The 218,375-nt window shown below is 41.1% G+C and overlaps 5 protein-coding genes, 1 long non-coding RNA gene and 1 other non-coding gene across 12 annotated transcripts; 3 read left to right on the top strand and 4 right to left on the bottom strand.

Moving 5' to 3' along the window:
• Positions 1 to 4,908: 4,908 nt before the first annotated feature.
• On the bottom strand, positions 4,909 to 35,473 carry Entpd5 (ectonucleoside triphosphate diphosphohydrolase 5 (inactive)). Its single transcript, XM_070030228.1, has 16 exons — positions 35,350 to 35,473; positions 34,842 to 34,883; positions 32,461 to 32,537; positions 27,914 to 28,197; positions 26,028 to 26,107; positions 22,896 to 23,039; positions 18,522 to 18,597; positions 18,224 to 18,259; positions 17,571 to 17,659; positions 17,205 to 17,284; positions 16,323 to 16,384; positions 14,313 to 14,414; positions 11,775 to 11,915; positions 10,740 to 10,796; positions 8,689 to 8,804; positions 4,909 to 5,472 (listed from the first exon to the last, which is right to left on the bottom strand). The coding sequence occupies exons 4-16, from the start codon at positions 28,128 to 28,130 to the stop codon at positions 5,386 to 5,388; spliced, it is 1,287 nt and encodes a 428-aa protein (XP_069886329.1). The 5' UTR covers positions 28,131 to 28,197; positions 32,461 to 32,537; positions 34,842 to 34,883; positions 35,350 to 35,473; the 3' UTR covers positions 4,909 to 5,385.
• Positions 35,474 to 42,016: 6,543 nt separating this feature from the next.
• Positions 42,017 to 50,092, bottom strand: LOC138832376 (uncharacterized). Its single transcript, XR_011373546.1, has 3 exons — positions 50,005 to 50,092; positions 46,813 to 46,891; positions 42,017 to 42,703 (listed from the first exon to the last, which is right to left on the bottom strand). It is a non-coding gene; the product is annotated as an uncharacterized lncRNA (long non-coding RNA).
• A 66-nt stretch (positions 50,093 to 50,158) lies between these two features.
• On the top strand, positions 50,159 to 92,614 carry Bbof1 (basal body orientation factor 1). Of its 3 annotated transcripts, none has more exons than XM_070030204.1 (12): positions 50,159 to 50,301; positions 54,926 to 55,151; positions 58,449 to 58,514; positions 61,484 to 61,627; positions 69,764 to 69,844; positions 75,290 to 75,360; positions 76,401 to 76,545; positions 77,885 to 78,378; positions 84,001 to 84,102; positions 85,620 to 85,694; positions 86,057 to 86,153; positions 92,481 to 92,614. In XM_070030204.1, exons 1-12 carry the CDS (start codon positions 50,252 to 50,254, stop codon positions 92,490 to 92,492), a joined length of 1,563 nt encoding a protein of 520 aa, XP_069886305.1. In that variant the 5' UTR covers positions 50,159 to 50,251; the 3' UTR covers positions 92,493 to 92,614. The 3 variants fall into 3 exon arrangements, with proteins under 3 accessions (XP_069886305.1, XP_069886296.1, XP_069886315.1); XM_070030195.1 differs by having other exon boundaries at positions 86,057 to 86,165; XM_070030214.1 differs by lacking the exon at positions 85,620 to 85,694 and having other exon boundaries at positions 86,057 to 86,165.
• LOC138832368 (E3 ubiquitin-protein ligase RNF113A-like) lies at positions 64,638 to 69,844 on the top strand. 2 transcript variants are annotated; one of them, XM_070030243.1, is made up of 3 exons: positions 64,638 to 66,347; positions 68,558 to 68,668; positions 69,764 to 69,844. In XM_070030243.1, the coding sequence occupies exon 1, from the start codon at positions 64,695 to 64,697 to the stop codon at positions 65,736 to 65,738; it is 1,044 nt and encodes a 347-aa protein (XP_069886344.1). In that variant the 5' UTR covers positions 64,638 to 64,694; the 3' UTR covers positions 65,739 to 66,347; positions 68,558 to 68,668; positions 69,764 to 69,844. The 2 variants fall into 2 exon arrangements, with proteins under 2 accessions (XP_069886344.1, XP_069886353.1); XM_070030252.1 differs by lacking the exon at positions 68,558 to 68,668.
• Positions 87,456 to 109,611, bottom strand: Aldh6a1 (aldehyde dehydrogenase 6 family member A1). Its single transcript, XM_070030181.1, has 12 exons — positions 109,499 to 109,611; positions 101,334 to 101,393; positions 99,452 to 99,526; positions 99,120 to 99,281; positions 98,722 to 98,800; positions 97,936 to 98,238; positions 96,168 to 96,289; positions 95,010 to 95,199; positions 94,661 to 94,842; positions 93,013 to 93,192; positions 92,609 to 92,707; positions 87,456 to 89,523 (listed from the first exon to the last, which is right to left on the bottom strand). Exons 1-12 carry the CDS (start codon positions 109,544 to 109,546, stop codon positions 89,419 to 89,421), a joined length of 1,605 nt encoding a protein of 534 aa, XP_069886282.1. The 5' UTR covers positions 109,547 to 109,611; the 3' UTR covers positions 87,456 to 89,418.
• Positions 109,612 to 110,023: 412 nt separating this feature from the next.
• Lin52 (lin-52 DREAM MuvB core complex component) lies at positions 110,024 to 211,047 on the top strand. 3 transcript variants are annotated; one of them, XM_070030158.1, is made up of 6 exons: positions 110,024 to 110,105; positions 113,533 to 113,607; positions 117,801 to 117,838; positions 122,864 to 122,930; positions 125,222 to 125,305; positions 209,136 to 211,047. In XM_070030158.1, exons 1-6 carry the CDS (start codon positions 110,075 to 110,077, stop codon positions 209,189 to 209,191), a joined length of 351 nt encoding a protein of 116 aa, XP_069886259.1. In that variant the 5' UTR covers positions 110,024 to 110,074; the 3' UTR covers positions 209,192 to 211,047. The 3 variants fall into 3 exon arrangements, with proteins under 3 accessions (XP_069886259.1, XP_069886268.1, XP_069886250.1); XM_070030167.1 differs by lacking the exon at positions 209,136 to 211,047 and adding an exon at positions 200,702 to 200,886; XM_070030149.1 differs by lacking the exon at positions 209,136 to 211,047 and adding an exon at positions 126,874 to 127,562.
• A 189-nt stretch (positions 211,048 to 211,236) lies between these two features.
• LOC138834819 (U6 spliceosomal RNA) lies at positions 211,237 to 211,343 on the bottom strand. The gene has a single exon (XR_011374269.1). It is a non-coding gene; the product is annotated as a U6 spliceosomal RNA (small nuclear RNA).
• Between the last annotated feature and the right edge of the window lie 7,032 nt (positions 211,344 to 218,375).

Genomic DNA, 218,375 nt, shown 5'->3' with positions numbered 1-218,375 from the left:
GTTTGTTTTTTGCTGCTTAATTACAGATAAGAGTTTCATGGACTTTCCTGCTTGGGCTGGCTTCTGAACTGTGATCCTCAGATCTCACCTTCCCGAGTAGCTAGGTTTACAGGCATGAGCTCCCTTACACCCCCCACCCCACCCCCATGCCTGGCTTCGAAAATACTTTATTTGCTAAAAAGCAGGGGGTAGGGTAGGGGGGGGCAATCAAAAACTATTGGGCCAGGCTGGTGGCTCACACCTATAATCCTAAATACTCAGGAGGCTGAGATCTGAGGATTGTGGTTCCAAGCCATCCTGGGCAAGAAAGTCCATGAAACTCATCTCCAATAAAGCACCAGAAAACGGGAAGTGACACTGTAGCTCAAGTGGTAGAGCGCTAGCCTTGAGCTAAAGAGCTGAGGGATAGCACTTAGGCCCAGAGTTCAAGCCCCATGACTGACAAAAAAAAAAGCCAGCCCTGGCAGAAAAGTCCATGAGACTCGCCTCTAATAAATTACACAGAAAAGGCCAAAAGTGGTGCTGTGGCTCAAGTAGTAGAGTGCTAGCCTTGAGCTGAAGCAGCTCAGGGACAATGCTCAGGCCCCAAGTTCAAGTCCAGGACCAGCAAAAAAAAAAAAAAAAAAGACTAATGGATGTTTAAAAAGCACTTTATTACTAAAACAAAAATTGCCAAGATGCTAACTCATATTTATGTACTAACCTTTCTAAAGGCTTTTTTTAAAATGCTGGTCATGAACTTAATTTTTATAGAGGTAAAAGAATTACTAATTGGTACATTTTTTTGTTAGAAAGGCTGTTTAAAGTTAACATTAGAATAAAAATTAAATATAAATTTCTTGAACCTTTGTTACAGACACAGCTATCTGGGAAAAAAAATCAAATTTTGTTAAAGCTAGTTATTTTGCATCACAGCACCAGATTCCATTGTTTTTTGTTTTTTATGGTTCCTCTCTGGGACACCTTTGTCCGTTGAATAATAAACAATTTTATTGCACAGGTTTAAAGACCATAGGAACTAGGAAACTGATTAGCAGCATAGATTATCCACATTTAGTGGCAGACTGGTTGCCAACAGAGGGAGTAGTGTGTTGCGATGGATTTTGAAGAACTCATTGTACTAGCAGAGGCTTCTGGAAGAGATCTTTAGGTCTGTCAGATTTATACACTGTCAACTTTTCACCCAAGATACTATGAACATGAAATGAGAACCTGCTTTTTGAACCAGCCTAAGTTATTCTTAGGAACAATTTTTGAAGGGATGAGAAACCTATTTTTTCCGGGCAGCCTTTTAGGCAATGAGGAAAATAAGTACAGAGTAAGAGAGTGACAATGTCAAAAAACCTTCCTGGAATCCCAGGGAATAAAACAAACAAAAAACAAAAAACATACTTGTCTTGAAAAAAAAAAGAAAAGCAATTGCTGACTGTAGACTTGACACAGATCATCCTTCACACACACACACAAAACAAAGATAGCCCAGGTAAGAGAACATTGCTCTTCAAGGTAAACAACCACCAAAAAGGCAAGACAAGAATTTTAAGGCACACTTTGCAAGGACCTTCTTCATTATAATCATAGTAACATCACTTACGTGTTCCAAGCCACATGTAGGTATTTTAGATAGTCTTAACACTCACAGAAATGAAATGCACTAGCAATTTTAGAGAGCCCAAGGGGTAACACCATCTGAGTTTTGGGTTTTTTTCCCCAAGAAAAATTTTCATTCCCTATTTGGTGGCTCATACCTGTAATCTAGGTACTCAGGATGCTAAGATCTGAGGACCAGAGTTCAAAGCCAGCTGTGGCAAGAAAGTCTGTGAGACTTATCTTCAATAAAGCACCAGAAAACTGGAAGTGGAGCTGTGGTTCAAAGTGGTAGAGTGCTAACCTTGGACAAAAAGAACACATAGACAGTACACAGGCCCTTAGTTCAAGCCCCATGACTGACCCCACCTCCCCCCAAAAAACTAATCAAGATAAACAGGACACATCTAGCTAAATATCTGACTTACTGATGCATCTTCCAAACTTCTAAAGTTATCAGGATGACCAAAGGCTTCTGTAGAATACATGTACTTTACTAATATGTCTGCTGTTTATAAGACCCTTCAGAGAACCTGTGGCAAAACAAAACAAACAAAAAGCCAAACACTGAAATCTTACCTCCCTGGGCTTGTCAGGCTAGAGGAGTCTTTAATGAGCACAGCTTAACTACTATTATATTATTAGAGGACAAAAGAGTCCCTCAACTGTGCAGCCTTTAGTAGACTATTGATTGGTTTAGTAGTTTGTTGACAAAGGTGTTAAGTCTAGAATTTATGCCATGAGATCAGAAAGTGTTTAGGAGTTGTCTTCAAAGACTGGGAACGGGAGATAAGAATATTGAGAAGGTAGATTTCAACTCAAACTGAGTTTATAAATATCAGTGCAGTCCCAAAAGAAATGAGCAGTTTGAAAAAAACAAACAGAAGCTGAATGATAACCTCTTGGAAATTTTAGGGATTTCTGGATTACATAAAAATTTTATCCTTGGGCTGTTCTGATTCTAAAGATTATTTCATTATGTGTCAGCATTCTTTTTTTGGGGGGGATCCAGTTGTGGGGCCTGAACTCTGGGCCTGGGCGCTGTCCCTCAGCTCTTCAGCTCAAGGCTAGCGCTCTACCACTTGAGCCACAGCGCCACTTCCAGCTTTTTTCTTTTTGCTTATGTGGTGCTGAGATCGAACCCAGGGCCTCATGCATGCAAGGCAAGCGCTCTATCACTGAGCCACCCTGTGTCAGCATTCTTGATGATGGCAACAGCTACAGAGGTGACCTGAGTAGTAAGTCAGCTTGAGTCTGGCACATTGAGAGCTTGCAGGCAGGATCGCTTGAGTCCAGGAATTTGAGGCTACTCTGAGCAACATAGTGAGGACCTCCCCTCTTCTCTCAAAACCAACCAGGGCCAATGTGAAATGTCTGGGGAGAATGCCACACGGAATTGAGGGGAGGGAGAACACTCAAATTTTGGTGTCAAGGACAAAAATTTTCTCGCATATAGCAGATATGAAATGCCATATTAGCAAGCTTTGTAAGAGCAGAAGGAAAGGAAGGCCAGTGTGAAAGTTTGGGGAAATACAAACTCTCCTGAAAGGAGGTAATGAGCACAAACCCAAGATCAATAGAGGAACAAGCAGATGACAGCCATGTGGCAAAGTATAGGTGATAGGATTTTAAAACTTTATGATAATGACTGGGGATAATTCATAAAGTCAAAAGTTAAAGGCATTCAGACTCAAAAGTGTGGCTCAGTGGCAGAGTGCTTACCTACCATGTACTACAACCTTGGTTTGATCCCTAGCACTGCAAACAAACAAACAAAACACAGTGAATATGGCTTTTAGACATGCTAGCCCACTGCTCTAACATGGACCAAAATAGAAAGTTTTTTATCATCAGGAAAGGGATTAGAAATCTTTAACCAAGAAAGTAACTCAGAGGGTGTTAGCTAAAATGATCATGAGCAGGACAGGACAGAATAAAAGGAAAGAATAAAAGGACAAAGCAGGAGTTGAGGAGCAATTCAGTGGTAACACATTTGCTCAGCATGCAAGAGCCTCTGAGTTCAATCTCCACACTGCACCCAGAAAACAAAACAAAACAAAACTGAAAGACTGGCCAAATTCTGTATTCTCAAGTAGCACACATATTGACCTATAATCATACATCAAAAGCTAGAGCAGAAGGAGGCTGAGAAGGTGGCTCAGTGCATGAGGCCCTGGGTTCAATTCCTCAGCACCACATCAGCAGAAAAATCTGGAAGTAGTGGTGTGGCTCAAAGTGGTAGAACACTAGCCTTGAGCTGAAGAGCTGAGGGACAGCATCCAGGTCCAGAGTTCAGGCCCCATGACCAGCAAAAAAACAAACAAACAAACAAAAGACAATCAACAACAACAAAAAAACCAACAACAAAAGCTAGAGCTGGCTGAGAATGTGGCTTAGTGGTAGAGTGCTTGCCTAGCATGTATGAAGCCCTGGGTTCAAATGCTCAGTATCACATAAACAGAAAAAGCCGAAGTGGCGCTGTGGCTCAAGTGGTTGAGTGCTAGCCTTCAAAAGAAGCTCAGGGACAGTGCCCAGGCTGAGTTCAAGCCTCAGGACTGGGAAAAAAAAGCTAGTTGTGTTTTATAGGAATATGAATTAAGTTAGAATCATGAAGGGTAAGACTATAAACACAGTCTGGGAGGTAATACTGGCATTAAATGTTCATGTATCTGTAAGACTGAATATGTTATGTTCATGACTCCTAGAGTAAGCTATAGGAAGTAGCCATTCTCTCAAAACATGTCCCTGGAACCTGGATGGTTATCTTTCTTAAGGCTGAAATCTATGTGCCATTAGGAGTTACTCTCTCCATCCTGTTACTGTTTCAGATGAACTTGGCAAGGTAGTGTGTACCTATAATCCTGGCACGGAGGGACAAGGTGGTGGGGAGCAGAATAGAGGATCAAAAGCTTAAGGCCTGGGGGCTGGAAAGGTGGCTCAGTGGTAGAGTGCTTGCCTTGCATGCCTGAGACCCTGGGTTCAATTCCTCAGCACCACATTAGCAAAAAGAAAAAAAAAAGCCGGAAGTGGTGCTGTGGCTCAAGTGGTAGAGCGCTAGCCTTGAGCTGAAGAGCTGAGGGACAGCGCCCAGGCTCAGAGTTCAGGCCCCACGACCAGACCCCTCCCTCCCAAAAAAAGCTTAAGGCCTGAGCTACATTACAAGTTCTAGGATAGCCTGAATAACATAACTAGACTATCTTTCACATGTACAAGACTTAGGATGACTCTCAACTAATGTATTAGAACAGCACACAACAGGAATCACACAGATTCTTATACAATACCCTTTTCTTTTTTAAAAAAATTACACACAGAAAGCAATACCAGTCTTTTTTCTCTTAAGGGGATACAGACAATGGAGGGTAAAGAAAAATATATACTTGTATTGATCGGTCATGTGATTGAACTAATTTTGCATCTAAGAGGACAATTTAAATGTTCAAAAGAAGGAGGCACTATAAGGGTTGGATGAGATTTTTCTTTGGTTCCCAGAGAACCAGACCCTGAGTTTGTTTTGGGTTTTTTTTTGCTCACAGATTCTTTGTAACACACAAAGAATCAAGACTCTAGTGCCAGCTATGTACCCCAAAGTGGTTAGGTAACAATTCACATTAGATGTATAAAATTAAACCTAAATCTCTAGGCTCCAGGGCACAATCCATGTATAAAAAGCCCCTTCTTCATAAAACCAGTTCCTGGGCTTTAGTACAGGCTATCCTCACACTAGCCTGGAAACTGAACTGCGTCTTCTCTCCTCCCCTTAAAAAAGAGTGAATACAGACTTGAGGGCATTTGGCCTCAGTGGGAGATGCCCAGAGACTGCAACAGGTGAAAGGTGGCCCCCAAGGCCCAGCCGGTCTCTATGTTGTTCACTTTTTTTGTGAGCTGTAAGAGAGAAAGAAAGAGAGAGAGTTCACATCTTCATGCAATTTTCAACTTTAGGAAGCATGGCACTTGGTAAAATAATATCTGCAAAAAGCATGTACATAGACACAACAAAATTAACAGGACTTAAGAAACAAAGAACTTCCACTCATCTGGTCGAACCACTACTAAATAACCCCATGCTGCTGATCACATGTATGGTGTATATGTGTACACCGTTATATGTTATAGACCGTGATAGACAATTTGCTCCAGGAAAGTTAGAATGAGCTTGTGACTTTAAATGAGCATCATTATTCCACAGTACTGTGAAATTTGGGAAATTATATAATCACTCAATCACAAAAAAAAAAAAAGCATGCACATTGCCAAACGAAAGCAAGACTGAGAATGGCTAACCACCTTCCCACTGCTCCCCTCTAATAACTGCCTGTAGCCATGGATTATAACCTCTGTACCCAGATTCTGGTCCCTGAGTACTTCTGGCTCAGAAAATGGTTCCACTCAAGCCTTCCAAAGAGAGATTTTAGTCAGACATATTCTGAACTCCTGCCTTAATCCTGAAAAGAAGCACAGGGTTCCCTGCCTTATTTTCTAAATCACCTATTTCTAATATGGCAACTTACAATGAAATGTTAGTGGATGTGGTAGAAAAGGCATTGTCAAAAGTTGGGAATAGCTGGGCGCTGGTGGCTCACGCCTATAATCCCAGCTACTCAGGAGACTGAGATCTGAGGATCGAGGTATAAAGCCAGCCCAGGCAGGAAAATCCATGAGTCTCTGATCTCCAATATACCACCAGAAAACCGGAAGTGGTGCAGTGGCTCAAGGTAGAGCACTAGCCTTGAGCTGAAGAGCTGAGGGATAGTGCCCAGGCCCAGAGTTCAAGCCCCACGACCAAGAAAAAAAAAATTCGTAATACATTTAGTAGTGGGAAAAATACACTGAACTACTCAATTCATACCATGTAAACAACTGCCTCTTCAGCACTGAAAATAACCAACCAGGCATCCTGGGGCCAGGTTGTATTCAGAGAGCATAGACAAAACATTAATTTCCTCAATCACAGAACAAAGGATTTGAATAGTGTTAATTTGGAAATATTTCAAAAGGAGGAAGAGAACTCAAATGGAAAGGGATTCTAAGCCCATAAACACTACTGCAAAGATAATGGCTCCACTTTCATCAGTTCATGTTCCCGACCTGGCTGGCTCTGAAAAGCTTTTTTTTTTTTTTTTTGTCAGTCGTGGGGCTTGAACTCTGGGTCTGGGCGCTGTCCCTCAGCTCTTCAGCTCAAGGCAAGTGCTCTACCACTTGAGCCACTGTACCACTTGCAGTTTTCTGGTGGTTAGTTGGAGATAAGAGTCTCACGGACTTGCCTGCCTGGGCTGGCTTTGATCCTCAATATCAGCCTCCTGGGTAGCTGGGAGGTGGGTGCCCAGCTGAAAAGGATTTTTGTTTAAGGTGCAGCCACCACCACCACCACCAAAACAGAAGTTTGGAAATTAGTGGCTGTTCTGCCTACTTAATATAATCACTGTGCCCCAAACTGGGCAGAATGCTGTTTAAATCATTATCTTAACATTTAGTCTGAGACACCTGAGTAAAACGGAGGCTCCCTGCACCCAAAAGCTCTCTCTACCAGCATTGGGCTGGTAGCCTAGGGACACAGATGCCTAGATCAAACAATTTCTGGGACAGAAAAGTGATCCTGCCTGATTTAAATTCTGCCTCCTGACCAGCAGAACGGGGGCACATGAATGGAAAAAAATAGGGTGGACGAATACAGTTATAATATTCAACATACATATGTGAAAATGGAACCAGGTAATTAGAGGGGATGAGTAGGATTGGAACAAATAAGGGAGAATGATGGAAGGAATGACATCCATCAAGATACAGTGTACTCGGGCTGGGAAGGTGGCTCAGTGGTAGAGCGCTTGCCTTGTATGCAAGAGGCCCTGGGTTCGATTCCTCAGCACCACATAAGCAGACAAAAAAAAAAAAAGCGGAAGTGGTGCTATGGCTCAAGTGGTAGAGTGCTAGCCTTGAGCTGAAGAGCTGAGGGACAGCGCCCAGGCCCAGAGTTCAGGCCCCACGATCGGACCAAAAAAAAAAAGTAAGAAAATAAAAGGGATAGATGAAACTCATAAGTTATGTCCTAGAGTAAGTAACTTACTACGGAATCTTCATGTGCTGGAGTTGATGAAGAAGTAGAGACTAAGTGAAATCTAAGATTCTTAAGAGGCACCAAACATCTAAGGTTTGTATGAAATATATAGGCCATACTACATACACTTGAGGCATTCAATATTCATGAGGTTTTAAGTAAGCCACACTCTTCTGGTACTCTATGTCTTCTGCCTTTATTTGGAAGATTGTTAGATAGGTTTGTTTACCTATCTAATTGGCTAATGGTAAGCTACTGCTGCTGATCAGGTGTATTTGACACTGGAAGAGAGAAAGTTTGTGTGATAGTTCTAAGCACCAAGCCGAACACAAGTAATCCTAGACTCAGAAAGCATGACATACCTACCAGCGTGTACCCTCTGTTCATTATTTCTTCCATCTCTTTCCCCTTTCTTCCTCTTTCATGCTCAGTTCTAAACAGATTTAATAAGCCATGTGACTTGGGAATCTTCATTGGGCTCCAAGTCCTTCTGTTCCATGTCCTCTGGGATAGTTAGCCTGTTACTAAACTTAGAAGCTACCATAGTGTCAAGGTAATTTCCTATATTCATGGTGCCTTGGCTACCCCCTGAACAAAAGCAGCTCCAGCTATATCTACTGTGATTACTAAATAACTGTGCATACATGAACATGTGTATATGTGTGCAAGTATGTGTGTGTTGTGGGGGATTGAACCCAGAACAAGCTAGACAATCTTCCACCAGTGAACTACATGCCCAGATCCAAAACAGGATCTTGGCTCTTTGACACTTAAGAAAAAACAGACTCGGGGCTGGGAAGATGGCTCAGTGGTAGAGCACTTGCCTTGCATGCACGAGGCCCTGGGTTCGATTCCTCAGCACCACATAAGCAAAAAGAAAAAAGCCGGAAGTGGCACTGTGGCTCAAGTGGTAGAGCGCTAGCCTTGAGCAGAAGAGCTGAGGGACAGCGCCCAGGCCCAGAGTTCAAGCCCCACGACCGGACCCAAAAAAAAAAAGAAAAAGAAAAAACAGACTTATTACAAGGCTCTGGTGTCCTGTCTCTTACCTGTAAGAGAGTGCTGTCTGCAAAGCCAAAGCCATCTTTTAACAAGGCTGTGATATAGCTGAGATCCATGCATAGGAAAGGACTGCCTGATGTAAAGCTTTCCAGGTTGTCACAAACTGAAATGTGAGAGCAAACAGTGGAGTTCAGGCTTTTAACTAAGAAGGCAGGAGTTCCTCTGAACCTAGTAATGGGCAGGAGATGCAAAGAAGTGTCCATTTGGTTGGTTCTGGGTCTCATGGAGACCAGACTGTAGTGATTGCCTCTGCAAAACCATAGCTTTTTAAGAGCTTGTATATTTCAGTGTATATCTATACCATATGTAATATATTTATTTACATAGGTCCTAGTTTATTTGCTAAGTTTTAGGGGGCCCTGGGAATCAAACCTAAGGTCTTGTATATAAGTAAGAACTCTAGGGGCTGGGAAGGTGGCTCAGTGCTAGAGCGTTTGCCTTGCATGCATGAGGCCCTGGGTTCAATTCCTCAGCACCACATAAACAAAAAAGCCGGAAGTGGCGCTGTGGCTCAAGTGGTAGAGCACTAGCCTTGAGCTGAAGAGCTGAGGGACAGCGCCCAGGCCCAGAGTTCAGGCCCCACGACTGGACCCAAATAAAAAATAAAAATAAAAAAGAGCTCTAGCTGGGCGCTGGTGGCTCACATCTGTAATCCTAGCTACTCAGGAGGCTGAGATCTGAGGATCGTGGCTCAAAGCCAGGGCAGGAAAATCCGTGACACTGTCATCTCCAAAAAACTATCAGAAAAACAAAAGTGGCACTGTGGCTCAAATGGTAGAGTGCTAGCCTTGCGCTGAAGAGCTGAGGTACAGTGCCCAGGCCCAGAGTTCAAGCCCCGTGACTGACAGAAGAAAAAAAAAAAAAAAGCTCTGCCACTGAGCTATACCCCTAACCCTCTATTTGGCAAATTCCTATGGTCTCTTGTGGCAGCTTAGTTACCAAGTCTCTTTTCTATTATTAAGGCTGAGACCCAGAAGACAGGAAAATATTATTTAGCCCTCTCCTGGGGCTACTGGATAAGAACATTTGTATTTTAGATGAACAACTCAAGGAAATCCCTGCGGCTGTTTTTCAAATATTTTGGTGCTCAGTGTTTCATTAACATGGAGATCACTATTTCAATTAAAAATAATAAATAAAAAAGATATAAATAAATAAATAACTCCCTAAAGATCCCTGTAGCCCCATTTGCTGGCAGAATTTATTTGACCAAATGCCTTTAACTCTGACATAGATGAGAAGGTCCAGCAGGAGGCAGTGGTAGGCTCTGTGGGCTGAGGGACACTGTCTTCTAGGACATGCGGAGCTGGCAGGCACGCCTCACGTTTCAGCTTTTCTTTCTTTCTTTCTTTCTTTCTGTTTTTTTTATTGTAAAGATACTATACAGAGGGTTACAGTTACATGAGTAAGGTAATGAGTACACTTCCTATTGAGCATTGTTACCCCCTCCATTGTTTTCCCCCTACCATCCCCTCCCTCCCTCCCTTCCCAGAGGTTCTTTTTTTTTTTTAATTGTGATTAAGTATTACATAATTTCCCAAATTTCACAGTACTGTGGAATAATGATGCTCATTTAAAGTCACAAGTTCATTCTAACTTTCCTGGAGCAAATTGTCTATCACAGTCTATAACGGTATACACATATACACCATACATGTGTCTGTCCTTCTTTCTTTCTTTCTTTCTTTCTTTCTTTCTTTCTTTCTTTCTTTCTTTCTTTCTTTCTTTCTTTCTTTCTCTTTCTCTCTCTCTCTTTCTTGCCTGCCTGCCTGCCTTCCCTCCCTTCCTCCCTCCCTTCCCTCCTTCCTTCTTTTTGCCACTCCTGGGGCTTGAACTCAGGGCCTGGGCACTGTCCTTGAGCCCTCTGTGCTCAAGGCTAGCTCTCTACCACTTGAGCCACAGCACCACTTCTGGCTTCTTTTGTTTATGTGGTACTGAGGAATTGAACCCAGGGCTTCATGCATGCTAGGCAAGCACTCTACCACTAAGCCACATTCCCAGGCCATGGCTCACCTTTCGAGGATCTCCTGACACTTACCTTCTCTGGCTTTTCTTTCAAAATCTTTGACTTTTAAAACACCTCCTTTTTCATAATCTGAAATGAGACAAAACAGGAACTGGTATCTAAAAGCCTTGAAGGAAACAAGAAATTTTTGTAAGTGTGATTTTTAAAAATTAGCACACATAAGCTATACAAGGTATGTATGGGGTTTTCATTGTGCTATTTCCATACATATATACAAGGTATTCCAACTACCCCTCATATCTCCTCTATCCCTCCCTCTTGCCATCCTCCCCCTTCTAAAACAATTCCAGTAAATTTTATTATTACTATTACTATTACTATTATTATTGCCAGTCCTGGGGCTTGAACTCGGGAACTTGGTACTATCCCTGAGCTTCTTTTGCTCAAGGCTAGACCTCTACAACTTGAGCTACAGTGCCACTTCTTTTTCTGAGTTGAAAGTCTCATAGACTTTCCTACCTAGGCTGGCTTTGAACTATGATCCTCAGATCTCAACTTCCTGAATAGCTAGGATTACAGGTTTGAGCCACCAGCATACAGCTCCTTATTCTATTTTTGTGTATGTATATATTCAAATTTTGTGATTCTTTTTATGACAAGATTCCTGTGTGTGCTAGTATTCGGGCTTAAACTCAAGATCTCATGAAAACAGCCCAGATAAACAAATGGGAGAGACTCTTATCTCCAATTAACCAGCAAAAAGCCAGAAGTGGGAAAGGGTCATCCTTGAGTGAAAAAAACAAAGCAAGAACAAGAGGTCCTGAGTTCAGGCTCCACTACTGACACACACAGACACACATACACACAGTCTAACACAGAATTTGATCTCAATAAAGATGTAAACAGAAAGACTTCCTGTACAGTAATTTAGGTCATCCTCTAGCTAGTTTTATTTGCCCTCCAACTATAGTGGTTGATCCATCAACAGTGTTGAATAGAGCCAAGTGATCACTCCAGTACAGCCCTGCAAACCCTCCTCTTAACCTTCCCCACCACAGACAGCCCTGACCACTCTCCTTTCTGGCATGACACCAGGGATGCACTCACCAATCATGTGTGTATCAGCAGCTCGATCATAATAATAAGAGAAGGCATAGAAGGATTTTCTCTTGATCTCCTCTGGCTGATGAAGTCTGCCTTGCACCACTCTCAGCACTTCAGCATAGCAGGGCTCAAAGCCCATCACCCCTGCAAGGGCAGAAATGGACAAAGGGAAGGGGAAAATAATGACAGCTCTCAAGTAAGCTCCTGGAGCCAATGAGGATCACATGAGTGGTCACATGAAGACCAAGGCCTGAATCCAGAAGCTCACAACAAAGGTTTAGAGCAAAGGTGAAAAAGTTCCTATAACCTCACTGCTACTCCCTTCCCTAACTCTGCTCACCAAAAACAGTCAAGCCACAGTCATTATTTTTGTTTATTTGTTTTGGAGCCGGTTGTGGGGCTTGAACTCTGGGCCTGGGCGCTGCCCTCAGCTCTTCAGCTCAAGGCTAGCGCTCTACCACTTGAGCCACAGTGCCACTTCCGGCTTTTTTCTTTTTGCTTATGTGGTGCTGAGGAATCGAACCCAGGGCCTCATGCATGCAAGGCAAGCACTCTACCACTGAGCCACCTTCCCAGCCCCAGCCACAGTCATTATTGTGCTACAGTCTTCCATTGTGTTTCATGGTCCTTGTGAGCAACTATCCAGAGGGCTCATCTGTTTCCTTCACTAGGAAAACAAGACTTCTTCCTTGACTGTAAGGTTGCTGGCTCAGCAGGTGACACACACCTATAATCCTAGCTACTCAGGAGGCAGAGATCTGAGGATCTTGGTATGAAACCAGCCAGGGCAGTAAAGTTCGTGAGATTTTTTTCTTTTCTTTTTTTTTTTTTGTTGGCCGTGGGGCCTGAACTCTGGGCCTGGGCACTGTCCCTCAGCTCTTCAGCTCAAGGCTAGCGCTCTACCACTTGAGCCACAGCGCCACTTCCAGCTTTTTCTGCTTTTTATGTGGTGCTGAGGAATTGAACCCAGGGCCTCATGCATGCAAGGTGAGAGCTCTACCACTGAGCCACCTTCCCAGCCCAGTTCATGAGATTTTTTTTTTTTTTTTCGGTCGTGAGGCCTGAACTCTGGGCCTGGGCGCTGTCCATCAGCTCTTCAGCTCAAGGCTAGCACTCTACCACTTGAGCCTCAGCCCCACTTCCGGCTTTTTCTGCTTATGTGCTGCTGAGGAATTGAACCCAGGGCCTCATGCATGCAAGGCGAGCGCTCTACCACTGAGCCACCTTCCCAGCCCAGTTCGTGAGATTTTTATCTCCAATTAATCACAGAAAATCCAAAAGTGGTGCTGTGGCTCAAGTGGTAGGATGCTGCCATCCCAGCCCAGAGTTCAAGACCCAGGATTGGCCAAAAAAAAAAAGTCTCTGCCTTTTGTAATATCTAAGATGAATCATTCTTCCTATCATCTCAGTTTTATTTGCTACTATGATATAAATGGCTAAACATTAACTGAATCTGAAACATGGCTTCACACCACCGTTCTGTTCTCAGGCTACAAACATGTTTGTAACAACCCACAGTATTCAAGGCAAGGCAACAGCAAGATCATCTGCACAGCAACAGCTGCATAGTATACTGTCCATTTACAATAGTCAGTGGAGGCATAACAACATCTTTTCAATGAGTGTCTGCAATAGGATGGGCTTCCCTTGAGTTCTGGAAAAATCTACTATGGTACTTTTGTATAACTTCTACTGTAAAGGAATTTTTTGTTGTTGTTGGTCGTGGGGCTTGAATTCTGAGCCTGGGTGCTGTCCCTCAGCTCTTCAGCTCAAGGCAAGTGTTCTACCACTTGAGCCACAATACTACTTCTGGCTTTTTCTGTTTATGTGGTGCTGAGGAATCAAACCCAGGGCCTCATGCATTCGAGGCAAGCACTCTTACCACTGAGCCACCTTCTCAGCCCTGTAATTTTTTTTTTTGAGCCTCAATGGTCCAAGATGGCCCTGAACTTTCAATCATCATGTATGCCACCTCACCTGATTCTTATAAAGATAATTTTTTCCCTTTTTTTTTTGGGGGGGGAGAGGAGGAGGTAGTACAGGGACTTGAACTCAGAACCTCATGCTCTCAATCAAACTTTTGCTGGTATTGAGGCTTAAACTTGGACCTTGTGGTTCCACTTGGCTTTTCCCCCCACAAAGCTGGCACTCTACCACTTGAGCCACACCTCCACTTCCAGCTTTTTGGAAATAAGATTCTCCTGGGTTTTTCTACTTGGATGGCTTTGATCTTCAGATCTCAACCTCCAGAGTAGCTAAGATTACAGGCATTGAACGACCCAACAATCAGTCTCTTGGATCAGTTTTTATTTTTCTCTCAGCTGGCACTCTATTACTTGAGCTATAACTCTAGTTCTGGCTTGTTGATAATTGGAGGTAAGAATCAGATTTGTTTGTATGGGCTGGCTTCAAACTACAATCTTCATATCTCAGCCTCCGGAGTAGCTAGTCTTATAGGCATGAACCAACAGTACCTAGCTTTGTAAGGTGGTTTAAATTAGTAAAAAACAAAACAAAACAAAACAACAAAACAACACTCACCATCTTGGTTGCCACCATATTGGTATTTTACACCCCCAAAAATCCACTCTGCTTCCAACCACCTTGGTAAACAGGCACTTCGAAATGTATGTCCTTCAATCCCTGAAAGAAACCAGAACACAAAGAGGCAAGTAGGTGAAAGGGAGGAAGGCAAGTAAGAAGTTAGTAAGGATGAAAACCCTTGGTGTGTGTATATGTGTGCCAGTCCTGGGGCTTGAACTCAGGGACTGGCCACTGTTCCTGAGCTTTTGCACTCAATGATAGCATCCTACCACTTGAGTCACTGCTTGTCTTTTTGCTGGCTATCTAGAGGTAAGAGTCTCATGGACCTTTCTACTCAGACTGGCTTTGAACCCAATCTTCAGATCTCACTCCGTCTCCGTAGCTAGAATTTACATATGTGAGCCATTGGTGCCCAGCTCAACCCTTGGTTTTTCAGATAGGATTTTGTTATGCAGCCAGGCTGTCCTTGAACTTCTGATCCTCCTGCCTCACCTACCAAGTGCTAGGATTACAAACATCTACCACTAGTTCCCCAAAGGATTCTTTTTGCTGGTGCTGGGGCTTGAACTCAGGGCCTAGACATTGTTTCATTTTTACTCAAGGCTTGCTCTCTATAACTTGAGCCACAGCTCCACTTCAGTCTTTTTGATGGCTAATTATAGATTTGAGCTGCTGGCACCCAGCTCCTGAAAGAATTCTTAACTAACCAGGAAGTAGTGGCTTACACCTTTCATTCTAGCTACTCAGGAGGCTGAGATCTGAGGACTGTGATTCAAGCTTGCCAGCAGGGAAGACAGATCTGAGAGACTCTTATCTCTAACAGACATGAAGCCAGTCGTGGAAATACGGCTCAAGTGGTAGAGTACCAGCCTTGAGAGAAAAAGGCTAAGACAGAGTACCATGCCTTAAGTTCAAGCCTCAGTACACACACACACACACACACACACACACACACACACACACACACACACACACACGCACGCACATGCACGCACACGCACACACACACACCACACAAATTCATTTTTTTGGCCAGTCGTGGAGGGCTTGAACTCAGGGCCTGGACACTGTCCCTGAGCTTCTTTTGCTTGAGGCTAGCATTCTAACACTTGAGCCACAGCATCACTTCCAGCTTTTTCTGTTTATGTGATACTGAGGAATTAAACCCAGGGCTTCATGCATGCTAAGCAAGCACTCTACCACTAAGCCACATTCCCAGCTCATACATGAATTCTTAACTCAGGACTGGCTTCACAGACAGGCACGGGTGGTTCCTCTCAAACTACAGATGAATTTCATGTACATGCACATTTGGCAGTGGGTCCATAGCTTTCGTCACATCTCAAAGAAATTCAAAACTCACAATAAAGTAAGTTCCTTCTTTTCTATATTGCAAGGAAAATACTATGCTATCTATCATCTCCTTCACTAGAGCCAAGAAACTTAAATGAAGTATATCTGAAGATGTTTAGTAAACTCTGGATGCTATACAATCTTCATCAATACTAGCTTGCCGTGAGACTGGCTCTACACAAAGTTTATTAAATATAAAATCACATTTAAGGTGAGGACTAGAACATAGAAAGGTCAATTAACTAGCCCTAAGTCACAAAACTGATACTACAGCCAGGTCTGCCTTTTCCCAGTTGTGAAGAGATGAATGGACAGCTATTCTACCTTGCTAACAGGACAGATGCTGATTCCTGGACTTCCCACATAAAATAAGTAAGGATTTGTCTACCTCCTGCCAACTACTACAGAGGTTTCAGCTTCCTAACCACGGGTGGTTACCCCTGCATAAGCAGACCTCATTCTACAAATTTAATACAGACCAAAACATCTGACCTTACAGATAAATTTTCTATTATTATATCCACTATACAACACATGCTACCTAGTTCAACATAAGCCTTTCTTCCACAGAATCCCTGCCAAGGAAGGGAAGAAGCAAACTAAGTATAGAAGTCACTTCACCATCCCCGACCTGGCACAGGTACCCAGACGAACCTTCTGTCTCCAGGGCTCCCAATGTTGCTAGTCTTGCAGCTTTCAATCCAAATCCCAAGTAACTGTAAAATGCAAGATCGACCAATTTCAGTCTGGTCCTGAAGTTTCCTAAGCACAAAGCTACCTCTTTCAGAAGGGATATAGTTTCTCTGACTTCTTTTGGAGAAATTAAAAACCTTTTTCTAGCTCTGTGACTGTTTTTGGGGGGCGGGAGGGGTTTGTCATGGGGCCTGAACTCTGGGCCTGGGCACTATCCCTCAGCTCTTCAGCTCAAGGCAAGCACTCTACTACTTGAGCCACAGTGCCATTTCCAGTTTTCTGAGTGGCTTACTGGAGATAAGAGTCTCAAAGTTTCCTGCCCAGGCTGGCTTTGAACCATGATCCTCAATCTCAGCCTCCTAAGTAGCTAGGATTACAGGTGTGAGCCACCAACGCCCAACTTCTGTGACTTTTTTATTTCATGTGGTTAACAAGTGGAAGTTTCTCCACAGTTCAGGTCAAGACTATGCAATAAGAACTGCCTACAAGTATGAGTCAAAGGCCAGAGATAGGAATTCTTAGGGTCCCACATCCATCCCCAGAAAAGCATTCATTATCTTAGCTCCTATCCCTACTGGTATCAAATTCCTGGCTGGATTCTCAACTTCAGAAGGCCAGATCAAAGGATGATTAGAGATTTAGCTGAGTGCTGAGTCTTTTCTCTGAAAACTTGTATCACATGTTTTAGAGGCAAGCCTCAAGTCTCTTGGATTTTGGTAAGTAACTTGAGTTTCAGTTGATACAACTTTGGGGACTGACAGAGTGTTGATCATATAACAATAATAAACATGAAAATACTTTGAAAAGTTAGGAGAAAGTTATCTTCCCCGTTCCCATCCTCACCTATGTGTATAGAGATTAAAAGTGCTGTTAAACATCTCAAAGGAAGTTAGGTAGCCTTGAGGGGTGTGTTCCAGGGTTTTCTGCAAATCAGAAAAAGCAAAATGACTTCTCAGGATCTGAAATTATTTGAAGGTCTTATTTCAACAATTCCTCTCCATCCCCCCAAAAAATCAGAGATGAAAAAAGTAAGCTACTCATCTCCCAATGCCTGAAGGATCAAAGGGCTCTGGACATTGAGAGGGTAAAAAGTTTTCCCTCACCAACCTGTTCCAGGGAGAGCTGCTGTCTGAAATAGGGGCCACTATCTTGGTACTATAGTTTGTCTGCTAAGGCCAGTGTGATATGACTTTTACATAAATGACTCACCTCCAAATGGGGCAAGAATGTGATTTGGGTAGAGGCTCCCCCCAAGTCCAGGGTCCCCATGGTCTCCTGGCCATGGCCATGCAGCTGACCTGTTAATGAGAGCCAACTCTGAGTATTCCCCCCATCCTGGACAGCCCAGCATTCATCTGTCTGCAGGTCTACCAATGGTATGCCAATGGTATATATTTCTTGCATACCAATGGTTTTTCCTTAAATATTCTTCTGCTCCTTGGTCCCAAAGACTGCAGGTAAATGTCAACTCAGGAGGACTCTTGCTTGAACTCTGGGCCTGGGCACTAATCCTGAGCTTTTCAGCTCAAGGCGAGTGCTCTACCACTTGAGCCACAGAGCCACTTTTCTGGTGGTAATTTGGAGATAGAAGTCTCATGGACTTTTCTGCCCAGGCTGGCTTTGAACTGGGATCTTCAGTTTTCAGCCTCCTGAGTAGCTAGGATTATAGGCATGAGCCACTGGCACCCAGCTTGTAATTAAGGGCAAGTCATAAACATTAACTTCTTTATCTTTGCCTCCAACCCCACACATCTTTTTTTTAAAAAGGGTAATAAAGGACAGGAAAATAGATTTTTACCCTACTAGCATTCCTGTGAAAGCCAGTTAAGGGCTTAAGACAAATATGAGGATCTATTTATTACCTGTTAGGAAATTCACAGTAACCCAGGCTAATATGCCTAAAAGAGAAAAAGACAAGATTTGCATTCCACAGCATTTCTTTCTTGGCCCCTTCTTTGTTCTTTTTCTCTCTAAATTTTACGTCTAGGACATCTATTTCTCTTCCCCTTTTCTTCTATTTTCTGCTACCCCATTCCTCCCTGCTTGTTTATCCTTAGCTACTTTTTATTCAGTGCCTGCTCCCTTTGTCTAGTTCCTTAAATTAGGTCTTTCATTGACCCGCTCCTTTTCCCTGAGAACATACTTCACCGTCTCTCCCACCTTCGTAGGATCCATCCAAGATGCTAACACTGTCATCTGGGACCAGGAAGGGTGACTTCTTGAAGATCTCTTCTACCTAAGGAGAAGATACCATTTCATTTGTTCCCTTATGCAACAAATGAAAACCCTGTGTCTTCTGGGATGGATGACAGGCATAAGTCACTGTGTTCTGTACAATGTGGGAGGGTCACTGTGACTTCTACACATTCATATATTTTGATCATATTCACCCATTATCCTTCCTTACCTCCTCTTCTCCAACCAATTTTATCTTTCTTGCCTGTGTGTGTGTGTGTTGTGTGTGTGTGTGTGTGTGTGTGTGTGTGTGTGTGTGTGTGTGTGTGTGTGTCAGGCCTGGGACCTGAACTCAGGGCCTGGGTGCTGTCCCTTGAGCTTTTTCTCTCAAGGCTAGCACTGTACTACACTACCTACCTCCTTGGACTTTTTCTGAGTAGTTTACTGGAGATAAGAGTTTCATTGAGCCAGGCACTGGTGGCTTACGCCTATAATCCTAGCTATTCAGGAGGCTGAGATCTGAAGATCAAGCGAGGTCCGAAGCCAACTAGGGCAGATAAGTCCATGAGACTCTTATCTCCAATTATCCACCAGAAAACTGGAAGTGGCGCTGTGTTCAAGTGGTAGAGTGTTCACTGTAAGCTTAAAGGCTCAGGGACAGCATCTAGACCCAAAGTTCAAGCCCCACAACCAACAACAACAACAACAACAACAAGTTTAATTGACCTTCCTATCCAAGCTGGTTTTGAATCCTCAAATCTCAGCCTCATAGTAGCTAGAATTATAGGCATGAACTCAGCTTTCTTGCCATTTTTTTGGGGGGGGGGTCGGTTGTGGGCCTGAACTCTGGGCCTGGGCACTGTCCCTCAGCTCTTCAGCTCAAGGCTAGAGCTCTACCACTTGAGCCACAGTGCCACTTCCGGCTTTTTCTGCTTGTGTGGTGCTGAGGAATCGAACCCAGGGCCTCATGCATGCAAGGCAAGCACTCTACCCCTGAGCCACCTTCCCAGGCCTATTAAAAATTATTTTTATGCTGGGTGCCGGTGCTCACGCCTGTAATCCTAACTACTCAGGAGGCTGAGATTTGAGCATTGAGGTTCAAAGCCAGCCTGGGCACGAAAGTCTGTGAGACTCTTATCTCTAATAAACCACTAGTCTAAGACCAGAGTTCAAGCCCCATGACTGACAAAAAGAAAAAAAATTTATCTATATTATTAGCTTACATTAATTATGCAGAGGGGCACTGTCCTTGAGCATCTTTTGCTCAAAGCCAGCACTCTACCACTTGAGTCATAGTTCCAATTCCAGCTTAGAATCTGTTTATGGAATTGAATCTAGAGCTTCATGTATACGCTGGGCAAGCACTCTATCACTAAGCTACAATTCCAGCCTCATACAATTCTTTTTTTTTTTTTTTTTTTTTTTTGTCGGTCGTGGGGCTTGAACTCTGGGCCTGGGCGTTGTCCCTTAGCTCTTCAGCTCAAGGCGAGCGCTCTACCACTTGAGCTACAGCGCCACTTCCGGTTTTCTGGTGGTTTTATTGGAGATAGGAGTCTCACGGTCTCTCCTGCCCGGGCTGGCTTTGAACCGTGATCCTCAGATCTCAGCCTCCTGAGTAGCTAGGATTACAGGCGTGAGCCACCAGCGCCCGGCTACAATTCTTTTTTGCAGTGATTTAAAAAAAATTATATTGCAATTCTGCCTATGAATATTCTTTCTTTTTTTTTCTTTTACCAGTCCTAGGGCTTGAACTCAGGGCCTGGGCACTGTCCCTGAGCTTCTTTTGCTCAAGACTGTAGCACTCTATCACTTGAGCCACAGCGCCACTTCCAGCTTTTTCTGCTTATATGATATTGAGGAATTGAACTCTACCGGTAAGCCACATTCCCAGCCCCTATGAATATTCTTGACAACATGAAATTTAAACCTGATTATGTTTTTATCATATAATAAATATGTATGATAAATATTGTTTAATAAAACTGTATACTTAAACTTTCATATAAGGGTGAAAACTTTTAAAATTCCATTATTCTTCTCAAAAACTTTGTGCCAAGAGAAAAAAAATCCAGACATGAATAAAAGAATATAAAGTTTATGGGGCTAGGAAGGTGGCTCAGTGGTAGAGCGCTTGCCTTGCATGCCTGAGGCCCTGGGTTCGATTCCTCAGCACCACATAAGCAAAAAGAAAAAAGCCGGAAGTGGCGCTGTGGCTCAAGTGGTAGAGCGCTAGCCTTGAGCTGAAGAGCTGAGCGACAGCGCCCAGGCCCAGAGTTCAGGCCCCAGGACCGGACCAAAAAAAAAAAGAATATAAAGTTTATGATTCTTTTTTTGTGTGTGCTGATACCAGGGTTTGACCTTAGGGCCTTGGGGGTCTTGCTTGGCTTGCTTGCTCATGGCTGGTACTCTACTGGAGCCATATCTGTAGTTCAGCATTTTTCTGGCTAATTGGAGATGGAAGAAGTCTCACAGACTTCTCTGCCTTGGCTGACTCTGAATCTCAATTCTCCAGGATTCAGTTGCTTGAGTACCTAAGATTATAGGTGTGAGCCACTAGCACCAGATTATGATCACATTCATATGAAACATAAGGACAAGCAAAAGTTACCAATACTAACAGAATGCATATCAGTGGTTGCTAGTTCAGAAATGGGAAACACTACCTGGGTGTCTTTGGCTCACATCTATAATCCTAGCTACTCAAGAGGCTGAGATTTGAGGATTGCAGGTCACAGCCAGCCTGGCTAGGAAAGTCCCTGAGACTTTTTTTTTTGTCATGGGGCTTAAACTCTGGGCCTGGGCGCTGTCCCTCAGCTCATCAGCTCAAGGCTAGAGCTCTACCACTTGAGCCATAGTGTTACTTCTAGTTTTCTGGTGGTTAATTGAAGAGTCTCATAGACTTTCCTGCCCAGGCTGGCTTTGAACCACAATCCTCAGATCTCAGCCTCCAGAGTAGCTAGGTATATAGGCATGAGCCACCAGTGCCCGGCTGAGACTCATCTCCAATAAACCACAAGAAACCTAGAAGTGGTGCTGTGGTGCAAGTGGTAGAGCGCTAGCCTTGTGCTGAAGAGCTGAGGGACAGCACTCAGGCACAGAGTTCAAGAGCCCCATGACTAACAAAAGAGAGAGAGGTGGAGGGTGGACATGAGGGGGACACTATAACATGGTATATTTGTCAAAATGCATTTCCTGGGGCTGGAAAGGTGGCTCAGTGGTAGAATGCTTGTCTTGCATGCATGAGGCCCTGGGTTCAATTCCTCAGTACCACATAAGCAGAAAAAGCCAGAAGTGGCACTGTGGCTCAAGTGGTGGAGCATTAGCCTTGAGCTGAAGAGCTGAGGGACAGTGCCCAGGCCCAGAGTTCAGGCCCCACAACTAACAAAAAATAAAATATAAAATAAATGCATTTCTTTGAATACCTTACATGGCTATGTTTTATTGTACAGAAATATATCTCAATAAAGTTGATTAAAAACCATTTCTACCTGGGCACCAGTGGCTCAAGCATGTAATCATAGCTACTTAGGAGGCTGAGATCTGAAGATAGTAGTTTGCAGCCAGCCCTGGCAGAAAAGCCTGAGAGATGCTTTTTTTTTTTTTTTTTTTTTTGGTCGGTAGTGGGACTTGAACTCTGGGCCTGGGCACTGTCCCTCAGCTCTTCAGCTCAAGGCGAGCGCTCTACCACTTGAGCTACAGCGCCACTTCCGGTTTTCTTGTGGTTTATTGGAGATAGGAGTCTCACAGTCTCTCCTGCCCGGGCTGGCTTTGAACCGCGATCCTCAGATCTCAGCCTCCTGAGTAGCTAGGATTACAGGCGTGAGCCACCAGCGCCCGGCTTTTTTTTTTTTTTACCAGTCCTGGGGTTTGAACTCAGGGCCTGCTCACTGGCCCTGAGCTTCTTTTGCTCAAGGCTAGCACTCTACCTGTTGAGTCACAGCACCAGTTCTGGCTTTTTCTTTATATGTGGTACTGAGGAACCGAACCCAGGGCTTCCTGCATGCTAGGCAAGCACTCTACCACTGAGCCATATTCCCAGCCCCAAGCCTGAGAGATTCTTATCTCCAATTAACTACCCCCCCCCAAAAAAAAAGGCAGAAGTGGTACGGTGGCTCAAGTGGTAGAGCACTAGCTCAAGGACAGCACCTGGCTCTGAGTTTAAGCCCCAGGACTGGCACAAAAAACAAACAAATAAAACCCAAAAACATTTCTATGATTATTCTGAAAAGATAGAAGTGAGAATATCTGGGACAGGGACTGCTTTAAATGTCTTAGGAAAACCTCAGTAAAATTGGAGGGGTAAATGATTACAAATGATTACAAATGTAAAATGATTACAAATCAGACTTAAATAATTACCTCAAATAGTAGAGCCTGGGCTTTCTTTTCCGGCAGTAAGCGTAGTCCTGCTGTGGCCTTCAGGACCACTGGCGTCCTTTTCCAGTGACTTCGAGGGATTGAACCTTTGGCCACCTCTAAGAGCCCTTGAACAGTCTCAGCAGCCTTCAAAAGAGACAAGGGACTCACACAATGAGCTATCCATTTAGCAGAACTGCTCTGAGTGGGCCTTGAAGTAGGCATCAACCCCTCTCCCTGTGCTCTGTAGAAGCAGAAACTCAGAAAAGTGAGCCCCTTTGAAAGAGAGACCACAATTCTATAGTGTGGTTATTTTAGTGGACTGTCATTTTGTTTTGATAAGTTATGTTCAGGCCAGAAAATTTGAGTACAGTGAAGAGAAATTAGTAGTTAAGAATCAAGAGAAGCTGGGCACTGGCTGCTCATGACCGTAGTCCTAGCTACTCAGGAGTCTGAGATCTGAGGATCACGGTTCAAAGCCAGCCCAGGCAGAAAACTCTGGGAGACTCTTATCTCCAATAAACCATCAGAAAACAGGAAGTGGCACTGTGGCTCAAGTGGTAGAGCACTCGCCTTGAGCTGAAGAGCTGAGGGACAGCGCCCAGGCCAAGTTCAAGCCTAGGACTGCCGCCCCCCCCTCCAAAAAAAAAAGAATCAAGAGACTTCCTTGGCAGTCCTAGGACCTAACCTGGAACAGTTAGCCTTCCTAGTGCTTGATGGAGATATGGCTTATTTCATCACTAGATTCTTTGTTTGTTTTTTTTTTGGGTCCAGTCGTGGGGCCTGAACTCTGGGCCTGGGCACTGTCCCTCAGCTCTTCAGCTCAAGGCTAGCGCTCTACCACTTGAGCCACAGCAGCCACTTCTGGCTTTTTTTTCTTTTTGCTTATGTGGTGCTGAGGAATCGAACCCAGGGCCTTGTGCATGCAAGGCAAGCGCTCTACCACTGAGCCACCTTCCCAGCCCCATCACTAGATTCTTTTGTGTACTAAATGAGGCAGAGCATGTGGTACCATGCAAATCAAATGCTAGCTTTAGTTGTCATGATGTGATCGCAAGGTCAGAACATGTCAGGCTCATTTTTCTGTCACCAGCATCTACATGTATGACACATAGAAGACACTTAATTTGTAATAAATGAAACCCATTATTTGAAATCCAGAATTTCCCTAAGTAAACACACTGTTCCTTGTTATTAGCAACCATAACACAATCACCTTTTCTAAATGTTGCATCAATTTCTGATCATGTACTTGGATAATGTAGTTGCTTTCAACAGTTCCTAATTTCCTAGCACATCTATCATTTCATGTGCTACTAAGTTCAGATAGCCTCTCAGTTCTTTCAAGTTCAATCTTTTTTTTTTCTTTTTAAATTGAGGTAGGATTTCACAATCTAGCTCAGGCTGGCCTTAAATTTTCTATCCTATTGTGTGTGTGGATTACAGACATGTGCCATCATGCCTGGCTTTCAAACCATTTTGTTTGGTTTGGTTTGAGATGGTTGCTATGTACCCTAAACTAATCTGGAGTCAGTCTAGATTGGCCTTAACCTCGTGGTCCTCCTGCCTTAGCCTCCTGAATGCTGGCATTACACATGCATTCCATTATGCCTGGCTTCAGATCTTTTTTTTTTTTTTTTTGGTCGGTTATGGGGCTTGAATTCTGGGCATAGGTGCTGTGCCTCAGCTCTTCAACTCAAGGCAAGTGCTCTACCACTTAAGCCATAGTGCCATTTCTGGTTTTCTGTCTCATGGACTTTCCTGACTGGGCTGGCTTTAAACTGTGACCTTCAGGTCTGAGCCTCCTGAGTAGCTAAGATTATAGGCATGAGCCACCGGCATCCAACTTCAAATAATTTTGAATACCAGGGTTTTTCTTAGTGATTATTCTGCAACACTGTACAATCTTTTTATAACTCTTGCCAAAGTTCTGTGTTCTGGCTTATTCCATTTATTTCAGCATAGCCTCAGACACATGGGGTATACTTTGGGTAATCAAATGTGAAATACAGCCATTGGCTAACCACAATTTCTCATTCTTCTACTACCAAGGACTTTTATCCTCATGTACTGTTTCCTAATTTCTCAGATACAGGCATGGTTCCATCCTGCATCAGGGCACTCTGAAAATTTATTACCATGTCTTTCTGTTTGTCTGTGCTGGTTCTGGGGCTTGAACTTGGGACCTGGGCACTGTCCCTTAGCTTTTTTACTCCAGGCTAGCACTCTATCACTTGAGCTACAGGTTCACTTCTGGATTTTTGGTCCTTAATTGGAAATACAAATCTCACAGACTTTCCTGCCCTACCTGAATTAGAACTATGATCCTCAAATCTTAGCCTCTTAAGTAGGTAGATAATTAGAGGGTGAGCCATTGCATGCCAGCCTCATTTATACCTCATATCCTATGGAATTTCATGTACATTTTCTGCATTTGCATGAATGCGGCTGATGCTTTCAACTCTTCTTAATTTTTTTTTTTTAATTTGGTATCACAGCTTGAAAACTCTGGGCCTTGTGTTCTTCCTCAGCTTTTTTTTTTTGCTCATGCTGGCATACTACCACTTGAACTGCACCACCAGTTCCTGGCCAAGCATTTTAATCAAGTTAATTACCTCAACATCTTAAAGCAGAAAATATAAGGAAAGAAATTGCTTAAAAGCTGGTATCATACCAGGCAGGTGCTCACACCTGTAATTCTAGTTACTCAGGAGGCTGAGATCTGAACATTGTGGCTTGAAGGCAGCCCAAACAGACAAGTCTGTAAGATTTATTTCCTATTTAACCAGCAAAAAGTGGAAGTGGAGTGGTGGCTCAAGTGGTAGAGCACCAGCTTTGAGAAAAAAAACAACAACTAAGGAACAGCATATAGGCCCTGAATTCAAGGCCCCGTACAGGTATACACACATATACAAAAAAATATGCTATCATTTCCTGCCTGAACACAACTTATTTTCTAGTCCCTTTCCACTCAGCCTTTGTTACTGCTATCAAGGAGACTCACTGAGAAGAGAAAACTGATTACACACATGGCCTCAATATCATTAATGAGCAGCATGAAATATTTAAGCAACAGTGGTATGGTACAATTATCTACGCACTGAGAATCTAGAAATCAAATCTTAATAAACTCACCTGCTTAGGTTGATCTACAAAAGCAGAAAGTCCTGGCTTCACAGAATCAAAAATTTCTCCTTCCAGAATTGGAAGCTGTCCTGTTTTGTCCATGGAACAAGAAAAACAGTTGTTTTTCAAGTTAGGCTTGGATTAACCTATCTCTACCAAGCTATTCCAAATGACCTCACTTGTGATTCAATGTCTTGCAGAAGTATTGGGTATAGAGGGTATCAGGCAACCTTTGAGGATCTTTTGCCATTTCTCTGAGGGATAGTTAGCTCTTTCTCTTTCTTCCATGTTTCTATTTTTATCTTAATCAATTAATTAATTGGCAGTACTTGGGTTTTGAACTCAAGGACTTCCACTGGCCTAGCAAGTGCTCTACCTAAGCCATTAATAGAACATTTTGTTTTATAGTTCAGAAAGGGCCCCACACCCCAATATTGTTTTACCTGCCTCCCAAGAAGCTGGAATTATGAACATGCACTACTCCATTTGTCCTATTTTACTTTATTTTTAATTTTTTTGTTGTTGTTGGTTGTAGGACTTGAACTCTGAGTCTGGGCGCTGTCCCTCAGCTCTTCAGCTCAAGGCAAGCACTCTACCACTTGAGCCACGGCACCTCTTCCAGTTCTCTGATGGTTCACTGGAGATAGATTCTCACGGATTTTCTGCCTGGGCTGGCTTTGGACCGTGATCCTCATATCTCAGTCTCCTGAGTAACTAGAATTAGAGGTATGAGCCACTAGCGCCCATCTATTTTTAACTTTTTGAGATGAGGTTTCTCTCTGTAGCCCAAGTTGGCTTTGAGTTTGCTATGTAGCTCAGCTGGCTTCATAGTTATCATTCCCTTGTTTTTGCATCCTGGCTCTTTAGGTAACAGAAAGAAGGAAAACTGACAATTTAGCTAAAGTCGTTCTTAAAAGTTTCCTTAGCCCCCTCACCAAAAATGCCAGTGGAATGCTATGTGATCTTTCCCAAAGATTACACCCAATATTCTTTTTTTTTTTTTTGGGTCCGGTCGTGGGGCCTGAACTCTGGGCCTGGGCGCTGTCCCTCAGCTCTTCAGCTCAAGGCTAGCACACTACCATTTGAGCCACAGGGCCACTTCCGGCTTTTTTCTTATGTAGTGCTGAGGAATAGAACCCAGGGCCTCGAGCATGCAAGGCAAGTGCTCTACCACTGAGCCACCTTCCCAGCCCAACACCCAATATTCTTAATATTTTGGAGTTCTGGAATATTAAGCACTTTTAGAGAAGAAGAAAGAAAGTTACAGCTATATTTTTGGGCATGTAGGTTTCAGACTCCAGCTAGACCACAACTCTCTTAATGTCACATGGAATTAAATTATGCATCCAATTAAAATTCAACATGTTCTCTGAAGAAATACATTCATGGGCTGGGAAGGTGGCTCGGTGGTAGAGCGCTTGCCTTGCATGCATGAGGCCCTGGGTTCAATTCCCCAGCACCACATAAGCAAAAAGACAAAAGCCGGAAGTGGCTCTGTGGCTCAAGTGGTAGAGCACTAGCCTTGAGCTGAAGAGCTGAGGGACAGCGCCCAGGCCCAGAGTTCAGGCCCCACAACTAGAGCCAAAAAAAAAAAAAAAAAATTCCTGGGCTGGGAAGGTAGCTCAGTGGTAGAGCGCTTGCTTTGCAAGCACGAGGCCCTGGGTTTGATTCCTCAGCACCACATAAGCAAAAAGGAAAAAGCCGGAAGTGGCGCTGTGGTTCAAGTGATAGAGCGCTAGCCTTGAGCTGAAGAGCCTAGGGACAGCACCCAGGCCCAGAGTTCAGGCCCCATGACCGGACCCGCAAAAAAAAAGAAAGAAACACTTCTTACACAGCACATTTGTTTCAGGAGATGGGAAAGTGTGGATTCTGGCAAGGTTTCCAGCTGAACTTACCTGGCATTTTCTGCACGAATGTGTAAACATGAATTCGAGTTCCAGTGCTCCCTGCATCAAACATAATTCCATACAAGGTGCTGGCACTGACATTGAGGGGGCACATAGAAGACAGGAAGACACCCTCAAACCATGTCTGCTGGTCTCTGTAGAAGACAGTACTGCAAACACAGGGTATCACCAGCATGAAAATGATAGTGCCCCAGGAAGCAGCCATCTCTTCCCAAGATGCAATGACTCAAGGCTTTGTTGCAGAAGCAATGCTGCTCACACTCCTGTAGTGGCTTACAGGACAAAAATGAAGTCAGTCCAATTGCCTTTTTTGGTTAATCTGTAAATCATACCATTACACTAAAGGTGTTCCACTTCTATTTCTAATAACCAGTACAACAAGCTAAACCAGTGTAAAACAGACATAGCACCTTTTCTGACGAATATCAGGTTCCAAAAGGAAATTGGGATTAAAAATCTATTTTCCCATGCTTAGTTTTTAATTGTAGGGAGTGTCAACTTAATTTAAAAACACAAATACAAACCATTATGGGTTTTAAACAGCCTTCATAGGCTTCAGGCCATAATTTAGGGCAGATAGACAAATTAAGGTAGAGATATCGTATGACATGCTTAAAGTCCTAAGTCAAGTCAGTGGTAAAATCCAGATTCAGAATCAGTCTTCACTTTGTCTACCTTTCCTTTTCCCTGATTCCAAATGCCTCACTTACAGCAAGTGTGTGTGTATGCATATATACACACATGTATATAAATGCATGAATATAGGTATGTGCATATATACATGGATGCATATGTAAAACAACTGCTGGTACTAAGGCTTGAACTCAAGATTCTCACAATGATCAGCCTTTTTTTCTTTGGTGGGGGGGGTCCGGTTGTGGGGCCTGAACTCTGGGCCTAGCTGCTGTCCCTCAGCTCTTCAGCTCAAGGCTAGCACTCTACCATTTGAGCCACAGCGCCACTTCTGGCTTTTTTTTTTGCTTATGTGGTGCTGAGGAATCGAACCCAGGGCCTCATGCATGCAAGGCAAGCACTCTACCACTGAGCCACCTTCCCAGCCCATGATCAGCCTTTTTGTTCATGCCTGGTGCTCTATACCTGAGCCATGTCTCCAGCCTGGCTCTTTGCTAATTAGAGATGTAATCTCTTGGACTTTTCAGCCCAAACTAGCTTTGAACCAAGATCCTCTAAAGTCTCAACCTCCAAAGTATCTAGGATTAGAGGTGTGAACCAATGGCATCCATCTAACTTATATTTTTTAATGTGACCATAGCAGACAAACAAACAAAAAAAACACGTTATTTTTCTTAGCATTATTTGTTTTTAATTTTCTTTGTCACTCACGGGGCTTGAACTCAGATCCTGGGTGCTATCTGAACTTTTTCACACAAGCCTAGCAATGAACCACTTAAGCAACAGTGCTACTTCCAGTTTTTGGAGGTTAATTAGAGATAAGAGTCTCCTGGCCTTTCCTGCCTGGGCTGGCTTTGAATTACGATCCTCAGATCTCAGCCTCCTGAGTAGCTAGAATTACAGGCATGAGCCATCAGTGCCTGGCTTGTTTTGAATTTTATTTATTTATTTATTTATTTATATTTTTTTGCTAGTCCTAGGGCTTGAATTCAGGGCCTGGGCACTGTCCCTGAGCTGCTTCTGCTCAAGGCTAGCATTCTACCACTTGAGCCACAGCCTTTTCTGTTTATGTGGTACTGAGGAATTGAACCCAGGGCTTCATGCATGCTAGGCAAGCACTCTACCAACAAGCCACATTCCCAGTCCTGTTTTGAATTTTTATGTAAGGAGATTGGATATAAATGTTCTTGGAAATCTCATGTAAAGCCAGTGTACAGAGCCAAGTGTCAGGTCAGAGGCACTGGGTTTCAGTTCTAGTATTTGTATCTACTTAGGAGTTTCATGATCTTGAGAAAAACTACTAAGCATCTCTATGACTACTTCCTCATATGTCAAATGAGAAAAAAAAAAGTACTTGCTTAGCTGAGTGCCCCGGTGGCTCATGCCTATAATCCCAGCTACTCAGGAGACTGAGATCTGAGGATCACAGTTCAAAGCCAGCCCAGGCAGAAAAGTCAGTGAGTCTCTTTATCTCCAATAAACCAGTAGAAAATTGAAAGTGGCACTGTGGCTCAAGTGGTAGAGTGCTCACCTTGAGCTGAAGAGCGCAGAGACATCGCCCAAGCCCTGAGTTCAAGCCCCATGACCGACAAAAAAAAAAAAGTACTTGCTTTATCTTCTTCCTATAGTTATTAGAAAATTGAATTATTTATATATAAATCAGAGATTTGCTTTTAAATGACAATGCGTTGTTCTATGATTCTATAACACCTTTTATTTGTTTTTCTTTTCTTTTTCTTTTTTGTCAGTTGTCGGGCCTGAACTCTGAGCCTGGGCGTTGTTCCTCAGCTTTTCCACTCAAGGCTAGCTCTCTTCCACTTGAGCCACAGCACCACTTCTGGCTTTTTCCGCTTATATGGTGCTTAGGAATTGAACCCAGTGCTTCATGCATGCAAGGCAAGCACTCTACCACTGAGTCTCTTTCCCAGCCCTGCTTTTTTTGTTTGTTTGTTTTTTGTCAGTCATGGGGCTTGAACTCTGGGCCTGGGCACTGTCCTGAGCTCTTCAGCTCAAGGCAAGCTCTCTACCACTTAAGCCATAGCACCACTTCTGATTTTCGGATGGTTAATTGGAGATAAGAGTTGCCTGGGAACTTTTCTGCCCAGGCTGGCTTTGAACAGTGATCCTCAGATCTCAGCCTTCTGAACATCTAGGATTACAGGCATGAGCCACTGGCACCTGGCTATACTGTTTTCGTTATAGGGTTCTAGCACATTCAAAAATCTGAATAATGGATTTGAGGCAAAATGAAATTAAATAGGCTCACCAAGCTTATGCCTGTAATCCTATCTACTTAGGAGGCTGAGATCTGAAGATAGAAGTTCAAAGCCAGTGTGGGCAGGAAAGTCCCAAGTGGAGCTATGGGTCAATTGATAATAGTGCTCCCCTTGAGCAAAAAAGCTGAGGGAAAGCTGGGTTCTAGTGGCTCAGTGCATATAATCTTAGCTTCTCAGGAGGCCAAGATCTAAGGATCATAGTTCAAAGCCAGCCCAGTCAGGAAGATCTGGGAGACTCTATCCAATTTAACCAACAAAAAGCTGAAGGTAGAGCTGCGGTGCTAGTAGAGTGCTAGCCTTGAGAGACAGAGAAAAAAATCTCATGGACTGTGCCTAGGCCCTGAGTTCAAATCCCATGATTGGCCCAAAAAAGCTCAGGAACAGGAATCCAGACCCTGAGTTCAAAGCCCAGGGTCAGCACAAAACAACAAACACTTGGTAGTGTTCAATGGAATAAAGGGATCCATTCTATCTGTTTTAGTTAAGCTTTCTTCTTTTTTTAGAGGGACATTACACGAGAAACAAATAACAAAGAACTGGGTACTTTATGTTTTGGTGATTTGTAGCTGTTCTGCTGGAAAGATAAAAGGATACAGTCTGTGTGCCATGATGTCATTTGTAAAGGAGAACTGGAATTCCTCAAGGTCAGCCTTGGTACTGGTGGATAATTCTTTGTCATAGGAGCTCTCTGTGTATGGTAAGTTTTTTAGTACCATGTCTGGCCTCTACTTCGGGCAACTACTACTTTTCTTTCCCAACCATACTAATTATGAAAACCAAAAATGTTCCTGGACATTGTTCAACTATCTCCTTTTGGCAAGGGCCTATTTTCCCTGTTTTAGCTACATATTCTCTTGGAATTAATAAAAACTGCCAGAGCTACCCTATAATCATTAAGGATGGTTTAGTTGGCTTTTATATATTTGCTCAAAAACAGTTGTGGGTCATTTGAACCAGATTTCATGAGTAGATTTGTTTCTTCCTCTTTTTCCCAACAGCCTGTTTTTCTTTGTTGTTGTTGCTTGTTTTTTCTTTTTTTAATGTTGGAGACCAGGACTTGAACTTGGTACCTCATGCTTTCACTCACTGGCTAATGCTCTACCAACTGAGCCATGCCTCCAACCCATTTTGATTTTTTGCTAGCAGTACTGGGGATTTGACTTTTATCTATTCCCTCAACCCATCCTGGTGTGTTGGGGGAGGGGGGAGTACTAGAGATTGAACTCAGGGCCCGGGCACTGTCCCCTTAGCTTTATTGCTCAAGGCTGGCATGCTATTACTTGAGTCATAGCTCCACTTCTACCTTTTTGTGGTTAACTGGAGATAAGAGTCTCATGGACTTTCCTGCCAAGGCTGGCTTCAAACCTAAATGCTCAGATTTCAGCCTCCTACCTAGGACTAGAGGCTGACCCAGCCTGGTTTTTCAATGATTGTCTATTACATGTTGGATTTCTTGCACAAGACATAGTTAGTTACTGGCTAAGTAGCATGGTCTGAGTCCAAAGCTCCCATTTCCAGATCCCTTATTCCTTTATTTAGAAATACTTGGTATATCTGGAATACAGAGTAGATCCTAGGAAATCAGCCACTGAAACAGGGCAGCTGCCTGGCCAAATGAATACTCACACACTATTTAAATCACTCCCTTCGGCTGGTTCTTCTTTTACAGCAAATGGGCTGGACATGTAGATCAAGCTAAATAACTGAAAACAAAAATACCTTCTTTTAGATTCTCCAAGTACTAACACTGGACCTTTGCCTTATCCATCACCTGATCCCTCCTCTCACTCAGGCACTATTTTTTTTATTTTTGTCAGTTGTAGGGCCTGAACTCAGGTACTGTCTTTGAGCTTTATTTTCACTCAAAAGTAGTGTTCTACCACTTTGAGCCACAATACCAGGTCTGGTTTCCTGGTGGTTAATTGGAGATAAGAGTCTCATGGACTTTCTTGTCTTGGGGCCATCCTCAGATCTCAGCCTCCTCAGTAGCTAGGATTACAGGCATGAGCCACCAACACCTAGCCATTCAGGCACTAATTTTTCTCTGGCTCTTTGATGATAATTTCTTCAAGGGCCACTCAGATTTTCTTTATTATTGTAGTTTTTGAAAAGCCTCTCTATCTTCTGTTTTCATTAAGCAGACATTCTTTCCTCAGAGGTTTTTTTTTTTTTTTTTTTTTTTTGGGGGGGGGTCCAGTCATGGGGCCTGAACTCTGGGCCTGGGTACTGTCCCTCAGCTCTTCAGCTCAAGGCCAATGTTCTACCACTTGAGCCACAGTGCCACTTCCGGCTTTTTTCTTTATGTGGTACTGAGGAATCGAACCCAGGGCCTTAGGCATGCAAGGCAAGCGCTCTACCACTTAGCCACCTTCCCAGCCCCTCTTTCCTCAGAGTTTTAAAGTAGAAAAAAAATACATCCTGGATATCTACTTTCATAGAACAAAAACTGCTGAGTCACACTATTATTCAGTGTAAATGCAAACAATGAACCTTAGAGAAAGCAGAGAATGGACACATTAAATAAATATCCTTTTTACCCTCAGCACTTACCTTCTAATCCAACCTCACTTTTCCTTAAGACTAGCTATCTGAAAAATGCTATTAAAAAACTTAAAACTTTAATTTGTTCAATGGCGTTGTATTGTATATATGTCTGCACAGCTTGCTCATTCATTAAAAAAAAATCTTTATCCAAATTTTACCTTTTCTGTGAGACCTTCCATGTTCCCAATTCCCACCACCCTCTCCTTTCTTCTCTTTTAGTTCTGAAGTTTGAACTCAAGACTTCACACTTGCTGGGCAGGATCTCTACCACCTGAGCTACGACTCTAATTTGGGCATTCATTTCTTTTTTTTTTTTTTTTAACGTGTTGTTTTTTTTTTGGGTCCGGTCGTGGGGCCTGAACTCTGGGCTGGGCGCTGTCCCTCAGCTCTTCAGCTCAAGGCTAGCGCTCTACCACTTGAGCCACAGTGCCACTTGCTGTTTTTTTCTTTTTGCTTATGTGGTGCTAAGGAATCGAACCCAGGGCCTCAGGCATGCAAGGCAAGCGTTCTACCACTGAGCCACCTTCCCAGCCCCTGGGCATTCATTTCTTTTAAACAAACAAAGATTATGGAGTCGAGCTTGCCACATTTGAGGAAACTGCAGAGGTCAGCATACATGGAGTGCAATGGACAAACCTTAGTCTGACAAGACCACCTTTGTAATCATGGTATGTCCCCTACCAGGTAAATATGCTCATGGCATTTTTGATAGGGTCTCATTTTTTGTCCAGCTCAGCCAAGACCACAATCTTATTTATGCTTCCTACCAACTCTGGTATGAAATGTACCATTTTGCCTAACCTTTCCTCCTAAAATAGGTCTCAATTCTCCCTGCCCCACCCTCCAAGGGCTCCAAATCTCTACTTCTGGAGATGCTAGGATTACACACATGCTGTCCTCCCTTTTTAAAACTGCAACTCAGGGGCTGGGAAGGTGGCTCAGTGGTAGAGCGCTTGCCTAGCATGCAAGAGGCCCTGGGTTCGATTCCTCAGCACCACATAAACAGAAAAAGCCGGAAGTGGCGCTGTGGCTCAAGTGGTAGAGCGTTAGCCTTGAGCTGAAGAGCTGAGGGACAGCGCCCAGGCCCAGAGTTCAGGCCCCATGACCGGACCCAAAAAAACAAAAAAACAAAAAAAAACTGCAACTCAGCGGGCCACATGCACATTTTTTACCTTTCTTCTCTTTCTCACAGCACTTTTCACTTTCTAACACACTTCATAATCTATTACACTTTTATTTTCACATTCCCTGCTTTACCTCACTTCTATCCCTCATGTAAGCTATGTCTGCAAAGATTTTTGTGTTTTATTCCTGATGTGTTCCTGGTGCTCGAATAGTGTTAATATATAATAGTGTTAATCTATAATATTAATAGTGTTAATATATAACATATAGGTGTTATAATAATCCAATAACTCAGGCACTACACACATATTTAGCAAAAATATAATAGATGATCTTACCAAAAGATTAATTGCCCACTGGATGATGATGATGATTGCACACTGCCAAGGAAGGAGTTCCCAAATGTGTCAGTACACAAAGGTGTTATTTTGTACAAATTTGTTAAGTTTTATATGCTTTTAAGCTGAGGCTAAATACATGAGCATATTTAAATCACATTTCAGAATGAATAATCTTCTCAACATCTCTTGCTCACAACCCGCCCTTTTGATTCTTTTCTTGAAACTGGGGTAACCACTTACTATCTTTCACTCACTTTTTGGTGTTTTTTGTTGGTAGTATCTGTTTTGAGATAGGGTCTCAGATGTAGCTTTGGATGGCCTCAAGCTCACTCACTATCCTCTTGTACTAGTCTCCCACGGTTTTCAGTTTCTGTACACCTCTATAAACACTAATTCTTCCTACTTGCCCTTCTCAGAGCTTCACATTCTGGTTTTACTTCTTCTAAATCCTTTGGAGCCTGAGAGAACACAATCCGAAAGGACCCAGGCCCTATTCAGTACTCACCTGCTCATGTCTGCCTGTTTGCTGTGAATCCTTGCTCTGTTAGTTGCCTTTTGCTCTTTGCTCCTACTTGAGCTCTTCTGAATCAAGCTGGCTTTCTGAACCACAGTCACCTTTGTGCCAGTATGCAACTGGGTTGAATTTTGCTAACTCATTCCCTTTTATCCTTCACTCCTCCCTTCTCTACCTTTTGTATGGATGTATGATTGTCGGGCTCATCTACTTTTATGACTGTTAAGTGCTACCTAATAGAATAATTGCTCACGGGCAGAAATAACTCAAGAACTGGATTCTGGTTGATTTTATATTAGTCAAATAATGGAAAGTTAAAAGCACCTCTTGATAGTTTCCAACTCTGAGATGGAATTTAGAAAGCTCAGTAGTGATTATCTAGTTAATAAGTATCTAGTATATAGTAGACACTGTACTAGGTTCCAAATATAAAAAGAGAAATCAAACAGACTTAGACAGACTTTGGTTTATGAGAAAAAACAGACAAGTAAACCAATGACAATAATGTACTGGGCTGTCATTTAACAGAATTGTCTGGACTGGCAACTCAAGTATTTAGGGGACAAGCAATGGCTTAGAAAGGAAGAATGGAAATAAGAAAAGGATAGGAGATTATTGAGGGGTAAGGCAAAAGGTAGATCCTGAATCAGAAGGAAGTGACTTGGGCAAGGGACATATACAGAATTTGAGAACCTCAAGTATGATTGAAAAAACCCCAAAAGTGTACCAGAATAAAGAGGACCAATGTGGGGAAGGATAGTTCTGAGGGCATTAAATCCTTAGATGGTTCCATGGTGACAGTTATTAAGTCCATCTCTAAGCAAATATCAATATTGATTGACTTGGATAAATGATACCATATTTCCCAGCAAAAGGAAATACTAGACTATGACAGGAGAGTAGAAAACTCCACAAAGAAGGATTTAAAAACTATGAAGCATAAGTTCCACTGCCAGTTCATCCACAGCAAAGCTGGTTTTAATGAGTTAAAAATTAAACATAAGGCAAGTTGAAAATGCAACTAGAATAAATTTTTTAAGCGGTAAGTTGAACCATGGATACAGCTTAACAACTTGACACAAAAGTCATGCCAAAAAAAGTCAAGGGACTGGGATGGTGGCTCAGTGGTACAGTGCTTGCCTTGCATGCATGAGGCCCTGGGTTCAATTCCTCAGCACCACATAAGCAGAAAAACCTAGAAGTGGCACTGTGGCTCAAGTGTAGTGTGCTAGCCTTCAGCTGAAGAGGTGAGGGACAGTGCCCAGGTCCAGAGTTCAGGCCCCATGACCAAACAAAAGAAAACAAAACAAAAAAGTCATGGCAAACAAAAGTAAGGTGAGTCTAGTAAGTTAAGTGTGGGACAGAGTTTAGCACAGTGCGCAAGGCCTCACTGGGGATTTAACTTGTGACCTACATAAACAATACAAAGGGCCAGCTCCTCAAATACTTTGCTATCTGAATGGAATCTAATACGTGAGTTCATATCTTTAGTATTCTCAAAGTCAAGTTCTAAATCTGGAACACATTTGGGGTGAATGCACCCCAAACTAGGTAAGGAGCAGGGAATACCCCCTTACCAAATACCCTCAATTGAGAAAACTCTCTATTCCCCTTCAAACCAGCCCATAGATGGGTTATTATATTATTATATATTGAATCAAATATACATTTATTTAGAAATTATTGGTTGGCTACTGCTATCTATTTACAAGTACAGATGAATTATCAAATCCATGCTCTTTAAGAGACAGAAGTAAGATGGAAAAAATACACACCCATAAACTTCAATGAAGAGAAAATTTGAGAAATAGTAGCTATCATGCTGAGACTTCAAAGCTGGGATGATCAAGAAGGCTTGGGGTACCATTTCACAGTGTACAATGCTTGCCTAATATTTCAGAAGGGAAATTAATTAAGAGAGAAATGTTTTTAAGAATAAGGAAAGCTGGGCTGGGAAGGTGGTTCAGTGGTAGAGCGCTTGCCTTGCATGCCTGAGGCCCAGGGTTCGATTCCTCAGCACCACATAAGCAAAAAGAAAAAAAGCCGGAAGTGGCGCTGTGGCTCAGGTGGTAGAGCGCTAGCCTTGAGCTAAAGAGCTGAGGGATAGTGCCCAGGCCCAGAGTTCAGGCCCCACGACCAGACCCAAAAACAACAACAACAAAAAAAACAAGAATAAGAAAAGCTGGTTGCTGGTGGCTCACGCCTGTAATCCTAACTACTAAGGAGGCTGGGCTCTGGGAATCGTGGTTCAAAGTCAGCCTGGTCAGGAAAGACCCTGAGACTCTTATCTCCAATTAACCACCAGAAAACTGGAAATAGTGCTGTGGCTCAAGTGGCAGAGCTCTTGCCTTGAGCTGAAGAGCTGAGGGACAGTGCCCAGACCCAGAGTTCAAGCCCCGTGACTGACAAACAAACAAACAAACAACAAAAACAGTGTGAACTGGGCACTGGTGGCTCATGCCCATAATCCTAATTACTTAGGAGGCTGAGACCTGAAGATTAAAGTTCAAAGGCAGCCCAGTCAGGAAAGTCTATTAGACAATTATCTCCACTAAACTATCAAAAAACTGAAAGTGGAGCTGTGGCTTAAGTGGTAAAGTGCAAAAAGAAGCTCAGGAACATCACCTAGGCCTGAGTTTAAGTCCCAGGATGGGGAGAAAGGAAGGAAGGAAGGAAGGAAGGAAGGAAGGAAGAAAGAAAGAAAGAGAAAGAAAGAAAGAAAGAAAGAAAGAAAGAAAGAAAGAAAGAAAGAAAGACGGAAGGAAGGAAGAAGGGAGGGAGGGAGAGAGAGATGGAAGGAGGGAGGAGGGAGGGAGGAGGGAAAAGAGAAAGAAAGAAAGAAAGAAAGAAAGAAAGAAAGAAAGAAAGAAAGAAAGAAAGAAAGAAAGGAAGGAAGGAAGGAAGGAAGGAAGAAAAAAGATATGGATATGGAAAAGAGATGGGTAATGGGAGAAAATTAAACCAATACATTTAACTAACTACAGAGGGAAACAAACTTGGGATTAAAGTTGAAATTGAGGTGAGATAATTGAGTGTACCAAATATTAAAACTAAAGAGTTTAGACTTTATTCTGTAGGCAGCAGAAGGCCATTGAAGATAATGAGCAAGACAGTCACAAATGTGAACTTGGCAATTGCATATAAAATGGGAGTGGCCAGCTTTAAGACACTTGTGTAATTACATGGTTAATGATTCCTACTACATGCTAGGTGACAGAGAATAAAAGGTAAATAAAATAGACCTTTTGATTTAAGATACTCAGAGTTTGAAAATATAATTCAGTGGTAGAGCACTTTCTTGACCCTAGCACCAGAGGGAAAAAATATACTAGAAACCATTAGAAAAGTAACAGACATGTGGACTAAAATGAGAAGGATTATAAAAAGTTGAAAACAAGCTGGGCACTGGTGGCTCATGCCTGTAATCCTAGATACTGAGGAGGCTGAGATCTAAGGATCACAGTTGAAAACCAGCCCAGGCTGGAAAGTCCCTTTGAGACTCTTATCTCCAATTAACTACTCAAAAACCAGAAGTGGCACTGTGGTAGAGTGGTAGAGTGCTAGCCTTTAGCAAGAGGCTCAGGGATAAGACCCTGAGTTCAAGTCCCACAACCAACAATCAATCAATCAATCAATCAATAAATGTATGTCAGGTGCTGTGGCTCATGTCTATAATCCTAGATACACCGGAGGCTGAGATATGAGGATCACAGTTCAAAGCCAGCCCAGGCAGGAAAGTACATGAGAATTTTATCTTCAATAAACTACTCAGAAAAAAACAGAACTGTAGCTCAAATAGTAGAATACTAGCCTTTAGCATAAAAAGGCTCAAAGATAACTCCCAGGCCCTGAGTAAATCAAGCCCTACAACACACACACACACACACACACACACACACACACACACACACACACAAATACACAATCAAAGTAGGAAATTACCTTATGCTACATACAGAAAAAAATTTCTATTCATACAATGGTAACACTTAGGTCATGAGGTATTTGATTGAAAGGAACAATTCTGACAACTGGCAAAGATTTGAAAAGCACTGATTTTATTACAAGTTTTTGAAAAGTCAATTCAACTAATAAAAATATTTATTTTAAAATCATCTTTTATTATATTGCTGCTAGGGAGCTGAAATAAGACTGGTGTGAATGGAAACAAAGGGACGCTGAGCAGGAAGAAATCTTTAATCATGTGAGTTGTCTCCAATGATGGAGATGGTGGCTCTTTCTTTCAAGGGCTCAGCCAAAATCTTATCACACTCTCCAGAGTGAATTCACAGATCAAGACAAGTCCCTCCAACCCTTAGTTCAAATACTGCAATTTCCAGTTGAGCAGCTGGGCTTCAGTAGCTCACGCCTGTAATCCTAGCTACTCAGAAGGCTAAGATCTGAGGATCACGGTTCAAAGACAGCCCGTGAGACTCTTATCTCCAATGAACCACAAGGAAACTGAAAGTGGCGCTGTGGCTCAAGTGGTAGAGCACTAGCCTTGAGCTGATAAACTGAAGGACAGCGCCCAAACCCAGATTTCAAGCCCCATAACCAACAAAACAAACAAACAACAACAAACCTGCAGTTTCCAAGAATGGAATTAGAATTAGAATTGATGCACTGGCAGTTACATTATTATATAGTACTTTTACACAGATTACGTCTTGCTGTATTTTACTCCATTTAAAACATCTTCAGATAAATGTTCCAAAAGCCGATTTTGTATAATGAAACCATTCGGGTATTATACTAACATGAGTCAGGCAGTGCATGCCTTCATTCTCTATTGTTTAGTCTTGACTAAGCTGCAATTATCACTTCAGGGAGAAAAGGGTTGCTATTGCTGCCTATTGCTTCACAAGTTACAATCTTTCCCTAGCCATTAAGAATCACAGTTCTAGCTGGGCACACTGGTGGTTCACACCTGTTATCCTAATTACCCAGGAGGCTGAGATCTGAGTAGGTGGTTCCAAGCCAGTCCAGGCAGGAAAGTCCATGAAACACTCATCTCCAATTAAGCACCAGAAAACCAGAAGTGGTGCTGTGGCTCCAAGTGGTAAAGTGTTTGCTTTGAGCACAAAAGCTCAAGGCCAACACTCAGGCCTCAGTTCAAGACTCACAACTGATCAGAGGGGGGAGGGGGGGAGGAAAGGGAGAGGGAGAGGGAGAGGGAGGGAGAGGGAGAATTGAAGTCCTAGCCAGATGCCACTCACACCTGTAATAGTAGCTACTCAAGAGGCTGATATCTGAGGATAGTTGTTCAAAGCTAGGAAAGTGTGTTAAGCTTTTATCTCCAATAAACTACCAACAAAAGCCAGCAGGAGAGCTGTGGCTTCAGGAGTAGAGAGCAAACTTTGAGCATAAAATCTCAGGGAAGGCTGGGAATGTGGCTTAGTGGGTAGAATACTTGCCTAGCAAGCATAAAACCCTGGGATTGATTCCTCAGTACCACATAAACAGAAAAAACTGGAAGTGGTGCTGTGGCTCAAGTGGCAGAGTCCCAGCTTTGAGCAAAAGAAGGTCTGGCACAGTGTCCAGGCCCAGAGTTCAAGCCTGAGGGCTGTTGACTATACCAGGAGTTCCCTTAGAATCCAAGGATAGGATGAGTCTTATCTACCTCTAAACATGCAATCTTGACATTTCTACTTAGTTTTTCTTTCAAAAACACTTAAACTGCTCTGTGTCAGTGTTCATGCATGTAATCCTAGCTACTCAGGAGGCTAAGATGAGATGATCTTGATTCAAAGCCAGCACAAGAAGAAAAGTCCACCAGTCTTTGTTCCACTTAACCTGTAAAAAGCCAGTATGGAGATATGGCTCTACTAGTAGAATGCCAGCTGTGAACAAGCAAGCCAAGAAATAGTGCAAAGTCCTGAGTTCAAGTCGTGGTATGGGTATATACAAAGAATTTTAAAACCATTTAAATTATGTGATTCCCAAGATAATAACTCAAAGCAAGAGATACTTCACATTGGAGGGTTACTTCTAAATGTCTCCATTCTTCTGTTTCTACACACACATTCTGCTTCTTTAGTATCAGAACAACTTTCCTAAGATGCACATCAAAATCTTCATTATTTTTGAATTTGCTCTCTCATGCCATCTATATTCCACCATTTTATCAAGGACTGATGATTATTCTTTTGCAATATCTTTCCCATCTCTTCTTCCTTTTTTTTTTTTTTCCTCTCTCTTGTAGTCTCCCTGAAGATGTGTAAATTCTAGTTTTCATTGAAACTTGAACTGTTACAGTCCCAAACCAGTCAGGGCCATCTCTATTCTCAGAACCATGTAACACAATCTTCTACAATACTGTTTTCATCATTTTCCCACTGGCAGGGACTCATTCTTCTTCGACCATTAATTACCAAGCATAATACTGCCTGGCATATAATAATATACTTATTCAACCAATGCTTGTTGAATAACTACATAAACAATGTTACCACTTCAAAACATTCATTAACTTCCACCTGTCCACAACAGAAGTTATAAACTCAAATAGCTACAGGTGTCAGGCAGGAAATGAGTAAAACTGTGTGCCAAACAACAGGAAGTAGTGGGGACTGCAGTGAAATGGAGAACAAGTCTTGTCTAAAGGAGCAATTTTTTTTACTGTTTTCACCAATTGCTTCCTAGTGGAATGGAGGCCACATATTATACAAAATTTGGTGGGCTTATTTATTTATTTATATATTCTGGTGCTAATGGGATTTGAACTCAAAATTACTAGGCAAGTGCTCTACTGCTGATCTGCAACTCTGACCCAATGTGCTGGTTTTTAAATGATGACAAATTAATTCCACTTAAAACACCAAAACAACTCCCTAAAAATTCACCATGCAAACCAAACCAACAAAAGTTTTGGAGGGGTCAGTTGTGGGGCTTGAACTCTGGGCCTGGACACTGTCCCTGAGCTCTTCAGCTCAAGGCAAGCACTCTACCACTTAAGCCACAGCACCACTTCTGGTTTTCTGTTGGCTAATTGGAGATAAGAGTCTCAGGGAATTTTCCAGCATGCTGGCTGGCTTTGAACTGTGATCCCCAGATTTCAGCCTCCTGAGTAGGAGGCTTACAGGTGTGAATCACTGGCACCCTGTTAAGCCAAATAAATTTATGGGCCAAATTTAGCCCTTAAAGTTGGTGACTCTTGTGTGCAGGATAATATGACAAACTTCCTGGCACTGCATATCCTTTACTTTGGGTTCCCAGTCTTCCTTTCCAGACAGTTTTGTTCGCAACTCCCATACAAGAATCCACTGTTCTGGTCCAGTGTTTCCCAAACTTCAGCATGCATCAGAACAACCAGGGTAGCCAGGAATGGTGGTCTATATCTCTAATCCTGGCATTTAGGAAGCAGAGGCAAAAAAAAAAAAGCCAAACTTGAGGTCAGATAAAGTTACATAGCAAACCTGCAGTATACTTAAAGATCCTGTCTCAAGTACATGAGGCTGGATGCCAGTGGCTCATACCTATACAGAATCCTAGCAATTTAAGAGGAAGAAATCAGGATTACAGTTTGAAGCAAACTCAGGTAAAAAGTTCACAAGATCCCATCTCAACCAATAGCTGGGCACAATGACACACACACCTGTCACTCTAGCAATGCAAGAGGCTGAGACTGGCAGGATGATGATTTCAGGCCAGCTCAAAAGGAGGGGGATAATTATTGAGACCCCCCCCTCCCCCATCTCAATAGAAAAAGCTGGGCAGAGTAGAATGTGTCAATCATCCCAGCTACTATAGGAGCATAAAATAGGATGACTGCTATCCAGGCCAGCCTAGGCTAAAATCAAGACCTGATACTATACTAAAAATAGAGGGCATGGGGCTGGGAAGGTGGCTCAGTGGTAGAGCACTTGCCTTGCATGCATGAGGCCCTGGGTTCGATTCCTCAGCACCACATAAGCAAAAAGAAAAAAGCCAGAAGTGGTGCTGTGGCTCAAGTGGTAGAGCACTAGCCTTGAGCTGAAGAGCTGAGGGACAGTGCCCAGGCCCAGAGTTCAGGCCCCATGACCGGACCCAAAAAAAAAATAGAGGGCACTGTTGGCTCATGCATGTAATCCTTGTTATTCAGGAGGCTGAGATCTGAGGAACATGGTCTGAAGTCATCCTGGGTAGGAAAATTTGTGAAACTCATCTCCATTTAACCACCTAAAAACCAGAAGTGAAGCTGTTGCTCAAAGTGGTAGAGTGCCTTGAGCAGAAAAGCTTAAGGGCAGGGCTCAGACCCCAAGTTCAAGCTCTGTGACCAAAAAAAAAAAAAAACCCAAAACAAAAAACAAAACCAAGAGCAAAAAGGGTTGTTAAGTGTGGCTCAAGGGTATCTTTTAGCAAACACAAAGCCTTAAGCTTAACCTAAAGGTTTCATGCCATATGCTCTACCATTGAGCTATATCCCAGCTCTTGGAGGAGTTATAAAAGAGAACAGTGGGCCTCACTGCCAGCATTTCTGATTAGTAAGTCTTGGGTAGTACCTGTGAAACTCTCTCATATTGATTTCCTTTCTCTCTCATTCTGAATTTTGCATTTCACTGTTCATTGCTCTCACAGATAAGCTTTCCTTCATCCTTTTCAGTTCACTTCCTTCTAGCATTCCTTGACTATAACAATCTTTTTTTTTTGGTCGGTTCTGGGACTTGATCTCTGGACCTGGGCGCTGTCCCTCAGCTCTTCAGCTCAAGGCTAGGGCTCTACCATTGGAGTCATAGTGCCACTTCCTGATTTCTGGTGGTTTATTGGAGATAAGAGTGTCATGGACTCTCCTGCGTGGGCTGGCTTTGAACCATGATCCTCAAATCTCAGCCTCTTGAATAGCTAGGATGACAGGTGTGAGCCACTGGCACTGGCTGACTATAACAATCTTAAATGACTCTTCATTCTTGTTGTACTTAGGGCTATGTGATATCATCTTATTATTCACTGCTTAGTACTATTGTTAAGTTTTTGTGTACAGGAGACTGTGTACAGAGATTGTGTGTTCTCAAAGATCAAGGTCCAAGTCAGAGCCTCACATACTTGACTGCAAACAACTTGAGAGTTGGGGTCTTCCCTTCTATCTCCCCTCTATCCATATCCTTCAAAGTAACATACATCCTATACGTAGTTGGCATTTACTATTTCTTTTTTAAATTAAAGGTGCAAAGGGGTTTCTTTCATTTCATTTTTCTTTCTTTTTTGGTGCTAATTTTGGGGACTGAACTTAGGGCCTGGGTGCTTTCCCTGAGCTTTTTCACTCAAGGCTGGTACTCAACTACTTGAGCCACAGCTTCACTTCTGGCTTTTTTTTTTTTGCAAAAACATTCAACTTTTTAATGATTATGAAGCAATGAAGGCTGGCTTGCTCTGTTACACACAAGGGTCATCAATGATGAGATTACTGTGATGTTCATCTGCTGTCTGGAATTTTAGTTTAAAAACAAATTTAAGGGAACTTGGCTACTGCTGACCTCTTAGTCAGGAAACATAGTGGGGACAACATATGCGGGTGCCTTAAATCGCCAGCAGAGATTTCATTGTGATATTTATCTATGTTCACCGAATGTGCTTAGAATGAATGTATGTAAATCTGTATTACTCTTTCTTGATTCCCTCATTACTAAACACCTCTTAATAAATAAATATTAAACAAATATGTAACCTGATAGTATGAATAAATGGGCCTGAAATTTGGGTTATTTTTCTTACAGACTTGTAGTCTAGACTAATGTCTCTATTGGGAGAAAGAGAATAAAAATGTGGTATTTTACAAACAGAATGCCAATAGTTAATAATTATCTGTGGCAATACATCTTACATATAAATAAAACAGTGAATGTTAATAATTAATCTAAAATTGATAAATTAAATTCACTATGATTCCTTATTTGCCCCTGTAGGGATGAACCAGTCATAATGTAATAAAATAACATTTATTTAATAGAACTTGGTATTTATAGCATCCACTATAATACTATAAAAGTAATTCCAGGGGCTGGGACGGTGGCTCAGTGGTGGAGTGCTTGCCTTGCATGCATGAGGCCCTGGGTTCAATTCCTTAGAACCACATAGGCAGAAAAAGCCGGAAGTGGTGCCATGGTTCAAGTAGTAGAGTGCTAGCCTTGAGCTGAAGGACTGAGACACAGCACCCAGGCCCAGAATTCAGGCCCCACAACCGACAAAAAAAAAAAAAAGTAATTCCCAAGATATTAAAAAACATTGATCAGTCCCTTCATACAGAGTTTATAACATATTTACTCAGGAGTTTAAAGCCTTTGTGAAAATAAAATTAAATCTAGTCTTGTCCACTTACAGAGTATCAACTGCTGTCAAGTGATTTCAAGGATAAATTTCTCTTGTGTGTGTGTGTGTGTGTGTGTGTGTGTGTGTGTGTGCGCGTGTGTGTGTGTGTGTTTGTGTGTGCGCTAGTACTGAGACTTGAACTCAGAGCCTGGGGGCTGTCCCTTAGCATTTTTGCTCACACCTCCACTTACAGCTTCTTGCTATTTAACTAGCGATAAGATTCTCATGAATATTCCTGCCCAGGATGACTCTGAACTACTTCAGATTTCAGCTTCTTAAGTAGCTAGGATTATTAAGGGTAAAGCACCAGCACCTAGATTTCAGGAGAAATTTAATCTTCAAAATAAGCAACCGGGCTGGGAATGTAGCTTAGTGGTAGAGTGCTTGCCTCGCATTCATGAAGCCCTGGTTTCCATTCCTCAGTACCACATAAACAGAAAACACCAGAAGTGGCGCTGTGGCTCAAGAGGTAGAATGGCAGCCTTGAGCAGAAAGAGCTGATGGACAGTGCCTAGGCCCTAGAGTTCAAGCCCCGGGACTGGCAAAAACAAAACAACAACAAAAAAAAAAAAGTAAGCCACAGCACCACTTCCTCCATGAGACTCTTATCTCCAAAACTGGAAGTGGTGCTGTGGCTCCAGTGGTAGAGCTCAAGCCTTGAGCCTGAAGAGCTAAGGGACAGTGCCCAGGCCCAGAAACCAAGCTCCAGGACTGATTAAAAAAAAAAAAAAAGGGCTGGGAAGGTGGCTCAGTGGTAGAGTGCTTGCCTTGCAAGCATGAGGCCCTGGGTTCGATTCCTCAGCACCACATAAACAGAAAAAGCCAGAAGTGGCGCTGTGGCTCAAGTGGTAGAGCGCTAGCTTGAGCTGAAGAGCTGAGGGACAGCACCCAGGCCCTGAGTTCAGGCCCCATGACCGGACCCCAAAAAAATAAATAAAAATAAAAAAAAGAAATTCAGAGGAAAAATTTTACAAATCCTATCATTTTTGGTACAGGATGATCCTAAATTCTGCATGTGGTTTGTCAAACAACTTCAAACAGTGCTAAAAAATTACAATAACTTGACAAAAGATAGGAAAGTTCAGAAACAAAACACCACCATCTAGGAACATATAAAATATATTTCCAGCTTTAAGCTAGTAGAGATGTTCAGATACTTTTTCTACATACCAGAACCATGATGGTCTTGCCTTCATGAAGATTCAGCCAAGATACTCCACATTTCTATGTTGGCCAGGAACTATGAAAACTGGGGGGGAAAAGAATTACAAATTCAAATCAACAAAACATTAAGTGGTTTATTCCAAGTTGTAAAAGCATTAGTATTTAAGCAGTGAACCAAAGCAAATTTATAAAGCAAAATAATACCTGAAACTTCCCAGTAAAGCAACCTACCAAAAATACAGAAGAAAATGTTGCCAAATAAATTGCTAAATAGCAACTTCCTATTCTACTATGTGTACCATCAGTTGTTTCTTACTAACTGATGACTGAATAATAGCATCCAGTTCTTAGATAAAGAATGGTAGCAATTCAGAAGACTAAAGGTTCTAGAACCACTTCCAAGAGAATAAAAAATAATCTCAGCATTTGTCTCAGCCATACTCACATCACAACAGTCTTATCTACAAAATCAAACTTAGGCTTACTTAAAGTACTTTAAGGTATTAAGCAATAAAAATAAGATTAAGATGTAAGTCTTACTGGTGCTGGTGGCTCACACCTGTAATTGTAGCTACTCAGGAGGCTGAGATTTGAGGATCTTGGTTCAAAGCCAGCTCAGGCAGGAAAGTCAGGAGACTCTTATCTCCAATGAAGGAACAGAAAAGCCAGAAGTGGCTCTGTGGCTCAAATGTCAGAATGCTAGCCTTAAGCAAAAGAAGCTCAAGGACAAAGCCAGGACCCTGTGTTCAAGCCCAAGAATTGGCAGAAAGAAAAAAAAAGAAAAGAAAAGAAAGAAAGAAAGAAAGGAGAGAGAGAAAGAGGGAGAGAGAGAAAGAAAGAAAGAGAAAGAGAGAAAAAGAGAAAGAAAGAAAGAAAGAAAGAAAAAAAGAAAGAGTAAGGAAGGAAGGAAGGAAGGGAAGAAGGGAGGGAGGGAAAGAGAAAGCAAAGGGGAACTAATCTTATTATCTAGTACCAGTGTCTCACACCTTGATACTCAGGAGGCTGAGATCTAACAATCGAAGTTCAAAGACAGCCTGGGCAGGAAAAATTATGACACTCTTATTTCTAATTTACAACAAAAAGCTGAAAGTGGAGCTGTGGCTCAAATTGTAGAGCAGTAGCCTTGAGAGAAAAAAGCTAAGAGGCAGTGGCTAGACCTGGAGTTCAAAAAAACTAACACAAAAAAAGGAACCTCCTGCCTGGCACCAATGGCTCATGCCTATCATTCTAGCTGCTCAGGAAGCTGAGACCTAAGAATAACAATTCAGAGCCAGTCTAAGATGCCAAATCTGAGTGAGACTTATAGCTCCAATTAACAGCAAAAAGCTGGAACAGAGACATGACCCAAGTAGTGGGGTAACAACAGCCAGTGAGCAGAAAAAGGCAAGCCAAAGCTGGGAATGTGGATGCTTGCCTCCCATGCATGAAGCCCTGGGTTCAATTCCTCAGTACCGCATAAACAGAAAAAACTGGAAGTGGTGTGGCTCAAGTGGTAGAGTGCTAGCCTTGAGCAAAAGAAGCTCAGGGACAGTTCCCAGGCCGAGTTCAAGCCCCAGGACTGGCAAAAAAGAAAAAGACAAGCCATAGGCCTAGAGTTCAAGTTTGAAGACCAGTGCACACATACATTGCACACATACATACACATACTAAGAGAAGCACTATTAGCCAAAATTTTATGTTGATAAATGAATCTGTAAGCCTATGTTCAAATGATAAGTTTGGGCTTTCATACTACAAAGAAACCCATTTTCCTAAATTTCAAATATACAGAATGTGACAAGAGATGCCTTACTCTTTTCTCCAAGTTATCAACCTGGCAGAACTTGAGAACTTTTCCAGGGCTTATCAGAGGTAACCCTTTCAGTGTTTGGCAGTTCTACTGAAAGACCCACATGAGTGCAATGCAGGGGATGTGGCATTACAAAACGGGGGGAAATGTAGCATATAGTCAGAATAAACCACAATTACGATAAGGTTGTCAGTACTCCTTATTAGCAAATTAGTAGGGCTCCTCTAATCACAAATTTCCCTGAAAGTCGGAGGGTGGGGTTGTAGATCAAAGGCTTTGCAAAAAATCTCCCTGGAGAAATGGAGAACAATAACTCTGTGTGTGTGTGTGTGTGTGTGTGTGTGTGTGTGTGTGTGTTTGTGTGTGTGTGTGTGTGTACTAAGTCTAGAACTCAGGGCCTGGAGAACAATAACTGTGTGTGTGTGTGTGTGTACTAAGTCTAGAACTCAGGGCCTGGGAGCTGTCCTTGAGTTTTTTCTCTCAAGGCTAGCACTCTTACCGCTTGAGACATACCTCACACTTCAGGTTTCCTAGTAATTAATTACAAAAAACAGTCTGAAGGACTTTTCCTGCCCAGGCTGGCTTTGAACTGCAATCCTACGAGCTCAGCCTCCTGATCAGCTAGGATTGATTGCAAGCATGAGCCCAGCTATATAACATTTAAAAGAAATTTTAAATGTCATTCGACTTGGCAGCCAGCAAATGAGTCACTGAATGAAACAGGATCAGAGTTCCTCCCTTCAAAAGGAGACTAGAGTGCACTCCTTTTGCAGAGGAGTGCTCAGGAGGCGGAGGGGCGAAGGCAAGTGCTTCAAACTTCGATGCAACTTGCAGAAACACGGACTGAGGCCCCAGGCGGTATTAGCCAATCCGGGGACTCCGGAGGCCTGGGCCGGGCAGGTGGCTAGGATCTTTCCCGACAAGGGGCCAAGGTCCCTGCTCCCGGGCCCTGCTCCGGGCGGGGAGCCCCGGCGTCCGGACGCCCGAGAGCTTTGCTCGGCAGAGGCTGACAGCCCGGCCCCTGGCCACGGCCCCAGAGAAGCCCGCGCGTGGCCTGGGACGTCCCCCCGGGGCGCCACCTTTACAAAAACCAGCAGTGAAAAGTCCGGAAAGGGTGAAGGAAAGCAGGAGTCCGGCGGCGCGCGTGCCGCCGGGGAGAAGCGCAGCGAGGCAGCCGCGATCGCCGCGCCGGCACCCGGCAAGCGACACTCACAGCGCTGCCCGCGGCTCGCGCGGCCGCGGCAGACCCGCGGGAACCGATCCTCCTGAGGAGAGAGCACGGCGACCGCCACGCCGCCCGGCCCTCAGGACGTCGCCCGGGATCCAGTTCCCACCCCGCTGGGTCGTCGGCACTCCCTGCCCCGACCCCGGGCTGACGCGGTTCCCGCCGCTCGCGCACGCACACTCACCGCGCGCGCTGCCCCGGCGCGGCCACCCGCCCGCCGCCCTTCGGAGTGATCTCCGCCCCACCACCCTCGCGGCGGCGGCGGCGGCGGCGGCGGGGCGGGAGGGGGGGGGGCCACGTCATGGCGCAGGCGCAGTCCGCGCGCCCGCAACGGCAGTAGGACGTTACCCCCCAAGCCCTCGGCGTGCGTGTTTCCTTAGAGACCCAGACAGCTTGGGCGCTAGCGGCCCGGCCACTCCTCAGAAGTCAAGATGTCGCCGAAGAAAACCGACAAGAAGAAAGGCAAAGACAAAGATAAGAAGTAAGGAACAGCCGCCCAGGGGTCCCATGTTCCTGGACCTCCCTCGGGATTTCGTGAAGACTGAAGCCCACAAGATCTCGTTAGCTCTCCAAGCCTGTTATTTTTTAAAAACCGACTTTTAGGAGCATACAAGTGTGTTAGGGACCTTGGACCACGCATTTCCCTACGTGGGTCAGCCTCGCCGGCCCGACCCTCCCCCGCCTTTCCAAAACAGGGTTTCAGCAGACAAACAGCTTCTATCCTATCCGCCTTCACCTTCGGCCTGCCTTGATCTCGCCTTCACCTTCGGCCTGCCTTGATCTCGCCTTCACCTTCGGCCTGCCTTGATCTCACTCTCACGGGTCTCCCCACCCCCACCCCCGCCCCCAGCCTGTTTTGCTTTCTTTTCAGCCTTTGTTTGTTTTTAGTGTATGTTAATTGCATCAAGGATTTTAACCACGGTATTTCAGACATGCATATATTATATTTTAATCAGAATAACCCTCTCTATTGCTTTCTCGTTACTGGAGTTTTCCAAGTCCTATCACACACCTGTTATCCTTCCCCCCCCCCCCAACCCCCAGACACCGGGGACTCTGACCCTTTGGCTCCTCACAGCCTGGTGATCTACTACCTGAGTCCCATCAGCCCCATCCTAATACCCTGACTTCAAGATCTTCTTTCTTTCTCTCTCTCTCTCTTTTTTTTTTTTTTTTTTTTTTTTTTGCCAGTTCTAGGGCTTGAACTCAGGGCCTGGGCACTGCCCCTAAGCCTTTTGCTCAAGCCTTTTGCACTCTGACACTTGAGCCACAGCACCACTTCTGGCTTTTTCTGTTCATGTGGTACTGAGGAATGGAGCCCAGGGCTTTATACATGCTAGATAAACACCCTACCACGAAGCCACCTTCCCGGGCACTCTTCAAACTTTTTTTTGGTCAGTGGTGGAATTTGAACTCTGGGTCTAGGCACTGTCCCTCAGCTCTTCAGCTCAAGGCAAGTGCTCTACCACTTTAAGCCACAGGCCACTTCCAGTTTTCTGGTGGTTTATTGGAGATAGTCTCCCAGACTTTCCTGTCCAGTGTGGCTTTGAACCACAATCCTCATATCTCAAACCTCCTTACAGGCGTGATCCACTGGTGCCTGGCCTCTTCAAAATTTTAACGACTACCTGTTCCTTCCTTTTGTGATTCTAGCTCCAAAAGCTTACTACTGTGTGGCTAAGATGATCTGGAAATTCTAGAAGATGCTCTAGTCTCCATGGTTCAATTTGTTCCTTGGACCTTTTCCATACTCTTTTGTTGTTTGTTTGTTTGAAGGGGAAATCTAAAAGATTTAATGAAATTGAATAATGGTTAAGATTTCCCATAATTAGGGCTGGGAAGGTGGCTCAGTGGTAGAGCGCTTGCCTTGCATGCATGAGGCCCTGGGTTCGATTCCTCAGCACCACATAAGCAAAAAGAAAAAAAGCCAGAAGTGGCGCTGTGGTTCAAGTGGTAGAGCGCTAGCCTTGAGCTGAAGAGCTGAGGGACAGCACCCAGACCAAGAGTTCAGGCCCCACGACCTGAACCAAAAAAAAGATTTCCCATAACTGACCAGAGCTTTGGACTATGCTGGTAGTGATCTAGCACTCACCTCATCAGTGCTAGCAGCTGTTGCTATTGTGCAAGTAGGTCTGTTGGGTGATCCTGGTTGTGTTGTCTAATTCAACAAGTACATGGGGTCCCAAAGGAATCCTTTAAAATTGTATTTATAAAGTAACTTGTTTGGAGCCAAGAGTGGTGGTGGTCGATACCTATAATCCCAGCACTTTGAGGCTGAGACAGAAAGAGAACTGACTTTGGGACTGGGTGGCAATAGTAAATTGTAGGCCAGTCTAGACTACAGATGAGACTCTGTCTTAAGAGGAAAAACAAGTTAACATCTTTGAGCTAGAGATATAGCTCAGTGACTATTATAGTTAATTATCTAGCATGTACATGGCCCTGAGCTCAATCCTCAAGTAAGTAGTTTAAGAGAGAATGTCAAGTTTAATACAGAAGGTTTGGGAAACATGGAAAATGCAAAAGAAGAAATCAAAATTCATCTATCATCACATTACTCATAGATAACCACAACTGTCATTTTGTGATGGTCTTATTTTCTTTATAAAATGATAGGCAAAATATTTGTAGCTTTTTTTCTTCTTGTGGTTTTTCCTTTCTTTTTGTTTTTCAGATCTTGCAACTAGCCCAGAGATAAAATCCAGTGAGTCACAACCCAGCCCTCTTCCTTCTTTTATGTTAATAATATTCCACAGGATTGGTATAGGGGGGTTCTAGGGCTTGAACTCAGGGCCTCATGCTCTTATTCACTCAAGGCTAGTGCTCTACCACTTGAAAGACAGATCACTTCCAGCTTTTGGTTAGATATAAGAGTTAGATTTTCCTGTACAGGTTGGCTGCAAACATTGTCCCTCAGATTTCAGCCTTTTGAGTAGCTAGGATTATAGGTGTGAGCTACTGGGGTTGGCTAATACAGTAGTTTTTTTGAAAATTGCCAAAGGCTTTCTGAAATTCACATATCTGAAATTCACATCATGTGTTTTCTACTTTTGGCTATGAACATATGTAAACCATAAGGAGCAATAACAGTTCTTAGATGTTCCATGGTCATTGTATGAGAAAAACCTACTTAGTTCCTCCTAGAGTTAATGGTCTTTCTGGTAAAGATGTATAATTCATTATACCAAGTACTCTGATAGCTTCAAGGAGCAATTGGATAATTGAAGCCAGTGTATTACTAGCATCTAAATCATGTCAAACAGCTTTAACAGGCTTAACATTAGGGAGGATAGGGCTAGCCTTAATTTGATGAGAACAAAAGGTAGTGGTGGAAAGGGACTAAGAATCAGTTGCGTATATATGCAGGGTAAAGTGGAAGTATAGAAAGATCATCTCTGGGCTGGGAATGTGGCTTAGTGGTAGAGTGCTTGCTTCACATGCATGAAAACCTGGGTTCTACTCCTCAGTACTACATACACAGAAAAAGCCAGAAGTGACGCTGTGGCTCAAGTGGTAGAGTGCTAGACTTGAGCAAAAGAAGCTCAAGGATAGTGCCCAGGCCCTGAATTCAAGCTCTAGGACTGGCAAAAAAAAAAAAAAATCTACATATATATATGTATAACTATTTACAGGGTTGGAGGCTTGGCTCATTCGGTACAGCACCAGCCAATGAGCAAAGGGTCAGGTCTGAAGTTCAGGCTTTGAACCTAGGGTCACATACTTGCTTGGATGGTGCTCTGCCACTTGAGCCATGCCTCTAACTCTACTTTTTGTTGGTCGTGGGGCTTGAACGCTGTGCTTGGACACTGTCCCTCAGCTCTTCAGCTCAAGGCTAGCACTCTACCACTTGAGCCACAGTGCCACTTCTGGTTTTTCTGGTGGTTTATTGGAGATAAGAGTCTCACGGACTTTACTGCCTAGGCTGACTTTGAACCATGATCCTCAGATCTCAGCCTCCTTAGTAGGTAAAATTACAGGTGTAAGCCACTGTCACTCTGCTCCACATCTCCTTTTTTGCTCGTTATTTTGGAGATGAAGTCTAGAGGACTTTTCTGCCTTGGTTGGCTTTGAACTGACATCCTATACATCTGAGCCTCCTAAGCTAGGATTACAGGTGTGAGCCACCAGCACCAGCTCAACTGTAACTTTTTAATGTATTAACTATGTACCTACTACCTATCATATAATGGATAATAAGTATTTTGAAAGATAAGTTTTTTATCAGTTTAATCTTTGAATCATTTACTTATTTCTTACTTTTTTTGAAGGTGCTGTATCATTAAGCTACAGCCCCAGCCGTAGTTTTCAGAAAAATTCTCAAACATCCTTAAAGACTGGTACACCATGGTACCAGTTACAAAAGTATTTCATATAATTGCCCAAGTGACATATTCTTTTGTCCAAGGCCTAGCCAAACAAAACAATAACAAAAAAAAAACTAGGGTATGTGTGGAATAGATGGGGAGATAGCAGATACAGAAGGAATATGTTTTCGTTGAGAAGTATATTGAATTAGGGAATGGGTTTGTGATGGAGAGAACAAGATTGACAACTGAGTGGGATAGTTTCAATACAGGAGAACCTAGAAAATGAAAAGCTGTGAAAACTTTATGAAATGAATTTAACTTGTATCTTTCCTCTTGGTTTTCCAGTTTTTTAGTTGTTTTTTTTTTTTGGGGGGGGGTCCGGTCGTGGGCCCTGAACTCTGGGCCTGGGTGCTGTCCCTCAGCTCTTCAGCTCAAGGCTAGCGCTCTACCACTTGAGTCACAGCGCCACTTCCGGCTTTTTTCTTTTTGCTTATGTGGTGCTGGGGAATCGAACCCAGGGCCTCAGGCATGCAAGGCAAGCACTCTACCACTGAGCCACCTTCCCAGCCCCTAGTTTTGTTTTTTTTTTTTACTCCAGAGCTTTCCTCTTCCAGGAAGAGATACTTAAATATTTAACTCAATTTTGTGAATACAAATACATTTATATTGATCCATTAACAGAACAGTATTTGCTTGTATTTGCCAGGATGTGTCAAGCAAGACAAAAGAGAGAGCCATAATTAATATAAACAGAGTAGAGAAACAGGTATATACTGTCAATTGCCTCCTCCCATGCAGGACGGTAAAACCTGAGGAAGCTGTGATCGAACAAGCCAAAGCCAATGCAGCCCTTTGGGAGGCCAGATTGGAAGTCACAGAACTCTCTAGGATTGAGTATCGTGATACTTCCCGAAGACTGGCAAAATGTAATGAGGAGTTAAAGAAACAGCAGTATAAGATGGAGAAAGACACAATGTCTGTATTAAGCTTTATGAAGAAGCAGGATCAGGAGAAAGATAATATGGTAGGTAGGTAGAAAACCTCATGAGTCTCATTAACTACCTCTGTTACATTTTTCAAGAATTTTAATTCATTAAAGTCTCATCTAATTGAAACAGTACAATTAACCCTTAGCATCTCCTTGAAACAAGATATTTTAGAATTTCATTGGTATTTTCATAGTTTCAAGTTTCAGCTCTTACACTATGTTTCTTATCTGAAGCAATTAGGAAGAATAAAAGAATGGTATGATCTATGTATTAATCCATGCGTGTGATCTATGTGTTTGTTTGTTTTTGTCAGTCATGGGGCTTGGGCACTGTCCCTGAGCTCTTCAGCTCAAGGTGAGAACTCTACCACTTGAGCCACAGCACCACTTCTGGTTTTCTGGTAGTTTATTGGAGAAAAGAGTCTCACGAACTTTCGTACCCAGGCTGGCTTTGAACCGAGATCCTCAGATCTCAGCCTCCTGAGTAGCTAGGATTACAGGTGTGAGCCACCAGTGCCCTACTCTGTATGTGTTTTTAATAGTGGTATTTAGTTTTTTTTGTTTTGTTTTTTTTTGCTTTTTGTTGGTCGTGGGGCTTGAACTCTGGGCTTGGGCGCTGTCTCTGCACTCTTCAGCTCAAGGCGAGCACTCTACCACTTGAACCGCAGAGCTACTTCTGGTTTTTCTAGTGGTTTATTGGAGATAAGAGTTTCACAGACTTTCCTGCCTGGGCTGGCTTTGAACTGCAATGCTCAGATCTCAGCCTCCTGAGTAGCTAAGATTATAAGCATGAGCCACCAGCACCCGGCTTGGTATTTAGTTTTAATGACATAAAGCAATTCATTCATAATCCATGATCACATTATGAACTTAGCAAGTAAAATCTTGGACTTTATGCATATTAAATTGTCAAGAGTAAAGCTATCATTTTTATATCTGGATGTAAAAAGAAATGTACACCTGTTGCCCCAGCACTCAGGTGATGAAGGCAGGAGGATCAAGAGTTTGAGGCCAGCCAAGCATTAGTGACTAGCCCAGGCTACTTGAGTGACTCAACCTGGACACAGCAGGACATAGTGGAACATGACTGTCATTCTAAGCTATGTGTGAGGCCAAAGCTGTGAAGAAAAGACTACTAGCTTCTATCTCAGTGGAAGGAAGCTGGATAAGGTGGTGAACGATTTTCATTGAAGCAAAAACACAATACCTAAAATAGGTAGATTGTGATCCAGGCCACACTTTGGCACGAAGCAAGACCCTATCTCAAAAATAACTAGCAAAAAACAGGGCTGGAGGCATGAATCAACAGGTGATCATTTGCCTAGCAAGCATTAGGCCTTGAGTTCAAACATGGTATTAGAAAAAAAACAAAGGCAGCTGGGCACCAGTGGCTCATGTCTGTAATCCTAGCTACTCAGGAGGCTGAGATCTGAGGATCACAGTTCAAAGCCAGCCCGAGCAGGAAAGTCCATGAAACTCTTATCTCCAATAAACCACCAGAAATCTGGAAGTAGTGCTGTGGCTCAAGTGGTAGAGCCCTAGCCTTGAGCTGAAAAGCTGAGGGACAGCGCCCAAGCCCAGAGTTCAAGGCCCACAACTGACAAAAAAAAAAAAAAGAAAGAAAAAAAAAGGCAAACAAACTACATAGTTCAGATCCAAGATACAGTTTCCAAAAGAGAAAAGTAGAATTTGAAGTATCACTGCAAATTGTTCTCTTTTCCTTCTGCTTTTATAAGCTGCTTGGAGAGCCCAGGTAACTTCCACCATGTTGAAGATACATGCCTCCTTGCAGCATGCTTTAAAATTATATATGTCATATAAATATATGTATATTCATAAGCAAGAAATATGTAGTCTTTTTTTAAATCCACATAGAAAGCATATAGATTTTTAGCTTTTTTTTTTGACTCTGGGACTTGAACTTAGGACCTGGACACTGTCCTTGAGCTTCTTTTGCTCAAAGTTAACACTCTACCACTTGAGCCACAGTGCCACTTCCACCTTTTTCTGTTTATGTGGTACTAAGGAATTGAACCCAAGGCTTAATGCATGCTAGGAGAATACTCTACCATGTTCCAGACCCCTCTGGCAAGTTTTTTGACGTAGGGGTTTGTATCCTCCAGATGATTTTCAATTTCTTAGCCTTCAGAATTGCTGAGACTACATGCATCTTCATACTGGTTCATCATTGTTTTGTGGTACTGAAGTTTGGATTCAGAGCCTAACATTTGCTAGGCAAGTACTTTACTACTTAAGTTACACCTCCAGACCTTTCATCTACTAGTACTTAACATTGTTTTTTGTGATAGTCACAAAAATAATTCATTTTATTTCTCTGTTTTCGTGTGTGCGCGCCAATACTAAGTCTTGAACTACAGATCTTGAACTATGCTCTTGCTTAGCTTTTTTACCCAAGGCTGGTGTTCCAGCACTTGAATAACACCTCCACTTCTAGCTTTTTTGCTGGTTGATTAGGGATGAGTCTCTTGAATTTGTATGCCCCGTCTGACTTTGAACCTCAATCCTCAGATCTCAGCCTCCTGAGTAGCTAGAATTACAGGAATGAGCCACCAGCTTCTTCCTTCCTTCCCTTTCTCCTCTACTTCCCTCTCTCCCTCCCTTTCTCCTTCCCTCCCTCCCTCCTCCCTCCCTTGCCTAGCATGCATGAAGCCCTGGGTTCCATTCCTCAGTACCACATAAACAGAAAAAGCTGGAAGTGGTGCTTTGACTCAAGCTTTGAGCCAAAGAAGCTCAAGGACAGTGCCCAAGCCTTGAGTTCAAGCCCCAGGACTGGCAAAAAAAAAAAAAAAGACTCTGAGTACTACCAAAAGAATCCCCCTCAAAAACTGGGTACTCGTGCTTCATGCTATTAGTCTAGCTACTCAGGAAACCAAGATCTGAGATTTGTAATTCAGAGCTTGCCCAAACAGACAAAATACAAGACTCTTCTATCTAGTTAACCAGCAAAAAGCCAGAAATTAAGGTGTGGCTCAAGTGTTAGAGTAACATCTTTGAAAGAAACTCTTGAATCTTGAATTAAAGGCATATACACGAAAAACTTACAAGTTACATTCTAGAGATTTTACAATGCAAGTGTGAAGTATACACTTAAAATGGTAAATTAATATTTTACCACATCTATAAACTAAATTGATTACAGAATTAAATTATTCTGATTAAATCTGGATTCTTAAAATCTTGAAATAGCAGATTAAGACTGTTGGGAGATGTCCCTTCCCCCTGCTTGTTTTAGCTATGTAAAAATACTGAAACATATACAGAAAATTAGGACAGTTATTTCTTTACCTTCCTGACTCTGATTTTCATTTATAGATTGAACTACTGAAACAGCAATTGGTTGAGACAAAGGAAAAAGCTCAAGAGGAGAAGGAAAAGTTGGTGAGTATATGTATACTAATACTTCACTTATTAAGTGATTGTGTTTCCAGTGAATTCAATTACCTAAGATCATTAAGAATAAGTAAAAGGGCTGGGAATGTGGCTTAGTGGTGGAGTGCTTGCCTAGCATGCATGAAGTCCCGAGTTTGATTCCTCAATACCACTTAAACAGAGTGGCCCTGTGGCTCAGGTGGTAGAGTGTTAGTCTTGAGCAAAAGAAGCTCAGGACAGTGCTCAGGCCCTGAGTTCAAGTGCCAGAACTGACAAGAAAAAGAAGAAGAAGAAGAAGAAGGAGGAGGAGGAGGAGGAGGAGGAGGAGGAGGGGGAGGAGAGGAGGGGGGGGAGGGGAGGAGGGGAGGGGGAGGGGGAGGGGGAGGAGGGGGAGGGGGAGGAGAGGAGGGGGAGGAGAGGAGGGGGAGGGGAGGAGAGAGGAGGGGGAGGGGAGGGGGAGGGGGAGGGGGAGGGAAGGGGGGAAGGAGGAGGAAAGAAGAAGAGGAGGAGGAGGAGGAGGAGGGGGGAGAGAAGGGGGGAAGGAGGAGGACAGAAGAAGAAGAGGAGGAGGAGGAAGAGGAGGAGGAGGAGGAGGAGGAAGAGTAGGAGGAGGAGGAGGGGAGGGAAGGGGGGAAGGAGGAGGAAAGAAGAAGAAGAAGAGGAGGAGGAGGAGGAGGAGGAGGAGGAGGAGGAGGGGGAGGGGGAGGGGGAGGGGGGAGGGAAGGGGGGAAGAAGGAGGAAAGAAGAAGAAGAAGAGGAGGAGGAGGAGGAAGGGGGGAGGGAAGGGGGGAAGAAGGAGGAGGAAAGAAGAGGAGGAGGAGGAGGAGGAGGATGAAGAGGAGGAGGAGGAGGAGGAGGAGGGAGAAGAAGAAGAGGGTATGGTCTGTGATAAGAGTGCTTGCCTAGTATTTACCAGAACCTAGGAAGGTCCCCAATACCAAATAAAAGTGAAAAAAATTCTGTTAATATTTATGTGGTATAGTAGTTATTATCCTAACTACTCAGGAGACTGAGTTCTAGAGGATCACAGTTGCCAGTCAGAGCAGACAGTGTGAAAGGTTCCATTTCCAATTAATCAACAAAAAGCTGGGCTGGAGGTGGTTCAAGTATAGGAACAGGGGCTGGGAAGGTGGCTCAGTGGTAGAGTGCTTGCCTTGCATACATGAGGCCCTGGGTTCGATTCCTCAGCACCACATAAGCAAAAAGAAAAAAAAGCCGGAAATGGTACTGTGGCTCAAGTGGTAGAGTGCTAGCCTTGAGCTGAAGAGTTGAGGGACAGCGCCCAGGCCCAGATTTCAGGCCCCACAACTGGACCCAAAAAAAAAAAGTATAAGAACATTCAGCCATGAGCATGCAAGCCAGCTGAGCATGAGGACCTGAATGCAAGCATGGAAACTGGAAAAAAGATAATGAATAAGAATCATATAGATTATGAGAGATGAGTAAATAGCTCCATAGTACAGTTTGCCTAGCATATATGAGGCCTTGGGTTTAAACCCCAACTGAAAAAAAAATTCACGCAGAGTTTTTAGTTCAGAGACACAGGACCTACAAGTTTTGGGGTCATATGCATGTTAGATGGGTGCTTTACTACTAAGCTACACCCCCACCCCCCAGTCCCAGAATGCAGGATGTTTTAACTTTTTTCTATATGTTTCTCCTTTCTTCCTTGCCTGAAGTGTCTCAGTTCTTTTTGTTTTGTTGGCTGTGGGGCTTGAACTCTGGGCCTGGGTGCTGTCCCTCAGCTCTTCAGCTCAAGGCTAGTGCTTGAACCATAGCGCCACTTCCAGTTATCTGGTGGTTTATAAGGGGTAAGAGTCTTATAGACTTTCCTGCCCGGGCTGGCTTTGAACCGTGATCCTTAGATCTTAGCCTCCTTAGTAGCTAGGATTACAGGCGTGAGCCACCGGTGCCCAGCAGTCTCCGTTCTTAATGATATCAATATAATCACCTCAATATAATCAATATAATCTATATAATCACCTCACACAATCTTTCAATAGTAACACTATCACCAACAATATATGCCTAGAAATAGTTTAAGAGGCTTGTTTGGTTGTTGTTTTGTTTTTGGCATTGGTGGGGTTTGAACTTAGACCCTCATATTGCTGTTTGCTTGCCTATCTGGTGCTCTACCACTTACGCCAGACCTCCATTCTGATTTTTTGCTGGCAATTTTGGAGACAGACTCTCTTGGGTTTTTCTGCCTGAGCTGGCTTTGAACCACATTCCTTCTGATCTTAGTGATCTGGATTATAGCTGTGAGCCAGCCACCAGTGTCTGGCTTAAGGGTTTTTGTTTTATTTTGCTTTTGGTACTTTCTCTCACGAGAATATATCAATAAAGATCTATGATCAAAACTTTCAGGTTCAAAAACCATGTGAAACTCCTGACTGCAAGTTCTTATTACTGGGCGCCAGTGGCTCATGCCTGTCATCCTAGCTACTCAGGAGGCTGAGATCTGAGGATTGCGATTCAAAGCCAGCCTGGGCAGGAAAGTCTGTGAAACTCTTATCTCCAATAAACCACCAAAAAACTGGAAGTGGCGCTGTAGCTCAAGTGGTAAAGCACTCGCTTCGAGCTGAAGAGCTGAGGGACAGTGCTTAGGCCCAGAGTTCAAGCCCCACGAAGTTCTTATTATCAATTCAACAACACACTTCAGTTTTGAGTATAAAATTTTTTTTGGTTTGGGTTTTTTTTGTTGTTGCTGGAGATTGAATTCAGAACTTTGAACATGCTAAGCACATGCTTTACCTACTAAATTATATGTATACATTCTTCTAGAATTTCTTTCTTATTCAAGGTAGATTGGGATCATTTTAAAGAAATTAATATTGTATGCAAAAATTAACACTTTAAACAAAAAGAATGGAACATTTCTTCAAAGAAGATAAACAAGTGGCTCAAGGCTTCAGGTGAAATATGACTATATAGAACTTTTGTTTTTCCTAACTTTCTTGCTTCTTTTTTGAATATAGGAACAAAAGTATACTATGCAAATAAATCAGCTAGAAGGAAGATTCTATCAAAAAGCCAAAGAAATTAGTATGATTCAGACAGAGCTGAAAACAATAAAACATTTCCAGAAGAGAAAAATCCAAGTGGAGAAAGAATTAGAGGATGTAAGTTCCTTCCTTCCCTTTCCTCCACTCCTTTCATTCCTGTTTTCCTTTCCTTCTTTCCTCCCAATACTTTTTTTTTGTTGGTCGTGGGGCTTGAACTCTGGGTTTGGACGCTGTCTCTCAGCTCCTCAGCTCAAGGCAAGCGCTCTACCACTTGAGCTACAGCACAGCTTCCGGTTTTCTAGTGGTTTATTGGAGATAATAGTCTCACAGATTTTCCTGCCCTGGCTGGCTTTGAACCTCGATCCTCAGATCTCAGCCTCCTGAGTAGCTAGGATTACAGGCGTGAGCCACCAGTGCCTGGCTCCCAATCTTTTACTGTCTTTTTTTTTTTTTTTTAATCTCTTTCTTAAATAAGACATTACAGTTGACTACACAAAAACTCTTCACATTCCTGTGAAACATCAAGGAGCTCTGACATTTTAGAGATCACGAGAGAAACAGAGGAAGCTGAAAGTCTTGACCATTCAACTACTCTTTCTCTAAACATTGATTTATTTGTGAACTTACCAAATCTTAAACCAAGTCACCATTGTTCATCAGCAGTTACATATTTTTATTGACTGTAATAAGAAGTGAACTACCACTTCTTAGAAAACAATGGGCTGGGAGGGGGATAGCATAGTTCTAAAGGAAAATATATGTTTAGCCTGATGAATAATTTTACCAAAAAAGTCAGAAGGCTCTGGGTAGAAGTGAGTAGGGTGAGGAATATTAAATACTTTCAGCAAGTTTCTCTGATGTACTTATATTCTTTCTCTTACTTTCCATTCCTTCAACCCAGAATATAGTTTCATTGCATTAATTAAAATATAGTAGCTGTTAGATTTTTACTTTTGCTAGAAAACCACACAGACATCCAGGTACAGAGAACAAAGAAAGGTTTATTGCCAGAAAAGGCCCCCCCCCCCGCCCCCCGCAAGAACCATTCTCACAAGGGAGAAGTGAGAAGAAGCACCATCTATTGTCTGAGGTGACCTATATAACCTAGGATGTTTAGGAGGGGCCAGAAGAGGCTAGAAGGTGGAGACCCTGGTATGGATGTGTGGGACAGGGGCTTCATCATGGCAGACTAGGATTTATAGCTGCTGTCCAAATAGTAGATAAGAGGCCATGAAGCTACCCAGACCTGAAGGTCACTCTAAGGGGCTCTTGTTGCCTTATATGGTGGTAGTTGCTCCAGAGATGTGCCATCCCAAGGTAAGGGGGGGTTGGAGGCTGATTATTTACTGCCTTTACTACATGGGCCTAGTGTTGCCTAGGAAGGAGCATGCTAAGCTGTGGAAAGGGGAAGGAGTATACTAAGCTATGGGAAGGGCGCTGATTTTGCTAACAACAGTGACATAGGAAACTGCCACCAGCAAGTTACTTAACCTTTCTTCCTGTAACTTGCTTAGTTCCCTCATCTTTAAAATGGGGATCATAAAGGCATTCAGGGTTGTTATAGCATTAAATCAAATAGTATATGTAAAGTACTTAGTGCATGACATGTGGTGAGAATTATATAAAGTGACGTGCTGCTGTATGAAATTAAAAGTCCTGATTTATAGCACTTGTGATTGTCATGGTATATAATAGCCAGGGATACAGTTGTCTGAATGCTTAATAGGAGATGAAGCATTTGCTTCCATGGTGATATACTCACCTGGCTGTCCTGATGTGCTGGTGATTATGGGAGGCAGAAGCTTCTTCCCATATAGTCCCCTCTGTAAACTTACTCATGTACTCACTCATGACTTGGTGGATAACATTGCCCAGAGTGAGCAATCCTAGGGAGAGAGCCAGGCAGAAACTATCCCTTTATTCCCATCCCCAATAGTGCTGAGGATAAGACCTTTTCCATGCCTGTTTAGACTTTATTTTGTGTTATGTGTATCTTACACAGCAAGATTGTTTTGTTTTTTTTTATCAGTGGGTGAAATGTTTTTTTGTTTTTAAGTTCTCTTTCCCTCCACACCCAGCACCCCTGTCCTTGGCATGTTTTGTTATCAGCAATCATTCTGAACAGTGTCTAATTTATGTTGAGAGGCAAAGGGCAGATTTTGGACTTTGCAAGTTTGTTTTTAAATTACAAATAAAAAGAACTTTTAACACAAAACAAGTGCAATGGTATATGCCTGTATTACCAGTACTTGGGAGATGAGGAAGGAGGAAGATGAGTTTTAGGCTAGCCTGGATTACATAGTGAGTACCAGCACAGCCTGAGCTATATAGTGAGACCTAATGCCAAAGAATCCAAAATGGGAGCGGGGGGATTACACCTTTTCTACTGTACTGTAGCTTTTATACTACTTACCTATACTACCTTGACATCTGGCCAACAAGATTGTGGACTTTTGCAGGTGTTCCACCACTTAAGCCATGCTTCCGGTTCTTTCTTTGTGCTTTCATTATTATTATTATTATTATTATTATTATTAGGGGCCAGTCGTGGGGCCTGAATGCTGCCCCTCAGCTCTTCAGCTCAAAGCTAGCGCTCTACCACTTGAGCCACAGCGCCACTTCCGGCTCTTTTCTTTTTTGCTTATGTGGTGCTGAGGAATCGAACCTAGGGCCTCATGCATGCAAGGCAAGTGCTCTACCACTGAGCCACCTTCCCAGCCCCATGCTTTCATTATTTTTAAAACTGGGTGTTGGTTTTTGCCGTGGCTGGTCTATACGTTGGTCTTTCTATACATTTCTCCACTACCTGGTCTTGCAAACTTTATTCTGGGGCTGGCCTCAAATTGCGATCCTCCCCATCTCCACCTACATAGTAGCTAAAATTACAGACGTTAGGAACGGCGCCTATCCTTGGTTGTAAATTCCTTGCGTCTCGAATTTTGTATTCATTGAATTATAAAATACACGTGCGGCATCACTTATTCAACCTTTAGTAAGGACTCAATGAAGAGCCTCAGCACTCACCTCATTAAACCTGGATTGGGGTAGCGCGTGCGCACTCGTTCTCCGCGCTCAGCCTGGGCGGGGCGTATCGCGGCCGTGACGTCACAGCCCTGCGCCACTCCACGCCGGGGCCGCCACTCCACGGTGGGGCCGCGGCCGGTTGGCGGCTCGAGACTCCGAGATGGCAGAGCAAGTTTCTCCGGGAAAGTCGGCGGACCGGGTGTGCACGTTCCTCTTCAAAAAGCCCAAGCGGAAAGGCATTGCGGGCCGCAGGAAGCGTCCGTCGTGCGGCCCGGAGTCTGGGGACAGCGACAGCAGTAGCGACGAAAGCAGCACTGTGGTCCGACCCGAGAAGAAGCGGGCAGCTCACAACCCCATGGTCCAGAAGACGCGCGGTGTCGGCAAACCGAAGGCGTCCGACGGCCGCCCGAGCGGGGACAGGGACCCGGGGGAGGAGGAGGAGGAGGAGGAGGAGGAAGAGGAGAGTGTAAGTCTGGGCGTGGTCTACAAGTCCACCCGCTCTGCGAAGCCCGCGGGGCCTGAGGATATGGGGGCGACCGCCGTGTACCAGCTGGACACAGACAAGGAGCGAGATGCACAGGCCATCTTCGAGCGCAGCCAGAAGATCCAGGAAGCGCTGAAGGGCAAGGAAGATGACAAGATCTACCGAGGAATCAATAACTACCAGAAATACATAAAGCCCAAAGACACATCCATGGGCAACGCATCCTCCGGGATGGTCAGGAAAGGCCCCATCCGAGCGCCCGAGCACCTGCGTGCCACAGTGCGCTGGGATTACCAGCCGGACATCTGTAAGGACTACAAGGAGACTGGCTTCTGCGGCTTTGGAGACAGCTGCAAATTCCTCCACGACCGTTCAGATTACAAACACGGGTGGCAGATCGAGCGTGAGCTTGATGAGGGTCGCTATGGTGTCTGTGAGGAGGAAAACTACGAAGTAGGAAGCGATGATGACGAAATACCATTCAAGTGTTTCATCTGTCGTCAAACCTACCAAAACCCAGTTGTCACCAAGTGCAAGCATTATTTCTGTGAGAGCTGTGCATTGCAGCATTTCCGCACCAGTCCGCGCTGTTATGTCTGTGACCAGCAGACCAGCGGTGTCTTCAATCCTGCCAAAGAACTGATTGCTAAACTGAGGAAGCATAGAGCTGCAGCAGAGTGTGGTGCTTGTAGTATTGCAGAGGACCCCGATGGAGTTTAATTCTCATGGCTTGGGTTTTTCATAAATTTCCCTTCGAAATATTTTTCTTCTGGTCTTCAAAAGCTCCCCAAAACAACGTAACCGAAGGAATGGGTTTTAGTTTCTAGAACGAATATCAAGTTTGTTTTATATGAATATGCTGCAGATTGAATCAATACAGTCAACTTTTCAGGAACTCTCAACATGTCATAGTTATACATTCAAATCAAAATGAGTTTAGTACATACTCTGGTGAGCAGTGTGTCATTTTTCTGTTTGAAAGAACAGTGTTGCCGCCTAGTGGTTAAATAGACTTCAGACCTTCCAAAGAGCTGTTAATAAACACTTTAGAAATTCAGAAGTTACTAGTTTATGGGGAAAAATAAGGCGGTTAATTGGAATTTCAAACAGAGGAAACTGGGCAAGTGTCAGGGACCAGTGTACTTAAAATTGGAAGATAGACGTTAAGGAAAAAAAAGTTTACTGTATACACGATTCATTTTGCAATTTGGAAAGAGACTAGTTACACTTAAATTGTAAGTTATTCAAGGCATATGTTTAAAAAAAAAGTTGATATGTGGTGCACACCTGTAATCCCAGCTGCTGAAGCAAGAGGATCCATAGTTCCAGGTAAGCCTGGGCAACACTGTCTACCTGATTAACAGAAGAAATACGTACTGGTAGGTTATTTTTTTAGGTGCTTGTTTTAGTTCTTTGACAAAGTGGTAATGTGTATTTCATCAAATTTAACAGATTAAGAAACAAAGATGCCAGGTGTCTGTGGCTCATGCATGTAATTCTATCTACTCAGGAGGGCCAGTAGCAGTAACTTGTTAAAATTTTGGTATGTAGTGTTCTGCTTTGTAGAAATATAACTTGTCTATGTGCTGTTTTTACAAAAGTCATGTACAAATTGTTACTCTGATGTTTTACTTACTATTTTAACATTTTTCAGTGCCATTAAATATTTTTGTAAACTCTTGGAAAAAATAAGGAATTACGTTGGATAGATATAGCATAACTTATTAATGGTCCTTTGCTGTTATACTGTAATAAATGATGAACATCTAAGGAATGAGAAAATACCTTTTTTTTTTTCTTTTTTTGGCTGGTCCTGGGGCTTGAACTCAGGGCCTGGCTTCTCTGTCCCTGAGCCTCTCTATGCTCAAGGATAGGGCTCCACCACTTGAGCCACAATGCCACTTCCTGCTTTTTCTGAGTAGTTTATTGGAGGTAATAGTCTCACACATTTTCCTGCCTGGACTGGCATTGAACTGCTATCCTCAGATCTTAGCTAGGATTACGAGCATGAGCCACTGGTGGTCTGGGGCATGATCTCAGGGCCTAGACATTGCCTTAGCTCTTTTTTTTTTTTCCCTCAAAGTAAGAGTCTCACAGATTTTCCTGCCTGGGCTGGCTTTGAACCACCATCCTCACATCTCAGCCTCCCAAGAAGTTATGATTATAGGCATGAGCTATTTGTGTCTGGCTCTAGGGTAACTTCTTAGAAGTAGAATGTGTGGGTTAAAGATTGTGAATGGTGTGCTTGCTGGTTTGTGCCAGTAGTAGCAGATAGTAAGGTAGGATACTGAGCTTGAGTCCAGAAATTCAGGCATGTGGTATGCTATGCTCATTGGGTGTCTGCACTAAGATTGACATCAAGGTATTAACCTGACCAGTGGGGATTACCATATTACAAGTATTGATTAGTGCTGGGATCATGCTTAAGAATACTTCTGCACTCCAGTCTGTACAATACATCCAGAACACCGGGCACCGGTGGCTCACGCCTGTAATCCTAGCTACTCAGGAGGCTGAGATGTGAGGATCGAGGTTCAAAGCCAGCCAGGGCAGGAAAGACTGTGAGATTCCTATCTCCAATAAACCACTAGAAAACCAGAAATTACGCTGTAGCTCAAGTGGTAGAGTGCTTGCCTTGAGCTGAAGAGCTGAGGGACAGCGCCGAGGCCCAGAGTTCAAGTCCCATGACTGACAAAAAAAAAAAAAAAATATATATATATATATATATATATGTATATATGTATCTCTCTCTCTCTCTCTTTCTCTCTCTCTCTCTCTCTACTCAGACCCCAGTTTAGATAACAAGAACCTGTTCATCTCTTTAGGAAAAAAAAAAAAAGCAAAATATGAACTCATTTTCTTTTTTTGTGCTCAAAGCTAGTGCTCTACCACTTGAGTCACAACGCCACTTCTGGCCTTTTTTGATTCACTGGAGATAAGAGTCTCAGATTTTCCTACCTGGGCTGGCTTTGAAATGCAATACTCAGATCTCAGCCTCCTGTGTAGCTAGGATTACAGGTGTGAGCCACTGGCATTGGGCAAGACATGAACTTTTAAACAATTGTGATGTGTATTATCTAATAGCATATTGTCTAATTGCGTATGAAAGGTCCATTTCCATAGACCTCCAAGATGTTTTTGTAGAATTTTATGTTGACAGTTTTGAAAGTCTTTGAAATTATATGAAACTATTTAGGAAGAAAGAACATCTGAAAGAGGCCATATATAAAATGAAGATTTAATATGGTAGAATAGATTATAGGGGCTGGAGATACAGTTCAACTGGTACAGCACTAACAGTGAGCGCACAATCTGAACAAGAGTCCCCGAGTTCAAGCTCTGATATTGACAAAAATAAAAACATTTTAAGGAAAATTGTAAGTATATATTAAACATGATATTAATTATACTAAGTTCTTTTCCTATATTATTTACTCTTATTTAATTCTTTCCACTCCTATAGGAGATAAATACTATTATACTATTTTTTTTTAATGGTACTGTCCTGTTTTTTTATGCCTGGCAACCTGAATCAACAGTCAAGTGACTTCTTGGAGTCAGACAGCCAGTGAGACAATCATCATTTAACCTACTCTTTGTCTGATGGAAAGACCTGTACTGCCTTTTTTTCGACATGAATGGTAGATTAAGTATGTCTGTTTCCATCTTATTCTTGCCAGTAGAATATCATCACTTTAGTTCATATTTCCTTACCTAAAAGAATTTTATGTCTCTCTTATCCTGCATAGTTTTAGAGAATAGAAGTAGGGAGACCTATATCCATTAAGTAGAAGCCTGTGTACTAATAAGATTTGAGTTAGTGATACATCTATCTCTAGGTATTTTTCTCACAAAAGTGATTTTTGTGTGTGTGCTGGTCCTGGGGCTTGAACTGGGCCTGGATGCTGTCTTCTTGTTGTTGTTGTTGTTGTTGTTCTTTGTTTTTTAGTCAATCATAGGGCTTGAACTCTGGGCCTCTGCAACTGTCCCTGAGCTCTTCAGCTCAAGGCAACTGCTCTACCACTTGAGCCACAGGACTTTGTCCGGTTTTCTGGTGGTTAATTGGAGATAAGAGTCTCATGGACTTACCTGCCTGGGTTAGCTTTGAACTGTGATCCTCAGATTTCAGCCTCCTGAGTAGCTAGGATTACAGGTGTGAGCTACCATGCCCGGCTTGTCTCTAGATTTTTTTTGTTCAACACTACACCACTTAAGTCTTTTTGTAGTTAGAGATAAGAGTTCCATGACTTTCCTGCTGAGGCTTGCTTCAAATTATGGCTCAGATCTCAGCCTCCTGAGTAGCTAGACATGAACTGGTACCCCACCAAGATGATTATATGAGGTGAGAGAATTGTATAGTCTGGCTCCTAAGGTTTTTCCAATTCTAAAATTTTATGATTTTGTAATTCCATACTTGAAGGCATTTGGAAAAAGAATAACTTGTCTGAATGTGGAGAACTGTTATCAATCTATAAGAGTCTTAAATTTTCCCCACCTAGCACACATGAGGCCACAAGTACAATATGAAGTACCATTAAAAAAAAAAAAAGCAAACAAAAAAAACGTTGGGGAAACACCATCTCAGTCTTACAAGTCTGTAGAAGATGAGGGAAGTATGGTACTCAGAGGCAAGTAAATTGAAGTTTTCTATGTCTTTAGGATCAGGAATTAGTGTATAACAGGAAATGTTTCTTCATTAGAATTTTTCCAATTGATCTTTTTTTTTTTTTACTTTTAAATTTCAGCTGAAAGAAAGTTTAAGGAACACGGAGAAGAAACATCAGGAAACTCTCCGAAGACTGGAAGGCAGATTCTTTGAAGAAAAGGTATGGAATATTAAGAAATTTAAGAAAAGCTCACTAGAACAAAAGTATGTCTTCTAAGATGTATCAACATTTTGTTTGGTCTTATTAGAACACAGCAAAAGCTGTTTGTCAGGGCATACATCTGCAGTTCTGGTATTCAGAATAGTGAGGCAGGAGAACTATGAGTTGATGGCCAGTTTGGGATATGTAGTGAGACCCTGTCTTAAAAAAAAAAACAAAAAGCAGGCTGGGAAGATGATTCAGTGGTAGAGTGCTTGCCTCGCATGCATGAGGCTCTCGGTTCGATTTCTCAGCACCACATAAATAGAAAAAGCTGGAAGTGGCGCTGTGGCTCAAGTGGTAGAACTCTTGCCTTGAGCTGAGGAGTTGAGGGACAGTGCTCAGGCCCAAAATTCAGGCCCCATGACAAAAATAAAAAGCAAAAAGCAGAAAACACAGCAAAATAAAAATAGGGGAAAGCAGAACATCCTAGATATCTCAATATTTAGTTCTTTGTGTGCTGGCCACTTAGAGATTCCTTGTTTAAGGCTGGGAAGGTGGCTCAGTGGTAGAGTGCTTGCCTTGAATGCATGAGGCCCTGGGTTCGATTCCTCAGCACCACATAAGCAGGGAAAAAAAAACCTGAAGTGGCACTGTGGCTCAAGTGGTAGAGCGCTAGCCTTGAGCTGAAGAGCTGAGGGACAGTGCCCAGGTCTAGAGTTCAGGCCCACGACCGGACCCCCCCCCCCCCCGCCCCAAGAAAAAAAAAAAAAGGAGATTCCTTGTTTAGTTTGTTAATTTTTAACTGATAAAAGCAAAAATTTTAAGTTGGGCACTGGTGGCTCATGCCTATTATCTTAACTACTCAGAAGGCTGAGATCTCAGGATTGTGGTTTCAAGTCAGCCCAGGCAGACCAGTCCTTGAGATTCTTAGCTCCAATTACTGGCTAATACAAGTAAGCTAGAAGTGGAGATATGAGTCAGGTGGTAGAATACCAGCCTTGAGCAGAAGAGCCAACCAGAGGTTAAAACCCTGAGTTCAAGCCCCAGTACTAGCACGTACACACAAAAAGTATGAATTCATGATTTATCATGTAATGTATTGATATATGTATACTTCCACAATGTTTAGATCAGGTTACTCGTATTACCTTAAACATTTATCAGTTACTTATCTGTACTTCTAAAATGTACTTATCTGTACTTCTAAGATGACATATTCTTTTTTTTTTTTTTTTTTGTCGGTCATGGGGTCTGAACTCTGGGCCTGGGCACTGTCCCTCAGCTCTTCAGCTCAAGGCTAACACTCTACCACTTGAGCCACAGCGCCACTTCTGGCTTTTTCTGCTTATGTGGTGCTGAGGAATTGAACCCAGGGCCTCATACATGCAAGACAAGGCACTCTACTACTGAGCTACCTTCCCAGCCCCTCTATAAGACTCCGATTAACCACCAGAAAACTAGAAGTGGTGCTATGGCGCCACTAGTAGAACGCTCACCTTGAGCTGAAGAGCTCAGGGACAGTACTCAGGCCCAGAGATCAAGCCCCATGACCAACAATAAAAAAGAATTGAATAGATTCAGAAACTCTTAAGGATTTAGAGAGTTAGGGTAAGGAAAAGAAGTATATAAGGTTTAGATAAAAAGATATGCTGTTGGGTGCTGGTTGCACATGCCTGTAATCCTAGCTGTTCAGGAGGCTAAGATCTGAGGATCACAGTTCAAAGCCAGCCCAGGCAAGAAAATCCATAAGACTCTTATCTCCAATAAACCACTAGGAAGTGGAGCTATGGCTCAAGTGGTACAGCGTTAGCCTTAAGCTGAAGAGCTGAGGGACAGTGCCCAAGCACATAGTTCAAGCTCCATGACTAACAACAACAAAAAAAAGATATGCTTTAAAAAGTAGTTCTATTTAAGCATTTTGTTTTTTCCCTTCCTCTCCCCAAATTAGAAAAGTTTATATACAAGATGCAGGGCAGCGGACTCACTTTTACAACTTGGGGGCGGAGAGGGAGGGAGGAGATGGGGAGGTGGGGAGGGAAGGGATGGTAGGGGAAAAACAGAGGAGGTAACAATGCTCTATACAAAATGTACTCATTACCTTACATGTAACTGTAATCCCTCTGTACACTATTTTTACAATAAAAAACATATTAAAAAAGTAGTTCTAAAGGCTGGGGTGTACCTTAGTGGTAGTATGCTTACCATACACAAGGACCCAATTTTAGTCACCTACACCCCTCTCTTCTGTCGCTGTCTCTCTCTACCTCTCTATCACACACATACACACACACACACACACACTCTCTCTCTCTCTCTCTCTCTCTCTTTCTCTCTCTCTCTCTCTCTCTCTCTCTCACACACACACACACACACACACACACACACACTCTGACTGGTACGGGATTACCTTCAAGGGCAGGCCCAGCATACTGGTGCTTTCCCTTTAAGGCCCTTTCTGGCACTTAACCAGGAACAGCAGCCCTTTAGAATGAACTGTTCCAAGAACAAACTTTTTTTTTTTTTTTTTTTGGGTCTGGTCGTGGGACCTGAACTCTGGGCCTGGGCACTGTCGTCACCTCTTCAGTTCAAGGCTAGTGCCACAGCGCCACTTCTGGCTTTTTTTCTTTTTGCTTATGTAGTACTGAGGAATTGAACTCAGGGTCTCATGCATGCAAGGCAAGTGCTCTACCACTGAGCCACCTTCCCAGCTTCCCAAGAACAAACTTATACCTCTGATTTTTGTCTCTAGAAACATTTTGTGAGGCTGAGAGCTGGTCGCTCATCCTGTAATCCTTGCTACTCAGGAGACTGAGATCTGAGGATTGCAGTTCAAAGCCAGTCAGGGTAGGAAAGTCTATCTTCAAATAACCATCAGAAAACCAGAAGTGGAGTTGTGTTCAAAGTGGTAGAGTGCTAGTCTTGAGCAAGAGTGCTCAGGACAGTGCCTAGGCCCCTGAGTTCAAGTCCATGACTGACGAAAGAAAGAAAGGAAGGAAGGAAGAAAGAAAGAAAGAGAGAAGGAAGGAGAAAGAAAGAAAGAGAAAGAGAAAGAGAAAGAAAGGAGGAAAGAAACTTGGTTAGTTTACAGAATACCTGAGTACTTACATAAATAAGACTTTTTGAATGAGATCAGGTAGCTTCTGGCCTTTCCCTCATGGTTTCCTCAGAAGATCAAGTTTTGCTCTTTTTTTTTTTTGGTCAGTTATGGCGCTTGGACTCTGGGCCTGGGCCCTATCCCTGAGCCTCTTTGTGCTCAAGGCTAGCACTCTACCACTTGAGCCAGATCACCACTTCCCAAGTTTTGATCATATTTGAGTAAGAAGGAAGGAAGGTTCCAAATGTGTCTCTCTCTTTTATATGGAGGTCATAAAAACTTTCCCAGAAGATCCTAGTGGATTTCTTTTACCTTATTGTCCTGAACTATGATTTAAAAGATGCTAAGAAACTGACTAGTGGAAGTTTGGATGTTGGGAAAGTTATTTTCTTTTTCCAGTCACCTAGTGGAATTTGAGATGGGAAAAGGAGGATGTGAATAATTGTTGGTTGGCAATATCTGCCTTTTACCATATTGGTACAGACTTCATGAATATGCTAGCTTGAGCCTCAGGGCTGCTATTACATGGTAGTGGGCCTTCCAATAGGAAATAATTTACATAAAGCTCTTAGAACTATGCCAGGGACACAGGAAATTCTCAGTATGTTATTATGATTTGACTTCTATACTGGATCCAGGGATGCATTATATTAGGAAACTTTTCTGTTTTGTTTACCACAGAATCTTTGTTATTTTAAAACAACTTGATATAGTAATAGTGTCCAATAGGCATTTATTGAATTGAATAAGTGACTGTTAGAAATAGCTTGAGATGTTGGGATGTCACATAGGAATGAAGACACTAACTTGAACTCTGCAAGGCAAAGTTTACTTCTGCAGAAGGATGGGCCGGTTGGTCAGCCAAAAACCGGGCAGGCAAGCACACAAAGCAGGCAGGCTGCTCCCTTTTTATCCCTAACCCAGCAACCTCCCCCTCTCCTCCCCCCTACCCCTTCCCTCTCCCTCCACCATTGACTTGAGTTCAGGTTCACAATTTGCAAAAGGATGTGGCTTAATTAACAGGATGGAATTAAAATTTAAGGAGCTTCTAACAGGATTCTTTTTTTAAAAAAATTTTTATTGTAAAGATACTATACAGAGGGTTACAGTTACATGAATAAGGTAATGAGCACACTTCCTATTGAGCATTGTTATCCCCTCCATTGTTTTCCCCCTACCATCCCTTCCCTTCCTACCTTCCCCGAGGTTCTTTTTTTTTTTTTTAATTGTGGTTAAGTGATTACATAATTTCCCAAATTTCACAGTATTGTGGAATAATGATGCTCATTTAAAGTCACAAGTTCATTCTAACTTTCCTGGAGCAAATTGCCTATCACAGTCTATAACATATAACGGTGTATACTATACACCATACATGTGATCAGAAGCATGGGGATATTTAATAGTGGTTCGACCAGATGAGTGGGAGTTCTTTCTAACAGGATTTCTTAAAGTGCTCAGAAAAAGGAGAATGTAAATAACAAAAGGGCCAAACCACCTGGCCAAAAAAGCAGGAAGATTCAGAAAAAGAATTTTCTCAAGACTAACAGAAAGGAAGCAAACTACTTGAATAAAAAAGCTTTTCTCATAACTGTCAATCACATTGAATTTAGCTGAAATTTCCTCCAGTTCTGCCTCCAATATGGGTATGGTTTCCTGGTTCCTCCATGTACATATCATGTTTGATGGGGAAATTGATACACCTAAGTTCTTGTGTTCAAGCTATCCTTTTTGCTGCCTTTTCTCAGTATTTTTAGAATTCTTTGCATCAGGTCAAATGGACCATTAGTATTTTATCTGACATTCTGAACTAATTACTTTCTGATGTATACATTTCTGATGTATACATTTTTGGTACCAATCCTGGGGCTTAAATTTAGGGTCTGGGTGTTGTCCCTGAACTTTTTTCCTTAACACTGCTCTCTACCAGTTGAGCCTCAGCTCCACTTCAGGTTTTTTGGTGGTTAAGAAATAGGAGCCTTGGGCTGGGAAAGTGGCTCAGTGGTAGAGCACTTGCCTTGCATGCCTGAGGCCCTGGGTTCGATTCCTCAGCACCACATAAGCAAAAAGAAAGAAGCCGGAAGTGGCGTTGTGGCTCAAGTGGTAGAGCGCTAGTCTTGAGCTAAAGGACAGTGCTCAGGCCCAGAGTTCAGGTCCCACGACCAGACCCCAAAAAAAAAAAAACCAAAACAAAACAAAAAAGAAATAGTTGCCTAATGGACCTTTCTGCCCGGGTTGACTTTAAACAGTAATCTTCAGATCTCAACCATCTGAATAGCTAGGAGTACAGGCATGAGCCACTAGGGCCCAGCTACAATTTGTTTTAAAAAATATAATTTTGTATTTAATCGCCCTGTTTTATTTTCTAGCACCGTCTAGAAAAAGAGGCTGAAAAGAAGATAGTAATGCTGGCAGAGAGAGCCCACCATGAAGCTGTGGTGTAAGTTGTTGCCTCCTGTTTTAGATAATTTCTTTTAATTGGTCTGTTTTCTCCTTACCTTCCTGCTTCTTTCCTAGCAAGCTTTCTTCTAATATTTGGCCTACTCTTACTCCCTGTTTCTTTCTCTTTGTATACCCTACTCATTATGTCTACCTCTCTAGCAAGTAGCATGACATGTTAGAACTTAGGCTTTGGAAGTTAGGCTCATTTTCAACATGCATCTTAATTGACCAAATAATTATTAACTTACTTGAAAGTTAGTTACTTCATGTGAAAATTGGCTATAGCTGGGCATGGTGGTACATGTCTGTAATCCTAACACTTGGGAAGCTAAAAGGAAGAGGATCACAAGTTCTAGGCAAGCCTGGCTAGTAAGACCCTGTCTCAGAAAAAAGTAAAAATAAAAGTTAAAAAAATTCTGAAAGTAGGGCCATAATATTAACTTTGCAGGATTTTCATGAGGTATATTAGTGAAAGTAACAGTAAAGTGCATTATATTAACAAATGAACTCTCAGGTTCAATGACTTTTCTCTTGCTTATGTAACAGTTCCATGTTGGAATGGCAGTTTTCTTTCAGTGGTGATTTAGGAACCTGAACTATTTCTATCTTTTACCTCTACCACCTGTAGTTCTTCAAGTTCTTCAATTAAGTGGATAGAATGAAAGTGTGGGAAGCTCATACCTGGAAGCCACATAGCACTCTTGTCACTTTGTTGCCCAAGGCACTTGAGATCATTTTGCTTCAGCCTTTCAAGTGCTGGAATTTTATGCATGTGTCATCACTTTTCACTTTACTATAAGATAAGAATTTAGTCACAAGAATACCCACAGTAAGTTACATGAGTAGTGGTCATGCACATGTGTAAGTATTGCTAGGGATCAAACCTAGAGCCTTGCATATATAAGCAATCATTTTGTCACTGAGCTACATACCTAGTCCAGTGGTGGCTATTAATAATGTTGAAGCAATCATTGTTGTAATTTAGTAATATCTTAAACTTAGGCCTATGTTTTAGATCCTTATATTTGCTTATTTCAGACAACTGAATGCTGCTGGAAGAAATGTTTTTAAAGAGAATGTTTATCTCCAGAAAGCTCTTTCATACCACGTAAAGGAAGCTGATGCTCTACAAAAAGATTCCCAGAAGTTGCAAGAGAGTCATACTATCCTTTTACATCAAAAGGTTCCCATTTTCATTTGGGTTTTGTTTCCTATTGTTTTGTTTAGGAATTGGATTGGTAAATTCCAAGAATTGAGTATAATAATAATACATATGGACATAAGAGTATTCTTTATCTAATTGATGACTTGAAAAGATTAATTATCGGGCTGGGAAGGAGGCTCAGTGATAGAGTGCTTGCCTTGCATGCCTGAGGCCCTGGGTTCGATTCCTCAGCACCACATGAGCAAAAAGAAAAAAGCCAGAAGTGGTGCTGTGGCTCAAGTGGTAAAGCACTAGCCTTGAGCTGAAGAGCTGAGGGACAGTGCCCAGGCCCAGAGTTCAGGCCCCAGGACCTGACCCAAAAAAAGAAAAGATTAATTATCAAATGACTTATAAGACACATAAGCTTGGGCTGGGAATGTAGTTTATTGGTAGAGTGCTTGCCTAGCCTGCATGAAACCCTCCTCAGTACCACATAAATAAAAAAAGCCAGAAGTGGTTCTGTGGCTCAAGTAGTAAAAGGAAGGGTAAAAAGACAAAAAACATGTGCTCTTTAGAGGTCTTCCTGGGAATCCTACACATATTTCTTTTTAATTTTTTTTTTTTTTTTTGGTCCAGTTGTGGGGCACTGTCCCTCAGCTCTTCAGCTCAAGGCTAGTGCTCTACCACTTGAGCCACAGCACCACTTCTGGCTTTTTTCTTTTTGCTTATATGGTGCTAAGGAATTGAACCCAGGGCCTCAGGCTTGCAAGGCAAATGCTCTACCACTGAGCCACCTTCCCAGCCCCTCCTACACATATTTCTATCTATAGCTCACTGACCAGAACTTAACTGTGCAGAATTGCAAGGGAAGCTGGGCTTTTAGCTGAGCATATTGCCTCTCTAAATAATAAAGAAGAAAAGGAAAGGGAAAATGGACTATGGGATAGGTGAGCAGGAGACTACTATATTTTTGTTACACAATGTTTTACTGTGTAGTTTTACTGACTTTGATAGTATAAAATATTTAAGCTTTCAGAATTCTAGAGAAAGTTTCATAATTAGTAAAATCAGTGGATTAACTTCACAAATCCTGGCATGGACCCAAGGATATTTATTGCTTCTCTTTTTTTTAACTATATTTTTTGTTTTTTGTCTTTTCTTTTTTGGTAATGGGGATTGAACCCAGGATGTTGCACTTGCTAGGTAAGTGCTTTGCCACTGAGCTACATCCCAGCCCTATTTATTGCTTCTTATATGCAAAAATAACAAAATAATCACCAACTCATCCTGTTGTCAAATCTCATGAAGGTAGTGGAAATTATTGAGCAACTTTTAAATTCTGGATCAATTTAAAAAAACTCATCTTTTCTGTTTTTAGGAGATCAATGAGTTATTAATTAAAGAAAAGATTATGCAACTTGCCCAGCAGAAATCACAAATCCATACTCTTCAGAAAAGGGTGTTAAACTTGGAGAATGCTCTAACTTTCATGACTAGAGAGTTTGAGGCAGAAATTTTGAAACTGCGGCAACAGGCAACCATAGAGAATCAGGCAGGTCTGGTAGAAATTGACAAGCTGCAGCAAGTTCTTGATATGAAGGACAAGGAAATGAATCGAGTGAAGAAGCTGGCCAAGAACATACTGGATGAGAGGACAGAAGTGGAAAATTTCTTTCTAGATGCTCTACACCAAGTGAAGCAACAGATTATATTCAGCAGAAAAAACTATAAGGAGTTAGCACAAGCTGCTTTCAATTTAAAGATGAGAACAGCATGTTCAGGAAGAACAGAATATCCCCAAATCAGGACATTTGATGGCAGAGAATACAGCACTAATAGTGTGAATCAAGATCTCATAGAGGCTGAAAAATGGTACTAACACTTGAACACATTGCTTTTTTTGTATTGCCTTTTAATGTCCTTTAAAGAAATAAGAACTCAGAATAAGTTCAGTTTGATAATATCCAAATGTTGAAGTGATTTTTCAGTAAGTTATTGAGATAGGTGCTATCTTACTCATCTTTGAAACCTCTATGTTTAACAGTTATGTGGGACTTGGTATGTATGTGTTTTTATTTTTTGGTTGGTCATGGAGCATAAACTTTGGGATTGGGTGCGTCTCTGAGCTCTTTTGCTCAAGGCTAGCACTCTGCCACTTTGAGCCACAGCTCCACTTCTGGTTTGAGGGTAGTTAAATTGAGATAAGAATCTCATGGACTTTTTTCAGTCCCAGTAGCTTCAAACCACAATCCTCAGCCTCCTGAATAGTTCGGATTACAGGTGTGAACTACCAGCACCTGTCTTGTTTTGTGTTCTTAGTAGACACCTCTTTTTTTTGGGGGGGGGGTCCGGTTATGGGGCCTGAACTCTGGGCCTGGGTGCTGTCCCTCAGCTCTTCAGCTCAAGGCTAGTGCTCTACCACTTGAGCCACAGCGCCACTTCTGGCTTTTTTCTTTTTTGCTTATGTGGTGCTGAGGAATCAAACCCAGGGCCTCATGCATGCAAGGCAAGTGCTCTACCACTGAGCCACCTTACTAGCCCCTCTTTTTTTTTTCATGGTAGAAATTTGTTAAAGAAACTAAATTATTTCTACCAAAAGATGTCACTGTAGTATCTTTTACCAGCTCTAACTTGGAAAGTACTTATAAGTTAATTTCAGCTTAAATAATTTTTAGTAACTATATGTTTTATTGTATTAGCTTTACTATCCTTGGATGAAATTCATAGGTAATATCAAAATTTTTTAAAATTAAAAAAAAAATTCTTTTTTTTTTTAAATTTGTTTTTCTCCAGTCCTGGTGCTTGAACTCAGGGCTGGGCACTGTCCCTGAACTTCTTATGTTCAAGGCTGGCACTCTGTCACTTGAGCCACAGCACTACTTCTGGCTTTTTCTGTTTATGTGGTAATGAGGAATGGAACCCAGGACTTCATGCATGCTAGGCAAGCACTCTACCACTAAGCCACATTCCCAGCCCCAACAGTTTAATATTCTTTGTAGTAGTTTTGCAAAAATGTTTTGTGGGTTGGAAGATATTCAGTAATGTTCCTCCACATTGCTGTATTTCTCTCCCAATTTTCAAAATACACAAGGAATTTCCTGCCACTGTATAAAGGTAATAGAATGCTTGAGAGAGTTGATGACTATCTACATTGATTAGTGTTTCCTGTTGTGTTTGGTTTGGTTTGGTTTGGTCAGTTTTGGGGCTTGAACTCAGGGCCTGAGTGCTGTCCATGAGCCTCTTTGTGTTCAAGGCTAGCACTCTACTACTTGAGCCACATCACCACTTCCAGTTTGTTTGTTTGTTTTTTGTTGGTCGTGGGGCTTGAACTCTGGGCCTGGGCACTGTCCCTGTGCTCTTCAGCTCAAGGCGAGCGCTCTATCGCTTGAGCCACAGTGTCACTTCCGATTTTCTAGTGGGTTTTATTGGAGATAAGAGTCTCATGGACTTTCCTGCTGGGCTGGCTTTGAACCGTGATTCTCAGATCTCAGCCTCCTGAGTAGCTAGGATTATAGGCATGAGCCTCGAGCACCTGGCCACTTCCAGTTTTTGAGTGGTTTATTGGAGATAAGGGTCTAACAGGGACTTTTCTGCCTAGGCTGACTTTGAACAGCTACAGATTGCAGCCTCCTGAATATCTAAGATTACAGGCGTGAACCACCAGAACCCATTCCTGTTGGTTCTTTTGTCTCTTAACATAGTCTTTCCTCATTAACCACTAAATTATAAATTATATTTAATTGTTTAAATTATAGTGCATTGTTTTTTTGGGGGGAGGGTAGTCTTGGGGGTTGAACTCAGGGCCTGGTCATTGTCTCTGAGCCTCTTTTTGGTTAAGGCTAGCACTACTCTACCATTTAAGCCATAGCGCCACTTCCAGCTTTTTCTGAGTATTTTATTTATTTATTTATTTATTTATTTATTTATTTATTTATTTATTTATTTATTTATTTATTTATTTTGTCGGTTGTGGGGCTTGAACTCTGGGCTTGGGGGCTGTCCCTCAGCTCTTCAGCTCTAGGCACAGAGCTCTACCTCGTGAACCACAGTGCCACTTCCGGTTTTCTAGTGATTTACTGGAGATAAGAGTCTCACAGACTTTGCCCCGGCTGGCTTTGAACCACTATTCTCAGATCTCAGCCTCCTGAGTAGCTAGGATTCTGAGTATTTTATTGAAGATAAGAGTCTCACAGAGGGCTGGGAAGGTGGCTTAGTGGTAGAGCGCTTTCCTTGCATGCCTGAGGCCCTGGGTTCGATTCCTCAGCACCACATAAGCAAAAAGAAAAAAGCCGGAAGTGGCACTGTGGCTCAAGTGGTAGAGTGCTAGCCTTGAGCTGAAGAGCTGAGGGACAGCACCCAGGCCCAGAGTTCAGGACCAGACCCCCCCCCCAAAAAAAAAAAAAAAAAAGAGTCTGACAGACTTGTCTGCCTGGGCTGGCTTCGAACCAGGATCCTCAGATCTCAGCTTTCTGAGTAGCTAGTATTACAGGCGTGAGCCCCTGGCACCTGGCTCTACATTTTGAAGATTATCCGAAAAAGTGTTTTTTCTAACTTAATTTGATTCTTAAAAGGACAAGTTAAAAGGAAAACTTAAAAGGATTTCTTACTTTTATTAACTCAGAATCTCTTTTCTTTTGTCGCAGTACCATAGCTTGAACTCAGGGCCTCACATTCTTGGTCTGCTTGGCTTGACACAGCTTGCTTGCTCACAGCTAACACTCTACTATTTAAGCCATGCTTTCAGCCCAGCTTTTTGTTAATTAATTGGAGATAGATTCTCACAGACTTTTCAGTCTGGGGTTGCTTTGAACTATAATCCTCTGATCTTAGCCTACTGAATAGCTAGAATTACAAGTGTGAGTCAATAGTACCCAGCTTGAATTTAGCATCTTAGTGTGTTACCAAATGCATTTTCTGAGCTGGGAGCTGGTGGCTCATGCCTATAATCCTAGCAACTTGGGAGGCTGAGGATCACTATTTGAATGTAGCTCAGGCAGGAAAGTCCATGAGATTCTTAACTCTAATCACCCAAAAACTGGAAGTGGAACTGTGGCTCAAGTGGTAGAACCTTGAGTAAAAAAAGCCCCGAAAAAGCATCCAGGCCCTGGATTCAAGCCTCAGTACTGGCACAACAACCAAAAAAGGCATTTTCTGTTTAATGATTATTGTTTGGTGCAGTGCTGGGGATCTAACCCAGGGCTTTGTGTATACTGGGTGTCAAGTGCTTTGCCACTGACCTGCATCTCTCCCATATATGTATTTAAGACAGGATCTCAAACCAGATTGGCCTAGAACTCACTTTGTAGCCCAGGTTGCCATCAAATTTGTAATTCTTTTTTTTTTTTTTTTTTGTCAGTTGTGGGGCCGGAATTCTGGGCCTGGGCGCTGTTCCTCAGCTCTTCAGCTCAAGGTTAGCACTCTACCACTTGAGCCACAGTGCCATTTCTGGCCTTTTCTGTTGATGTGGTACTGAAGAGTTGAACCCAGGGCTTCAAGCATGCTAGGCAAGCACTCTACTATTAAGCCACATTCTCAGCCCTACTCAGCAGTCAATGTCCTATTGTATCATCAGAATTCTGTCACTGAACTTTATCTCCATTTACTTATTTATTTATAATTTCAGACAAGATCTCATTAAGTTGCTCAGGCTGACCTCAAACTTAAAATCCTTTGATACCCTTTTGAGAAGCTAGGATTACAGATGTATGCCTCCACACCCCAAAAAACGTTTATGTTATACAACATCAGTATTAACTTTTTTGTTGTTGTTAGTAGTGGGTCTTGAACTCTGGGCTTGGGTGCTGTCCCTCAGCTCTTCAGCTTAAGGCTAGCACTCTACCATGAGCCACAGTGCCAATTCCAGTTTTCTGAGTGGTTTACTGGAGATAAGAGTCTCAAGGACTTTCCTGCCTTGGCTGGCTTTGAACCATGATCCTCAGATCTCAGCCTCCTGAGTAGCTAGGATTATAGGGGTGAGCCCCTGACGCCCAGCTTCATATTAACTTTTTTTTTTTCTGTTATGTGGTACTGAGAAATCGAACCCAAGGCTTCATGCATGCTATGCAAGCACTCTACCACATTCCTCCCTTCATATTAACTTTTTAAAAAATAGTAGCTTAGGGGCTGGGAAGGTGGCTCAGTGGTAGAGCGCTTGCCTTGCAATGCATGAGGCCCTGGGTTCGATTCCCCAGCACCACATAAGCAAAAAGAAAAAAGCTGGAAGTGGCAATGTGGCTCAAGTGGTAGAGCGCTAGCCTTGAACTGAAGAGCTGAGGGACAGCACCCAGGCCCAGAGTTCAGGCCCCACAACTGGACCCCCCCCCCCAAAAATGGTAGCTTATGAAGTTTTGGAAAAAAAATTATTAAGACCTGCCTAGAAAGCTTAGCTGGAAATAATGTAGTTACAGCCTTAGCTAGAAGCACAAAAATAGAGCAGGGTCCCTTTGGCATGCCTATAATCCTAGCTGCTCAAGAGGCTAAGTTCTGGAGAATCATGGTTCAAAGCCAGCTCAGCCAGAAAAGTCTGATTCCATCTCCCAAAATAACTACCAAAAGGCTGGTGTAGAGGCATGGTTTAGGGGGTAGGGCACCAAAAAAAGCAAGACTCTTTAAGTTTGAAGCTTAGGTCCTGAGTTGACCCTCCCTACCCCTAATAACCACATTTATTTTTCTTGTAAACTCAGGGTTTAGGCACTATCCCTTTAGCTTTTTCTTTTAGGGCTGGCAGTCTACTACTTGAGCCACAGCTCTATTCTGGCTTTTTGGTACTTAATTGAAGATAAAGAGTCTCACAGACTTTTCCTGGTTTCAAACTGCGAACCTTCAGTCTCAGCCCACTGAGTACCTAGGATTATAGGCATGAGCCACTGGTGCCTGGCTATCTAAGTTTATCTTTTTTTCACTGTTTTCATAACAATATTTTATAGAAAAAGAAATGCCTGGGTCTGGGTATGTGGCTTAGAGGTACAGTGCTTGCCTAGCATGCATGAAGCTCTGGGTTCGAGTCCTCAGTACCACATAAATAGAAAAAGCTGGAAGTGGTGCTTTGACTCAAGTGGTACAGTGCTAGCCTTGAGCAAAAGAAGCTCAGGGACAGTGCCCAAGCCCTGAGTTCAAGCCCCAGGACTGGCAGGAAAAAAAAATACTTTAAAATGCTTAAATGCCTATTAGTAATAACCAGTGTTTTTTCTTTATCTTTGTGTATCTGGATATACAATGTTTCATGGCAGTATTCTATGTTGCTTTTTTTGCTTAATTGTTTGAGCATAAATATTTTGTTACTTTGATCTTAATGATAACTAATTTTGAAATGGCTAACATACCTTTTTCAAGTTTATGGTTGACATAGTTTGTTTTGTTATGGCTGACATTGTTTTCTATACATTATGTATTCAGTTGGAGGAAATTTCTTCTGTATATTTTGTATATTTTTTTTAAAGAAGAAAGGATGGTTTTAATTTTTCTTTCTGCTCTTTTTTCTTTTAAAATATTCAGGACAAGTACTCAAAGAAATGTGGATATTGGAGATTTGACCTGGGAGCAGAAGGAGAAAGTCTTGAGATTGCTGTTTGCAAAAATGAATGGTTTAGCTTCTAGGTAATTTCCCGTTTTTGCAGTGAAATGCCAAGTTGTTATCAAACCTAAAAAACACATAGAAATAATGAACTGATTCTTACTTAGAACAAAAGGAAATACATAAAAGGGAAGGAAATATAAGGGTTTTATTGCTTTTCATCTGTAAATAAGCATGAAAACAAAAAATGAAGTGAAAAAAGAGAAAGATTAATCTTAGATGCTGAGGGTAATGCTGTAAGTTATTAAATGCGCTTCCTACAGGAAAGATAACAATTATGAAAGTTTATTCTTCTGTAAAGATAAATGAATCAAAAGAATCTCTAACATGAGAAAGGGGCAAAGGCAAAGCAGTAATTCACATATATTCCAAGAAATTCTTTGTTTTTTTTTGGAACCTGTCCTGGGGCTTGAATTTAGGGCCTGGGTGTTGTCCCTGGGCTTTTTTGCTCAAGCTAGCTCAAGTAGTAGTTAACTATAGATCAGACTTTCCTGCTTGGGCTGGCTTTGACCCATGATCCACAGATCTCAGCCTCCTGAGAAGCTAGAATTACAGGTTTGAGCTACTGGGACCACCTAGGGCCTCTCATTCTTTTTTTTTTTTTATTGTGAAAATACCATACAGAGGGGTTACAATTACATGGGCAAGGTAATGAGTACATTTCTTACCAAGCATTGTTGCCTCCTCCTTTGTTGGGCGGGGGGAGGCAGTTGTGGGCCTCAGGTGCTGTTCCTCTTCAGCTCAAGGTAAGCGCTCTAACACTTCAGTCACAGAGCCACTTTAGGTTTTCTGGTGGTTTATTGGATAAGAGTCTCAAGAAGTTTTCTGCCCAGACTGGCTGTGAACTGTGATCCTCAGATCTCAGCCTCCTGAGTAGCTAGGATTACAGGCATGAGCCACTGGTGCCCGGCTTCTTGTTTAGCTTTTTCTCTTAGCAGCTGACACTTTACCATTTGAGCTACTTCCTGATTTTTGCTGGTTAATTGGAGATGAGTCTGTGAGATTTATCTGCCAGGGCTCTTTACACTGAGATCTTCAGATTTCAGCCTCCTGAATAGCTAGACTTACAAGGATAAGCCACTGGTGCTTAATTTAGTTAATGTGCTAAAGCCCCTAACTTCTAAATTACACTGGGCCTAAACTCCATTGGGTAACCCTTATGAGTTCTGAGGTTGTTTTCATGGGAATGAAAGTTTTTTGGGTGTTTTGATCAGTACTTTCTTTTAACCTTGCCCTCCACTGTTAATCATTGTGAGTACCTTCATTATATTCATCTCTATGCATTTCTTTTCTTGTTGGTAGTACTGGGGTTTGAACTCTTTTTATTTTGTACTTGCTAGACAGGTATTTTACCTACTCCATATTTTCTGTGTCTTGAGTTCAACAATTATATATTAACCTGTCTAATATGGCATATCTATGTTTGTTTAAAAAATCACTTTGAAAATAAGCTCATCTAACAAAAGCATTTCTCTCAACACTATAAAGGGTATAGTTGGAAGACACAACATCTTTATTTTTGTTGACTTATCTGCTACAGGAAATATAACCAGAGTTCTCGGCCTCCAGTTCCAGATACTCATGTTTCTGACAATGGAGAAATGAAAGAATCTGGGTAAGGGCTGGGAAGGTGGCTCAGTGGTAGAGCACTTGCCTAGCATGCAAGAGGCCCTGGGTTTGATTCCTCAGCACCACATAAGCAAAAAGAAAAAAGCCAGAAGTGGCACTGTGGCTCTAATGGTAGAGCGCTAGCCTTGAGCTGAAGAGCTGAGGGACAGTGCCCAGGTCCAGAGTTCAGGCCCCCACAACCGGACCCAAAAAAAAAAAAAAAAAGAATCTGGGTAAGATCTTGAGAACCTGACAATAATGATGGTTGTAGACATTGGCACATGCTAGATTTGACATGGAATAATATGAAAAGTCTTTGTTCTGAACCAAATTCCTATTGGCAGCACTATCATTTTGTCATTACTGCAGGAATGAAAATATACAAGAGCAAACCTTCATCACCCAACAAGTTCCGATATCAAATGCTGGTGAAATGGTGCTACCCCGTATTCCACAAGGACCACAGGTCTCTGAATAAGTAAGGACTCTAATTAATCAAACAACACCCATAATTGTTACCCTTCACTAGGCATCTTAGCCAATTTCTCAGTGATTTCCTAGCTAGCCAGCAGCTCTGAGGAATTGAGAAGAGTAATAGTACTAACGCAACACCACAGGAACTTTAAGAAATTGTGCATACGTATCAAGGCTTATTATACATAACATAGATGCATATCTGAAGCACTGATGGTATAGAAAACTATAGTATGAAGGTCTGGGAAGGTGGCTCAGTGGTAGAGTGCTTGCCTTGCATGCCTGAGGCCCTAGGTTCAATTCCTCAGCCCTACAGAAGCAAAAAAAAAAAAAGAGAAAACTATAGTGTGAAGTAGCAGCTAGCCAAAATATGTATTACATGAACCTAGGGTCTTGTGCATGCCAGGCAGTCACTACCACTAAGCTAAACCTCAGTTCTTCTCTTATTTAACATAAACATAATGACCTTATAACTATTGTCTTTGGACATGAGTATAAGTCAAAATAATGTAGAGGACAAATGAAGTTAGGAAAGTACATAAGGAAGTATGATACCATTTTTTAGAAAGCCAAATTCTGTTTTTCTTTTTAAGGACTTTTATTGATAATCAATTAGTACAATGTAGAAAGAGAAAATTCAAATAAGGTCATAGTAGTTCAACAGAGAGATTAAAATCCTTATTTTTTAGTTGCTACCACCATGACTATAACTAGTTTTCTCCATCTAAGAAACAGCCAGGTGCTGGTGGCTCACCTGTAATCCTAGCTATTCAGGTAGCTGAGATCTGAGGATTGTAGTTCTAAGCCAGCCCTGGCAGGAAAGTCCTTGAGACTCTTATCTTCAATTAACTGCCAGAAAACAGGAAGTGATTCTGTGGTTCAAAGTGGTAGAGTGCTAGCCTTGAGCAAAATAAAAGCTCAGCGACAGTGCCAGGCCCTGAGTTCAAGCCCCACGACTGACCAAAAAAGAAAAAGAACAAACTTCTGATGAACAAGTAGCTGGCCGAATATAGTAACGCAATTTTGCTTAGTCTTTTTTTTGTGAACTTAAGTCCTGGGACTTAAGTTCAGGGTATAGGTGCTGTCCTTGAACTTTTGTACTGTACTACTTGGAGTACTACTACTTTGTACTCTACTACAGAAGTAGAGCTCTTCTGGCTTTTTGGTGGTTTATTTCTAATAAGAATCAAGCTTTCCCTGCTCGGGCTAGCTTCAAATTGCAATCCTTAGATCTCAACCTCTTGAGTAGGTAGGATTACGGCATGAGCCACTGGTGCTGGCTTGATTAGTCATCTTTTTTTTTTTTTTTGGTGGTTTATTGGAGATAGGAGTCTCACAGTCTCTCCTGCCCGGGCTGGCTTTGAACCGCGATCCTCAGATCTCAGCCTTCTGAGTAGCTAGGATTACAGGCGTGAGCCACCAGCGCCCGGCTAGTCATCTTTAAAAGAGTGACTTCCCTTAACTATAAAGAAAATGTTAAGAGTCTTGTGATTGTTTAATTCAACTTGGAATTTAGACAATAACTTTTTATTCAACCCAGACTAAAGTTATTGGATTGGATTAAAAAATAGCTATTTTATGAGCTAAAACAAAGGGCATTGTATTCTCAACTTACCAATTTCTATTGCCACCGTTAGAAAGGGCAGAAGAAAAAAAAACCAACAGGGCTGTGTGGTTTGTTAATTTTTTTTGTGTGCCAGTCTTGGGGCTTGAACTCAGAGCCTGGATGCTGTGTGCATGAGCTTTTTTGCTCAAGGGTAGCACTCTACCATTTGAAACAGCTCCATTTCTGGAGCTGTTTGGTGGGTTAATAGATAAGAATCACAGGCTTTCCTCCAGGCTTGGCTTCAAACTGTGATTCTCAGATCTCAGCCTCTTCAGTAGCTAGGATTCTAGGTATGAGTCATCAATGCCTGGCTTGTTAGTTCTTTTAATTACTGAAGGTCTGACATTCTAGCCAGTACATAGTAATAATAAGCCTTAAGTACAGTCCATTGAGTATACATATATTTTTTAAACAATCTTTACTTAACTCATTGAATTAACCACGTAGAATAGGGTCCAAATAATTAATGAGGAAGCAGAAAAGTAATTAACCAGTGCCATCTGGCAGAGCAGCAGAGTTCCCTCCATCAGAGCTAACAGGCTTCTTCTAGTTCACAAAGTTAGGATTCATATGGGATGGTGGAGCAAAAAGAATCCCTGCTGTTTAGAACATCAGTTTCTATTCTGAGTTAAAATTTAGATAGAGCAAAGAAACAAAACATTCCAAGGTAGTTGAATTTGTGGTAGCAAAGACTATCAAAAGCTTGTCACTACTTATGTAATGGAAAGCTTTGAAATTTCTTAAGTCCTGAAGAGTTATTCTACATAAATTGTTCTTTCATTAAAATATTACTAGTGAGAAATTCAGGCAGGAGGAAATAATAATATATAAATTTGGCAAATAATAGCAGGTTAGACTTGGTTAAGGCAAGAATCTTACCCATTTCACATAGTTAAAACACTCTTAATTTCTGGATACAAAATAATTTTTGAAACAATTATCCAAGAAGACAATTTGTATGTAAATTAATAGCTGAAGCATTGATTAGTGATTGCTGAAGCAAACTCTGAAAGTTAACATTTGGCACAGCTGATAAAAGGTTGATTTATCCATTGTATACTGAGGTATTCTTGTGAAGTATTTTAAGAAGCAGGAACAAGGACAATGAATGAACTTGTGCTCATAAATCACAAGGACAATGAAGTGACACTGAGCAAAAGAGAAATAGCCATCATATTGGATAAGTAGAAATGGTGTACATCTGTGTGGTACATGATGAGTGAAAAGCAGAGGAGGGGTAGTGCCCACTGCTGTTGATGAAGGGCTGTATTTGAGGCACAATTAGAGAGTGAACTGTTTATGTCTTATTTCCCCACAAGGGTTCTTTTTCCACTTGTTGAAATATTTTCTGTATATAGAGTGACCTCTCCCTCCTTCAAAAAGGAGAAATTTTAGAAAACAGGATTAAGTTGTCCTTCCAGATAAGCATTTCACAGTTACGATACCCCCGAAAAAAGTATGAAGAACAAGTGAAAACTTGGGTGTCATCATTACACCAACATTCTCCCTATAGCAACTTTGAATGGATGGAGCATCTTGAGAGAATTTAGTTGTATCCAATTCTAGGAAATTTTTTTTTTTAGCAAAGATGGCAAATAAAGTTGGTCAAGAATGAAGATTACTCAGGATCAAGTCTTGAAGAAACTTGTTTCTAATGACCCATGGTAGGCATGACTACAGCAGGTGAGGAAAGAGTAGCATCCTCTTCTTTCCACTGAGAAGTGATGGTCTTTAGCTGAGTATAGAACTGGATGCCCTAAGAAAGCAAAGAGTTAGCATATACTTTAGGATATTTCGTGACTCAATTTTTTTTTTCCTTGTCGGTCGTGGGACTTGAATCCGGGCCTAGGTGCTGTCCCTCAGCTCTTCAGCTTAAGGCGAGCGCTCTACCACTTAAGCCACAGTGCCATTTCCAGTTTTCTAGTGGTTTTTATTGGAGATAAGAGCCTCACTGAGGGCTGGGAAAGTGGCTCAGTGGTAGAGTGCTTGCCTTGCATGCATGAGGCCCTGGGTTCAATCCCTCAGCAGCACATAAGCAGGAAAAACCAGAAGTGGTGCTGTGGCTCACGTGGTAGAGCACTAACCTTGAGTTGAAAAGCTGAGGGACAGTGCCCAGGCCCAGAGTTCAGGCCCCATGACTGACCAAAAAAAAAAAAAAATAGTACATTTCTTTGGGGCTGGGAAGGTGGCTCAGTGGTAGAGCGCTTGCCTTGCATGCCTGAGGCCCTGGGTTCCATTCCTCAGCACCACATAAGCAAAAAAGAAAAAAAGCCAGAAGTGGCACTGTGGCTCAAGTGGTAGAGCGCTAGCCTTGAGCTGAAGAGCTGAGGGATAGCGCCCACGACAGGACCCCCCCAAAAAAAGTCTTACTGACTTCCTGCCCAGGCTGGCTTTGAACTGTGATCCTGAGATCCCAGTCTCCTGAAGAGCTAAGATACAGTCTAATTGGGGATTGTAGTCTTTCCTGCCTGTTGTTGGCTTCAAACTTCAATCCTCAGATCTCAGCCTCCTGGTAGCTAGAATTATAAAGGTGTTAGGCTACTGGTGCTAGGAAGACTTTATATATAAACACATGTATGAGGTCCTGGATTCAATCCTGTAACACTGTAAAAGAGATAAATATGTACATTTATACATACAAGTATGATATATGTATACACCACATATATGTATAATTTATGAGAATAAGCTTGATATTAAGTGTGGTTGTTCATGCCTATAATCTTAGCATTGGGAGATGGAAGCCGGAAGATCACATGTTCTAGGCCAGCTTGGGCTATAGCAAGATCTTGTCTCAGAAAAAATACCATTAACAACAACAAAAATCTTTTATTAATGTTTTACTTCTCTTTTTTTTTTTTTCTGGTGAGGGGGGTGCTTACAGCATTTCTCTGCCTCATATATCCAAATAATTGATTCTGCAAGTAAAGCCCATCACATTGGACTGCTTAGGAAAAAACTTTTTTTTTTTTTTTTTTGTTAGTCAAGGGGTTTGAACTCTCGGTCTGGACACTGTCCCTCAGCTCTTCAGTTCAAGGCAAGCACTCTATCACTTGAGTCATAGCATCACTTCCAGTTTTCTGGAATTGGCAATAAGAGAGATTGGAGATAAGAGCCTCATAGACTTTCCTGCCCAGGCTAGCTTTGAACTGTGACCTTCAGATCTCAGCCTTCTGAGTAGCTAAGATTACAAGTGTGAGCCACCAGCACCAAGCTAGGAAAGATTTTTGTTCTGTTTTTTTTTTTTTGTTTTGTTTGTTTTTGTTTTTTGTCTGTCATGGGCTTGAACTCTGGCCCTGGGCACTGCCCCTCCAGCTCTTCAGCTCAAGGTGAGTACTCTACCACTTGAGCTATAGAGTCCTTCTGGTTTTCTGGTAGTTTATTTGAGATAGGAGTCTCACAGTCTTTCCTGCCCGGGCTGGCTTTGAACCACGATCCTCAGATCTCAGCCTCCTGAGTAGCTAGGATTACAGGCATGAGCCGCCAGTGCCCGGCTGTTTTTGTGTTTGCTTTTTTTTGTTTTTGCCAGTCCCAGGCTTGAATTCATGGCCTCGGCACTGTCCCTGAGTTTCTTTTGCTCAAGGGCCACAGGGCCACCTCTGGCTTTTTCTGTTTATGTAATACTGAGAAATCAAACTTAGTGCTTCATGAATGCTAAGCAAGCACTCTACCACTAAGCCACATTCTCAGCCCTAGGAAAAACTTTTTTTTTTTGGTCGGCCGTGGGGCTCGAACTCTGGGCCTGGGCACTGTCCCTCAGCTCTTCAGCTCAAGGCGAGCGCTCTACTACTTGAGCTACAGCACCACTTCCGGTTTTCTGGTGGTTTATTGGAGATAGGAGTCTCACGGTCTCTCCTGTCCGGATTGGCTTTGAACCGCGATCCTCAGATCTCAGCCTCCTGAGTAGCTAGGATTACAGGCGTGAGCCACCAGCGCCTGGCTCCTAGGAAAAACTTTTAAGTAATAGTTTTACTGTTTTTTTTTTTTTTTTTTTTTTTAAGAAATGCTTGTTACCAGTATCAAATTACAGGTCATCTGTGATTTACTAATTTTCCTTTTTTATGAGGTAATGTCTCACTATGTAGTCTCATCTGTCCTCATTTCCTTTTCAGTTAGGACTGTGATGTAGGCCATTATTGCTACTTAATATGCCATGCTGTTCCTGCTTTATTATATGTGTACCTGCTGAGGGATATGATAACAGTGATAATTCAGTCTTTATAACCTTATGAAATATATTCAAATTTTATAGCTGAAGAAACTTGAGGCATAAAGGAGGGTTTTCTTACCAGCTAATAACTGGTAGGGCTAGGATTTGAACCTAGAGACACTGATTCCAGTTTGCTTTATTTTCTTATTCAGTGTTTGGTAACAGAGATACTCAATTAAAAAAAATATATATATATATATATTTGGTATTAGGTATTGAACCAGGGCCTTGAGCATTCTAGACAGGCATTCTTCCTTATTAAGCTACAACCTTGGCACTCAAACTGTCACAGGAGAAACAGGTGCCATGAAGAGTACATGGGCCATATCACCCAGCACTGAGGAAGGGTGGTAGTGGTCAGAGGTTAATTTTCTGAAGGGAAGAGGGTCATAAGCAGAGGGAATACAGACTTGGGGTTTTTCATGCTTTTTACCTAAACTTTGTTGCCTTATTCAGGAAAATATAACTTAGTGAAATTTTGTTATCTTTTAAATCTTTTCTAGGGGACTTTTTGAAAACACTACAGAACAACATATGACCCCAGATAGGCTGCTTGCAGATCCTTCTTTGCAGAATTCTAGCTTCTGAATAAGTTCAAGAAGAAAGTTTCTTAAAGAAAAAAAAAAATTACCTGTTTGCCATAGAAATTGGTGTCTCCCCTGAAGGAAGATCGAGAGCCCGTGAATGAGAACATTGGCAAAGGCACTGGAATGGGAACATTCACTCCCACCTAAGAAGAACAAATCCATGCACTACTCAGCAAAGGACTCAGACTCCATTTAGAAGCTCAAAGACAATACAGAGACCAGTTTTATTTTTTCTTCAGTTTTAAAGTTCATTCTGTTTGAAAAAGACTTGTTTTAAATAGCCATCTTGCACCCTGTCCTCCACCCCGTGGGCTTTATTCCTGAGGAAGAAATACAGCATTGTGGGAGATTAAAGAGGCAGTTTTTAAGCAAACTGCAGTGGCCACTGATTGCTGTTTACTATCTTAGGAAAGCGCTACAAGAAACTCCAAAAATTATATTCACAAACCTGTCCAACATCTACCAGGTGGGAATATTTCCGAGCAGTGGCTCCATTGGTGGTGAAGATGGCAGTTCCATTTCCATATGGGTTATCATTTACGATCTTGATGGCTTCATCTAGTGTTTCTGTCTCTAGTACCACAAGAACTGGACCAAAAATCTCTTCTTTATAACATGTCATATTTGGCTGTCAGGAGTGGTGTATCGAGGAAAGAAGTCAGCTTTTTGAGTTGAGTATTTTATGGTTATATTTAGCATTTTTATTGCCCACTATTTACATGGGCAGTTTTCGTGTTAGCCCTCTCTTCATCTTAAGCATTTTATGGGAAAATAAAGTCGTTCTCTATCCTCTGGGCTAAAAACATATAAACAACTTGAAATTCCTATTAACTGTAACTACACTTTTTTTTGAGCACTATGTTTTTAAGTTCCCATGATCATCTACTAGCTTCTTTCTTACATCTACACGCTTCTTTCTTAATAGTTATACAACTGGTTTCACATAGTTACCAAAAAAAATCACAGAAAATTTATTTTTCATAAATCAAATATGAAGTACATTTGAAGAATTTTTCCAGTTTTAGAAACTACACTCAGTTCTCTGTACCATAAGCCAATCAACTTTCATTCAGTTCTTTGCCTCCCAAATAAGTCTATTAAGTTTCTGTTTTGATACAGATTCATAAACATTCCAAAAATCCTTTAGCATTGTACCTAGTCACTTTTGTTTGTTGCTGATAAGTAGATTTTTCTTTTATGGTTCTGTGGCAAGAGATTTCCTAACTTCTGTACTTGTATTCAATCCTTGATTATTCAGTATTATAGTGAAGATATATATCATTTAGCATGATAATTGGAAGACTCTATAATAAATAAACACTGACAAATCACCTCTTTTTTTGGTTCCTTTCTGGTGAGAGGCAACTAAACTTTAGGTAGATATTCAGTAAATCTTGTGATATACTGAGCCACTGCAAGGCTCAATTTATGAGTTCAATTATATGACCAAGGCAGGAGGGTGATAAACAGTAATTATAGAGGAAACGAGGTGACAAACTGCAATGGACTACTGTGGCTGTTACCTGTTTTTGCCACAAATTCAGAACAGTTTATACTTTTTTAAGGTGTTGGGAAAAAGATCATTTCGTGACATGTAAAACTTACATGGAAAATTCTTGTAAATTCATAAAGTTACTGAAACACACGTAGTGTTTATGGCTGATTCTATACTGTATACCATAGTTGTGGACTTGTGATAGATATTATAGAAAACTGTAAGTCAGGAGGGGAGGCTTTGATTCTAGGTAGAACAACTCAGCAACCTTGGCAAGAGTTGAGGTCTTTTCATTAAAAGTCTTCATGTAGGGGCTGGGAAGATGGCTCAGTGGTAGAGTGCTTGCCTTGCATGCATGAGGCCCTGGGTTCGATTCCTCAGCACCACATAAGCAAAAAGAAAAAAGCTGGAAGTGGTGCTGTGGCTCAAGTGGTAGAGCGCTAGCCTTGAGCTGAAGAGCTGAGGGACAGTGCCCAGGCCCAGAGTTCAGGCTCCACGACCGGACCCAAAAAAAAAAAAAAGTCTTCATGTATGATTTAAAGAGATGAGATTCCATAACACCTAAGGTGACTTAAGTTCTCCTGGTTATGAAATTATTTACCTTGACATTTGAGATGATGGTTGGTCCAACAAAATTACCATTCTCATAGCCTTTGACTTTAATTTTTCGCCCATCTAAAAGGATAGAAGCTCCCTCCTTCGTTCCACTATCAATTAGATTGCAGACTCGTTCTTTGGCCTGTGGAGTGATCAGTGGGCCAAGATCAGCTCCAGGCTGGTCTCCTGTAAAACAACATACAAGTATGTAAGGTGTTTATTAACATAAATTATAGCTATTAAGCCATGGCTATGAATTGACACATACAGTTAGAGATGAAATTGGCAAACACCACTGCTAAAATCAAGGTTAGATGCAGAATCTCAAGTTGCTGAGCAGATGACTGATTTACCTGCATTGACTCTTAGTTTTTTGGCCCGTTCCACTAGCTCTGGCAGCCACTTCTTAGCTTCTCCCACAAGAATTGCTGTTGAAAGAGCCATGCAGCGCTGACCAGCAGCTCCAAATGCTGCCCCAACAAGCTGGTTTAGGGTATTTTCTTTATTGGCATCTGGCATAATTACCCCATGATTTTTGGCTCCCTAAAGAAATAGAGAAAGTGCATGGGTCTTCCTTAGCCAAATACTATTAAACTAAGAAATTAAAAGAATCTGAGATCTCAAATAAGAATTTAAAGAAAGGACTAAAGCATTCAACCTTTGAGGACGAAATTATTTTTACTGTTGCTGAAATCAGCAACATAGAACAGATCTCTATATTACTTTTTGCTTTCTACTTGATAAGCTGATAGATGTTACTTAGATCTAAAAAGGAAGACAATCACAACCCAACAGACAGGTTACAAGTACTGCATCCAAGAACCAGAAAAACTCCCCTCTTTTTTCTCAAGTTAGATATTTTCTGCTAGGGTTTCCTGTCAAATGAAGAACAATAAAAACAAAGAGCTGCCAGTAATAATGCCAGTAGCTGGCTGAGAGAAAATAAGAGACCTTTCTGATATGTAACATGGAGTCTGGGTGCAAAGCTGCATTTATATCTTTCCTGTGTAGGATGAGATGATCTCTTCCACAGATAAATTCCTACACATGACTATAAGTGACGGCATGAACAGATACCATGGCTGCTAGTTAAGTTTAATCTTGTTGGGAACATTTGGCTTTTTCTAGTGTCTTAAATAGACTGGTCTCTCAAAGGTATCTGTACCATTGACATTAATAATTAGGTTTCATATTAAAAGCAGGATTAACAACTAGAAAAACTGTATAAATGAAGAAAAGGCACAGTAACAGAATTTGGTTATTACTACTCAAGCTCAATGAATAAATAACTCCTGAGGAGGAATGTGCCCCCCCTTTTTTAAACCAAGATAAGTACTATATGCTAAAAGGTGATTAACATAACAGAATAAAACTCATTTTCAGGGCTAATGAGAAGGTATTTAGGATGAAGTGGTAATTAAGAAACACTGGCTTTAGTGAGATGCTGAAGGGCTGTTCCTTGATAATTTAAACACCTGTAACAAAGGAGGAAAAAGAAATTTAAAAATCACCATATTAGCTTGAACCCTCTTGCCGTGTCTTGACCCTCTTTCGAAAATGTACTCTCCTGCCTGGTTGGATCCCACAAAGCTGATTGCTTTGATATCCGGATGATCACAAATAAAATTGACAGCTTTAAGAAGAGAATAAATAATTACCAAAAAAACAGCTGGCAATAGTCTCCTCAACCTGGCAATGGTTTTTCCAGTGCTATGAATTAGAAATTTTCACATATCTCTGTCTACACTGAATTTCCATTGCAAAGGTCTCATTTATTTCTCTTAGCTTTTTTTTTTGTCGGCCGTGGGGCTTGAACTCTGGGCCTGGGCGCTGTCCCTCAGCTCTTCAGCTCAAGGCGAGCGCTCTACCACTTGAGCTACAGCGCCACTTCCGGTTTTCTGGTGGTTTATTGGAGATAGGAGTCTCACGGTCTCTCCTGCCCGGGCTGGCTTTGAACCGCGATCCTCAGATCTCAGCCTCCTGAGTAGCTAGGATTACAGGCGTGAGCCACCAGCGCCCGGCTTTCTCTTAGCTTTTTAAAATTACAAATCCTATTAAGCCTGTCACACTGTTTATTTTCTATTTCAGAATTTCCACTTACAGTCTAAATGCTATCATTCCTATTTCCCTGTAAGATAACAGCCTTTCAAAACTGGATCCATTTTGTCATTTAAGAAATGTATAAGGGCTGGGAAGGTGGCTCAGTGGTATGAGGCCCTGGGTTCAATTCCTCAGCACCACATAAGCAAAAAGAAAAAAGCCGTAAGTGGTGCTGTGGCTCAAGTGGTAGAGCGGTAGCCTTGAGGTGAAGAGTTGAAGGACAGCGCCCAGGCCCAGAGTTCAGGCCCACGACCGGACCGCCCCCCCCCAAAAAAAAAAAAAAAGAATGTATGAGCTGAGTGCTAGTAGCTCATGCCTGTGATCCTAGCTACTCAGGAGGCTGAGATAGGAGGATCAAGGTTCAAAGCCAGTGTGGGCAAGAAAGTCCGTGAGATTTTTATCTCCAATTAACCACCAGAAAACCGGAAGTGGTGCTGTGCCTCAAGTGGTAGAGCGCTTGCCTTGAGCTGAAGAGTTCAGGGACAGCACCCAGGCCCAGAGTTCAAGACCCATGACCAAAAAAAAAAAAACCTAATTGTCACACTAAGCCTCTCAGTGTATTATATGTGTGTAACTGAGTCTTTTAGTGTATTGATAGGTGATATAGCATACTATTTAAAAGCAAGAACCAGAGTCAGCTTTCCTGGTTATACATATCCTAACTGTGTGGTTTCTAGTAGTATGACTTAGGGCAAAATAGGATTTTGTTCTGACTTTCTGATCTGTAAGATGGAAAAACAGTACCAGCTTCAAAGGGTTCCTGTAAAGATGCAATGAGGTGACCAACTTTCTCTTTAATCTCCTCTCTGTACACAGATAGCAAACAATCATGACCTCCAAATACAGAGGTTCCTTCTTTTTCTCCTTTTTTGTCAGTCCTGGGGCTTGAGCTCCAGGCGTGGGCACTGTCCCTGAGCTTCTACTTGCTCAAGGCTAGCACTCTACCACTTGAACCATAGTGCCACTTCTGGCTTTTTCTGTTTATGAGGAATCAAACCCAGGGCTTCATGCATGCCAGACAAGCATTCTACCACTGAGCCACATTCCTAGCCCCATATATGTTCCAATGGGGAATTCCTTTCCTTCCAACTTCCTTATCTTAGAATACCCAATCACCATTTAATATGTTGACTTTTGTGGGGAGCCAGATTAAGTAGCCACATATAGAAGGGTAGTTACCTTCGTGCTGTCCATGGATGATATTCAGTGTTCCATCAGGGGCACCAGAGTCTTGAAGCAACTTAGCAAGAAGCATGGTTGCTCCAGGGACTCGCTCTGATGGTTTCATCAGGAAAGTATTACCACAAACCATGGCCATGGGAAACATCCACAAGGGGATCATGGCAGGAAAATTAAATGGAGCGATGCCTGCACACACCCCTAGAGGTAGGCGGTAGGAATAAAGGTCCATATCCTTGGTGATGGATGGCATAGTCTCTCCCAGCATGAGGGATGTCACACTACAGGCGTGTTCAACCACCTCTGGAACATAGAAGAAGTCAGGCACTGGATGTCCATACTGAGCACTCATTACTAATTCAGCTCTGAGAAAATGTTGCTCAGGCCAATGACAGGAGAGAAACACTAATTTAGCTTTCTATACAGAGATTATCCAAATTGAAATTCCCTGGGAAAAACATCACAGAATAGCAAAATCTATATAAGGAAATAAGCAATTTTCCCATTCTGGGACCTTTGCCTCCCATTTTCTTTTTTTTTATAGGGCCTGAACTCTGGGCCTGGGCGCTGTCCCTCAGCTCTTCAGCTCAAGGCTGGTGCTCTTACCACTTGAGCCACGGCGACACTTCCGGCTTTTTTTTCTTTTTGCTTATATGGTGCTGAGGAATTGAACCCAGGGCCTCATGCATGCAAGGCAAGCGCTCTACCACTGAGCCACCTTCCCAGCCCTGCCTCCCATTTTCTTTGCTTTTCCCCCGAAAGTCCCAAGAGTGACTCCCAGCTTACGAAGGCCTCGAAATACATCTCCTTCAGCATCAGCTAGGGTCTTTCCTTGTTCCAATGTGATTAATCTGGCAATTTCTTTCTACAGAGAAAATACACAAATGGAAATGAATGCAAGGATGATCTGTTTTGGGGTTGGGGGGTAGGGGAAGTGCTAGGGATTGAACCTAGGGGTCCTATGCATGCTAAGCATACACTATACCACTGAGCTGTATCCACCCATTAGGTTCCTTTTAATTCTCAAGTGGCCAAGGAAGAGCAAAACAGAACTAGAATAAAAGAGTTATGATTAATGTCTTTAAGGTAAAGAGTTGGGAAGGGTACTTGAAAAGCTTTCTGGAAAATAAACAAGCACTCTGTGGGCACTCTATAGGGTGAAATACACTCTTCAGATTTCTTACCAAGTTTTCTTTAATAAGTTGTTGATAGCGGAGAAAGATCTGCTGACGGCTTAATATTGATGTGTCTGCCCATGTGGGAAAAGAACGCTTGCAGGCAGCAACAGCTGCATCCATTTCAGCCTTGGTGGACTGAGGGACGCGACCAATGACCTCATTGGTGGCCTAATGGGGAAAAGAGGATGTCACACTTTGCCAGCGACTCACCTTCTCCACGTTTCATCTTTTCTCTGGCAACACTGTTTCATGACAACAAATACCTAGGTCCCCATCTTCCTACCATATTCCCAGAATTCTAGGCTAGTTGGTGTAAGTCCCAAAGCAACTTTGCTTACTGGGTTGTGAATGTCAATCCATTTGTCACTTCTGGATTCAACAAATTTCCCATCAATGAAGAGTTTTACAGTTGGCTGGAAAACAAAATAATAAAAACACAAGAACTTTGTATTTGTTTTGCTTCTCCCTTTCCCAGTCACAAAGAAATTTAGATGGATGACTAAATCTTCTGGTCTCTATCATTAGGAAGGAGATACATATACTAAGGCACTTTTTATTAGCTTACATTAGTTATACAGAGGAGGATTTAATTGTTACATTTCCACATATTTTACAATATAGTCTAATTAATCTCATTATTTGGGGGGGGTGCACTGGGGTTTGAACTGAGGGCTGTGTACTTGCTAGGTAGGCAGTCTACCACTGAGCCATATCTCCATCCAGAAACATTCAATATTCTTTTTTTTTGGCGGGGGGGGAGGGGGTCCGGTCGTGGGGCCTGAACTCTAGGCCTGGGCGCTGTCCCTCAGCTCTTCAGCTCAAGGCTAGTGCTCTACCACTTGAGCCACAGTGCCACTTCTGGCTTTTTTCTTTCTGCTTATGTGGTGCTGAGGAATCGAACTCAGGGCCTCATGCATGTAAGGCAAACGCTCTACCACTGAGCCACCTTCCCAGCCCCACATCACATTCAATATTCTTGTCTACAGTGAATATGATGATGGAGTACAACCTCCTAATACTATGGTCTCTCTGAGAATGGGAAATTTTCTGCTATTCCTCCAGTGAACTTTATGAGAGAACATATCATGAAGAAGCTTATACTAAGATTACAGCCATTCTGTTTTCAAAGACTAGCTATTGTGACTTATTGGTCTGCTGACTTCCTTACATGCTATACACAAATCTTTATGATCTAAAAGTTTAAAAAAAATTTTTTTTTTTTTTTTGTCGGTCATGGGGCTTGAACTCTGGGCCTGGGCGCTGTCCCTCAGCTCTTCAGCTCAAGGCGAGCGCTCTACCACTGAGCTACAGCGCCACTTCCGGTTTTCTGGTGGTTTATTGGAGATAGGAGTCTCACAGTCTTTCCTGCCCGGGCTGGCTTTGAACCATGATTCTCACAGATCTCAGCCTCCTGAGTAGCTAGGATTACAGGCGTGAGCCACCGGCGCCCAGCTTAAAAAAATTTTTTTTGTAACTATGCCTTTTTTTTGTCAGTTGTGGGGCCTGAACTCTGGACTGGGCACTGTCCCTCAGCTCTTCAGCTCAAGGCTAGCACTCTACCACTTGAATCACAGCACCACTTCCAGCTTTTTCTGTTTATGTGGTACAGAGGAACTGAACCTGGGCCTTATGTATGTGAGGCAAGCACTCTACCATTGAGCCATCTTCCTAGCCCCTAACTATGCCTTTTTTGAGAAGTAGCTTGTATTCACTACATTATCAATGAGGTGTGGTGCTTTCTTTTATTATAACAAGTACATGAGAGTAGAAAGGAAAGAAGCTTATCCTGGAGTTCTAGAAGCTAAAAGTCTAAGATCCAGCAACCATGTCTAGGACACCTTAGAAAGGCAGGGAAAATGGTTATAGGAGTCATTTTATCTCACCTTAAAGGTGCCACATTGTAATGCCACACAATGGTAATCACATTTCAATATTAATTTTGGCGCTGTGGCTCAAGTGGTAGAGCACTAGCCTTGAGCTGAAGAGCTGAGGGACAGCGCCCAGGCCCAGAGTTCAGGTCCCACGACCAGACCCCACCCCCCCCCCCAAAAAAAAGTATGAGACCTTGAGTACAAGTCCCAGTACTGGTAATAATTATTTAAATAAATGACTAGCAACCATGAGGTCCTGGATTCAAAATCACAATACTGTCATAAAAAATACCCAAATCTATACTAGATTCCTTCTTGAAAGTCAATCTTCAGTGCCCAATTCACTTACCACTGAAGATGAAGAGAAGGAAGATACTGGATACCAGGTGGGGTTTGCTTTGGAAGCAAGCTGTAAAATAAGAATTTCATAAATGAGAGCAGAAAATGATTTAGCTAATAGCTACTAAGATGCTCAACATTATATAACTACAGTACAAATATGAAAAAGGACTTGGTGCTTGCACTCAAAGGTAATTTAGTCTTTAAAAAAAACACATGAGGGCTGGGAAGGTGGCTCAGTGGTAGAACATTTGCCTTGCATGCCTGAGGCCCTGGGTTCGATTCCTCAGCACCACATAAGCAAAAAGAAAAAAAGCTGGAAGTGGCGCTGTGGCTCAAGTGCTAGAGTGCTAGCCTTGAGCTGAAGAGCTGAGGGACAGTGCCCAGGCCCAGAGTTCAGGCCCCATGACCGGACCCAAAAAAAAAACAAACACATGAGGACTGGGAAGGTGGCTCAGTGGTAGAGCGCTTGCCTTGCATGCATGAGGCCCTGGGTTCAATTCCTCAGTACCACATAAGCAGAAAAAGCCAGAAGTGGTGTTGTGGCTCAAGTGGTAGAGCGCTAGCCTTGAGCTGAAGAGCTCAGGGTCAGCACCCAGACCCAGAGTTCAGGCCCACGATCAGCAAAACAAAAACAAAAACAAAAAAAACACATGAGGGCTGGGAAGGTGGCTCAGTGGTTGAGTGCTTGCCTTTCATGCTTGGAGCCTGATTCCTCAGCACCACACAAGCAGGAAAAAAAAAAAGCCGGAAGTGGCTCAAGTGGTAGAGTGCTAGCTTTGAGCTGAAGAGCTGAGGGACAGCACCCAGGCCCAGAGTTCAGGCCCCACAACCAGACCAAAAAACAAACAAACAAACAAACAAAACACACATGAGGGGCTGGGAAGGTGGCTCAGTGGTAGAGTGCTTGCCTTGCATGCATGAGGGCCTGGGTTCGATTCCTCAGCACCACATAAGCAGAAAAAGCCAGAAGTGATGCTGTGGCTCAAGTGGTAGAGAGCTAGCCTTGATCTGAAGCGCTGAGGGACAGCGCCCAGGCCCAGAGTTCAGGCCCCATGACCACCACCACCAACAACAACAACAAAAACTCATAAAACTAGGACACAGGGGAAACTATAAAAAAGAACAATAAATAATGTGATCATGCTCTGAATTTCCACAACAGCGTGGTGTCAAATATTTTGGGGGATCATTATATTTTCCTCATTTTGGCCTGGAAAATGCAGTCACCAAGAATCTAACAATATGAAAATATTGTTGAAGTATGAAGGTGTTGAAGATAATACACAATAAACACAAATATAATAAACTATAAATAATAGTCAATGTAAGCATAAACTAGTACATATAAAATATAAGAATTATATATATATGTCAATAAAATACTTAAAACAGCTGAATGTCAGTGGCTCACGCTTGTAATCCTAGCTTCTCAGGAGACTGGTATCTGAGGATTGTGGTTTAAAGCAAGCCCAGGGAGCAAAATGCATGAGACTAATATCTCTAATTAGCCACCCAAAAAAGCCAGCAGTGAAACTGTGGCTAGAGTGGTAGAGTGCTAGACTTGAAGGGGAAAAGAAAAAGTTCAGAGACAGCACCAGGTCCTGAGTTCAAGCTCCAGGATTCACACACATGAACAAAAATTACTTAATGTTATGGAAAGAGCAAGTGTATGAAAGGAGAGAAAGAAGAAAGATCAGAACAGGCTTAAACCATTGCTGCAGAGGGATTCCAACTCTAAGCAGGGTCGGAGAAACAAGGAGCAGGGAAGGAAAGATTGTTCAAGGAAACATGTTGAATTGAGTTAGTGTTGAATGGAGCAGATAGTCACATTATGAAGAATGCCTAGGTCAAAAGGCCATACTGTCAGCTATTGTGGCTGAAAAGAATGGTTTAAATTTACAGGAGTATGGATGAGGACTTTGCCAAGAACCCAGATCAGAGTTTTAGAGGATAAGTCCTGGGGAGTTGGAGGGAACTCAGTGGACCTTGAAAGCAACATTGGGTTATAAAAACAAGGCAGAGTCCTATCACAATACAAATCTTCATAGCAGTTTTAGTTACAATAATCCCAAATTTGGAAATGATCCAAATGTCAGCCACTCTATAAATATGTTATTTTTGTTATTGTTGGTGGTGGTCTTGGGACTTGAATTCAGGGCCTGAGAGCTGTCCCTGAACTCTTGCTCAAGGCTAGCGCTTTGAGCCATAGTTCCACTCCTGGTTTTCTGGTGGTTAATTGGTGATAAAAGTCTCATAACTGGGCTAGGAAGGTGGCTCAATGGTAGAGTGCTTGCCTTGCATGCATGAGGCTCTGCGTTTGATTCCTCAGCACCGGAAGTGATGCTGGGGCTCAAGTGGTAGAGTGCTAGCCTTAAGCTGAAGAGCTGAGGGACAGCGTCCAGGCCCAGAGTTCAGACCCCACGACTGACAAAACAAAACAAAACAATCTCTTAACTTTCTGCCCAGGTTGACTTGGAACCATGATCCTCAGATTTCAGTCTCCAGAGCACCTGGGTCTTTTAAAAAAATAATACTAGCTGGACACTGGTGGCTCAGGCCTGTAATTCTAGCTACTCAGGAGGCTGAGATCTGAGGATCCCGTTTCAAAGCCAGGCAAGGCAGGAAAGTCAGTGAGACTCTTATCTCCAATAAACCACTAGAAAACCAGAAGTGTCGGTAGAGCGCTAGTTTTGAGCTGAAGAGCGCAGGGACAGCACCCAAGCCCAGAGTTCAAACCCCACGACTGACCAAAAAAAAAAAAAAAAAAGATAGCACTAGTCAGATCACTCCCTTGTTCAAAAGCTTTCTGTGAACCTGTGGATGTATGTAGCTCAGTGGCAGAGTATTTTTCTAGTAAATGCAAGGCCTTAGGTTTCATTCCTGACAATGGAAAATACAACACAGCAAAATAAAAGTACACACATTTACACAAAACAATCCAATGGCTTTCTACTACCTTGAGATAAAGATTAATCAACTTGATGTTACTACATGGTAGCCTTGCTTTTCTAGATTCGTAGTTTGCTACTTTTTTCCCTGCTCTCTACTTCAACCATTCTGAACATGTTTTGTGCTCTTGCCTTTGCCCCTGTTAATCCCTCTTGCCTGGCACTGATCACATTTGCTCAGCTACTCCTACTCCTTTGCATTGCCAATCTTAAACTCAAGACTTACTCTAGAAGTCTCAACATCAGGACCAAGTATTTGCCTGGAGAGTCCATAAAGCGGCAGAATTCCTGTTTCTCATTTTACATTATATAATGATAGTTTAATGATTAAGTTTCTCTCCCCTTAAATCACTAGACCATGTGTCCTCCACCCCATCATGGTTCCTGGCATAAAGTAAGCCCTCATTAATATTTTGCAGAGTAACAGAATGAATACTCACCAAGCAATAATTTGTTACTAACATTGTGTTCTCTCTCTCTCTCACTTGCTCGCTCTCTTGTCATTTACAGGCTTGAATTCATGGCCTGGGTGCTGTTCCTGAGCTCTTCTGTTTAAGGCCAGTGCTCTACCATCTGAGCCACAGCTCCACTTCCGGAGTTAAATGGAGATGAGTCTCATGGACTTTCCTTCCCAGGCTGGTTTTGAACTATGATCCTCAGATCTCAACCTTCTAGGATTACAAGCATGAGCCAGTGCACAACTCTGTGTTCTCTCATCTGGGATAGAAAATGTGGGCTGGGAAGGTGGCTCAGTGGTAGAGTGCTTGCCTTGCATGCATGAGGACCTGGGTTCGATTCCTCAGTACCACATAAGCAGAAAAAGCCGGAAGTGGTGCTATGGCTCAAGTGGTAGAGAGCTAGCCTTGAGCTGAAGAGCTGAGGGACAGCACCCAGGCCCAGAGTTCAGACCCCATGACCAACACAAAAAGAAAAGAAAAAGGATAGAAAATGTACTCATCAACCAACATGAGCATTATAGGCCTCTTAAGCTTTTTGTTGGTGGTTATAGAGCTTGAACTCAGGGCTTGAGTGCTGTCCCTAGACCTGTTTTACAGAAAGCTAGTACTCTACCACTTTGAGCCACAGCTCTACTTCTGGTTTTGTTGTTTTTTTGTTTTTTGGTTAATTGGAGATAAAGTCTCACAGACTTTCTTGTCAGGGCTGGCTTCAAACCATGATCTTCACTCTCAGCCTCCTGACTAGCTAGGATTACAGGTATGAGCCACTGGCACCTAGCTTCCACTTACACCTTATATATTCACAAACACGAATACCCACTGCTGTCAAGAGGGTAAAATAGGCAGTGTATCAGGTGTAACAGAGTAGTATCATAAATTTTTGCTGGGTTACAACTCAAAATTTCACTTCCTGCAAAATACTCCTTAGCATTGTTGCTGAAGAAACTTTCCTGATTTCTATTCTCATATTTATTTCCTACCTGCTATTTCCTTTAGTAGGAATGCCTTTCTCCTCTTAGCTAATGACCTGCTAGTCTTGCAACACTTCCAGAGTCAACCCTTTATAGAAGCTTTTCTTAAATTGTATAGGTTGAGTTTGGGGCGCTTTCTCTATGTCACAGAGTCTTCTATCTTTTTTTTTTTTTTTTGGGGGTCCGGTCGTGGAGCCTTGAACTATGGGCCTGGGTGCTGTCCCTCAGCTCTTCAGCTCAAGGCTAGCACTCTACCACTTGAGCTACAGCGCCACTTCCGGCTTTTTTCTTTTTGCTTATGTGGTGCTGAGGAATCGAACCCAGGGCCTCAGGCATGCAAGGCAAGCGCTCTACCACTGAGCCACCTTCCCAGCCCGAGTCTTCTATCATTATATGACAACACAGGAGCTTTCACTACAAGCCTAGGATGGGATCTGTACATGAAGAGATGCCAAAATGTTAAGTCCTGAATTCTAGGCCGAGTTTCTACTTGGGTGATTACAGGTAACTTAAGTATCAAGTCATTTACTTTATTACAATTTTAAAATTCTAATCTTCATGAACATTTGTAAGGCTAGGAAGTGTAAGAGTTGGATTAGAATTCAGGTATAACTATGCTACCTGCTCTTTGTACCACATCAATGAGTAAAGTTTTGGGGTTTTTTTTTGTTTTTTTGTTTTTTTTTTTGCAGTATTTTGGATTGAACTAAGGGGTTCTACCACTTGAGTAGCTTTCCCACCTCCTTTCTGCATTGGTTGGTTTTGAGGTAGTGTCTTGACTTACTCCTGAGCCAGACTGTGCTTCAATCCTACTTGTGCTTCTCCCTCTTGTAATGAATGACAGGTACACATCACAACACCGAAACACTGTGCGTCCACCAGAGCTACAGTAATAGGCTTGTGCCACTGTACCCAGCCACTGGTTGAGATGGAGTCTTAGAAACGTTTATGCCAAAACTGGCTTCAATCTTTTTTCTTTTCTTGCTAGTCCTAGGGCTTGAGCTCAGGGCCTAGGTGGCACTGTCCCTAAGATACTTTTTGCTCAAGGTTAGCACTCTACCATTTAAGCTATAGCACCATTTCTGTTTAATCTAGTACTGAGGAATGGACCCCAAGGCTTCATGCATGCTAGGCAAGCACTTCCACTTCATGCATGCTAGGCAAGCGCTCCACCACTAAGCCATATTCCCAACCCCTGGCTTCAATCTGAAATCCCTGATCTCTGCTTCCCAAGTAGCTAAGATTATATGCTTGAGCCAGTGCTACAAGGCTATTGACTTTTTTTTTGGCCAGTACCAGGCCTTGTTCATGCATGAGGCCCTGTACCTCAGTACCACATAAACAAAGAATTAATTAAAAAATAAACTAATACTGGGTTATAGTTACAAAAAAGATGGAATATGAAGGATTGAGTCTTTCCTTATTCCCCAGGGCCAAGCAAACACCAGGTGGGTGCTCATGTGCTGGTCCATAGGCAGGTCATTCTGACCTTGGCCCTCAGGAGACAACAGCCTCCACACCCAGTATTCCACTGTGGGCCTGGCCAAGGTCATTGCCCTTGGTTCCCAGGAGACCATAGCCCATTTTTTTATTTTCTGCTTCCTTGTTAAGCCCTATATGAGCCCACCCCAAAGTCCAGCTGCTTGCACAACCTCCAAACCCACAGGAAGGACTGTGCCCCTTGTTGTTCCTCAATAAATAGTCCTAGCCTGTTGACAATCGAAGTCTGGTCTACTGCTTTTCCCTTCTCCTCCATTTCTTCAACAACCACAAGGAGCAAAAAGAGACTGTAGGTTAAGTTCTACCAGCCTCCATAACAGAGAAGCTAAGCTGAATATCTAAAAGAAATATAAACAGGAACTGCAACCTATTTAAATCTTTTAGACCTCTAATATTCATGGTTGCCAGTTTAGACTCTGTGTGTGTGTGTGTGTGTGTGTGTGTGTGTGTGTGTGTGTGTGTGTGTGTGTGTGTGTGTGTGTGTGTGTGTGTGTGTGTGTGTGTGTGTGTGTGTGTGTGTGTGTGTGTGTGTGTGTGTTGTATTTCTGCTACCCAGGTTGGTCTTGAATTCCTGGCCTCAAGTGATTTTTCTGGCTTCAGCTTTCCCAGGAGCAGGGATACAAGCAAGTGTCAATAAGCCTGTTTACTACGCAATTGTTATCAGTTTCACAATACACTAACGTAAGTAGAAGAGATTCTCCACCTTGATTCAGAAGATAAAATACCTGTTTAAAGATTCGCTATAATGGGGGTAGAGGTAAAGAAAAAAATAGTCAATTTCAGGCTTGACACTGGTGGCTCACGCCTGTAATTCTAGCTACTCATGAGGCTGAGATCTGAGAATTTTGGTTCAAAGCCAGCCCTGGCAGTTAAGTCCCTGAGACTCTTATCTCCAATTAACCACCAGAAACCAGAAATGGCTCTGTAGCTCAGGTGGTAGAGCCTTATCCTGAGCACAAAGAGACTGAGGGACAGTGCCCAGGCCCTGAGATCAGTCTTTAGGACTGGCCAGAAAAAAAGTCAATATCAGTAAGAGATCTCAAGAAATGGAAAATATATAGTGGAAACTTAGTTTTTCTATTATGGAAGGAAGGAAGGGAGAAAGAAAAAGAAAGAGAAGGAAGGAGGGAAGGTAGGAAGGAAGAAAAAAGAAGGAAGGAAGGAATAGAATGGAAGGAAGGAAGTGAAGGAGGGAGGAGGGAGGGGAGCACAGCAGAAAATATGACTGAAGTCAGTTCCTCTAATCCCTTCAAGCTCATTCTCTACTGTGCCATTAAAATCATCTTCAAATATGAACCTTTGCTTACTCTGCTGGGAATCTTAGGGATGAATGTTTCTACAGAGGAACACACTGAAACCTGATACTCATATTACATAAAAATGCAACAATATAAAGGAAATTCCCTGGCTCCATGAGAGGGCCGTGTTGTACCTTGCAGGTTGTTACTTTCTTAAGTAAATCTTGCTTCAGTTTCATTAAATCCTTGCTAAACTTGGGCCCAGGGGTAGACCTATGCACAGCGCTGGGAGCACAAGCCCCAGGCATGCATTGGCTCTATCACACAATTGATGGGTGTTAGTACTTGCTGAGCTGGTTTCTGGAAATTCTTATCTTTGTTGCTCTCATTTTCTGTCACCTCTTTGGGAGATGTTTAATTCTTTGGAGCATCGGGACTGGCTCAATAATGTTTCTTATTTACTTCCAACACGAACTGTTTATAACTTCACTGAAAGTTTAACTGGAAGTCTTAGCAAGAAAGCCCAGAGCTTTCTATATATATACACAGGGCTATCCTAGTTGGCAAAACAGCTTAGCAAATGGTTGCAGCCGTGTACACTTATAGGATATTCAAAGTCCATTCGCTGACTCTCGTTCCTCTCCTCTCTCGTCCCTTACCTCACATCGAGAACAGAGAAGCTGGGTGGGGGAAAGGAAGCAACTGGAGACCAGAAGGTCGACGCTCTTAAGAAAGGTGACCAGAAAGAGGAGTTTCAGGGAGAAAGAAAAGAAAGATGGTTGGTGCAGAGGTGAAAGACAGTGGGAGGGTCGAGAAAAGAGAGAGGAAGCAAGTCACAGCAGCGACGCAACAGGGCTGGAAAGTAGTAGGTCAAGGCCCCAAAAGAAGAGCTCAGAGGTAAAACGCGGGTGGGTGCAGAGGGGGTGGAACTGGGCCGCCCTTTCGGGTGGGAACGCGATGATCAGCCAGAGAAGGGGTTCCTTTCGTGCACGGTTCAGAGTGGGCGGAAAAGATCTACGCCTAACTTCGTGGTCCCTCGGCGCCAACCCTCACTCGCCTGCAGGATCCGGGCCCGTCCTGCCGCTGCCAACACCAACGCCGCCATGGCTCTCAGCTGTCTCTCCGCGGCTCCACGCGTCACCCGCGGAGCCAGGCCTCCTTAAGAACCCCGCTGCTACACCTCGCCCTCCATCAGAACGCATCCTCTAATTGGTGAAACGACTATTTTCTCTAGCCAATCATTAGCCAGAGCACCGACTCCCAACCCCTTCACTCTAGTCCGGGAACAGGTGATTGGTTAGGAGCAGAAACGTTCTAGCTCCCACCTACTTTAGCCAATTTTGTTGGCGGAGATAAGGAAACGCCCTGACTTGGATACCGAATAGTAAGCAGAAGAAGAAAGACGCCCCCTAATTGGGAATTCTGATTGGTCACATGAACGACCTAGGCCACACCCCCTCAGTGAAGAAGGTAAATAAGACTGCGCAACTGGCGTGGCTGCTGTTAGGGGCGGGGTTAGGCAAATATTCCTCTAAGGGGCGGGGAAACGGGCCCGGCCGCGCACTGGGGAGGGTCTAGGGGCGTGGTTTGCGTTTCTTCGCTTTCCCGCCGACGGTTGGCCACGTCACGTGACATGGGCAGGAAGATGGCGTCTCCCACCGATGGTAAGAGCCGGTTTTAGAGCTAATTGGCTTGCCATCTCCTTCTTGCTTCTACGGGCACCGCTCCTGCCCGTTTGCCTCTTGCACCTATCCGTCTTTCTTGGGCTCCTCTCCTTTCTCGTCCTGCTTTTTCTTGGGTTGTAGGTCCTCGGGGTCTGCTGTGCATCAGGCGAGTGAAGAAAGCACCAGCCAGACTTAATTCTGGTGAAGGAATGGGTGTCAGCCCGGCCGTGTGGAGGCCGAGGGCTGTGGAGGAGACAGTGAAGAGGTTCCTGACTGTAGCTTTGTCCATTCCGAGAGCAGGCTCTGTTCTCCTTGAGCAGCTCTAGCTGAAGTTGGTGATTGGCCTCACCTTCGGCCGGAATTGCCAAGTAAACCTCCTGCTGCTTTTTTCTCTCTTCTGTTTGGGACTGTTTCCCTAAGGAAACCAGCATCTGGGACTTTCTTCTCAGCTTGGCAATGAGTGCCTGAGGTAGATGAGAATTGAACTTTTTGTGTGTGTGTGTGTGTGTGCCCGATCCCAGGGCTTGAACTTCTGGGTTGGTCACAGCCCCTTAACTCGAGGCTGATGCTCTACCACTTGAGCCACAGCTTCACTTCCTGATTTTTTTTATTTTTATTTTTTATTTTTGGTGTTTAATTGGAGATGAGTCTCAAGGACATCCCTGCCCCGGCTGGCTTGAAACCTCAATCCTTAGATCTCAGCCTTCTGAGTAGCTAAGATTACATGCATGAGCCACCGTCTTTTTAATGTACACACTCAACCTATCTTGACGTCCACTTTAGTGTTGATTCCTTGGATTGAATGAATGAAAGATTACTTCTATGTTATGCACATACAGGCCATCTCAGGTATCAATTGTGTGGTTTGTGTCAGTGATGGAGTCATTTAATTTTTTTCCTTTTGCCACTTCCATCCCTATGCTTCTTTCATTCATTGGCAATTTTCCCCCCTTATACACATTTTTGGTGTATGGAAGGATCTTGGAAGTTCATTTTGGGAATTGAGTAAACTGAGGCCAAGGAGAGCTATTTTAGGTACTTCACTATATGAAAAGCAAATAGGTGTTTTGGGAGATGCCAAGATGAACCAAACATGTAAACTTTTTTTTTTTTTTTCAGTTTCAGGTATCATTTTTTAGATGTTGCCTCCCAAAGACACTTTCCAAGAACACAGTATTTGGAGTTACCCTTTCTACCATTTTATTATTCAGCATATTACCTGTTAACTTTACTCCAGTCATGTCCAATTGTAATTCAAAGTCTAACGTTCATAATTGGATCCCAGAATTTAGCACAGTGCCTGACAACTAGCCTTCAACTAAAAGAATTGTTAGATTATATGCAGAAATAATGTAACCCCAGGCTGACCCTATCCTCTACCTCCTGAGTGCTGGGATTACAGGTTTGCATTATCGTGCCTGTTCTATTACTAATAAGCTTTTATTTATTTATTTATTTATTTATTTATTTATTTATTTATTTATTTATTTATTTATTTATTGTCAGTCATGGGGCTTGAACTCTGGGCCTGAGTGCTGTCCCTCAACTCCAGCTCAAGGCGAGCACTCTACCACTTGAGCCACAGTGTCACTTCTGGTTTTCTAGTGGTTTATTGGAGATAAGAGTCTTGTGGACCTTCCTGCCCTGGATGGCTTTGAACCATAATCCTCAGATCTCAGCCTCCTAAGTAGCTAGGATTACAGGTGTGAGCAACCAAGCTCAGCTAAGCTTTTATCTTTTAATCTGAAAATATTTAGCACACTGAGCTTAAATACACTTTATTGAGTTTGTGTGTGTGTGTGTGTGTGTGTGTGTGTGTGTGTGTGTGTGATACTAAAGTTTGAACTTAGTGTCTGATGGTTACTTAGCTTGCTTGCGTATGTGACACTACCATTTGAACCATGCACCATCCTGGCATTTTGCTGGTTATTAGGAGATGAAGACTCACCAAATTGTTTGCCTGGGCTGTCTTTGAACTTCAATCCCCTCCATCTCAGCCTCTTAGGATCACTGGCATGAGCCAGTGGTGCTCTCTTCTCTTTGCTTTGTTTTCTGTTTAGTGTTTTTTTTTTTTTTTTTGTTAGTTGTGAGCCTGAAAGCTGGGCCTGGGTGCTGTCCTTCAGCTCTTAATCTTAGGCTAGTGCTCTATCCTTTGAGCCACAGCACCACTTCCAGCTTTTTTCTGCTTATGTGGTGCTGAGGAATTGAACCAAGTACTCATGCATGCAGGGGAAGCACTCTACCACTGAGCCACCTTCCCAGCTCCAGTTTAGTTCTTTATTGTCTCTCTTCTTCTCCTCTCCCCCTTCTCTCCTCTTTTTTTTTTTGCCAGTTCTGGTGCTTGAGCTCAGAGCCTAGTTGCTGTCCCTGAGCTTCTTTATGCTTAAGGCTAGGGCTCTACCACTTCCAGCTTTTTCTGAGTAGTTTATTGAAGCTAAGAGTCTCATGGACTTTCCTGCTAGGGCTGGCTTGGAATCTTGATCCAGAGATCTCAGCCTCCTGAGTAGCTAGGATTGCACGTGTGAGCCACTGTGCCTGGCCTCTTTTTTTTTTTTTTTTTTTTTGCCAGTCCTGTGTCTTAAACTCAGGGCCTGGGCATTGTCTCTGAGTCCTTTTGTGCTCAAGGTTAGTGTTCTATCAATTGAGCCACAGTGCCACTTCTGGCTTTTTTGGAGTGTCATGGACTTTCTTGCCAGAACTGGCTTCCAATGGAGATCCTCTTGTCTTAGCCTTCTGAGTAGCTAGGATTACAGATGTGAGCCACAAGCACCAGCTTTCTTGTTTACTAAGACTAACCCAGGATGGCTCTTCCCTCCATTTGCTGGAATTATAGACATGTACAGCCATATTGACCTGTCACTCGTTTTTCTTCATAGTGCTCTAAAATATTATTCCTGTTTTATAGATTATAAGAGTGAGGTTTGGTGATTAATTTGCATTATGTATGATCTAGTACATCAGCAGGTATAGAACTCAGGTCACTAGACTTCCAATTAAATGTTACAGTTTACATTCCCCTCCCTCCCTTCTTCCCTCTCTCCCCTCCCTCCCTCCCTTCCTCTCCCCTCTCTCTTTCTTTTCTTCTCTTTCCTTCTCTGTCTCTCTCTCTCTTTCTTTCTTCCTTTCTTTCCTTCCTTTCTTTTCTTTCTTTCTTTCTTCCTCAGTCCTGGGGCTTCAACTCAGGGCCTGGGCACTGTCCCTGAGCTTCTTTTGCTCAAGGCTAGCACTCTACCACTTGAGCCACAGTGCCACTTCAGGCTTTTTCTGTTTTTATGGTACTGAGGAATGGAACCCAGGGCTTCATGTATGCTAGGCAAGCACTCTACCACCAAGCCACATTCCCAGCCCATATAGTTTATGTTCTTTAAGATTAAAATGTAATAAAATATAAAGTGTTTCATTGTCTCATAAGAATATTTTGTTCTAGGAACAGATTTGGAAGCATCTTTGCTAAGTTTTGAAAAACTTGATCGTGCTTCACCAGATCTTTGGCCAGAACAATGTAAGTTTTTGCTTTTTTCATATTGCAGATGATGTAGGAGAAAACAGTGCTTCCTTTGGAGCTTTGGTGTGTGTGTGTGTGTGTGTGTGTGTGTGTGTGTGTGTGTGTGTGTGTGTGTGTGTGTGTGTGTGTGTGTGTGTGTGTGTGTGTGTGTGTGTGTGTGTGTGTGTGTGTGTGTGTGTGTGTGTGTGTGTGTTTAAAGTTGTCATGTAACTATGATGATTAAAGTTTTTATTTCAGTTAAATGGTAAGAGCTGATGTTCAATGTTAAGAGCTATTTGCTAATTTTAAATGTTTTAAATAGTTAAATTTTCCAGGAAATGATAAAGAGATTTTAAACATTAATCATTTTATTTTGTACTGGTCCTAAACCTTGAACTCAGGGCTTCATATACTGGAGAACATTTTGCTGGTTAATTAGAAATGGAGTATCACAGACTTTTTTGTCTGGGCTAGCTTCAAATCTTGATCCTCCAGGTCTTAGTTGTCTGTGTATCTAGGATTACAAGTGTGAGCTGGTGTCCAGCTTAAACTTTTTTTTTTTTTTTTTTGGTGGGGCCTGAACTCTGTGCTGGGCGCTGTCCCTCAGCTCTTCAGCTCAAGGCTAGCACTCTACCACTTGAGCCACAGCGCCACTTCCAGCTTTTTTCTTTGTGCTTCTGTGGTGCTGAGGAATTGAACCTAGGGCCTCAGGCATGCAAGGCAAGTGCTCTACTACTGAGCCACCTTTCCAGCCCTGAGCTTAAAACTATTTTTTAAAACTACATTGAGGAGGGAAGGGATTGTAGGAGAAAAACAAACGAGTGGATAACAATGTTCAACAAGAAATGTACTCATTACCTTACTCATGTAACTGTAACCCCTGGGTACAGCATCTTTACAATAAAAAAAAAATTCACATCAGATATTTCTCATATCCTTTAATCACTCTAGTTAACTATTGGAATTTTGTAAATTGGTTGAACATTTTATTGCTATTATAGATAAGTGAATATAGTTTTTAAATACATAAAAGGTTTTAAAAATATTTTATCATTATTGTGTTGAATAGAGGGGTTACCATCTCATAGGTCAAGTAATGAGTACAATTCTTTTTTTTTTTTTTTTTTGGTCCGGTCGTGGGGCCTGAACTTGGCCTGGGCGCTGTCCCTCAGCTCTTCAGCTCAAGGCTAGAGCTCTACCACTTGAGCCATAGCACCAATTCCGGCTTTTTTCTTTTTGCTTATGTGGTGCCGAGGAATCGAACCCAGGGCCTCATGCATGCAAGGCAAATGCTCTACCACTGAGCCACCTTCCCAGCCCATGAGTACAATTTGGACTATATCAGCCCTTCCTTCACCAGAGCTATGCATATGTGGTCTTTTACTTAACATTAAATCCAGCAGCTTTTCTTTCTTTCTTTTTTTTTTTTTTTGGTCTTGGAGCTTGAAATCAGGGCCCTGAGCTGTCCCTGAGCTTTTTTATTCAAGGCTAGCACTCTACCACTTTGAGCCACAGTGCTACTTCCAGCTTTTGAGTGGTTAATTGAAGATAAGATTCTCATGGGGATTTTTCTGGTTTTGAACTGTGTGTCTCAGATCTGAGCTCCTGAGTAGCTAGGATTACAAGCGTGAGCCACTGGTGCCTGGCACAAGTCTAGCTTTTTTTTTTTCCCCCTTCCGTCATTGGGCTTGAACTCTGGGCTTGGGTGCTATCCATCAGCTCTTCAGCTGAAGGCTAGCACTCTACCACTTGCGCCACAGTACCACTTCCAAAGTCTAGCAATTTTTAATGGATCTTCCTGTTAGTTTGTATAAGTTCTTCATTGTGTGTGTGTGTGTGTGTGTGTGTGTGCTGTTCCTGGGGTTTGAGTGTGTGTGTGTGTGTGTGTGTGTGTGTGTGTGTGTGTGTGTGTGTGTGTGTGTGTGTGTGTGTGTGTGTTGTTCCTGGGGTTTGAACTCAGGGCCAAGTGCTGTCCCTGAGATTCTTTTTCTCAAGGCTAATGCTACACCACTTGAGTCACAGCACCACTTTTGGCTTTTTTTCTGAGTAGTTTATTAGAGATAAGAGTCTCATGGACTTTCCTGCCCAGGCAGGCTTGGAGCTGTGATTCTCAGATCTCAGTCTGCTAAGTAACTAGGACTTACAGGCTTCAGCCACCAGTGGCAGGTAGCTCCTTCATTCCTTTAAATATATTTCATTGTATACAAGCATTATAGTTGGTATATTAGTGTACTGTTGAAAATCTAAAATATATCAGGGCTTTTAGTTTATTAACAGTTTATCAGTGAATATCTTTGCATATAAATTTTGGTGTACATGGAACAGGATGACCATGAGAGTGTATTTTCTCACATACTAGCTAACATTGGATTTTATGAATCTTTATTATTTTTAGCTTGATTTCTTTATTCATGAGGTTGGACATTATTTTGCTTTTAAATATTTGTGTGTGTGTGTGTGTGTGTGTGTGTGCGCGCACGCGCGCGTGTGCACGTATGCACGTGCACACTTTCTGGTCCTGGGGCTTGAACTGTGTCCCTGAGCTTTTCTTTTCTTTCTTTTTTTTTCTTGGGGGTGGGGGTGGGCTGGTCATGGGACTTGAACTCAAGGCCTGGGTGCTGTCCCTGAACTGTTTTGCTCAGGGTTAGTGCCTTACCTCTTTGAACCACAGCTCCACTTCTGGTTTTCTGATGGTAAATTGTAGGTAAGAGTTACAGAGACTTCCTTGCCCAGGTTAGCTTTGAACTGTGATCTTAAGATCTCAGCTTCCTGAGAAGCTAGGATTACAGGAGTTAGCCTCCAGTACCATGCTCTGGGCTTTTCTTTTCTTTTTTTTTTTGCTTAAGACTAGCATTCTAGATTGGGATGTAGCTCAGTGTTGTCCTGGGTTCCATCCCTAACACCAAAATGAATAAATAAATAGAAAAGAAAATACCAAAAAAAAAAAGCAGCTAACAATTTGGCCCGGAATGTGCCTTAGTGGTAGAGTGCTTACCTAGCATTCATGAAGCCCATTCCTCAGTACCATATAAACAGAAAAAGCCAGAAGTGGCACTGTGGCTCAAGTGGTAGAGTGCCAACCTTGAGCAGAAGAAGCTCGGGGACAGTGCCCAGGCCCTGAGTTCAAGCTCCAGGACTGGCAAAATAAATAGAGAGAGAGGGTGGGGGTGGTGGGAGGGTTACTGAATTATTAAAAAAAAAACAAAAAACTAGTATTCTACTACTTGTGAGCCACAGCTTCACTCCCAGTTTTATGGTGGTTAATGGGAGGTAAGAGTGTCTGTAAGGCCTTGAAACCAAGAAGCCTATCATGCCTTTGGGTGGAAGCCCCAGTGTTGCAAAACAAAAAGGACATTGTATCCTACCACTGGTCCAAGGAATTCCTAGACCTTTAAAGCTTGGTTGAGACATTGTTTTCTCAGAGGAGGTTTTCCCTTGTCCTTATTTTGATTTGATGTCTGGATTTTGGTCTATTCTCATAGTACCTAACATCATTCTTTTTTGGGGGGGGGGGTCCCGGTCGTGGGGCCTGAACTCTGGGCCTGGGCGCTGTCCCTCAGCTCTTCAACTCAAGGCTAGCACTCTACCACTTGAGCCACAGCGCCACTTCCGGATTTTTTCTTTTTGCTTATGTGGTGCTGAGGAATCGAACCCAGGGCCTCAGGCATGCAAGGCAAGTGCTCTACCACTGAGCCACCTTCCCAGCCCCATCATCATTCTTGAAGTATAACAATGCAACGATGTTAACATTTGAGGTACTCTTAGTCTTCCAGATTGTACAAGGCAAGACTGTGTGTGTGTGTGTGTGTGTGTGTGTGTGTGTGTGTGTGTGTGTGTGTGTGTGTGTGTGTGTGTGTGTGTGTGTGTGTGTGTGTGTGTGTGTGTGTGTGTGTGTATGTCTATACCTGCGCTTGAGTGCAAGTATGCAGGTACTGGGGCTTGAACTCAGGGCAAAGACTGGGCGCTATCCTTGAGCTTTTTTTGGGGGGGGTGGTTCAAGGCTAGCAGTATAAGCCGCAGCTCCACTTGTGTCTTTTCACTGCTTTGGCTAGAGATAAATGTCTCAGTCTTTTCTTCCCCAGCTGTTTTGGAACCAAACTCCTCAGATCTCAGCCTTCTGAGTAGCTAGGATTATAGGCGACTGTTTTCTTGTTAATTGAATTCTCTGTACCTGAGCACTCAACTCTTTCTTGAATATTTTTCCTTTTCAGTACCAGGTGTGGCTGAATTTGCAGCTTCCTTCAAAAGTGTAAGTAATAGTGTATTTATCTAATGAAGCTTATGTGAAGTTTTATTGTTCAGCAAACTTGTATCTGCATTTTTAAGTCCAATGTTGTAGCCTTCTAAACATTTTTTTTTTGGGGGGGGGGTCCAGTCGTGGGGCCTGAACTCTGGGCCTGGGCGCTGTCCCTCTGCTCTTCAGCTCAAGGCTAGCGCTCTACCACTTGAGCCACAGTGCCACTTCTGGCTTATTTTTTTTTCTTTCTGCTTATGTGGTGCTGAGGAATCAAACCCAGGGCCTCATGCATGCAAGACAAGCGCTCTACCAGAGGCATCTTCCCAGCCCCTTCTAAATATTTTGTAACAGCGCCTTAAGTATGTTTATAGTATCATCATGTTATGGATGGCTTCCTCTGTTCAGATGCTCTGTTTTGACATTCTGAATTTGTTAACCTGTTTTCTCAATTTGGAAGTTTTTAAGGTAAGGTATTTGAAGTATTTAGTGTAACACTAGTATTTTTTCCCTCAAGCTATGATTTTTTTTTTTTTTGGTCGGCTGTGGGGCTTGAACTCTGGGCCTGGGCGCTGTCCCTCAGCTCTTCAGCTCAAGGCAAGCGATCTACCACTTGAGCTACAGCGCTACTTCCGGTTTTCTGGTGGTTTATTGGAGATAGGAGTCTCACAGTCTCTCCTGCCCGGGCTGGTTTTGAACCACGATCCTCAGATCTCAGCCTCCTGAGTAGCTAGGATTACAGGCGTGAGCCACCAGGGCCCAGCAATTTAAGCTATGATTTTTGAAGTGCTTCCTCTCTCTTTCTTACTCACTTGCGCTTGCTTTTTTTTTTTTTTTTTGGTGTTTATTTTGGGTATCTGCTCAGGACTTGGGTACTGTGCATGAACTTTGGTGATCAAGGTTAGTGCTCTACCACTGGAGCCACAGCTCTCCTGGCTTTTTTTTTTTTTTTTGTAGCTAATTGGAGATAAGCATCTCCTGGACTTTCCTACCTGGCTGGCTTCAAACTGATCCTCTCTCATCCTCTTAAGTTCCTAGGATTACAGGCATGAGCCCTTGGTGCTTTTTTTTTATTTATGTGATGAATTGTGACCTTAACTGATACCTCCTCAGGATTTGGAATTTTTCTGTCCCATTGGAAACATGAAAGATGTCCACAAGTGCCACAGATTTTTCTACTTCTTGTTCAGCAGACATTTGGCTTGGAGATCTAAAAATGTTCTCATAACTTCCCACAACCAGAAAAATATTTTACTAAACTAGCTAACGCTAACATGGTACTATTATGCTCCAGTCACTGTTCTAAGTACTTTATGTATGTTAATTTAATCTTCACAAACCACATAGTATGTAAAACTACAATTATGACACATAGGCTCCTAAGTGGCAGAATCAGGCTTTGAACATATTCCTCTGATGATTAGCCTCTGTACTCTTTAACACTATACAGTAAAATAATTTCAGCCCAATGTTATAAGTACTGAGTTGCATAAGTTGTTATAAGTTGCATAAGTTGTTATAAGTACTGGAACTTGAAAGCTAAGTTACTTGTCTAAGCCCTAGTGGGCACAAAAACATGAGAAGAGGTTCTCTTGAGTACTGTAATATCAGGGGTGTTAATGATGAAAATGTGGGTTAGGGGTTTGGTTTAAACATGCCTTAGTACTCCCTGTTGTTCTATACACCTTATATTCTTCAATTATTCTTGCTGATACGCTGTTTTGATGTTAACAATTGGGACCAAAGAGGCTAAGTTTGTTAAGTTTACTAAATTTAGGTCATTATGACATAGATATTTGTCTGTTCATTGATCAGAGAAGTATTTGCAAAGAAAACACATCTAAGCTGGGTGCTCATGGCTTATGCCTGTAATCCTAGCTACTTAGGAGGCTGAGATCTGAGGATTGAGATTCTAAGCTAGCCCAGACAAAAAAGTCCCTGTGAGACTTTTTAACAACCAATTAATTACTTAAAAACCACAAGTGATGGTGTAGCTTAAGTGGTAGAGTGCTAGCCTTGACCTTCAGGGACAGCACCCAAGCCCTGAGTTAAAACTTCACAACCAACAATAAAGGAAGGAAGGGAGGGAATGAGGGAGGGAAGAAAGGAAGGAAGATAGGAAGATCTACCTTGAAAGGAACAAAGGAATATCTGATTAAACCCATTTTTTGTTTAAAGGGATACTTAGAAAGAAAAAGATCCCATCCCCCCCGCCCCCCAAGGATAAGTGTCCTTTCTTAAGGAAACTTAATATGCTTGTTGGTTCCTTAGAGTATAGTAGTCTTCTGTACAAGATATTCTACTATGTGTTATAGGCCAGTGAGAAAGTATGAGACCAAAGAGAAACGTATGTATGCTCTTAGTCATTATTTATTAATGTAGTATTTTTCTTAGATTCTGGCTTTTGGTTCTCATGCCTCATTTTCCCTAATCTATGCTGTTTCATTAGCAAATAACAGAATAGAATTTGAAACAGGATTCTCGGATTCTAAAGCTTATGCTCCAACCATACCATTAGGGATGTGATGAAACTCCCACCTTAATATAATCATAGCATTCTCATTTAGAGTAAAATGTGCTGGCTTAAATATTAAAGATTTTTTTGTACCTAGGACTTTCATGTTCCATGGTCGTATTTGTTTTAAAGAATCAAACTTTGTGACCTCTTTGATTTGTTTAGTATACATATTGACTGGTTGCTGCTCTTTCAGCATCTAATAAGGCCTAAATAGAGGGAGTGCAGGAAAAGCTTGCATTGTGGGAGTCAAGACTCACCTGGATTTAAATCTCAACTCTGCTACTATACTTCCTATGATCTGAGCAGATAGTATATGATTAAATGTTCTTCCTTCTTGTTTACACTTAACTTTCAGTTCAGTATCTTTGGTTACAACTAAGTATTTTAAGTCATAAACAGAAAAGAGTCCTTTTTTAAAACTTAGAATATGAAGTTAAAAAAATCTGATGAAGTAAACTTTTTCCTAGAAATATGCCATGTAATGTATTTTGAGTTTTGTTCTTAGAGGTACAGCAGCATCATTTCAGGGTCCCAGATACCATACCCTAGTAGAGTGTTTTTTTTTCCCTTTCTGGTGGAAAAATGGTGAGTTTGACTCAGAGCCTTCAAGGGAAGTTGCCATAGAGGGCTTATAGTGGTTTCTAGACATAGACTACTTTGTATTTGAATTATGGCTCTTCTAGCCATGTAACCTAAGTCAAGTGAGTCAGTTGGTTTCTTAATTTATAAAATGAGGATTATAATACCTATTTCATAGGGTTGTTTCAAAATAAATGACATGTTGTAAAGTACTTTCTTTGTTATATAGTACTGAGTAAAAGTTAATTTTTTTTTTTTTGGTTGGTCATAGGACTTGAACTCTGGGCTTGGTGCTGTCCCTGCGCTCTTCAGCTCAAGGCAAGGCTCTACTGCTTGAGCCACAGAGCCACTTCTCCTTTTCTAGTGATTTATTGGAGATGAGAGTCTCACGGACTTTCCTGCCCGGGCTGGCTTTGAACCGTGATCCTCAGATCTCAGCCTCCTGAGCAGCTAGGATTACAGGAGTGAGCCACCGTGCCCAGCTAAAATTTAAATTTTTGCAAAGAAGTATTCAAGGCTGAAATAATGTTTCATAATCTCTGTGCCTTATCTGTATGACAGAACAACTAGAGTACAGCTGTGGAGTTATTGAAGAATATATTTGTCAGTACCCTTGCTCCACTTTTTCCACTGGACACTCCCTTTGGCCCCCTAAATCAGTACATGTGGGGTGTGGCCAAGGCTTAATTGCTTATATATTTGCTGGCATCCAACTTGAACTTGCTACGTACATAACTGAAGCTGGCCTTGAATTTACAGTCCTCCTACAGTCTCTCCATTGCTGAGACCACAGGTCTGACCAACCATACACAGCAGCATTTATATATATATTTTAAGGTTACTTACATGATTCTCATAAGCAACTAGGGAAGAACACTGCTAACTCAATGCCATTCTAAGAGGGCTTTCATTTTTTTTTTTTGGCCCGGTTGTGGGGTCTGAACTCTGGGCTTGGGCACTGTCCCTCAGCTCTTCAGCTCAAGGCTAGCGCTCTACCACTTGAGCCACAGCGCCACTTCTGGCTTTTTTCTTTTTGCTTATGTGGTGCTGAGGAATCGAACCCAGGGCCTCAGGCATGCAAAGCAAGCACTCTACCACTGAGCCACCTTCCCAGCCCCATTTCATTCTTTTCTTATTTAAGTCTTTTTTATTCCTTCTGCCAGAGAACGTTTATGATTATTGTTTCAAACAATTTAGTTGGAGTTTTGTGTTGTGTGTTTTTTTTTTTTACCTGAATGAATTTCACATAGTTTAAGTGCTATATACACTTTTCGTATGTTAAGTACTGATAGTAGTATTACTAAGTTCTTCTAAGATCTCTCTGACATGACTTTTTTTAAATTTGTGCCAGTCTTGGGGGTGAGCTTAGAGCCTGGGCACTGTCCTTAAGCTTTTGTGCCCAAAGCCAGTGGTCTACTATTTTGAGCTATAGCACCATTTCTGACTTTTTGGTAATTAATGTCTCACAGACTTTGCTGCCAGGCTGCCTTTGAACCATGATCCTCAGATATCAGTCTTCTGAGTAGTTAGGGTTACAAGCATGAGCCAATGCCCAGCTTCTGGACTTTTAATGATCAGCAGGATTATCTTGTAAGGTGACTATAGCTCATATTTGAACCTGGAAAAAAATCTGCGTTTTTTTTTTTTTTTTTTTTTTGTGAAAATACTGTACAGAGGGGTTACAATTACATGGGCAAGACAATGAGTACATTTCTTATTAAGCATTGTAGCCTCTTCCTTTGTTTCCCCTTCCCATCTCTTCCCATCCTCCCCCCCTCTAATCATCCCCCTCCCCCCCCCTTGTTTTTTTTAAATAGTAATTTGCCCATTGTCTTCAAACAATCTGAATGCTGTGTGACAGGCTACATTCATTTTAAGAAGAAAGAGTTGAATCTCTTTACTCTTTATGTTTTAGAATGTATATATTCTTATTTTTTTGACAGCCTATTACTAACTCTCCACCCAAATGGATGGCGGAAATAGAACGTGATGACATTGACATGTTGAAAGGTAAGTGATGCTAGCTACTGCCCTCTTTGGTAGAGAACTCACTGTGATGCCTGGGCTGCTCTGAAACTCATGAGATCAATGTTTTCCTGCTTTAGCCTCTCCAATGGAGCTATAGGCAACCACTATCCCTAGCCTGTCTTCTTTTACTATACTGTCTTCCACAAAGTATCTTTCTAGCTTTTTGAGTTTTTTTTTTTTTCTCTCAGTGTTTCTTTACAATATTTATGCCTTCAAATTGCCTTCTTCATGTCTACAGCTCCTTTGTGCATGTACTTTTTCCTTGGGTAGAAGTCTTGCTGATTCAGGACCAAATTGCAATAAATTCTTTTGCTAATTCATTTAGTATTTAGTTTTGTATAAAGCCACAGTTAACAACAACAATAACAAAAAATTCACATAAATTTTCTTACTTAATTCTTTCAAAGGTCCTGTTGGTTATATATGCTAACATGCAAAGTTCGGAGGAGGCTAACTGGCCGATTTATTAGCAAGAGTTAAAATTTAAATTGGTGCTGTCTCTGAGCCTCTTTGTACTCAAGGCTAGGGCTCTACCACTTGAGCCACAGCAGCACTTGCAGTTTTTGATTGGTTAATTGCAGATAAGAGTCTCATGGGGAGTTTTCTGCCTCAGTTGGCCTCAACCGTGATCTTCAGATCTCAGCCTTCTGAGTAATTAGGATTACAGGTATGAGCCACCCAAACCTGGCTTTAACTTCTAATCTTTTAAGTCTCATTTCACTATTATCAGTATTACTAAATAATAATTTCTTAGTGGGCTAAGACCTTTTATTTCAGTCATATTGATTTCTTCCACAAAGAATTTATAACTAGTTTTTTTGTTTTTTGTTTTGTTTTTTGTTTTGGTTGGTCTGGGGTTTTAACTCGGAGGTTGGGCACTGTCTCTTAGTTCTGCTCAGAGCTACTGTTCTACTACTTTGCGCCATATTGCCAGTTCTGGTTTTCTGACTTTGAACTGTGATCCTTAACTCTCAGCCTCCTGAGTAGCTAGGATTACAGGCATGAGCCACCAGTGCTTGGCTGATATGATATTGCTTAATAAATGACTTAGAACTTGATATGAATTTAATATTTGAGTTTTAAACTCAAAATTTAAATTTTATGATTTTACTCTATTTTAAAATTATCCTTCTGTAGTAAAATTTATGATGGTTGTGAAGTAATAGCTGGAAATTCAAGTAAATTGGAATTCTTTAATTTTTTTTTTTTTGCCAGTTCTGCGTCTTGAACTAAGGGCCTGAGTGAGCACTGTCCCTGAAGTTCTTTTGCTCAAGGCTAGCACTCTACTACTTGAGCCAACATGCCACATCCAGCTTTTTCTGTTTATGTTGTACTGAGGACTGGAACCCCAGGCTTCTTGCATGCTAGGCAAGCACTCTACCACTAAGCCATGTTCCCAGCCCCAAATTTGGAATTCTTGAGCTGAACAGGTCAAGAAAGTCTCTACCATTTACAGATAATGAATTCAAAATGATAAATGGAAGAAAGTCATATTTATTTGATTCAGAAGTATTTAATTGCTTTGCATGTTTAAATACAGATTTTCTTTTCCAGCTATGAAAAAATAAAGTTTTAAGAGAATTCTGGGTTTGATGTTGTAATATTTGAAACTCATTAATATATTGTGGCCTGTATTTCCTAAGGAAACTTTAAATTTTTACTGAGAAGGAGCTGGAGGTGTGGCTCAAATGGGAGAACATGCATGAGGCCCTGAGTTTAATCCCTAGCACCACCATCGTCATTACAAGTTAACCTGTGTTTTAAACTTAAAAGGAATTGAATAAACCAGGCACTGGTGGCTCACACCTATAATCATAGCTACTCAAGAGACCTGTCCAAAATGCTTAGTCAATGCTATATCACATCATAAAACTTCATATTTTAATGGTATATGATAGACAAAATAATAAATGATAGGCAATTTTGTATGATAGACAAAATAGTTCCTTAGGATAGATTACTTAATTTGTTGTTTATGCTAACTCCTCTCATTAAGTGGCATTTTGCAGTAGTGAAAAGTTTCACTGGTGTGTGTCTCTATGTGTGTGTGTACAAGATTGAAGGAGAAGAAATATGGGTATTTACTCTTACTTACTCAATAGGAGTTAAACTCAACTTTTTTTCTCTTGTGGTGCTGGAGATCAAATCCAGGACCTTGTGCATGCTAGACATGTACTTTATTATTCTACTATACCCCAGCCCTGGTTGAAAACTTTATTTCCAAGATTCCTAGTGTGAAGAAATGATATTGAAATAAATTATTTCTATTTCAGAACTGGGGAGCCTAACAACAGCTAATTTGATGGAGAAAGTACGCGGCTTACAGAACCTAGCCTATCAGTTGGGGCTGGATGAGTGTGAGTACCCACCACACCACAGATTTGTTCATCCCATTAGGAGTTCTAGTTATGTTTAGAAAAATGTATTTTTCCCTTTATTAGAGAAAAAAATGGTGTTCTGTCTAAAGTGTGTCTTTGTGATAAGTTGTACTAATTACTGGATTTAGTAGGTAACAAATAATTTTTCTCTGTGCATTAAAAGTGTATTGGAACCTCTTCAGTTTTTTAGTGGTAGAACATCAAAACTGCCTTAAGCCAAAGAGACACTGGTAAGTTTGCATTAGTTAACTGAAATTCCAAGGGTAGAAATAGCTTTGAGGATATATCTAGATCCATGACCCTTGATGTCATTGGGATATACTCTAATTTTTGCTTTGGTTTTGTATGTTAGTGTTCTACTTCATGCATTAGTCTTTCTTTGCTGCTACAATAGCTTTATCTCAGCATTGGGTAAGGTAGCCAAAAGGAGATTCAGTTTATATAGTTTCTTTGGATTATATAGTGTTCTTTGGATTTTCCAAAAGAAAGATGCTGGGGAAGGATTTGACTGCTCTGTGTTGGTTCACAAAGTCATCTGTAAGCTAGTCCTTTGTCCACATAGCATGAAGCGCTGTGATGGACCCAGGCCTACCTAGATCCTGGCTACAGATACAAAATAGAGAAGTTGGAGTTGGTCTGACCAAATCATGGAGAATGTGAGAAAAGGATTGATTCCCAAAGGAAGGAATATATGACAAACCAAGAATCTGCTACTAGGAGTAATGCTTTAACATTTTTCACTTACGCCTTTATGCTCTCTAATTTTTTTTTTTAATCGGTTCTGGGGCCTGTACTCAACCTAGGTGCTGTCTCTCAGCTAGAGCTCTACCACTTGAGCCACAGCACCCACTTCTGGCTTTTTCTGCTTATGTGGGCTGAGGAATCGAACCCAGGGCCTCATGCATGCAAGGCAAGCACTCTACCACTGAGCCACCTTCCCAGCCCTTCTATTATTTTTATTTTATTTTATTTTATTTTCTGTCAGTTGTGGGGCTTGAACTTGGGGCCTAGATGCTGACCTTCACCTCTTCAGTTCAAGGCTAGTGTTCTACCACTTGAGCTACAGCACCACTTCCAGTTTTCTGGAGTTATGGAAATAAGAGTCTCTTGGACTTTCCTGTCCACTCTGGCTTTGAATCGTGATCCTCAGATCTCAGTCTCCTGAGTAGCTAGTATTATAGACATGAGCCACAGGCGCCCAGATTAAAATTATTTTTTTCATAGTACATTCACTATAAAACTGGCAAAGAAATGATACAAATTTCTCATTTTGTAATTGAAAGAAGAGATACTCAACATAAATACAGTGGTTAAAACTTTGTTTTCAAGGAGTATACCTGGGACCTTCCTTAAATACATAATCTTGAAAGTTGTGTCCTGATGTTTGGACTCAAGTGGGTAGATCACCTGCTCAGCAAGCCCAAGGCCATGAATTTAACCCCTGAGTAACCCTCAACAATGCAAGTTTTTTTTTTTGGTTGCAAGTTTTATACTATTTTGGGGCAGTAAAAAATCATCTTTAGATGTGTTTTTCTTGTTTCTTACAGGGGTAGAAAAATCTTACTTTCTGCCAACGGCCATTTGGATATTTATAACATCATTCAGGACGAGAAGCATATGTATTTGTCCTATCATGTACCAAAGATTTCTTGGTCTTTATTTGCCCAACATTCCCTACCCTTGCTAGCGTGTAGAACATAGAGTAGCTTTGTTGACATCATGATTTACGTTACTGCTACATTCTTCATTTCACTTTCAAATTTAAATGTATCATTTTGGCCTTTATTTCATTTCATCAGCATCAGTTAGGTTTTTTGTTTGTTTTGTTGTTGTTGTTAGTTTTGTTTTGTTTCATGATGCTGTAGATTGAATCTGGGGCCTGCATATGCTAGACCAGTGCTCTAACATGAAGGTATACACCCAGCCTACAGTTGGATTTGTTTTTCTAATATAATATTCTTTTTTTGTTGTTGTTGGTCGTGGGGCTTGAACTCAGTCTGGGCAGTGCCCCTCACTCTTCAGCTCAAGACTTGTGCTCTACCACTTGAGCCACAGTGCCACTTCTGGTTTTCTGAGTGGTTTATTGGAGATAAGAGTTTCACGGACTTTCCTGCCTGGGCTAGCTTTGAACAGTGATCCTCAGATCTCAGCCTCCTGAGTAGCTAGGATTACAGGCGTGAGCCACCAGTGTCCAGCTAATATAATATTCTTTAATCACCTCATGAATCAAACAGTAGAGGGCAATAAATTACTTGTGGTTTTTGTATGGTGTGTTCAGTTCATTTGTTGATACCTTGCTTTTCTCTATATCCTGGTAATATATTTCTTCTGACTAAAGTTTATCCTTGGCAAAACTAATAACCAAGTGTGTCATGGGAAACCAAGGCTTAACATGAAAAAGCACTTTTTAAATTCATGACTGTCAGGCTTGTATAGAATTGCTGGTGCCTGGGCTGAACCCTGGTCCTCAAATTTGAGCCTCCTTGAGTAGCAATGATTACAGGTGTGACCCTTCAGCACCCAGCTATGCTTGACCAATTTTGATAAACTTGTTTTGAACTAGCCATGTTTCCCTAGTTGAATCATAGAGGACTTTATACCATTGGTTTGTTTGAACTAGGATCTAAATTAGGGTATTTGATACATGCTGTATTTAATTGATCTCTTAGGTCCGTTTTAGTCTATTGTCTACTTCCCTTTTAATTTCTCTTATCATTTGGTTTCTCAGATTCTAGATTTTTTTTTTTTTTTTTTTGCCAGTCCTGGGGCTTGACTCAGGGCCTAGGCACTGTCCCTGAGCTTCTTTGCTCAAGACTAGCACTCTACCACTTGAGCTACAGCAGTGCCACTTCCAGTTTTTCTGTTTATATGGTACTGAGGAATTGAACCGAAGGCTTCATGCATGCAGGCAAGCACTCTACTACTAAGCTACATTCTCAGCCCAGATTCTAGATTTTGTTCATTATTTATGTCCTTGAGGTTGTGCTTACCATGTTAATCACTTTTTTATTTTCTGATAGATTGAGGAATTTGTATGGATATTGAAAGAATATCAAATAAAAAAGCATGATTTAAAAAAAATTGTTTTTGGCCAGTCCTCTACCACTTGAGCCACAGTGCCACTTCAGGCTTTTTCTGTTTATGTGGTACTGAGGAATCAAACCCAGCGCTTCATGTAAGCACTCTACCTAGACTAAGCCACATTCCCAGCCCCAAAGCATGATTTTTTTTTCCGGGGGTAGAGGGAGGGCAAGAATATTGTACAGGTAGTGTTGTGTATATCACCAGAGGTTATATTAAGTCTTCCTAGCTTCTTTTTGTGTGATATTCAGATTAATAGTTGACAAAAATATTGTTAGCCTGTCTATTCATTGTAAAATTCTGCATTAACCTTTAACTCACAGTAGCTTTTTTTTTTTTTTTTTTGTCGGTCATAGGGCTTGAACGTTGGCCTTGGGAGCTATCCTTCAGCTCTTTAGCTCAAGGCAAGCGCCCTACCACTTGAGTCACAGCGCCACTTCCCGTTTTCTAGTGGTTTATTGGAGATAAGAGTATCAAGGACTTTCCTTGCTCGGGCAGGCTTTGAACTTCCCGTTTTCTAGTGGTTTATTGGAGATAAGAGTATCAAGGACTTTCCTTGCTCCGGCAGGCTTTGAACTGTGATCCTCAGATTTCAGCCTCCTGAGCAGCTAGGATTACAGGAGGGAGCCACTGGTGCCCGGCTTCACAGTAGCCTTTGATTACAGTCTAGGCCACTATTTTATTAAATAATTCTAGGTACTGATATTCTGTCATTCCTTCTTATTGTTTAGAATTTTCTTACTAAGGGCTGTATCTTATCAGCTTTTTGATTTATTTGCTGCTGTTCCTATTGGAATAACAAAACAATTCTTTTTTGTTTTGTTTTCAGAATGAGTCAATTCTGTAACCATCAATAAGTCTGTTTTAAAAACTGCCCACATATTAAGAACCTTGTTGTATTTTCTAATGTGTTTTTACTTTGCATTGTTATAATCTGTAGATTAAAAGCCACTGTTGAGTATTAAATGTTTATATTTCTAAGAATTTAATACATTGGGTGAGGAAGTTTGAAATAACTAAGCTTCCTTAAAGCATTGAACCCAAATTGTACAATAAATGCTTGTTTCTACCATATAATGCTGAAATGCTTTTAAATAATCTTTGAATGCAGAATTTGGCCTTTTTTCACCTTCTGTAGCTGTACTTTGCAACTGATTGCCATTTTCCTTGACCCATAGTGAATTTAGCTGACATAAGAACATACTTTGAAGAGTTACAATTAGAAATAATTTCATGGATATGTATTGGACTTCTTGGATGCAGCTCTTTGTTTTATTGTGTTTAGTATATTTGCATAAAAACAAGATCTTTTTTTTATCTTTACGGATGATTCATCTACTCTGGGGGTTGGCTTTCATTTGACACCCTAATCTGGTAATGTCTCAATCCTCTTTCCTGCATTAATTGAGAGGATGACATGGATGAAAAATAGGCACTAGGAACTGATGAATCCCCAAGGACCAGAGATCCTGTTTTCATGCAAATATCTGTACTGATAAAGACGAAGGAAAGAAAAAAATGCAAAAAATATTTGTCCTCAAAACATGATTGCTTGTTATTTCCCAGAGGCATTGTTAAATGTTAGTGTAGAGATAATGGGGACCTTCTAGGACTGATAGTAAGTAGATTGTGTCATTTAGAAAATGACCCTACCCTTTGATTTGGTATATGATTACACCTCAGATAACTCTTTCAGTGTGTAGATTTGGGAATGCAATAACTTTTGTAATAGGCATTTAATGGCATCCCAGATGATTGGGGCCATTGGCTTAATTTGGGCATTTAATTTCTATGAAGTTCCTTTGAAATATATAGAAATACAAAAATGGAAAAATTCTGCTTAGCATTGGGTAAAGAAGTGTATTTGTTACTTTCTGCTGAACTTAGTGTCCTTTCTTTCTTTCTTTCTTTCTTTTTTTGGGGGGGGGGTTGTTCTGGTCATTGGGCCTGAACTCTGGGCCTAGGCGCTGTCCCTCAGCTCTTCAGCTCAAAACTAGCACTGTACCACCTGAGCCACAACGCCACTTCCAGCTTTTTTCTTTTTGCTTATGTGGTGTTGAGGAATCGAACCCAGGGCCTCATGCATGCAAGGCAAGTGCTCTACCACTGAGTCACCTTCCCAGCCTGTGTCCTTTCTTTTTTACTGGGATTATTACCATCACCTAACTTGTCTCCTTACCTTACTCTAGTCGATCTTTTTTTGGCCGGTCATGGGGCCTGAGCTCTGGGTCTGGGCACTGCCTCTCAGCTCTTCAGTTCAAGGCTAGTACTCTACCACTTGAGCCACAGCGCCACTTCTGGCTTTTTCTGCTTATGTGGTGCTGAGGAATTGAACCCAGGGCCTCATGCATGCAAGGCAAGCACTCTACCACTGAGCCACTTTCCCAGCTCACTCTACTACTGATTACTAGTGCCAGATTAATTTTCCAAAGTTCCATTTGGTTCTTTGTCCTTTGCTCATGAGTCATTGGTAGTATATGAGTCATTGGTGGTACGTGGTTCCTTACTTATAAAATTCAGACAGCATCACATGGAATATCCTGGACATTCCTGTCCCAGTTAATCTCTAGCTTTGATACTTACGTTTCCCCTACTAAAATACCATATACTGTACCTACTTGAAATTCTCTTTTTGGAATATTTCCCCGTCATTTTAGTTTTGGTCATGTTACTTAATTTTTTTTTCAAAGATCCTTTTCTCTTCCCTGAGCCTTTTCTTTTCATCCTTAATATAGAAAGTGAGCTCTCTCCTGGTTTCCCATTGGCTTTTAGAGTGGTTTATTTGTTTAGTTTATAAGTTACATTCATCATTCTTGGAGACAGTTTTGGTATTGCTCTTATCCTTCGGATTGAGTATAATTTAAGGTAAGAATCATATATTAAGGCTTAGTAGCCCATAGAGCTGCTGACATAAAACAAGTGTATAGTGTGTATTTGCTGATGGAATGAATGGCCCATTGTTGATATCTTTAGATGAAATTAATTTTTCTAATGAAGTCCATTGGCTTAAAACTGAATAGATGAAAGCTTCTGGAAATTGTTCTCTTTTCTCAATAGTTGATGAGGAGTTTCTTTTATGACAGTGGATAATTACACAGTTGTGTTTTTGGTAATTTTGTTTTGGTTTGGTTTTGGGTTTTTGTTGTTGTTGTTGTTGGTTGTGGGACTTGAACCCAGGGCCTGGGCACTGTCCCTGAGCTCTTTAGTTCAAGGCTAGTGCTTTACCACTTTGAGCTCTACTTTTGTTGTTTTGAGTGGTCAATTGGAGATAAGAATCTTTTTTCTTTTCTTTTTTTTTTTTTTTCGGGGGGGGGGGGTCTGGTTGTAGGGCCTGAACTCTGGGCCTGGGCGCTGTCCCTCAGCTCTTCAGCTCAAGGCTAGCGCTCTACCACTTGAGCCACAGCCTCACTTCCGGCTTTTTTCTTTTTGCTTATGTGGTGCTGAGGAATCGAACCCAGGGCCTCATCCATGCAAGGCAAGCACTCTACCACTGAGCCACCTTCCCAGCCCAGAGATAAGAATCTTATGGGGACTTTTCTGCCAGGGCTGGCTTCAAATCATGATCCTCAGATCTCACCCTCCTGAGAAGCTAGGATTACAGGAGTAAGTCACCAGTGGCCAGCTTAATTTTTTTTTTTCTATGTTGTACTTAAACCCTGCTCCATCACTATTATGACCTTAGCATGATTCTGATGAAATCTTGTAAGTTGCAGCCATAGATTGCTTCCTTTTTTTGTAATCCTACTCAATACTGAATTTTGGCTATTTTTACCCTTTTCTGATTTTTTTTCTTGCCTCTGAAAGAGGCATGCAAATGTGTGTAGTAGTCATGCAAATGACCTATTGACTAACTTGGAAATATTTTAAAATAGAGTGTAAAAATTGGGAACATGGGATCATAACTTTGTTACTAGGGCTAACCCCATAGCCAAGGTTTATTATAACTTTATTGAAATGTAATTCATATATTGTATAGTTCACCTCTTTGTAGTGTACAATGCAGTGATTATTATATTCCTAGGTTTATATAATAATTACCACATTCAATTCTAGAATATTCCTAGATTCTTATTATATTCCTAGATTGTACAATAATCACCACATTCAATTCTAGAATATTTTCATCATTCCAAAAAGAAACCTTGTAGTCATTTTCAGTCTCTGTTTCTCTCCAAACTCTCTTGGCCTTAGCCACCATTAATTTACTTTATGCCTAGATGTATTTGGAATCTATATAGCCGAAATTATTTAATATGTGTACTTTGTGACTGCATTTTTTTCTTTCTTTCTTTTTTTTTTTTTTTGGTCCAGTCTTTTTGTTTATGTGGTGCTGAGGAATCGAACTCAGGGCCTCAGGCTTGCAAGGCAAGCGCTCTACCACTGAGCCACCTTCCCAGCCCCATGACTGGATTTTTTTCTATTCTTTTTTTTTTTTTTTGGTCAGTCATGGGGCTTGAACTCTGGGCCTGGGCGCTGTCCCTCAGCTCTTCAGCTCAGTGCCACTTCCGGTTTTCTGGTGGTTTATGAGAGATAAAAGTCTCATAGAGTTTCCTGCCCTGGCTGGAGATCTTATCCTCAGATCTCAGCCTCCTAAGTAACTAGGATTATAGGTGTGAGCCACCAGTGCTGGCCTATTCTTTCTTTTGTGATGCTGGGATCAAACCCAGGACCTTGAGCATGTTAGGTAGTGTTCTACTGCTGAACTACATCCCTAGCCCTGGATTCTTTTTTTGCAGTATTTAACCTTGTAACATATTTCAGTGTTTCATACTTTTTATGATGGAATAATATTCAATTGTGTGGCTGTACCAAATTATGTTTATCAGTTAAGAGGCATTTGGGTAGTTTGAACTATTTGACTAGTATGAATAAGTGAACAATTATGTATAAGATTTTGTGTGGGTTCATTTTCATTTTTCTTGGCTTTATAACTAGGAAGGGAATTTCTGAGTCATTTGCTCACTCATATTGAACTTTGCTCACTCATATTGAACTTTGAGAAACTATTCAACTGTTTTCTAAAATGGCTGAAGTGTGCCATTCTGACCAGCAGTGTGCTTGATAGTTCCAGTTTTATCACATCCTTGCTAATGCTTGTTATTGATTATTGGCCTTTTTAAATGTAATATTTATCTTTAGTTACCTTAAATTTTATGTCCACAATTTACAAATTATGCCCTCTACAAATTGTCTCCTTTTCTTTAAGAAGTTGGTAAAAAGCACCACTATCAATCTCACATACACAGTAGTTCCACAGTTTTGTATTTCTGAATAGCCGCTTAAAGACAGTCCTGAATTATAACTTAGTCTGTGTTAGTAAAGAATTAAAAACTGTAGTCACTAGTGTATCTGTCATGGTCACTTTAAAAAAAGCATCTGAACTTATATAGAATCAACTGTAAAATGTGAGAAGTGTTAAATATTCTTTATTTGACATTTATACATAAGCCACACTAAAATGCCATTCAATAAGTAAAAGGCAGATTTCAGAAACAGGGAATTTTAATTAAATTGGCATAGTCAAGAACAAAATTATAGACATTGCTTCCTCATCTTCAACATTGTCTTTACCAGGTTAATGATCATAAATTGAAACTGGTTAATTGGTACTGAGACAGTGAAGGTATTTCCCCAGTATTTAAAGATGTTTTCAGGGCTGGGAAGGTGGCTCAGTGGTAAAGTGCTTGCCTTGCATGCCTGAGGCCCTGGGTTAGATTCCTCAGCACCACATAAGCAAAAAGAAAAAAGCCGGAAGTGGCGCTGTGGCTCAAGTGGTAGAGTGCTAGCCTTGAGCTGAAGGGCTCAGGGACAGCGCCCAGGCCCAGAGTTCAGGCCCCACGACTGGACCCCCCCCCCAAAAAAAAAAAAAAAAAAGATGTTTTCAGCTGGGTGCCAGTGGCTCATGCCTGTAATAGGATTTCCATTCAAAGCCAGCCGGGGCAGGAAAGTCCAAGAGAGACTTTCATCTTGAATTAACCACCGGAAAACCAGAAGTAGGGCTATGGCTCAAAGTGGTAGAGCACTAGCCTTCAGCAAAAGAGATCTGTGACAGCACCCAGACCCTGAGTCCAAGCCCCATGACCGAAAAAATTTTTTTAAAAAGCTATTTGAGTGGTTACCATTCCATAATTTTCTATAGCTCTTTAAAAACAACATTTTGGTGTAAAAAGATTAAGATTTTCCCCATTTAAACTTAGTCCTTTATCCCATATCTACATTAATGAAGTTGTCTGTACCTGAAACAATTTAGTGCAACTTATTTGGCGATTCCAAAGAGAAACTTTTCAAGCTTACCTGTTAGTACTCTTCTCTGCCTTTTCTTTAGTCATGCAAATTTGATAAAATGGCTGCTTATATTTAGAAAATTACCAATTTAAATAAAATTCTACAGGACAGTTCTATTGCATTCAATTTTAATCTCTAAAGGACAGAGGTGGAGAATAACTGTGATTTTTTGTATTTTTTATCGTAAAAATACTGTACAGAGGGGTTACAGTTGTAATGAATACATTTCCTATGGACATTGTTGCCTCCTCCTTTGTTTCCCCCCTACCATCCCTTGCCTCCCACCTCCACAACTACCCCTCCCCTAATAACTGTGACTTGTATTCCCTGGATATTAATTTTTGTGACCTAACTAAAGCTTATTTGTCTGGCTTCCATTATAAGGCCCTTTGGTCTTACCTCCTATAATAAATAGTTAAAGTTTAATTAGCATTCCTTGATTTACAGAGAAAAATTATGTACTCTTTAACCTCTAGATGGCAGCACGAGACCTACTGTGCTTCTAGCTTTTCTGTCCTTATCTTTGGAACTCAATTTTTTATTTGGGTAAAAAAAAAAATCTTGTGATGCCTTATTTGACTTTTAGCATTTTGTTTTCCATTTCATTAGTCCATACTACTTTTTAGCCCATCTCTGAAGCAGTATATGATTTTAAATAAAATAAAATTTTAAAGCTTTTATGATTCAAATCCTTTATTTCTGAAATATCATTTACATGAGATTAAAGAAATTGGTTAAAGTGTTGTTGATGTGGTTTATTTTAGTAGCTTCTATACTTGGATATATAACCCTCAAAATGAGTTCAAGTCTCATATCCCAGTCATCTCCCTTGCCAGTGGTCTTTTTTTTTTTTTTTTTTACATCCCTAGACTCTGTTATCATGACATGTCAGAAAGTACCATATTTAATTAAAACAAGAATATTAGCTAATATTATAGTAACTTGAACTAAATAGTCCTTTACTTTTTTTTTTTTTCTTTTGGTCAGTCAACTCTGGGCTTGGGCTTTGACCCTGTGCTCTTCAGCTTGAGCCACAGTGTCACTTCTGGTTTTTCTGGAGGTAAGAGTCTCTCACACTTTCCTGGTTGGCTTTGAATCATGATCCTCAGATCTCAGCCTCCTGAGTAGCTAGGATTACAAGCATGAGCCACAGCACCCAGCTTCCTTTACGTTTTAAAACATTACTTTAAAGCTTTCAAATATTTACTTATTATGAATGATGAGGTAATAGCAAAAGAATGAAATGCCCTGTTCCTCAGCTACTACTTCAGAAATACTTGTAAGGAACATGAAATTGAATAAGGCATTATCTTTGCAGACCAAATCTAATAGGGAAGAGAACTAAAACTATTAAGTAAATCTTCATAGAAAGTTGGAGAGGTAAGCTCTATGGGAGTACAAAGAATTGTACAGGGAGGAGAGGAAAGATGGATTGTGTTAAATTGGTCAGTGAGGATTACGTAGGACCATGGACCTGAGGATTTTGAGGAGTCTGGACATAAGGGGAGAAGTGATTTAGTGATATCTGCATGGAAAAGAGAAAATGACATAGAATTTGTTGTTTTTGGAATATTGAAAGTAGACCTTAGAGAAAACGTGATCTTGATGGGTAGAAATGGAAAAAAAGGCCTCAATTATGAGAATAGCCAAGTTAGAAAGCAACAGCTTTGCTTAAGGAACAGTGTAAGTGATAGAATGTAGTCTCTAAGGACCCAGTGTTATATTAGGGGCCATAAGGATGAAGACTATAAAGAAGTTAGGGGCCAGATTGAGTAAGACTTTGAACTCCATGAGTTGAGTAGTTAAGATTCAATGGTAATGGGGAAGCCATTACAATTATATGAATGGTGGGGGTTTTTGTTGCTTTGTCAATACTGGGAATTGAACTCAGGACCTTGCACTCTGGCTCAGCTTGCTTGATCACAGCTGGTGCTGTACCACTTGAGCCATGACTCCAGTCTGGCTTTTTGCTAGTTAATTGGGAATGGAGTCTCACAGACTTTTCTTTGAACTGAATAGCCACAATTACAAGTATGAGCCCTGGTGCCCAGAATGTGAATGTTTCTTTCCTTTCCTTTTCCTTCTTTCTTTTTCTTTTTTTGTCAGTTGTGGGCCTGAACTCTGAGCCTGGGCGCTGTCCCTCAGCTCTTCAGCTCAAGGTTAGCACTCTACCACTTTAGTCACAGTGCCACTTCCCACTTTTTCTGCTTATGTGGTGCTGAAGAATCGAACCCAGGGCTTCATGCATGGAAGGCAAGCACTGTACCACTGAGCTACCTTCCCAGCCCTCCTTCTTTCTTTTTTTAAAATCAGTATTGCAGCTTGAACTCAGAGTCTGGGTGCTGTACGTAAGCTTTTTGCTTAAGGCTAGCACTCTACTATTTGAGCCATAGCTCCACTTGAACATTTCTCTACAAAGTATTTTAATGAGTATAACATGTATTCATGATGGCTGTGAAGACCTGTGACTAAATGAAACTTTCTACAAGTTAGTATGTTGTAAAAATAAAGTTTTTTAAAAAATCACTTTATCAATGTTTACAGATAACTAAACATTTTATTTCCTGCTCTTTTTTCCTCCCTTTATGTATGGCTACATGTGTTTATATTTATACTTCTGTTCATACATATGCACAGATATGCTTTTCTAACACAGCTGAAACTGTGTATTGTTGCTGTATTGATTGATGGTGGTTTGTTTATATAGTTCTGGGAATTAAACCTAGGTCCTTGTACATGCTATCTAAGTGTGTAACTTGTTCCTTTTTGCTTTTTCTTTCTTCTTTCTTTTTTGGTTGGTTGGGCTTGAACTCTGGGCCTGAGCACTGTCTCTGAGACCTCTTCAGCTCAAGATGAGCACTCTACCACTTGAGCCACAACACCACTTCTAGTTTTCTGGTGGTTACTTGGAGATAAGAGTCTTACAGAGCAAGGTGCTGGTGGCTCATGCCTGTAATCCTAGCTACTCAGGAGCCTGAGATATGAGGATTGCGGTTCAAAGCCTGCCAGGGCAGGAAAGTCTGTGAGACTCTTATCTCCAATAAACTACTCAGAAAACAGGAAATGGGCTGTGACTCAAGTGGTAGAGTGCTACCTGAGCTGAAGAGCTCAGGGACAGTGCCCAGGCCCAGAGTTCAAGCCCCATGACCAACAACAACAACAAAAAGGAGTCTTACTGACTTTCCTGCCTGGGCTGGCTTTGAACCATAATCCTCATATCTCAGCCTCCTGAATAGCTAGGATTATAGGCATGATGAGCCACCAGTGCCCAGCTTTTTCTTTATTTCTACTTAAGCATTTCTCTCTGTTATTAAAAATGTTACCATTGAAGGTTTTTGAATATGGCAGTCACACACCTATAGGAGGTGTCGTTGCATAGGTCATCATGGGATGGTAGATACTAGTGACACTTTGGGAATGCAAGGTGAAGGATTGAATAGATGATAGCAGTGAGACTGCACTGCCTGTGAATTTTTCAGTTTTGTGATTTTTAGGACTGAGTAAATATGTGGATGGATGTTAGGAGATAAGCTGAAATTAGAGTTTACTAGGCCATTTTGAGCCTGGTTGATGACAGGGAAGTCAGAAGGAGGCCAGCTAGTTGGATAACAACAACAAAAATCATATAATCCTTTAACATGTGAATCTCCATAGATCCTTTCTCTTTCTCTCTCTTTGTTCTTTTCTTCCTTCCCTTCCTCCCTCTGGCCCTCTCCCCCTTTTCTCTTTCTTTCTTTGTTTCATGATGGTCTGGGGCTTGAACTCAGGTTCTTGTGCTCTCACTCAGCTTTTTTATTCACAGCTGACACGCTACCACACCTCTAGCTTCTTCATTTCTGAAATATACCATTTATAAAGGTCAGTGTTCCTAACAGGATGGAAACAATGTTCTTGTCTAGTTGAGTAATATCATTTAAGCAATATGTAATGTTAAATGTGAATAGTAAATTATTTGATCTAAAGGAAATGAACTTGTGAAATAGGACATCTTAAGTAGATTTGTATATCAGTCTTTGGGAGGGCAGGGGGCATGGAAATGGAGGGACAAAGGGTGAATAAATGTAGCAGTGGTATTCACTAGGCAGTATGTTAAAAATGAACTATACAACTTGTGAATGGGAACAGGAGGGAAAGAGTGGGAGAGAGCAAGGGAATGGGTCACACTGTCTATAAAGAAATATACTGGGGCTGGGAAGGTGGCTCAGTGGTAGAACGCTTGCCTTGCATGCATGAGGCCCTGGGTTCAATTCCTTAGCGCCACATAAGCAAAAAGAAAAAAGCCTGAAGTGGCGCTGTGGCTCAAGTGGTAGAGCGCTAGTCTTGAGCTGAAGAGCTGAGGGACAGCGCCCAGGCCCAGAGTTCAGGCCCCATAACCAGACCACCCCCTCAAAAAAAAAAAAAAAAAAAAAGAAAGAAATGTACTTATTACCTGACTTATTAAAATTATTTAAAAATAATTAAACATTTTTTTTTAAAGAAGTAGATTTGTGAACTCCCTATATGTATTGGCAGGTCATTAAGCCTTTAAGTTGTATAACTTAATTTTATATAATTTTCTTTCATTTTAGTGCTTTTTCATTTGGGTAGCTATGTAAATCTATTCAGGAAACTTTTGGGGTCTTGTATGTGTAATAAATGTTGCTTACTGAAAAAAAATTTCAGAATTTTAAATATTGAAGTAATAGTAACTAACCCAAACTGTTTGCTACCCTGCGTCTTAATAGCTATATTTGGATTATATATGATACATTGATATATATTTCTGTCTGTCTGTCTGTCTGTCTCTCTCTCTATATATATATTTATTTATTTTTTGCTTTCTGTTGGCCATGGGGCTTGAACTCTGGACCTGAGCACTGTCCCTCAGCTCTTCAGCTCAAAGCGAGTGCTCTGCCACTTGAGCTACAGCACCACTTCTTGTTTTCTGGTAGTTTATTGGAGGTAAGAGTCTCACGGACTTTTCCTGCTCGGGCTGGCTTTGAACCACGCTTCTCAGATCTCAGCCTCCTTAGTAGCTAGGATTACGGGCGTGAGCCACTGGCGCCTGGCTTACATATATGTTTTATAATTCAACTTAGAAATGAAGCAGTTGGAAGTTCCAAGTAGTTGGAAGTTTGTGGGACTTTGATTGTTGGGGAAGTACGAAAGAAAGCTTATTCTTACCATTTTATCACTGCAAATGCCAAGCATTACAATCTTTTTCATTTTTAACTTGATGAGCAGAATACCTTAATATCCATTTCTTCATTTGTAAAAGTGAACATTTTTTTTGTTTTTCCATCATATCTGTTGATAATGGCTGGTAATCAAAAAAAGTATAAATTCAAATTATTTTAACCTAAAAAGGCAAAGGGAATGTGATTCAAAAGTACCCTAAGGACTATTGAAATCTGCATTTCTCAAATACATTTAAAACTTAATCTTAATTTGTTTTATGCATTACCATCTTGGTCTTTAGTATGACATTCGTGTTTAGGTGTAATACCATATAAAATCCACTTTGAAAGGATCAAGGTTATTTCTCATAATTAGAAATTGTCAATTTAGCCTTAAGTATTTTGTTTTATAATGTATTATGAAACTGGGAAATAAAACATGACATCATTTCTCATTTTTCCATTGGTTAGCAAATTAGGATACACAAATGCTCAAATTACCTTTAAGGCTTATAAGCATTTATATCTTTTATCCATTAGTCAGGTTATTTCATAAACCCAACATTGCCTCTGAAATGGTTTTATACACAAAGAGGATTTTGTCATAAAATGCTTGTAGTGTTTATTCTATTCTGATTTGGAAGGAGGGAGAGGATAGAGGAGAGTAGGTACAGTATAAATTAATTTGAATGGGTTAGTTTTAAAGTACTATTCTGTGTAATTATGTAAGATGTATGACAGAGCTGGGCGCTGGTGGCTCATGCCTATAATCATAGTTCCTCAAGAGGATAATATTTGAGGATAGCAGTTCAAAGCCAGCCTGGACAAACTCTTCTCTCCAATTAACCATCAAAAAACTGGAAATGGAGCTGTGACTAAAGTGTTAGGGCTCCAGCCCTGAGCATAAAAGCTCAGGGACAAGGCCCAGGCCCTGAGTTAAAGCCTCAGGATGGGCTTAAATAAATAAATAAATAAATAAATAAATAAAAAGTTTGATAGGGCCGGGCGCCGGTGGCTCACGCCTGTAATCCTAGCTACTCAGGAGGCTGAGATCTGAGGATCGCGGTTCAAAGCCAGCCCGGGCAGGAGAGACTGTGAGACTCCTATCTCCAATAAACCACCAGAAAACCGGAAGTGGCGCTGTAGCTCAAGTGGTAGAGTGCTCGCCTTGAGCTGAAGAGCTGAGGGACAGCGTCCAGGCCCAGAGTTCAAGCCCCACGACCGACAAAAAAAAAAAAAAAAAGTTTGATAGGTGTTTTTGTGAAACATTTAGAGATATAACATTTAGGATTATTTCCAAAATATGTGAACGTTTAACCTTTAGGAACAAGCCAAATGAACTATTATATATCCATATAGTGAATTGCAGTTTAACCATTAAAAAAATCACATTAAAGGATTAAAGAGAATTCATTGACCCCTTATGCTCATTATATATAAGGAATATAAAGGCAGAACATAAATTTAGTTTTTTGTTTTTCTTTTTTTTTTTTTTGGTGGGGGGGGGTGCTAGTTCTGGGACTTGAACTCAGGGCCTAGACGATGTCTCTGAGCTCATTTTTGCTAAAGACTAGCACTTTGCCATGAGCTATAGCTCCACTTCAGCTTTTTTGGTGGTTAATTGGAGATGAGATTCTCATGGACTTTCCTTTTGGGCTGGCTTTGAACTGTGATCCCCGCCTGCTGAGTACCAACGCATGTCATTGGCACCCAGCTCTTTTTTGATTTGAGAGCATGAAAAACAAGTGATTGTCACAAGTGGTTTGGTTTTTTTTCTTAAACATTTTCTGAATTTTTGTTTGGGCATGGTAGCACATGCTAACACTTGAGAGACTGAAACAGGAGGATTGTGGGTTTGAAGCCAGCTGTGGCAATGTTGTGAGGGTCTGTCAAAAAAGTTTGTTTTCTGAATTTTTCAAATTATCAACAGTAAATACATTCTATTTTGTTGTATAGGGGAAAATGCTATCTAAGAAATAAAGAAAACTTGATACTACTTTAGAAAGAAAAAGTCACATGAAAGATACATCTCCTGTTTTCTTGGATAGTTAAATTTTTTTAACTCTTCTGTATACCATTTCTTAGTAAAAATTATTTCACTATTGATCAGTTCACACAATAAATAGCAATATGAAAGTTAATGATATCTCATTTCTTATTTTTAGCATGCCTTTGCTAAAGTAGAAATTAGGGAGTAAAAGGAGTGATAATCTGTTACATTAAGAAACAAGAAATGATTAAAGAAGCACATTTTTGTTTTTTGGGGTTTTTTGTTTGTTTGTTTTTTGTTTTTTTTTTTGTCAGTCATGGGGCCTGAACAAGAAGCACATTTTTTTTTTACTGGATATGTTGGCATAGTGGTGCATACCTGTAACACAACACTTATAAAGTTGAGATAGGAGGATCTCAAGTTCAGGGCCAACCTAGACTACACAGTGAGACTCTGTCTTAATAACAAAACAAAACAAAAACTCACAAACCAAAGACAAGCTTTTTTTTTTTTCTTAGAAAAACATTGGTTAGTTTTGTAAGCTATATGTTTTCAGTCTCCGCCCCTCCCATGCCCCATAGATGTCGAACTGAATGGTTGGTACTAATTTGAATTAATCTGAATGTGTACTCATCTTAAATGGATCTGTAGCTGTTGGTCTAAAAGGTAAATAGACAAGTGTTTACAGAAATTATAATAGCGGTCATAAAGTTTCATATCCTTAAGGTAGAATGAAAAATTTCACATGGGCTAATCTTTGTCTCACCAGCCCTGAGTTCTAGTTATATTAACCTTACATTTCAAAGGCCCTTTTCCAGACTGCTGTCCCCTCTTGAAAACTCTTCATCTACCTAATAAACTCCTATCCATTCTTCATACCTAAATCTCTCTTAGGAGATTCATCCTGCCCTTTTTAACCTCTTTCCACCATGTAGTTGACACAATTTATCAGTAAAAGGTTATTGTGTGATGCCTAATCTACTGGAATGTTGCTTTACAACATCAGTAACAAATCTCTATCTTATTTACTTTTCTAAGTCCTTGCTGCCTAGCATATCCTAGCATATACCCTAGCAGACCCTAAACATACATGATATATAGGATATACCACAATTTTTTTTTAATTTTTTTATTTTTTGGTTGTGGGGCTTGAACTCTGGGTCTGGGCACTGTCCCTGAGCTCTTCAGCTCAAGGCGAGTGCTCTACCACTTGAGCCACAGCACCACTTCTGGTTTTCTGGTGGTTAATTGGAGATAAGAGTCTCACAGACTTTCCTACCCGGGTTGGCTTTGAACTGCAATCCTCAGTTCTCAGCCTCCTGAGTAGGATTACAAGCATGAACCACCAGCACCCAGTTTTACACTAAATATTTATTGTATGAATTAAATACTATGTCTTAAGTAATAGAAGTTTAATACCCTAAAGAGCTTAGAAGTTTTCTAATCTAATATTTTCTTTTGGTGTTCAAGGTCATACAACTAAACTACTACTGATAAAAGTCACACTAAGCAATAGTACCTAAAGTTTATTAATCTCTTGGTCAAACACCATATACCTAGGATTACAGACAAATACAATCATGTCCAGCTTAAAGTGATTTAAGACAGGTTCTTGTCTAGTGCTGTTGGCTATATTATCCTAGCTACTCAGGAGGCTGAAGATCGTGGTTCAAAGCCAACCCAGGCAGGAAAGTCCCCAGAGACTCTCTTCTCCAGTTAATCACCAGAAAACTGGAAGTGGCGCTGTGGCTCAAGTGGTAGAGTACTAGACTTGAAAAAGTGCTGAGGGACAGCACTCAGGCCCAAAGTTCCAGCCCCATAACTGACAAAAAAAAATAAAAACAAAAACAAAAAACAAAAAACAGGTTCTTGCTGTATAGCCCAGGCTGGTTGGTCTTAAATGAACCATGTTCCCTCTGCCTTACTCTTGTGTGCTAGGATTGTGTATGGGTTTTGTTGTTGTTGTTATTTGTTTGTTTTTGCACTGCAAGGGGCTAAGGATTGAACTCAGAGCAGTAAGTTATGACCTGTCCTTTTGTTTGTGTTTTGCTGGCCTCAAACTCCTGGCCCTCCAGCCTCATCTAACCTCAGCCCCCAAATGCTGGTATTATTGTCTTGTATCACCACTCCTGGCCTCAGCAAAACTTTTTTTGGATGGGGTTGGGGATGTTTGCCTGTACTGGGCCTTGAACTCAGAGCCTGGGTACAGTTCCTAAATTTTTTTGTTTGCTTTAAGGCGAGCTATCACTTGAGCCACAGCTTTGGTGGCTTTTTGGTGGTTAATTGGAGATGAATCTCACAGACTTTCCTGTGTGACTAGCTTCAAACTGTGATCCTCAGATTTCACCCTCCTGAGTAGCTAGGATCACAATTGTGAGCCATAGCATCTAAGTGCTATTTTTTTTTTTTTTTTGTCAGTTTTGAACTTGGAGCTTGGGGCCCAGTCCCTGAGCTCTTTTGCTCAAGGCTAGTTTCTTAACACTTGTGCCACAGTGCCATTTCTGGCTTTTTCTGTGATTAATTGGCCGTAAGAGTCTCATAGACCTTCCTGTGTGCCTGGCTTTGAACCAGGATCCTCCAGTCAGCCTCCTGAGTAGCTAGGATTACAGGCGTGAGCCACTGGTTCATTCTTTTTTTTTTTTTTTTGTCGGTCATGGGGCTTGAACTCTGGGCCGGGGCGCTGTCCCTCAGCTCTTCAGCTCAAGGCCAGCGCTCTACCACTTGAGCTACAGCGCCACTTCAGGTTTTCTGGTGGTTTTATTGGAGATAGGAGTCTCACGGTCTTTCCTGCCCAGGATGGCTTTGAACCGCGATCCTCAGATCTCAGCCTCCTGAGTAGCTAGGATTACAGGTGTGAGCCACCAGCGCCCGGCTACTGGTTCATTCTTAATCCAGGGTAGTGTTGCCTCAGGATAAGAATAGGGCTTTGTTCAAGTATTCATTTCTTGGCTTCTCTTAGATACTTGTGTGGTGAATACGCCTTTTGGAACTTGTAAGTGAAATGGCTTAACAGTTATTGATACTAGATACCAGTCTGATGCTATGACATGAACTTACAGAACTTTTCATTATAAGTAGAAGTAGAATGGAATCCATGTTTTAGACTTATTGAATGAACAGAACTGAGAATCATGCACAAGGTGTGACTTCAATTTCTTTGTAGTAGTCATTGTCTTGGTTGAAACTCAATATTTCCTTAGAGAATTAAAAAATGCTTTTATTCCATAGAGAATACAATCTTAATATATAAAATGAAAATGACATTTGGGTTCTCTGAAGTGTAAAATGGACCTCAAATCATCAAGGAGTCAAATAGGAACAAAATCGAAGCCATGTCAATTACATCCTCCATATCCTCATTTCTTAAGAGCCTCAGAATTTTAGAATCATATTAGAGCTAATTTGGTTGAAGCTTCATCCTACAGCAGATTCACAATGATTAGTATTGACTTGTGTGTAACTTTCTAACACTCTCGGTTTGGTTCAGTTATATAGAACTTAGGTGGTAAAAATTTATGTTATTGCATTTCTGCTTTCCAGGAGGACCTTTGTAAGTAATTTTTAAAAGCTTCTTTGTAGCTAAGTAAGTTGGAGAAGATGAAAACACATGTGATAGAATCATTTTTTTTTTCCAGTCTTCCGTAGCAGGGAACACTTAAACTATTTAAGAAATAGGCATTTGCCAGGTGCTGTGTGGCTCACCTGTAATCTCAGGAGACTCAGATCTGAGGGATAAGTTATTTATATATATACACACACTGACATATATATGAAGATACTGTACGGAGGGGTTACAGTTACATGAGTAAGGTAATGAGTCCATTTCCTATCGAGCATTGTTACCCCCTCCTTTGTTTTTCCTCTACCATCCCTTTGCTTCTCCCCCCGCCCCCCACCCACAAAAGTTGTAAAGTTCATTTTCAACATAGTGTCTTATACATCTCGTTGTTACAATGGTCATCCTGTATCCTTATTTCAGCATTTTGTTATTTACCTTCCCCTCCTCAAATTAGAAAAATGTATATACAAGATGCAGGGCACTGGAATCAAATACAGTGAAAACAGGTGTTATACCATGGGGGAAGAACATACAAAAGAAACAACAACAACAACAAAAATTGAAGGTTTAAATCTCTATTTAACCATCCAGAAAGGCCAGAAGTGGAACAGTGGCATGAAATGGTAGAGGGCTAACTAGCCTTGAGCAAAAAAGCTCAGGAACAATACCCAGGTCCTTAGTTCAAGTTCCAGTTTCAGGAAACAAACAAACACCAAAAAAATAAAACAACAAAGATTTAAAAAAGAATAAGAAATGAAAGAAAGAAAAAAGAATAGGCATTAATTTTGGGCAGATTTTCTGACCTACTTTATTGTAACACGGTTGTACATTAATTAACCTTTAAAGAGATTGTAGGAGGATGAACCGTTTCTTCAGTCTACTAGTGAAAAGCAAGTGGTACCAGAAGTGATTCTTATTCTAGTATCAAGCATAACAGTCCCTTAAAATCTCTTTTGGAATGTTGAAAAGACATCAGATGAAACCTTCAGAATGATTATTTATTGGGGAACAAGAAACCTCCAATTTCATTTACCCATTGTAGCTCCACTTTCTCATTTTAATGCTCAGCTCACAGTGGCAATGGTAAAAGATGTCCTGCACCTATGGAGATGGCAAGGAAAGGGGCATCACCTTTCCATTTATTGCTTGTTGTAATTTGGCCTGTTTACAGGTAGAATTGCTATGTGGGTGCTTCTAGTAGAGATGTAGCAATCAGGATGGCAGCAGGAAAGCAGCACTTTTGCATGACCCATGAATTGGCTAATTTTTAACATGCAGTTAGTTAAGAAATGATTGCATCCTGAGGAGTCATGACCTCAACTTTTCATCAGCTCCCTTGGATTGTGCCTCAGTTTAGAAATGAAGAGGTATGTGGGAAGTTTTAATTGTACCTGTGTGATTTATCCCTAGTCAGCTCTTTAATTTCTTCTGGCTGTCTGAGGTTTCCGACATGCTGTAAATTTCCCCAACTTTTTCATTATCTGCAATTTCTTTATGACTCGTGAATCGGAGTGGAGAGAGAGTGTGGATTTACAGCAGAGATAAACATGTCCATAAAGTCTGTATCTGTGTCAGTAATTGTACTGCTGTCAGTGACTGTCCTGTTTTACAGGTCTCTCTTGGGAAAGGTACAGGCTTTGAGCTACCTAGCTAAGTACCAAAGTGTTTGCTTTGATTTGCATTAGCTTGCTGGGAGCTAAGGTAGGGTTAGCAGGGATAGGAATTGATACTTGACCTTAGTCTTGTTTATTTGTTTGTTTATACTCACATGATATCCTAGAATAACTGTTGGAAGTACAACATTGGACAGGCAATGTTCACTTTCTAAATGGAAATGCAACTTGTACTGGACATTAGATGTACAAAGGGTCTTTAACTCCATTTTATACCTTTAAGATAACTTCGCTTTCCTATACTTTTGTTAAGTACAGCTGGATCTTTCTTATTTGTGTCTATTTATTATAATTTTCCTTTTCTTAAAACATGGGACTTCTCTTTCAGAATATTAATTTTTTCTCAAGAATGGGTCCAGCTATAGTTAAGAGGAATGAGACATTGCATGTCTTAATTCTCAACTATTACTAGCTTTTCCCAGCTGTCTAAAGTGGTTTGCAGGTAACCATTAACCATGAACAGGCAGTTGAAGAGACCTGTTTTTAAAAGGCCCTTTAAGACCGCTTTAATTTTTTTTTCCTTACAGAAATTTTGAAAGAAACTATAACTAAGAGAAGCTCCTTTGAAAAAGGCAGAACAAATCATGTGCTAGTGGCTCACACCTGTAATTCTTGATACTCAGGAGCTAAAATCTGAAGATTGCAGTTCAAAGCCAGCCGGGGAAGGAAAGAAAGATCTTGAGACTTATCTCCAATTATTCACCAGAAAAGCAGAAGTGGTGCTGTTGCTCAGAATGATAGCACACTAGCCTTGAGTAAAAGAGTTTAGGGACAGTTCCAGGCCTAGAGTTCAAGCTCCATGACTGGCAAAAACAAGACAAAATAAATAGAACCCCAATAATAAGAAAAAAAGAAAGAAAGAGAGAGGGAGAAAAGAAAGAAAGGAAGGAAGGAAGGAAGAAGGAAGGAAGAGACAGAATAGCAAACAGATACTTTCCTTCTAGTACACTTGATACTTAAACAGTTCCCTCAGCAGTCACAACTGACCTTGCATATGCTGAACCATCTGTGGGGTAGTTTAGAAAGGTAGTAGGTACAGTGCAAACAGAGAATAAGCCACATCATTAATCATAAATATATCATAAATAGGCTGACTTGTAGTCAGCCTATATGTATGTACAAGTCCATATAATACAGAGTTATTTAGTTGATTTTACAATACCTTTAACTTCTCTCTTTGGCTTGCATTCTTCTTTAATGACAAAAACGAAAAAAAAAAAGGACAAAGGTATAGTAAATGCGAGTGAGGAGAGTAAAGAAGATATTGTTGTTTCGTTTGGCTTCTTTCCAAAAGCTATGGTGGAAATTTTGGAATTTTAATTTTTATATATCCTTCAGCTTTAATAGAGTTTGTCCTTACTCAATAAGGGGTAAGAGGAATAATCTATTCAGGCACACACCTTCAGAACAAGGGACCGCCCTTTCCCACACACACCTTTTTTTTTTTTTTTTTAAACTTTTTTTTTTTCCTATTATGCCGGTCTCATACTGTAAGCTTGTGGAATTACGTTGTTACCTAATTCTACTATATGGCTTATTATGTCTCATGTAAGAAACACTCATAGTTACCTGAAAAAGTCAAACAAAACCTCAAGTTATCTTCTTTTTTTTTTTTTTGTCCGTTGTGGGGCTTGAACCCTGGGCCTGGTCTCTGACCCTCAGCTCTTCAGCTCAAGGCTAGTGCTCTACCACTTGAGCTATAGCACCACTTCCGGTTTTCTGGTGGTTTATTGGAGATAAGAGTCTCACAGACTTTCTTACCCAGGCTGGCTTTGAACCAGGATCTTCAGATCTCAGCCTCCTAAGTAGCTAGGATTACAGGCGTGAGCCACCAGCATTGGGCTCAAGTTATCTTCTTAACTTAGTTCATAACTCCTTGTTTGGTTTTAGGAATGCCTAATAGTGGAAGAACTTGACATCCATTTTTGTTTCCTTTTTTGAGTATTATGTAATATGATCATAAGCTCAGCAAGTTAGGACCAAATTAATGACTTTTACCTGCATGTGTACTCAAGTTAAAAGAAGAGCTGGTTCTGATTATGGAAATAGACGTTCTAATTGCTCAGGTTAAAAAACTTATCAGTAAAAATAGCTTCCTTCCTCCCCTTTCCCCTTCCCTTGCCTTCTTCCCCCCCACCCCCCCAGTATATAGTGTAATAGGTTTTGTAGCCTGACAGGGAAGCATTTTTCTGTTTTTCTTTTTTCTCCAGGTTGAGGGAAAATAGTTTTTGGTTGCTGTTGTCAGCTGTCAAGTTCAGGAAAGATAGGAGTTTAATTAGCCATAGTTTCAGTATTGGATGCAAATGTCATTTACAAGGAGCAACACACTAAGTACAATTGAGTACTAATTTGTATACCAATGAATCTATATTTATTTAATCAGTTGTGAGGCTTGAACTCAGGACCTGGGCTCTGTGTCCTTGAGTTCTTTTGCTCAAGACTAGTGCACTACCACTTTGAGCTACAGCACCACTTTGTTTTTTGGTGATTAAGTGGAGATAAGAGTCTCACAGAGCCGGGCGCTGGTGGCTCACGCCTGTAATCCTAGCTACTCAGGAGGCTGAGATCTGAGGATCGCGGTTCAAAGCCAGCCCGGGCAGGAGAGACCGTGAGACTCCTATCTCCAATAAACCACCAGAAAACCGGAAGTGGCGCTGTAGCTCAAGTGGTAGAGCGCTCGCCTTGAGCTGAAGAGCTAAGGGACAGCGCCCAGGCCCAGAGTTCAAGCCCCACGACCGACCAAAAAAAAAAGAGTCTCACAGACTTTTTTGCCCACGCTGGCTTTGAACTACGATCCTCATACCTCAGCTTCCTGAGTAGTTAGAATTACAGGTGTAAGCCACCAACATCCAGCATCCTACTAGTCTTTGAACTGTTCTACAGCAGGTCTTGATAACCTTGTATTAAAAGATTAACAAATAAGGGGTGGTATAGAGAAGGATTTGTCACGTATCTCCAGATTGAACTAGTACAGGCAGCTTCTTCAACCCTCCTCCATCAGGTAGAGAATGGAAACTATAAAGAGCCAGGCTTAAATCTATAGTGAGGGCTGCAGTATTGATCTGCTGACTACTTGTAGAAGGGATGATGCTTAAGTGAAAATCATCATGTGATATTTTTCTTTGTCAGATACCAGGTTTCTCACAATTATAGACTTTTAAAAACCATTTCAAATTATCAAGTAAATGAATGAATGCCAGTGCCACAAATAGGTCAGGAGAGAAAGCCCTCTTCACCAACTTAAGACATGCCAATAAGACTGTTCTCTCTGACAATTTGTTATGAAAAAAAAAATTAAATACCCAGTAACACCTCTTTCTACTGTGTGCATTCATGCAACTGTTATTTTGTTCCTCTGTGACCATTGGAAATAACTTTCAGATGTCATGACACTTTATCCCTAAATATTTTCTTAGAGACAGATTTGGGGGACTGGGCACATGGTTTAAGTGGTAGAGCACCTGTCTAGCAGGTGTAGGGCCATCAGTCCACATCCCAGCACTACAGAACAAAGGACAGTTTTTCTGTGTAATAATAATAATAAAGTCACATCCCAAGACAAATAACAATACTGTTTTAAATATCCTCTCTCAAGACTTATCTCTAAAGTAACTGATAGAGCTTTTTTGTTTTTTTATTAGAACCAATATTCATCCAGTCAAAGTTCAGGCATTCTAAATGTCATAAAGAGAACGTTAGTGTCCACCATCACTTTCCATTAGCATTTACCACGTTTTTCCTACAGTGAACATAAATTTACTCAAATGACTAATTTTATTCTAGAATATTGAGCTTCAGCTTTCCCCTGTACAACAAGCCGGCTTTATCATAGTTTCTTCTCCCTTTCTCTCAACCAAATTAGTAGTGAAATTGATCTTTTCTCCAATATCTACTCCATTCTGTAGTTGGAGTAATATTTCTGAAACAAATTGATATGTGATCTCATTCCCTTCCCCTCACAATAGATCAATGGCTTCCCATTGCTCTTAGGAGAAAGCCAAAACCTTTAACTTGGCCTTTTTAGCTCTGCTCTATCTGGCCTTTCTCACACCTTGTTCACCACACAGTATGCTCTCTTGCTGGTCACATGTTTTGCAATTTATTCTTTTTTTTTTTTTTTGCCAGTCCTGGGACTTGAACTCAAGGCCTGGGCACTGTCCTGGAGCTTCTTTTGATCAAGGGAGTACTCTACCATTTGAGCCACAGCACCACTTCTGGCTTTTTCTGTTTATGTGGTATTGAATCAAATCCAGGGCTTCATGCATGCTAGGCAAGCACTGTACCACTAAGCCACATTCCCAGCCCATGTTTTGCAAATTCTTAAGGAGGAAAAAGTGAGGTAAAGATTTCATGGAACACCTCTTAGAAGAGATACAACTTGAAGTAGAGCTTGATAGCTAGTATTTGCATGTGGGAGGAATGAATACACTTCAACTGAAAAGCAATTTTGTGGGGTATGGATCACTTCGAATACTAAAAAGTATGATAAGAAAAGTGAGGAGAAGCTAATCATGGAAAGCCTTAAAAAAACAGTTTGAGGAATCATTTCCTGAAACCTGAGGCAGACTCTGGAGAAAATTGAAGGGTATGGTGATACAATGTGGCTCCAAGGCTGTGTAGATTATTGAAGTCACCGTGTGAATGCAAAAGGGAGTGTGATTGAGATTTGGGGGAGGAGAAATAAATTAAGAAATTATTATATATTAGAGAGACAAAAAGAGTCAAGATAGCTCCAGATTTTAAGCCTCTGTAAATAGGAGAATACAGGAACCTGGGGTATGTGGTTTGAAATACCAGTTTTGTCTGAGTGCCACTGGCTCACTCCTGTAATCCTAGTTACTCAGGAGGCTGAGATCTGAGGATTGCAATTCAAAGCCAGCCTGGGCAGGAAAGTCTGTGAGACTCTTATCTCCAATTAACCACCATAAAACCAGAAATGCCACTGTGGTTCAAGTGGTACAGTGCTTCCCTTGAGCTGAAGAGCTCAGAGACAATGCCCAGGTCCAAAGTTCAAGCCTTACAATGGACCAAAAAACAAAACAAAACAAAGAGATGACAGTTTTGTTTGCTAAGGTGTTGTTCAATCATTCTTGAAATGAATAAACTACAATTAAGGTTATAGATAAGAAGATTGTGATATCAGGTCCATTAGTTGGAAGAAAGTAGGACCTCTGGGGCTGGGACTGTGGCTTAGTGGTAGAGTGATTGCCTAGCATGCATGAAGCCCTGGGTTTGATTCCTCAGTACCACATTTCAAAAAAAAAAAAGGCCGGGAAGTGGTGCTGTGGCTCAAGCAAAAAAGAAGCTCAAGGATAGTGCCCAGGCCCTGAGTTCAAGCCCCAGGACTATCAAAAAGGGGAGGGGGAAGAGAGACAGAAAGAAGGAAAAAAAAGAAATAACCTCTAATGGTAGGAAACCCCAAATGCTTATGGCTTAGCTGGGCAGATTCCCTCCCCCTGTCTTATAAGAAAGCTAGAAGTAGACAGGCTGAAGTGTATAAAACACCTCTTCAGCATCATCAAGAACTAAGTTATGTCAGTTTACTTTTGTAGTGCATAGCTTAATCCTTATGGATACCGGGGCTATAGCCAATTGCAGCTGCGTTGTAGGCAAAGAAAAAAAAAAGTGAAATGGGAGAAGAGCAAAGAAAATGATTCTCGTGTATCTGGCTCTTTTTCCTTTATGTAGCCTTTTTTGGAAGCTTTACAAAATCAGTCACCTAGACTGACCTACGAAAGAATATAATCATTTTCTTGAGGTCATAATATTGGCCATAATATTAATAAGAGGGAAAAGGAGAGTGGATGTTGAGAAAAATGGCCAGCATTATCTGCAACAATAGGGTACAGAGCTGTGTAAGAGCAGGAGTCAAGCAGAAGTAGAGGATTTGAGGCAGTGGCTATGTTGAGAAAGCTTGGTATTAGCTTGTGTAGCCTCAATGTCTGGGATTTGGACTAATTTATTTAATTTGTTGATTATCTTGTGTTTTTTTTTTAAATATTAAGCATGTTTGGTACTCTATTAATGGCTGAAAGCATGCCCAGTATATTTTGGGTTTTGTTTTGTTTTTCAGTCTGTGCTAGGGGTTGAACTCAGGGCCACACTAGGCAAACACTCTCCACTAAGCTATATCCTCAGCTCCCTAACATGTTATTTTAAGGAATCTAGCAGGTTTTCTCTTTACTTGTTTCTTTCCTTCCCCTTCTCTTTTCCCTTGACTTTCTCTTCCTCTTCCCCTTCCTTGCCTATTCTCTTCCCCTTCCCATTCCTCTTCCCTTCCCTTTCTTTGCCTTTCTTGCTGTTTCTTCAAGTATATAAGCATTAGAAAGTCTCAGCTCTTTTTAATTTTTAGGAAGCTAAGCCACTCTAGAAACATTCGTCTTTTGAAATTGCTGAATAGAACCTGCCATAGATATTTATAGTATGGAAAAGAGAAAAGCCTGTTTTTCTGATTTCTGTATATTTGCCAAAATAAATTTAAGATTTTTTTTTCCTTAGGGAAGGGTTATGTAAGTAATATTTTATGCAGCTAGCAAGGATTATTGAATTCAATAGTTAGGCCTTCTTAGTCTGTTTTGCATAGTTTTGACTGTAATAGGTCATTAGTATTATTGGATAAGTGAATTGTCCATGAAGCCCTATAAGAGAGCTTTTGGTGAAATTTAGAAGTTAGAGGCAAATTTCACCATTTAACATAATCTGAAAAAACTGATTTTGTGACATTATGCACATAATATTTAATATATATCATGTTATATTGTTGACCTAAAGCTCTTTTTGATAGTACTGGGTTTGAATTCAAGACCTTGTGCCCGGTAGGCAGGCACTTTTACCACTTGAGTCATGCCCCAGCCCAATATAAAGCTATTTTAATCATGAATATTTTAATTGGCAATAAAACTAACTCCCAAGAACACTTCAAAATACATGAAAGTGGTAGCTTTATTTAAAAACAGTTTTTTTTCTCTTCTATAACCTATCCCATCTTACATTCATTTATTGGAGGTTTTATGTTTATTTATTTACTTTTTAAAACAGTTTTGAAAACTTAGCTCAAAATACTAACTGAACCAGTTTATGCTGTTTAAAATGGCAAAAATATCAGCTTTTTACTCAGTTTTTTAAGGCAACCTCTTTTGTAGCACTTTGTATACTGTAGAATGTGCATGATTTTGTTCTACTTACGGTGAATGCATTCTCATCCTCCCAATAGGATCAATATTAAGCCAGCCTTTACCTCCTCGATCCATATTAAACCTGTCTTGGAAAGAGTCTGTTTATTGGATAATATAGCTACACTGGGCTCTATGACAATATCTTTTGCTGCCTCATTAACTCGAGCTTTAGAACAAGATAAAAATACCCTAAAGCCTCTTATCTGATGTCTGGTGTAACCTGCTGAAAGCAGGAGTGCCATTAGTTTATGTTAGAAATCAAATGGTCTTCTGCAGTGCAGGACTTACTGATTAAACTTGAAGTGTCCCTGGAGGATTCTACAGCTGCCAGAGGGGTGGTGGCTGTCCCTTTCAAAAGGGAAATCTGGGCCAGAGGTCCCAGTGGGGCGGTGCTTTAAGAACTCGCACGTGGCTGCCCCAGCTGTTCTGCTTTGCCTAATGAATTGTTTTACAAGAAGAGGCTGGATATTATCATCACAGGCTGCCTTCCTGAGGGACTGGAACAGGCCAAATAATAAGTAATGTTAGTGATGGTAATTGAAATGCAATGGCTCTCCTGAGATCTTTCTAGCCCTAGAGCTGGTTGGCACTTGTGGATTGTCTTGTCCAAGGTCCTATTTGAAGTGGGCCTTTTTTTCCTCCTTCCAGTTTCATAATGCTGTTGTGTGAATATTTTCTCTCCTGCTCACTATGGCAATTCATTAACAAAAGCAGTCTGTGGAATGTTACAATGGCTTTAAATAATAAAAGAAAACACTTTACTTTTTCGTTATGGACAGTATAGTAGCAGAGAAGGGTCTTAGTGTTTTGAGAAGAACAACTGCAGAGATCTTTCTGGGCTATTAAAAAGAGTATTTTAAACCTATGCAAATAATACAAGCTCTTTATAACACTTTTTAATAATGTGAAAGAATATAAAGTGAAAAGTAACCATCAGAAAACTGGAAGTTGCGCTGTGGCTCACGTGGTAGAGCGCTAGCCTTGAGTTGAACGACAGCACCCAGACCCAGAGTTCAAGTTCCATGACCAACATCAACAAAAAGTGAAAAATGAATTTGCCAGGGTTCACCACCACCACCTGTTTCTCCATGAACACTCCCAGACATTTTCTCTATACATTAGTTGCACAGGGTGGGGACATCACTGATATATTTCCATTTATGAATACAAGGTATTCCAATGGATTTCAGCCCTCTGTTGCTCTCCTTACTCCTTTCCTCCCTTTCTAAAACAATTTCTAAAGGTTTTCATGTGACTGTTGGACACTACTACACTAAATTGAACATCAGCAAACATTTCTTTTTTTTTTTTGTTTTTGTCGGTCGTGGGGCTTGAACTCTGGGCCTGGGCGCTGTCCCTCAGCTCTTCAGCTCAAGGCGAGCGCTCTACCACTTGAGCTGCAGCGCCACTTCCGGTTTTCTGGCGGTTTATTGGAGATAGGAGTCTCATGGTCTCTCCTGCCCGGGCTGGCTTTGAACCGCGATCCTCAGATCTCAGCTTCCTGAGTAGCTAGGATTACAGGTGTGAGCCACCAGTGCCCGGCTAGTATCTACATTTCTATAGGGGTGTAAAAAAACAAACATGAAACAGACTGAACATGGCCTCCAAAGAATAGGCTGTAGAATTAATCTAAAGCATCTGTTCCCTGGAGCTAATACAAGTGGGATGAGCATTGAAAATAGATGAAATGCTTTGTCATATAAATGATCAACTTGCAATAAGCTTTGTGATAATACCTGTAGTTTTAACAGAATATGATCCTGATTTTGGATGCTATTTCCTGCTTTCTAACTACTACTTCTATATCATTCTGAAAAGAAATATAATTAATATAGTGAAAGAAATACAGTGAATCCATTTCAGCAATGTAATTGACCTTTTAACAAAGCAATTACTAACTTGATTTTCACTTTCTCATTGCTCAAGACCAGGGGCCTTTCTAGACTAGGAAGGCACTCTACCCTGAAGCTATATCATAGGCCCTAATTTTTTAAAACTCTTCAAATTATATTTTGCTGTCCAGTTATCTCAGTCTCCAAGGAAAAATGAAACAAAAGGACTATTTTGTTGGTATACTCAGCAACTGAGAGATAATATTTTCATGCCAAATGTAACTAACAATTTCTCATTCAAATTTAGGCTTACAGCCAGGCACCGGTGGCTCATGCCTGTAATCTTGGCTACTCAGGAGGCTGAGATCTGAAGATCATGGTTCAAAGCTAGCCTGGGCAGGAAAGTCTGTGACACTTTTGTCTCCAATAAAAACTACCAGAAAACTGGAAGTGGCACTGTGGCTCAAGTGGTAGAATGCTAGCCTTGAGCTGAAGAGCTGAGGGACAGCGCCCAGGCCCAGAGTTCAAGCCCCATGACTGACCCCCCCCCAAACAAAACAAAACAAAACAATTTGGGCTATAAAATGTGCCTTTAAAGTGAGTATCTGAGCCAGGTGCCAGTGGCTCATGACTATAATTCTGGTTATTCAAAGAGGCTGAGATCTGAAGATCACAGTTCAAAGCCAGCCCAGGCAAGAAAGCCTGTGCGAATCATCTCAAATTAACTGACCCCCAAAAAGCTGGAAGTGGAGCTGTGGTCAAATGATGGACTGCTAGTCTTGAGAACAAAAGCTTAGAGACAGCACCCAGGTTCTCATTTCAAGCCCCAGGACCAGCATCAAAAATAAACAAATAAATAAATAAATAAAATGACTATCTAGAACTTCTGAGTCTACTTGTTCCTTTCAGGGTAGGACCTTTGACATTCATGAGATAAGTTGGTCATAACCCCAAGCATATATTTTTTTTCTCTAAAATTCAGGAAAGCGTAGTTGAAAAAAGTTAAGTTGCCTACTTGGTCTTTTGATGAAAATTATTCCATAATTAGAAGCAACTTAAGTATTTTTCCCATTGAAATAAATGTTACACCACAGCATAGTGCATTATTAACAGAACACTAACTTGAACTTGGGTGAGTTATGTGACTATAATTATGCAAGTAATTATGAGCTGTTGTGGGTCATAAAGTGAACTCAGCCACAGAAAAAGTCACATTTCAAAGTTAGCCTTGAACAATAGGCAAGTAGTGGAGAAAATAGGGAGATGATTGAAAGAGTATTCTGAGAAGGAATCTTAATGAAGTAATAGACTTCCTCTAAAGAACACTACAAAGAATAGCAGTGTTTTTATTGTATTTCCTGGTGTAAAATCAGTGCAAATGTGACTTAAAGCTGTCATTGATCGTAATTGGTTATAGTATCCATTAGCAGCTTTTCATATTTGAATTTAACATTTTTTAAATCTTCCAGAAATTTGGATTTTTTTTTTCGGTCATGGGGCCTGAACTCTGGTCTCTTCAGCCGAAGGCTACTCTACCATTTGAGCTATAGCGCCCACTTCCAGCTTTTTCTGCTTATGTGGTGCTGAGGAATCGAACCCAGGGCCTTATGCATGTAAGGCAAGCACTCTACCACTGAGCCACCTTCCCAGCCTGGTGCTCTACTACTTGAGTCATATTCCATCCTGAGTTTTATTTATAGACTCTAGCGAACTTTTGTGCCTGGGCTGGCCTTGAACCTTGATCCTCTAGATCTCAGCCTCCTAAGTTGGCTAGGATTATAGGCATGAGCTTCCATCACCCAGATAGTTCTTTTATATTGCATTTATGGGTGTTGTCTAAATCTTTGACACTCTCTTATCTTGTCCGTATTAATAGTGAACTCCACTATCTGTGAAAATGATGTCTTTGAAGTTATGCACTGTCTCCTTCTATAAAGCATGACAATAAGTATCTCTCCTTTTTGATCACCTGATTTCCAATGTGAGATTCTGAAGTATTTCTTTATGTGATCAAGGATGAATGAACCTCTGATAAAGATGGTTGTTACCAAGTTTGTTATCTTCATTCATGGCATTTTATGATACCAGTGAAAGTATGGTATAAGTTCACATGCTTTGAGGCCTTGTGTTTTTTACCCTAGTTGGAAAGTCAGAAGAATTGCAGGGAAGAAATATTACCTCTGGATTTAGAGTTTTAAACTATAGCCATTAAGAATGACTTTTCACTGTTCATGATAGGGAGAATCTGAAACTCAGACTTTTGAGAAATTAGACATTTCTCTAATTCTGGAACAAAGTATTTATGAAACCATTCAGACAAAAACTTGCCCTGGCTAGCACAGTGGCACATACTTAGATTCCCAAAGGAGGTTAAGGCAAAAGGCTAGAATATTTGAGACTACACAGTGAGACTAGTTCAAAAACAAGCAAACAAATAAACATACAATTATAACAATAAAAAGTAAGAGTAGAGCACATGCAAGGCCCTAAGTTTAATCCCAGGCACTGCAAATAAAAACAAAACCAAGGCCCAGGACTGGTGGCTCATGTCTATAATCCTAGCTACTCAAGTGGCTGAGATCAGTTCAAAGCCAGCCCAGTCAGAAAAGTCCCCATGAGACTCCTATTGCCAATTAGCTACCCAAAAACCAGAAGTGGAGCTTCTGGTAAAGCGGTAAAGCACTAGCCTTGAGCAAAAGACCTTAGGGACAGTGCCCAGGCCCTGAGATCAAGTCCACAACCAAAAAGAAACAAACAACAAAAAAAAAACCCACACAAAATACTTACCCTGTATCTGACAGTTTTTGTTTTTGTTTGTTTAATTGCCTTGCCACTATTTGGAAAGGCATTCCCTTCCTGTCCTGAGGTACTCAAATCCATAAGCGTCTCTCAAGACAGGAAAATGAGTGAAAAGATGGTTCACAGTGCAATGTGAGAGCATGTGTAAAAGCCACTTAAAGCTAGGCACTTGTGGCTCATGTCTATAATCTTAAATAATCAGGAGACAGAAACCTTGAAGACCATGGTTTAAAGCCAGCTTGGTCAGAAAAATTTCTATATCTCCATCTCTAATTAACCAACAAAATGCTGGACTGGATACATGGCTCAAGTGGTAAAGCCAGGTAAGCATGCTGAATGAGAGGTCAAGTTATGGAACACACACACACACACACACACACACACACACACACACACACACACACACACACACACACACACACACACACACACACACACACACACACACACACACACACACACACACACACACACACACACACACACACACACACACACACACACACACACACACACACACACACACACACACACACACCAAACAGAAACACTGGAGTAGAATAGAAGTTCACAAACATGAGAATTCAGAATAAGCTAATGGTGAATAGAGTGTCTTAAAAATGATATTTAAACTGGAATAAAAGAAACAAATGTTACTCATCATCAGAGTCAGAGGCAAATTGGATCCTTCCTTATGGTAAAATTTTGTGTGAAATCTAACGGTATGCATAGCAGTTGCTATTGGATTAATGTGTATAACTCCTTTTTCTTAATTATTTTTCTTGTTGGCAGTCCAGTTTGATAGTATAACAATAATTTATTTATTTTTGCCAGTCCTGGGGCTTAAATTCAGGCCTGGGCACTGTTCCTGAGCTGCTTTTGCTCAAGGCTAGTACTCTACCATTTGAGCCATAGCACCACTTTCGGCTTTTTCTGTTTATGTGGTACTGAAGAATTAAACCCAGGGCTTCATGCATGCAAAGCAAGCACTGTACCACTAAGCCACATTCCCAGACCCCCAAAAACATTTTTGTTTATTCTTCCACATCTGGACCAGTAATTATGTATTTAAAGAAGCAAATCCTATGTCTTGATTTGGCCACAAAACCATTCAAAAGACTGTAGGCTTACTATGTTACTCGCATAAATGGCAATAAAGAGAGTAGTCACTGGTCCAGCATGTTGCTCTTGCATGAGTTTGACCTGTACCTTAGCAATGATTTTGATTATTTCTGTGTCTATGTTGAATGGATTCACTATATACCAGAATATCAAAGACCTTTAATTTAAAATAAAGATTTTTTTTAGTCTTTTCATGTTTGTTAAATGTGAACCTCTTGACATGCAATAGTGATTTTTTAATTTCCATTAGACACACTTATGATTGAAGCACTGATGCAGTTGCTACTATTACAGCTAATTTCTATTTAAAGAAACAAGAATCTTTAAAAAAAAAAAAGATTAGCAGAAACAATTTTTAAAATTCATAGCATCTCTGATATATATCAGTTCTGGCTTGGCAGACTTTGACCCAGAGCTGTGCAGTGTTTTATTACCCTGAGCTACATAAGGACACATAGTTACAACACCACTTTTGTAGCAGATATTTTTATATCTCTACAAAATGATTAGACTGATGTAGAGCAATTCTCTAAATTCATGGGTATTAAAATATTCTGGCAGCTGTCTCCTTTTTACCTTTAAGTTGAGACATCATGATGAGATAAGACTACATCAGGCCCGATCAGTACGTGAGTGAGGGTAAGACCTGGAATTTTCACCGTACTGATAAGGGTCTTTGTCACTATAAATAGGAGAAATCTTGAGGGAAAGGTTCCTAGTATAGGAATTCCTGTTCAACTCCTGTAATATTCTTGTTTTTGGAGTTTTTTTTTTTTTGTCCTGTAAACCGCTACTTCAAAGCACATTTCATGCAGTCAGATTAAAAAAAAAGTTGTTGAGATAGGAAATACCTTTCAGTTCTGATTAAAATATTGTATTGAGAAACGAACTTCGTTAGGTACATATATTGTCTCATAATTGTAATCCTGTTACTCTAGAGGCAAAGAAGAAAAGATTCTGAGTTGGAGTTTAGCCCGGGCTAAATAATGAGATCCATCTCAAAAAGCTAAGGGTTGAGGGTTGTAGCTCAATTATAGAACACTTACCTATCTTGTGCAAGAACCTGGTTTGATCCTTGGCACTGGGAAACAAAACAAAAATCTCTATCTAGAAGCTAGAGGATTGATTAGGGTTAAAAGCATGTTAAGAACTTGGAAAGCTGGACGTGGTGGTTCATGCCTGTAATCCTAGCTACTCAGGAGTCTGTGATCTGGGGATCGCGTTCAAAGCCAGCCCGGGCAGGAAAGTCTGTGAGACTCTTGTCTCCAATAAACTACTCAAAAAACCAGAAGTGGTACTTTGGATCAAGTGGTAGAGCGCTTGCCTTGAGCTGAAGAGCTGAGGGACAGTACTCAAGGCCAGAGTTCAAGCCCCACAACCAGGGGAAAAAAAAAAAAAAAAAGAACCTGGATAGAAAAAGCCTGCTAGTAAATTGGGTATAATGACATGGAATACAAACTTTTCCATCCTGAATATAGGCTCTTGCTAATACTTGGGCTCAAGGTCATAGTCCTCAAGAGGGGATTGCATCCAAATCTGGGAAGGTCTCCTTATGACCTCAGAAGCTCTTTGACCTTAACTTTCCCCATGTACTTCCTTCCAAGTATCTCAGATTCTCTTAAGGAACAATTTACAGTTGCAGTTGAACTATTATCTCTGAATCAGTTATGTTCTCTGTTGCTATAACAGAATACCCAAGACTGGATAATTTATAAAGAAAAGTTTACAATTCTGGATGCTGGAAATCTAAACTAGATAGCCAAATTGGGTAAGAGCCTCTTATGGTATCATAATGTGACAGGAAAGTGGAAAGAAAAGTAATCACACATGAAGGAAGCAAAGTATGTGTAGCCTTACTTTATAACAACCCACTTTTATAAGAGCAAGCCCATTCCCATCAGAAAGGTATTAGTCAGCTGAGTATGGTGGTTCAGGTAGGAAGGTCATTGTCTGAGGCTGACCCTGGACAAAAAGCTGGAGATGCTATCTAAAAAGTAACCTAAATGCAAAAAGGGGGCTGGGAAGGTGGCTCAGTGGTAGAGTGCTTACCTTGCATGAATGAGGCTCTGGGTTCGATTCCTAAGCACCATATAAGCAGAAAAAGCTGGAAGGGTGCTGTGGCTCAAGTGGTGGGGCGCTGTGACTCAAGTTGTAGGGTGCTAGCCTTGAGCAGGAGAGCTGAGGGGCAGCGCCTAGGCCCAGAGTTCAAGCCCCATGACCGGCAAAAAAAAAAAAAAAAAGGCAAAAAGGGTCAAGTTAGGCAACAGTACTAATGAGCCTCATTCATGAATGAGTGAATGAAGCCAGACACAAATGAGCATATCTTGTACAATTTCATTTATACAAAGTTCAAAAAACAAGCAAAGCCAATCTGTGGTGCTGTAGTCAAAATAATGGTTCCTGGGAGGAACATTAGTGGCTCACGCCTATAATCCTAACTATTCAAAAGGCTGAGATCTGAGTGTCACAGTTCAAAGCCAGTACGGGCAGGAAGGTCTATGAGACTCTTACCTTCAATTAACTACCAGAAGATCTGGAAGTGAAGCTGTGGTGCAAGTGGCAGAGAACTAAACTTGAACAAAAGAGCTCAAGCCCCAAAACTGGTACCAAGAAAAAAAAAAAAATAATTCCCCTGGGATTATGTTGATGGCTGGGAGGGCTCAGGGAGGAGGAAGTCTTTTGGGGGTACTTCTAATGGGGTAGTGGTTCTCTGTATATTATATGTTACATGAGTATGTGGTTTTTGTGAAATATTTGTGTATATTGATGATTTGTTTGTTTGTGATGGTCCTGGGGCTTGAACTTTGGGTCTGGTCACTGTCCCTAAGCTTTTGCTCAAGGCTAGCACTCTACCACTTGAGTCACAGCTTCAGTTCTGGCTTTTTTTTTCTTTTGCCAGTCATGGGACCTGAACTGTGGGCCTGGGCTCTGTCCCTCAGCTCTTCAGCTCATGGCTAGCGTTCCACCACTTGAGCCACAGCGCCACTTCCAGCCTTTTCTGCTTATGTGGTGCTGAAGAATCAAATCCAGGGCCTCGTGCATGCAAGGCAAGCACTCTACCACTAAGCACCTTCCCAGCCCCAATTCTGTCTTCTTTGTAGTTAATTGGAGATAAGAATTGCACAGACTTTCCTGCTCAGGCTAGCTTCCAACCATGATCCTCAGATCTCTGCTTCCTGAGTAGCTAGGATCACATATGTGAGCCACCAGTGCCTGACTGATTTGTATATTTTTATACATGTTATGCTTTAAAAATTAATTTAAAGGATTTTAAAGACTAGTGGCTGAGCCAGGTGCCGTTGGCTCACGCCTATAATCCTAGCTACTCAGGAGACTGAGATCTGAGGATCGAGGTTCAAAGCCAGCCCGGGCAGGAAAGACCATAAGACTCCTGTCTCCAATAAACTACCAGAAAACCAGAAGTGGTGCTGTAGCTCAAGTGGTAGAGTGCTCGCCTTGAGCTGAATAGCTGAGGAATAGTGCCCAAGCCCGGATTTCAAGCCCCACGACTGACTCTCTCTCTCTCTCTCTCTCTCTCTCTCTCTCTCTCTCTCTCTCTCTCTCTCTCTCTCTCTCTCTCTCTCTCTCTCTAGTGGCTGAGATAAAAATTGAAACAAATTCAGTCCTGAAGCTATTAGCTAGTCAGCTCTTCAGCTGAAATGTAGCTATGTTAGTTTGTTATTTGGAGCTCCTGGAAGAAGTTTCTCAAGTATCTGTATTTTTCAAACCAGTTAAGAAAAGAGGATGTTAAAGATTAGAAAACCCACCCCACAGTGAGTTCTCAAAACATTTTTTGACCCAGCTTTATGTAATGGGTTATGAATAACAAAAATTGGGGCCTGAAGAATAGTAGAAATTAATTTCTGAAGTGTTTTTGTCATTAGTAGCTATTAACATATACAGTATTTTGCGCCTTAAAGTTTTGTTTTGTACATAGACACCTTAGTATTAATTTTTTCCTCCAGATCATTATTAAATGAGTTGGCCTGGGATCTAGAAAAGATGGTGATGAATATGATTCAGTAGATGGCAGTGTTCCCCTTTAAAGTGTGTAGTTAAAAATGTGGGTACATAAGGGGTGACTCTTGGCAACTTTTTTTTCAATTGGAGTAACAAAGAGTCAATGCTAAGTAGATCAGAAAGAACATTTTTCTATTTTCCACCTTCATTGTTCAATGTCTTAGGATTGTGAATGAACCAACAGAAGTAAAAATCCACAAATACAGAGAACACATTTTCCACATAAAATCCTATAATGATAGTCTATAAGAAGTTTGTTTATGGTATTACTTGGTGGGGGGTGTTTGGGGTAGAATATTTAGGGAGGACTTGGGCTGTGTCATTTTTTTCCTGTGTTTAGGAATACGTATATGTCAAGACTGCAATCATGATTAACTGCTTGGGACAAAAATGTCAGTGAAATTTATTGATGAGGATATTAGAATGCAGTTGAGCAGAAATTAAAGAAAAATTAAAGTTGACTGATCTGGTTTTTTTCCTTTACCACAAATGAGTGCTATTTTAATTTTCTTAATATTAAAATTATCTTTTTTTTTTTTTTTTTGGGTCCAGTCGTGGGCCTGAATTCTGGGCCTGGCGCTGTCCCTCAGCTCTTCAGCTCAAGGCTAGCGGTCTACCATTTGAGCCACAGTGCCACTTCCGGCTTTTTTCTTTTTGCTTATGTGGTGCTGAGGAATCGAACCCAGGGCCTCATGCATGCAAGGCAAGCGCTCTACCACTGAGCCACCTTCCCAGCCCAATATTAAGATTATCTTAAAATGATGATACTAGAAGAGAACAATGGTGTTTTTGAAGTTGGTAGCATATAGGGATTTTATTTGTAAGAATTTCTTTTGTGTGTGGGGGATTGGGTTTTGAACTCAAGGCCTCAGACTAAAACTCTACCACTTGAGCTACATCTCCAGCCCTCCTTTTTATATTGGTTATTTTGGCAGTAGAATCTAGTAAACATTGCTGCCTGGGTTGGCCTTGAACCATGGTCTTCGAGATTTCAGCTTCCTGTAGCTAGGTTTACAGGCATGAGCACCCAGTACCCAGCTTGTTGTAAGGAATTTGACATAGTAATATGCCATTGAAGTCAAGAGTTATCAGCTAGTCAAAAAACAAAAATGCACTTATTATGCAGAATGGGACCATTTCACAAATTATCATTGGTTGGAATCAGAACTACATTCAAGTCTTGACTTTGCTGTTTATTAACTAGTGACCTTTGGTAAATAAATCACTTAATATGCTAAAATTTTCTCTTTTTTAGTATAAGTGGGAAATAATTGTTGTGTACTAAATGGGCACATTATAAGGCATTGTGTTGATGGACTATATTTCATTTTTATTTAATTTTATATTGTCTTTGTACTATTTAATTATTTCTTCAAATTTTCTGCCTGTAGTTATAGGGTACTTGCTGAGAACCATAGATTATCATAGCTTCATCAGCTATCATTCTGAATCTCTGGTGTATAGTCTATAAAGTCTTACAACAGCTCCATGTGTAGGTTGGACCATTGACCTCATTTTATAGCTGGCAAATTCTGGACTCATCCAAGAGCGGTGAATCAAATCTAAGGCATTTTATTATATATCGTTCTATCTTCCATGATATGCTTGAGTTTTGGCTTTTCCATATCTAGCATTTTAGAAGCCAAGCCATATATAGTACTTTATGTATTGGATACTTAAAATGAGGACATTAGGTCTTAAAGGAATAATTTATTATGTTTCACTGTGAAATTATTAACAGAACACCAAATGCATGTAATTACTAATTTAAGAGTGGGAGGGAATTGATGTTTCTGATTTGAGAATATATTTTGTCTTTAGCCAGGCAAATCATTTGTTGACAGTACTCAAGGAGAGGAATTGAGACAATCTGGTTTGAGAATATATTGTGATTCTATTCACAGATGCTCTTTTCTGTTATATTTTGCTTTAATATTCAAACTGGCATGACTTCCTTCCTTTGTTCTTTATCCTTCCTTTACTCCCTCCATCCCTCTTTCCCTTTCCTCCTTTTGCCCTTCCCTCTCTCCCTCTTATTCTTCCTCCTCCTTTTTCCTTCTCCTCTCCCCCTCTTTCATATATATTTTAGAATGACCTCTCATTTATTGTAACTAGAGTTGACATTGAAATTCAATAGTAACTTTTAGAGAATACATTTAGAATTGATAACTAAATACATCAATAATGTAGTACATTTATTATATTTCCAGTAGGTAAAAATTTTTTTAAAAAATCAACATTTTTTTCTATAAATGTGTTTATCTTCTAGTATTCCAATAAGAATTTTTCAAAAGTAAATCTTCTCAGCTGGGTGCTGGTGACTCATGCCTATAATCCTAGCTACTCAGGAGGCAGAGATCTAAGGACGCTGGTTTGAAGCCAGCCCAGGCAGGAAACTCTTAATCTGTGAAACTCTTAATCTCCAAAACATAAGAAATGAAGCTGTGGGCTGGGAAGGTGGCTCAGTGGTAGAGCGCTTGCGTTGCATGCCTGAGGCCCTGGGTTCAATTCCTCAGCACCATATAAGCAAAAAGAAAAAAGCCGGAAGTGGCACTGTGGCTCAAGTGGTAGAGTGCTAGCCTTGAGCTGAAGAGCTGAGGGACAGCGCCCTGGCCCAGAGTTCAGGCCCCACGACCGGAACCCCCCCCCCCAAAAAAAAGAAAAGAAATGAAGCTGTGATTCAAAGTGATAGAGCACTACTAGCCTTGAGCAGAGAAGCTTAGGGATGGCATCTAGGCTCTGAGTTCAAGCCCCAGGCACAAGGGAATAAAAAAGAAGTAAAATTTCTCATGGAAGTCCATAAAAATAATTTAGTCATTCTTTGATCACCTTCTGATTTTTGTCCATAATAGTCACTAATTGTTTTGTAAGTTATTTTATTTCAGTTTTGGATATACAAGACAACTGTAAAGGGAAGTATTATTATTATTATGTGGTACATTTGTTACACTTCATGAACCAATAAAGCCCATACTTAGGTGTTCTTAATGTCCTTTTTCTATTTCAGGTTTCTTCCAGAGTTCCATATTACCACTAGTCATATTTCTTGTTAACAGTTTCTCAGATTTTCCTTGTTTTTGAAGACCTTGACAGTTTTAAAGACTACTGGTCAGTATATGAGAGAATGTTCTTCAATCAATTGGGAATTGTCTGATTTTTTTTTCATGATTATGGTTTGCCTTTCACTGCAGTCACTAGGCTGAGTTTGGAGGCTCCATGAGGAAATCAGATTGGGATTTGAAAATACTGATAGTGGATGACCAAAGAGAAGCATTGACAGTATGTTCTTGGTCAGCATAGAAATATTGATTATATTCTTCATATTTTAATACTTCAGGTTTTTTTGTTTTATTTTGTTTTTTTGCCAGTCCTGGGGCTTGAACTTGGGGCCTGGGCCCTGAACCTGAGTCTCTTTGTGTGTGCTCAAGGCTTGCGCTTTACCACTTGAACCACAGTGCCACAGACTTTTTCTGCCATGGCTGGCTTTGAACCATGATCCTCAGATCTCAGTCCCTGAGTAGCTAGGATTACAGGCATGGGCCACCAGAACCTGGCTCAATGCTTCAGCATTTTTTATAAAATGCCTGTTTAATTTCCAATTAGAAACAAGAGTCTAGGTGATATGATCTAAAACATTACTTTTCTAATTGCATCTATTGGGGCAATTAGGATGGGTTTTAATGTTACTACTAAGAGCTTTATTTAATCTATATTGGCCTTTTAATTAGTAATGGACAATTTGGGGTGGATTGTTAATTGAAGAGAATTGTAGAAATTATACACAAAGCTGTTTGTTACTATAGTCTAAAGCAATGTAAGATTAAAACAGGGTCTAGTTTAGTTACTATTCTAAGACAAATGCTTAAAAGTATTATTTTAGTGGTTTGTATTCCACCCTGGTGTTGGTTTTAACTCTGCTAAGAATTATTGTCTTTTAAATCACTGAGGTCCTCAATTCTACTCCATTAAGGGCCACTTTTCTGCCAATCCAAAAGCAGCATTCCTGAGATTGATTTTTGTTACAGTGGTTAGTAATGGATGCCTAGTGACAACATTTCCAACTCTTTATATAAACAGAAAGCAATCAAATAAGTACTAATCCAAGGATTATGTGGACCCAAATCCAGTGGCCACAAGAATCTCTGCAGTGTATGTCCCTGGCTCTTTACTTTCTAGTGCCAGACAGTGTCTCTTCCTGGAAAGCTTGCTTACTGCATGTGCTGCCTGTTAGATTTCTGTATGCTAAACTAAAACACTCCTTGCATCTCCTGAATGGAATTTAAAAAGACACTTACATTTCCATAAATAAATTAGGAATTCAGTGGTTTCTTCGGGCTAATCAGGGCAGGCTGATAAACCTTGCTAGCTGTTTAATAAATGAATTGTGACTGATTACCTATTAATATGGACGCCTCAGGAATTCACCCTGGGGGAAGCAGAGCAGTGAAATAGAGAGGGGCATGGCCCCTTGGGAAATCAGGGCTTCATGTTTGCAGCTTAAATATCTCTGTGAAGTATCAATAAGGAGGTAATTGAATTTTGAACACAAACATGAGCGCTGGATGGATGAAAGGGGGAGGGGGATCAGATTGTCTCTTCTCTGCCCCTTCATTCTCCCCTCCCCTTTTCCTTAGAGACCACTCTAGTAAAGATAGATGCTAAATCCATTAAATAAAGATTAGACTCTGTCGTAGTAGAAAATGGCAGCTTAGCTAGATCCCTGGGCAAATTGGGGCCTTTTGCAATACAGAAAATTAAAATATACATTTTTAACAAGTATGCTATCTTGCTAGCAATAATCTAGGTTAGCTAGTGGGGTCTGCTCTTCCTTTGGATTTTATTTAGACAGATCACTTTCTCCTGTATTAGTGCCAGTCTTTTCTATATTCCTGGAGCAGAAAGGACTAGGTTTATTTATTTATTTTAAAGCTTCTGTTGAAGCCTTTTCTCTAGCATCCTGCTTGCTTGTAATCAGAGGAGTGGGAAGGAGATTAGTGTCCCATGAATTGATGGCAGATAAATGTTCCCTCCCCTTCACTGGTGGGTCCAGAAGAGACCAATCACTTGTATTTCAGGGATGATTGGAGACTGTACAGCTGAGCACAAAAAGAGCTAAAGATTGAAATAAACATTGATGTTTTGAGATGCAATTTTACTTGGCTTTATTTTTTTCTAGATAAGATTACAGATTTGCTTTGTCTTTCTATTTTAAACCTCATAAAGTCATATTAATATAGGGAAAGAATTGGTATGATCTGGTTATAGATCATACTTAGCTCATTGTTAGCAATAACAAAAAACAAGTATCAAGCCTGAATACTTTTGCTAACTTTATGTGAATTCTCAGTATTTGCTATTTGAACTATTTGAGCTATTTGTTTATATGTCATCTATAGTTGACCAATTTAGTAGTAAGTATTAAGTTGTGGCTCCTGCCTACATCCTAGCTACTCAAGAGGCTGAAATCTTGAGGACTGCAATTCAAAGTCAGCTTGGGCAGGAAAGTCTGTGAGATTCTTATCTCCAGTTAACCACCAAAAAGCTGAAAGTGGAGCTGTGACTCAAATGGTAGAGTGCTGTTCTTGAGCACTCAATGGTAGCCTTGCGGGTAGAGGGAGGAAGCTCAGGGATGGCACCTAGATCCTGAGTTCAAGCTTCAGAACTGGCGCGCGCACGCACGCGCACACACACACACACACACACACACACACACGGTTAGGTGACTTAGTGGTGAAGAAAGTCAATAACTATTCTGCTACCAGAGATACTTATTTAAAACAAAAACAGGCCCTCATGACTCACACCTGTAATCTTAGCTACTCAGAAAACTGAGATCTGAGGATCATAGTTTGAAGCCAGTGTTGGCAGGAAAATCTGTGAACCTCTCATCTCCAATTAAACACTAGAAAACCAGAAGTGGAGTGCCAATCATGAACACAAAATCTTGGGGACAATGCCTAGGCCCTGAATTCAAGCCCTACAACTTCCCTCTCCCTGCCCCCGCTCCCCGCAAAAAAAAAATTCCTGCTTATAAAAGTTCTTTGTAAAGTAGGTGTTGGTGGTTCACAGCTGTAATCCTAGCTTCTCAGGAGGCTGAGATCTGAGGTTTATGATTTGAAGTCAGCTCAGGCAGAGAAATGTTATTCTTACCTCCAGTTAAGCACTAAAAAGCTGAAAATGGAGTTGTGGCTCAAGTGGTAGAGTGCTGTTCTTGAGCAAAAAATCTAAGGGACAGTACCCAGACTATTATACAAGATAAAATTTAAATTCATGAGACCTTCACAAAAGGAGCCTCTTAATACTGGTCTTGTGTTTCTCTTCAACTTCTTCTTGAAAACTTCTACTTGTCCTTGAGACACTTTCAAATCAATTTTTGTCATCACTGAAGTGTGAGCTCTCTCTGTGTGAGGCCTTGAGTGAGGATTTACCATGGAAGAAAAATGATACAACTTCTTGGTCTTTGTAATTAGAACTTTGTGTATCATTTGCCAGATGGTATTTCAGATGTTCCTCATTCTGTTTCAACTTCCAGAGATGTTTTGATGATCAAGTTTTCCATAATTTGGTCTTAGAACATTCTCTTTATAATTTAACTTATACAATGACAAGAAGAAAAATGTACGTGTGCTCTTCATACAATTGTACTGTCTTATTTTTTCTCTATAGAAATCAAATTTACTTAACATGATTACCACAGTTCATAAATGGCCCTTAATAATTTTGAATGCCATTTCTCAGAGCCAAATAACACAAAATTTCAGAGTCTTTTAATCCTTGTCATGTTGCAAAGTTACTTTGATGTATCCAGATGGTTATAGTTTTCTTCCTAAATCTCTGCTTCCACTCATTCTCCTGGGTCTTGGAAGCCCTTCAAACCTTACCAAGGACATAGGTTTGCTGGCATCTAGGAAACAAAGCATTTAAAGTATCTGTATTCCAGCCTGTATTACGGATTCATTCCTGTAATTCTAGCCACTAGGGAGCTGAGATCTGAGGATCCCAATTTGAAACTAGCCCAGGCAGACAAATCTGAGACTCTAATCTCCAAATAACCAACAGAATGCCAGAAGTGATTATGTAGTTCAAGTGGTAGAGTGCCAGCTATGAGCACAAGAGCACAAGGTTCTAAGTTCAAGCCTCAGAACCAGTTTTAAAAAATTCCTAGTGATTGGATCCTAATTATTATAATTACATGGTTTTTTTTGGGGGGGGTCTGGTCATGGGGCCTGAACTCTGGGCCTGGGCACTGTGGGCTCTTCAGCTCAAGGCTAGTGCTCTACCACTTGAGCCACAGTGCCACTTCTAGCTTTTTTCTTTTTGCTTATGTGGTGCTGAGGAATTGAACCCAGGGCCTCAGGCATGCAAGGCAAGCACTCTACCACTGGCAAGGCAAGCACTCTGCCACTGAGCCACCTTCCCAGCCCCATAATTACATGTTTTTAAAGCCTTACTTAACATCAATGAATTATCTAAAATGTATTTTATTCTTTTCATTAATAAAATTCAGTATAGATTATCATTTCACTTATAAACTAATTTTAGTACAAAAATTCTGATATTAAAATTCTCACTTAGCCAAATGCTGGTGGCTCACACTTGTAATCCTAGCTACTCAGAAGTCTGAGAGCTGAGGATCACAGTTTGAAGCCAGCTGGGGCAAGAAAGTCCATGAGACTCTTACCTCCAATCAACCACCAGAAAACTGAAGTGTCACTGTGGCTCAAAGTGATAGAGCACTAGCCTTGAGCAAAAGAGATCAGGGACAGCACCCAGGCCCTCTGAGTTTATGCCCCATGACTGACATCCTCCCCCCCCCCCCCCCAATGAAAACTCACTCAAATTAATCTCTTCATTTTTTAGTGATCTTTAAAAGAATATTGTCTTGGTAACTCCCCTCCTCTAATGCTTTCTGGTGATTTTAGTGTAGCTTTTATTCAGTAAGATAACTTTTGCCTACTTTGTATAAACCTAACACAGTGGCTCATGTCTGTAATCATAGCTACTCAGGAGGCTGGGATCTGAGGTTCATGGTTCCAAACCAAGTAGGACAAGAAAGTCTTTGAAACTCTTTTCTACAATTAACTACCAAAAAGCCAGAAATGGAACTATGGACAAAATGATAGAAGGCAAATTTGAGGGCATGGGAGCTGTATCCTTTTTTTTTCTTTCGGTCCAGTCCTGGGGCTTGAACTTGGGGCCTGGGTGCTGTCCCTGAGTTCTTCAGCTCAAGGCAAGCACTCTACCACTTGAGAGTCACAGCACCACTTCTGGCTTTTTCTGTTTACATGGTACTAAGGAATCAAACCTAGGGCTTTATGTGTGCTAGACAAGCATACTACCACAAAACCACATTCTGAGCCTAAGATTTTTTTAAAAGAGCACTATTATGGGTTGAGTTCTATTCTCCAGAAAAGATGTAATGGAGTCCTAACTAACCTCTGTTACCTCAGAAAGCAACTTTATTTGGAAATAGTCTTTATAAAGATAATTAGAGCAGGGCTAGGAAGGTGGCTCAGTGGTAAAGCGCTTGCCTTGCATGCATGAGGCCCTGGGTTCAATTCCTCAGCACCACATAAGCAAAAAGAAAAAAGCTGGAAGTGGCGCTGTGGCTCAAGTGGTAGAGCGCTAGCCTTGAGCTGAAGAGCTGAGGGACAGCGCCCAGGCCCAGAGTTCAGGCCCCACAACCAGACCCCCCCCCCAAAAAAAGATAATTAGAACAGGGCACCGGTTGCTCACGCCTGTAATCCTAGCTACTCAAGAGGCTGAGATATGAGGATTGCGGTTCAAAGCCAACTTGGTAAGAAAGTCCGTGAGATTTTTACCTCCAATAAACCACTAGAAAACCAGAAATGCCGCTGTGGCTCAAGTGGTAGAGTGATAGCCTTGAGCTGAAGAGCTCAGGAGCAGTGCCCAGGCCCAGAGTTCAAGCCCCATGACTTAAAAAAAAAAAAAAAGATAATTAGATTAAAATAGTCCTAATCCAATGACTGTAGACTTATATAAAGGAAAAATGTAGACACAGGCAAGCATAAAGAGAGGACAATGTGAAGACATATGGAACTATATATAAGTTGAGGAGAGAGATTTAGAACAGTGAAATCTTTATAGCCCTTGGAAGGAGCCAGCTCTGCTGATGTCTTGATCTTGGACTTCTAGCCTCCAAAACTGTGAGAAAATAAAATTCTTGTGAAAAAATAGAATTCTCTTACTTAAGCTACTCAGTTTATGGAAGTTTGTTGTGGTAACCCTAGCAAATTAACACAGTTTCTATCAGTTAAGATACATTTGTCTGTAAATTACAAAAAAAGCTCAATAGGGCTTAATGGAAAAGATGTCCCATGTAACAAGTCCAGAAACAATTCCTTTTCAGTATTTGTTAACCCAGTGATGCAGTGTTACATTGTAGATCACTCTAAGTTCTCAGCCTTTCTGCTGTGCCAACTTTAGTATGTTCAGTTGCAAATGTAACTCTTAGTTTTTCACATCATGGTACCTCCAGATTCTGCTGTCCTTACTATCCTGAGATAGGAAGGGAATTCATTCCCACAAACTTGGACTAGAGCAACTCCCAGTTTGAATGTCTATGCCTGTGGAAGGCCATAGCTGACTCTTATTAGGTCATTCCTGCCTCTCTCCCATCCCATTCTTAGTATATATGCTACACCATCACCATCTACTTCCTTCCCCTTACCTAGCCCTGTATTGAAGTTACTGGTTAGAATAGTGTCTCCTTTGCTCTCCTCTGAGATGTCAGTATGACACTATGAAATTGCAGGAGAGGAGGAGAAAGGCTAGTCTTTGGGTTCTGTCAGCCTAAGTAATACCTTTACCAAAAAGATAGATTTGGCTGCTGGTGCTACTGCTGCTTTTGCTTTTCTTTTGTCTCTACACGAAGGTATTGATTGGTAAATGTATGAGTCCACATGAAAAGGAAATGTTGGCTGAATATGGTGGTACATACCTGTAATCTCATCACCAAAGAGGCAGAAGCAGGAGGATTGTGGGTTCAAGGCCAGCTTGAACGGAAGTAGTAAAACATTGTTTAAAAATAATAATAGGGCTGGGAAGGTGGCTCAGTGGTAGAGCACTTGCCTTGCATGCCTGAGGCCCTGGGTTTGATTCCTCAGCACCACATAAGCAAAAAGAAAAAAGCCGGAAATGGCGCTCAAGTGGTAGAGCGCTAGCCTTGAGCTGAAGAGTTGAGGGACAGCACCCAGGCCCAGAGTACAAGCCCCATGACCGGACCCCCAAAAAAATTGTGGATAAAAATAATAATAAAAGAAGGAAATAAATGCTGGTATTAACTCAGTACATGGAATAACCATGAACAGAATTGTTTATGGACCTAAATACCATCTCTCTATGAGTTTATAATTTCTGTAGACTAAAAGGAGCTATATAGTTTCCATTTACATTTGGACATTTTGAAATCTCTAGGTAAGAACTGTTTCTGTATTTTTTTATAGGAAAGGGAAGGGGCTCAACTTTTGAAACCTTTTTAAATATCTTTTTCACGTTCCTAAATCTTTTATACATTAGGCAATATTGTTTTTCATAAACCCTTTCTAGTTCATGTCAACATTAATTAACTTACTCTTTACTTTCCCAAGCACTAATGGAAATACTGGATTATAACCAATCTAATACTCTCTGGACAGTCTACCAGACACTGCTCAGTGTGATTTAACACAGTTTATAATCACTCCTTGCAGTCTTGAGGCCACTTCTCAATTCATGAGACTCATATATCCTGACTAGTTTTAATTAATTTTGCAAGGAAGATGCCAGGAGAAGGAGTATTAAATACTTCCTTAAAATCAAGCTGTTTCATCTATTGGGTCCTTGTCAGCCACTAATATTATTATTTTATCACAACAAAATACAGAAGTTTTCTGACATAGTCTTGTTCTCCAGTGGTTAGTACTCATGGTTTGAGAAAACCTTATGCTAATAATTTTCTTATTCAAAATGAATGGTAGTCAATCAGTTTAACAAAATGTATATCAAGAAGCTGAAATGTGGAGGGTTATGGTAGGGGGAGATAGATAGAGAGAGGAAGGGTGGACAAATGCAGTTATTCAATGTACATATATGAAAATAGAACCACATAACTTGAGGATATTGAGTAAGGTTGAGAAAGTTGAGGGAGAAAGATAGTAGTGGTGACATTGATCAAGATGTATCGTATTTATTAACTGATTTGCTGAATTGAAACTTCCTGTAAAACTACTTAAAGGTAATAAAAAGTGAATGTTAGGGCCAGGTACCAGTGACTCACACCTATAATCCTAGCTACTTAGCAGGCTGAAATCTGAGGACTGTGGTTTAAAGCCAGCCCTGGCAGGAAAATCCATGAAAGAGAGAGAGAGAGAGAGAGAGAGAGAGAGAGAGAGAGAGAGAGAGAGAGAGAGAGAGAGAGAGAGAGAGAGAGTGTGTGTGTGTGTATATGTGCGCGCGTGCGCGCACGTACCAGTCCTGGGGCGTGAACTCAGTGCCTGGGTTGGGCGCTGCCCCTGTGCTTCTTTTTGCTCAAGGCTAGCACTCTATCACTTGAGCCACACACAGTGCCACTTCTGGTTTTGTCTGTGCATGTGGTACTGAGAAATCGGAGACTCTCTTTAACCAGCAAAAATCGGGAAGCGGAATTGTGGCTCAAGTGGTAAAATACTAGCCATGAGCAAAAAAGCTCAGGGACAGAATCCATGCCCTGAGTTCAAGCCCCAGGACCAACCCATAAAGAAAAGAAGAAGAAGAAAGATTATTAGGGAATTTCTGTAGATTTATAACAGAAATTGTTAGAATTCATACTTCAGCACTAAGATTTGAGGGTTGACTTTAATTGGTATCACATTGTGTTGTGTTTGTTTGGTCTTTTGGGGTGATTGTATCCTCTGGGACCCAGTCAGGAGTAATTTGAACAGGTTGAAAGGTGTGAAAGAAGAGTCTAAGGTTTAGTGGAGAAGTCTCCACAAGATTCTGCTTATCTGTGCAGAAGATATTCTGTTGTGGGCATAAATGTATTGCCCATTTCCAGGATGTCTCTAGTAGTGTGTTGCAGGAACAGCCTAACCCCATGGAGCCCCATCACTAAACTGTGAGTGCACCATTACCAAGATGATCACTGCTAGAGCCCTACATGCCATCCTGCTTCTCACCCCACAGAAAAACCACACAGTGCCAGAAGGAAAAGTGCCTTCTTACTTCAGCCTGAACATCTCCCTCCAGTGCCCTCTATTGGCAAAGCTTAACATGGCGTCAGCTAGCAAAAAAAAAAAAAAAAAAAAAAAAATGTAGCTTGCTGACAGGTCCAGCTCTAGGACCAGAGATTTAAGAAAACTTGATTGGGGGATGGAAATATGGCTCAGTGGTAGAGTGCTTACCTAGTATGCATGAAGCCCTCGGTTTCATTCCTCAGTACCACATAAACACAAAAGGCAGGAAGTGGGCACTGTGGCTCAAGTGGTAGAGTGCTAACTTTGAGCAAAAAAGTTCAGGGTCAATGCCCAGACTGAGTTCAAGCCCAGGACTGGAAAAAAAAAGAAAAGAAATAAGAATTTGGCTAAATGGCTCTTTCTACTTAGGCATGCTTCCTGAGATACTGATTGACTTAGGTAAGAATGTCTCTTAAAATATGTGTGGCTACTTTCTCAACGAGTTTAAATAAATGTTATTCAATACCAGGCTTTAGCAAAACTTCAAATTTAAAAAAAAACTGATGGTAGTTGGAAGACAACAAAGCATGAGTGGGGATAAAAGATGGCTCTTGCAATCTCTTAGCCTTCTAACCACTTTATTTTTCAAGGAGTGTTACTCTCCCAACATTCCTATCTTCCTTTAGCACCTTTCTTGTGGTCATATAGTTGTTAGGAATGCTTTACTTAAAATTAGGGACCAGGCTTTCCATTACATTTGTGTAGAATAGAACAGTAGTGTGCAAATGCCTGCTGAATAAGGAAATTATTTATAGTCACAAAGCAAGAAATGGAAACATAGCCTCCACAGCAGAGAACAGTTAAGTCTTTACCCATGTTTTTCTCATTACTACTTTTTCAGAAGCTATCAAGAGCAAATTGTCTCTTGCTTGCTACAAGTATAATTGACATTATGGATCTAAACAGAAAACCATTATAGGAGGGGAGTAAGGTGTGGGAAAAGCATTCATCCAGGTAGATGATGGTTTTGGTGCACATGTTTGCTTTTCTTCCCATCCCAAGCCTTACAATTTTTTTTTTTTTGGTCGGTCATGGGGCCTGAATTCTGGGCCTGGTCACTGTCCCTGGCCTCTTCAACTCAAGGCTAGCGCTCTACCACTTGAGCCACAGCACCACTTCTGGCTTTTTCTGCTCATGTGGTGCTGAGGAATCAAACCCAGGGCCTCATGGATGCAAGGCAAGCTCGCTACCACTAAGCCACCTTCCCAGCCCTACAAAAAATACTTTTAAAATAGCCTAGCATGGTGGTACACACTTGTAATCCCAACCACTCATGAATTGGAGGCTAGCTTAGCAAAAGGTAGCATGAAATGCTGTCTCAAAAACAAAAAGATGGTAGGAGTAGGGAACATAGCTTACGTACACATTTATTAAATGGCTTTTGTTTCCCTGTGTATGAACAACCATTAAAAAAATTACTAATGTTGAGGAAAACTCCCGATATTCAAAGAATGAAGGCAACAAGCCAGGTGCTGTTGGCTCATGCCTGGAACCCTAGCTACTCAGAAAGCCAATCGGCAAAAATCTAGCTATGGCTCAAGTGATAGAGTGGCACCCTTAAGCAAAAAAGTCAAGCTAGAGCTGAGTTCAATTCCCAGAACCAGCACTCCCCCTAAAGTAACAATGGAAAAAGTCAACTTTGAGAAATAAACTGTGTCTTCAGAAAGAAGAAGGTGAATTGTATGATGTATCTCAGTATCTTGTAAAGATTTAGACAGTAGGCAGATAGAGATTTCTTGTTGTTGTTGTTTAATTAAATACTACGAAGACGGCTGATAAAGGTGCTCTCGTGTTAGAATGGCAGCTTAGCAAGCATCAGGCCCTGAGCTCAAGCCCTGTATTTAAAAAAATTAAAAGTAAAATAAAAAAAATAGATAAATGTTACAAAGAAAACCAAGAAAAACTTCAGGAAAATAAAAAATGCAGGAAAGGAGACATAATCATAGTTTATTTTACTACATGGTAACAATAATAATAATAATAATAATAATAATAATAATAATAATAATAATAATAATAATGTAGAAGGTGGATGTTTGTAAGAAGTTACTGTTTATGGGCGGCCACCTGCATAATGACCTTTAGTCAATAACATACCACATATACAACAGTGGTCACATAACACTCTAATGAAAAATTCTTGTTCCTAGCAACTCTATAGCCATCCTAACTTCATAGCAACATCATTGCTCATGTATATGTGGTAATGTTGCTGTAAACAAACTTCCTCCATTGCAGTTAAGTACAGTACATAATACTTGATCACTGTAATAACTGATTATTACTAGTTTATGTATTTACTAAACTGTTCATCATTATCTGAGGGTGTACTGCTTATTTAAAAGTTTACTGTAATACAGTATGCCCTGTTATGTCAGCAGTACTCTCACATCTCGGGTTTACTGTGTCTCTTGATTGCATCATGCATGATGCAATTCATGTTATTTTATTCTTCATGGTCCTAGAAGCAGCAAGCTTTTGGTTACATGGTTTAATGTAACCTAGGTATGAATCAATCTGTATACCTTTGGAGTTGTAGAGATACTATGATTTTAACACAAAGACTAAATCTCTAATGAAACATTTGTCAGAATGTGTGTGTGTATTATAGAATGACACATGGCTGTAGAACTCTTAGTCTAGCAGTAGGGTGCTTGTATGTGTCTCATGAGGAAGTAAGGCAGGAGGGTGGGTAGAGAAAAGAGCTAAATCATCACTTTCTGATGCCTTAAGTTGCAAAAGTCCAAACAGTAATTCAGATATATTATTTAGTTATTTAGAGAAATAAAGATAATATAAAATCAGCTGACCAGGGTAAAAGTGGTTGCCGTTGGGAAAGAGTTAATGGCAACCATGTTTTTTTCTTAATAACTATAGAATTATTTAGTGTTTGCAATATGCAAACATACAACTTTTTGTTTTCAAAACAGGTTTAAACTCAGGGCTTTCACTTAATTGGCAGACATTCTACCATTGAGTACCACCTCTAATTAATTATTAAAATAAGTGAAATAGGTAATAAGGACCGAGACTCTATGTTCTAACATTTAAGACAGATTAAATAATGCTTGCTAGCAAGATAATAGAAACCAAAATAGGCAAAATGTATATAAACAAGTCAAAACTAGGAAGTAGAGGTATGGCTCAAGTGATAGAAGACCAGCCTTGGGTGGGTAGAGAAGGATATTTACTTCTCTTCATATAAAAGGAATCTAATTATTTTGAATTAAAATGTGATTGCTAGCCAGAGGCTAGTGGCTATGCCTGTAATCCTAGCCATTCAGGTGGCTGATACCTGAGGATTGTGGTTCAAAGCCAGCAGAAGCAGGAAAGTCTGTGAGATTCTTATCTCCAGTTAACTACCAGAAAATGGAAGTTGCACTGTGGCTCAATGTGGTAAAATGCTAACCTTGAGCAAAAGAGCTCAGGGATAGCTCCTAGGCTCTGAGTTCAAGCCCTGTGACCACCACCACCACCACAGCAACAAAGTGATTACTTACGTTTTCATATATTTCTGTATAATACAAAGAATAAATCCATAGTTTCTAGATGAGAAGCAACTGTGTTTCCATCCAATGATGGAAAATAGCAAGTGACTAGCAATATGTAGTAACAAATTTGATTAAGAAATTGTGCTTCTTCTATCTTCCCTGCCTTGATGTATCACTTACAGTAGTTAACTGGATTACAATTTATTTGGAAACAATTCACTTCTATGACAATTTCCATTATTAGAGTCTTTTAAATATTGATCTTTGGTAACTGATATGTGTTTGGATGGTATTTTCTTTTTTAACATAGCATTGAATTGTACATTTAATATTAGGTCTTGGGTGACGTCTCTGGGGAGAGTCGAATTGATGGGTCCTTTTTCTGCCAGTCCCAGGTGGCCTGTCAGGAGAGCAGGTGTTACTGGAATGGGGCATACATTCAAGAGTCATAGTGCAAATCTGATCAAGGCATATATTCCCCAAACCACTCAGGCTAGTGTCTCTCCTGGGGAAGAGACTAGCATCGGCCTCCTGCTGTGCTTGCTTTCTTCTCTTTTTTTTTTTTTTAAGGAAAGAAAAAAAAAACTAATTATCATCCTACAGTAAATGTCATTCAAGTAAAATCCCTGAAGGATAAAGGCATAGGTGACAAATGTTCCTGGAGAGAGTGTTGAGCCATCACTTGTCTTTTTAATGAATCATCCATGTGTGGGTACAAAATCACGTGCTATTTCTGCTATTGTGCATTTCCTCTGAAGAAATACTGATTATCTGTAAGCATAAAAAGAATTGTACCATTTTTATAAACCTTTTAGATTTGAGCAGACTTCTAGTGTCAAGAAGGATAACAAGGGATTGGTTAATTGCTCTTAGAGCATTCAGGGAATGGCTGTTGACTTCACCTATTTTTACCTCATTTTTGACTAGGCTTGTTGCATCTCATTTTGACTGCCTTGACTATAACACAACATTCATCTCTGTCCTGTTCTAGAAGGCAGAGTTAGGAATAATGGGGAGAAATTAGAGGAGTAGATATTTACTTACTTATTAAAGAAGAACTTAAAGAAGGCCTTAAAGAACTTCCTAATGTCTAGAAATTAAGTGAGCCCTCCAAAAATTTGCTAGGTACTAGTGGCTCACACCTACAATCCCAATTATTTAGTAAGGAGGCAGATATTAAGAGAATCATGGTTTGAGGCCAGCCTGGGCAAAAATAGTTCAAAAGAATTATCTTAACCAATAGCTAGGCATGGTGGCACATGTCATCCCAGTGAGATAAGAGGCTGATACTGAAAGAATCACAGTCCTAGGCTACCCAGACAAACAGGAGACTCTGTCTCAGTAGAAAAAGCTAAGCATGATAGTTACCTGTCATTCCAGCTAAAGTAGGAAGCATAAACAGGAAGATCACAATCTGAACTGGCCCAGGCAAAAAGCAAGACTTGTCTCAAAAATAACCCATGAAAAAAGCTAGAGATGTGATTAAAGCAGAACAGCTGTCTAGCAAGCTCAAAGCCTTGAGTTCAAACCCTACTACCACAAAAAAAAAAGTACCAAATTTCTCATGAATGAGAAATTCTTCAACCTCTTTGTAGGAATTAGGAGCACAGATTACTTAATCTAACATACTCTTCTGATTTTCACGAATTAAGGAATCTATTCAAATAGATTGTTCTCAAATTGATTTTCAAATAAACATCAAGCCTTTGAATTGAATTGTACCATTTTTCCTAAAGTTCTGTTTGTTTCTAATCATAATAGTCCTCTCTGTTATAGTAGTTGTTAATGGGGCAGTAGTGCTGGTAGTTTTTTTTTTTTTTGTCAGTTGTGGGCTTGAATTCTAGGCCTGGGTTCTATCCCTCAGCTCTTCAGCTTAAGGCAAGCGCTCTACCGCTTGAGCCACAGCGCCACTTCCAGTTTTCTAGTGGTTTATTGGAGATAAGAGTCTCACGGACTTTCTTGGCTTTGAACCATGATCCTCAGATCTCAGCCTCCTGAGTAGCTAGGATTACAGGCATGAGCCACCAGCGCCAGGCTGTGCTGGTAGTTCTTGCTCTGAGTTAATAATGATTCTGGTAGGAAAATTAATGAATTTTTAAACCCTTTTCAGACTAAAATAGAAATGCTTAATCTGAATGAATTGGACAACAAGAAACATTTCATGGAAGTGTGTGTGTGTGTGTGTGTGTGTGTGTGTGTGTGTATGTGTGTGTGGACAACAAGAAACATTTCATGGAAGTGTGTGTGTGTGTGTGTGTGTGTGTGTGTGTGTGTGTGTGTGTGTGTGTGTGTGTGTGTGTGTGTGTGTGTGTGTGTGTGTGTGTGTGTGTGTGTGTGTTCATTATTGGTCATGGAGCTTGAACTCAGGGTCTGGGTACTGTCCCTGAGTTCTTTTTTGCTCAAGGCTAGTGCTCTACCACTTCAAGCCACAGCTCCACTTCCACTTTTGGGGTGGTTAATTGGAGATAAATCTTACAGACTTTCCTGCCCAGGCTGGCTTTGACTTGCAATATTCGTAACTCAGCCTCCTGAGTAGTTAGGATTACAGGTATGAGCCACCAGCACCCAACAAATCACTGGTTTTGTAGCCCTTTGAAAGTTACTTTTTTAATTAAATGTTTCTTGAGAGAAAGAGGATCTTGCTTTGTTGCCTAGGCCAGACTTGCCCTCCTTCCTTCCTCTGCCTCCTGAGTAGCTGGGACTACCAGCTATACCACTTCTCAGACAAAAGTTCTGAAATCCTTATCACCTGTGCTTTCTTACGATTTTTACAAATGGCCCCAATATATGTATATATGTTAGCCTGACATTCATTTTTGCTTTTCACAGGGCCTTTCATGCACTAGAAAACTTGCTGCTCTATTGTGAAAAGTATGGCAATACTGCCAATTGCCATTGCTAACTTAAGTGGTTTTCACCCCAATTCCACTAAGATGGATCCTTTTCACACTATTAGGATGTATATCTTGTACAAATTCTCAAGCTTTGGCTGGGAAGGTGGCTCAGTGGTAGAGTGCTTGCTTTGCATGCATGAGGCTCTGGGTTCAATTCCTCAGCACCACATAAAGCAGAAAAAGCCGGAAGTGGCGCTGTAGCTCAGGTGGTAGAGCACTAGCTTTGAGCTGAAATGCTGAGGGACAGCACCCAGGCCCAGAGTTCAGGCCCACGACTGACAAAAAACAAAAACAAATTCTCAAGCTTTTTTTTTTTTTCCGGTCGGTTTTGGGTGCTAAGTGTTCAATGTTAAAACAAAACAAAATAAGAATATTTGTTGGTGAACTCTCTATAATATCTTCCTTAACTCTTAGAGGTTACTTTAGGATTTCAATGTTTCATTTTCTCTCTGGTTAAAATAAAAAAGGTTGAATGAAAAGTTACTATTTTTTATTCAATCTGTTGCTTCATAATAAATATTTAATGCTGAGTAACTCATACTATATCCTCCCCTTCCTTCCCCCCAAAATTGGTTTTCTTTTTATGAAGACTTTATGTATGTATGTATGTATGTATGTATATATGTCAGTCATGGGGTTTGAACTCTGGGCTTGGGCGCTGTCCCTGGGCTCACTCTACCGTTTGAGCCACAGTGGCACTTCCAGTTTTCTAGTGGAGATAAGAGCCTCGAGGACTTTCCTGCTTGGGATGGCTTTGAACTATGATCCTCAGATCTCAGCCTTCTGAGTATCTAGGATTACAGGTGTGAGCCACCAGCACCCAGCATGAAGATTGATCTTTGATCTCTTTTGTTTCTGAAAAAAATCACTTTTTCTGTTACAAATCATTAAAATCTAAATGGTATACAAAAGTTCAAACCAGAACTTTAATTTAAAAATTAATTAGGCTGGGGTGCAGGTGACTCACACCTATAATCCTACCTCCTCTGGAATTTGAGATCTGAGGATCATAGTTTGAAGCCAGCCCAGACAAGAAAGTCTGTGAGTCTATAGAGTCTTATCTAATTAACCACCAAAAAACTGGAAGTAGGGCTGTGGCTCAAGTGGTAGAGCATTAATCTTGAGCAAACAAGCTCAGGAATAGCACCCAGGCCCTAAGTTCAAGCCCCAGGATCAACACACAAAAGAATTAATTAGATGGGCAGAAACTGTATGAACAAATAAACATCCAAAATGAAACACCAGAAATAATATTAAAAACTAAATTAACAGAGCCTCAATGCAATAGTATAGTCACAAAAAAATGAAGAAATAAATAGTGCAAATCTGATAAGGAAGGCCAGTATATCCAGATCTGAAGAAAATTATACAAAGATACCTCATAATGAAAATGTTGTGAACTGATGAGAAAGAGAAAATCTTAACACAAGCAAAGGGGAAAAACATATGGGGGAAAACAAAGTAAATCAGATTACTGTTAGAAAGTATGCAAGCCAAAGATAATGGGATAAAACCTTAAAATACTGAAATATCTGGTTGTGCACAACTATAGTTCCAGCACTTAGGAGGCTGAGTCTGAGATTCAGCCCAATCTAGGCTACATATTGAGAACATTTCTCAAAAAAAGAAAGGAAGGAGACAGCCTATTGGATAGCCATAGATTTCTCAAATAGCACAAACCTAAGACTCAAGATGAAGTTTTACATAATAGAAACAAAAAATTGGTAAGAGATTTTTTAAAGCACTATAATTAGTAATAACATAACCATAAAATTCTTAGGAATAAATTAAGTACATGTAAGATGTACATTGAAACCTATAAAGAATTGCCAAGAAAAATGGAAGCTCTAAGTAGCAGCAGATATATACCATGTTTATGGATGATGGCCAAATATTGTTCACATTTTCTCCCTGGATTGATCTCTATATTCAATGCAATTCTTTTTTTTTTTTTTTTGGGTCCAGTTGTGGGGCCTGAACTCTGGGCCTGGGCGCTGTCCCTCAGCTTTTCAGCTCAAGGCTAGTGCTCTACCACTTGAGCCACAGCGCCACTTCCGGCTTTTTTCTTTTTGCTTATGTGGTGCTGAGGAATTGAACCCAGGGCCTCATGCATGCAAGGCAAGCATTCTACCACTGAGCCACCTTCCCACCCCCCTATTCAATGCAATTCTAATCAAAGTCCTAGTAGACTTTCTTGAGAAACTTAAGCAATAGTGAAAAAGAGTAAAATATTGGAGGATTTACATAATATTGATTTCTACCCTTATTGAGAGAATATTGTTTTTGACAGGATAAACAAAACAAAATAAAGAGTCCAGAAATAGACTTGTATATAGACAGTCCATTGTTGTTGTTGTGTATTTTAGCAAAAAAAAAAAAAGCCAAAATAATTCAAGGATGGTCTAGTCTTTTTAGCAAATAGCACTGAAACAACTGAATCATCTGGGAGGAAGACCTTGGATTTATATATTACAACATAAAAGTAACTCAGAAATTCATGAATATAAATGTAAAAGATGAATGTCTTAAGCCATGTATACTGCAGTGGCTCATGCCTGTAATCGTACTCAGGAGGCTAAGATCTGAGGATCGCAGTTCAAAGCCAGTACAGGCAGAAAAGTCCCCATGAGAATCTTATCTCCAGTTAACCACTCAAAAACTGGAAGTGGTGCTGTGGCTCCAAGTGGTAGAGTGCTAACCTTAACTAAAAGAGCTCAGGGACAGCACACAGGCCCTGAGTTCAAGCCCCACAACTGGCCAAAACAAAAAACAAAAGCAAACCTCTTATGATAGAAAGCCTTATAGAAAAATCTCTGCACCCTTAGGATAGCCATAGACTTCTCAGCTAGCATGAAGCATAAAAGAAAAACATAATAAATTATACTTCAGAATGTAAAGCTTCTGCTCTTTTGAAAACACTATTAAGCAAATGAAAAGACCAGTCTGGGAAGGTGGCTTCGTCGTAGATTGCTTGCCTAGCTTACATGAAACCCTGGGTTTGATTCCTCAGTACCACATAAACAGGAAAAACAGGAAGTGACACTGTGGCTTAAGTGGTGGAGTGCTAGCTTTGAGCAAAAGAAGCTCGGGGACAGTGCCCAGGCTCCTGAGTTCAAGCCCCAGGACTGGCCAAAAAAAAAGAAAAGAGATCACAACCTAGGAAAAAATACCTGTAATATATGTGTAGTTAAATTTTATTAATAGGTTCTGAACTTGCAGATTTGCCTACTTGATATTTATTACCCCAAAACCAACATTCATAGTGCCTTTACAACCATTGGTGGACATTCAAGTGATGTCATAAACATTTAATGACCCAACATAAATGCTCCCAGGTGAAATTAACTGATGCAGTGTTCTGCTCTCTTGTTTTAACACTCATACAGAAAACAACTATCCTACTGTGACTTCTATGGTACTATTTGTTAAACATATTGTTGCTCCTTTTATTGGTGGTTTTGCTGTTTAGAATAGCTCCCAAAGCATAATGCTGAGGTTCTGTACTCTGTTCCTAAGTGCAAAAGGCTATGATATACTTTATGGAGAAAATAAATGTTTTAGATAGGCTTCATCCAGGCATGAGTTATAGTGCTATTTGTTGTGTTTAATGTTAATGAACCAACAATATATACTAAATAAGATATCTTTATAGACCATCAGTACTACAAATAACAAGAACCAAACTGTAGCTGATATAGACTATATCTAGAATACATGACAAAAACAAAAAAACCAACCCTCTTAGAACTAGGTGCCAATGACTCACCTGTAATCCTAATTACTCAAGAGGCTGAAAGATTGGGAGAATCACAGTTTGGAAGCAGCCTGGGCAGAAAAGTTTATCATGCCTGTCATTCTAAGCTAGATGAGGGGATCTCTGTTCCAGAAAAGTCCACAAGACTCCTCAGTGGAGGGAAGCCAGATGCAGTGGAGCTCACCTGTCATCTCATCCATGATGAGAAGCCTAATATAGGCAGCTGATGGTTTAGGAATCCCTCTGGGCAAGAAACCAGACTTTATCTTTTAAAAAAAAAAAAAAAAAAAGGCCAATAGAAAGCATAGCTGGAGACATACCTTAATGATGTGGGGCCTGAAATCTGGGCCTGGGCGCTGTCCCTCAGCTCTTCAGCTCAAGGCTAAAGCTCTACCACTTGAGCCACAGCGCCGCTTCCAACTTTTTCTGCTTAATGTGGTGCTAAGGGCTTGAACCCAGGGCCTCATGCATGCAAGGCAAGCACTCTATCACTGAGCCACCTTGCCAGCCTCTAAAAGAGCAACAAAGTCTGTCTGTCTGCCTGTCTCCCTCCTTCCTTCCTTCCTTCCTTCCTTCCTTCCTTCCTTCCTTCCTTCCTTCCTTCCTTCCTTCCTTCCTTCCTCCCCCACCCCCTCTCTTTTTCTTTCTTTCATCATGGTACCTGAACTCTGGGCCTGGGTGCTGTCCCTCAGCTCTTCAGCTCAAGGCTAGCGCTCTACCACTTGAGCCACAGTACCACTTCCAGCTTTTTCTGCTTATGTGGTGCTTCGGAATCAAACCCAGGGCCTCATGCATGCAAGGCAAGCACTCTATCACCGAACCAACTTCCCAGTGCCCATGATACCTTGCTGAAGATAGTTTTCAAAGGGATAAAATATTTGAACTGACACATCACATGAGAAATAAATGGTCAATGAGCATGTAAAAATGTCCAGAACTGGTACTGTGGCCCACAGTTAAAGACCCACGACCGACACACACACACACACACACACACACACAAAATGTCCTTAACATTATGAACCATTAGTGAAATAATACTTGCAAATTAAAATCACAGTGTGATACTGCTAAGTAAATATATACCCATTAAAAGAGCAAAAATTGAGGATGATCAATAGCAAGTGTTGGAGAGAATGTGGGGCAAATGGAACTAACAGATTACTGATAGGAATTTAAAACATTGAAGGCTATTTATGAAAAGGTTGACAATTCCTTTAAACTTAAACAACCACATAACACAATTCTATTTGTGATATTTTTTGCTCGTTATGAAAAATCCTATACAGAGACAGATAAAATGTTCATAGCAGTTTTATACATAATCATAAATTGAAAACATCGCAAAAGTCTATCAGTAGATAAATGAATAATCAAATATGTTGCGTTAGATCCGACAATAGAATGTGCTAAGAAGCAACCAAGTACTGATACATTCAATAAAATGGAGTAATATTCAAAATGTTTTGCTGAAGAGTATGTGCTATATTATTTTATTATATAAAATTCTAGAAAAGATGAATCTAACTTGTAATAACAAAGTAGATCAGGACCATGGGTGATGCTGAGATTGATTGCAAAAGAGCACAGAAGAATGATTTGGATTGTTAGGTATAAGTCAGGACCTTAGCAGTTTATGTAATGTGGCATATAAAGAAGGATACAACTTGATTTGGATAAGACATAAGAAACATAATATGAAGCCAGCACAAAGAAACAATAACATTTATTAAAACAAATAAGAACTTTGCCCCATAAATATATTAAGAATGTAAGAATGTGTTCAGATCAGTTAGCGGTCAGCCTGGTTTCATAGACACCAAAAATGTCATGAGTGCAAAAACAATTCATAACTCTCAGTACTGTATTGTGTTCAGTAAAAACATTTCAGGGCATGGTTCAGTGACTCACCACTTGCTTTTCACATCTGAAGCCCTGGGTTCAATCCCCAACAATGTAAATAAATAAGCGTGCACACACACACACATGTGCACGCGCACGCACACACACACAAATGCACACACACATATCGAATAAACCAACTAGTGTAGCACAATAATGAATACATGGGAAGTTCACAACTAAATACTTCTTGTATAAATGAAGTTATCTATATTGTTCATAATCTGGGTAAAGATTGCTGGTTCAGCTATTACATTTAACCAATTATTTGCCATACTGAGGATTATGTAGATTTCATAGCAATATTAATCTTTCATTTCAAGGATTTTGGTATGTTTAAGTATATAGCATTTTAAAATGTTTTTGAATGTAATGCATTTGCATTAACCTAATCTGCTTATATTAAATTTAATTGCATCCTGACTTTCCAGGATAAGTAGTCCTTTAAAAAAAGGAATTTTTTTCAAGTTATTATTCATAATATCTAAATGATTTAAGTACAGTACTCACTTTAATTCAAAATATTTTTTGTGTTTTGTACTTTTTAGATTTTTGCTTTTTTAAATGCTTTTTCTAAAGTAGTACATCTTTTTTATTTTTTTTATTTTTTTTTTTTTGGTCGTGGGTCCTGAACTCAAGGCTAGTACTCTACCACTTGAGCCACAGCGCCACTTCTGACTTTTTCTGCTTAATGTGGTGCCCAGGGCCTCATGCATACAAGGCAAGCATTCTACCACTGAGCCACCTTCCAAGCCCCTAAAGTAGTACATCTTAAGGCCAAATTCAGATGTAATTTGAATTTAAACAAAATTGTAATTATCACGTATGTTCTTTATTAAAGCATATGACAGTAAGGTCCCAATGCCTATGATTTTTCTCAAGAAGATTGGTTAGATTTTCTGTCACTATTTTAGCAACAAGAAAGTCAGAAGGAAAGGGTGAGCTGTGCTTCAGATAGAGGTATAAACTGGTGCCTGTGTCTTTGGTGGAGAGACTTGCCTTCTGTGGCCGTGAAGGCCTCTGATCAGGAGTTTGACAAATCCAGAGCGCTTTTTACATCTAATTTTTGTAGCTAATTTTTGCTTAGCTGTACATACCACTTATTTTAAAATTTAAAGTAACTTTATTGAAACATCTTCCACATAAAATTCACCCACTTAAAGTATACACATAAATGGATTTTTAGTATAGTCACAGAATTTTGCTACTGTTACCATAGTCTAATTTTGGAATATATACAAAGAAAATCCATGCTTATTCACAGTCACTCCCTATTCTGGATCCCCCACCCTACCCTGCCAACCCTAGGAACTACTAGTCTATTTTCTGTCTGTAGATTATATCCATTTATTTGTGTGGGAGGGGAGGGGTTTTAAGGCTCTTTCTGAATAGTTTATTGGAGATAAGAATCTCATGTAAACTGGGCGCCAGTGGCTCATGACTGTAATCCTAGCTACTCAAGAGGCTGAGAGCTGAGGATCTCAGGTCAAAGCCAGATTGGGCAGGAAAATCTATGAGACTCTTATCTCCAGTGAGCCACCAGAAAACCAGAAGTGATGCTGTGGCTCAAGTGGTAGTGCGCTTGCCTTGAGCTGAAGAGCTCTTGCCTTGAGCTGAAGAGCGCAGGGACAGTGCACAGGCCTAGAGTTCAAGCCCCATGACTGACAGAAAAAAAAAAATCTCATGAAAGTGGGGAGTGGTACTGTGGCTCAAGTGGTAGAGCACTAGCCTTGAACACAGAGGCCCAGGGACAATGTCCAAGCCCTGAATTCAAGCCCCAGGACCAGCAAAATAATAATAATAATAATAATAATAATATCTCACAACTTTACTATCTAGGCTGGCTTCAAGATGTGAGCCACCAGCACCCAGCGATTATATTTCTTTTTGTTACTAAATAATATTACGTCATATGTATATACTCCATTTTTATCCATTCATAGCTGATGAACATTTGAATTGTTTCTTCTTTAGGACTAATGTGAATAATATGCCTGTGGACATTTGTATACCATTTTTTATATTATTTTTAATCTTTTTCTGATGTGGGGTTATGTTCCTATACTATGTCATCCCATTTGCATTAGAACACCTCAGGGACAGTCTTAATATGAGTTTAACATGTATTATCCATAGTAAACTGGTCACTCAGCTGTTGATTAGTCTCTCCTTTGTCTTTCTAAATCATTTAGAAACTGTGACTAGGTAAACAGATATACAGCCCTTTACTTTCATCAACATTCAGTATTAGATTCCATTTCAAATGTTTTCTATCTTGAACTAGAATGGAGAAGAATGGTATACTGTGAATTTGTCTTTAGTGGATTGGGCTGTCTTGGAACATGAAATGACAATAGGTCATCCTCTGTTTTTATTGTTTTTAAATCACATATAGCATGAACTCAGGGCCTAGGCTCTGTCCCTGAGCTTTTGTGCTCAAGGCTAACACTTTACCACTTTGAGCCACAGCTCCACTTCCAGTGGAGCTTCTGGTTGTTAATTGGAGGTAAAATTCTCACAAACTTTTCTGCCCAGGCTGGCTTCAAACTGTGATCCTCCGATCTCAGCCTCCTGATTAGCTAGGATTAAAGGCATGAACCACTAGCACGCCCAGCTCAATGAAAGGAATCTTTTTTTTTTTTGGTCCGTGGGGCCTGAACTCTGGACCTGGGCGCTGTCTCTCAGCTCTCCACCTCAAGGCTAGTGCTCTACCACTTGAGCCACAGTGCCACTTCCGGCTTTTTTCTTTTTGCTTATGTGGTGCTGAGGAATCGAACTCAGGGCCTCAGGCATGCAAGGCAAGCGCTCTACCACTGAGCTGCCTTCCCAGCCCTAAAAGGAATTTTTAAGTGTGTTATTCACATTGTATTCTGACTGTTGAGTCAACTCTGAATCTTAGAAGTACAATCCTTTAATCAAATTAGAGCTAGCTTAATGAAAACTAGCTTTTGTAATTTTTCTGTCTTTAAATTTTAAAAAATACTTTTAGGGGAGCTAGGAGTAGAGCTTAGTGGCAGAATGCTTACCTGGTAAGTCAAAGACCCTGGGCTTGATCCATAGAACTTCTAGCAAAAACAAACCAACAAAAAGATTTAGTCTGATATGTTTGGTTATAAGAATGCAAGTTTAAAACTAGGGAGGGAGTAATAATGTTGGACAAGAAATGTACTCATGGGCAGGGAGGTGGCTTAGTGGTAGAGTGCTTGCCTATCATGTATGAAACCCAGGGTTCAATTCCTCAGTACCACATAAACAGAAAAAGCTGGAAGTGGGGTAGTGGCTCAAGTGGTAGGGTGCTAGCCTTGAGCAAAAGTTCAGGGACATGTCCAGGCCCTGAGTTCAAGCCCCAGGACTGTCAAATAAATAAATAAATAAATAAAATATTTTTTAAAGAAATGTACTCATTACTTTATATATGTAACCCCTCTGTACATCACCCTGACAATAAAATTAAATTAAAAAAATAAAAGAATACAAGTTTATTAAAACCAACATAAATATAAAAGGAAAGACTTACTCTGAAATTTGGTTATTTCATGAAGTTTTGTCAGGTTGATTTTATAAGCACAATAACTTTTAAATTTTTTATTGTTTTTATAAAGGTGACATACAGAGGTGTTAACAGTTACATAAGCCAGGTAAAGAGTACATTCCTTTTTGAACAATGCCAGCCTTACCTTGCTCTCTTCTCGCACAATATAATTTTTTATTTCTATTTTTTATTTATTTATTTTTATAATTTTTGAGATTAAATGATTACATAAATTTCCACAAATTTCAGAGTGTTGTAGGATAGTGATACTTAAAGTCACAAACACATTTTTACCTTCACAAGGCAAATTGTCATTATCTTAGTGTACAAAGTTTGTGAATTCTAAAAAATTTGACAATACAATTATTTCTTCCATGTTGGGTGATATGTACACTTCTTTCCTTTTGCTTAATTTAGCTGTTCCCTCTTTCCCTCTCATTCCCTCCCTCCCATCACTGCCCTTGAATTGCTTAGTTTGTTTTCATCAATGTCCAGTGTAGCTGATTGGTCCCTCTGTTGTATTTTTTCCTGTTTCCCTCTGATTCTGTGCCTCCTCTTAGCTTCCCTCAGATGCGCATGCATACACACACACACACACACACACACACACACACACACACACACACACACACACACACACACACACACACACACACACACACACACACACACACACACACACACACACACACACACACACACACACACACACACACACACACACACACACACACACGGTCAAGAACATGGAGTCATTTAGAAATTATATGACAAATTAAGTAGATGTCCTTTGTTTCTTTTTCTTTTTTTTGGGGGGGGGTCCGGTCATGGGGCCTGAACTCTGGGCGCTGTCCCTCAGATCTTCAGCTCAAGGCTAGCACTCTACCACTGGGCCACAGTGCCACTTCCAGCTTTTTTCTTTTTTTTTTTTTTTCTTTTTGCTTATGTAGTGCTGAAGAATCAAACCCAGGGCCTCAGGCATGCAAGGCAAGCGCTCTACCACTGAGCCACCTTCCCAGCCCTGTCCTTTGTTTCTTGAGTCCTGTTTACTTTGTCATATCTCCTTGCATTTTGGATTTAATTTCCACATATCAGGGAGACCATACTAGCACAATAATTTTCAACTCTGCCACTGGCATCTGACAAAAGTAAAAAGTTTTAGTTATTAAGAATTATAATGGCGGGGCTGGGAAGGTGGCTCAGTGGTAGAGTGCTTGCCTTGCATGCTCGAGGCCCTGGGTTCAATTCCTCAGCACCACATAAGCAAAAAGAAAAAAGCCGGAAGTGGCGCTGTGGCTCAAGTGGTAGAGCGCTAGCCTTGAGCTGAAGAGCTGAGGGACAGCGCCCAGGCCCAGAGTTCAGGCCCCACGACCGGACCCAAAAAAAAAAAAAAAAAAAAAAAAAAAAAAGAATTATAATGGCAGCCAGGTGGGCACCAGTAGCTCACACCTATAAACCTAGCTACTCAGGAGGCTGAGAACTGATGGCGGTCAGAGAGCTAACCTTGAGCAAAAAAAGGTCAGGGACAGCACCCAAGCCCTGAGTTCAAACCCCATGACTGCCACACACAGGCACATATGCACAGATACACAGATATGTATACAATTATACATATATATATACATATATATATATAATTAATTAACCATCTATCTTACCATGCTGATTACCCACAAGTTATTTTTTAAATCCTAAATTATGGTCAGTACTATAATTGAAAGACTATTTTTCACTCAGTATACATTTATTGTACATTAACTTCTAATTCATGAAACATCAAAATAACACTTCCATATGACTTTATAAGTAGACATATGCAACCAAATTCCTACCTGTTTGCCATGTGATTTTAAAACAAATTCATAAGCATATGAAAACTGAAATTGTTATACCTTTATGTTGCCAGATAACTTTTTGTGCTTCATAGTTTTAGAGAGAATAATTTTTTTAAATTAAGGCTTACTGGATGGCTACTGTATATTGCACATTGTATCCAAATCCATAAGGGAGAATAACTTTTAAAGTTGCTTTTATCCAGAGATGGAGATGTAATTCAGTGGTAGAATGCTAGCCTAGCATGCACAAGCCCTGGGTTCAATCCCTAGTGTTGCGAGGAAACAAAAATATCGTTCATCAGTAAGTTTATTGGTTAAGAAAATGAACCATATATATGTGGAAACATAGTACAGGTAATTCAAAATCAAATTACTTTCTGTGTGTAAGTGGCACATACCGTAACCCCAGCTATTCAGATGGTAGAGATCAGGAAGATCAAAATTCAAGACAGTCCAGGCAAAAGTTAGCAAGACTCCATCTCAACAAACAAGCCAAGTATAGTAGTACATTCCATAGTCCCAGCTACTTGGAAGGTATAGGCAGAAGGATCAAGTCTGAGTTTGGCCCAGCCAAAAAGTGTGAAATGCTGCCTGAAGAATAAAGCAAAAATTAGCTTGGGAATGGCATAAATGGTAAAACCTTGCATAACAAGCATAGACCTTGAGTTCATACCCTAGTACCACAAAAAAAAAAGATCAAATTATCATCTGAAACAAGTAATTTGTTTTCAATTGGATAAATCAGCAGCTTTGAAGCAAAAAAATGATCGAAATAAAGTAGGATTATTAAGGTACCACAAATATAGTTATTGGTAGTATGACAGCAAATTTGTTGAAATTTACTTTGACGAGTGATTAAACTTTTCCTTTTTATAACTTCCTACCTCCCAGCCTGGCCTTGTCTTTAAAGTTAGCCTTGTAGAGCTGGGAAGGTGGCTCAGTGGTAGAGCGCTTGCCTTGCATGCATGAGACCCTGGGTTCGATTCCTCAGCACCACATAAGCAGAAAAAAAAAAGCCACAAGTTGCATTGTGGCTCAAGAAGAAAAAAAAAGAATAATAGAAGTTGAATTTGCGGATGGGTACCTGGAGAAAATTATGCTTTAGTTTATCCTTGAAGTTTTTGAAAACAAAAAACAAACCTCATGAAATGTGTCTCTGGAAAGATAGCCTTTTCTCTTTATCACTATACATGATATATATATGATATAATTCATATCACAATATAGTTGTGAAAGCTACATGAATGAGTACTCAGAGAAGAGTAGACCAGGGAACAGAGATAGGGATCATTAACTCTTCAGAGGTCTCAGGAATGGTTGGACAAGAAAAGTTTTAGAAGGGATAACTTTTCATGTCATAAAAGTTTATTTCCATTATTCTTTGGATGAGAAATTACACATGATCAACAATCAAAAGATTCCTTATTTTTTTAAAAAAATCTACTAAATTGAACTCAGATTAAGTCTAGTAATAAAAACTGTGACCTTCCAACCTATCTTTCTCTGAAATTATTTAAGAACTCATAATGACTTACTTCGTAATATGCTTAGAAGTGTCGAGAATGAGTAACAAGGCTAACTTTATTTTTTATTTTTTTTATTTTTTGGGTCCGGTTGTGGGCCTGAACTCTGGGCCTGGGTGCTGTCCCTCAGCTCTTCAGCTCAAGGCTAGGGCTCTACCACTTAAGCCATAGCATCACTTCCAGCTTTTTCTGCTTATGTGGTGCTTAGGAATTGAACCCAGGGCCTCATGCATATAAGGCAAGCGCTCTACCACTGAGCCAACTTCCCAGCCCTGGAATATTTTTTTTAATCCTAAATGTTTTGCCATTTCGTCTATAAACACTTAAGTATATACTTTAACCAAACGCCCCCTTTTAAAATAATACCATGATTACCACACTGAGCAAAATAATTCAAGAATAATTCCTTTACAGTGACTACTATAGTCCATAACCGTGTAACTCAGAATTGGTTGTTTTTAGAATTGGTTTCTTTGAATCAGAACCCAAAGCCCACGTAGTTGATGTTCTATTTAATCTTCCTGCGACTGCAGGACGTACACAGCCTGTGTGTGTGTTCCAGTTGGAGTCAGGTCATGCACATTTGGATGGGCAGCTCTAATCCTTTTCATCATCATTGTTATTATTAGTACTAGCTGTTATTACTATTCTGTTCAGTCACCAGCTATGTGTCCAGCAAGGAATGGCGGGAAACATGTCACATTTTCCCTCTTTTACTTATCAGTTTCAGAATGAGTTGAAATGACTAAAAGGTTTATTTGCTTGTTTGTGTTTAATATATAGGTACTTGTTTTTTTATTTTATTTTATTTTTTCCTTTTTCCTCTTTTGTCAGCCATGGGGCTTGAACTCAAGGCCTGGGCACTCACTGTTCCTGAGCTCTTTGAGCCACAGCTCCACTTTCGGTTTTTTGGTGGTTAATTGGAGATAAGAGTCTCACGGACTGGCTTCAAACTTCGATTCTCAGATCTCACCCTCCTGAGTAGTTATGATTACAGGCACGAACCACTTGCACCTGGCCCTTTTAATGTTCTTTTTTGGGGGGGAGGCGGGGGTGGGGGGATTGTTGCTGTTGTTTTGTTGGTCATGGAGCTTGGACTCTGGGCCTGGATGCTGTCCATATGCTCCTCAGCTCAAGGCGAGTGCTCTGCCACTTGAGCCACAGAGCCACTTCTGGTTTTCTAGTGGTTAATTGAAGATAAGAGTCTCACAGACATTCCTGCTCGGGCTGGCTTTGAACCGAGATCCTCAGATCTCAGCCTCCTGTAGCTAGTGCCTGGCCTTTTTATATGTTTTGATCTGTTGAAATCATTACCCTTTTCTGCTTCCAAACAGTGCCATCTGTAGTGGATGCCCCTTACAGTAGTTGCCTATGCATTTTGACATGGCCATAGTAAGTGTTGATGATTTCCTTGTTTTCTGGCATATCAGAATACCCCTTGTTCATTTATTTCTCCAGATGTGAAATCACATTCATTTCTCCAAGGAAATCTGGCTCTTTTTTGTTAGAAATCTAAACACTCATAGTACTCATTGTTATTGTACAGTCATTTCCAGACCTTCTTCATGAAGAGATGGTTTTTAGTTCTTGGTTTGGTTTGGGGTTTTTCTGAAACAGGGTCTTGCTATATAACCCAGGCTGACTTGAACTCATTAGGAAGTCTAGGCTGACCTTCCAACTCATGATCCTTCTGTCTTGGCCTCTAGAGTGCTGGGGTTACAGGCGTGTATGACCACATGTGACATGAATTTTTTTTATTTTATAAAGGTATATACCGAGGGGTTACAGTTACATAATTTAGGTAATGAGTGTATTTCTTTGTGACATGAAATTTTTTAAAAAGAGGAAGTGAGGGGGCTGGGAAGGTGGCTCAGTGGTAGAGCACTTGCCTTGCATGCATGAGGCCCTGGGTTTGATTCCCCAGCACCACATAAACAAAAAGAAAAAAAAAAGCCGGAAGTGGCCCTGTGGCTCAAGTGGTAGAGCTCTAGCCTTGAGCTGAAGAGCTGAGGGACAGCGCCCAGGCCCAGAGTTCAGGCCCCATCACTGGACCACCCCCCCCCCAAAAAAAAGCAGCTATATTTTTTTTAAAAAAGAGGAAATGAGATTAAATGTTCCTATCAATAATGTATTAATATATCTTGTTTAAGTTAAAGATGGTAAATTGATTTTATTTAATGTATTTGATTTTGTGGGGGGAGTGCACGTATGTGCTGGCTCTGTCTGTCTGTCTGTCTGTCTCTCTCTCTCTCTCTCTCTTTCTCTTTCTCTCTTTCTCTCTCAGTTTTTTCATTCAAGGCTGATACTCTACCAATTGAGCCATACTTTCACTTCTAGCTTTTTGCTGGTTAGAGATAAGAGTCTCATAGACTCTTGGGCTATCTTTGAGGAAAAAAATCATTTTTAAGCATAGTAATCATTGATAATTCCTTTTTTTCTCTTTTGAGTTAAAAATGTGTTTTTTATCCTTGTAACTGGTAGAAATATGTATTTCTTTCTTCCTTTAAAGCTCTGCTGACATTATTAAGTGATTACAAATTCAAAATATATATACTTAATTTATTTGGAAATAATTGTATAATAAAATAGAGAAACATACCATTTGTCCAGGCTAAAAAGCAATTTTAAGCTGGAAATGTTGGTGCGTATCTCTAATCCCAGCATATAACATAGGAGGCTGAAAAAGGAGGATCTTGAATGTAGCAACTCCCAGGCTAGCCTTGGCTACATACCCCTACCCATCCATCCATCCATCAATAAATCAATGCAATTTCAGCATCTCTTTAATTGTTTTTTATTTATTAACAAGAGCACTGTCTTTAAAATACCCTAGTAGAACTATCCTAGGAAATGCTCGTCTTTGAAAATGATTTAGCTTCGAAATGTTTTATTTCACAAATATTTACTAAATTTTATATGCAATATATGCTGACTAAACATTGATTTGTATCAAGCTGGATGCTGGTGGCTCATACCTATAAATGAGGATTGTGGTTCTAAGCTAGCCCAAGCAGGAGAATTCATGAGACTTCTCTCTAATCAGAAGCTGACTGGGCACTTGTAGCTCATGTCTGTCATCCTAGCTACTCAGGAGGCTGAGATCTGAGGATCACAGCTTGAAGCCAGCCTAGGCAGGAAAGCCCATAGGACTCTTATCTCCAATTAACCACTAAAAAACTGGAAGTGGCACTGTGGCTCAAGTGGTAGAGCGCTGGCCTTAAGCTGAAGAGCTGAGGGACAGCACCCAGGCCCAGAGTTCAAGCCCCACGACTGACCCAAAAAAAAAAAAAGTTCAGAGATAGCATCTCTACCCTGAGTCTAAGCCCCAAGACCAGCCCTTCCACCCCCCAAAAATCATTTATATCAAACAAGAAGATTGCTTCTAGACTCTTCCTTATCCATATTATTGTCCAGTGAACCACATGTGACAATATATAGACATTTTCTTCGATGTCTTAAACTAGAACTAGCAACAGTTAAACCCAGGTTCTAATTTTACAAAGTTACCTCTAACAAAATTAAAATGGAATTATATTATTCATTGGTTTAAAAAAAATTCTCCAGTAACTATAGGAATGCTTGCGGTGTGAAGACAGCATCTTAAATCTCTCTATGTAAGTCATACACAAAATGTTATTTTGATGAAAAAAATAGTGGCGTGAATAATACCTGCTCACAGCCCAAGACATTTGATGTATCTTAGCCTCTGTGTTTGCTGGATTTTGCAATTTCATAAGCAAGATTTGTATTTTTTTAAGTTCTGTATTTCTGTGCATTCTACTTGATGTCACATCTGTATTCTTAGGTTGTAGGGTTCCATTAAAAAGAATAAATAATCTCAGCCCCTCCTTCCTCCACCCCCCACCCCCAACACACTCATTTTGTATAATATGGTAATGATATCACCGTAGCAGTAATTACGGGTCATCTTCATTTCTTTCATCTCTGCCTGTTCTGATGGCTTCATTCCTTTGACGAAAAGATTTGGCTCTCGGTGCTATGATTATTTTGTTAAGCATTATTCGAATAGACAGGAGTGAGAGAAATTAATCAATCCAAATGCAATTAGCATCATGTTTAACCCAGTGATGGACGTCTCAAGGTGAAACAGCCAGGGGAGTTTCAGACATTATTATTCAATCCAGTGGTTCTTATCTAAATTATAATCAAGATAGGTTTTTATTGGCTTCTCAGTGTGAAGATGTAACTGTTTCCCTGCCCTGGGGGGCCAAGAAGACTGGACCTTCATTTTTTCCTTAGACTTCAGCTGCTAGCAGTGGGTGAACCAAGAAGGAATCCAAGGCATCTGGAATGATTTGTACTGTGCTCTCAGTCTAGTATTCAGCATACGAATAAGCTATACTGTTTCTAACTTGGAGCAAAATGTTTGGTGCCCCAATTGAATCACTTTGACTAGTTCTATCTTAACCTAACACGATAGATTATTACTAGGATTCTCACTTTGTGGATGAGGATATTAAAGGAGTGTGAGGTTACTAGCCTTTGGTCATAGGAAGTGTTTTACCAGGATGTATTACTATGTAAAAAACCTTGAAGCATGTATGCCCTCTACAAATTTATGAGTACTTAATAATAAGTTCTAGCCCCCAAAGTATTTATCCATTGCTTTGATCTCACTGCCTTTTCACTCAGAGGGAACCCAGTGAAACTCTAAAATAGGTCTGTGAGGCCCTCCACAAAGGAAACTCAATACAAATAAGTTGTTGTTTGTTAGCTCTGATTTCCAGAACACAAATCTTTGAAGGGACTTTGCTATTTGGTTTGCTAGGAGAAAGGATGATAAGAAAGACTGCATACTTGAAATCCAATTCTGTTTGCTCTTAAAAGAAGTCAGAGCAAGGAGAGTTGATGGAGAAACACAGGTTTTCTTTCATCTAAATACATTTTTCAAATGTCTGACAATTTAGATTCTTCTACTTCTGCCTTCAATCTTCAGGCATCATAGCTGACACTTCCCATATTTTATGTTCCTGCTTTATGTTTTATATTCTGAAAATAAATCTGTTGGCTGGAAATTTCTGTTTCTTTAGCCCCCATGTGAAAAGCCACTAAAAGTATTCCCCATATTGGAACTGTCCAAATTTGTTTACTTACACATTAAGTCCTGCCTTTTCTTTCTCATATTACTTCTTGGATAAAACATTCTCTTGAAATGAGCCTTACCTGTGAGTTGAAGAGAAAAGGGGCTGATACAAAATTACCTTTCTCGAAAGTCCCTGGAGGAGACTCCATAAAACATGGAAGGAAAGAGAGCCAAAATACCCAATGGAAAAAGAATCTAGAAAGTATGCTCCCAGTAAGAACTTTGAGAATCCTAATGGTGAAAACTTTTGATAGTTTGTGATCATTTGGTCATGAATATAACATCAAGGCCACTCTTATCAGATACAGTCTTTTTGCGTATATCCAGAGAACTTTAGGCAAAAACCTCAAGTCTGTTCTGCCCTTCAAAGTCACATATTTTAGGGGAGAAAAGTGAGATTTCCAACAAAGACTGATTTGTTGATACTTGCCCACAGGATTTGATTGAGAATGGACAACAGACCTGCTGAAAGACACCAAGTGTCCCAATGTACTGGAACTTCAAAACCCCTCCTCATCCATTGACTTGTTCAACTCCTGCTCTTAACAGGCACCAGCACCAGTTGTTGTATGGGAGGCATTAAAAAGTGTTTAGTCCTCTCCTTGGATTATTGATCGCCTTTTGTGGCCCTTTCTGTGTAGAGATCTGACACTTGGTAAAGAATCTGAGTCTAGCTGGCTGCCTTGGGACGGCTCTGCTGCATGACAACTCTGTTCCTACAGTTAGAAAATAGCATTAAAGTCACATTGGTTTCTTTCTGTTCTGCTTCAGTGAACCAAAATACATGTTAATCACTTTAGCTCCATTGCAATAAGGGACTGCTTTGAGAATAGTCTTGTGTATGTGTGTATATATACTGGGACTTGAACTCAGGGCCTAGGCTCTGTCCTTGAGCTTTTTTGCTCCAGGCTGCTGATCTGCCATTTGAGTCACAGTTCAACTTCTAGCTTTTTGGTGGTTAATTGGAAATAAGGCTTTCATGGGCTTCTCTGCGTGGGCTACCTTCAGACCAAGGTCCTTAGGTACTGAGGACACTGGCACTCTACAGGCCATTGGAGCTCAGCAAATAGTCTTCTTTTTATCAGAAAGTATTTTAATCTTCCTAAAGTAAAAAACCATAATTATAGTAAATGGTTTCCCTTCTACAGAACACCTTCTGTAAAGCTAATAAACTTTTTTTTTTTCAGTCATGGGGCTTGAACTCTGGGCCTGGGTACCATCCCTCGGCTCTTCAGCTCAAGGCGAGTGCTCTACCACTTGAGCCACAGCGCCACTTCCAGTTTTCTGGTGGTTTATTAGAACTAAGAGTCTCACAGACTTTCCTGCCCTGACTGGCTTTGAACCATGATCCTCTCCTCAACTCTCAGCCTCCTGAGAGGCTAGGATTATAGGCATGAGCTACCAGCGTCCAGCAGCTAATAAGCTTTTTAACACACCAGTAAACAAACTAACTAGGTTTTTATATATTCCTTCCTGTTACAAATGACTTCAGCCAGTTTTTTTTTTTTTAATATTTCCACATGTTTATTTATTTTTACCACTTTTTTTGTGCTGGTTCTGGTGCTTGAACTCAGGACCTTGGCAGTCCCTGAACTCTACCACTTGAGCAAAGCTTTTTGCTGGTTAATTGGAGATAAGAATCTCATGGACTTTCTTGCCTGGGCTGGCTTTGAACTGTGATCCTCAGGATCTCAGCCTCCTAAGTAGCTAGGATTACAGGCTTGAACCACTGGTGCCCAGCTTTTACCACATTTTATATTAGCTGCATGGGGTGCGGGGGGCGGGGGTAATTCTGACATTTCCATATATACATACAGTATTTCTTGATTATACTCATCCCCATCACTTTTATACCTTCTGCCCCTTCTCAAAAGAATCTCAAGTTATATTGTTTAGTTAGTTTATGATAGCAGATGTGGAAGCCAGATACTGGCAGATAAATGATGTCTGTCAATAGGGAGCCTTCTGCCTTCTGATTTCTCATGGAATGGCTGGCACACTCTTGAATTTTATGTAGTTACCAAATGGACCCAAAAGTCTAGCTGAGACCTCCCCTTCAGGATGATTGGAATTACCCTCAAGCCCTTGCTGAGGTTGTCAGCAGCACTCTACTTAGAGCTTGACTTACTGGCTCTTCGGAAGGGGTCAGTCCACCAACGTACATGTGCTACCTAGCTGTAAGACGTTCGTGTCACCATTTGTTTTACATTTGAAGATCTTTAAAAAAAAAAAAAAAAAAAAAAAAAGGTTCCTTTTACAGTTCCTCATGCTGCATATTTTTGCTTACTTAACACACACCTGGGGTCCTGGTGAAAGGGGTATGTAATGAGACTTCATGGCTCCCATGGCTAGCCCAAAGCACAAGAAAGGAATCCAGACCGAGAACGTGGTCATAGAGTTTAAACGCAGGATAGCTCTGTGGGGCAGTTTAAGATGGAGGCATATACCACTAAGTAAACTAATGAAAGGCCTATTGTGAACAATAAGGCTTGTCAACGGAACAGATCACATTCTAGTTTGATGGCATCAACCAAAGAGACAGACAAATCTGTGCAGTCAGAAATGAGCTTGAAGCTACAAAGAGTGAGTTCCAGCAGCAGACAGGAGGTATCTGCTAGAAAGAAAACCTGCTGTTTACTCCAGAGCTCTGTTCCCATACTCCAGGAACATTCTCAATTAGAAAACTACAACTTGAACACACAGTATCTTTTCAGTGTGGATTTCTCTATTCTTTCATTTCTCTTCCTCTCCCTCAGTTGTACATAAAATAACAGATATACAGTTGCAAGTATATTGCCTGTAAAAAAGGGGGAAGAACTAGGTGCTGGTGGCACACACCTGTAATCCTAGCTACTCAGGAGGCTGAGATCTGAGGATCCCAGTTCACAGCCAGCCCAGGTAGAAAAGTCTGTGAGACTACCGCCAGAAAACCAGAAGTGGTGCTGTGGCTCAAGCGCTTGCGTTAAGCTGAAGAGCTGAGGGACAGCACCCAGGCCCAGATTTCAAGCCCTACAACCAACAAAAAAAAGGTTGGGGGGGTGGAGAAATAGGGTTGGGAGGGAAGAGAATGGTGAAAAGAATGACATCGATCAGGATGCATTGTATTAGGATGCATTTTACTTAAAACTGCTTTGAATGGCAACTTCTTTGAAAAACTAAAGATAACCAAAATAATTAACATACATACAAAAATTTTAAAAATAGTCAATGAATGGTATGTTTGAATGAATATCAGACGAAGGTAGAATGAAGGAAATACCAATTCTATGAAAACACCCCCTTTGTTCATAAGCAGCATGCTTATTTAGTTATCTTTGTTTCATTAAGTTATTTTGGTTTGTTGGTGGTGGTTTTGGTTTTTTTTTTTTTTTTGGTGCCAGTACTAGGGCTTGAATTCGGGGCCTAGGTACTGTTCCTTCCTTTTTTCTATCACTTGAGCCACAAATCTACTAGCTTTGGGGTAGTTAATTGCAGATAAGAATCTCTTGTACTTTCCTGCCCAGTCTGGCTTTGAACTGTGAATTTCATATCTCAGCAGCCTGAGTAGCTAGGATTACAATCATGAGCCAGCATAAATTATGACATGCATAAATTATTTTTTAATCCTTGAATACCTTTTTCCATCAGAGAATTTTTATATTTTTCATTATCACTATAAAAATCAAGGATAATTTTTTAACTTTTTTTTGGTCAGTTGTGGAGCTTGAACTCTGGGCCTGTGCAATGTCCCTGAGCTCTTCAGCTCAAGGCGTGCGCTCTGCCACTTGAGCAGTGCTTTTTCTTTTTATATGGTGCTGAGGAATCAAACCGAGGGCCTCATATATGTAAGGCAAGCACTCTACCACTGAACCACATTCCCAGCCCATGCAGCATGTCTTTATTAATAAATTCCTCTAAAAGAAATTAAGAAACTCCTTGTTTACAGTGAGAGAAAAACATAGAACAATAACTAGCACTTATGAATGCCTTTGTGACCTTTGTGTTAATTCTACCTTGAACAGACAAAGAAACTGACATTGTAAGAGATAATCAGAAGACTTGCTCATGTTGGGCTCAGGATAGAAGTTGAAATTCAAATACAAACTAGTTCAGTGCTTAAAGTCCTGCCTGTGGGCTGGGAAGGTGGCTCAGTAGTAGAGTGCTTGCTTTGCATGCGTGAAGCCCTGGGTTCGATTCCTCAGCACCACATAAGCAAAAAGAAAAAAACTGGAAGTGGCGCTGTGGCTCAAGTGGTAGAGTGCTAGCCTTGAGCTGAAGAGCTGAGGGACAGCGCCCCGGCCCAGAGTTCAGGCCCCACAACCGGACCCAAAAAAAATAAAAAATAAAATAAAAAATAAAGTCCTGCCCCTGGCATAACATTGCACTGTCTTCTTTATTTCTTGACTACTTATAGAAGAGTATCCTAAAAGCATCCTGGTTGCTGCTCTTCTAGATATAAGAAAAAGCATTGGCAAATATTTTAATTAAATTACAGCACAAAATTTTAAAGTAGGTAGAAAATGAAAAGTAAATATTATATGAATTCCTTCTATTTTGTTAAAAAGTTACTTAAGCTTTATATTGTTCCATATATAAAAGTCAAGCAGAATTTTAGCAGGCAATTGCCTCAAAGTTATAATCTGTAAAATCTTTCTGTAATGAAACCCATATGTCATGGACGAAAGGTACAAAGCTGTGGCAGAGAGGGCTGGTCTCCAGAGAGAGCCTGCACCCAATCTCGTTAACCAGGGGCCTCTGGTGATCCCTCATCCCCTCCACGGTGAGAAATCAATCTGAACTAGTGAATTTTTTCACCCAGCCACCAGAAAATTTACTGCAAAAAAAGGCAGTTTGGGGCTAGTCATTGTGAAAAGGGAGCCAAAGGCAAGGCTAAATGGAGGATGGAGGAATTAGAGGGTCTGAAGAGATGATATTGAATGCCATGCCACCCTCAGAACAAGCACGATGGAATCCTCCTTTCAGCCCTGACCTCTCTAAGTATACCTAGGTATTTACAGCTGCCATGAACCTGACAGTTCCAGAGAAACTACGAAAAGGAAAACAGAAGCAGCATAACCCTGGAAGTTGATTGCAGTTTAGCCATTTGCTGTCTTTCAGCATAGCATACATGAGATCTAAGATCTCCACAGCTACTCACATGTTAACCCTAGGGTAACAGTACGGTGGCTTTCTAAATTTGTGGTCTATGTGCTATATAGGAGGACCTGTAAATCATGACTTGAAATATGCTTCTCATCTGCACAATGCATGATGGTAGCTAATGAACAACGGACCCACCCTGGCATAGTTATTAGAATGGTAGTAGTGTGGCCACCCAATTCAATCTGGTGTTCCTGGACAATAAAATCAGAAGCAAAAGTAGCTACCAGATTTTAACAACTTTGGATAAAACTATTTGGCCATCTTGTTTTCTCTGAGTTAACCCCGGGCTTTGTGGGTGCTAAGTAAACCCTTGAACCTCTGAGCTACATCTGCAGCCCCTAGCATTGTTTTCTGGAGAGAAGGGTGGAAAGAAAGCATGCAGGAACTAGAAGTGCCAAACTCAAGAACAGAGGATCTTATTGTGGCCATTTATGCCAGAATAAACTAAGCTTTAATTACTGGGAAAAGGAAGGGATAGAAGTAGGCAAAGCCATTCTTTCTCAGCTATAAGAGTTAAAGGATTTCCCCAGGGAGATCTGAAAGCTCTAATCTGAGTTATTATAGTAAAATACACATACAAAACACCTACTAGGAGAAAGAGAGAGTGTATGTGTCTCTGTGTGTGTGTGCACATGCATACCTGTGCATGCACGCACACACACATATGCTTGTGTGCACAGGAATACAGAACAGCAGCAGAAGGCTGTCTTCCTGCTTCTAATGGGATTTTGTAGCAGCATTTGCGAGTTTGTTTTAGAAGTCAAAAATGAACAGATGTTGGTATTAAATTACCTCTGTGTCTGATGTCTTGCAAATTAAAAGCGCGGTTGGCATCGCTAAACAATTTCACTAGGTTTGGGGGTGGGGGGGTGTCTAGCGGGCAATGATTACTATACCAGGTCGGGAAGGATCATCACACTGCAGCAGAGCAAGAGAGCAAGGATAGAGAAATCAAGAATAAAATAAGGGCTATACGAATTAATCAGAAATGTTAACATCCCTGATGACAAGTGAACAGGAGGGCACGTGCTCTTGAGCAGCCCCTGGCCTGCAGCAATTTCTCTGTGCACAAAAAGGGGGTTGGTGCTTATGATCTGATTTATAAGGCACAGCCCTCTTTTAGGGAGCGGCTGTGTCACACATTCGTATATCTCCTATATGGGACTGGCAAGAAGGGAAACTTTCTCCCCTCCCATTCAGGAGATGATGTCTTTTGAATTACTTCTACTTTTACAGTGGTTTCCTACAGCTCTGTATACTTGGATTAGGTTGAAGGGGGAGGAATGATTGAGTGGAAAGGGGGTTGTTAAAAGGGATTGGTTAAATGCAAGAAGAGCTTACTTACCACTTTTTATTTTTCCTTTTCAGCCTTTGAGTTTCAAATAGCTGAATCTTAAAATTAGAACTCTTTAAATATTCTAAGTTTCTCTCCTATTTTGGAGTAAACAGTATTGGGAGGTATGAAGGGCAGTGGGCAGAAATCACCAGTGAGATCTGTGCCTTCCTCTTAAGCCCAGAGTTTAGGAACAAGGCTCTCTTCTCTCCTGCAGAGTTCTGTGTCAACATGTCTGCTTTCTAGAGAACCGTGTAGTAGGATCACTTGATAATCTATATGTTATAAGTACTTGAGAAATAGGTAGGTAATCCACTCAGCAGAAATAACTGATGAAACCCACTCACTGTACAAAAGTATGAGTAAACCAATCGGCTAACTCTCAGGAGTTGGAGGCAGGAAAATCTGGAAATCAAGGGCAGCCTGGACTATACAGTATGACCTTGTCTCAGAACTGCGAAGCTAACTAGATAAACAAAAGTATAAATTCCTATAGGATCAGACAGATACTGAGAATAAGAGAACTGCTTACTTACCTACTCTGTAAAGGGTTATGTTAATGAGGGCCACTGTTGCCAAGAATAGTGATTGCAAATATCCAAGTGAAAAGCAGGACAGAAAACATTAACATGTTATTTTGCAGATAAAGAAGGTGAGGTTCAGAGGTATTGTCCAGCTACAAATTGCTATAGCTGGAACTAAAAACTGAATTTAAATCCTGTATTCTCTGAAAGAAGTCCTTGCTGCCTCTTCATGGGCAAGAAAGTACTTGATTGGATTTCCTCTAGAGTGGTTAGCCCTTGACCCCTAATCTCCCCATTAATTTGGAATTACTTCCATCAAGAGAAATGACTTTTCTTGCTAAATAAGTTACATTAAAAAGACTCCTACAATGTAGACAATAGAGCACCAAGCGCCACTAACTAGTCTTGTATTTAAAAAAAAAAAAAAAAAAAAAGGAAACTAACATATGTGTATTCCCACTTAGTTCTAGTTCTTTTGTTTCTTAACATTTTAGTGAAGGAAGAAAGCCAAGTATGTAAACAAATAATTGCATGCAAGTCTTACAGAAACCTTGAATATACCAAGTTTGGTACATATCCACCAAGAAAGGAATAGTCAGTTGGATTTAGGATGGGGTAAAATTATGAATATTGAGACAAGACCCAGGCCTGGGGCTTCTATTCCTAGCGAATGGAATTTCCTTTCCCTTGTTGGAACTCAGAAGTGAGAGAGAACTGGGAAATGTATGGACGAAAATTACCAAAAGCCTTCCTGTGATGATAGTTTGTACAGTCTTCATTATTGTACTGATAAGCAAAGAACTGGTAAGCTAGGGAAAAGGGGTGGAGTGGCTATTCCTGTAGCATCATTTGCTTGGGAGAAGGCAACCACAAGGCAAAGGCCCTTCTTACTCCTGCCAATAACTGCTAGGCCACCTCCCTTTTTTAGCAAGTATCATGACATGTTCTTGGAAAACCGTAGGACACAACCTACCCTGTGCCCACTGCATGGTACCAGAAAAATTCTGACCTTCTAACACCTTCTAACACAGTTCAATCTGTTAAAAAAAAATAACCTTGTGAGATAAGTATGGAGGGGTTATGCTAAGAAAACGTGTCTAGAATTTGCTTGATAAAGCTAAAAATGGGTTGAGGGGAGGCTCTTATAATTGAGAATGTTTTACTTTTACTTTGGAGCCATATATATATATATATATATATATATAAAGTAGCTGTATAAACTACCTGGTAACTACAACATTCAAAGATTGATGGTTCTGAAAGTCAGAAAAAGACACATAAACCTTACCTGGATATATTAAATACCTAAGGACTGACAATGCTAAGAGAGAGAAGACCAAAGCTCTATAAACTCTACTTTATTACCCCATCCACAGATCAACTGCACTGAGGGAATATAAACCCTGTTATATTACAGCATGCCGGGGCTACTACCACTAAGAGATGGGGTACATGATCCCTGATTTTGATTGGGGATCATAAACGTACAGAGACCAACAACCAAGAGAACACTAATCTTGGTTGGTTTTTAGCCTCTAAGAGTAAACTTTGTGAGATAGTGAACATGGGTATTAGGTTCAGAAAAAGATGTCTAAAAGGAATTCCCTGATGATTTTTGTGAGGATAGATGATGAAGTCTTTCCCGTTGTACTTTTTCCTGTACTTCATAGCAGTAGCCAACTTTAGAATCACTTTGTGCAGTTTTAGCTGTCAATAATCATTTGCCCCTTTTCAGTTAGTGATGGCTGAATCTGTTGTGAAGCAATTTAATCAATCTGCATTTTTTTTAAGTTGAACCTTCCTGTGATCTTCCCCCCCTCCTCCCCCCATTTCAGGTTCTCATTGATCCTTTGTTTGCTTTGTCATTCCAGCCAGAGAGATGACACGGGGGAAATTCCTCAACATTCTAGAGAAGCCCAAGAAGTAGCAGCTGCTTGTGGACAAGTATCCTGGAAAGGGAAACAAGCTCCTTTCCCAGTGCAGCTCTGCACACTTCACGCTTCCTCAGGAGAGGCCAGAGACTGACCCTCAGGACCTCCTGCTCCCCTGCTCCTGGCACTCTTGTGCCTCTGAGGACAGTCAGTGGCAAGAGAAGAATCTGCTCTACCCAAGGATCGTTACCATTACTCAGTTAGCTGTGTAGCCTGAGGTATTGGTAATGCTGGAGGTTTCATCACTCTTAAGGCCAACATCATACTCCTGTGTCTGGAAGTGATTCAGGATCTTCCAGTCAATTTGATTCCACAGTGGCAGAATCCATGGTGACATGCTGATCGGATGGGTTCTTTTGAATTGTATTTGGCTTCTTAGGAAGTGTTTATGATGTGAAGAGACTATGTCCTGACCTTGAGCTTTCTAGTATGTAAAAGGTTCCACGACTCTACAGCTGGAGAAAACAGACTCTTCTCGAAATGTCTGATGCTTTTTATATTCTGCACCTCTCGCCACTCCCACCCTCATCAATTCCCACCTCCCAGTCCCACCTTCTGATCTAACTCCAGGCAAGGGACCCCTGAGGAGTTGAGTCCCTGCTTATCAAGGCACAGGCCCAGTCTAGGTCACTTTGGGTTCTAGAGCTCAAGACCAATAGGAAGGTAACAAAAAGGACTTTTAGTTCTAGTTAATTTGTTAGGGATTGAAGCAAAAGAGTCATTGTGGCCTGCTAAAGAGAAGGGCCTAGCTCAGGGAGGGGAGACTGTTCCCAGTTAGTTGAAAATTTGACCAAGCATGTGCTATGGGATGGTGGCAATGTTTTGTTTCACCTTTTCTCCTCACAACATGTATCTGATATCTCACCCTTCCCCCCCTCTTTCACACACACACACACACACACACACACACACACACACACACACACACACACACACACACACACACACACACACACACACACACACACACACACACACACACACACACACACACACACACACACACACACACACACGAGAAATAGAATTTCCTGACCTAAATATAGCTTCCATAGGTAAAATTAATTACACCTGTTTTCTCATGTTTTGAGAAGTACATAGATTTTCATAAACTTTATGGAAAGAATCTCCCTGTGACAGTGGTCCAGTGGGACACAGGAAGTTACTGTCAAGTTTGTGCTCTGAGTCTGGGCAAGAGCATAGTACTCTCTCATGTACATCTGTGCCTGTTTCTCATAGTTGACTTCATGTTGGGCTTTCTCCTCAATTGTGTTACTTGACTATAAACACAATCTTATTTTTTGAAAGGAAAATCAATTAAGCACATGACACACAAGATGAGTATGAGAAAGGAAGGAAGATGCAGCTGGGGTGTACCCCAGAGGGGTAAGTTGAAGAGGCACTGCTTTTAAGTTAAACATGGGATCACCATTTCTTGACTAAATGCAATTGAAGTATTTGTGTGCATGTGGCCAGAGAATAGTGTCATAATGTCAGATTATTTCTTTGCCCTGTTTTCAAGAGTTGATGACATCAGGTACCTTTAAATTATTTGGGGAAATGGAGAAGTAAGCAAAGAATACTTGGTCACTGCCCCCAAACCAGTTTAAGTCAACAACCAGAAGCCAGATGTGCTTTGGCTCCTTTTACTGTCATCTGATCCACCAGCACTTAATGTAGGTAGATATTTTAGGATTGTGATATTTATTGGGCTTGTATTTGTCCTTAGAAATGTTAATGATGTATTTTTATATTGATAATATAAATTTATGTACAGTGTATATGTATGTATGTATTTTGGGATGTTAGAAGATTGTATTTTGTATGTGGTGTTTTCTGTGTCTTCATAATAAACCTGTATCTTGTACAGGAAAGTGAGTTTTTCTTTAAAGGGTGAAGTTGTATATTTAAAAGATGGATCCTGCCAGGTGCTGGTGGCTCATTCCTATAATCTTAACTACTTAGGAGGCTGAGATCTGAGGACCGTGGTTCAAAGCCAGCCCAGGCAGCAAATTCCGTGAGATTCTTTTTTTTTTTTTTTTTTAATATGGAATACATCACAAATTTGCATGTCATTCTTCCACAGGGGCCAGGCTAATCTTCTCTGAATCATTCTGATTTTAGTATATGTGCTGCCAAAGTGAGCACTTGTGAGACTCTTCTGCCCAGTTAACCACCAGAAAACTGGAAGTGGTGCTGTGTCTCAAAGTGTAGAGCACTAGCCTTGAGCAAAAGAGCTGAGGGACAGCACTCAAGCCCTGAGTTCAAGATAAATAAATAAAACCATAGATCTCATCAAAAAGTACAACTATAGTGACAAGTTACCTACTATCTTCCCCCTTAATATCCAGGTAGATGGCTTGAGGCTTAAAGTCTCTTACTTAGTCTCCTAGCCTGCAGTCTATCCTACCAGCCATATTGCTCATTACTGCTTATTACCCCAAGTCTTGATAGGGGCTTTTAGAGACCTTGGATACTCCCTGGGTCTATTGATAACCCCCAGATCTTCTCTGGCATTTTAAGTCTATTCATGTAACTCCTAACTGACTTCCAATTAGTTTCCTTCCTCTCCCGTATATGAAGTCTCTGTTCCAGTTACTCTGAACAATTCGCAGTTCCTTACCTGAGTACCTTTGCCTGAACTATTAAATTCCCAGAAAGCCATATTCCCTTTTGTACCTATCACGCCTGTTCTTCTGATAAATTCCTAATGACACAGCTAGAAATGACTCTTCCTCCCACATGCCTACAGCATATAGGTGTACATCCCTATGATTCGCCACACCTTACCTCAGACATAAGTACTGATCTGGGTCCAGAGCTTATTGTACCACATAGTCACAAGTTTCTCAAAGTTACCGCTCTCTCTCATACATCTAGTTCTTTGGTGCCTTCTACCTGTTTGCAAACTTCAATTAAACATGATGGATTAAAAACTGCCACCTACTAAATCCTTGATGTGAGTTCCTTTTCATCTCTGTGCCAGACATGGAGAAGAGGAAACACTCATTAGTGCTCCTGCCACCACCCACTGATGCTTGACCATGCTCTAGCCAGAGCATGGCCTTCTAGAGAAAATGTTCCATTATAAGGAAAACAAGTGTCTCACAAAAAGTTTATAAGATACAAAAGTATATTAAAACACCACTTTTTCTTTCTTACCCTAAAAGATTTTTTTATAACTTTTTTCATATTTTGTGTGTATATGTGCCAGTCCTGGAGCTTGAACTCAGGGCTTGGGTACTGTCCCTGAGCTTTTTTTGCTCAATGCTAGCACTCTAACCACTTGAACCACAGTTCCATGTCTAGCTTCTTCTGGTAGTTAATTGGAGATAAGAGTCTCACAGACTTTCCTGCCCAGGCTGACGTAGAACCTCAATCCTCAGATCTCAGCCTCCTGAGTAGCTAGCACTATAGGCAAGAGCCACCAACACACAGCTATATCATAATTTTTAACATTTTAAATTTAAAGGACACTTGCTGACGGCTTCTTGGTATTTCTCAAGCTTCTTATTTATTACAGATCTAGAATCATCCTAATCGACAGTGAAAATGCAACTGGTAAATTGATTTCGTTGTCCTTGCGGCTTCAGAAGTGTGTTTGGACTTCTGTAAGAGCTTTGTAATAAAGGCCAAAAAAAAAAAGATTTCCTTTGGGACTAGGGCGTCACAGAAAAATGAATGGAACAGGACATAAAATAGGAAGACAGGCCAGGGTCGACGGTCCAAATTAACGTAATTTCTTGGCAGCTCTCAACTTTGCCTTATTCCGTCTTCAAGCATTTGGTTATATTCTCCATTTTCTGTTTTTCTTTGTGATTGCCAAGATTCCCAGATCTCCACTTGGGCTTCATTTCACCAGTGAATCTTACCAGGCAGGCTGCATGCAGTGGTCTTCCAAGTTCAGTTTGTAAATTCTGACCAACCTATAACTCGGTAATTTAGACTTTTTGGGCCCTTTAGTAATATGTCCTTAGGCATATTACTGAAGAGGTCACCAGCTATGCCAGGCACTAGTGGCTAGCTCTTCAGGTGGCTAGATCTGAAGATCATGGTTCAAAGCCAGCCCAGGACATGAAAGTCTGAACTCTTATCTCTAATAAACCACCAAAAAGCTGGATGTGGAGCTGTGGCTCAAATGGTAGAGTGCTAGCCTTGAGCAAAAAAGCTCAGGGACAGCTCAGGGCTTGAGTTCAACAAGCCCCAGAACCAGCACAAAGTGAAGGAGGAGGAAGGGAAGGAGGAAGAGGAAGAAGGAGAAAGGAGAAGAGGAGGAGGGAGAAGAAGAGGAGAAGGAGGAGGAAGAGGAGGAGTCTACCACTCTTCCTACTCTTTGGCATTGTCTTCTAGACAAGAGGATATTTGGGGATTTGAGGTGGCACTACATGCAACTGTGAGACCACTGGTTGGCATGGCAGAGCCTGTTAATTAGCACAGGAACACCCTGATGCTCCATTAGCCAGGCCAGGCATTCGGAACTCTCCCCTCCTTGGGGCCCCTTGTTCCTAATGAGAGCTGGAGAAGGGCCTCACAAAACATTGCCTCAGAATAATATTCCGCTTTGTCTCTACCAGTAACCAGGGCTGACAGGATCACTCTGTCCATTTCTCTCCTAATTAGCACAATTCCAGCACGGCCTGAGCCAGCAAATGGAGAAAAGCGATCAAAAGCGATCGGACAACCGTACCGAATCACAAACACAAAGAGGGCCGTTCCCTGTAATTAGGTGAGACAATTCCTCAGTCTTTTCTCAGCTGGAGCTTGCTGCTAAGACTCTGGTTGTTTGGGTCCCAGAAACCCAAGTTACAGGTCTCCCTAGGACACTAATAAGCCCCAAATTGTCTTCCGCTTCACACAACCCTAACCAGAGGACAGATGCAGGGGGTGAGGGGGAGCAGTGAGGCACTGGGGCCAGGGTCTCTTCAACAAGCAGCCACCATGAAGTTCCCCAACTCCAAGAGGCAGACACTGGTTTTCCCCAACTCCAAGGGGCAGATACGGGCTGTGAGCAGAAAGAAGAGAGTTTGTTCCAGAGGAAAACTGCACTGGAATCTGAAACACTGGGACTTTTGACCTTCTGGAAAGGTCACGCTGCTATTTGCTTTGCCTTGCCTTGTTCTTTCACTTCCTTTCTCTTCAAAGTCTCCTTACTGGTCCACACTGGTGCACTGAAGTTCTGTGCATTTGGACTCTATTCTCCAAGAGCTGATAACCTGTAGAGGGCGCCACTCTCATCCTGGCCTTAATTTATAGCCCCTATCACTTTGGGTACAATTCTCCAACCCTCACTTACCTCCTGAATCTCGTGATCCCTCTCTGCTTTTGAAAAAGAGAAGTGGCCAGCCACAGCCAGGAAGAAGCCACAAAGGGCCTCATTCCATGTGGCTTAGAGTTTGGCCCTTTGCAAAGAAGGATCCCCCAGAATCATAGCCCATTATAAGGGTCACTTTGGGTCCAGTAGTAATAATGATTAATTCAGTCATAGCCAGCAATAAAAGAATGCAGGGGAGAGGGGCAGTGGGAACCTCAATCAAAATCTCTGAGCAGAATTGGCTCACACAGATTTTCATCTGAATTATACACTCTATTTTCTGACTTGATCTATACCTGATGCTTTTGAAAGTGATTTCCAGTAACTAGAAAACTCAATTATGTGAGACCTAAGGAACCAAAATTCTCATGTAATCCAACTTGTGTTGCTGTTTTTCTATCTTCCCTGTCTGAGACAGAGAGGTAGGACAAAACTTAACTATTTTATTTAGTGCCATTAATGGGGATTAGACTCCACTTGAGTGCTGTCCCTTAAAGGCATTCTACCATTGAGGCACATCTTCACTTCTGGCATTTTGATGTGTAATTATTTTAAAATAAAGATAAGGGGCTGGGAATGTGGCTTAGTGGTAAAGTGCCTGCCTAGCATGCATGAAGCCCTGGGTTCGATTCCTCAGCACCACATACACAGAAAAGGCCAAAAGTGGCTCTGTGGCAGGGTTCAAGCTCCAAGACTGGCAAAAAAGTTAACTAAAGTCTTTCCTTCCTGGACTAGCTTTGAAGCACAATCCTCAAATCTCAGGCTTCTGCATAGCTAGGATTAGCTAGGTTTGAGCCACTGGTGAAACAACTTTTGGGAGATATCAAAAGAATGGGTCCAAATCTGTCCAGTCTCCTAACTTTCTAGCCCAGTGTAATGATAGGCACACAGAGACTAATGTCAAGCTGCCAAAATCCACTAGCTATGTTAACTTAGGTAAATTGCTTAATCTTTCTGTGCCTTGGTCTGCCCGTTTATGAAATGGGCCCAATGGGTGCAAAGTGTGAGAATAGTACGTAACAGAAGAATCTATATCATGTTGGACTCAATGTAGTCTTTTTTTTAATGGCAGGACTGGAGTTTAAACTCAAGGCCTTGCATTTGCTAGGTAGGCATTCTGCCATTTGAGCCATTGCCCAAGTCCTTTTTACTTCAGTTATTTCTCAGATGGAGGTCTTGTGTATCTTTCAGGCCTGTGATCCTCCTACCTATTCCTGCCGTGTGGCTGGAGTAACAGGCATATGTAACTACACCTAACTTTAGTCTTTTATTTTTTATTATGCTCACATTTGTTAAAAATTGATAACACCACTGGGCAACAGTGGCTCACACCTGTACTCCTAGCTACTCAGGAGGCTGAGATCTGAGAATCCTGGTTTAAAGCCAGCCCAGGTAGGAAAGTCAATGAGACTCTTATCTCCAATTAACTACAAAAAAAAAAAAAAATCAGAGTTGAGCTGTGGCTCAAGTGGTAGAATAGTAGTCTTGAGCACAAAATCTAAGGGATGGCACCCAGGCACTGAATTCAAGAACAGGACTGGTATACACACACACACACACATTAATATACTCTACAGGAAGAACATGGTAACTGGAATAATCAGTTAAGAAAGAAGCATTTCCCTACCTCTTCAGGAGAGACGACAGATTCCTACTTCTCCTACCCTGATCCTACCACGCTGAGGCCACCCAGAGCCAGCTTGCGCACCATTGTTGGCTCTGCAGGCAGGGGCACTAAAGACCATTGTGGATAATGGATGGAGGGAAAGATATTCTTAGCCCCATTGGTAGGTTTCTGAGCCTGACAGTGGACTTATCAAGAACCCCTGATTTTTGTGCTCTGGTGGTTTGGGGGGCCCTGGTACTTTCTCAGCACTCCATGCCATTGCTGTCACTGCATAGGAACACATTTCCCTGCATTATTCTACCTTGATGCTGGCCTCCCCCACCGCAACCCATTCCTAAATCCTTCCACCCTACCTTTCCTCCCAATGCTTTTCTACAGTGTGACACTCTTCTTGCAGCCTCTGCTGGGTTTTCGCCTTGTCTGAGAACCCATGCTGACTGCAGCCTGAGACCTCAGGGTCAAGGGAGGTTGAAGGTCACATCCTGGGCCTTGCTGGATATAGCTAAGCCCCAGGAGCCAAGCTGACCTGAGCCAGCAGTTCCGCACAAAGCAGCAGCTGAGAAGAGTCAAGTTAGAAAAGTCAGTGACTTGAGACTGAGTGGAAATGAGAAGTGCTGGCTGCCATTGAACGTGGAGACTTAGGTAGGGACATGAGGAGTGCACTGTGCTCAGCCAAAAATAGTCTCTGGACATGGGCTTGGGAAGACAAACTCCAGAGAACTGTTTTGTCTTGGCCTCCATCTGTCTCTGCTGTGCTACCCATCTCCCACTTCTCTTACCTCCTCACACCCACAGCAACTGGCCCAAAGCCCCTTCAGACATGCAGCTATTGAGGAAAGTATGATACATTTACATACTGGACTATCATGTAACCATTAAGTTGGTTTCCAAAGATGATACGACATTAGGAAAGATATAATCTTATCACGGGGGTAAGTAAAAATAACACATTATAAAAAATTTAAGTAGGGGCTGGGAAGGTGGCTCAGTGGTAGAGTGCTTGCCTTGCATGCCTGAGGCCCTGGGTTCGATTCCTCAGCACCACATAAGCAAAAAGAAAAAAGCCAGAAGTGGCGCTGTGGCTCAAGTGGTAGAGCGCTAGCCTTGAGCTAAAGAGCTGAGGGACAGACAGCACCCAAGCCCAGAGTTCAGGCCCCACGACCGGACCCCCCCCCCCCAAAAAAAAAAAAAAGAAAGAAAAACAATGTGTTCAAAGTCCATTTCCCAAGCCTGGCACTGGTGGCTCACACTTGTAATCCTAGCTACTCAGATCTGGGATCTTGGTTCTAAACCAGCCTAGGCAGACAGACAAATCTGAGGGGCTCTTTTATTCTTTTTTCTTTTTTTTTTTTTTGTTCGGTCATGGGCCTTGAACTCTATGAGTGCTGTCCCTCAGCAATTCAGCTCAAAGCTAGTGCTCTACCACTTGAACCACAGCACCACTTCCGGTTTTCTGGTGGTTTATTGGCGATAAGAGTTTCATGGACTTTCCTGCCCGGGTTGGCTTTGAACCACAATCCTCAGATCTCAGCCTCCTGAGTAGCTAGGATTATAGGCATGAACAACCCACGCTCGGCTTTTGAGAGGCTCTCATCTCCAATTAACCAGCAAAAAACTGGAAGTGGAGGTGTGGCTCAAGTGGAAGAGTACCATCCTTGAGGGGGGGAAAAAACCAAGTGAGAGCATGAGACCTGAGTTCAAGTCCTGGTACCAACACCCACCCACCCACACACACACACACACACACACACACACACACACACACACACACACACAATTTCTTTTCAGTAGATGAGACATGTTTAGAAATGACAGAAAAGCACCAGAGATAACATAAAATAACAGAGAAGAGTGGAGCTTGTTCTGAGAAGTGTGACTCTGCCACAACCACCCCAGTGCTGCAGCATCAAGCCCAAGCACCTGCCTAGGCTTTGAAGGATCAAAATTCCATGCCGACCTCACCTGCTCCACCCTCTACCAATAGGTACATTTGTTTGTCCTGTTTTCTAGAGAAGCACTACTACCTCTCAGCTCAGAGTAGCAGAACAAAGGGAACATGACAGTTCTTTGCAGGCCAGAGTTGTGCCTAGCCTTTCCAGTCAGCTCCATGAACTGGGACAGCCAGATCTGCTCAGCCCTCCAGAGGAGACCGGAACAATCCAGAACTACAGCTGAAGCAGTCATCACTATAGGAGGATTGCAGCCCGGGAGACACTTCCCAACATCACCAAAGATTGATGCA

The sequence above is a fragment of the Dipodomys merriami genome, unplaced genomic scaffold (genome assembly GCF_024711535.1).
Source record: "Dipodomys merriami isolate MVZ:Mamm:240054 unplaced genomic scaffold, mDipMer1.0.p SCAF_1, whole genome shotgun sequence".
In the NCBI taxonomy this organism is placed as follows: Eukaryota; Metazoa; Chordata; class Mammalia; order Rodentia; family Heteromyidae; genus Dipodomys; species Dipodomys merriami.
Note: the sequence above shows the minus strand (reverse complement) of the source record. Positions and strands in the feature narration are given on the sequence as shown.

Bases quoted from the DNA above. Each gene is read 5' to 3' on its own strand.
- Bbof1 (XM_070030204.1), top strand. From the start codon at position 50,252: ATGTCGCCGAAGAAAACCGACAAGAAGAAAGGCAAAGACAAAGATAAG. The intron at 75,361-76,400 runs GTAAGTTGTTGC...TGCTTATTTCAG, and splicing joins GCCCACCATGAAGCTGTGGT to ACAACTGAATGCTGCTGGAA. The intron at 76,546-77,884 runs GTTCCCATTTTC...TTCTGTTTTTAG, and splicing joins CTATCCTTTTACATCAAAAG to GAGATCAATGAGTTATTAAT.
- Lin52 (XM_070030149.1), top strand. From the start codon at position 110,075: ATGGGCAGGAAGATGGCGTCTCCCACCGATG. The intron at 110,106-113,532 runs GTAAGAGCCGGT...ATTTTGTTCTAG, and splicing joins GATGGCGTCTCCCACCGATG to GAACAGATTTGGAAGCATCT. The intron at 117,839-122,863 runs GTAAGTAATAGT...TTTTTTTGACAG, and splicing joins TTGCAGCTTCCTTCAAAAGT to CCTATTACTAACTCTCCACC.
- LOC138832368 (XM_070030252.1), top strand. From the start codon at position 64,695: ATGGCAGAGCAAGTTTCTCCGGGAAAGTCGGCGGACCGGGTGTGCACG.
- Aldh6a1 (XM_070030181.1), bottom strand. From the start codon at position 109,546: ATGGCGGCGTTGGTGTTGGCAGCGGCAGGACGGGCCCGGATCCTGCAG. The intron at 99,282-99,451 runs GTAAGCAAAGTT...TTTCCCCATTAG, and splicing joins GGATTGACATTCACAACCCA to GCCACCAATGAGGTCATTGG. The intron at 95,200-96,167 runs GTGATTTTTAAA...CTATTTCTTTAG, and splicing joins AGAGGGTTCAAGCTAATATG to GGAGCCAAAAATCATGGGGT.
- Entpd5 (XM_070030228.1), bottom strand. From the start codon at position 28,130: ATGGCTGCTTCCTGGGGCACTATCATTTTCATGCTGGTGATACCCTGT. The intron at 17,660-18,223 runs GTAATAAATAGA...TCTCATTAACAG, and splicing joins TACTGTGAATTTCCTAACAG to GTCAGCTGCATGGCCATGGC. The intron at 16,385-17,204 runs GTGAGGATGGGA...TGCATTTTACAG, and splicing joins TTTAATCTCTATACACATAG to TTACTTGGGATTTGGATTGA.